This window comes from Diceros bicornis, chromosome 1, assembly GCF_020826845.1.
Source record: "Diceros bicornis minor isolate mBicDic1 chromosome 1, mDicBic1.mat.cur, whole genome shotgun sequence".
Classification (NCBI taxonomy): domain Eukaryota; kingdom Metazoa; phylum Chordata; class Mammalia; order Perissodactyla; family Rhinocerotidae; genus Diceros; species Diceros bicornis.
The window spans coordinates 47,777,318-48,065,675 of record NC_080740.1 but is presented as its reverse complement, the minus strand read 5'-3'; the positions used below and the strand labels follow the sequence as shown (position 1 = coordinate 48,065,675).

The 288,358-nt window shown below is 38.4% G+C and overlaps 1 protein-coding gene and 2 pseudogenes across 1 annotated transcript; 2 read left to right on the top strand and 1 right to left on the bottom strand.

The window, feature by feature from the left end:
* Positions 1-58,171: 58,171 nt before the first annotated feature.
* LOC131410278 (large ribosomal subunit protein eL42-like) lies at positions 58,172-58,596 on the top strand (annotated as a pseudogene).
* A 35,515-nt stretch (positions 58,597-94,111) lies between these two features.
* On the bottom strand, positions 94,112-246,872 carry CCDC192 (coiled-coil domain containing 192; the record flags this gene model as incomplete). The annotated part of the gene is made up of 5 exons (XM_058548257.1): positions 94,112-95,087; positions 151,200-151,332; positions 224,482-224,538; positions 225,398-225,529; positions 246,759-246,872. Coding segments are annotated over 5 exons (723 nt in total), but the record flags the coding sequence as incomplete, so codon positions are not given.
* Positions 228,640-231,222, top strand: LOC131404758 (large ribosomal subunit protein uL24-like; annotated as a pseudogene).
* Positions 246,873-288,358: the final 41,486 nt, after the last annotated feature.

The window sequence follows — 288,358 nt, the reverse complement described above, 5'->3', positions numbered from 1 at the left end:
TAAGGAAAAATTTAAGAAAGAATTTAGAGATATTAAAGATGGTGAGAAGTGAAAAAATCTAAGTAAAAGATCTTAATTCTGGCTATATTTGAAATAGGATAAATAGCTGCATTTTGTATTCTAGTTTCTCCATGTCTCTTTTTGATATAGACTTATATGAGTCCCCTAAATATTGCATATATTTAAAATTATAGAAACCCTTTTCTGAGAAAAAGTACAGTATCTTTTATTCTTATATTCTGTAATAGACATTAATTGAAAAAAATTGCATTTGACTTCAGACATAAGTAATTCTAAGGGAAACTAAAAAACAAAACAAAACACTGGCTTACATTTTTATTTTTGTCATGCCAACCTTAGGTAGTCAGCTAAATATATATTTAATCATATCAAAGCATCCAGTTAAGCTATAATTTCTAAGCCATTTTACAGTTCATAAATAGGACAAAGAGGTCTTCACTGCATACTGTAAATATTTTGTTTAGCGCATCAGGCAAGATTAGCTGTAATTATAGTTTTCCTTATCAAATTTAGAAGGCTATCAATCACAACACACATTTATTCCATCAGTCACTTGAATCAAGTCTGAAAACTACAGGGCAAATATCACTGCATTTAATTGTCATCTATGCCCTGGGGACAAATATGCCTAAGCAATTCTAATTCTCTTGGACACCAGAAAAGAAACAAATGTGAGAAAATTGGTACGTCCTTATGGTGGTCTATGCAAATTCTTGAATGTTGGCTATCTCCTTTCACTAAAAAAAAAAAAAAAATGAAGTAATTGATGAATTTCCTACTACTCCTACAATAACAGCAAAACTGATCCTAATTTTTGTCTTGTTGCTTGAAAAAGTCTCCTAGAATAGCTATATTTCTTTAAATATAACTCATACCTGGGCCACTGAATCCCAGTTTTTTTCCTAAGTTTTACAAACACTTTGTCAAGGTATGATAACTATGCCAGCATATGTTTCCTCTTTTCTATCTTCTCTCTGATTTTGATTATAGTCCGCTCATACTGAACATTGAACAGCATAAAATATAACATCATCAATAGAGCACTTCTATCAATATCTTAGCATTACAGTACTTATTTATTTTTTAAACTTATTTTTGTGATAAATTGTGATACAATGGAAAGGAAGATGGACCAGGAATTAGGAGAACTGGATTCACTTTCTGCCCTTGACCTTAATTCACAGTGTGAACTTAGGTACCCAGGGAGTTAGTGGGCTTCACTTCCTCACCTGTACCATGAAGGGAATCAGATTAAAAGATCTCTAAATTTTTTCTCTAAATTACAATATGCTAAAGTTATAATTTAAACAAATATTTAAAAATACCTACTTATTTACTTAGTATACTGAACTTATTTAAATTTCCCTGTTTTTTGCCTGAAAAACTATAAAGCAGCCGGCCCAGTGGTGTAGTGGTTAAGTTTGCGTGCTCCTTTTCAGCAGCCAGGGGTTCACGGGTTCAGATCCCTGGTGTGGACCTACACACCACTCATCAAGCCATGCACATATAGAGGATGTTAGCCCAGGGCCAATCTTCCTTAGCAAAAAGAGGAGCATTGGCAACAGATGTTAGCTCAGGGCTAATCTTCCTCACACACACACCCCCCCCCCCCACACACAAACTATAAACCTTGGAAATAGTAGCACTTGTGGGGCAATTTTAGTGGGAATTTGAAGTAGATCTTTATTGATGTTTAAAAAAACAAACTATCCATATCATGTCTCTAAAATCAGTGGATTTTATATGATTATTTCATACTTGTGAGAATTTAAATATAGACCCACCAGTTATAACCCAGAATTACACTTGGAGTAAATCAAATACTAAAGAGCGAGTCTGTAAATTCATTACAAAAATAATATTATTGTGTTTTTGTTCTTTTTTTTTTTAATAAACTCTACTAGTATATCCTCTGAATTTACCAATGCTTAAACTTTCAGAGAAGAAATTTGGAAGTATAGGAATCTTTCCTTTATTCAGATTATCAGAAATTATAGAAATAAAACCATTCCAAGGATGAGCCAGATTTCATGGTAACTAAAAGTTTTGACATTAGCCACTCCCATAGTCCCCAGTGTTATTTTTCTTATTTAGAACCTATTAATTGATCTTCTCAGAATCCACTCCTCTTCTTATTCCCACTACTAAGTCTCTCCCCACCCCCACAGCTACCCACCCTGCCTCTATATTATTTAAAAAAAATTTTTTTTTAATTTTATTTATTTGTTTTTTCCCCCAAAGCCCCAGTAGATAGTTTTATGTCATAGCTGCACCTCCTTCTAGTTGCTTCATGTGGGACGCGGCCTCAGCATGGCCGGAGAAGCGGTGCGTCAGTGCGTGATCCGAACCCGGGCCGCCAGCAGTGGAGCGCGCACTTAACCACTAAGCCACAGGGCCGGCCCCTGCCTCTATATTATTGACTAATGGTGCAGCTTACTCTGACCTTTCCTCTACCAGCTGCCCACCAGGCACTGAGACATCTCAAGGGAAGGCAAAATCCTGGGGGCCCATGGAATCATTGCAGTCTGTCTGTTCTCAACAAAATTTCTCTCTTGGTTGGTTTTAGCTGCAGAGCATTCATTCCTTGTCTTTGAAAGGTGGTAATGTTTATGTTGTAATAATAAATGTAGTTAACATTCACAGTTTTAAATTATTACAGATTTCACCCAAATGAAAGCATCGGTTCTCATGAGTTCTTTGACCTTCAAATGGAGCAGTTACCTAAAAGCTGGCCTAAATCAGAATCATGCATCAGAAACCTTATAATTCATTGAATTTGCCTCAGGATTCTTATTGCTACTTTTAAAAATTCTCAGCTGATTTATATTGACTTTACAATTCTGCAGAGAAAATGCCAAATAGTTTGGAAGATATAGTACAGTCTCATCAGCTACTGAATGAATACAGATAACGAAAGAAAGAACTGAAATTTAAGAGGCACCTGATTTATATTCAAAAGGCAAGTGCTTCAGATTGACTACCCAACAGCTGTCTTCACTTTTCTGAGGAAAATCATCAGAATGTGGGATCATCGTTTCCTGACTTTAGCTGACTGATGCGGACATCAGAGATAGGTAACCTTTAGGTAACCAAAGGCTGTGGAGGGCTAAAAATCGAGAGCATTCTGAGTCATGCCTAGGTTGAAATTATAAGTTGAGTAATGATGAATACTCTAGAATAAACTAAAAATCTTTGTGATGTTGAGAAATGAAGACAAGAAAGGAAAGTTAGGTAAGCAGGAAACTCAACTGTGTAGACAAAACATTGTTCAAAATCATGCCTTCCAGAACCAACATTGACCAGCTGTTTTTTGTTTATATAATTCCCAGATGTACTGAAGACTATATACTTTCAATTGGTAAATATCATATTTTATATGGGACATTCATTCATAGTTAGAAACCTTGTCATGATTTAATCATATGGTCTTGGAGAAGAATCTGGAGAGAAGTCAAGTTCTGGGGGCTTTTCTTAAAAACTGTGCTGAACCCATCCATAAAGAAGAGAATTCAAAATATTGAAAAAGATGTAGTGTACCTACTAATTTTTAGACTTGCTTTTTTTTTTTTTTTGTAAGGAGATCAGCCCTATGCTAACATCTGCCAATCCTCCTCTTTTTACTGCTGAGAAAGGCTGGCCCTGGGCTAACATCCGTGCCCATCTTCCTCCACTTTATATGGGAGGCCACCACAGCATGGCTTGCCAAGCAGTGCATCGGTTTGCGCCTGGGATCCGAACTGGCGAACCCCAGGCCGCCGCAGTGGAGCACACGCGCTTAACCACTTGCGCCACCGGGCCAGCCCCATGGACTTGCTTTTAAATTACATGATCACTCTTTGTTAGCAAATGCATCACGTTTAATTTTAAGTCAGATAGATTTTTGCCATAGTACTGCTGTATTCTGCTAGTCAATGCAAATTATTTAATAACCTGCCACCAAATTCTTTAATCAATTCATTATCTGAGATTAAAATGGTAAATGTTCGTTCTGTGCTGAGTAAGTTTTCTCCAATTTAACCTGAGAAATTTTACAGACAACAGACAAGGTTTTTCTAGCTTTGTAAATGTGTCAACGTGTCAGTACCAAAATTCCTTGCTTCTATTGAATTATTCATACTACTGTCATCCAATTAAGAATTCTGTCTTCATTTTGTTAGAGAAATTCATTTTATGTCACATGAAGAATGAGGAAAGAGGCACTTATGCAATAAATGAATGATGTTGGATTATTTTATCTTCAAGGTCCTATATAACACATTAAGTTCTACAATAAAACATTAATATTTTCTAAACAATAAGAAAGTAAGACTTTTTCTTGATTACTCACATATTAAATGACATTAACTATTCACACCCACACCCAAATCTTTTCTTTAAAACATTCTTTATTTATTTGTTTATTTATTTATTTTTTGTGTGTGTGCATGTGTGTGTGAGGAAGATCAGCCCTGAGCTAACATCCATGCTAATCCTCCTCTTTTTGCTGAGGAAGACCGGCTCTGAGCTAACATCTATTGCCAATCCTCCTCCTTTTTTTCCCCCAAAGCCCCAGTAGATAGTTGTATGTCATAGTTGCACATCCTTCTAGTTGCTGTATGTGGGACGTGGCCTCAGCATGGCCGGACAAGCAGTGTGTCGGTGCGTGCCCAGGATCCGAACCTGAGCCGCCAGTAGCGGAGCGCACACACTTAACTGCTAAGTCACTGGGCCAGCCCTAAAACATCATTTATTTATTTATTTTTATAATTTTATTTATTTATTTTTCCCTCAAAGCCCCAGTAGATAGTTGTATGTCATAGTTGCACATCCCTCTAGTTGCTGTATGTGGGACGCGGCCTCAGCATGGCCAGAGAAGTGGTGTGATGGTGCGCACCCGGGATCCGAACCCAGGCCACCAACAGCAGAGCGTGCGCACTTAACCGCTAAGCCACAGGGCTGGCCCTAAAACATCCTTTAAAATGTGAGCTCCTGGTATATGCTTAACAGAGTACAAGGCTTCCTAGAGAATAACAAAATTCTGAACTATTCTGCTTTCACAGTTTAAATATTTATTGGAATCTCCCTCTTTTTTTCATTTTATTTTGTGACTTAAAAATAGTTTCTGTGTCACCACAGCCACATGGGTAGATTCTAATGCAAAAAGCTGGGGTAGCAAGCACTTTGACAATCCCTAGGAACTCCGTGTAAATTGAGAGAGGAGGTGTGGTCATGGGTAGGAGATAGCATGCAAATTTACATCCAGATATCAAAAGAAAATTCTTTTATTTTCTTGCAGAGATCCTTGCACTAAGACCTTCCGTGTGAGACTGCCCACTCTCAAATCTATGTTTTAACTGAAAATAGTCAAGCCTTATGTATTAGTTTTCTATTGCTATCCTAACAAATTACCACAAATGTAGTAGTTAAAACAATACAAATTCATTATCTCACTGTTCTGCAGGTCAGAAGCCAGACACGGGTCTCACTGAGCTAAAATAAGGTGCTGGCAGTGCTGACTTTCTCTCCAGAAGCACTAAGAGAGAATCCATTTTCTTGCTTTTTCTAGTTTCTAGAGACTGTCCACGTTCCTCAGCTCATTGCCACTTCCACCATCTTCAGAGCCAGCAATAGTGGTTTGAGTCCTCGTGTTGCCATCTCTCTGGTTCTGTGAAGAAAGGAAAAGTTTTCTACTTTTTTTTGGTGTGTGTCAGGAAGATCAGCCCTGAGCTAACATCCAGGCCAATCCTCCTCTTTTTGCTGAGGAAGACGGGCTCTGAGCTAACATCTATTGCCAATCTTCCTCCTTTTTTGTCCCCAAAGCCCCAGTAGATAGTTGTATGTCATAGTTGCACATCCTTCTAGTTGCTGTATGTGGGACCGGCCTCAGCATGGCCAGAGAAGCGGTGCGTTGGTGCGTGCCTGGGATCCGAACCAGGGTGGTCAGTAGCAGAGCATGCGCACTTAATCGCTAAGTGACAGGGCCCGCCCCGAGTTTTCTACTTTTAAAGATTCATGTGATTAGTTTGGGTCCACCTAGATAATCCAGGATAGTCTTCCCATCTTGATAAATTTAATCACATCTGCAAAGTCCCTTTTACCATGTAAGGTAACATATTCACAGGTTCTGGGGATTAGGGTATGGCCATTTGGGGTGGGGGTAGGTTATTATTCTGCCTACCATACCTTGACAGACATTCATTTGCTAACCCTTTTTCTTCCTCTCCTCTCCCTGTCTGTACTAATATCACGGACATTCTGTCTTCTTCTCTTCACTCTCTTCTCCAGGAATTTCATTTACTCTCATGCATTTGATTCCCGTTTAATGGGGATAATCTTTTATTACTGACACACAATGAATTGAACACTTTGAGTTTTAATTTCACTTAACAATGGGACGTCAATAATCTACTGTTACTTATTTCCACTTATAGGACATGTAAATCAGTCATTAAACAGGAAAGGTTTTAGCTGATTTAGTAAGTCATGACAACCATGTACAAACTATGCTTATTTTCTTATTAGCTAAAAATGTTGACATAAATAAATGAGGAGTTTTAATCTAGAATGCCTTCTTCTGACTGATAAAAGGATTGATTTTTCTTTTGGGGCCAAGCTGCTTTTCAAAGTTACTGCTCACTTGACTCTCTAATTGGCTGTATAAGAATATGGACTAAATTTAAAAATCTACTACAGGTATGGGAGTGAAGGATAGGGAATGGAAGGAGATTAGTGGTTTGGGTTAGGTTATTACCCTTACGAGTCGTGTTTGTCTAATACTCCTTGTTCATGGCCCTTTGATTTCAAGTCGCTGAACTCTACTCACTTTAGAACTTGTCACATAAAATTCAGCATCCTCAGTTAAATTTGCACTTCAAATCAATGATGAATAATTTCTTGGTATAAGTATGTCCATGCAATATTTGCGGCATACTTCTACCAAAAAAAAGTCATTTGTAATTCAAGTTTAACTGAGTATTCTGCAGTTTTTTTGATAAATCGGGCAACTCTATTTGAAACTAAAATTTTCACCAAAAATGTAAGTTGATATCTCTGGCAAAGATCAAGTTACATTTGTGTTCACTTGTTTCCGCTAAATTTCTAAGAAGTACACTTGAATTAAGGATGGGATGATGAAACCATACAGTGATTAGGGGAACAAATTGAACATCAGTAGTTTTCCTCTTCTTTTGTGCTAGGAATTTCATGGGAAATGAGAGGTTTCTTAGCCTCTTGCATTTCAGTTTTTCTGTTTGAAACACACACCATCTAATTCAGAAACATTTGCAAGTATATAGAAGACAGTGCAGACCAACCTTGGAATATAATTTCAAATATGGATGAGATTAGTACAATGTAGTAAAAGAACATGGATGTCACTTTTATCACTTTTCCACAAATTTATTTTCAATAAAACTACTTTTAAAGTTGCCACAGGGCCGGCCCCGTGGCTTAGGGGTTAAGTGTGCGCTCTGCTGCTGGCGGCCCGGGTTCGGATTCTGGGCGTGCACCAACGCACCGCTTCTCCGGCCATGCTGAGGCCGCGTCCCACATACAGCAACTAGAAGGATGTGCAGCTATGACACATGACTGTCTACTGGGGCTTTGGGGAAAAAAATAAAATAAATTAAAAAAAATTTAAAGTTGCCACAGATCAAATTCCATTATTACCACCAGCTCTAAAGTGACTGTATTTTCTCAATTCTTGTTATCAGTTGGAAATTTTGATGTTTCAGATGTTGCTTAAAATGAAGGAGCAGCTGGCTTATTGCTTAGATATCCTTGTATTGTTCAGAATGTTAGTTGAATAGGAATTTTTTTGCCATGGGGTTCTCTCTAGCAGATGGCTGTAGCTCTGGGATCAAATTTCTTTCTTCCCTTTACTTTTGCCATCAACCCTAATGCTTTTTACATCTTCATTAGTAAATTTTAAGCTCCTTCTAAATCGTTCAGTCTCTGTAATGTCACACATGTTCACCTTCACTGCATATTTTCCATATGTGAGCATGTTGTTACCCTGGATTTTACCATCATGAATTTACCAGAGACTTTGAACAAGGCCATTTCTCCTTTAGGACCACATTCTCATAACTGCTGTCTTCTATTCTCCTCCTCCATTAGGCAACAATTATCACTTCACCCAGTGAGGTCTTCCTTGACTCCCTTGAACTCATTCTGACCATTCCAACTCTGTAGATTACCTTCCATCTTGAACTTTCCACGACCTGGGCGTCACTTTCCTGACCTCATAGACCTTCTTCTTTGGCACCTGTTCCTTGGCAAGAGATCTTTGTCAAAGGACATGGGACACTGTGGGCCAGATCCTCTGCAAAGCCAATTGTGTCGTTAAAAAAGATTACAGGTTATGTCTAGAGCCAGACCAAAGTATGAGAGGCATGCAAGATCCAATCAGGACTGAAAGAGTAGGAAAGTTTGCAGAATCCCAGGAGGCAGTAAAGAGATTAATGACATCAAATCAAAGCATGAAGGAAGTTAATTGCAACCAGGGAGAGTGTACAGAATTCTAGCTATCCCAGTGAGGTGATTAAAATTGATTTGGTGAGTGGCATGGGCTTGTTGACACAGTATATATAAAAAAGGCACACTCCATCTGTGATTCCAGCAAAATCATGGAGATGTAGATTTCAAGTCCCACTTTCTGGTCTTAAATTTCTGAACACTAAGTAACTGTATCAAGGCCCTAGAACTTTGGTTTAATAACTTCATCCTACCTGAGATGATAAATCTCCATTAGTTAAGTAAATGTCTTGATATTCAGGAAGGTTTAGAATTAAATATGATGGGCCGGCCCCGTGGCCTAGCGGTTAAGTGCTTGCACTCCGATGCTGGCGGCCCGGGTTCGGATCCCGGGCGTGCATGGATGGGCCGCTTCTCTAGCCATGCTGAGGCCGCGTCCCACATACAGCAACTAGAAGGACGTGCAGCTATGACATACAGCTATCTACTGGGGCTTTGGGGGGGAAATAAATAAATAAATAAATAAAATTATGGAATTAAATATGAATACAATGAAGTAAATCAAGCCCATGGCACTTATGCTTTTATGTAAGAACATTTTACACAATCGTTAGGAAAATGTATTTGTTATTTGATCTGAGAGGTTACACATGTGATTTCCATTTGAAATATGTGTTTGGTTTAGACATGTGACTTAAGTGGAAAAGTGTAATAGAATTTGAATAATTTTAAAAATCAGTTTTGCAACATTTAAGAACAATTGTGATTCACATTTTTGTAGATATAATTGATTAGATCTGTAAGAGTTATGTAGGAACTGAGGAAGATCTTACTTGTTAGGGTTGTAAGTATGTTTGCTCAGGCATTTGAAATGCTTACCAAAAATCAAATCTATTAAATGTATAATTTAAAATATGGGATAAAATGTAATTAACTAAATATTTAAACAGAACTACTTAAGTGAGTTTAATCTGTTCAACATGAGTTAATTGAACATTAATAAAAGAATATGTGAAAATGATTTCTTGTTTTATATAATGATTATTAGGTTTTTAAGTAAAAGATTTAGATGTTAATCTCAAAGGCTTAAGAAAACATTAAATTAAAAAAATTTTGAATATTAATTTAAAACCTAATTAACTGTAAATAGCCCTTTCTGAACACAAACCGAAACACCCAACCTGAGAGTTAACACTGTGCATTTCCCTTTCCACTGACAGAATATGCTAAACAGTTTTCTTTTCTGCCCCAAATACTTTCTTTTTTTCCAAACCTGGTTGAAGTTCTGCCACTTCAGAATATCTTCCTTAAAATCCAGCTCTCAATGATTGCTTCTTGCTTTGAGCTTTTAGTACTCTTTTATCTGCTTCATTCACTTTGGACTGAACTATTATAATTTTTTAGCCAGAACAATGTCTCTTAACCAACCTGAAGGCAATGTCTTTGCAACCTTATGCCTTCTATGCCTTCTGGGGCAATATTAGGTAGACAATTGTCTGCATCAAATCCTCAACTGTGTGATTTTATGTATTTCATTAGTTCAAGAAACTTTTGTTACATTTCAATAACTTGACTCATTTTTATTTTTAACTGCTTTATTGGACTATAATTTACATGCCATAAATTTTTCCCATTGAAAGTGCACAATTCAATGATTCTTAGTAAATTTGTGGAGTTGCATAGCCCTTGCCACAATCCAGTTTGAAACATTTCAATCACCTTCCCCTCCCTAAATTCTTTTGTGCCTATTTGCATTCAATCTCTATTCCTACTCCCAGCCCCAGGTAATCACTGATTTTTTTTTTTTTTTGAGTATTTATTACTTTGTTTTTTTTTTTTTTATTGGTTTATAACATTGTAAAAATTTCAGGTGTACATCATTGTACTTCTATTTCTGCATGGACTACATCATGTTCACCACCAAAATACTAATTACAACCCATCACCACACACATGTACCAAATTATCCCTTTCACCCTCCTCCCTCCCCCCTTCCCCTCTGGTAACCACCAATCCAATCTCTGTCCCTATGTGTTTGTTTATTGTTGTTATTATCTACTACTTAATGAAGGAAATCATACGGTATTTGACCTTCTCCCTCTGACTTATTTCACTTTGCATTATACCCTCAATGTCCATCCATGTTGTCACAAATGCCTGGATTTCATCGTTTCTTATGGCTGAGTAGTATTCCATTGTGTATATATACCACATCTTCTTTATCCATTCGTCCCTTGATGGGCACTTAGGTTGCTTCCAAGTCTTGGCTATTGTGAATAATGCTGCAATGAACACAGGGGTGCATGTACCTTTGCAAATTGGTGTTTTCAAGTTCTTTGGATAAATACCCAACAGTGGAATAGCTGGATCATATGGTAGTTCTATCCTTGATTTTTTGAGGAATCTCCATACTGTTTTCCATAGTGGCTGCACCAGTTTGCACTCCCACCAGCAGTGTATGAGAGTTCCCTTTTCTCCACATCCTCTCCAACACATATTGTTTCCTATCTTGTTAATTATAGCCATTCTGACGGGCGTGAGGTGATATCTCATTGTAGTTTTGATTTGCATTTCCCTGATAGTTAGTGATTTTGAACATCTTTTCATGTGTCTGTTGGCCATCTGTATATCTTCTTTGGAGAAATGTCTGTTCAGGTCTTTTGCCCATTTTTTAATTGGGTTGGTAGGTTTTTTGTTGTTGAGATGCATGAGTTCTTTATGTATTTTGGAGATTAAGCCCTTATCAGATGTATGGTTTGCAAATATCTTCTCCCAATTGTTAGGTTGTCTTTTCGTTTTGTTGATGGTTTCCTTTGCTGTGCAGAACTTTTTAGTTTGATGTAGTCCCATTTGTTTATTTTTTCTATTGTTTCTCTTGCCCGGTCAGATGTGGTGTTTGAAAAGATGTTGCTAAGACCGATGTGGAAGAGCGTACCGCCTATGTTTTCTTCTAGAAGTTTCATAGTTTCAGGTCTTACATTCAAGTCTTTAATCCATTTGGAGTTAATTTTTGTGTATGGTGTAAGGTAAGGGTCTACTTTCATTTTTTTGCATGTGGCTATCCAGTTTTCCCATCACCATTTGTTGAAGAGACTTTCTTTTCCCCATTGTATGTTCTTGGCTCCTTTGTCAAAGATTAGCTGTCCATAGATGTGTGGGTTTATTTCTGGGCTTTCGATTCTATTCCATTGATCTGTGTGTCTGTTTTTGTGCCAGTGCCATGCTGTTTTGGTTACTATAGCTTTGTAGTATATTTTGAAATCAGGGAGTGTGATACCTCCAGCTTTGTTCTTTTTTCTCAGGATTCCTTTAGCTATTCGGGGTCTTTTGTTGTTCCATATAAATTTTAGGATTCTTTGTTCTATTTCTGTGAAAAATGTTGTTGGAACTTTGATAGGGATTGCATTGAATCTATAGATGGCTTTAGGAAGTATGGACATCTTAACTATGTTAATTCTTCCAATCCAAGAGCACGGAATATCTTTCCATTTCTTTGTGTCTTCTTCAATTTCTTTCAGAAATGTTTTATAGTTTTCGGTGTACAGATCTTTCACCTCTTTGGTTAAGTTTATTCCTAGGTATTTTATTCTTTTTGTTGCAATTGTAAATGGGATGGTATTCTTAATTTCTCTTTCTGCTACTTCGTTGTTAGTGTACAGAAATGAAACTGATTTTTGTATGTTGATTTTGTATCCTGCAACTTTACCATATTCGTTTATTACTTCTAACAGTTTTCTGGTGGATTCTATAGGGTTTTCTATATATAAAATCATGTCATCTGCAAAGAGTGACAGTTTCACTTCTTCCTTTCCAATTTGGATCCCTTTTATTTCTTTCTCTTGCCTGATTGCTCTGGCTAGGACTTCCAATACTATGTTAAATAGGAGTGGTGACAGTGGGCATCCTTGTCTGGTTCCTGTTCTTAGAGGGATAGCTTTCAGTTTTTCACCATTGAGGATGATATTAGCTGTGGGTTTCTCATATATGGTCTTTATTATGTTGAGGTACTTTCCTTCTATCCCCATTTTATTCAGAGTTTTTATCATAAATGGATGCTGTATCTTGTCAAATGCTTTCTCTGCATCTATTGAGATGATCATGTGATTTTTGTTCTTCATTTTATTAATGTGGTGTATTACGTTGATTGATTTGCGAATGTTAAACCATCCCTGCATACCTGGAATAAATCCCACTTGATCATGGTGTATAATCTTTTTAATGTATTGTTGTATGCGATTTGCTAGTATTTTGTTGAGGATTTTTGCATCGATGTTCATCAGTGATATTGGCCTGTAATTTTCTTTTTTTTGTGTTGTCCTTGTCTGGTTTTGGTATCAGGGTAATGTCAGCTTCGTAGAATGAGTTAGGGAGCTTCCCACCCTCCTCAATTTTTTGGAAGAGTTTGAGAAGGATAGGTATTAATTCTTCTTTGAATGTTTGGTAGAATTCACCAGGGAAGCCGTCTGGTCCTGGACTTTTATTTTTGGGGAGGTTTATGATTACTGTTTCGATCTCCTTACTGGTGATTGGTTTATTCAAATTCTCTACTTCTTCTTGATCCAGTTTTGGAAGGTTGTATGCTTCTAAGAATTTATCCATTTCTTCCAGATTGTCGAATTGGTTGGCATATAGCTTTTCATAGTATTCTCTTATAATCTTTTGTATTTCTGAGGTGTCTGTTGTAACCTCTCCTCTTTCATTTCTGATTTTACTTATTTGTGCCTTCTCTCTTTTTTTCTTGGTGAGTCTAGCTAAAGGTTTGTCAATTTTGTTGATCTTTTCAAAGAACCAGCTCTTGGTTTTATTAATTTTTTCTATTGTTTTTTTGGTCTCTATTTCATTTATTTCTGCTCTGATTTTTATTATTTCCCTTCTTCTACTGATTTTGGGCTTTGTTTGTTCTTCTTTTTCCAGTTCCTTTAGGTGCATTGTTAGATTGTTTATTTGAGATTTTTCTTGTTTGTTGAGATAGGCCTGTATCGCTATAAACTTCCCTCTTAGAACCGCTTTTGCTGTATCCCATAAATTCTGGCATGTCGTATTTTCATTTTCATTTGTCTCCAGGTATTTTTTGATTTCTTCTTTGATTTCTTCGTTAACCCAGTCGTTGTTCAGTAGCATTTTGTTTAATCTCCATGTATTTGTGGCTTTTCTGATTTTCTTCCTATAGTTGATTTCTAGTTTCATGATATTTTTTGTCTCTAATAAATTTGTCTATTCCAGACACTTTATATAAATGGAATCATACAATATATAGTCTTTTGTGTCTGACTTCTTTCACTTAGCAAATGTTTTTGAGGTTCATCTATATTGTAGCATATATCAGTATTTTGTTCCTTTTTATTGCTGCATACTATTCCATTATATGGATATACCATTTTGTTTAACAATTCACCAGCTGAAGATCATTTAGTACTTGGTCCCAGTTTTTGGCTATTATAAATAACACTGCTACGAATGTTTATGTACATATCTTTGTGTGAATATATGTTTTCACTTTCTTGGATAGATTCTTAGGAGTGAAAATACTGGGTCATATGGTAAGCTTATGCTTAACTTTATAAGAAACTGCCAAACTGTTTTCCAAAGTGGCTATGCCATTTATAATCCTGCAACAACAAACATCCAGAGCCCTATTTTTTTCTAGACTGTGCTGGTTTCTGTGGTTTCAAAGACAAACAAGCCATAGTCCCTGCTTTCTAGGGGCTCATAGTCTAGTAAATTATCACAGACTTGATTTTTTTGACCCTGTAGAAGATAGGAATGCATTTCACTGTACTTCATATAATATTTGACTATCAAATTATCATATTTCAATATTAAAGACATTGAATTATCTCCAATAATGAGAAATCTAAAGATAATTATCTCTACTTGGGGGCAGCAATTCGACAATACTATCAGTGACCACCATGTTTTGCATCTTTCCTTTCCATGGGTTGACTTTTCATTCTAATGCTTATCATAGCGTGGTTTCAATATGGCTGTTACAGTTCCAGGAATTGCATCCTCAAACTACTGCCTTTACAAGAAGAACATGTAATCGTCCTCACTGTTTCTCTTTTTATTAGGGATCAAAATCCCTTCCAGAAATCATCCTCCACAGAAAATTTCCCTTGTATCAGTTTGACTGATACTGGTTATGTACCTAATTGTAACCCAGTCTCTACCCAGTGAGGATTGGTTACCATGGTCACTATGCTCAGACCAATTATGCTTCATACCCTGGGGCTGGGTGAGAAATAAAAATTATATTATGTTGAATCTCACTATTATCATGATTCCTTTGACAATATTTAGAATCTATGTCACTTTAACTTTCTTAGCCTCAGTTTCCTGCTCTGTAAAACAAAGGTATCGGAGTTTGACTAGGGTTGGGCAAATCTGTGAAGATTCCTTCCAGCTCAAAAGACACCTCGGCATATCAGAGTTTTTCAAAATTTCCCTTCTCCATTCCAATGGGGATTTTATGGGGCCCAGGTCCATTGTTACTTGATTCCAGGAACTGCAATCAAGGTATAGAAGTGGAGAGGTGGGGAAGAAATTTTTCTTTTCATTTGTCTTCAGGCAAATCCACTTTTTTCTCCATCTGACTTTGCTTGGAGTCACAGCCTTATATTATCTTGGATCTTAATGTGCTTCTATTAAGATAGCATTGAAAGAATTCAAATCATGATCTTCAATACTAAAACCTCCTTGTTTAAAATGTGTCTTTGTGGTTGGCTTGTCTGCTATTTTAAAAACACTATGGTGCTTAAATATTCCAGCTGCTAAATAGGACAGGTGTCTGATGATCCTCAGAGAAGTTGTCTAAAAATAGAACTTAAGCCTGGAATACATTCTCTGGCATAGCCATAGGCAATCACCACTATAATTAATGTAAATGAACACTGGATAACTTTTTTTGTGAATTTTAATGCAGTATGAGAAGATTTTCATTATTTTCCAAAAAAAATGGGTTAACTCTTTAAGATTAGAACCTAGAATTTTGTGATTTAGGAGAAAGTTTTTAGCCTACTGCAAAAAAGGTAAGGCACAAAATAGTGTATGCCAGAGGATGTCCACTTGGTATTTTTCCTATGAACTTCTTAAGGTAACTGGCATGATGAGATTAATTTTCTTGGTCTTCACAAAGATGATGGGTGTTGAGGCTGAAAGGTTCGTGGAATGGGTTTTGGGGAAGAGAAGAATGTATTTTCCAAGGTTATGGAGAGCTGATAGAGATGTGAGGACAAAAGGAGGGGCATTTATTTGGCATTTATGTTGAACTCACTAATATCTCAAGCACTTTACTTGCGTTTTCTCACACAATCACCACAGAAAAACTAAAGTAAGTACTGTTATCCTCATTTTACAAATGGGGAAATAGATATGATTAAGAAAATTTCCCAAGTTCACACAGTTATTAATTGACAGAACTAGGATTCAAACCCAGATTTAACTAATTTCAGAGCCATGCTTCTAACCACTGTGCTATACTGCCAACCATGGAGTTAACGGTTGTTAGTTTAAAAGAAGTATTCTTGAGGTATGTTATCTATCATTTTAATGTCAGAGAAGTACAATTTAGTTGTTATTAAAGAGTGTGGTAAACATGGATAAGGAGAACAGATTAGTGGTTACCAGAGGGGAAGGAGGTAGAAGGTGGGCGAAACGGGTAAAGGGGCACATATGTATGGCGATGGATAAAAACTAGACTCTTGGTGGTGAGCATGATGCAGTCTATACAGAAACTGATATATAATAATGTACACCTGAAATTACACAATGCTATAAGCCAATATGACCTCAATAAAATAATTTTTAAAAATGTGGTAAAATCAGAAAATAGATAGTATACAAAAACATCAAAATACTTGTATTGGGGTAAAAGGTATCAAAATAGCCAAGCTCAGTGGAAGATAAAGAACTCTTAACAGAGATCTATATTTTGGGGATGGGGGAGGGGGTTGGAGGATGGGAAGTTGTCTAGAATAAGGGGAGACAACAGTACTTAGAAAAAATAAATGGAAATAGGTAGAAGTTAGGGTTCAGTGAAAAAAGAGAATGAAAGATACTGGAAGGGAGTGAGGAATGTAGCAACGGGAGAACCAAGATGGCAGATCAGGAGTTCAGGGTCTTGTTATAGCTGGGGGAATAGAAGTAATGTATAAGCTGGAAATAAGAGTTGGTACAAAGATGTAATCCCCTATTGTTAAAGCCAGAGATAAGAGCCAGGTAAATGAAGAACTTGGGCCCCATAGGAAAGAATTGTAAAGACTAGAAGGAGGAGGAAGTTTGTTGAAAATATTATGCAGTACTTTTAAGTAGTGCTTTGCCATCTGTAGCAAAGCAACATGCTTGAGCACAGAATTAAACCGACTGAACAATGTTAAGATGTACTACGGTTTTATATCCATATGCTCTTGGTCTGTAGGAGTCGTGAAAAAAGTGTCAGTGGATGTAGAGCCAAAGGATTTGGGTCAAGTACAGGCTGTTTACAGTCAAGCTGTGTGGCATTGTGCAAGTCACTTATGGTCTCTGAGCCTCAGTTTCTTCATCCATAAGACCAGTTGTTGTTTACATTAAATGTGATAAGGTATGTGACAGAGCTGAATACGTGGTGATACTGAATTTTCCATGATATTATTTTTAAAATATTTTAAATGAAAAATTAATGAATTTATAAAGTAAAAGATCAAAAAGGATAAAAAAATGTACAAGGACAAGCAATTCTCTATACACCTACAAGACTCAGTCCTATTCCCTAGAGGAATCCACCATAAATAGACTCCTATATCCTTCCAGAAATATTATAGTATATACAAAATCTCCCTATTTATTTTTTACTTCAGTGGGAATATTCTGCACATTGCCTTTTTCACTTAATAGTATATTCTGGAGACCATTTTATAACAGCACATGTAAACATTCTTCCTTATTATAATGGTTTGAAGGTATCAATTTATTTAACCAGTCTCCTCTTGATGGACGCTTAGGTTATATCCAGTCCTTTGTTTATTACCAACCACTGTGCAATATAAAATCACATTCAAATTAACAAACACTAAATACTTACCATGTATAAAGCCCTATTTTTTGCATTATTAGATAAACTAGATATGTTCCTTGCCATCAAGGGACTCTTAACCTAGTAAGTATAGTTGGCTGACAGCTGATGGCCTGTACACAAGAATCCAATCCAACCTCTTGCATAAACATCACTCTTACCCAGAAATGCCTTTTCCTGTCTCCATATTGCCACTTCGCTTAAAAATTCCCAGTCTGTCTTTCTCTTTACATAAGATATACAGAATTCCACCCACCCTTTTTTTGGTCCCTTTATATCTCTTGACTCTCCTTTATCTTTGGTACTGTAGGAGAGGCAAAACTTTACCTCTACCCATCTTAGGTTTTCAGCTGGGACTCTAACAACAAGACAGATTAACAAGAGAAAAACAGTTTATTAACTTGTGCAGCACACATCCTGGGGAAGAAACCTAAACCAAAATTAACTCAAAATGGCAGCTTAGAATTCCAGCTTATATAACATCTCCAACAAAGAACAAGAAATTTGTAACATAATGACAGGACAAAGGAAAGTAGTTTTAGGCTTCCAAGGGTGACAAACTGTGGGAAGGTAAATACATGGGAGGGAACTAACAGAGTAAGGTTTGTTTGCAGATTCCTCTGGAGTAAGGTTTGTTTGCAGATTCCTCTGGTGCTGTCTCTGAGCCGATAAGAATGTCTTCTTTCCTCCTACTACTGGAGGGTATCTTTCACAGGGGAGTTTTATCTCCTGCTTTCAGGAAGAAAATGGAGAGTCAGTGTCTTTCTTGTACCTACTACTTCTTAAGTGCCTTTAATTCAAAATAATCAATATGCCAAAGTGGCATATTTCAGAGTGACATATTCTGGTTTCCTTCAGTGCCAAAGGGTTTGCACACTAGTGAAAGGATTGTGGAGGATCTGTGAGTTCTACCACCCTTGGAATTATGGATCACCAGTATGAGAAAAAAATTGAAAGTACAAATACCATCGCAATATGCAGTTGGCATACGAATTACATGATTAAAAACTCTGTGTGTACAGATCAAATGCAGGTAAATGTAATAAAATATCAAATTCAATCAAATGGTAATGCTATTAATAATACTTCAAATTTGAGCAATAATTTACTTTTAAAAGTATTTTAATACATATAATCCAATCCATCCAGATTATTGGCTAAATAAACAGACTTGCAAATGCTTTGGAGGCAAAACTTTATTTATCATTGTAATTCAGCAAATAATGTTAAAATAAATTTGAAGGTTTTAGAAGCATAGAATTTTAGTGCTAGAAGGAAATTGACAGTTTGATCAACTGGTTCTAAAAGTTCTGAGTCTTAGATCCTTTTGAGAATCTGGTAAAAGCTATATTTCCTCTCCTTAGAAAAATAAAATTTATAATTTTGGAGGGTCCATAGATGTCCTGAAGCAAATCCATAGCCCTCTAGGGCAGTGTTTTGTTTTATTTTTAAATAATTTTATTGAGATATAATTTAAATACCATAAAATTCACCCATTTCAACGTACAATTTAAAGAATTACAGTATATTTACGGAGTTATACAACCACCACCACAGTCTAATTTTAGAACCTTTCCATCACCTTTAGAAATCTTAAGTCCATTTACAGTCACTCCTCATTCTTACCCCCAGCCCTAGGCAACAACTAATTTACTTTCTCTATATATATATTTGTAGGACAGAGTTAAAAAAAATTTTTTTTATACTTCTATCCACAATAAGGAATATGTTTAACATCAAACTCATAGATGCACATGTAGATACAACACACTTGTTCTACTTCAGATTTCCTTGACCTAAGAACAAGCACAAAACAGGTTGTAAGAAGTCACAAAAAATTGCTAAATGGTCAGGAGAAAAATTGTTTAATGTATTATAGTTTGAAGGCAGGAGAAAAGAAACTTGATTCTTCCTGGTGGAGGGGGGCGCATGGATGGTGGAGGGTGTGGGGTTGCTCTGAACCACACGAGGAACGCATGCCTGTTGCAAGGTGACCAACAGCCTGGGGCTAATTGCCCTGCATCGTGCTCAGGTTATTAGAGTTGAAGCCATGTAGCCTTTTCCACTGACACATCTCCTGTGGCTCTGTTGCCCAGGAGGTTCTGGCATGAGCAAGGATGTTTATAATCTTCTGCAGTGACTCTGCAGCCTGAGCAGAAGCTCCTTCATTTGCTTTCTGCAGCGCCTGGGGACTGGCACCCCATCTGCATTCAGAGCACACGCCTACCAGTGCACCATCATTCTTGTTTGCCTTTGCTGCTAGTTGAAATGTTAGCTCTACATAGACTGCTGAATATTCAGTGTGATGATTGTGAAACCTATTGCCTGTGATCCATATTTTAGGTAACAGGTAGCCAATTGGAGGGTGATGGTAAGTGTCAATATTAAGAATTCAGATGTTAAGCAGATAATCACTCAAATAATTGATAATAACTATGAAGGAAAGGTACAGAGCCCCCTGAGATCACATAACAGGGGTTACCTGGCTAGGCCTGATGAATGATGAAATCCAAGCTTTGAATCATTCTAGTTTACAAGATGGGAGAGGGAAGCATTTTACATTTCTGAGGGGGCCCAAGCTTTGAGTGTGGCTGAGTACGTGAATGCAGTACGAGGGGTAATTTCCAGAGCAGTTATCAGCTTTTTTGTCAGGGAAATTTATGATTAACTATTTTGTCAACCAAAGCAGTTATGGAGAAGACTCACAAAGAATGAGGATTCTATTTCAGGTTCTAATCCTAGAACTTGTTAGAACTCCTGAGCTCCTAGAAATGGAGCTAAGGGTAAATTACAGAATGTGCTCTGTTGATCTTCTTGTGAGAGAGAAGAACCAGATATACAGGAACTAAATGTAATCTGGCTTGAGCAGAGTGTGAAAGGACTTCGGGAATAAAAAAAAAATTGGATGCAAAGTTTTTATAGAGAATTGAAGAAATAAGAAAACCAGAAAACACAAGATTCTAATAAGATAGAAGAGAACTGAAACCTGAGTCAGGAGAATAAAAGGTAGAGAAATGTGACAGGAAGGAGAGGAGATGAAAATCTACCACAAGGAGAGGTAAACACAGTAAATGTGAGCCTCCTCATAGTGAGAAGTATATGACAATCTGGACTATCTGGAGAGGAAGGAGCATGCACACTCTCGAGAATAACAGTGAATCAATATCTGGCTCTTGGGAACAGAAAGTGGAAGAATGTGACTTGGAGGAGAGAGAAAAAGAAATGAATATGGGGCAAAGACCGGAATGTTAACCTGGGAGGAATCATGATTCATCAAGGAAGGCCTTAAGTATCAGGTGAAAATTAACCTTTTGAGTGAAAAATGGAAGTTGTGATTCTCTGTATGTGACTATATGCAGATTTGATGTAACCTATTACATGTCTTTCCTCAGTACAACAGTTGGGGTGGAAGGTCTAAAAAAGACTCGTGAGCCCATTTGTTGTAAAAGGAGTGGGTTTGTAAGTATATTGGGCAATAAGTTTGTAGAAAAAAAAAGTGGATGGACTTTAGGCATAGGAAAATTATCATCCACTTTTTCCAATTAAGTTCTGTGACTTTAGGTTAGTGATAATTTAAAAAGTAAAGACTGGTTACTAAGATGGGATCTGAGAATGGGATTTAGGTCTCTAACTCATGGTTGCAAATAGGAAGATAGACTTTTGGCTAATAGGAAGATAGACTTTTGGCTAACAGGAAGACAGACTTTTGGCTAGGGGTAGAACACGTCTTGTTAGAATAGAAAAGAATGCATTTGCCTGGTCTAGAGTTCTTTGAACTAAATATGGAGGGGATGAAGAGAAAATGAAGAGAAACACCCAGCCCTCTGGGGAAGAGCTGGTTGACGTGGAAAGAAGATTGTGGGAACTTCTCAGATTTTGATAAGTGACACTTGGCGGGGAACCAAAAATAACACTTGAAGCCTTAGACATCCATCCCTTGTGTAATATCGATGTACATAGCAAACAAGGTGAAAAAAATGAGCCTAATATCATAATCAGCAAATGTGAATTCAGATGCATCACTCAGTCTCCTATGCCAGAGCCCCTATTGGAAAAGTGCAGTAGCAGAGCGGGAAGACAGTAGAGGTGATATGTGTCAAGACGCTACATACCTGAGAGAGAATCCTTTTACCTGCTGGTGCAAGCATGCTGCAGAACAGGAGAGAGGATGAAGGAAAAGACAAGTGTTTCATTGTTTTACAAGTAGGGTCAAGGCCATCTGGTGAGATAGATAAAATGAATAATGCATTCCTGATGCAGATCCTAAAATTGTCACAGAGAAGATATATGGTGGTGATGCAGGGTTTCAGCTAGCCAGTCATCTGCGGATGTCTCACTTGGCTAAAGTTAACCAAGTTCTTGTCTGGCCTTATTGACAATTATATTCACCAAAAAAGTCATTTCTATAAGTCAGTGGTACTATTAAGCATCCACTGTAGATAATTTGATGGCTTCAGCCCATTTGAACAGTATTTTCTACCTGAACAACCACAAGACTAAAACCAGGCTGCAGCTCTGCTAGAATCTAAATAAAATGTATGTCCAATAGTCAATTAACTAAAATAATCTAAAATGTTATTTTCCTAATTTAGTAAGTTCTCTTCCATTTGTCATTCAGATAGCTTCTGGAGTCTGCCCTACCTCCTCTCTTCGAATGGAGGAGGAAGTATGATTTTTCCATCCAACATTACACGAAATGTAGAGAAGAGGGTAGGGGCACTGTAAGAAGGGAAAAGAGTATACAAAACATGGTTCTTCAAAATAGTGTGTTAAGAAGAAGATGAAGTAAAGAGCCAGTTTGGCTGTAGTTGCCTGTAATATTGATTCAAGGAAGGAAGGAGTGGGAAATAATCTTGGATAGATAGTTGCAGTCAGATGTGGAAGCCTTGAGTGCCAGGCTAGGTTGTTTGAATTTATATTCAAAGTATTGGAAGTCTGGAAATGTTTGAGTGAGAAGTGTCAAGATGAGAACAGTTTTTAGGAATATTAATTGGGTTGCCATAGCTAGGGTAAGTTTGAGGGCTAGGGGGGTTGGGGAGATACTTAAAGCAGGGAAACCAGATAGGAGAATAATACAGTCATACAGATATGAGCTGAAAAAGGCCTAAATTAGACTAATGACAGGGGTAATGGAAAAGAGAGACGATGCAAATGAAAAATTGTCAGGGCTTGGTAAAGGAGAAAGAGGAAGTCAGATTATGCTGAAATTTTGAGTTCAGGTGACCAGGATAATGAAAGAGAAGACAAAGAATGAAATTATTGATATATGACTTCTTGGTGATGTCAGGACATACAAGAGTAGAAGTGCAGGAAACAATGTGAGATAAGAGAAGGCAGAAAGGGGTTAGGAATAGGAGGTAGAAATACAGATCTTGAATTAATTTTCACAGAGCCAAGAGCTGAAGCTACAAGAATATAAATTTTAAAACATTCATGCTGTTAGAACAATCATTGCTAAATATTTTCTTCAGCAAATATGGTTTAAGGTATATTTTTTTCATGCCTTTATCAGTCAGAGTTCAGTTGTAGGCAACAGAGTCTAGCCTGTTTAAGCAGAAATGTATTTGGCTATTAAGAGTCTTGTGAAATCATTGTGGAGGAGGGAGCTGAACAAACAGACTCTAGGCTGAGCTTCTAGGAATGACTCCCCAAGCCTCATTATAGAACTGGGGGTCGGGGTGAGCTGTTGCTCCCTACACTGGGGGCAGGAAGTCCCTGGATCAGGAGGCCCTGTCACTGCTGCTGACTGCGAGACAATGCTGTGTCTGTCCAGACCTTGCCAGGAGAGTGTACACAGACCCCTGCCTTTCTCTCCATGAGGGTCTTTCTTAATCAAAATCTGAAACCCTACATTTAAAGGGACCAGGAGATGTCGTTTCTTAGTTTTCCAGCTTCTGCATTCTAGAAGGGAGTTGGCATAAATACTCAGTAAGCCAATCTACAATATCCAACACAGTGTCTCTGCCCCGTTTTGCAGTAAATATCTAGAGTTAACTAGAACTTTGGGTGTGTTTGTACGACACTCTTAATGAGATCAATGAGTCTGCAATCCTGATATTTCTGTAGGCATGATATAATGTTCTTCATTATCTTTTCTTTTTAGCATATTCTCCGTAGAGCTACTAGTTTAGGCACGACAGTAAGGGCCAAGATTCCGAGGTATCCAGGCTCAATGGGAAAGCATGTCAAGACTGACTACTAATGTCTGCCCAGGGATGGGGAGGAGGCAATGGTACCTTCTATTTGTCATCTCCATACTAGCTCATTGCTTCATTAGTGATAAACTTACTGCTTTGTGACTGTAGAGTACTGTTCTTACATGTCGGAACAAATAGCCCCTCCACATTTTGGTGACTGAAAATGATTTTTACTAGTAGAATACATATCAAGTCCTAAGTACCCTGAGTGTATCATGTTACTTTAACTATTTTGTTTTTTTAACTCTAGGTTTATTCAGTAGTTCCCCCCCTGCTTCCTCTATGACTCATCTGCTGATTTCACCCTATCCTTTTCCCAAACTGCTGCCTCAGGAGGGTCAGGCCCCTCAGTGTGTGCTTGTGGGAGTAGGAAGAAATGGCATTAGGGCCAGGCGGTGTGGGGTGAAGTAGGAAACGGCCTACACCTGAGCAACATCCAGTTTCCAAGAAGGGGAGTATCACTAGACTGACGGGATGAGCTCTTCTGTTGCCACTAGGAGGGGTTTCTCTCTTTCCAGGGACCTAGATTCCATCTTCACTGTTTTCAATGTCTCTTCCTGCCCCTCTATACACTTTTTTTTTTTTAATAATTTTATTTATTTATTTTTCCCCCAAAGCCCCGGTAGATAGTTGTATGTCATAGTTGCACAGCCTTCTAGTTGCTGTACGTGGCACGCGGCCTCAGCATGGCCGGAGAAGCGGTGCGTCGGTGCGCGCCCGGGTCCGAACCCCGGCCGCCGCCGGTAGCGGAGCGTGCGCACTTAATCGCTAAGCCACGGGGCCAGCCCCCTGCCGCTCTACACTCTTACTTCAAGGTCACCTGCTTTTTGATGCTTCATTGATGACTCCTCCCATTCCCACTCCAGACAGACTCAGCCACTCCTTTCTCTGTATTTTTATATTAGTTGGTAAATACACTCTCTGTTGTAACAAGTATCATAATGCATCTTGGTTCTTTATATACTTGTCATATTTTCAAATTGAGCTACTCAAAGGCAGAGACAGTCTTTTTGAAACCACTATTTATTGAGTATTTTACATGTATTATCTCATTCAGTTCTTACAATAAACCTAAGAGGAAACAGAGGCTGAGAGGGGTTAAATATCATGACCCATTGTAAGGTAAATACTTGGCAGAAACAGGGCTTGAAACTAGGTCATGTTTTATATGTATACCTAGCACAGCGTGATATACTTGGCATCAGGTGTGTGTGTGTGGGTGTCAATAAATGTGCACAAATGAGTAAGTAATTAAATGAATAAACTGTGTGCTGCGAACTACAAGGAAGCCTATTGACCACTAGCTGAAAACAAGTTCTTTCAGTTACTCTCACAGCTCTGAGCGCGCTGCCGACTTTAATTCAAACCACACCTTAATACATAGGAGAAGAAGGATATAGCACAAAACCAAATTACCAGAAACAATGCAGCTGGCCACCTCACTTAAAGTCACCTACTGAGCCTGGCCTGCCCAATAATGTGGTTCTCATCATAAGCATTACTTAAAGATTCAGTTTAAAATGTTAATACTGCAGTGTCAGAAACATACAAACATGAAGAAAAGATGAAATTAAAGCAGTCTTCCTTCCATTGTATGAATTGAGCTTTGTCATGCACTGTATTCAGACGAGAGGTTTCCTTTTGCTAAATAAGACCTACCTAAGGAACTTTGACAGAACAACTTACTGCTCTATGTTGGTATAGTCTTCATTGATTATCAGTTTTTGGTACCACTATCTTCCAATGTCCTAAAGGAATTTCTTGCTATGGTTTTAATGAATAAAGACATTGTCCAACTAGACTGGTTTTAGATCTAATGATTTTGTCTGCTGGCATAATTAATAAATGGCAAGCAGGTGTCTGAGTTATTTTTTGGCTTTCCTTTTCTGCTATGAAGTGGGTTTTTCCATTACTAGGTCTTCTTCCACATTTACCATCCAGAGGGGTGGAGGTTGGGAGTGGCCATGTGCTTCCAGGGTGCTGCACGGGGAATGCTGGACTCTATTCCCCTGGGTTCATTAGCTCACCCTGTTTCCATGTGTCACTGTACATGTGTTGAATCCTGGTGGAAAAATAGTTGGGTTTAAGTGGAAATAGCAGGGAGTGGGACAGCTGCATTTCAAAGCTTTTCATTTCCTTTTCCTCTGCATCCAGCATATGGCTCAAATAGGGTTGCTGAGTATAAGGTTCTGTGTAGCTTCCCCCTTTATTTAGTTTTCTCTTTCACCTCTGTGCTAACACCATCCCTATCCTTAAAAGCGAAATAGCATTCCCATTGTCTGTCTCTTGGGAATATGAGTTTCATTTTTATTAAAAACAATTTAGGCTGTTGAGAATTCTGCTCATATAACCTAGGACTATTTTTCAATGTGATCATCCACTGTAAGATTTTTTTCTTTATCTTTTTTGGAGAGTGGGAAGAGGCAGTGTGATATGTAATGGTTCTGTAGTAATAGCAATGGAGATTTGTTTTCTGGTCCTAGCTCTGCCTCTAGCTAAAGGGCTATTTCAGACAAGTCACTTAAATTTTTGAGTCTGTAGAACAAGAAAGTTGAAGTCTAACTGGATGATCTTTAAAATAAAATTCCTTCCAGATTAAAAAAAAAGATTCTGGGATTCTATTCACCTAGTTTCAGACTATTTTTTTTTTGATTCCTAGAATGTAGGAGAGGTACAAAGTGCGAACAGGACTATTTTTATACAATAAGGATTTTCTACCATAAACACATTCTCCAACATAAACAATTTCTGCAACATATTTGTTGTTCTGTACATTTCCTGTGAATCAAATTCTTCAAAATTATCTGTAGTTCACAGTGTGTTTAGAACTATTGGAATATAATTAGATCCATTCGAATGACTCTCAGATTGACCATTAAATTGTCTCTGGAACTATATTAGTTTATTGAAAACAGGGACTTAGCATCGTTCTAAGAAGAAACAGAATCACTTATGTTAGGAAGAAACTGACTGGAATGGATTATTAATCTGGGAATTTGTGCTCGGGATTCTAGCTTCTATTCCCTGCCTCCTCATCTTTATTTTAGCACTTGATTTACTACTTAACCTTCAACAATCGCTTCATCTCTCTAGGCCAGAGACTGCTCAGCTAACTAACAGTGGTACTATTTCAGAATTATCTAGAATTTAAGGGTTACCAAGTTAATTTCTGTAATATATTTTGAGATATTCTGATTAAAAGTGATCAGAACAATGTCTTATCTTCATCTCATTTTCCTCTTCCTGCTATTAAAAACATTCAACATGAGAAATGCTATTTCTGCTTTCCAAAAGAACTTTCGAAAGTGTTGATGGTAATAGCAACACTTTTTAAAAGAAAAATCCATCAGATATTTATTAAGCATAAGCATTCATATTATTTATTAAGCTTCAAATCATTATCATTAAGTTCTTCATTTCTTTTTCTGGGAACTATCCAATTTCTTTGAGTTATCTTGGTGGTTAAAGGTATCCTACCTCCACTAACAAAAGAGTGACTTTACTTTGTGCCAGATAGAAACTCTAATTCTCCCTAGAGAGTTTAAATGGTTTCATTTTGTGTAGAGTGGATCAGAAGGACATCTTGCTTAGTTCTGTGAAGGCCACCTTTATCCAAGGACTTTTATTCCTTGGCCTAATTTAGCCATAGGCGTCCTTTAAAGTTGAATAGTACCGATGATTGATAAATATAATCTGCATGGAGATATAACTAGTAACAATCTAGAGACTCTGTTCTTTATCTTTGGCAGTAGAATTTCAAAACCACATGTCTTTGCAGATTAAGTACTTATCTCCCTGGATGAATAATTTAAAACATCAAAAACTTATTTTGCTTTGAAATAGCTGGCATGTGAACTAACCATATTATTATCATCTAGATCCTTTATTATTTTATTTTTTCTTGGTTTTCAAATGTTACACCAATTGAAGTTCTGCTGGATAGGTAAGATAGGCATATTACCTGCTGATGTGTGTCAGTGCAAGGGTGGATCCGTGTTTTAGGGGGCTTGTCTTAGTTCATTTCTACTGCTATAACAGAATACCACAGACTGGGAAGCTTATAAATGACAGAAATTTATTTCTCACAATTCTGGAGTCTGAGAAGTGCAAGATCAAGGCTCCAGCAGAGGGCCCGCTTCCTGATTCATAGATGGCTGTCTTGTCACTGTGTCCTCACATGGTGAAAGGGGCAAGGGAGCCTCTGGGGTCTCTTTTGTAAGGGCACTAATCCCATTCATGACCTACTCACCTCCCAAAGACACCACCTCCTAATACCATCACATTGGGGATTAGGTTTCAACACATGCATTTGGGAGGGACACAAACATTCAGGACCTAAAACTTACATAACTGGAGGACTGTTTAAGAAAAAGAATACAAAGCAGCTATGATGGTGAATGTATATTCAGAAAAAGAAATCACACAAAAAAATAAATTTAAAAGAGCTGACAAATACCACAAATTAAATACATGAAATTGAACTACCCTTTCCCCAATATTTTTAAATGTATGCCCTTTGATTACCTCTTCATATATCAACAATTTAAAATTTTTATATCATTTCCTGTAGGGAAAATAGACTAAATTAATCTTTTCAGTAGCATGGTTGATTGAAATTTCTTATTTTATTATTGATAGCTTACAACAGTTTCTTTTATTTCTACAACCCATTATTGGTCATGAAAATTATAGATTGCTGCCAAATGTGGGAAACCTCTAAAAGTTTCATTCACATATGTACTCTCTGTAGCATTCCTCCAGACACAGAAATGGTAATAAATTTTATTTCATGCAATTGCGATCAAAAGAAAAAAAATTATGGTGTTTATAATTGTATATGCTGTGTTATTGAGTATATTCCTGACAGTATGAGAACATCTACTTTGACTACACGTTTATGGGAACTGCATCCTCCACTCACAATTTTATATTATAAGTCTGAGGATTGGGAGAATTTTCAAGATTAGTTTCTGACTTCCTATGTTTCCTTCTTCACCCACATACTTCCATCGCTGGGTGCATAGGACACGTTCACGTCACAATATAATCTCTAGCTCTGCACGTTTGTGCTGTGACACCAGGTGAGTGAGCATGGTAGACGTTACAGATATTCCTGAAAGCCATTCCTTACAGCAGGATGGCCTCGCAATAACTTATTTATACAAGGCCGTGATTGTGAATCACATGAATATATCTCATTCAAGCCAAAATAAATGTATACTCTATTCAATTTCTCCTTAACTGGATCTTAAACATGCCTGCGGGCAGGTTACCCCACCAACATGAGAAGTTAAGTGAGAGGACGTAGGAGTGGAAAGAGATGGTGGTCTTAACTAATTGCTGTTAGAAGATCTCACTTTTCCTTATTTTATAGAAATATATCCTCTGAGCACATTGCTGGAGTGCTTCCCAGGGCCTTAGAAGGTGCATATGAAAAGTGAGGATTCTGCACCCTATACGCTATTAATTTCACAGAAAACCTGACTGACCAAGTGCCTGGACTTTTTGCCTTTGGAAATACTGTTCTTTATCTCTCTGGTCCAGGTGGGAATACCCCCTCAAGGCATCAGAGCACAGTGCTGATGGTAGTATCTGCTGTCATGGTAGTAGAAATAGACCTCTCTCTTCCCCCCTCACTATGTTTCCTTTTGTTTCAGGTATTCCCAGAGCCTAACATTATACTTGGCACACAGCATGTGGAGAAGCAAGAAGATGTGCCTCTTCCAGGGTTCAAATCCCAATTTTGCCATTTGACTTTTAGAAAATTCATTTATGTTTATGAGCCTCGATTGTAAGTTGGAGTTAATAATACATACCTTTAAAGATTTTGTTAGAATCTGAGATAATACATGTAAATTACTTAACTTTTGTGAGCCTTGGTTTACTCATTTATAAAGTGAAATTAATTATACATATCTTGAAAGGTTGTTTGGAGGATCTGAGATAATGCATGCAAATTAACTAGCACAGTGCTTGAAATATAGATAGCACTGATCAATAAATCATCACTACTTGTGGGAAAGGCTCACCAAATATTCTTGTGCTCTTCTATACTTCCTAGTCTATCTTGCAGTCGGGTTGGAGTCATGTGACTAGCTCCAGCCAATGAAATGTGAGGGGAAAGTGGTATTTATAGGCCAAGACAGTTAAAAGCCAGTGTATTTCCTGCATCTTCTTCTACCTCTGCAGCAGCAACCTTGGTGATGGTGTAGCTATAATATGCAAGGAGCCTGGATCCCTGAGTCATTCTCAAAGGAAAACTTCACAGGAGAGCTTCTAGACTGTATGGGACTTAGTGTGAAGATGAAATAAAAGTTGATTGTGTTAAGCCCTTATAATTTGTGTTTTTTGTTACTGCAGCTTAGCCTAGCATTATGTTGTCATTACTGTTGCTGTTATTTTTGTTATTATTACTGTTGAATTGAACAGAACTACTCACAAACATTGGCACTTTTAGTGGTACATGGAGCTATAGTATTGGCTCTTGACTTCATTAATGGGGACATAAAGCCCCTAGTTCTTTCACAAACATAGAGTCCAAGGAGGTCAAATTAAAATAAAATAAGAAGGAGAAAAAAATGCATTAAATTTTCCATTTGGGTCACCAGCTAATCCTCTTTATTCAGGCTACCTTATTTCCTTGGAACCCTGATCCTACGAGTCAATGCATATTTTCATGACTTAAAAAATTATGTCCTTTTCTATCAAAGTCTTAGAAACTATGTTTCCTCTCTTCTAAATTTTATTGGCTCAGCAACCCTCCCTGCCTTAATAAAAGTTCTAATTAAGTGTCGTGCACTACCTTCGTCATTAGGAATAAATTCCATAATCACAGATTTTCAGCTGGGTAGCTGGGCATTCAGAGTTTAGCCAGCAGCAGCCACCTGAATAGACTGAATATCAGTGTTTTTCTTTTTGGAGGAATCATCACTTAAACTACATGGTAAACCTCCATTTAACCACTTTTTTTTTTATGTTGTGACTTTAAGAAGGGTTCCAGATGCCCTGCTCTCTTTGGGACGACTAGTAGAAATGCTACCTTGATGGGCTGTTTCCTAGATCCTGCGCAGTTCTTGCCAAGAGCTTCCAGAAGTAGACATAATTCAAGAGGCCAGTGCAAAGTACGGCAAGAGGTTAGTACCTGAAGGAGTTCTGGACATGCCACCCAAAATATGCTACTTTGGCATGTTGATTATTTTGAGCTAAAGGCACTCAAGAAACAGCAGATGCAGGAAAGGCTCTCTGACTTACCCTTTTCTACCTAAAAACAGGCCATAAAATTTCCTAAGAAAAAGGTGCCCTCCCTGTAGCAGGAAGAGAAGAACATCCTTATCACCAGAGCCTGGGACTTGATGCTGAAATAGATCTGTACCAACAAACACTCAAATAACCTTATCTGCCACTAGTTTTGCCCCTCCTTATATCTCCTGGTCACTTCTCATGATTTACTGCCTCTAGCCCAAAAACTCTTTGTCTTGTTATTTCTTCACAATTTACTGTCTCTTTGTCTAAAATGTATAAAAGCTTTCTGCTCTGGTCACTTCAGGTTTTCATGCTCTTGTAAAGGTCCCCATGTACATGTAAAATTCTAACAAAATTTGCACGCTTTTCTCCTGCTAATCTGTCTTATGTCAGCTTAATTCTTAGCCCAGCCAGAGACCCTAAGAGGGTAGAGGAGAATTTTTCCTCCCCTGCATACCAAAGAGGTAATACCAATGTCAGATCTAGAGAAGTGACAAGACCACAGGTCAAGAGGTCGGAAAGTGAGGTGAGACACAAGAGGTTGGGAAGTAGGCACTGAACCGAGAAAGAGTACTGGATCTTGTTCTTTCTGAATGCTGCCTATACACCTGGGATGGGGCCAGGCAGGCAGCAGATGTGAGGGGCAGGTCACAGGCTTTAGGATGCGCATTTAAGTTAGACTCTCAGTCTAGTTTGGGAAAAGTGAGAATGTTTTTGTCACAAAGGAAAAATGCTAATATTCATTAAGCTTCAAGATGTTATAAAAGAAATATATGCACATGGATTAAAAAAAATAGGAATACTTGACAGCAGATTGAGGTTAAGGAGTTTTCATAACCTTAGTCTAAACAGGGACAGAAGGCTTTACTACCAGCTTATATGTGGTCCTTGTTTCCAAATATTCCAAGACAGAAAAAAAAGATTAAAAAACAAAAACAAAAACACACAACTAGGAGACTCCCTCAATCTCCTGCTGAACCATTGTGTTGTAGAAATACCTGGATAGTCATAACAGGTGGGCCTAACTTGAAAAGTCCTCTTGGCAACAGTAAGATATGAATATACATTCTGAAAGGTTTGAAGAAATCTACATAATAAATTGCAGTTCTATTCCCAATAAGGAGAAATGCAAAGGAGAGGGAGCAGGTATTCTGAAAGCAGAGGGTCCTTGTGTTGTCTCATTAGCAGATTCATTGTCCAGAATTCTCTATGCTTTGGTTTACTAACACTAGCAACAGACAAGTAGTTCCCCTGAGTCAAATAAGAAAACCTCCTGGAAAAGGAGAAGCAAGTTCTCCCCTGTGGGCTTCAGTGTTTTTCCCACTTTCCAGAGCAGCTGCCTCCAGCAAGAGGCTGGTCTGTGGTTCTCCCTAGAGCCAGTTCAGTCTGGTTAACCAGCTGTTAACCAATTGCTAACTACCTCTTTTCCAGTTCTTTCCTAAGACCGTGGTTCTCAAACTTTGGCATCAGAATCTCCTGGAGGGTTTGTTAAAGTACAGATTGCCGGCCCCACTTCCAGAATTTCTGATTCAGCAGGTCTGGGGTGGAGCCCAGGAATTGGCCTTTATAGCAAGTCCCCTGGAGATGCTGTTGCTGCTGGTCTGGAGACCACGCTCGAAGAGACACTGCTTTAATATACACCGTAGAGGTATTTTTTACAGTAAATTATTTGTTAACAAAAGTGAATCCTTTCCTGTGGTCCTAGAGTACACTTACCAATCACTTTTTACTGCTGGATGCTGAGTGTTTAAAACGTTTCTAAAGATCTTCTCCGAATCACCAAATCAGTGATTCTCAAGTGTTGAACAAAACCTACAGGGCCAGATTTTCTAATTTCATCTTTTTTTCCTTTTCTTTACTGAGCTTTAAATAGATTTTTACCCTTTGTGCTCCAACCCACTCTCCCTGGATTTTGTGGTCAAGTCTTTGTTTTCCTCTCCAGCCAGCTGTTTATCAATCACAGGTTCTTCCTTCCTAGTTTTCCCTCTTTATAGGTAAGGACAATGGTTTAAGGAATATGTTGACTTTAATAAAAGCACTGGAAATAGACAAGATATTATTATAATCAGTCCTACTTATGGTCACCTCCCATCTCAGAAATAGCACTACTCAGTCCTAGCTGACTTTCTGTTCTATTATTTGATCTTCCATTGTTTTTTCCTTTATGGAAAACATGATATCATTTTAACGAATGGGAATCTAGTTTAATTCCTTCTTTTTTTCTAGTTCTGAAAATTCTTTTTTCTCTTCTCCAGGTTCATGACATTTTAGCATTAGTTACTTTCTGCTATAGGGTCTCCCTCCTTGCTTGTTTGTTTTCATTACATATTTTTTTTATTGTGGTAAAATATACACAACAAAGTTTACCCTTTTAACCAATTTAAAGTATACAATTAAGTAGAATTAAGTACATTTACAATGTTGTGTTGCCATCACCACTATCCATTTCCAGAGCTTTTTCATTGTTCCAAACAAATTCTATGCCGATTAAACAGTAACTTCCCATTCTCCTCTCCCCCCAGTCCCTGGTAACATCTATTCTACTTTCTGTCTCTATGAATTTGCCAATTCTAGGCACCTTCTATTAGTGGAATCCCACAGTATTTGTCCTTTTGTGTCTGGCTTATTTCACTTACCATAATGTTTTGAAGGTCCATCCCTGCTTGCTTTTATAATCCGTATTTGTTCTTAGATCTCTGCAATAGAGCTTGCATTTTTCTCTAACGCCTTTTTCCGAAAGAAAGCTCTTCTTTTTATTTCACGACCACTTGCCCCACCACACCTCACATTGTCTTTTTCGGAAAACTGAGTCTACCTATCATAAACGTAAGGATTCTAGAATCATTTATGTTGGGCTTTTACTAGCAGGTGAATAGTTTTATGTGCTGATTATTCATTCTGTGACTCATGTGCAGGGCGTCACTGAAATCTCTGCTATCATCTTGTTCCATAACCAGCCACAGCAAGCAGAGTTTTCCCAAAACATTTTCAGTGTCCCTGAGAATTTTGCCAAGAGCTCTCTTTCTACATCCTTTTGGAAGTAATCTTTAAAGCCAAGGGCCTCAGAAATAGGAAACAAAAAAAGTACCTGTTAGACGTTGTATTACTTGGACTTTATCTGCTAGGCAACCACCTCTTTAGTATTCTATCATTAACATGGCTTTTGTTTTTTTTCTCAAATAATGAGTGAAGAAAGTAGATGCTAGGGTTGTGAAAAAGTTTAAGACAAGAGAGTCTTTTAATCACCTTTACCTGTATTTTGTTTCACAGACTGGTGCCTTACATCTGACAGGGCAGCAGCACGCGAATCGTTGCCAAAGGGGAAAAAAACACAACAATCTGATAGATATGGTTAGAACAGGGTGATACCAGGGCTTTTGATTACGTGAGTTCAAGCTGTCTATCGATTTATTAAAGCTGTGGAGAAGTTAAAGGTGCCTCCAAGGAAAGTAAATAGTACAGCCAAAGCACTAGATCAAAAGAAATCAAGTTTTCACCAATAACAATAGACCCCTTTTCCATCATTTGGAAGTCATACTAACTTATGAACTGCTTGAAAATTTAGGCTTGTGCTCAACTACTGCTCAACTATCAGTTGGATGATATCAAGTATCCAATCAATCAGAAAGTGTTTTTGTTCATAACGATCTCATTAATATATAGACACCTGTGCACACATGATTTAAAAAAGTCTAGGTAGCCACTAGTTCTTTCTTTTATTCTTCTTTTTAAAAATTGCTTATGGTACTAATTAGCACATGGTGTTTTAAGAAATAGTACTCTTTCTTTCCTTTTGTATATGACAAACTCCATGCACTCAGAAAGAATAGAGACTACATGTTGTTTTTACTGGATTTGCAATTTAATAGGCCAAGCTTGGTTTCCTTTCCAAGTTCAAAGTTACTTAAGCAAAAAGGGAAATGTAAATAACATTGTATACTTTTTGTAGGCAGATAAAATGGAAAGTACTTTTATAGAAACATCAGCCTTGCACATTTATTTAGCCTCAACCCTCAGTATTACACTCCCTGCCCCATCGTCATTCATTTAGACAATTATGTTTAAAAAATGGCTCACACTACAGAATCAAGGAACGTAGAGATGAAGGATGGAACTTTAATCTCTCTGCCTATCTTGAAACTCTGCTTTCAGTTAAGAACTTGAAGCGTTCAATCCATGTTGCTGCTGTGTTTTCCAGCATGGAACTTCTTAATAGATGTTAAAAAAAAAGCTTTCTTTCTCTTTCTTTATTCAGTCTCTAGTATCTTGAATACTAAGATAATTTGGCTCAATTTAGTCAAACAAATATTTGAAAGAAACTTTGGTAAGCCTTGCTTTCTATTTGAAGATTAGTAAGCAAAGTTCCTTCTTGCAAAAAGTTCACAATTTGGCAAGGCAAAGAGGGGAAATAAGGTGAATATACACATCTGGTTAAGGCAGTGCAAAGAATATAAATGCTAAGGGCGGGTAAGAAGTGCTCTGAGGGTTTGAACAGCGGAAGAGATCAGGTACCCTGGGAGGGATAAGGAAAAAACTTAGGTGGCAGCTTTTGAGATAGATCTCGATTCTGGAAGTTTAGTGTGCATCAGGATTACCTGGAGAACTTGTTAAAACACAGATTTCTAGGCCCCATGCTCAACGTTTTTGATTCAATAGGTCTGGGGTAGGGCCTAAAAATTTGTATTGCTAACAAGTTCCCTGGTGAATCTCATGCTGCTTTTTCAGAGACAGCACTTGGAGAGCCATTGCTCCACAGAGACTGAAAAAGAATGGAGAGTGTTTAACTCAGAAAGAGAATGAGCAAATTTGAAAGGCAAGAAGCTGAAACTTTGCATAATGATACCTAACTTTTTTGAGTTATCTCAATTGTGCCAATGAGGAGATTAAGTTTCAGGGAGGTTAAAGAACTTGCTTAAAGTCACAAAGCTAATAAGCAGCAGAATCAGGATTTGAACCCATGGAGTAAACAACCCAGAACTTTGTCTAAGTGCTATGATTACTAGTGGGAAGAAGTACATACTGACTGACACAGGCATTTTGTTTAGGTGGTAATGGGAGTTAAGGCTTAGCATGCAGGGTGCAGTTATATTTCAGAGGGCTTAAATGCCAGGGTAAGGAATTCTGTACTTAGGATGTTAATAGAGAGGGACTGAAAATTTTTGATCAACATTAATTGAGTAGCAATGTATATAATCAAGAGAGGTAAAAGGATGGAAGTCTAGTTAGAAGTCTTTTATAAAAGCCCAAGTAAAAGAAAAGGAAGTAAACTAGGGCAATTGCAGTTAGAATGGGGTGAGGGGATGGATCTAAGAGCTATTGTGTGGGTAGACTATACTGGCTATTCTCAATCTTTCTACCAAGTGTGATTTCATGATTTGAAAGATTTGGTATATGAAGCAAACTGAATTTAACTAAACAAAGAGAAATGCCAGGGTTCCATCTGAGATCATTATTTTTCCCATTATAACACATCCAGATTGTAACTAACAGCTCATAATCATCAAGGGCTCAAAATCACAGCACTGTCCTGGTTGTGATAAGAGGCACCAAACTTGAACAGGTGAGAAGAGACTTAAAAATATTTTACTCCTTTCAGTTGCTGTTCTTTGTCATGTGCCCATATCCAAGTTCAGTCACATGATGAACACTTTAGATCTAAGTCTGATCTACATTCATGTTTTAGGAATTCTTCTGATGCCATCAAAAGCCAATGGAATGTTTTAATAATCCTGAGATAATAAGTTACCATACTGACGTAAAATAATTCCAGCCAAAACAAAAAAATCCATGTGGTTTTATGGGTAAATATAATTTCTACTAGGTATTTGAAAGATTGAGTATATCTTTCTTGTCTTTATGATTCTCAAAATACAGGATTTTGCTATCTGATAACGTGTGTGTGGGCCCATAAGTGGTAGTCAAGTCAGATTCTTTAGGTTCAGGTCTCTGTGTGTTTTTTTTGGCGGGGGGGTGGTGGTGGTGGTGGTGGTGTGGGGGGGGTGCGAATATTGACCAAGACAGGAAGTTCTGAGAACAGCCCCACTGGGAAGAGTTTGTGCTGGTGGTGAGATGGATTACGATAGAGATGTTGGGCTGTCCCTTTAACTCAGGACTCCAAGGCAGGATATTGTTACCAATGAGCCCTTATGAAAATAAGAAGTATTGAAACTTTTTGGAGTCCAGAAAAACCATATTGGTATTTCTCTTCAAGGTGAAATATTTTAACCAGATAAACTTTTAAAGTGCAATTTTCCGATAAAATAAAACTTTTCCAATGTTGATCTAAAAGTTCTAAAAGTTACGCTTTCTATCATCGCTCATACCCCTAAGCCCCATGAAAAAAAATGTAAAAGATCAAGGTTTCTCTAGGACATAATAGTGGTAGCCCACAGGTATGTGGTCATGAAAGTTAAGCAACAGGCCTGCAGGAGCTGTAGCTGGAGAAAGCGCTCAGTTAGGTGATCCATTTCTGCACAACAGGATCTAGTTTCTCCTCCGCGGTTGTGTCAGCCTGAGAGTCAGTTAAGGGGCTGAGAGTGGAGTCATTCACAGAAGCAGGTGTTTTACAGGGGACCCAGGAAAAGAGAGGATCTTCCTTTAAGTTTCAGTCTCTCTTCCGTAGCAAATTAGGAAGAGCGATAGCAAGAGCTATAAATACAATTCATGATGTGTATGTGGGAATTGAATTTTGAGCAATTATCATCAAAGATACTGAATATGCACTGCAAAGGAGCATGTCAACCTTGCTAAAGGAAACAACAGCTCTGACACATACTAAGGTAGGAAGTGGAACAGCACAAAAACAGAGGAATATCAGCACATCACATGTAATCAAGATGATGAAGAAAATAAGACAAAAGTAAGACCGTAGCTGGTATATTATTCTTAGCCACACATAGCTAAATGCAGCAATATGTTATTTTTAGTTAGCCCTGGTGGTCTAGTGGTTAATATTTGGCACTTTTAAAACCGGAGCCTGGGTTTGTTTCCCGGTCAGGGAACCACACCACTCGTCTGTCAGTTGTCATACTGTGGCAGCTGCGTGTTGCTGTGATACTGAATGCTAGGCCACCGGGATTTCAAATACCAGCAGGGTCACCCACGGTGAACAGGTTTCAGGGGAGCTTCCAGACTAAGACAGACTAGGAAGAAGGACTTGGCCACCCACTTCTGAAAAAATTGGGCATGAAAACGCTATGAATAACAGTGGAGCATTGTCTGATATAGCACCAAGAGGGGGAGAGGATGGCGCAAAAAAACTGAGCAGAGTTCCGCTCTGCTGTACAGTCATTAGGATTCAGAATTGACTGGACAGCACTAACAACAAGAATCTTATTTTTAGGTACACATAGCTAGGCGAGTCACCATTCTCTAATGAGGAAAAATTAGAAAGAATGCTAAAAGAAACTTCAAACTGTATATTACTTACAGTGAATATATATGTATGCATGTATTTGATTAAATTAGCCATTAAGGAAGCTTTATTTAGTTTATTCCTCAGTGGGGGTTGAGTCATTAACAATTATGTTTTCGCTTTCTTCATAGTGTCCATGACAGCAGAATCTTTCGGGTGTTGCTAACCAGAACCAGCCAGATCCAAGGAGCAGTTGCAGCCAAGCCCTTGGTACCCAGCACAGAGAGATGAGATAGCATCCCTGTGAGCCTTGAGCTGCAGGCGCACTCAACCAGAGGTAGTGCAGCCCCGGCAGCTGGCGGAGCACAACCGGGGACAAATGGGAGCTTTAGAAATTAACCTTTAATTCAAGGTTAACCAGAGAGACTGCAGCTGGGTAGTGCAAGCTGTTATATCTTGTAATTAAAAGGGTTTTCTGCGTAGTTACCTGACATAACTAAGTGGCTGCATGAAATAACATGTAGCATTCTGCAGTTATTGTGTAATTACCTTATGTCATCACCATGCAGTCAAAAGACAAAGAGAAAATGCAGGGAGGAGCTTTTAACAGCAATTTGTAGCAAAGATGTTTGGAATAAGAACACGATGCTTATTACCACTGGCTCTTATGTTAATCATCTGATTGCAAATTTGCTTTCATTAATGTCTGGATACCACTGAAATAATCTTATACCTTCTCTGCTCTGATATTCTGCTATTTGCATTTATATAGAACATGCATATACATATAGATTTTTTTTCTTTCCATCGGCATTTAATGGCTCTGTTTTTTCGTTTCTGTTTGGAGGCAGGGAAAACAAGATTAGTGAACCGTGGGGCTGTATTCTGAACCCATAGCTCATAGATGGAATATAATATAAAAATGGAAGTGTTCTGAAAAGCAATCTTTATTCACAGAAAAGCCTACCACAAAGTCCAAAGTTCTAGAGAAGATATTTGCTGTCTTTGAACATTGCTCTCCATTTACCCTGGTCCATCCTGGCATTGCGACCCTGTCTCCTTAAAGAGAGTCAGGCTTAAAGCCACACTCTGCCTTCTACATTCTAAAGGTGATCCTCATCTTCTGTTAATGAAAAAGGACACTAACCCCCCGTTGCTTGGGGCACTTGTTCATATACAAAACCAAGAGAAGGGTCTGCATAGTCATCCCTGGCCCCTAGGCATGTACCATGCCAGATACTCCCATAGGACATACAGTATCAACACTTGAATAGGTAGGGCTTAAGTGAACTAATTTTGAGTAAGCTAGTTACTGCTGTGTTCTACCAAAGGAGAGGGACAAAAGTACATGTGGGGCCGCGCAGGTATTTCTTCTTCATTTTCCTCCTTCTCCTCCTTTTTAAATTTCCCTCTAATGCAAAATCTGTTCATTATAGAAAATCATGTAGCAACAAAAATAAAGTGTAAAGAAGGAAACGGAATTACCCTTTCCCTTACACTGAAATAATCAATACAAATGCTTTGCAATTTTTTCATGCATTCTTTTTCAAGATTTATTATTTCTATTTTTTTGTTGTTGTTGTTGAGGAAGATTAGCCCTGAGCTGAAATCTATTGCCAATCCTCCTCTTTCTGCTGAGGAAGATTGGCCCTGGGCTAACACCTGTGCCCATCTTTATATGTGTGACACCTGCCACAGCATGGCTTGATAAGCAGTGCGTGTGTCCCTGCCCGGGATCCAAACCTGTGAACCCCAGGCCACCAAAGTGGAGTGCAAGAACTTAACCACTATGCCGCCAGGCGGGCCCCGATTATTATCTCTATTTTTTGATACTCTGCTATATTTATTATTTCATTATCTAAAATGAATGTATATGTTCATCAGTCAGGAAATGTTCCAAGTCTATAAGGACAAGTTTTTAAAAAGCCAAACTTGGGCCGGCCCTGTGGCTTAGCGGTTAAGTGCGCGCGCTCCGCTGCTGGTGGCCCGGGTTCGGATCCCGGGCGCGCACCAATGCACCACTTCTCCAGCCATACTGAGGCCGCATCCCATATACAGCAACTAGAAGGATGTGCAGCTATGACATACAACTATCTGCTGGGGCTTTGGGGGGAAAAAATAAGTAAATAAAAAATAAATAAATAAAATAAAAAGCCAAACTTGAGGGGAATACAGCATACAGATTACAGATGGTCCTTTTATGAACTAGTGGAAAAAAAATGCAGAATTGTCCATCTATTCTATTTGTTGCAGGTATAGTACCACTATATATCTCTGATTTTTGTGTTTATTTTAGGCTAGTTGAATTACCATGTTCACCTTCATTTTGAATCTATTTCAATAATTTTCTTCTTTACAGCTCCAGGTTATACACTTTAATTATCTTAATAAATTTATCCTATCTTCAAGTGTATTTAATTCAAAATTTATCTTTTATGAAAAACAAACTTGTCTTTAAAATATAACCTTATGGAAATAGATAGAACACATCCATGTAATGAATAAGCAGGATGGAAGAAAAAGCTGTGAATGCAGCTTGAGTTTGCAATCTTAACTGCTTAGTTAAAACTTCCTTTACTCTCTGAACCACAGAAAAGGAACTGTTTTTTGTTGTTTTAAAATGACAACTAAACAGAACACCAACTAAACGGTTTCCTTCTTAGCAAATGAAAAACCCAGTTTCTCTAAACCAAAGGTTTTCCTTATTATAATGTGCTGAACATGTCATCATGTGTTTCAAAGGCTTTCTAAAAATTAACCTACTGAATAAGGTGATGAACCTCTTTGGCTCTGATTGAAAATCTAACAACTGAAATGAAAATGTTGAAGGCAGGAAATAGGTTTTTGTGGATAAATTCAAGCGGGATGAATGAATGAATGCGATTTTTGATCTGTATGCTTTTTCCAACTTAGGCTTTGCAGGCTCTCTGGTGACTTTCACAAATAACTGTTATTCTGAAAGTAGACAGGTTAATCTGGCTCTCAAACTAGTTTTCCTAGAATGAGCTTAAATCAGGGGTCTTAGCTTAAGCCTAGACCAAGTTCACCTAGCATTCAGGCTACGCACATGTGAACGAGTCTGACAAACTTGCAAAGAGGAGATGGGGAATATACTGTGTTCAAGGGTCTTTTGAGCAAAATTTCATTCCCAGAAAGAAAGGGTGACCAATACCAGAGAAAAGGGGTGACATTATGGCTGCTCCTTCAAATTAATCCCTAATACCAGACTAATCCCTGGTTTCTATGTAACAGTTTCAGCAGCTGTGCCAGAAAGGGGGCTAGCAGCTTCAGGAGATGGTGGACTTGGCTCAGAGTTCTGCACTCTCAGTGTGGAGCATTGTACCCTCAGTGGACACTGGTGGTAGCCACTGCTTTTGGGGTCCACATCGGGAGCAAATATCACCCTATATCTAGGACAGGAGAAGAGGAGCACCCGTCAGGGGCCACCCAGAAGAGTGGTTTGTGGAACACAGAGGAAGCAGTTCTTGAGGATATTCATACTTCTTAGGAGGAACTGAGGCTGATGGGGGCAGTTAGAAAATAGTGTTTTGTGGTAATTGTTTTGACAACATATTTATTTTCTGGCTGCAGTGACCTAAGAAACATGAGTTTTCCTCCAATTTAGACTTTGTGGTAGAATAAAGATGAGCCAAGGTGGGTGGAAAAAGCATCTGAGGCATGGGAATATGATTATATATGCATTTTAGACACTATTTGTTGTCCAATTTTCATTTAAGTGAATTGGTTGTAACTTACTGATCTGCATCATTCAGGTCCATCAGGATGTTGGGCAGGAAATGTCACGTCACATTGTCTATTAGCTGATAAAATATGATTTGTTAAAACTTTATGGGGTGAAGAACACTGTTAAATGCCATGGATCATACATATTAGAGGGATGGAAGCAAGGTATGTGTGGCAAATTCCTACCTCCATTGAATGTGCCCATAACTGTGCGTTATGCAGTTGTCTTGACTGTGGGCTAAATGACTATCAGTAATTGTTAAGTGGTGTTATAAATGCTGCCTCTTACAGAAGTACGTCTTTCAGGCTTCCGTTGAAAAGGCTGTCTAGGGCCGACCCCATGGCTTAGCGATTGAGCGCGCACGCTCCGCTACTGGCGGCCCGGGTTCGGATCCTGGGCGCGCACCGACACACTGCTTCTCCGGCCATGCTGAGGCCGCGTCCCACATACAGCAACTAGAAGGATGTGCAGCTATGACATACAACAATCTACTGGGGCTTTGGGGGAAGAAATAAATAAATAAAATTATAAAAAAAAAAAAAAGAAAGAAAAGGCTGTTTAGTGCTGAGTCCCCATAAACAAGAGCTTACATGGAGATTCAGAGCCCAGGTAGCTGGTAGAAGAGGTCAAAAGGACAGCTCTGTAGTTCACGAGATATGACTTATCAGGAGAGTATGCTAGATGTAAGCTCCTGAGGCCAGGGGCCTTAATAGTTTCATTTATTCCTGTAGCCCCAGCACCTAGAATGGTTGCACACATTAAATATTTGTTGAATGAATGAATAAATTGACATGTTATGGGGGCATCTCATGCAGCTCAGACAGGAGAGGAACCAGTTTAAAGCAAACGAGATGAGCACAGTTCAGTTTCAACTGACATTAGAAGTGGTCAAACTAGAAAAGGATCATGTAGTCTTCTGCAGGAGACAAGGAAGATAGTTTTGGTCCAGGGGTGGCTAGACAGAAATATTTAGATCAAGAGCCACTGAGAAAAATTTGTAACCCAGTTGGACACTTCAGCAGCTATTTATGTTCCCAGTTGTCTCCCTTTTAATTATAGTCAAGAGAGTTTTGTAGAATATATACTATGAGAAGTGGTACAGTCTCTTTAGTTACAATAGTTATCTGTGCTGAGTAACAAAGTTACCCTAAAATGTAGCTATGTATTTTGGAATCCAGGTGCAGCTTAACTGGGGGATTCTGGCTCAGAGACTTGCATAAGGGTGCTGCCAAGCAGTTGGCTGGGGCTGTAGTCATGTCAAGGCTCGATTAAGGTTAGTGAGTTAGCTTCTGAGCTCGCTCATGTGGTTGTTGGAGCTCAGTAACTCAATAGCTGTTTGTAGGATGGCAGATTCTGGTCATATGAACCTCTCTACAAGGCTGCGCATACCCGACTCACTGCTTTCCCCCAGAGCAAGTGATGAGAGAGAGAAAAAGAGATACCCAAAAGGAAGCCACAGTCTTTTATAACCTAATCTCAGAAGTGACATCCTATTACTTCTGCCATATTTTATTGTTCACACAAACCAACTTTGGAATGATGTGGGAGAGAACTATTTCAATGTGTGAACACCAGGAGGCAGGGATGCCCAGGAGCCATCTTAGTGGCTAGCTACAGTAATAACTATGGGCACTGTTTCAAAAGAGTGTGTGGTCCCACAAGGGACAGAGTGGCCTAATCTCAACCCTCCAGGAGTTTATAGTCTGTGCTGGGCTATAGAAATATTTGAATAATTATTTTTTAAAAATGTAAGCTATCTACAAGTTCAAAATAAAATCCAAGGATCCCTCCCATAGGTTTCTGCTACAGTATTTGAAATGGAATGCTTCTGAAGCCGTCTAATTTTGGGCCCAAGGTCAGAATTTTATTTCTAGTCTAGCATTTCTGGATCAATCTTATCTGTGCAAACTGTCAGAAGGAGTAGAAAGGAGTCGCTTTTCCAAATTCAGATTTTATTAGTTAATTTCCTGGGCAGGAGTAAGGGTAAATCCTTTTGATCATTCCAAACCCTCATTTTCTGGCTTGCACAACCTCTTTTTGACGTTAGGATTATCTTCACAGTAGGGGCTCCCTCAAATCTCTAGTATGCTCTCTATAAAAAGCTGTGTTTCCATCTAGAGAACATTACATCCACTGCCGTCTCACAGTTTATGCCAATAATTCGAAAGTCATCCGACACGTGAGGACATGCATCTGTGTCCTGATGCAGCTGGAGAGACGTCTGATCTCAGATAGGCAGGGCTTTTCTGTGGGCTGAACTCAGTAGACTGTCCCCTGTGTGGAATGTTTCTGTCTCCTCAGGGCTTGATGAGGTGTTGCTCCTGTGGCTACATTTCCACAAGGGGAAAAGATCTGCAAAACAAGAGTCCCAGGATGTCCTGTGTAAGATCTACCTTTAAGTCCAGGATTCAGCTTGGGCATGTCCCCTCCATCTGGATGATGTGAACAAGCTGGATGGGCAGTGCCCCATCTCTCACCACAGCCAACCTGGCTACACCACAAGGAGTTAAGGCTGTCCCTCTGCACACAGTGAAGCAACATCGGTGCAAGGGAGGCTCTAATTACTTCTCTATAACTGGCAGGGGGATCGGTCGAGGCAGTGATCTAATGGTTTTTTTCCACAACTATTGTTTTGATCACGTGAGAGCTATTGGTAGTCCTTATAATCCAAAATTTCTAAACCCTGGCAAATGTCAAGATTTGAGTTTGAATTTACCTTTAAGCCATTTTGTTCCTTAGATCCTTGAAGCCATTGGACAATAAAAGTACAAGTCGCTAAACTTCAGCTGTTTTGTAAAACCACATCATAGATAATAATTACAATGGCCTTTTGCATTGCTTAGATAAGCTCTGCTGGTACGGTTTAATAAACTTGATCTTAGCATTCCAACGAGGAGGTGGTTTTACGAAACCACTGAGTCTGACTCGAGCAAATGTAATTCTTTACAGTGATGTTAATGTAGGAGAATGCGGTTCTTGTTTAAAGGGATAGTGAAGTTACTTATCAAAATTTTACTCTGATCTAAATTCCAATTTACTTAATACATATTCTTCAATAAATCTTATTATAAGGACATTGTCTAAATTATTGGCTCTAGTTACAGAAGCCATTTCTCCCAACTATCTGGGTGCTAAGAAAGCCATGATTTAGAGGACTGTTTTTATGTAGGTCTCTGATGAGAGAGGAAATAGCGCCTTCATTTAAGAAACAAGAAAGAAAACAAATGAGTATTTTTGATGCCCATATTCCTTTTCTTCTTCTCTTCTCCTTTGTCTCCAATAGTTTATATCTTGTGCTTTTTACCCGTTGGCATGAGGTAGGACTGCTTGTAAAAATCCAGTTTCCAAGGAAATTACACAAAGATTGTCCTACCTTTAACAAAACTTACTTAGCCCTTGCACATAATGCCCAAGAACTCTAGCCAGAGCATGACAAAAAGGAGTGCGTGTTTGGAAGTATGGCTGCAAAATATCCCCAACAGAGCATGTCTTGTCCCATGGACAGATACCTTCACTACTGCCACCATGACTTTGAAAAAATGTATCAGTTGATTGTTATCAGTGCCTTCACAAAGGTCACTTTATTCATCTGCTAACATTTAATAAGCACTTGTTGAATTCTGCTTTGTGCCAGGCAGAGAAGTAGTTGCGCTTAACGATAGTTCTGTAGCATAGTTAAGAGCTTGGATTTTGGGCACTAATTGCATGAGTTGGGTCCCTATTTCTGACACGCTAATTGTGTTGCCTTGGGCAAGTTACTCAACTCTGAATTCCTTGGTTTCTTCAACTATAACTGGGAATAATAATGTATCTGTTTTATAGACTTGGTGTGAGGATTAAATGAGTTAACGTATGTAATGCATTTACAACAGTGCCTGTTGTATAGCAATGCTATATGTTTTAGTTATTGTTATTAATATTATTATTAAAAATAAACATAGTCTCAATTGACTATTTTCATCTAAATCTCTCCCTACCCACTCTTTGCAGAGCATTTCTCATACTTACTTTTTCATTAAGTTTAAAGTAAATTTTCATGAGAGCTTCAAGAATTACAGCACTTGGCAATGTGAGACCCTTATTTTATAGATGAAAAACAGCCCTGGAAAGGCTATATGAATGGGTCAAAGTCAAAAACTTATTTGGTTGCAATGCCAGGATTAATATCCTGTTTATGCCTCTAATACAGTAATTGTGGCTTAAAGATCAGGGCGGCATAGCTTTGTGGGCCTGAGCTCAGACCCAGACCAGAGGACTCCAGGTTCCTTCCTCTCTTGCCACAACCACCCTGTCAACAAATCAGCACTCATCCCTTCTACATCAAAGCCAGAGACTGGCTTTGAATCTCTCTTAGAAAAGAGTTCTGGCCCCTGTCCCAGCCCCAAGCCTTCTTAGAACTAGCATTAATCCAAGAGCAAAGAAAATGTGAGTGTCTCTACCTTTTTCTATGGATCAGCCACTGCGTTGGTGACAGAAACTAATCCAAATTAGCTTACATAAAAAAGGAGATTTATTAGAAACAAAAGAAGATATGAGAAACAGGACTTGAGGAGTCTCCAGAAGGCTAGAACTAGTTCACATTCCTCAGAATTCTCTTCATCTCTCATCTCTGCTAGAGAAGCAGAGTGTTGGCTTCATTCTCCCAGACCAGCTTTCCTCAGATGGTAGGCACATGGCTATCACAGCTCCAGACTCACAATCTTATAGCTTTCTGAATATGTGACATAACAGGCCTGGCTTGTACTGTGTGCCCATCACTGTCAAGAGGAGGGGGGAGGTATTAGAAGTGCCCATTTTGTGGACAGTAGGGCAAAATGGAGGATGGAATTACCAACTATCCCTTTCTATAACAAAACTTTTTCTGACATCCGTCAGTTTGGGATTTAAGATCCCAGCATACTCTTCTGGACAAAAAACATAGCAACTTGCCTAATATTTATCATCACTTATAATTTTATAAGAGCTTATATTTGGCCATACATGGGGCAGTTGTTTACAAGCCACTTTACAAATAAGAAAACCAAGGATATAGCTTGTTCCTGGTCACATATTTAATAAGTAATTGAACATGAAATAGAACTGGGTCATTTTGTCTCATCAAAGACCTTTGCACATATTTTGCTAAATCAATGCAAGCAAGGGTATTTATTGTTTTTCAGTTTACAGGCAAAAAAGGCATTGAATAGAGTGTGCTAGGAACCTGGTTCAGTCTATGCATCAATACATATTTGTTGAACGAATGGGTGCCTTGCCCATGTCACAAAGCAAAGCCTTAACAAGGTGGAAAAGAGAAATGAAGATCTGTGCAACAGTGAGGACCCACTAGCTTCCGTTGACATGCATCCACCAGGGCTGGCAATCTTTTTGAGTACCGGCTAAGGGAAACATTTCTTGTTTTCTTTCCTGATTCAGATTGCCAGATCCTTGTTTGACTTTAAACTGATTATGACAGCATGTCCTGTTTACTTGGATTAGTTCACAATTATTCTTTTTGTCTTCTCTTCTATAACACAAGGTTACTTTTTCATACCTGACCAAATGCTTAACATGTCCTTTGTGTGTTTGAGTTTGTTTAGTTCTTACAAATACGTTTCGCAACTGTATTTAACGACCCAATCAATTCATAGGATTGAGGGGTGGTGGTGAGTAGACTGAAATTCTACAAGCTCTTTTGCCTGGCAATTAATGAAATGATTCATTCCATGTTAAGTATTACTTAAAACGATTCTTAAAGAGATCCAATTGACTAATTAGATCAATCATGCTGTCCTCACTGAGAGGTTTTGATTTCCAAAATCCGAACTTGATGCAATGAGTAAGGACTTGAGAATATAGTTTTGCAAAGAACCTACTTTTGTTTCAAACCTGGGAAACTGCTGACCAAATCTCAGAGAAGTTAGAACATAAACCTTATGCTGCATAATTATCAGTGAAACCAGTTTTTAAAAATGACACCTCACCACCAAATAGCCAACAATAGAAGTGTTTCATAATTGTCAGCAACCAACCCTTTTCAACTTTCATTGAGATGAGAGATGAGATTCAATCTGTAGTTTTCCCTTTGAAGCCCCAAGCTCTTTGTAAATAAATGAATTTACTTGTTTTTTATTTTTTATTTTTTGTGAGGAAGATTAGCCCTGAACTAACATCTGTCGTCAATCCTCCTCTTTTTGCCGAGGAAGACTGGCCCTGGGCTAACATCTGTGCCCATTTTCCTCTACTTTACATGGGATGCCGCCACAGCATGGCCTGACAAGCGGTGCATTGGTGCGCACCTGGGATCCGAACCTCGGGCCACCGCAGCGGAGTGCGTGCACTTAACCGCTACGCCACCTGGCCGGCCCTAAATTTACTTTTCATGGAAGTGAGGGGCTGGCCCAGTCTATAAGCAGTGGAAAATTCCCATGTGCCATCTTGCGGAGCTGTTCAGTTAGTGATCAGAGAATTCAATATATACACCAAGCAGATCTATGACTGCCTACACGAGTGACTCAATATGCCACCTCACATGTTACATAACTATAAATGTAAACACTGGGCTATATAAATAGTGGCCTTGTACCTAAAAGGAAAAAAAATTAGCCCTATATTTAGGGTCTTATTAGATTCTCAGTCATTATTTTCTTCTAGTGTAAACATATTTATATCTCTTGGCTATCTTTTTGTTTTGATGAGTTTTCCCCTAAAATTGTAGCATAATATTGGTAGTTTTCTCAAAGCATATGCTATGTTTGGGATACCTTTTAGGTTCTTTCCATCTTCTTTCTCTTCCTATATAATTTTACCTTGCATTTCTTTCTTTGTTCTTATCAATCTTCTTTACATGTATATTTTCTGTAAATTGTCTAGTGCTCTTGGTTTTTATCCCTTTATTCTCTTCTTCATTGAGTCTCATGGTGTCTCTAAACAGATCTCTTTGGAATGACAAGTGATAAAAAAGAGAGGCACTTATTTCCAATAGCACTGTTAGGTCTGGCTTTTGGTTTTCAGAGTCTTAGTTTTTCTGGCAGCCAATCTGATAATGGCTCTACGCATAGAGAAAATGTCTCAGTTTCACATGATCCTCAAAACAATTCTAAGCTCCACAAACCATGTCATTGTCCTGAAACTTCTAAGAATCAGTATTTTTTCATTAGCCTAGATTTCTTTCTGGACAAAGAGGACACTGCCCTCTGGTCTTTGTTATCAAGCCCAGAGCTAACTTATAGTGAGTTGTTTAAAAGAGGAATATCCTAATTGTTGCCTGACTTTGGGATCCAGTAGATCATGTTCCTATTTGACTGCCAGCCACTCTGGGTCTTGAACAATTCCAGGTGTGGACATTCTGTTTATGTTCAAGATATCCTTCTCAAAATATTGCCCAAAATCACTTGTCATTTGGGCCGTATTCTTTTTGTCTGTCTTGGGTGAATTCCTCTGCAAACTTGGTATTAAATTAAAGCCATCTTTCTTTTATACTTTTCAAACAATCTCTTGAGACCCCATCTGCTTTATTTGCCTCTTTTGGGTCTCCAATAACACTGGGGAGCAAGGGAGAGGTAAGAGCCTGGCTTCTGTAGCCAAGCAAGGTGAGAATATGAGTCTGATCACCTCCCATTGCCTCTGTCACATGAAGTCACTGTTGAAGACTGCTCCCAAGAGATATAGTGTTTGACATAGCTGTGATGGCTCTATGATTCTACACTGATCCAGGCTCTGCCTAGGTCACAGGGGTCCTTAGAGAGAGTCTAATACTGCTCTCTCAACATTAAGCTTGCCTCTTTCCCACACAGGCAGCTCTCAGGGCATTAGCAGGCCCCAGGTTTGCTGAGTTGGTCTAGTCTGACACCTGTGTACTTACAGACCCAGAACTCCATCTCTCCTCTCTCCTTTGGGCTCACTCAAAGAGTTTGATTTCCCTCATACTGAGAAAACTTGCTCAAGCTATCTTCTGAGAGAGGATATCTCAGGAACTTCAAAGGTGTTTTATCTTCGAAGAAAGTTTCATAGTGATTCCAAGGTATTCAGAGCTACTCTTCTTGTAGTTGGGGGAGGATCATTGTTCCCAGGGCACAATCTCCAGTGTTATAAAGGTGATTTGATGGCACTTTTCTAGATGACTATATAGTTTGTTTAATTTGTTTCCTAAATTGGGACATTTTTGAAAAGGCACTATTGATAATTACATCAGGACTCCAATCATAAACAGGGCAAACTAGGATGTTTGGTCACTATAAGGTTCTTTCACTAGAGAAGAAAAGGAAACACATTTAATCTACGGTGGGCATTCTACTACAATGGACAAGAGTCTGCTAATTTTTAAACTTTGACAGAAAAATCAAAGTTTGTCTTCAAACAAGAGTGGATATTATACTAATTGCACAAAGTCCCATAACTAAGTCTTCTTTATTTACATAATCAACATTTATTGAGCATCAACTACATGCCAGATCATACTAAACATAGGGGATATATGTGTGAATAGACACAGTTCCTGTCTGCTTTTCTGAATAAAATATTATGTCAACTTCTACATGTGTTGTCTCTCCTGTGAAATTGCTGGTGTTCCTTATATTAGATGATATTAAAATTGAAATTATATTTGATGCCTTAGTGAATTTTTTTCTGTTACTTTAAATTTCCTTTTATACAAACAGCAGTCGGAGTGGTTTGTATTGGGGATATGCCACTATTTTATTCCACTTAAAATTGGAGAATATGATGACTTAGAAAAATGTGCATCGTGGCTTAACATAAGCATCAGTCATTGGTTATTCTGGCTGCATTCAGTGTAAATCTTGCCTACCCTTCCAGCCCAGAAGATAAAGTGCCCCCAGTTATATTTGACAGGACCTGGAGGCTTATGTTGTATCTCAGGCTGCTTCTTCGTAATTTGTGGGCACATACCCAGTTCATGTGGACATAAATAGATTCAACAGAGTACGAAAATATCTGGATTTATAATAATAACTCTTGTGAACATTAATAAATGGTGGTGGCCATTTTGTTTGCATTCCACGAAGGATGATCTTTTTGTAAAGCTTGCTGTGCAGGGGAGATTTTTAGACTCTCTTCCAAAATGACTCAGCTCTTGTCTGGCTCTTGTAATGTAAATTATAATTACAATGGTAAGTTACAAGTATGGACAACCAGTATGCAGGTCATCTAGCATACAGAAAAGCCCTGCCTATTAAGGTAGGCATTTAGGTCAATTGGTGATACTATGGAGGTACTTGTTATGGGATCATTATAGTGTGCATGTGTGTGAGCACATCATGCTCATGGGTGCTGGATACTCATCGCAATGCCTTGTCCATAGGTACTGACCACCACCCTAGCTCTGCCAGGTCTCTGGAGAGAGTGGAACAAGAGTAACATAAAATCATCATTACTCCTGAAAAGTAACTCAGAGTTCCCCAAATTCTAGAATATACCATGTAGTTGAGCAGCTAATTGCATGCTGCCTTATGTTTTTCTTAACTTGTTTCACGTGTGATAGTCTTAGCTCCCCAAATAGATTGTTAGAAGGCATCATCTCAGGCAGAAATTGGAAGTGTGAGGAGCTGGTGTTGGCAGTCCTCCCACCTCCTCTCTCCTGGTATGCTCTACCACCTCCTGAAGCCTCTACCGTGACTATCTTTAGTTGTGTCCTCCTTGCTCCAGTAGGACACCATGCTCTCCGCCTACCCAGTGTGACCTTTCCAATTAAGGAAATCTGGTTAGAATTCCAGCTCTGTACTTACTGTGTGACCTGAGGCAAGTTCCTTATCTCCTGGTTTTCTCCTCTGTATAAGGCTAAAAATATAGGCTGGTTGTATGGATTAAACAAAATAAGGTATTGAAATGCCTAGCACATGTTAACAGTGTAATAAATGCTACTCCTGTTTGTTTCTCCTTCCTTATATCCCTGAGTCATATTCTATCTACATGTCACACTACATTCACTGAGGCTCCCACTTGGCTGGCTCTCACAAATTACACCTAGTAAATGAAAATTATGTACTTTTAGAGATGAAAAGGCTTTAGAAAGGATCTGGACTAGTGGTTTTCCAGGAGTGTTCTATGGGGCCTCAGGTGCCCCTGGGGAGGGCTGCAGTGTTGCCCAAGCAGCAGAGGGGGTGGGGCTCTGGCCCTTAACCTTCTTTGACCAGAGAAATACTGCTTTTATCAGTTTTAAACAGTAAAATTTTCATAAGATTTCATTTTGAGGATACAAAAGTGTTCTGTTACGAAAAAAAAAGAGTTTGCAAAGTTTCTTTAGCCAATACTTCATTTTATAGATAAGGAAAATGAGACCCAGGGAGGTTAGAGATCACGGCCTTGCTCCTTTCACGCCAAGTTGCTGGACTCTTCTCCTCGGAGTGCTTCCTTTGAACTTCTTTAATGCCACTTGACCAGACTTCATGTTGGACTATACTCATGTGAGCCTTGTTCAGTAAAGACTAATTACATTTAAATTCCTCCAAAAGTTTCACAACTCCTTAGCATTCAAGTCTCTTCTATGAGTGCTGACATAATTCTTTTTTGGCATTGATGATTGCCAAGACTCTAAGTTTTATTACCAAATGTATTTAGATTTCAAAAAGTGAACAAATCTTTAAAGATATTTTAAGAGAATTATTCAAGTAATACATGAATATGTACTACTAAACATTCAAACAGTGTAGAAACGTATGCAGTGAAAGGCAAAGGCTCTTCTTCACCCATCAGCTTTCTCCTGAGCAAGACCAACTCCCTACCCCTGTGTTGAACCACTGTTAAACATTTAACACATAGTTTACCAGATACTATTCTATGTATCTACATGCAATCACATATAGTTTTAGTTTTCTCCAGATGAATAAAACCAGACTCTTCATAATTGTTTTATGATGATTTTTTTCCCCTCCTAACAACAACATAGAGGTATTTCCAAGGAAGTGCATATATATCAATGTTACTCTTTTAAATGTATTCACAGTATTTCCATTGTATTTCACGAGTGTCACTAAGAATGGGTGAGTGGATAGTTTCCTTTTTGTTTTCCATTACAAATACCCTTGCAATGAATATTCTTTTATGTACCTCTGTGTACACATTTGAAAACATATCTGTGTAATAAATACCCGGAAAATTCCACAGTCAATTAAAAAACTTGATAAAGGTAGACATACTGGCCTTCAAATTTCTATAGTCATTTGTATTCCCACTAGTAGAGTATGAGAGTATATATTTCCTCACAATCTCAATCAATACAGAATATTTAAACTTTTATATTTTCTCTTATATTTTCAATTTTATATCTTTTCATTTTTTCCAATCAGAAAGATTAAAGTGATATCTTATTATTTTATTTCATAAGTCTTTGTTTATTGGTGGGGTTGAATGTTTTTGTGTATATTTCCCTTTGTAATTTTTCTGTAAATTATCTGTTTATGTGGGTTGTGGTGAGAATTAAAATTGGGTGTGATGATCAAAAGTTGCCTTGGCTATTTCTGGAGGAAAATCTCCTCTGAAGAGAATAAATTTAAACTGCGATTTGAATGGCAAGGAGCAAGTCATTCATAGAGCTGGAAGGGACACTATTTGATCTTTTTATTGGTTGGTTGTTGGCTGAATGATCAATCTACTTATTATCTCTATATTCCTTCAACTACCTGTCCATCCACCTGTTTACCAATCTACCCAACTACCTATGTACCTATCCGTCCATCCATCCATCCGTCCATCCATCCATCCATCTCTTTTCTTCAGCCTTGTGACTAATATTTAAAAAATGTATTTATTGCCATTTAAGTGAGGTTTAGGGACAGAGTAGAGATAAATATATATGTTTAATTGTAGGGTTGCCATATAATTCATCATTCAAACCAGGACACTTTTGAGAGTAAAAGGAATTATAATTACACTGGGACAAGAGGTGTAACCTGGGACTGTCTTAGGTGTATTGTTACCCATTTACCTATAAGAAGTTCTTTTATTTAAATTGTTGAAACTTTATAATGTTTTAATATCTGGCATGCTTTTTATTCCTTTGTTTAGTAAGGATTTGACTATTCTAATACTTTTATTCTTCATGATGAACTTTACATTAATATTATCATTTTTACATATCCCTATGTCGGGCTTTTTCTTGGAATTAAGTTACATCTGTAGCAGAAATAATATTGTTCAGGAACATGATGTACTGCATTTGGTCAGAAATGACGTTATTAAGAAACATAATGTATCTCTCTTCATTTACTTCGGTTTTAAAATATATTTCAGAATATATATAGTTCGTGGTTTTTTTCATAGGAGCCCTATATAATTTTTTAACTTTTTTCTATATTTTGTTGTGTCGATGTAAATGAGACATGGTTTTTTCCACTTTATTTCCTTACCTATCGTTGGTATGTAGGAAAGCTCTTAATATTTGCTTATTTATTTCATAACCATTTAGATTTATAAGTAGTTCACAACCTACTTCGGATATTTTTTTCTTTGACCCCATGTTTTCTGTGTAGGAAATATATTTGTGCTTACTGTAGAAGATTGTATTTTTCAAAGATGGCTACAATAGCATCTCCCACCCCATGTGCTCTTCTGAATGTGACCTTGCCACTCCTCCATATTCCATTGAATCTGGGCCTAGTGACTCACTTATAACCAGTAGGATGTAACAAAAGGGACACTGTGCGACATCAGAGCCATTCAGCTTCGTTCTCTTGAAACACTGCCCCTCTGGACGCTCCCGGTTGGGATGCTCCTCAGTAGCAGATGCCATGCTGTGAGGAGTCCAAGCAACATGGAAGGGCCATGGCATGCAGGTTTACAGTCCCAGATGAGCGTTTTTCTTATCCTTGCCCAGGCACCAGCCATGTGAGTAAAGAAGCTTCCAGGTGATTCCAACCCTAGTCATTTTAGTCACCCCCAACCATTCTACCTAGCTGAGGTCCCAGACATTGAGGAGCCGAGACAGGCCATCCCCATTGTGCCCTGTCCAAGTTCCTGATGCTCTGAATCTGTGAGAACTAAGTTTGGAGTTGTTTGCTCCATAGTAATATGTAAATGGAACACTCATGAATCAGTGCATAGAATAAGGAGTCATGATATCTCTGCCATTTGTTAGCCTTAAGACTTTCATCACATCAGTTAAGCTTTCTTGGATTCAAGTTCTTTGTCTGTAAAGTGGGGACAGTGTTATCTGCCTTTCCAAAACGACAGAGAATTGGTGAGAATCAGGTGAGAAAATGATGTGAAAGCACTTTGTGAAAATGATGTGCAAGTGTAAAGCACTCTCCATAAATATAAAGGGATATATAAACATAAATATAAAGACTAAGTTCGAGTCAATTATATATATATTTTTCTAAGATCAAATAGGCTTAATGATTTCCCTGGGCAGAGCTGGCCCAACAATGTGGGAAAGAAGATCCTGACCCCATGGAACTGCATGCTGTATCTCTGAAACGTGAAAAGAACTCTCTAACGATAAATGACTGAAATTTCTTCTGGAAAGGTAAGATTTGTGTGGTTCCATTCAAGATTGAAGAAATCCAGATATCTCAGACATGACCCGAGGTAAAGCTAAAACTGCCAGCGAGTATTTTACATTTATTGGGGTTTGTCTTTACAAACTAAGGTCACCACATTAAAAACAATCGAAGCCACTTGTTGGGAGAACTGCTTACTGTATTACTTCAAGGCGAACCAAGGCATCAGCCAAAATGGCTTAAATCTCCAACATGAAGTGCCAGAGCCATCAATGATTAAGTTAAAGCTCACCAGTTTCCATCCAACTTAAGAAAATCAGAATTAGATAAAGAAAGTGTTTGATCTTTAGAAGAGCAGCGAGGGAAGGATCTCATTCTCCGTGTTTCCACTCTGTTTTATTGAGAATCTAAGAAAGGAAAATATTTATGCAGAAAGTATAGATATTTGAGCTTCCTGGTTTTTATACCTGGGATGTTCTCAAATCCAATTGCTGCTTTCCCTCTTTTTGACTCTATTAATTCTGCTGTATCTAAAACAATTGGGCATCCCTTTTAGTTGTCTGTTTTAAGAGTTTTTCAGCTGTAAATAGGCAAATGAGTACAATTTAAGGCTTAAGGCAGTGTGATTTACTGGGAAGGACATTTGCTTTTTAGTAAGACCCTGTTTCAAACCTTATTACACACATATTAACAGTATTAACCTCAGCTCTCTCCCTAAACTTTTTGAAGCTCAGTAATGGGGTAAATAGAGAGAATAACATTTTCCTTCTCATTCTATTGTGAGGATTAAATGGCCTCTTATGTTTGGGAAAGCAAAGTCATGTTGACATTTTACCCCAACTTCCCTGGATCAGATCCTCTACAAACACTACTGCTGAACATCCCAACAATCTCCTTCCCCTTTCTCAATTTCCTCCAGTTATTTCTGGAACTTCCCAGGTGTTTCTACACATGCCCATGAATGGGTCTCAGGCCTCATAAAGTTTAGAATAAAACAGTCCCTCAGCCTCAGCTTCCAGCCCCTCACCCGCAGGCTTCAGGCTGGAGATTAGACATAATTTCCTCTCTATAATCCTATTTTCCTTCTCCCTCCTGATTTACCTTCCTGTTCAAGTTCATAACTTAACTACCTCTTACCTGTGTTCAAATCAATCCATGAAATAGACTTGGGGATCACCAGACCTTCCAGTTCCTAGGCACAGCCAGACCCTGAATTCTGATTTGGGTTTACTGGGACACCTGGCACGCCCGAGTCTGTCACATACATTATCTAATTTTACCCTAAGAGAGGCTAAGTGGCATATCCAAGGTCACACAGTCAGGATTCAAACTCAAGTCTTGTGACACCCCAGAGCCTCTTCTATATGCAACAGTTAGAGTTGGCTCTGGAGCTAGATTTCCTGGCCTCAAAGCTGGGAGCAGCTCCTTTCTCATCAGTGACTTTGGAAGAGTCTGCTCTGAGACTGCGGACTCAAAGCCTCTTTTGTGACTTAGCCTGGTAGCTGCCCTCCATGATATTGATCTTTAAAGGTCACCCTGAAAAACCTGTGATGGCTTCTTACTCAGTAGGAAAAAAATCCCATCTTTTTTTTTTTTCCACCCTTGGCAAATACGTGAGTGTACTTTTCCTGAGTAAATAATTGTTCTTTGTGTTTAATTTCTATTGTGTATTCACAGTTTCCGTTTATGGGCAGAGTCATGGCTTAAATTAAGCTGATCTCATAGGATTTCATGTCCAATACCTTCCCTTTCCTTTTAAATGTTGTTAAAGTACTGGGATAGTTCTCGGGAGTACTGACAGAGAAGCTGAGTGGTGCTGTCATACACATAGAAACAGAACAATCCAGTGATTTTTGATCCCCCATCAAAAGAGCAGACCAGCTGGCATCTAGATTCAGTTGCAAATGACGTGCAGTTAGTGCTCACGGGAGTCAGTTTAGATAGCTCAGCCAGCTGACTCCCATGAACACCCCCCTCTAACTCAGAAAACTGATAGTTGAAAATCAATATAGCATTGATTTCCAGACAAGAAACTAATAACTGCTCTAGCATAGTCAAAAGAGAGGCATACTCAAACTAACCCTTCAGAGTCCATTTTATGAGGGAGGTCTGCAGGCCTCCCCAAGTCTCAGGCAAATATTTTTCTATCTCTTTGGAGGGTCTGGACTACAGACCTCAGAAAAATATACGAAGCTCTTGGCTCTGTCCTAGAGACTCTTGAGGAGACAGGAAAATCGTAGTTGCATTATTTTGTATAAGGAGAAAGAAGATTCCTGTGAATGAAAGTATCATATAACTTAAGTTATAGCCAGGACTTTTATTATTAGGAATGTTTGGTAGAAAACATCTCCTGAAGAATTCCTTTATGTCCTTCTTCATTGACTATATTCAGGTTTCACTTCATTTCTGTGTCTTTTTAGAACTTTTGGGCAGGAATTTAAACCAAATTTAAACTTTATCAAAAACCATAACCATCAGACTAACTTGCTAACCCTGAATCAAAGATAGATCAATCAATGTTTATTTAAGACATAGGCTAAGTGAAAGGGTTTGTTTTAATTTTTTCTTTCTTTTTGAAATTCCACTGAATAGGTTTGAAATGAAACAAAGCTTTTTTTTTTTTTTTTACCAAAAACATCAAAATATTCTCAGAAATAAACTGAACCAAACATATGGATGTTTAATTCCAAGGTCTGCAATCAAAGGAAGAGATTGGCTTTCTATGCAGATAGCGCTCTCACAAACACGGCGAATGGTCCTAAAACCCGCCGCACTTACTGTAAAAAATGTGGCAAGTACAGATTCACAAAGTGACACAGTACAAGAAGGGCAAGGATTCTCTGTATGCTCAGGGAAAGCAGTGCTGACAGGAAGCAGAGTGGCTATAGCGGGCAGACTAATCCGATTTTCCAGAAAAAGGCTAAAACTACAAAGAAGATTGTGCTGAGGCTTGAATGCGTTGAACCCAACTGCAGATCTAAGAGAAGGCTGGCTATTAAGAGATGCAAGCATTTGGAAATGGGAGGAGATAAGAAGAGAAAGGGCCAAGTGACCCAGTTCTAGGCTTCATCTTTTGTTTTATTATGAAGACAATAAAATCTTGAGGTTATGTTCACTCCAAAAAAAAAAAAAAAAAACAAACGTGGGGGAGGGGAGAGATTGGGATCACTGCTTGGGCCGTTGGGAGGATATATCTTGTTACATGAGATGTTGGGAAGCTTAATAAGCTTTTGGTAGTCAGGGCTCATTTCTTGCCAGTTTCCCCCTTGACTTCAGGAAGTTTTTTTATCTGAAAGCTGAATTGCTCTTACACTCTCCTGGTGCTATGCTGGCTGGAAAGTCCTTGGAATGGCTAGGAAACTGTTAACCAATCAAATCATTGTTCTGTGCACTTGTATTAGCTCCTGAGGCTTATAAAGCAGATTAGGTACAGCTCCAGCTTTCTGAAAAAAAGAGTGGCGTCAAAAACGTCTAATTTTCAAAAAATATTGTAGAAAAGCTCTCCCTCTTATGCTTGCATTATTTAAAATAATTATTGTAACACCTGCACTTTGCTTTCTCTGAGGAGACTTCAATTTTTCGACTAAGTAAAAATAAACCCCAGGACTACTTTGTATGCTGAAATTTGCAGGGAAACAAGACTCTCAATTCAGTCTGACATTTCCATTAGCGTTCAAATGAATGATAGCCAAGCAGTTCACATTAGAACCCTCCAGTCTCAACTAAATGTGACAGGAAATTACTCCTGACACTTCAGGGGACAATTGTTCTCCAACCCCCACCCCATCTCTATATACCAAAAGTCCCACTGTTATCATCTATATTGATTTGAGCTCAATTTGTGCCAGAGATAAGAATTTCCATTTAAAAATAACAATAATAACTGACATTTATTGAGTCACTATGTGCCTAGTACTGTGGCAAGCATTGTATATATTAACTTATTTAACCTTTAGCACAACCCCATGAGGGAGGTACTATTATTTCCATTTCACAAGGAAGAAAATAGAGGCATGATGTTTTACATTCCCTAAGTATGTAGGCTCTTTGAGAGCCTGACTTGTTTTGCTCACTGCTGTATTCTCAGCATCTAGAAGAATGCCTGGCACATAGTAGCTGTTCAATAAATACTTGTAGAATGAATGGATGTGTGAATGAATGCACAAACAACCCCAAGGTCACATAGCCAGCTGGGACCCAGACCCACCCCAAGGTCACATAGCCAGTGGGGACCCAGACTCAGCTGTCTGACTCGGTGCCTGTGCCCTTTGCAGCCTCAGCACATGGTTTCACGCAGTATGGTTGCCTTGCGACCTCGCTCAGCTCAGAAGGGGAAAATGTGGCTACCTTCTCACTGGCATAGCCTTTGTGAAGTCACAGCCAAAACAGACCAGTTTTAGCTCCTTAGGGCCGTCGTTGGTACTTGTTTGGGTTTAATATAAACAGTCTGGTGAACTGAAGAAGTAACATGATGTAGTGGGATTAGTAGAACTCTTAACCTCTCAAGTTCCAGCCCCATCATCTGTAAAATAGAAATAAGTATATTTACCTCATAAAGATATTGTGAAGATTAAATGGAAAAAAATGTAGATAAAACACCCAGCCCCAATGTCTTGCACATAGCAGGCATTCAGTAGTAGTTTGCTTTTTCCTTCTCCCATCGAATCTAAGGCTGTGTCACCCATTTTTGGACAGGCAACAAAATTCTCTGCTCTCTTCCTTTTAAGTGAAATGTGGAGGGGAAAAGCCTGAACAAGGACATGCGCCCTAAGGTATAGAGGACGCAAACGTACTCAATTTGTACTGACTGTTCTCCTGCAGGTAAAAACTTTCCCTTGCAGATATTTCAGCAGGTGTATAAAATACTCTGAGATAATTCTGGCATTCATAGACATGGGAAAAAAGCCAAACTGACTAGGGGGTTGTGGATGCTAGAACAGAGCCTAATTAAACAGGTTATGAAACCCTGTAGATAATGTGCTAAGGCCCTAGCTATTTTGAGTTTAAGGAAGGCTGCCTTTTCAGAATTTTTATTAAGGCAATGAGGGATTATATTAAACATTACAAAGGATTCAAATCTTAAGAAAACCTGGATATAAATTTTAAGAAAACCCAAATGTACATATGAAGCTAAAAATATTTATCCGAAAATATCCCTTGCAGGAAAAAAAGGAGTGGCTTCCTAAATTTGATTGAAATGCCTTTGAACTTTTTCCTTGAATACAGCATGGGATCCTGTGTGGAACTGAAGAGGAAAGGAGAGCGTTGGGGAACAAAGCAAAGTGGGGAGCTCATTTGGACAATGGGGTCACTTGTGTTGCCTGCCCTCGGGTCTGACGCTCACCTCAGCCGAGCCCTTCAGCAGGAGCTAGTTTTGGAAATAAGCTTTAATTTTAAAGAAGAAAAGACAAAGGATGCGTGATGAAACGCAAGTGGTAGAGGCCTTCTTAGACAGGAGTCCTGGGAGCCCCAGCTCAAGAGCCGCTGCTACGGCTCACAGTGTGTTGCTCTGAGCTTGCAGTGTGTTGCAGTCTAAATTCAGAAGAAAATGTTACATCCCAAACAGGACACTCAACTGAAGCGAAGTTCCCTAGACTGGGAAGTGAGCTGTCTCCTATTTTCCCATTTCCTCGATTACGGTTACTCAAAGGCTTAGAGCCATTTCTTAATCTCTGTAAATCGTCTTGGAGATTCGAACAACTGCAAGAAGGTCTTTACCGGAATGTATTCCCCTCAAGATGTTGGGTAATAAAGCCAGATTTTGGAATGGGAAAGATAAAGGAAATATGATGTCCCACTTGTCTTCTGTCTGCCTCCTGCAGGTCTACCTGAAGTAGCAGCATGAGGAGGGATGTCGGCTGTGTTTGTACTATCTCATTTCCATGGCTACTACACATGCCATCCTTGTGTCTGCCATCTTCTTTTATTCTTGTTTTTATCTTTTTCCTCCTATTCCTGCTATTTGAATTTCCAGTCTTCTCTCCTTCCTTTTTTCTTTTTGACTAATACATTCATGAAAGACTCTCTGAGATTGATAAGTTTAGTGATATTCCTTTTTCACCTCCCCCAAAGGGTTAAAAGAAAGAGATTTTTATTTTAGTGTTAATTTAAAAGAATATTTCTCTGAAAACTTTTTTAAAAATTGGAATGCCTTTGAGATAACGTGATACAGATTGGAGTGTAGCAGAAGGGCTGCGCCTCCCAGCACTGGAGATATTGGTAGATCCCAAGCAAAGTAAAATGTTTGTCTTCAGTTAGTAACATGATAGGCCTAGAGAAAACTGAGGTATAATTTAGGGGTGACCTAACATGTTTTCTGTGAGAACGATAGCTGGCTAAATTGTCAATCCTGTACCTTCATAATATGATTATCAAGTTTAATAAGAATTCTAAAGATATTATTATTTACGTCTCAGTTCTGAGTGCTAAAATCAACTTTAAATTATTCACTCATAATTAAACCAAAGCATTTGGCATTCTCCTATTATTTAGCACTCTTCTCCTTCTATGATATATTTAGGAAAGTGATAATGATGCAAAATCCATAACATAGTCTGCATAATAGAACTACATGTCTAACATTAATTATTTTACTGGCTGAGTAACTGTCTTTAGGGATTATACCCTTTTCTCTTTCCCAGTAACCGTGTTCATTTCTTTTCTCTACTTATCCTGGTTTGTTCACTTATTCCAAAGATCCTGAATGCCTACAAGCATATAATGCTATGTGCTGGGCATTGGAAACACAGCAGTGAACAGACAGATGTGGCTAGGTCATCATGAAGCTTAACATCTACTTGTTTCCTTAAGTGCCTTGTTTCTTACCAGCATCTCAATGACCTCAAAGCAAAAAGCTCATTCCTTGGCTTGCATATCGATACGTTCAAACACGGCAATGCTAGTCTCCCACATACGATGAATCCTACTTGAAGGCTGAAACAGTTTGGCTCATAAGAGTATACTTTGAAATCAATAATTTATCAAGCTTTGTAAAGTACCTACAGGGTGTGAATCATTGGGTATGATAAGATATACCACAAATAAAACCCAGATGAAATCTTTGAGGAATATATGGCATATACACACACATTTTCACTTTTGAGTTAGCTTTATTTTTAAGGTTTTTTTATAGAGGTATAATTTACATATAATAAAATGGATAGATCTTAAGTTTTCAGTTTAATGAATTTTGATAAATGCATATGGTTGTACAGTACACACCTCCATTAAGATAGAGAACATTTCCATCGTCCTAGAAAGTTCCTTGCCTCCATTCAGTCAATTTCTTCCTTTTCGCACTCCCGGAGACCACAACTGTTCCAAATTCTCTCACCAAAGATTAGTATTGTCTGTTCTTGGACTTCATATAAATGGAAACAGATAGTATATACTTTTTGGTTTTTGATTTTTTTTCCACCCTAAAAATTATGTTTTTGAGATTCATCCATATTATTGAGTATATCAATAGCTGGTTTCTTTTTAAGTCTGAGTAGCATTCCATTGTATAGATAGACCGCAATTTGTATATCCATTCAGTTATTAATAGACGTTTGGGTTATTTTTAGTTGTTATAGTAATGCTTCTTATACAAGTCGTTTGTGGACATTTTTTTTTTTTCGTTTCTCTTGGGTAAAGATGTAGAATGGAATTTCTGTGTCATAGCATAGGTTTGGCATAAGAAACTGCCAAACAAGTCTTCAAAATTGTTGTACTATTTTATACTTCGATCAGCATCCTATGAGAATTCTAGTTGCTCTACACCTTCACCAATAATTTGAATGTCAGTCTTTTTATTGTTTATTTTATGAATACTTTACATGTTATGGACATAAATCCTAAGTTAGAAATATTTATGTGAATATTTTCTCCCGGTCTGTGGCTTTTTCTCATCAATGTTCTCCCAAATCTATTGCCATATCCTATTTATTTCCATATTTTATCTCTAATTAATTTAGACTTTTGAAATAAAAATGCTAAGAATTCTTTCTTTCTTTTTTTTTAATTGTTGTAGCATCTCTTCTCTGAAGAAATAAACACAGAATGCCTTTCCAAATTAAATGGAAGAAAGGCCAGAGAGCATAAAGAAATCAGGAGATAAAATTAAAAATGTTTTCCTATCACACAGTGTTGAAAAATATTTTTTTTAAATGAGAATGAAAAGACATATACATAATTGTAGGCAGAGAGCAATGAGAGAGTGATGAGAAAGACTCTCAAGAGAGAGGAGCAAGAGAATGATGAATGGAGCCAGGTTGATGAAGAAGTGGGAGGAGATAAATTAAGGAGAGAAGAGATGGGGTTCACTTAGGAAAGATACCTGGCTCTTTACCTGAGAGAGAGGTAGGGAAGGGTGGGATGAAAATACAGTAATACGTTGGGAGAGAAAAGGGAATTTGTAGGATGTCCCTTCAAATGGCTTTGATCTAAGTAAAGGACAGGATAAGACAGTCCAGAGACTAAGAAAAGCATGAGTTGGCTGGGAGCTTGAAGATCATATATTGTAGAGAGAAGTCTGAAAGATATGAGGGAAAGGACTGTCAATCAGAAATTGAGGGCAATGATTTATAAGGTGACCCATTGGTTCACTGGCCACATCATCTTCTTCTTTCAGATAAAGAAGGGAAAAGGGATTAATGTAGAGTTTGGCATTTAAAAGGTAGACGAAGTAGTAGGACAAGGTCGTGAGGAATATCAGATGTTGAAAATACCATCACTGAAATGGCAGACAAAAAGTCTGCCTCTATCCTGAGAAGGGAGAAGTTCAAGGTCAGAGGAAGGCTGATGTCATGGAAGAACATGGAGCTCCTGAGAGCAAATGTGTTAAATGATGTTAGAATTAGTCTGATTATGGGCAACCATATGACTTGGGCCATATTTCTTTTTCTATAGAAATATTTATGTAGGTATGGCTGACCCAGCCTTTAGCATGACATTGTGGACACTCTTTTTTCATGAGAGAAATAAAAAAATCTATTTTGGGAAACATAACAGAAAAGCTTTTCTAGGGTCCCATGAACTCCAAGTTTCTCTGTACTCTTTCCCATATAAGTCCAATGATTTTATAAAAATTCAGTCAAGTGAATCCAAAAAAGTATAAAAAGAATTATACACTATGACCAAGCGGGGCTCACCGCAGGTATGCAAGACTAGTTCAACATTTGAAAATCAGTTAATATAATCCATCACATCAAGAGACAAAAAAGGAAAATCACATGATGATATCAAGAGATGCAGAAAAAACATCTGATAAAATCCATCACCCATTCATGACAGAGGCTTTAGAAATAGAGAGGAACTTTCTCAACTTCATAAAGACTATCTACAAAACACCTACAGCTAATGTCACACTTAATGAGAAACTCAAAAGTTTTCCACTAAGATCAGATATGAGGCAAGGATGTCCCCTCTCACCACCCCTTTTCAACATTGTGCTGGAAGTTATAGCTAACGCAATAAGGCAAGAAAATGAAATAAAAGGAATACAGATTGAGAAGGAAGACCTAAAACTGTCTTTGTAGATGACATGATCATCTATGTAGAAATCCAAAAGAATTGACCAAAAAAAAAAAAATCCTAGAACTAATAAGTGATTATAGCAAGATTGCAGGATAGAAGGTTAATGTATAAAAGTCAATTACTTCCCTATATACCAACAATGAACAAGTAGAATTTGAAATTAAAAACACAATATTATATTGGGGCTGACCTGGTGGTGTAGTGGTTAAGTTTGTGTGCTCTGCTTCAGCGGCCCAGGGTTTGCAGGCCCAGATCCTGGGTGCAGACTGATGAACCGCTTGTCAAGCCATGTTGTGGCAGTATCCCATATAAAGTAGATGAAGATGGACACTGATGTTAGCCCTGGGCCGATTTTCCTCAACAAAAAGAGGAGGGTTGGCAATCGATGTTAGCTCAAGGCTAATCTTCCTCACAAAAAAACAAACAAACAAACAAACCCCCACAATACTATTTACATTAGCACCCCCAAAAATGAAATACTTAGGTATAAATCTAACAAAATATGTGCAAGATCTATATGAGGAAAACTACAAAACTCTGATAAACAAAATCAAAGAAGAACTGAGTAAATGGAGAGATAGTCCATGTTTCTGGATAGGAAGATTCAATACTGTCAAGTTCTTCCCAACTTGATCTATAGATTCAATGTAATATCAATCAAAATCCCAGAAAGTTATTTTATGGATATCAACAAACTTGTTCTCAAGTTTATATGGAGAGACAAAGACTCAGAATAGCCAACACAATATTGAAGTTGGAAGACTAATGCTATCTGACTTCAAGACTTACTATAAAAAGGTACAGTAATCAAGACAATGTGGTTTTGGTGAAAGAATACACAAATAGATCAGTGGAATAGAATGGAGAGCCCATAAATATACTCCTATAAATATAATCAACTGACCTTTGATAAAGAAGCAAAGACAATATAATGGAGCAAAGATAGTCTCCTAAACAAATGGTGTTGAAATAAATGGACAGCCACATACAAACAAATAAATCTAGAACAGACTTTACACCCTTCACAAAAATTAACTCAAAATGGATCATAGAACTAAATGTACAACACAAAAGTATAAAACTCCTAGAAGATAACATAGGAAAATCCTAGATGACTTTGGGTATGGAGATGCCTTTTTAGATACAATACCAAAGACAGTACCCATGAAAGAAATAATTGATAAGCTGGACTTCACTAAAATCAAAAATTTCTGCTCTGGGCCGGCCCCGTGGCTTAGTGGTTAAGTGTGCGCACTCCGCTGCTGGCGGCCCGGGTTCGGATCCTGGGTGCGCACCGACACACTGCTTCTCCGGCCATGCTGAGGCTGTGTCCCACATACAGCAACTAGAAGGGTGTGCAACTACGACATACAACTATCTACTGGGGCTTTGGGGGGAAAACAAATAAATAAATAAAATCTTAAAAAAAGAAAAAAAAATTTCTGCTCTCTGAAAGACAATATCAAGAGAACTAGAAGGCAAGCCACAAACTGGGAGAACATATTTATAAAAGATATATCTGAGAAATAACAGTTATCCAAAATATACAAAGAACTCTTAAAACTCAACAGTAAGAAAGCAAACAACTTGATTAAAAAATGGGCCAAAAACCCTAATAGATACCTCACCAAAGAAGATATACAGATAGCAATAAACATTTGAAAAGATGCTCCACATCATATATTATCAGGGAAATGCAAATCAAAACAACGAGATACAACTACATACCTATTAGAATAGCCAAAATCCAGAACACTGACAACAACAAATGCTGGTGAGGATGTGGAGCAACAGGAACTCTCGTACATCACTAGTAGGAATGCAAAATGGCACAGACACTTTGGAAAACAGTGTGACAGTTTCTTAGAAAATTAAACATACTCTTACCATATGATCTAGCAATTGTGCTCCTTGGTATTTACCCAAAGGAGCTGAAAACTTATGTCCACACATAACCTGCACATGGATGTTTATAGCAGCTTTATTCACAATTGCCAAAACTTGGAAGCAATCAAGATGTCCTTCAGTAGGTGAAGGATAAATAAACTGTGGTACACCCAGACAATGGAATATTCTTCAGCACTAAAAGGAAATGATCTATCAAGCCATGAAAAGACATAGAGGAAACTTCAGTGCATATTGCTAAGTGAAAGAAGCCAATCTGAAAAGGCTAGATACTGTATGATTCCAACTATATGACATTCTAGAAAAGGTCAAGCTATGGAGACATTAAAAAGATCAGTGGTTGCTGATGGGGGAAGTGGGTGAGGAGAGATAAACAGGTGGAGCACAGAGGATTTTTAGGGCAGTAAGAGCATTCTGCATATTATAATGGTGGATACATGTCATAATACGTATGTCCAAACCCACAGAATGTACACCACCAAGAGTGACCCCTAACATAAACTATGGACTTTGGGTGATTATGATGTGTCAATGTAGGTTCATCCTTGGTAAAAAAAAAAAAAAAAAGTACCATTCTGGTGAATGATGTTGATAATGGGAATGGGTATGCATGTGTGGGGTAGGGGGTATATGGGAAATCTATGTACCTCTCTATCAATATTGCTCTAAACAAATCAAGTCTTTAAAAAAATTCAATCAAGTATGCGTTCTTGAAAGTGATTCCATCTTGCTGGTCACCTAGTTCCTTTCCTTTCGAAAAATTTTTTCTTACTGGTAATTCTGTTTTACATTTGGTGCTGCTGAGTTTGAATATTAAATTTACTTTTGCTTTGCAGCACAGATCTATATGTCTTGTAGAAAATCACATACTGAAAATAGAAGGAGAAAAAGAGAGAGAGAAAACAAATCATATGGGATCTTTACGAGGCTCTAGGTAAAACAACATATCTCATAATAAGCCTCTACCTAAAGATCAAGAAGGCTCCTTTATAAACTTGGGGTATCTTACATTCTGCTTGTCTTCATGTCTTAACTAAAATTTGCTAATAGTCATTGAGCAAATTTCATCATCTGCTTGCAGATTCTAATTTTCCATCAATCTTGCAATAAATATACTCAAATATTCTACCAAAACACGGTCTCTTGTGAAGATGAATTTAATAAGAAGGGAAGTGAAAGGAGGAAATTGAACTAGATTTGGCTTGGTTCACAGTAGAGTCCTCAATCTGATTTTCCTTTAGTACTAGTTGACTATACCACTTCACTACAAAAAATTAATGATACCTGTGAATCAGTGTTTGACATAATAACTACAACTCAATTGATTACTTGGCTAAATATTGTCATTCCTTAGTTAGTCAATGGTTTTTGTCACATAAACCCAGATCTTCCATCATGTATTGTTTGGCCTAGGACAAGTAGCTTGTCAGTTGTATCTAATTTTAGAATTTTAGAATCCTTCAGGAGTCTAGTGTTATTATCTATTATTATCTATTATTATCCTTCTGGAGTCTATTATTATCCCTTCAGCTTCCATTATTCTTCCTTTAAATTGTTTCAGATCAGTGGGCAAGCCTCCTAATCTCCAGGGAAGGACATGCACCTGTGACTTAATCCAGGACTCAGTAAATTGCACTATTCCAATTTAATAATAGTGATGGGAAATGAAAGGTATAAAAGTCATTGTCCTCAAGGATATAAGCATCTAGTTGGGGAGACAAGACACATGTGTGTGAAAAACAGCTAACACGCTGGGTTATTAAGTACCTAATGTAGGCCTTTGAATATGTGCTGTAGGAATTCAGAAGCCAGAGAAATCACTGTGGGCTGGGGAACTCAGGAAAGGTCTTTGTAAAGGGCTGGAGATTGAAGGATAAATAGAATTCCAAGAGGAGGATGGATGTGGGGAGGGCAGTCCAGGTGGAAGGCATTACAGAAGTGAGGCCCAGAGGTAGAAAGGTGTACAAGTACTTGGGGAATGATGGTTAGAACAGAATCGTTAGAGAGCAAGATTTGAACTCAGAAATGAGAGATGAGGTTGGAAATCTAGGGTGGAATAAACAGTGGTCGATCTTGAATATTACCAGTCCAGGGAATTTGGATTTTGTTGTATGGGATGTAGGAAGCTATGTTTAAGCAGGAGAAAAACATGATAAATTTAAACCCGCTTTCTGTATGGTTCTCAGTAGACAAAAGATTGCTGTTAGCTTTTGTCTTCCTTGTACTAAAATTTTAATTTACTAGATGCTAATTATTATGCTCATCTCTTCTTGGAACTAGCTGCATCTCTGAACCCATCTCCCATTCTTTTAAGGGTACATTCACCACAATTCAGAGCCCTGAGAAGACACTACAGTCTTTGTTTTGCTGCTGGAGATGTTCAGGTAAGAACATCTGACTCAACTGACAGTTATTAAGCTAACTCAACAAGTCAGTGGCTGTGAGGCATGAACCACAGGATCCTAATGCCTGATATTTCGTTTTTCGTTATTTTTTTCCTATCGAAAACTTTTTTAGACTTGATGAACCCTTTATTGGTAAGGAACAATTCAGTTTTCTTTTGGTGCTGCAAAATGCCGCCCAGAGAAATGACACTAATAAAACTCAGATGGTCCCACTGAGAATTGCTTGTGTCTCAGAAGAATGGAATGGTCCGAAGGTGGTTGTTCACAGGAAGGGGGGGCAGGAAAACAAACCCATACACTCTTTTGGACCTGCTATCTTTCCAAGTGACTCAATTCTGGGAGTTACAGAGATAAGCTAACCTCTTGGTCTCAGCTAGGGAAAGCTTCCCTTTTGTTTTGACCAGCCCTATACTAACCAGCTCACTGCATCCTGTATTCATGGCTTCACAAAGCCCTGTTTTCATTCTAATTGGAGGCTGATCTCTATTCAGGACCTTTGTAGTTGATGACCACTGAATAAAAGAAAAGGGATCTGATGTTGGCCTGGCCAGGATGGGCAGAACTGTGAAGTGCAAGCCTCTTAGTCTCAAAATGGGGCACTCTCCCAGCCCAAGCATTGCCCCTTGCTTCTGCATCTCCTAGTTTCTCCTAGCTTTATGTCTCTAAAAAATGTAAATCCTGCTGTTTCTTAGTGAGGTTGTGACCCATCTATATAATCTTCTTGGATTGAATCTAGGGGATTTAAAATACTGTGTTATATGGCAGAGGCAGTATATTTGAATAGGTTGGGCTTTTGGTGCAAGGAAAAGTGTATCATGCAAGCAGCCACCTTTTTTGTATATATAATTTATCTGTTTTTAGAATTTTAGAGCTAATTGAGATTTAACAGGTCCTTCATTCTAGTCATCTCATTTTACAAATGAGGAAATTAGGATTCAGAGATAGCAACCAATATGGTGACCAACTAACTATCTTGATTTATCCTGCAGGTTGCTTGGGCTGCAATGCTTTCATCGTAAAACTGGGAATGTCTGAGGCATATGGGGATAAGTTGGTCACCCAACAACCAATTAGCTAGCTCATAGCTTCATAACAGTTATTGATATATTGGAGACTAAAACCCATGCTTTCTGCCTTCCAGTATAAAGTTTTTCCCATGACAACATAATGCAATAAAAATATTTCCTCATTTGTGAGCAACATATTAAGATTCTAGAATACTATAATGATCAGTTTGACTTTATGTTTTAGGATGTTTACGAAAATGTTCTCCAATTTCTGATTTAGGCCATCCTATCTCTAAGAACTCAGCATTAGTAAATAAATTTTTAACCTAATTTAAATTTAATAAGGGTAGTAGGCTATTTCTGTCTTTATTGGATGGAGAAAAAAAAAGAAATCAATAAAGTGTTTTGAGGATAGCCAAGAAAGCATTTGTTCTAGAAATTCATTCAGGGCCATAATTATGGGATCTAAAATATATGAGGCTTGGATAAACGGCATGAGGCAATGGATAGGAGTTCTGTATTAATAAAAATTGGGACAATTAACCAACCACTATGATTAACAGTTCTTTCAGCTCAACATCTTGTGGATGTAGCTATAAAGCAGCGAAGTCAATTGATGCATGTAGCTTTCAAATCACCTCATTAATTTATAGACATAACACATGCAACTCCTTGTGGCTCCTTGTGATAAGGATAAAATGCTTAGAAACCAGGTTGATAAACTTGCTGAACCTGTGTGAAGACAGACTTCTTTCATCCACTCCATAAATGTTGGTGATCCTTTGGTTTTCTCTAAATCACTATTTTCTTCTCATGCTACATGCTGTCTGGGGGCAAACTCATCCTCACCCATGACTTCAACTATTATTTATAGCAGGGGGAGTGAATGTACTGCCTGCCTGCCACCACACCTCTCACCTGGGCCCATGCAATACATTGCTGATTTGTCCTTGTACTCGTTACTACTCAACCTTGACTTGGCCTCAAAGTCCTTCCGAACATGTGTCTTCAATCTAATACTACAGACTGATCAGAATTGGCACCAATCTGTTCTTGGACTCACAATTAATCAGTCTTGGACCCAGATTAAACCCAAATTTATATATCTAATCCAGCCTTCTCCAGGCCGTGTATCTGAATATCTGACAGCTCATCTCTACCTGGATGACTTAGGGGTACCTCAATTTCAACATGTCCAAGCATGAGATCCTCATTTTTACCCCAAACCTGCTTATCTTCTCTCTTCTTTATACCTACCATCCAGTTAGTCACCAAATCCTGTACTTTATTTGTTTTTGAATCCTTCTTAACTCCTTCGGCTGCTTTCTATCCCTGCTATCACTGCTTTATTCAGGTTCTTGCAAAGCCTGCTTGCTGGTATCTCTGACTTCAGTCTCCTATCTTCCTTCTGTATTGCTATAAGAGGGATTTCTCTCAAAACCACAAATCTGACCACGTCATTTCTCTCCTTACAAATCCCTATAGTGACCCCTCGATGGCTTCAGAATACATTTCTAACCTCTTAGCTCAGAGTATAAGATCTTTGTCATTCATCTGTGCCTATCTTTCCAGAGGTGCTGACATCTTCCCCATTTTTATATTTGCTAAAGCTTTCACTAATTTGTCTTTCAGAAAGACAACATTGGTTTGTTTTATTAATGAAATCTGTATTTACTAATTTTTTGGCTTTCTATTTTATATCTTTTCTTATTCCTAATTTCTTATTTTCCTTTACTAAGTTCCTTGATTTGATCCTTAATTTATTTTCAATTTTAATGTTCTCTTATAAACGTTTTTCAGGCTCTGGATTTTCTTCAGCATATTGCTTTGGCCGCATCCTATAGGTCACATTCTCCTTGTCATTCAGCTCTAACTTGTTTATACTTTTGATTTTACTCAGGATTTATTATAGAAGATGCTTAACAATTTTCAAGTGAATGGATTATTTTTTGCTCTTCTTTTGTTGTAGTTTTTTATACGTTAGAGTTAGAAAAATGTGGCTGAACCAAATTCTCCATTTTGAAACTTATTGAGCATTTGTATATGTATATGCATGTCAACTGATACGTGGCCAAGTTTTGTAACTATTCCATGGAGCTTTAAAAGAATATATATTCTTTTACTGTTAAATATACTGTTCTCTCCACATGTGTTAAATGGAACATATTCATTATGACATTCAGTTATTCTTTTATAATTTTTTTTGATTTATTTATTTTCCCCCCAAAGTCCCAGTAGATAGTTGTATGTCATAGCTGCACGTCCTTCTAGTTGCTAGAAAGAGTTTTTTCAATAGTACCTTTTCTGAGTAAGGGTATAAGTGCATGCTCCCCAAATATTTACCTTGTTCTTATCTTTTAGTGAGAGCTGGGCTAGGTATAGAATTCCAGGTTCAGAATGGCTTTCAGAATTATGATGATATTGTTCCTTTGTTTTCTAGCAACCCAATTTGCAGATAAGAAGTTCAATGTTAATCTCTTTCTATTTCCTTATTAGTATACTCTTTTTCTCTCTGAATTGTTTTAGGATAGTCTTTTTATTTTTTTAATTTTTTATTTTTTTGTTGAGGAAGATTAGCCCTGAGCTAACATCCATGGCCAATCCTCCTCTTTTTGCTGAGGAAGATCGGCCTTGGGCTAAATCTGTGCTCATCTTCCTTCACCTTTTTTTACATGCAGGATGCCTGCCACAGCATGGCTTGATAAGTCACATGTAGGTCTGCGCCTGGAATCAGAACCCATGAACCCCAGGCTGCCAAAGCAGAGTGCTTAACCACCATGCCACTGGGCTGGCCCCAGGATAGTCTTTTTAAAGTTTAGGCTCTGAAATTTCACCAAGGTGAACCTAGTGTTTTTTTTTTTTTTTTTGTCTGTTAGGAAGATCAGCCCTGTGCTAACATCTGCAAATCTTCCTCTTTTTTTAGCTGAGGAAGACTGGTCCTAGGCTAACATCCATGCTCATCTTCCTCCACTTTATATGGGGCGCCGCCACAGCATGGCTTGCCAAGTGGTGCGACAGCATGTGCCCGGGATCCGAACCGGTGAACCCTGGGCTGCCACAGCGGAGTGTGCACACTTAACTGCTTGTGCCACCCACCAGGTCCCGAACCTAGTGTTTTTTTGTTTTTTAAATTTTGGGTTTTTCATTTGAAGATCTGATAAGAGCATTTTACTGTATTATTATTTTTAATTTTTTTCCCCTCTATTCTCTCTCTTCTGTTTTTTTAGGATTCCTATTAAATGGATGACTATTCTCCCAGATCTCTTCCTCATGTTCTTTAGGTTTTCTCTCACATTTTCCACCTCTTTCTTCTGCACTACGTGGGGCAGGGAATCACTCATCTCTATCTTTCAGCTGACTATTTGACTCTTCAGCTATGTGCATTTTGCTATTTGGGTCATCATTTTTTTTTTTTTTTTAAGGCACTTTTTTTTTTTTTAATTTTATTTACTTATTTTTTTCCCCAAAGCCCCAGTAGATAGTTGTCTGTCGCAGTTGCACGTCCTTCTAGTTGCTGCATGTGGGACGCGGCCTCAGCATGGCCGGAGAAGCGGTGTGTCGGTGCGCACCCCGGATTGAACTCCGGCCGCCAGCAGCGGAGCGCGCGCACTTAACTACTAAGCCACAGGGCAGGCCCCGGGTCATCATATTTTGATTGTATTTTTAACTTTGGCGATCTCCCTTGTTGCTTTTCCATTGCAATCTATTCCTTTCTTTTGAACACAATATCCCTTCCAACTAATTTGAGGAAAGGAATTACGTTTATTTTGCAGTTTTATTTAATTTCCTATGTTTATATTATTTTGTAGTTTTCTTTCATTTGCTGTGATTCCATCATTTCCCCAGGGGTTAATTCTTCTACTCGTTAGGAACTTTATTATTGCTATTTTTAAAAATTATATTTGATGTCTTTTCTGTCGGTTTTTCTCAAATATTTAGACATTCCTGTTGTCTGTTCCCAGCTGTATATGTGAATCCTAACTGAAATTAAAATCACTGCTCACATAACCCCGAAACAGGTTCTGGTTACAGAAGCCGAGCTCCAACAGTTTGTGTGGGGAAGAGGGGAAGTGTGTGTGGGACCACAGTAGCAGGAGGCCCAGTCCCTCCAGTAACCACGGGCTATCTATAGAAGTGCTCTGCTTCTCCAGCCTCAGCCACTCTGGAATTTCCTATGCCTCAACTCCCACTGTAGAGAGCTGTTATTGTGCTTGAATCTGCGGACCAATCAAGAGTCTGTGGCTCTAAGAAATAACCACTCCCTTCATGACAACGGGGACGTGGGTGGATACAGATATAAGTGTTTTGTCATCTTTAATTAATCACCTCACCAGCTGACTTCATCCTGCTCTTTCCCCTAGTTCCCACTGTTTCTGCTGTTTGGATTATTTTGGGGCATAGTTGGGAAAACACACTGTTTGACCTTCTATTTCTTATGTATAAGATTATGACCTTTTTAGTTCTTTTAGGTTTTATTTTCAATCTGGCCTGAACTGCTACATATCCTTCAGAAATTTGGTTGGTTGCTTCTCTTTCAAATTTACCACTCTGCTACGATTTTTTAAAATATGTATATATGATTTTATGTCAATTTAATGGGATTTTTTTTTTTGAGAGAGAGAGAGTAAACCTTGTATTCGGTGAGCCAACGTGAACTGGAAAGCCAACTCTTTGTTTAGGCTTTCAATATGTAACCAGGACTTTTCCATTTTATTATTCCCTCTATCGAAGAATTCAGAACAAATGTCTTAAGGTCAGGTGAGAAGTATTCTGGGCAATGCCCCAAAGACTGTTCCCTGCTCATCATCAATCAGAATCCCTTGCTGAGGCACATCTTAGATGTCTTCTTCCTTAGGGTGAGAATTTGGAGACCATGTTGTCTCACCTTTTGGGAAATATGATCACCAAGGCTCCAACTTTGAAAATGTGTCTCAAAATCTACTTCACATTTATCTCAGGAAGTTTCAAGACTTTATACAACAAGGACTCCTGGTTGTTTATCTTATCATCCCAGAGTTTCCAAGGAGATTATACAGATTAGGTCCCTTTGAATTCACTTATGTTGGTGGACACTTGCACTTTACCTAGACTTTCACATTGATATTTCTTTTGAGCCTCTTGATGAATTTTCTCAGTAGATATGGAATATTATCCTCATTTAGCACATGAGGAAATTGATGCAGACAGGTTATTTGCCATATTATACAAATGAAAAATAGGGGAGCCAGTCCTCAATCCTGAAATTCTTTCTCCGAGTACATCTCAAGTCGATTTCTTTAATGACTGAGGTAAGACCGGTGTCCTTAGACAAAAGTTGATTTTATGTCTAGATATGTATCCTTGAGGCTAGACAGAAATTAAACTAGACTGAAGGGATTGGATTCAATATTTACTGAGAAGAATGTGTGTGATTATGACATATTAGGTTTTTATATTATTTTAAAAAGTGGTAGAACTAATTACTCCTCTAAAAAGCTCCTCTGAGAAAAACAATTTCAAGTGTGATTATAGGAATCATTGCTTTAAGATGCTTTCTCATCTGCATTAACTCCATATTTCTGTCCAGTTTCCCTTTATTGAGTGTATCAGTTATCTATTGTTTTTAATTTTTTTTAATTTTTATTTATTTATTTTTCCCTCAAAGCCCCAGTAGATAGTTGTATGTCATAGTTGCACATCCTTCTAGTTGCTGTATGTGGGACGCGGCCTCAGCATGGCCAGAGAAGCAGTGCGTCGGTGCGCGCCCGGGATCCAAACCCGGGCCGCCAGTAGCGGAGCGTGCGCACTTAGCCGCTAAGCCATGGGGCCGGCCCTATCTATTGTTGTTTTAAAAAGCACCCTCTCTCCAAGCTCCGTGGCTTAAAACAACCACCATTTATTATTGCTCCCAAGTCTACTAGTCAGTTGGGCAGTTCTGCTGATCTGTCCAGGCTCAGCTGATCTCTGCTGGGCTCACTCAGGCGTGTGTTCAGCTTGAGTGTCGATTGGGAGCTGGCTACTCTACTCACGTGTCTTGTGGTTGGTTTGCTTGCTGTTGGCTGGAGTGATGTATTTTATCATCCAGCAGGCCAACCCAGGCTTGTTCATGTGGTGGCATCAGAGTTCTAAGAGAGCGAGTAAAAGCTCACCAGTCCTCTTGAGCCCCAGGATTAGAACTGACATAATGTCACTTCCACTACATTTTCTTGTAGTGGTCAAAATAAGTGCTAAAGCCAGTCCAGATACAGAGGGTAGAGAGCTGCAAAGTCATATTGAAAGGGGCATGGATACAGAGAGGAGAATAATTGGCCTCAATTTTGCAAACCATCTACCACACCTGTTTGTTGTACCCATGCCTCAGCTGCTGTGAGTGTTAGCTGCTAAAGGCTCACAGATACCTCCCCTTTTTTGGAGAATTGCCCTCAGCTGCAGGGGGCTGGCTTGTCCTAGAGATTATGCCGTACCTTTCATGTGAGGAAGCAGGTATAGCCGGCTGCAAATTACTGATGGATATGGGAATGCAAAAGACCAGTCCCCTTGCCTCAAGGGGCAATGACTTTGTGGTATGATTTAAGTTCCAGAGCCTCCCTGTGGATCAAAACAGACTAGACTTAAACTGAGACCACTTCCTTGCCCTGCTTTTACTCCTCCCCTCTCTTACTTTCCTCACTCATTTACAGGTTTTTCCTGAAGGGCACTCCCTTAGTGATTCACAGGCGCCCAGTTCACTGACTCAGGCCCTACATCCAGGCATCCATACCAAGACAGATATTTTATGAGGATACAGTATTAAAAGACAGTAAACATCGGTCATTAGTACATATTTATAAGCATAATTGCATATTTTTAGCTTAGTTGCAGTCTCTGTGATTTCAAAAGTCTATTTGACACTTTGGTAAAAATAACAATGGCTAACATTTACTGAGTGCTGACCACGCGCTAGGCTCTGTGCTCAGTATGTAACATACATGATTTCATTTAATCCTCACTATGACCATATGAGATAGCTATTGTTATCAGTTTTTATGCTTTTGTGTTTTCTAAATAATTTCATATCTGGGATTTTGTTCTACTGTTCTTTACAACAAAAGACTGCACGCAACAAAAGACTTCTGCATCTGCATAAAAATAGCCTTTGAAGGAAACACCTGATAAGTGTCACAGACAAGACAACTTGACCTTCCTTCAACTCAGAAAATCAGGCCTCTCTGGGTTCATCATTGAATAATATTGACAGGAAAACCTAATGGGCAAGGGAATGTTCCTGTTCAAAACACTAAATCTTTTCAATGAAGTCAGTTGGTCACCGTGCTGAACAATTTTGCGTTGCAAAGTGTTTTGTTAAATAATACATTTGTGGGTCTAGGCACGTCTATCTTTGTTTTTAAAAAGTTGTATCCTTTCAGGTTTCCATTAAGTAGGGTTCATTCATTCGTACCACAAGCATTATTAAGTTTTCATCCCCACATATATATATAAAACAAGTGTTGTGGACGTCACAGGAAGATGAGAAATGAGTCAATAGCAACTGTTCAAGTCAGTGAATCCCTAATTTCAGCAGCTGCAGCAGGAAATAGGAAATCTTATAAAGGGAGGGTCAAGGAACAGGCACCAATTCTTTGTTAGTTGCGTGGCGATGCTTTGTCTTTTTCAGTTTAGGTGGAAATGGCCTCTGACTCCAAGGGAAAATCCAGAAAGGAAGACCAGATAAGACTGTTTGGCATGGTGCTAAGCCAGAAACCAAGGCTTAGAGAAGTAAAATGAACCATCCCCAAAGTTACACAGCTAGGAAGTGGCACAATCAAAATTTGAACCTGGGTACTCTGTTGCCCGCTGACATAGCAGGAAATGAAAGAGCGGGCAACATGATGATGTGTAGAGGGTGCTTCCTGGAGAGCAGCTCAAATAGTGCAGATTTCTTCTGTAGTAAAAGCAAAGAAAACTCCAACAGGGGGCATTCCATGAAGTTGTCATGATTCCACTTATCTGAACAAGGTTAAGTGGAACTCTTACAGGTTTTATTTCTAGGGATTTTATCTGGATTTATAAAACTAAATATATTAGTTACCCAGGAGCAGAACAGACGTTGGAAGAAAAGGGGAACTTGAGAAACAGACTGAGTAATGAATGTGTTTCTGAGTTTGGCTGGTTTGAAACCTCTGCTAAAACTGGCAAGAAACTGCCAAGAGACTTAAACTTTGGAGCTTTTGTAAAGAAACTTTCTCTGGAAAGTGAATAATTAAGACAAAATTCTTTCAGTGAAAGAGCCCAATTTACCAGGGGATTGGGTACCTTGTTCTGTAAGGATCCAGAGATCGAAAGCTGCCACTGGGCGCTCTATGAATTCCCCTGGCTCGGGGGGCAGGGGGACTCACTGGCATCGAGCCCAAGACTGACCTACCTGTTTGCACACCACTGAGGAAGGATCCACAGGAATACCTCAAGTTCCCAAAGACCGTTTGTTTCATCTGAGAGAATAACCCCAGGGCCCCATGAATGACCCGTCTAGTATCAACTTTTAGTGCATTTTCATATGTCTCTGTGTCTTGAAGACAAAGCCAACTACTACTTTTTACATCTTCCCAAGGTGATCTTTCCCTGCTCTAAGCAGGCAGCCAGGGAATGAATGCAGGTCACTTCTATTACCGCACATGCAGGAGGTACATTAAAGAGAAAAGTGAGAAAAGAACTGAGAGCCTAAAGCAAAAGGATTGGATGAGATCAAAAAGGACAACAGGGGCCTGGGGAGCAATCCTCGGCAGGGTGCCCGGAGCAGCTTCAGGAGAGGGACAGAGCCCAGAAAGAGAATTTCCTGCTTTGGGTTAAAAAAATAAATCCAACTATCCTCTGAGAGGTGGTCTATTCGTCCTGTCCAGCATTAGGTCATTAATTTGAAAATTGCAGGTAGAAATAAAAACAGCAAGTCGTTTTCTTAACACCTAGATGAATGGGCCTCTCCCTCCATCACCTACTGCAACCCGGGTTATATCAATATTGTCTTGTGTGTGAGTGGTTTCCCAGAAAGTTTCAGCCTTGGTGACAGCTTGAACAGTCTGTTTAGAGAAACAGAAGTTTCTCTAAAACTTCTCTGATGTTTCCCAGCTACTTCTATTTCTCTCACCCTATACTTATCTTGGGTAGAAAAGAAAGGGTGATCACAACATAGCCTAGGAAGCAGCATTTTTTCATAACCATAATTATTGCTAGAATTAGCAAAATCCTTCTGTCATAGATTCCAAAAGTGGCTTCACGTTTTCTCTGCTCTTTAGAGCTCATCAGTTCCTCTCATCAACAGTGCTTTGGAAGTTTCCAAAGCATTCCACACCATCAATCTAGCTGGCTTTTTTTCAGAAAGCTGATAAGTCTGGTTTTCTCTTTTCAATTTGCCAACCCAAGAAACCTAGGAATTGGGGAAGATTTGCCTTAGATGTCCAAGTTTGTTACATGAGCTGTTTTCCATGTAAAATTTTCCTGATCCTTATACAACCTCTAATAAGACCACAATCCTTTGAACTCTGAGCAGGTGTATGGATTTATAGCACAGTATCTTAAGATAGAATTTGTTTTAATCTTCCAGTTAAGCCTCTTTGTACAAACAGAGCTGCCAAGAGAACAAATGCAATTCATTTACAAGTTGTTTGTCTGGTTAACAGTAAATACGCAAATCAGTTTCCTGTTCAAACAAAGGATTTTCTTGTGTTTGAGATCTTTGACCAACGGGACATTGGCTTGGATTTTTATAGAGAATTCACAACGTTAATTATCTATAGTGCTCTGTGCACCAGGATGTGAGGTGACTTAGCAAGCAGCTGGTTAGTATCACACAAGTATATTGCCGGAGTTTCTGAAAACGACCTTTGTGTGTGCAGTGCAAAGGCATCTTGAAGGGTCCACATGGAAACAGAGGTTCAGCGCGTGGTGAAAGGTATCAGGAAGTTGGAGGACAGCACAGAAGAAAGGAAAAGGAAAGCCTTATTGTCAAGATAAAATTAAGATGAGGGTTTGCAAAGGGTCCATTTCCCTCAGGTGTTGTATTCCAGGTTTTCCTCTTTTTTTTTTCTGCCATGTATTTCTTCCTTTTTCTTTAAAAAACATAAAAACATTCACATTAATAAGTATTTCCAAAGAGCCTCATGAGTCCTAAGGTCTGTAGCAGAATTGGATTGTCTTTGAAAGACGAATTGTGTGCAGCATTCGTAGCTGAAGCCTGGCAGCCAAAGCCCTGCTTGCTATTGGGGGAGTGGGATCGTGGGGGCGTTGCTGATGTGTGAGCTTTTCCTGCGGTGGCATAACCCCTAACCCCCCATGTATTAATTGATGTCCTTTGTCCTTTTAGCCAGGCTCTTTAAATCTCTTCTCTTCGCTTGTTTACCCAAAGATATTTCCCTTCAGCTGAGTTAGACATAAGTTGCACATTGCCTTGTGGAAAGGAAGATGTTATGGAACCTGAATAACAAAGGTAGCATATTGGTTTCTTAAGTTTAAAACTGTTGGTTTAGATGGAAGACAGAAGAATTCACAAGCATCTTTGTAGAACCAGTTTCTCTTGTGGTCAAGTCTGGGAGAATGTGGACATGTAGGAAGTCCTTATAAGTGTGCAGTTTGGAAAATAGAAACGTATAACCAGGATTTGCACCAGGGGACAACAATTCTCAGGGAAATGACCCCTCCCTCCATGCCATTCTGATGTGACAGCTGGCAAGTATTGATGAGAACTGGTAGCCCAGTATATTTATCTGTGTATTATCTGGCCAGGAAGGGGCCAGAGGCATTTTCCTCAGTGTTACGTGCACTTAAATTTGTGGATGAAGGCACTCAAAAGTCCCCCAGGCCTCCAGAGCTGTCACTGATGTAAGCTGAGGGGAGCCACTGGGCTCTATAGGTCCTGTGGCAAGAATGAGGGTTTACATCACTACCAGGGGATGGAGGCCACATGTTAGTAGATGGATGCCAAGATGCTATGTGGGAGCCAGGTCAAGGTCTGCAGCCCCTTCAGGCACTATGGGAATAAGACAGGATGAATCACACCTGGACCAAGAGGCCAGCATGGACCTGACACGGAAATAGACACCTGCTGCCCACTGCTGCAAGCGTGCCATCTGCTTACATCCTGTCAGAGCTTATTAGCATCAACCCCAGGATGAGGATAAAGAAGAAACAATCCTGAACAGACTGAAGTTTTCCCTAGTAAATTTTTTATTTGAGATAATTGTCGATTCACATGCTGTTGTAAGAAATAACACAGAGATCCTGTATATCCTTTACTCAGTCTCTGTGATGGTAACAGCTTGCAAAACTACAGTATAATATCACAACCAGGATATTGACATTGATACAGTCAAGTTACAGAACATTTCCATCACCATAAGGATCTTCATGTTGCCCTATTTTAAGTACATGGACTTTCCTCCCCAACCCTTAACATCTGGCAACCACTAATCTGTTATCCACTTTTATAATTTCGCTTTTCTGAGAAAGTCTTTTTTTCTCCTTCACCTTTAAAGAATAGTGTTACTGATATGAAAAGCTAGGTTGGTGCCTTTTTACTTTCAACACTTTAAATATTTCACTCTACTCTCTTCCTGCTTGCACAGTTTCTGACAAGAAGTCCAGTGTATTTCTTGTCCTTGTTCCTGTATAGGTAAGGTGTTTTTTTGCCTCTGGCTTCAATCAAGATTTTCTCTTTGTTTGCTTTTGATGTTTGAATATGATATGCATAAGTGCGTGTGTTGGTTTGTTTGTTTGTTTTACTTTCATCCTGCTTGGCATACTCTGAGCTTCCCGGATCTGTGATTTGATGTCTATCATTAATTTGGGGACGTTCTCAGCCATTATTACTTCAAATACTTTCAAATTGTTTAGCTATTCTAGTTCCTTTGCCTTTACTATTAATTTTAGAATAATCTTTTCTATATATCAAAAACATCTTGCTGAGGTTTGATAAGAATTGGATTAAAACTGTACATTAATTTGGGGAGAGTTGATTCTTTACTATGTTGAGTGTTCCAGTCCATGAACACAATGTGTCTCTCCATTTACTTAGATCTTTGATTTCTTTCATTAGCATTTCACAGTTTTCAGTACACAAGTCCTGTACATGTTTTGTTAGGTTTACAACCAGACATTTTTTTAAATTAAAAAATAAAATGATTGTAAATGATAATGCATTTTTTTACGTGTTTTTATTATGTGTTCATTGCCACTACATAGAAATACAATTAATGTTTGTATTTTTATCTTGTATCCTGAGACCTTGCTAAACTCACTTACTAGTCTTAGAAGTTTTTTTTTAATAGATCCTTGAGATTTTCTACAAATCGGTGAAGAGGGACAGTTTTATTTTTTCCTTTCCAATCTGTATGCCTTTTATTTCCTTTTCTTGCCTTATCACATTGGCTATAAATTCTGGCACTGTGTTGAATAAGAGTGGTGAGATGGGACATCCTTGCCTTGTTCCCAGTCTTAGGGGGAAAGTATTCAGTTTTTCATCATTAAGTGTAATGTTGCCTGTAAGTTTTTTATAGATGCTCTTCATCAAAAGAATAAGTTTTTCAAAAGAGAGTAAGTTGAATAAGTTTTCCTCTATCACTATTTCTCTGAGAGTTTTAAAGTTATGACTGGGTATTAAATTTTGTCAAATGCTTTATCTGCATCAATTGATATGCCTATATGATTTTTTTTCTTTAGCTTGTTAATATGGTAGATTGAGTTTTGAATATTGCACTAGTCTTCCATCCCTGGAATAAACCTCACTGGGTCATGATATATAATTATTCTTCATTATTGCTGAATACTATATTGCTAATATTTTGTTACGGATTTTTGAGTCTATATTTATGAGGGATATTGGTCTTAGTTTTCTATGGTTTTGACACCAGGGTAATACTAACTTTACAAAATGAGTTGAAAGTGTTCTCTCCTTATGGTGGTTAATTTCATGTGTCAACTTGACTAGACCACGGTACCCAGATATTTGGTTAAAAGCTATTCTAGACATTTCTGTAATAATATTTTTGAAATGAGATTAGCATTTAAATCAGCAGACTTTGAGTAAAGAAAATTACCCTCCATAATATGGATGAGCCTCATTCAAGCAGTTGAAGGCCTTAATAGAAAAAGATTGATTTCCCTTGAAGGAAGGGAATTCTGTCAACAGACTGCATTTGGACTTAAACTACAACATAGACTCTTTCCTGGGTCTCCAGCCTGTCAGCCTACCCTGTAGATTTTGGACTTACCAGACCCCACAATCACGTGAGCCAATTCCTTAAAATAAATCTCTCTATCGACACACACGCATATCTACCTATCTATCTGTCTACCTACCTATACACACACACCCATATCCTATTGGTTCTGTTTCTCTGGAAAACCCTGACTAATACATTCCTCTTCTACATTCTGGAAGAGAACACATGGAATTGATGTTAATACTTCTTTAAATATTTGGTAGGATTTGCTGATGAAACCATTGGGCCTGGAGATTTCTTTTTTGGAGTTTTAAAATTATTAATTCAGTTTCCTTAATTTTTAGAGTGCTATTTAAATTGTCTATTTCATATTGAATGAGTTGTAGTGGTTTTTTCCCCCAAGGAATTGGGTTCATTTCATCTACGTTGACAAATTTATGTGTGCAGAGTTATTAGCAGTATTCTCTTATTATCCTTTGATGTCTATATGGATAGCCCCTGTTTTGTTCCTGATATGACAGGAACTGTGTCTTCTTTCTTTCTCTTTATCAGTTTTGGGGAAGTTGTCAATTATATCGATCTAATAAAAAGACCAGTTCTTTGTTTTATAGATTTTTTTCTATTGTTTTTCTGTTTTCAATTGCACTGATTTCTGCTCTTATCTTTATTATTTTCTTCCTTCTGCTTGCTTTGAGTTTATTTTGCTCATCTTTTTCCAGGTTCTTCATAGAAGAACTTAACTTTTGATTTGGGACTTTTTCTCTTTTGTAATATATGCACGCAATGTTATAAATTTTTCTCTCAGCCCTGCTTTAGCAATGTCCCACAAATTTTGCTATGCTCTATTTTCATTTTCATTTAGTTCAATGTATTTTAAAATTTCTCTTGGGACTTCTTTAACACATGGATTATTTAGAAGTGTATTGTTTCATTTCCAAGTTGGAGATTTTCCTATTATCATTTTATTATTGATTTCTAGTTTGATTCCATAATGGTCAGGGAATACTCTCTATGATTTCAATTCTTTTAAATTTGTTGAGATTTGTTTATGGCCCAGGATATGGTCTCTCTTGATGTATACTCCACGAGCACTTGAGAGGAATGTTTATTGTTCTCCTGTTGGATGGAGTGTTCTGTAAATATTGATTAGATCCTATCAGTTAATGGTGGTGTTGAGTTCTTGTATACTCTTGCTGATATTCTGTCTAGTTATTCTATCAATTGTGGAGAGAGGGGTGTTGAAATCTTTAGCTATAATTGTGAATTTGTCTATTTCTCCTTTCAGTTTTATTGGGTTTTGTTTCATATATTTTGCAGCTCTGTTGTTTGGCATATATATATATTCAACATTGCTATATCTCCTTGATGGATTGACTATTTTATCATGATATAATATCCCTCTTGAACTCTGGTAATTTTCTTTGCTCTGAAGTCTACTTTATCTGATATTAATATAGCTGCTACTGCTTTTCTTTGATCAGTGTTTGCATAACATATCTTTTTACATTTTTAAGTTTTCAACCTGCCTACATCATTATATTTGAAATGAGGCAGCATATAGTTCAATCATGCTTTAAATCCTCTCTATTATTCTGTTTTAATGGTATATTTAGACCATTTACATTTATACGGGACTGTTGCTATGTTAGGATTTAACTCTTTTATTTTTTTATTTTCTGTCCTTTGTTTCTTTGCTTGCTTGTTTTTCTGTTTTCTTTATCCTGCTTCCCTTTGGATTATTTGAACATTTTTTAGAATTCCTTCTTGATTCATCTATACTATTTTTAAGTATATCTCTTTGTATAGTTTTTTAGTGGTGCTCTAGATATTACATTATATACACATTATTTATCAGAGCCTGTTGTTGGAGATGGGAGAGTATTGTACATTTTCAAAAGCATTTTATTTATTTATTTATTTTTTAATCAATTTATTGAGGTATAATTGACATACAACATTATATTAGTTCCAAGTGTACAACGTAGTGATTTGATATTTGTATATATTACAAAATGATCACCACAATTAGTCTAGTTAATGTCTGTCATCATATATAGGTACAAATTTTTTTTCTTGTGATGAGAACTTTTAAGATCCACTCTCTTAGCAATTTTCAAATATGCAATACAATATTGTTAACTATAGTCACCGTGTGGTACATTACATCCTCATGACTTATTTGTTGTATAACTGGAAGTTTGTACCTTTGACCCCCTTCACCCATTTTGCCCACCCTCCCACCCCCACCTCTGGCAGCTACCAATCTGTTCTCTGTATCTATTAGCTTGAAAAATTCCACATATAAGTGAGATCATATGGTATCTCTCTTTGTCTGTCTGACTTATTTCACTTAGCATAATGCCCTCAAGGCCCATCCATATTGTTGCAAATGGCAAGATTTCATTCTTTTTTATGGCTGAATAATATTCCATTGTATCTATGTATATAGATACATACACACCACATTCTCTTTATCCATTCATCTGTTGATGAAAATTTTGGTTGTTTCCATATCTTAGCTATTGTAAGTAATGCTTCACTGAACAGGAGGGTGTATGTATCTTTTCAAGTTAATATCTTTGTTTTCTTTGGATATATACCCAGAAGTGGAATTTCTGGGTCAGATAGTAGTTCTATTTTTATTTTTTAGGGGAGCCTCCATACTGTTTTCCACAGTGGCTGCACCAATTTACATTCTCACCAACAGTGCACAAGGGTTTGCTTTTCTCCACATCCTTGTCAACACTTGTTATTTCTTGTTTTTTTGATAATAGCCGTTCTAACAGATGGGAGGTGGTATCTCATTGTGGTTTGGATGTGCATTTCCCTGATAATTAGTGATGTTGAGCATCTTTTCATGTACAGTTGGTTATTTGTATGTCTTCTTTGGAAAAATATCTACTCAGATCCTTTGCCTATTTTTTAATCAGATTGTTTTTTTTGTTGTTGAGTCATATGAATTCTTTATATATTTTGGCTATTAACCCTTTATCAGATATATGATTTGCAAATATTTTCTCCCTTTCTAGAGGTTGCCTTTTCATTTTATTGATGGTTACTTTTGCTGTGCAGAAGAAGTTAAGTTTGATGTAGTCCCATTTATTTATTAAATGCATTTTAAATGATAGTTCTCTTAATCGTGTGTGGATTAGTTTCAAGAAAAGAGGTGTCAGTGCCATTTCATTATCCAACCCACTGTGATTCTGTAAAATTCTTTCAAAGAAATGTAACAGAATGAAGAGTCTCATAAAGTGCTCTGTGACTGGGAGGAAAATTAAGTTGCTTATTTTATAAGGTTGGTAATACTCCCTTTAGTCCAACATGACTTAGGTCACCAGGAAGAAGGAAGAAACATCTATGAGCATCTAATATATGTAAGACATATGCTTTCCCGAGTTGTCTCACTTTAGGGCAAATTATAATCAACTTCACTCTGGGGAAAACTCCACCAAACTCATAACAAACCTCTCTATCACTAGTGCTGGCTGGAAATAATACAAAACATTAAACTCTCTCTTTTCCTGTATCTGGGGAGGTGCTGAGAATTATAGATTGGCAGTTCCCTCTTCAGTCTTCAGCTATAATAGTTAATTGTGCCTACTCAAGTCACACCTGGAACAAACATAATTTAATCAAACACATAGAAGCCTAACTATAGTAGTACCAAGAAAAAAAAACAATTTGTGTCTCTATTTTTCACTTAGTAACTTAGAATTTTTCATTTCATCTAATGATTGATTACTCCTATAGAGAGCTCATTAAAGCAATAGAACATTTGTGTTTTGGAAAAACACTTATAGATTTACCACTCATTTTCCTGGGGAAAAATATCACAAATATTCCAGCCTATTAAAGGTTAAAACTAGTACTAAAGAGAACAGATGTTTCTTGGGTTTCATCCTGCAGAAGAGTTTTCCATGTCTTTGGTGGGTAATGCAAGTATTTTATTTTCTGATTTTAATTACTAAAGAAAAGAATTTTCAGTATAGACACAGACTCTCTTTTGAAGTCTAATTCTGTTTTCTCAACATGCATTGAGTTCTCCAGTTCTTACTGAAAAAGTAGCAGATGGGAATATGTTCCCTGAAATTATACATCACTCCAGGGGCCTATTCAGTTTCAACATTTGATTAGGTCTCAGAGATCTGTCAGTATGTTCTGATGCTTGAAACAACTCCCACCAATACAGATAGCCCATCCACAGCCTGAGCTTCTGATTCACAGACACTCTAACATCTTAGAGGATAACTGCTGTGTTTTAAAATTGTGGCGAGAACAAGATGGAAAAAATTGTTTTTCTCTGTCTTTAGGATCTCAATTTGTTAAAGTTCTTAGCGAGGAGGAATCTAGAGAACAACCTCATGGAATGGGTTTGAGTTTCTATGGTAAAATAGTAGGATTGAGTAACTCACAGAGGATAATCAGATTAATTTAAATTTTTGGCATCGTTGCTAGGCTGGCGTTCTGAAGTGGAGAAGAAAGGTAGCCACAGTCCTTCTCCACCCCTAGACTTTCTCTCAGGTGTCTGAATCTACAGTCTGCTGCAGATGGTGCATGAACTGACTCGCTGAAGGTTATTCACCCCTCCAAAGTAGCATTCATCCACTCAAAGTCCATACAGCATTTAAAAAAAAATCCCTCTAAACAATTTCAAATGTATTTATAAAAAGAATTGTGGGTAAAAAATCTCTTCCTCTCCTGATTTTTTTTTACCATCCATTTCTTGAACTTATTATTTAACAAACTTAAAAGGTATAGTAAACATTTCTGAGGCAATATTAAACTCTCTATTATTCTATATATAAATTTGGGCTAAGTTTAGACATCTGACATGATTGATAGAGCATATAAAAAGTACAAGATCATAATAAGTGCTCAGTAAATATTCATTGAGTGAATGAGGGAACATATACTCTGGCTATTAATCTATTTAAGAAATGGGAACTTTTACCAAAAGTGACAGTGTGGTGAGATGATTTCTGCTTTGATTATAGTGGTGCTGCTTTGTTTAGTTTTTGGGATGGTAGAGGGTAGAATGGCAGAGAAAGAGACTTTATTTGTGTTAGCACAAGAACTCCCATATAAGTTATCAGAAGCTGGATTTCTAGAGTTATGATTTTAATTCATCTTTGCAGAAGCCTTCTTTATATTAGAAAAATCACAAAAATGGTCATTTAATTACAGGAATGTAAAGCAAAGACATACTTCTTCTTCTTGAGGATAACGTTGCCATACACATGAATGCAGATGTGTAGCATTCTCTAAAGTGGTATATACTGAGAACATTTCCTCCTGAGCATAGGTATTTATAGGACTGTTGGTATCCCACAGAAGGTGTTATTTAAGTTTGAATAACCCAGGTTCTAGGACATATGGTTGGAGTCCATGAAGTTACACCACACCCTGTGGGTGGCTTGGGGTTTTCTCTAGAAAAAGAAAATTGTCACCATTAATCATCCCGGGATTCAAAAGGAACAGCTTTAGACTAGGGGAAATGAAGACCTGCTCTTCTCTCTGGGGGAAGGAGTAGGGTGTCTGTAGTGAAATACCAAGGGTAATAGCTAAGCTGGTGTCTGCCACATGGAAATCTGCTGAGAACAAAGCAAGAACTTGTGATCGTAAGTTCAGGCCTATGAGTAACATGAACTAACTGTGTGATTTTTTGCACCATATCTTGATTATTTCCAATCATTTAATAAAGTTTTGTTAAATACCACAGCATGATTTGGCTGTGCTTTGGGGAGTTCAGCGAGATATTTCTGACCATGGCCTGAGCCCATCAGGGTACCAGAGCGGAGGTGTGGGAAAAGGGAGTGGGCAGTCACAATGTGGCAGGAGGTGACATCCATTCTCTGAAGCTGCAGTGGCTCAGGGTAAGAATGGTGGGCTGAGGTGTTGAGTCACCAATGTGGTAGGATTTCCATAAATTTCCTGGGGAGCAGAACTCAATGGAAGATTGGACCTAGAAAGAATTTCTAGATGGAGGTGTGAAGTCTTTGTGATTTACATTTTTAATAGGGACTTTTAATAGTATTGCTCGTGTGAATCTCAATTTGCAAACTCAGGCCTACATGAATTCTTTTGTTAAATTTTCTATAAATTATCTGAATATTGACTCTGAGCCCCTATCCCACCAGGGAGGCAGGAAGTTTGACCTCATTCATTTTGAGTCTTTCCTTTCCCCAGCCTCATGCCAGGATTCTTGGTTCTAAGACCCTTCTTTGTCATCTGATGCTGCTGAGTCCTCTGTCTTCCCAGTCAGCTCGGTCCCCTCAGATCTGCTGCTTGGTGACATCCAAGCCACACATGGGTATGGGCAGGGCCTGAAGTCCTGGGCCTCAGAGTCCAACCTGCCTGGTGTTCAATGTGGCCGATCCCTCTGTGATCCTGCTATATGCCTAGAGCAATGTCAGGGAGCAGGGACAGGCTCCTGCTGCTGATGGGACACACATGCCTCTTTTGATCTTCCGTCAGGGCTAGAGGGAATCCATCCCTATCTCCGCATGGTCCCCACAGAGGCACTTTCTCAATGCACTTAGACTTCGGAAACAAAAGCCTAGAAAGGAAGTATCTTTTGGAGAGCTTCTCCGTTTACTCCGTTCCTTTTACATAAAGCTGCTGGGTGGTAGGCAAGGGACCACAGAGCAAGCTACCTTTTTAATGTGGGGATAGAATGGGATAAATGTATTTCCCATTTAGAAGTGGGAAAACTGAGCTCTAGACTTTAGAGCTAGACTCAGAGTCCACAACAGGGGTCAGCAAACTACAGCCACAGGCCAAATCCAACTTGCCCTCTGTTTTTTCATGGCCCATGAACTTAGAATGGTTTTTACATTCTTAAATGGTTGAACAAAAAAATCAAACAATAATATTCATAACACAAAAATTACACGAAATTCAAATTTCTCCATCTATAAAGTAAGTTTTATTGGAACACAGCCATGCTCATTCATTTAGGTATTGTCTCTGGGCTGTTTTCTTGCTAAAATGGCAGAGTTGAGTAATTGTGACAGAGACCTCCAGCTAGCAAGCCTAAATATCTGGGCCTTTACAGAAAAAATTTTCTGACCTCTTGTCTAGAACAAATTAAGTGAATTGCTTGAAGTCATATACCTAGTAAGTTTCAGAACTAGGCTTGAGTGTGATGGTCTTATTCCGATTTGACTACTCCTTGTAATCAGAGTACAAACACTTTTACACAGATTTGTTTTCAACTTGTCATCATAAGGAAAATTATGTCACCCAGGGGTCCCCAAATCTCATTAGGCTATGGCTAAAACACATTGTTTGGATCCCATATGACAAAGAGCTGGTGCTAGGCTAGTTCTTTCTCTCCCATTCTGCTATCATCCTTTTCCTGTGATATTATCATTCTATGAAATAGGTGACATCAGATAATAAACTCTTGGTGAAGTTTATTTGGGACATTTAGGAAAATGGATTCAAGAGTTATTAGACCATATGTCATGTGATTTTTTCCATCTAAGAACAAAGGATTGGATATTATTGGATTTGATTGTTAAGGGTTATTCTTTGATAAACAAATAAAAACAAATCTAAACCTTATAGATGGAAATGGTCAGACAATTAAATGTCATCTTGCCACAGGTTCGTGTTATTGGAAATTCATTGAGTATCTTACTCCAGATGCTTAATTTTTCTGGGAGCTGGGAATAAGGACTGTTTTGGGTTTTGATTTGTTTTACCATAGAAGTCCTAATTTCATTAGGTATAAGAAATCCCGTGGCCAGCCCTGTCTTTTGCTGTGAACTTTGTCTCAGTGTACTAGTACTTTTATTTTTAAAAGTTTATAACCTACTTGAACTTGATTCTCCTCTATTAGCAAAAAAGATCTCTTGAGTCAGGGCAATCTTAAGAAAAGATGCTGTTGTAATAGCAGGGGAAAATTACAATAATTTATTCATTCATTTATTTATTATTTATGAGTAAGATCAGCCCTGAGCTAACATCCATGCCAATCCTCCTCTTTTTGCTGAGGAAGACTGGCCCTGGGCTAACACCTGTGCCCACCTTCCTCCACTTTTATATGGGACTCCGCCACAGCATGGCCTGATAAGTGGTGCATCGGCGCACGCCCGGGATCCGAACCCAGGCCGCCAGCAGCAGAGCGAGCTCACTTAACTGCTATACTATGGGGCTGGCCCCTTCCTTTTTTTTTTTTTTATTTTTGTCTAATTTTTTCAAATTGTGACAGTCAGACTTTTTGAATCTCAAGTGTTTGATTTTCCAAGTCCTTTAAAAATGTCTTCTTATATCTTTGGAATAGTTTTTGTTTCTGCAATCCCTATACTTGATAATTGCCAAATAAATATTATTTTGACTTAGGCCTACAACATTCATCAATATTTCCCTATTTGTTGCATTAAAGCAAAAGTTCTTTAATTTATTGTAATGTGGAAGCAAATGATTGGGTTTTGGGGTAAGCCGAGAAGAGTGTAGGAGATAATTGAAACTTGACTGAATACATTCTTTTCCAGAAATGCATTTAGGCAGAAAGTATTACAGTTTCTTTGCTTTTGCTGAACTTCATTGAATCCTAGGGTACCCCCTTCACATTTCTGGGCCTGTTACTCCAATGATTTGCATTCCTGCTAGCCTTTAACAAGTATGTTGCTAGGATTTCAGCTGGCCATGTACATAATAAAAAAATTAAATTGTTAAAGTCAACATTTATTTAAATTGGTTAGACATATCACACATTCAATTTAACTTTCTGAGAAAACTTAATGACTGGTGAAAAAGGAGAAGTAAAACCATGCATATATTTTTGTAAATGTTTTTAGAATATCAGAGAATGGCTTGAGTTACTTGTTAAATATTTTAATTTTCAGGATTTCCAATTATTTTGAACCAGACATATTACCTGATGATTTGCTAAATTTTCATTAAGAAATAGGATCATCAACATGCTAATTGCCTTGTGATATTTCACCAGCTATTTTAAAGATCAGTAGACTACTTCAGCAAACCAACTTGCTCCTGAGAAAATGAGACTTTGGCTTACAGTGTGGGCTATAATCTGATTTTTAGTTTGTCTGAACCAGGTGTTTAGCACAATTGAAACTTACTACTCAATTCTCTGGAGGACTGACAGAAAAAGGAAATGAATTTTGGGGGACATACAATGGCATAAATGTTCAGCCGGAAATGTGAAATTTTCCACTTAGAAATGCCTCAGAGTCCAGTAACACTTGTTGTCACCCTCCTCGCCATGCCCATAAAACCTGGATATTTAAAGAATTCTTGTTACTAAAGTGTCACTAATAGAGATTAGTCTATTCACCTTTGGGCCAAATCTCTTCCCCACTTCTGATTTGGAGAAAACCCAAACCTGAGTCAAGATGTGCTTCTTGTAAAGATGGTTTTGGAGGGTGATAGGACCCTTGATGCTTTCTTCTTCTGTGGCTGGTCCTTGGATATGTAGAGGTGACAGGTTCAATTAATTATTAACAGCAGCTCCAGCTCTGTCTGCTATTCTATCTCCACTGTAATGCTGCTTTCATGCTGAGGGCTAGTCAGGGTATTAGCCAGGGGAAATTGATCTGGAAGTTAACATCTCCCTATCCGGGATGTGATGGGATTTTCTTTTTCTCTCTCTCCCTACTTTCCATCTATCTCACCCTCAATATTGAGGGTGAGATTTTACCAAAGATTATCTTTGGTAAAATAAAGAGATGGAGACTTGATTATCATAGTAACACATAGCAACACATAGTAACACACAGTAACACATCAAAATTGCAGAGATGATAGTTTGTCTTGGAGATAGTCCACTTTTAACAAACTGAAAGATTTAAAGCTTTCTCATACAAATATAGAGTAAGGACATGCCAACCTTCAGCTTTATGTGTCTGCAGTAAGGAGCAGAACTTCAAGAGTGGAACGGGGAGACCTAGCTGGCGCCAGAAAAATAGAAGAGACCAAGGAGATCGTAACGTAGTTCTTGGAATATGTTCATCGGGAATTCCACATGTGTTTGTGAAAATACATATTCCTGGGCTGTACACTCAAGTCCAGGAATGTGTATTCTTACTGATCATTCATGCTGAGTAAATTTGAGAGCTTCTACTAAAGCAATGCTAATCAGATTTGCCCCATGTTCGCCCACGTTCTCTCTTCCTCTTCCCATCTCTCATTACAATCACCCTTACATGTAAGGAGACTCTTCTGTGTCTATGAACTCCTGGATGATGTGATTATCAAGCTTGCTATGATATTTCTAACATCTATTATTGTGCCTGGTAGATAGAAGAGTTTTGATGAGTATGTGTTGAACTGGTTGAATTAACTCAAGAAGTAGCAATACAATCAGACTCACAGGAGAGCTAGAGCTGTTTGCTGGAATCATGCTGTATCAGGACAATAAGAATTAAGTACCTAATTTTTTCCTTAAAGTCAGTGTCTAGCTGCACCCTTTAGGTGGGAAATAGTTCACGTGAGGGGGATTCATGGGGGAGGAATATGATATGATTCCTTCTATTCTATTAGTTACAGGATAGCTTTCCCTTGCCCATCGTCTGTTTTTCCTGACATTATTTTGTGCTATCCGCAGCTCCTTGGTACAATCACTAACGGAAGAGTGTATTTTGCTTTGGTCTTAGTCTTGCTCCTAAGGGAAAAATCAGTGTTATGTGTTTTCCCAAGGAGAGGCTGTCCTTGGACACTTTTCCCAAAGGACTGCAGCTCTGATTCATCCATTCTTTATTTCTTTCAATTGTTTTGGTTTTATTTCATTTCTACCCTTGCTAAATGTTAATAAAATACCTGCCATAATGAAAAATATTCTAGAAGATACGAAAGGACAGACCTCGTGCCTATTTATCCTGCTGGCCATGATTCTGCTCTTCAGTATGCTAACATTCCCCAGTTTGAAGCCTGCCCTCCATGACAGCATTCTGTTCACAGTTGAGCTGCATACTAAAGCAGGATTGGTGCTACCCTTCCCTTGCAGTGTGACAAACCTCTGGTAAGAGGATAATGCTAAGATCTTTGACCATCTGTCTAGTTTTGTGTTTTTCCCTCTTCCACTGTTAGCAGGAATGTCTAAAAACATAGTATTCTACAGCTGTGTGGATTATGTGACTGCTGACTTTTAAAGGGGAAACATTCAGTGTTTGATTCTGAACACTTCCTTTTGTTTTCTTCCTTCCAATATCAACATTCTAGGATATATTCAAACCCATGACCTTGAACTTGAGTTTGCCAGTGAGGAGACTACGTGGGTTCTGGACTTTACCTTCATAACACTTAATACACTTTTATTGTTTTCTTACTGGGAATCTTTATATATCCTCATCAGAGACCACGGGAGTGACACTATTATTAGAGAAAATGGAGGTTTCTTGTAAACATTCTGAAGAGTCCTCGACCTTTTGGAAAGGATAGGGCCCCCGCTCAGCTTCCAGCTGCCGAATCTTCCTCTCCTTTTCCTCTAACACTTCTTCCAGCTCAGTGATCTTCTCAGTCTGAATGGAAAGCTGGGTCGACAACTCCATAATCAGGCTAATTTTTCGATCACCTTCTTCCACAGGCGGAAGATTGCTACAGGAATCTTCCAGCGAGTTGTCTTCTAAAACAAACAAGAAAAGGAAAGTCTGAGCAGTTTTAATTGGATTTCCCAGAACTCAAAGAGAGGGAAGATGAAAAACCTCATTTCTCACGTTCTTAAAAGAGAACACAGATGTTGTGTCATCTGGTCAGATATACTGAGAAAGGAATCTGGATCCGGCGACGGGAAAGATTCTGGGTGCTCATGAAAAAAGAACTTGGAAGCCTCTGGAAAGGGAGGAGAATCAGTCTTTGCCAACTCTTTTCTGTATGCATTTAACTTTCAATTAACCATGGGAATGAGCAGTCCTTGAAAATCCAATCTACCAACAAGAGCTATCTCAAATTTCATGTTATCCTTTTCCCTAAGAATCTTTCACAAGAGCTGCAATCAAGTAGAAATATGCTTCAACTTGAATTTTAATTTGACTGGGGGAAAAAAGGTCATCGCCCCTTCTGAGAGAAGTGATAATGAGAAAAGACTAGTTTCTTAACCCAAGTCAGCTTTAGAGTTGGCAGGGGTGTAATTTGAGGCGATCCAGGAAAACTCTGTCAGCATGGTATCTCCCATAGAGACCTGTTTCTTTTATAATTTTATTTATTTATTTATTTTCTCCCCAAAGCCCCAGTAGATTGTTGTATGTCATAGCTGCACATCCTTCTAGTTGCTGCATGTGGGATGCAACCCCAGCACGGCCGGAGAAGCGGTGCGTCGGTGCGCGCCCAGGATCTGAACCGGGGCCACCAGCAGCGGAGGGCACGCACCCAACCGCTAAGCCACGGGGCGGCCCAGAGATCCGTTTCTTTTAGGTATGAAGGCTTTTCAGCATTTCTTAATAGAATCACAAATACCTCCTGAACATAAAAGCTTATCCTTTATCAATTTCTATCAGTTAACCCTCAGATAAGGATAAAGGCCTGAGTAAGGAGGGAGAGAGAGGCTCCAACAAAGAGATAAAAAGATTAGTGGCTGACAGCAGGGAATCCTTGAAAATAAATCTCACTAGACCATCAAAAATTTTAGCTGCTGAAAGCAAACTTTGTCCTTCTAGACTTTAGAAGTACCAGTTTCCTTACCTCTCTCATCCTGAAATTTCCACCATTAAAATCATTTCTCTGAGTTATATAAAAGGCAGACTTTAGCTATAAGAAGTAGGAGATGTCAAGGGCTTGGGTATCATTGTAGGAATAATTGAACCAATAGCATACGAATGAACCCGACGCATGGTATCGACAGCTGATTGCTATAATTGAAGGTCCAGCATTTACTTAATCCCCAGTGAAAACAAACCCCACAGCTGCACCTGAGAGAAACATAACTGTCCAACCAGGATACAAAAGCCTGCTACTATTGTGTACCTACACACCTGCTAAAGACAGGGCAGCTTTGCCGTGGTAGTGCGTGCCGGCTACAATCACTCATTTCTTAGCAAATAAAACTACTTTGCAGTCATCACTTTCCCAAGGGATCACGGGGTGAAAGCTTGCGCACTGCATTGCACAGTGGGCCGAATGCTTTTGGCTTCACGAAAGCGATGAGAGGAGAGATCGGGCTGTTCTCTGCTCTTAGAAATTATTATTGGTAATATACTACGTTTCGAGAATCCATGGAGAAATTTTTGTTCTCAACATTTGAAATGCTAACAATAGTATTTAAGGAGATGGTGCTTTGAGTACCTCTTTTAAAAAGCAATATAAAAAAATCTCAAATCTCAAATCTCAAATGAGGATTTATTTTGCTGCTTCTGCAACAGGCCTGTGCTTTCAGGCCCAGGAGAGGGAGTCCATATGTGGAGAGGGCTTCCTCATCTGCTGATATGCCAGGGCCTCACATTTCCTTTTATCTGGCCAGAGCTGTGCTGTCCATGTTGCTAGCCACTAGCCACATACGGCCATTAAGCAACTGAATGTGGCTAGTCTGAATTGAGATGTGCCGTAAGTGTAAAATACATATTTGATTTGCAAGACTTAGTTTGAAAAAAATGTGAAATATCTCATTAAATTTTAAAAATTGATTATGCATTAAAATGATAATATTTTGGATATATTGTATTAAAATATATTTTAAAAATTTCATTTGTTTTTACTTTTTAAAAATATGGCTACTAGAAAATTTAAAATATCATTTGTGGCTTGCATTTGTTGCTCTCCTTATAGTTCTATTACATAGTGCTAGGCTAGTTTCCTTTTGGATGAGCACTCTCTGAAACCCAGGTAGATGTGTTCCTTGTAGATGGCTCTAGTTAATGTGTATAATTGTTATTTGGGAGAGAGGATCACTGGCTCTCAACCACTAGCACAATAGATCATTTTTCTGTTAGCCCAGAAGGTGGATGCATGGAAATCTGGGACTGGGAAAACGGGTTCTTATGGAGTTGAAGTGAGTTTTAACAAGAGAGGAAAGAGAAGATAGAAAGTGGCAGCCTTAGGCAGTGGGAAGACGCTAAGGGAAGGAATGGTTGGCAGGATGGGGAAGGCTGGGCCTCAGTGAAGCTTAAGGATGGAGGCGTGCAGCAGAAGCCTCTCTCCTTGTATGTCCCTGTCTGTCATGTTCTATTTTCTCTTTGACCCCTCCTTCAACCTTTTCTTTCCCTAATTTTTCCTTTCCTTTCAGGAAAAGTTATGTTCTACCAATTGGTACATTGAAGAAAGGAGGTTAGTGCAATTCCAGAGGGCAAACTGGTGAAAAAGGATGTTTTTATGGTTTTTTTTTTTTTTTTAAATAATGCAATATAGGTAGAATACTTTGTTCATCTAATTCTAACCATAAAGGGGCAAAAATGCAGCAAGGTGACATTACATAGGCAATTATAGTCACTAGGTCTGCATCTTCTGTCTGTGCCCTCTCAGAACAGAGTAGTAGTAGAGAAAGAGACGCAGGGTGTCTTGGTCAGCTCAGGCTGCCATAACAAAATACCAGAGACTGGGTGGCTTACACCACAGATGTTTATTTTGTCACAGTTCTGGATGCTGAAAGTCTGAGATCAGGGAGCCAGCATGGTCGGCTTCTGATAAGAGATCTCTTCCTGGTTTGCAGTCGGCTACCTTCTCACTGTGTCCCCACACAGTAGAGAGAAAGACCACGAGCTCTGTGATGTTTCTTCTTATAAGGGCACTAATCTCATTAAGAGGGCCCCATTGTCATGGTGTCATCTAAACCTAATTACTTCCCTAAGGCACCATCTCCAAATACTATTAAATTGGGAGTTAGGGCTTCAACATAAGAAGGGAGCGGGTGGGGCACAATTCAGTCCATAGCACGGGGAGAAGACAATTGAAAAAGGAATGGAGAAGCAACATGAAGCTGAAAAAAGGAGAGATGGCAGGAGGCCTTTGATTCCTACTGTATTGTTTTCATATATTAAATGAAAATACTGATAAGGAGACAAGCTAAAGAACATATACACCAAAAAAAAATTCTCATACAAGTATATTTTACTATTAAATGATCTCTTTACACATATAACAAAAATATTTTTGTTTCATTTCTAAACACATTAAAAATAATGAAAGTGATATAAACTCTTCAACAAAGTCAGGGACTCCAAGAGTCTCACATCCTATTTGTATTGGAAATAGCCCAAGGCCACTCCAGTGAGTTTTCTGGACACCACCACTAACATTTGCATGATCTGGCCTGCACTGCTCTCCCCCAGTCCAGGCTCCATCTTCTGGAAGGGACATGTGTCACGAGGGTCCTGACTGCTCTACACGTTCCCAAATCTCAAACACCAGTGGTCTTTCCTAGGCTTTCACTAGCAGCTCAGATAGTCTTGCCAAGGCCATGACTGCCTGAAGCATGGAGAATTCTGTCATCTGACCAGATAATCTCAGTGTAACCCCTTATCCAGAGGCTCTAGGAGACCCAGAGACAAGAGAGATTCTTCTATCTGTTGGAGACAGGGGGCAAACCTGATTAGCCACAGTCAGCGTATGAACTCATCACAACTGCTACTGTCGTGGAGATTTTTACGAGCATAGGCCATTTTTTCATGATTTCCCCTCTTTCAGCCTCCATTTAAAACAGGTGTGAAGCAGGAGTGAGAATGAGAGTTCAGGGTCATGGCAAACAGGAGGCAGGAGAAGGGGTGGTGATAGTTGTGCAGGTTTAGGAAGGTTTAGAAAGAGGACAGACAACAGGAGCTTTCTGCCCACAGCTGGGCCAGGCTGTGCTCAGGTTTCCATGTCAGCCCTGAAAGATGAAAGGCCCAGAAGAAATTGTGACATTTGCCTTTGGCCATTTCCAGCTTCTCATTCTTCATACCCTCAAAACCTTCAGGCTCTTAGCAAAGTGTCACATGAGAGTTATGTCTGTCAAAAATGACTAAACAGGTAACAGCAGAGGTAATTGTAGTTTAGGGAGTAACTTAGAGACTTAGAGTTGGAATATGCATTTTGGGGTGATCTGGTCTCACCTGTACAGGAATTATTTCTGCAACATCCCTAACCGGTGATTTTCTAAGCGAGGGGCTCTCAGACCTTGGTGTCCCTCAAGCTCTTCATAGGTCAGCTACTAATTGTAATCAATGAGTAGAATTTGCATTTTGCCATCAGTGCAGCTACACGTTCTTATAGACAGACTGGTAAGAGAGCAGGGTACAACTTGTTGCTAATCAGAGAAAGGAGATGTGTTGGAACACTAGGTCAAAAGACCTACAACACGTGAAAACATTGCCTAGTGAATCTGGGAAGTTAATAGTTTTGTGTAAACAGTGATACAGCCCTGAAGGGTGGCCCAGTGAATGGCTGGAAACCTTTTTTTAGATTTTCTAAGTACTTCTCTCTAAAAAGGGGTGTTCTCTTTTGATCCTTTCACTTGTGCCACCACCCAAAAGTGTTTATTAAACAGAGAAATTCTGAGCACCACTGATCTAGTTTCTGATTCAAATACCTCTAACAATGGGAAGCACACTTGTTCCCAGCCAGGTCTCAAGTATCCTCCATGGCCATCTTTTTCATTCATTTTTTCGTTTGTTCGTTCATTCATTCCTTCATCTGTAATAGGGACTGGGCACAAGAGAATGAATCAGATGAGCTGCTGGCTCTGCAGTTGCAGCTCCGTGGTTGGGCAGGGAGAGGCAACACTGAATTAGGCCCTAAGGGACATTCAGGTTTTAGCTTCAACAAACACCTCCACTGGGTACTCACACAGGAACGTTTACTTTTCTCTCTGCCTTTTAAGCTAATGACCAAGGTTGCCAAGTATTTACTCAATAAGAAAGACTGTTACCAGTGAGCTGATTAAATACCTCATTCCACCAAAGCCACTCAGGATTACTGTTTGGCCTAAAAGACTATGTCAGCTTCCTCCTCTGTACAAATGCCCATCACTCTGACTCACCTTCAAGCTGGTTTTGAAAGCTGTGTACATTTCTCAGTAACCACAAGGGAGTCCGGTTTCATCTATTGCCATACTTGGACTTGAAAACTGTCACATTCTTGTAAATATATCCCTCTCACTACTTGAATTAAAAAAAAAAACGACAACAAAAACCTTCCTAGTTTTCTATCCTCTAGACTTTTACAACGAACATTTGAGAATCGTAATTCTGTGAAATAAATGATTCACTTATTTTTTGAATTCTTGTAGCACAAATATTTTACCTCTTGAAAATCCAATTAGTCTTAAGTTTTGAAGATTTCTCTATCCTCCCCTTCAATATTTTTATTTGTCCAAAGACCAATCTCTAGAGTGCCAAATGACTGACTTTGAGGGGTTTTCCATTTCTTTCCACTAATGCTGTGAACACTTAGAATACGTCTGAAGTTGGCACATGTTTGTTGATTTGGAAAAAATAAGCAGCATTATAAGAACAGATTTAATTGGCAAATGTTTGGTCAGTTAAAAGTATTAAAATTCTGTGTGATATTTGCTAGAAATTTTTGACATGTATCACAAAATTTCCCACATCATAATGATGACCAATCTTATAATAGGATTATGGTTTAGAGGAAAAACTTGAGGTGCAACAGCAGACTGGAGCAAATACGTATTTTCACCTAGCAATAGCCCAACAGCCCCATATCTAAAGAGCTTAAAAATGTCTGTCTGTTTTAATAAGTGCTTTAGTGGGAACAAGATACTTAGTTGAAATCATGATGGAAAGGCTGCAGCCCTGGTGACACGGGGAAGTGCTTCAGAGAGCAATGGGATGAGAGAGTCTATAGAACACTTGAAAAAAACACTTAGAAAAAACAAGGAGTGAGAGAGACTGTGTAGGAAGCCCTTGCTGCTTCAAGTTCATTGGGCCTCAACCAGATGCTGTGCCCGAGCCAGTCCCGAGAACCAGCTTGAGGGATCTGGCTGATGTGGATGCTTTGAGAACTTGTTCATTGTTTGGAGACCAGGTGGGATGCAAAACACTCATCTCTAATCGCTAGCATCACTCCCGCAGTGGTAGGATGCTCTCACCGTGAGGCAGGTGTGGGAGCTAAGCCGATCAAGGGAACTGCCGGTTCCTAGCTTCCTTCCTATGTTCACTCTGAGGCATAAAACACTGTGATGCCCATGCTTAGTATTTATTGAAATGGCTAATTCTCTTGCCCAGCACATGTAGTTGAAGTATTGCAATTGCTTCATACCCGGTCCCCCTGCTTCTGCTGCCATTTCAGTCTGGTTTCAACTCTGCACAGAGAGGTCCCATTAAAATATAAGTTCAGTCTTGACATTCTTTGGTCCAAAATCCTCCAATGATTTTTCATCTCTTGAAGACTAAGAACCAAGTGCTACACTGCAAGGTCCTATTTGATCTGGCCCCCCTTTACCTTGCTGACACATCTATTCTTCCTCTCCTCATTCATGCTGCTACATTCCCACCATCCTCATTCCTAAAAAACCAGGCATGTTCTCACCCCATGGCCTTTGCACTTGATATTTTCTCTGCCTGAACAATTGTACCCCAGGGGATGCATACATGGTTAGCTCCCTCAATTCCTTCAGGTTTTTTCTCTCCAAAGCCACCTTCACTTACTGAAGCCTTCCCTGACCATCCTGCCTACAATTTCAACCCGACCCCCACTGCTGAACACGTCAAATCCCTGTTCCCTGCTTTGGTTTTGCTGATATACTATATCTGGCTACTCTGTTTTATTTTTATCTCGTTGGTACTTTTCCCCCCATACTAGAATGAAAGATCCCTGGGGACGGAGATTTTTGATTGTTTTTTTTTTTTTTTATTTTAAAGATTTCTTTTTTTTTTTTAAGATTTTATTTTATTTATTTTTCCCCCCAAAGCCCCAGTAGATAGTTGTATGTCACAGTTGCACATCCTTCTAGTTGCTGTATGTGGGACGCGGCCTCAGCATGGCCGGAGAAGCGGTGCGTTGGTGCGCGCCCGGGATCCGAACCCGGGCCGCCAGCAGCGGAGTGCACGCACCTAACCTTCAAGCCACGGGGCCGGCCCTGACTGTTTTTTTACTACTGTATCCTCTGTGCCTAAAGCACTGCTTGGCACATTTGTTAAGTCACTTGTTAAGTGAATAAATGGATGAAAGTTAAGTGCATATATGATACGAAATCACTGTGGCAATGACCAGTCCAAAGGTTTCAACTGGTGTATCCTTAAGATGGTTCCCAGATTTCCTCCCCCAGCACATATTTTCTTCACACAAAGCTTTTCACTATTGCATTTTTTTTTCCAGATAATAAACTGTTGTAATTGTACGACATTGCACATAACATCTCTGAGTTTCAGGGTATTTTTTTTTAAATAGAAAAATGGAAAAGTTAGAATAGGTTTTTTCCAGATCTGTGACCTAGATTCTGAGGAGCTATAAAAATGGTTCTCCAAGCTGACACCTGGGAAGCCTCATCAATACAGAGGATCTAGTTACTTACCCCATAGCTCTCTTTCTGGGGCAGGGTTCCTTCCCACCTACTTCATGGTCTCAGATCACATCAGATTGTTCTACAGAAAGAATTCTTTGACAAGGTTTAGAAACGATACAAACATTGTTAGCAAAACAATGCACCTGAGTTATACCAAGAGGAAGTCAATCTAAGCAGCAGGAAGGTTTTTTGGAACCTCTCTTACCTCTTCCTATGAGCAGGACCTGAAGTCCCCTCCCATAGGTCTGGCCTCTTTGAAGAGAATAATGAATGAGTGCGATGACTGACAGCCTGGCCTAAGGCCAAAAGGTAAAAATGCATCCTGGTAGAACAGGAAATTCAAGAGAGGGAGAGACTAGAAGATCATCAGAAAGAAAGAAAAAAAAAGAGACAATAGATGAAAGACTATTTCTATGCTTATCTGAAATAGAATCAGTGTGAACTCAAAGTCAATTGGAGGAATAAAAGTAAAGGTGATTTTACATCCTTTGGGCTGCCTTGTTGCACTAGAGTGTCTAACAGTGAGCCTTTTCTCTGCTTTTCTTCTTGATGCACAGGGTTTATATGAGGGTAAGTCCTTACGAAATGAGGAATGCCAATTTAGTTTATTTGAATTAATTTTGAAAAGGTGTTATAGTTTCTGGTGTTATACGGCATTGAGAAATAAAATGATGCTGTAGTAATAATAGTATTGGCAGAGTTATTCTTTGATAATGACAATGAAAATTAGTTGGTTTTTTTGTGTGTGTGCAGAAAGATGGGATAAAGGATTCTTTTTTTTTATTGATCAGCATTTTGCTTGTTTAAACTATGCAGAGGGATAAAGTTTGTGGAGGGGGGGTGCAAGTCATTTTGATTTTGCTGACTTGACACTGCTATTAAATGTCCCTGACAATAGGACACTTGGATGCAGTCATTTTCGTGCAAAAAATTTTTAGTGACATGGGCAACTATGCCTCACAACACATGGCTCCTTCTTTTCCTTAAATCTTACCCCATCCCTCATTGTCGCCCTTCTGATTAACCTTGGGATGATAATGATAGCATGACTGAATTTTACCAGCCCTGTAGATACAGTGCTAGGTCTAGACACAGTACTTCTTGGCTGGGGTTAAGGAATCTGTGCATAGGATGTAATAAATTGCAAAAAATACTATAGTGACAAAGACTCTCTCCTTGACCAAACTTTAGTCAGGGTCATCTGAGCCCTTTTCTTGACTAGTCCTCAAGAGCTCAGTTGTGGCAAGAATCCTGCTAAGTCACTTTAGAGAGAATCCCCCACCCTTGGTGTCTGATCTGTCTGATCACTCTCAATATCTGATCAAATTCCCATCCTCCACCATCCCCCCGTTGATATCTGATCATCCTGGCCTGCCTACATGTTCCTCTTAGTCATTTTCCACTCCCTACCCCTCTGCTCCTTGGCTATAAATCCCCAATTTTCCTTGTATTAGAAGTTGAGCCAACCTCTCTTCCCTATTGCAATAGTCTTGACACCTATCCCAATAGTCCTGAATAAAATCTTTCTTACTGTTTTAAAAAGTGTCAGAATACATTTTCTTTACAAGTAGCAGTTGAAGGCCCACACAGAATTTATTCGGGTTGTTCACTTATTTTGCCTTGGAACACTAAAAATGATGATATCAACTGCTACTAGTACTGGCCAAGTGGGATCTTCACATCACTCAGAACAAACTCTCCAAGTGGTGAACACTCCATCATTTGAGAATGACATTGGTGAAATTCATTACTGAGATTTTTACTTGTGTAAAACATCAAGCAGAGGGAGCTCTTAAGGCTCCATCCGTAATTCTAAGCAAGCTTGTCAGAGTACTTTAGAAACAGAGAGGTATGGTAGGCAGAATAACGCTCTCCCCAAAGATGTCCACAAAGATATCCAGAATAATGACCCCCCAAATATGTCCCCAAAACCGGTGAATATGTTACCTTATATGACAAAAGGTGCTTTGCAGTTACGATTAAATTAAGGATCTTGAGATGGGAAAATTATCCTAGATTATCTGGGAGGGCCAAATGTAATCACAAGGGTCCTTATAAAAGGGAAGTGGAGGTCAGAGTTAGAGAGAAATTTCTGAAGATGCTACACTGTTGGCTTTGAAGATGCAGAAAGCAACCACAAGCCAAAGAATGCAAGTGGCCTATAGAGGCTGGAAAAGACAAAGAAATGGATTTTCCTCTAGGTCTGGTGCAAGGAACACAGCCCTGTTGACATCTTGATTTCAGCCCAGTGACACCTGTTTTGGACTTCTGATCTCCAGAACTATAAGATAATAAATTTGTGTTGTTTTAAGCCACAAAACTTGTGGTAATTTGTTACAAGAGTAATTGGAAACAATTACAGAGGAGAACACTAATAAACATCTGAATATAATAATGAGAAAAATCTATCCATTATAAGAGGCCCAGAAAGCTCATTTGAGTGCAGAGTTACCAATGGATTTGAATTTCAATTTAAGGGCAACTGAGGGTTTCTAAATATCCAGAGGTCTGGATTCCATACCTTCCTGTATCCTCTGGAATCTTATGCCATTGTTATTCCCTCTTCCTTGTAAATGTTAACCTTTCTACTGGCTCCAAGCCATTAGCATTTAAACATACTCAATTGCTCCATCTTAAAAAGGAAATAAAACCCTTTCCCTGCTTAATGCCTCTTCAGCCACTGCTCTACTACTCTTTTCCCTTTAGAGTCAAATCTCTTGCAAGAGTTGTCTATACTCTGACTCTTTGCTCTTACCTTTCTCATGTTAACCCACTACACTCTAGCTTTTGTTTTCCATTACAGTACTAAACTTGGTCTTGCTGAGGTTGCTGATGTCACTAAATCCAATGGACTTGGAGATGTTCAGTGTTCATCTTGAATGACCTCTGAACATTTGCCACTGTTGACAGCCCCCCTTAAAACACCCTTCCCTTTACTTCTCTGTAATACGACAATCTCTTTTCCTCCAAACTTTCTGGCTACTTCTTTGGTCTTGTTTTGTGAGTGCTTCCTCAGAGTAATTACCGCATGGAGATCCTTACATTCCTGGTCTTAAACTTTCTTCTTTTTCTCTATAGCTAATTTCATTTGCTCCTGTGGTCTTGGTTGCAATCTATTGATGTGGATGATGCCCACATTTACAACTCTAGGTCAGACCTGAGCTCTGGACTCCAATCCCTTCATTGACATATCTCATAAGTATCTCAGATACAATGCATGCCAAACTGAACTCATTATCTAACCTCCAAAATTGATCTCCTTTCAGTGTTCACCAGCTGAGTAAAATGGCATCACCATGCATCTATTTGCCAAAGTCAGAAATCTGAGAATTACTTTAGATTTCTCCTTTGCTCTTGCATCCATATTATCACAAAGTCTTATTGATTCAAACTCTTTGTCTAATTGTCTCCATACCCATTAGGTCAGGCAATACACTCCTGTAGCATCTTTCACCTCTGTGCCCTTGTAATTCTCATGAAAAAATTAATTCTTAATCTCTCTGGGGTACTATTTTATTAAAGACTTTTCCAAACTCCATTATTTCTTCCTCAGCTTTAGTCCCTTTATGGAAATGTAATGGATGGCCATAAGAAACTAACAAGCTGGTAGGGACAACTTACCAGATGATACAAAGGGACTTTATAGTGGCAACACCTGAGCACTTAGACATTTATTTTTGGAATCTACAGGGTTCAGTTCAGAAGAGACCAATAGAAAAGTAGGTTTTAGGGAAAGAGCCATAAAAGTGGTTTAAGTGCATGAGAAGCAATAGCAGAGTTGAAGTGGGTAGGAAAATATCAAAGTGGCAGGGCTCTTGCACAATTGAGAGGAAAAGCTCACAGAAACAAACACTGCTTATCAATCTTACCTCCTATACAAGTAATCATATCTAACTTCATTTTTATTAACTCATTTTTAACTTTTATTTCGTGCAAGCTGCTGTTAGTTTAAATTTTACAGCAATAAGGCAACAGTGAGAAACTGCTCCAGGGATGAGTGAAGGTCAGGGATGTCTCTGCTAAGTTAAATTGGCAGCATAAAATTGCCCTGTTCTTGAGGACAGCCTTTGAAACATGGTTCTTTCAATTCTTCCTCCCAGTGGAATGTCATTCCAATTTTATCAGCTTGATTTTATTTTTTGAAATTTCAAGAGGTAATTTCATTACATTCAAAAGAAATGGAGAAATTCCCCAAGAGAGAACTCAAACAAGCTTTTCTTTATTTAGGAAATCTTCTGATATTTGGTACACATGTTAATTTTCATAGATGTTTTTCCCATTACTTACTTTATCATGTAAATTATATGCCTTGAGAACATTATCAAAGCTAACGGTAAAGGAGTTCTTTTTAGGTTGGGCTTAAATCCAAGGCACTTTAGAGAAGTACAAACAGTTGTCTAGGAAACTAGTAAAATACTCAGGAAAATGCTTCCATTCTGATATGGGGAAGTTTTGTTGTATATGTTTTGAATGTATTATACATAAATATTAGAAAAATAATATTTATAACTTTTAGAGAAGTCAAAATACTTCCATAACTATCATTTCACTTTTTTCTTTTTTCCATAGCCCCTTCCTCCATACTTGTAAGACAGAAGGAAAAGAGAGGGAGAAAAAGGAAGTGGAGAAAGAAATGAACATTAACAGAGCACCTACTTTATGTCATTTTACTAAGCAATCACACCAAAGCAGAGTAAATGTTTACATCTGGTTTCTATTATTACAACTGATACCACCAGAATCCTTGTGCAGAAGCAGATATGGAACACGCAGGCCACTTTTCAACCTCATCACCACCACTCCGCCACCCCATCTCTACCGTCAGGTATTCATATATGTCCATGTAAGCCTTGTCCCATCAGCATATCCTCCTGCTCTGGGGTTACAACATATTCATGGGGGTTGTATTCTGAGCACTTCTCAATTATTTATGGAGTATTCCTGGCTTTAAAAGAATAGAACAGGCCAGGTATCCCATTCTTTTTTGTTTCCATCTATTATTAATTTCTGATCTGGAAAATGCTAAGATAATAGGAATCTTAGGAATTGGCAGCAAGATTACCATTAAGACTTGTAGCCATTTGTTCTGGCTACTTTCCAGGATGGCGCTCCCAGCGTCTTCTGGTTTTAACCACCTGGATAAACAAAGGCTTAGGGACACATTAATTTTCAGCAGGCCAAGTTCTCATTTTGTCTCTGGTTGAAGATATAGAAATTACTCAAATTTAATCTGTATTATGTATAATTAGTCACTTCTATTCTTTAAACCACTTACACTGAACCTTCAAATGAGAAAGTGTGCCTAAAACTATAAAAGTATCTGTTTTTTTTAAGACTCAGATGGGGTTTAATCAAGAGAGATAATTTTTAGTTGGAATTAGCCTCAAAGAGTCCATATCGTCTATGAATATATCAGTCAGGGTGATTTCAGTTCCAAATAACAGTACACACGACTATCAGCAACTTAGACAGTGGGGAATTTATTATTGCACATAAGGTGAAGTCTGGGGAATTCCAGGGTTAGCTATTCTGTGGCTCAAGGAAGGCAGGTTGGCTTCTTTTAGATTCTCTTGTTTCTTCCTCCTATTTGCAAGATGGCTGTATCCTTCACAGGGCATTGTCTCAAAGTTGGAAGACAAAGGAAAGTCTTGTCTTGTCTCATCTTTTTAAGAGTTAGAAAACTTCCATGATGCTTACAGCAGAATTTATCTTATATATTTTTTGTCCATGGTTCTATCATATTCCTAAAGCAGCCCTTGACAAGAAAATAGAATCATCATGATTGGTTAAGACTCAAACAATAACATTCTGGTGTGGGTGGGGAGGACCCTTGAAACACACTGTCTGCCTAAATTATGACTAAAATTGGGGTTTTGTTAAGAAGGAAGAAGAATGGTGTCTTTTGTGTAGGTGACTAGTAGTGTCTGCGTGTGAACAAAGAAAACTGTTTTTATGCAAAATGGCAATAATAGTGTGTCATTCAGTACTATTTTTGTTGCAAAAACCCTGAAAACCCAACTCTAACTGGCTTAAGTAATAAAGAGAATGTACTGAGATAGGGCTAATTTCAGGTAAGACTTGAACTAGCAGTCCCAATAATGTAATTGAAGATCTTTTGGTCTCTCTGTTCTTCCTTTACAATGTCAGCTTCTTCTTAGCCTGGTACTATTTTGGTAGCCAGATGGTTGCCACTGTCTTCCAAGGATAACCTTCCTTCTTTCTATCTAGTGTCAAAGAGGGTCTCTACTACAAAAAAAAAACGAGGCTTTCTTTCCCATAAGCTTCAACAAATATTCCTCACATTCCATTGGCTCATATTAGATTACAATCTCATGTCTGAATCAATGGATGGGCTATGCAATTGATGTTAAGCTTATAACATTGTAATGAGTTTAAAGTAATGTAATTTATGACAGTAATTTTCTGACAGACGTGAAAGGAAGTCAGGAAGACAAGTGAATGGATGAATGAATCAATGAATGATGAATAAAGAAAGACTTCTCTCAATTATTATAAAATTCATGTTTTAGTAGCCATTTTCCTAGCAAGAGTTTCAATAAATTGAATAATTATTGTCTGGAGGATAGCATAAAATATAGCAAATCATAAAAATCAAATTTATAGGAAACATCTACTAAAAGCCACACCAGTATCAAAATTCTAGCAGAACAAGAAGCTGGTTGTGGGCCGGCCCCGTGGTGTAGTGGTAAATTCAGTGTGCTCTGCTTTGGTGGTCCAGGTTCGCAGGTTCAGATCCAAGGCGTGGACCTACACAACTCGTCAGCCATACTGTGGCAGAGACCCACATACAAAATAGAGGAAGATTGGCACAGATGTTAGCTCAGGGCTAATCTTCCTCAAGCAAAAAAAAAAAAAAGAGGAAGATTGATAACAGATGTTAGCTCAAAGGAGAATATTCCTCAGCAAGAAAAAAAGAAAAATCTGGTTGTTTTGGATGCAATTTATTGGTTTTGAAAAATATTAAGAAGTTATTTATTGTGACATTTTGATATTGGGGAAATTGAATTATTTTTTGGTCAAAGAACTCACACAGAATTCAATTAGTTTAGGTTCAAATTTAGCTTTGACATTTGTTTATAATTTAAAGAGAATTTTTAAATCTAAATACATAAGAAGAAATATTTTTAGTAGCATGTACCATTTAGTGCACAATGATATTTAATGCCAGGAAAGTCAACATTTCTAAAATGGCTACTATATACATCACAAAGTAAAATATATATATATATATGTATATATATATACACACACACACACATTGTAAAATATACCCTTGGACAAATTAATAGTGTCTAAGAGCCAGCAAGTGAATTCTATAATTCAGTATAAGAAGTATAATTATATAATTCAGTATAAGAGCCAGCAAGTGAATCATATAATTCAGCATAAGGGCCTACACTCACATGGATGGCCACTACAATAATCTCCTAAAATCTTAGACAAATCAGCCCCTCTGTGTGCCAGCCTCTTCATTTAGAAAACAAAAATGTTAATCTATATAATCAATGAAAATTTTTCCTGACTCTAGAATTCTATAATTGTATTAGAGACTTTGGACTTCTGGGCTTATGTTCTAAACTCTTTTAGTGCTTAACATAATATATTGTGTTTTTAGTTTACATATTGGCATTTAAACATCTTACGTCTGGTATAATACCCCGTACTACATCTATATTGTCCAGTAGTGGGTACATAATTGCCAGATTCTTGTTGAGTTACATTGGAGGCAATGATGGTGATTATGGCTCTGTCTTCTTCGACAGATGGGTGGATAGGAGTAAATAGCTTATTTAGTATCCCTCTAATGTCACTATGACCTCAAAACTCAAAAAAGAGACAGGAAGAGAGGGAGAGGGAGTGAAGGAGGGAGAGAGAGTGAGATCTAGCAAGGCAGCATAGTAGAGGGAAAGCTATAGGAATGAGCAGTCACTGGGCAACTTTGCAGAGCATGCTTTGGAAAATAGTGACTCTCTAAGGTCCCAGCACTGTCTTGCACAGTAGCAAAGTAAGATCTGCTATAGAACTTCAGTGAGAAAGACTTTGTGCTTTCAGGGAGAACTTCGAACAACTGCAGATGGAGAGACTAGAATTCTCAACTGATTGAGAAGCCCTGATATAAGAGAGTGACTCTACTGTAAACAGTCTGAGACTGGGACAGTGCAAGACATAGGAGAGAACAGTGAATTCTGCAGAACCACAGCAATGAGGCAAAATATGGACAGGACCAGGAAAGAGTTGTTTTTTAATCCACAAATTCCTTAATGAATAGCATTAGTAATTAATACAAGAACCACATGGTTTGTTCAAGGCAAATTTAGAAAACTGTATATAGTATGTCTTATAGTATGGTTTCAGGCCTTCCCAATCCTTTCATCTCTACAAAGTTTTGAGTCAAAGAACCCTTCAGATATTATTAGAGATAAGGACGGGAACCAGGAGGAAGCACCTGACTCTAGCAATCAAGTATCTGGAGTGGAAAAACCGGATAAGCAGCATCATTCTCCAAGTGCTGCTTGAACAAGGCCCGATCTTAACTGAATGTGTCACACATTCTGTGTGCATATGTGCATTATAAATACACATATATGTAAGCATGGCCAGGAGTCAGTAGAGACCAGCTAAAATAATAACATTTGACTAAAAGCAAACTTGTTAACCTCCCCCCCATAAATGCTGTACTTTTATATAAAAACAAATCGAAATAAAAGTTTGACTTCATAAAAAATTCTCATGGATTAACGTCAACTAAGAGAAAAATGTAAATAAGTAGAATGACATAAATTAGTGTTTGTGAATGGGACTCGTTTATTTTGGGGGGTTTTGGAGATTTGGATTCATTCATTCATTCTGCAAAGTGCCTGTTATATGCAAACAGAGGATGCTTTGAAAAATAGTTATACATAAGCCTCTAAGTTAGGCCTTGGGGATAAAACAATGAGTAGAAACCAGTATCTACCCTTAAGGAAAAATGTAAATGCTCAATTCTTCTTATAGGATTCATATTAAGCTTGCTTGTGTCAATAATCTGTTAATTGGCTCAGTTGCAAGATAAAGAAATGCAGAAGTTCTCTACTACAAAAGACGTTCCATCATGAAAGCAAGCATCTTGAGAAGTATTATAGTAAGTTTAAATGTAAAGTATATCCCTTAGTTTCCTATAGTTAAGAGGAATGTACATAGAATGATATATAAGAATTATTTTCTTTGTGTAGAACATAACACTATAGTATTAATGTTCAGGGAAGGGAGCAATCTATGTTTAAACTAGTGCTTCTCCAATCACTTACTGTGTGAGCTTGGCAGAGTTACTTAAACTTTCTGTGCTTCAGTTTCTTCGTCTGTAAATAGGCCTATCAATATATCAACACAGTACCTCATAGAACTGTAAGAGACTACTTGGGTTAATTCATGTTAAGCTCTTAGAATAATGCTCAAGAAACGTTACATAATAGGTCATAATAATTGCTCAAGAAACGTTAAGTGTATTATTATCTACTTAATATTTCTAAGCATATTCCCCAAATAGAACTTCCCCATCTTCTTGTAAATCAATTGATGTTTCTATTTAGTAGAATGGTCAAGTAGAAGTTTCCATTTGTATAGGTTCATAATTCCATAGCTCTATTTCCAAAATCCTAAAAGCTCTGGAAAATGGAAGTTTTTCATAGCTCATCTGGTGGCAAAATCTGACCCGGCCTGATCTGAATTCATTTGGCAGCCAAGTCTGATCTGAAGTGATGGGAAGCTATTTATGGCATTTATACATCCTGTTCAGTGTAAATGTTAATACATTCGATTATGAAATATTATCCCAGAGACTATTGGGATTACCTTTCAAATCTGAAAAATTCTGCATTCTGAAACATATTTGGACCCCAAGTTTCAGATAAGAAATTGTAGACCTGTACTAGTCAGGGTAGAGAGTATAGAAGAAATTTCTATCTGTGGTTCTGCAAGGCAAGATTTGTTAATCAAGGATGTGAATTTATCCAATTATAAACATCCTAAACCACTCAGCTCTCCAGATCCAAAAAATGTGAAACTTGTTTCCTCCATGACATTTCATTATCGCTAGATCTATCCTCCCTCCTACTTGTTCTCTCCGCTATAATTCTAAGGAACAGTTATTTTGGTTTTGGAATATTTATCAAGTTATAATAATTCTACCCCTCCTCCAATTGTTTTAATCTCATACTCCCCTCCCCCACTCTCTATCCACATTCATACAAATACAGACAAATACAGTACAGGTCAAAACAAACTCAAATCTTTGGGTGTAGATATGTATCCCCTCAACTATGTTCTTGATTCCTACTTCTATTTCCCTCCACCTGGGATAAGTCAAGGTATCAATAAGGATGGGTCTTGACAAGCGTATTAACTCCATTTTGCCCTCCAGCGCATGTCCTGTTATGTGTGAGCCACGGTTGGAAGAACTGTCTAGTCTTCAGGCAGTTCATCTGGTTTTGCCTCAGGAAGTCGACAGTAGGTTCCAACCTAAAAGGCCTATTCTTGTTAATGACTCCTAAGATCTCCAGAGATGTCCAGGAGAAAATTCTTCTAGGGCTCCTTCCTCTCTATCTCCAGGGAGTCTAAAGTCATGTGTTTTAAAGTTTTCCAAATAGGCCTAATCCGCACATCAGATTTAACCACAATAACTACAGCTGGGTTTGAAAATCTGATCTCACTTGCATCACTAATAGAAAGCAGCAGTCTAGGTGGCAGTGAACCTGAAAATTTCTTTTCCAGTGTACTTAGGATATTTTCTTTCTCTTTTGCGGTCAGGGAAGCTCCAAGATGTAGAACTATTTAGTTACCAATGTGGCCAAGAGTAAAGAGGTAAATGTAGGTTTATAACAGATATTAATCTGAATAAGTGAAGCACTCAAGCCCCGGTGAGGTGAGGACCCAGTTTTGAAGGACATATGGTAAAGTGGTGTCTGCATTTGAATTCTTTCTGGGCCATTCACTCATTGTGTGTCCTAGAGCAAAACTATTTAATTTCTTTGGGCTTCATTTCCTTGGTCAGTACCATAGGCATCATAATACCTGCTTTTGCAGAATTACCCCAGATCACAGCAGAAACTGACTGAGCTGGGATTCAAATTTTTGTCTGTTTGACTCCAAAATCACTGATCTTGTCCTTGTGTCATGCTGTCTCTAGAAAGTTCACAATGTAAACAGAATACTCCCTCCGCTGCTAAACAACCATGGCTAGCTATTAATATAGTATGGAAGAGCTTTTGAACAGTTTAACCTTAACAGTTTAACAGGGTTGCAGTGTCAAATTTAAAAGACTACCTTATCCTAAGAAACAAGGTGGCAGGAAGTGCAATCTGGAACTTGCTGTGGTCCTTCTATGGCCAGATGTAAACCTGCTTCTGTGGTACCGCTTATGAACTTTAGGAAATCTTATTGGAAGCATTGTGGAACTCATTGAGAGCTGAACAGAAGAGGAAAAACTATAGTGGAAATTTCAGTTGCTTAAGAAAATCTAAACAGAGAGTGAGGTGTCCCTCCTCCTGAGCAGTCCTGGATGCCTCCCATGTGATCGATCCAATGAACATCTTATCACCAAAAGGAATCCATTCAAGATAAGAAGCTGCATCCCTTGCTAGAAGCCTCTCATTATCTAGGAGCCAGTTTTCTCCTGTGATTTCTGCAAATGCAGAGGCCCTTGGCTTCCCGGAATACTTAAGTTCCAAAATCTCTTTGGTATAACGTTTAAACACCACACTTAAAAAAAAAAAAGTGTAAAGTACAACTTCTTTTTTTCCTAAACCCAGGAACTTGTTCTGCTTGGAGATAAGAGGAAAGCAGCTTTATAACCCATTATTACACATTGGTAAGGGAGACGCACAATTTATGCTTTGAAGGGAGATTACCGGAAGGACAGCCCGAAGACACTGTCTCAGGTCAGTGGCATTTCCTTGCTTGATGTCGTTTCCTGATAAAAACTTTTTTTGGTGAGAGGTAGGGGAGAATAAGTGGGTGTAGGGCTTAAAATCAATGGGTAAAGAGCTTCAAATGAGGCAAAAAATAGGGAATTGTGGTATTAATTTTCTCCCGCTTTCTCAATTTTACTGTATGTTGTCATCCCCTCTGTGGGCCTGGAAGAAAAAATTCTCTATGTATCTGTATCTATCAATAAATGCATGTAAATTATGGTGCACACCAGCTTGTGGTGCTGAGAGGAATACAATATATGATTTTTTATCTTCTCATGATCAATTTACAGGAGAGGACGTAGATTTAGGGTCCATTTAGATTATAAGTAAGTGATAACATCTCTAGAATCATGAGAACTTCCCAAGTTAATATAGCAGCAGCAGGTTTATCTCCCAGCTTTTCTTCAGCCATCAGAATACCATGGATTATTGTTAGTATTTGCCTGTCTACAGCTCTGTCCTCTCTTCTGGCGTATAAACTCCTTGGGGATAGAGACAGGGTGTCACCTGGCTTCTTATCTCCAGGGCTTGCATGGTTACGTGGCCCACAATCGTGTTCCACAAATGTTTGTTGACATCTGAGCAATATTGTAGGACTCAATGTGTGCCTTGTGAAATTTAAGAAAGTGATCTCTCGTCTAGGATCTGATGATTGGACTGGTTGTACAGAGGTATCGTTGGGAGCTATTTTGTGTTCTTATTGGGTCATGTGCTATATATAGTTTGAAGGTCACATTTTACATAAAAGTAAATTTCTCAGTTGGCTAATATAAGTCATTCAGAGCAAGTGTGTTTATGTCTAATAAAATTATACAATGCACGAAGCTACAGGAAACTCACATTCTGCCTATCTTCAACTTCCAGCTAAATTAGGCTCCAAGAAAGGAAATAGTCTTCTCTCTCACAGCTTGCCACTTTTAAACAACCGCAAAGGCCTATTCCCCATGGGCTGGACTTTGGCAGAACACTGCTATTAGCCTGTGTATGGGGTCATGTGAAATACCGTGATCTGGACAGTCAGTGGTCCATTGTTTACTACTGGATACCACCTTTCTTATGGCTCCTGCATGGGAAAAGAAACCCCCATGTTTACTGCAATGGGGAAACAATGGGAATGGTTGGGGAAATTGTGCTACATACAACTATTTAAACTCCTGTATATTTATTCAGTTCTGAACAATTACTAGTTCAACACTGGGAATTTATTGTAGTCTGGATTTCCTTATTACACACCCAACCATTTAGAAGCACAGCTGGAAGTTTCCTTTTACGTTGCATCATTCTACTTGATAATAAAGATGGATACCGACAAATCTGAGAAAGGTAGAGCATTGGTTTCATTTGAACATGAATTCTTTGTAATTATTTAGGAAGCCAGTATAAAGTGCTGCCACTCATTGTTGTCTGTTTTGCTTTTGCATGTTCTATTTAGTGAGAATACCAAAGGCTCCTAGGGACCCACTACGTAGTGATCCAGTTTAAAGATAAATAGAAGATTTTACAATACACCCCCTTGAAAGCTATAAAGGCATATAACATTCTGCAGATGTACAAACAAGACGGGAAGGATCTAGACTCTAGCTTCAGGCAGAAGGTGCGGATCTGAGCTGCCTTCTAGTCTTTGGAGACTCAGGAAGGTCAACCTTTGTTTGTAACACATTCTGATTATTTCCATCTTCTTATAGGCACTCCCTCTGCTTTGTCTAAGTTTGACATAAGTCCCTTTCACACAGGTGCTTGTCTTGGCAGACACAGCGGAAGTTAGGAAACCGGGCCAATGAGCACACTTTGAAAACACTGCAATTTGATCGTTGTATTTACTCTTTTTCATAGGAGAGGCAATAAAAACTATCCTAGAGATGAACTGAGATTCTGGCCTTCCCTAAGAAGTAAAATATGTATGTGTGTGTGTCTGTATATATATATATATATATATATATATATATATACAGACACACACATATATATATAAACCATTTTATCAAGTCTTGAACTTTTCTATTTCTCTATCTTGATCAGAAAAATAATAAAACAAAAGAAGCCATTTATGATTAGTTCAGTAAACTTCAGTGTATCATTGTCTTAGTACTTTAAAACTTAAAAAAGAAACTAAAACTCTCTTTATTAGAAAGCATCCTGGACCAGATGTCAAAAAGTGTGAGTGTTGCTTCTAGTTCTTTCGTTAACTAGCCAGTGACAGTGGACAAATTGTTTAATTTTACAATTTTTATAGCTGTTGAGATTGCGACCATTGTATACTAAGGGCACAAAAGACTGCAAATTAGGCCGCAAATTTAAAAGTTGCAGGCATGTTAAAAACAGAAAAAAATTGTTTCCTAAATGGAGCCCATTTCGAAGAACATATTTATCCAAATCTAGTGTGGTATACCTCAAAATTTAATTGATTTCTTCTTTTTATTTGTCTCCTATTCTCACTTGGTAGCAGGAGAAAAAAATGAACTTGAACTTGCCCACTCAGGGTAACTATGTCCTTGTAGTTTAAAACAGTTACTTCTCAGTCCCTACAGGATTTAGGTCAGTCAGTTCTGGGGTCTTCTCACCCACCTTATCCTATCTTTTCTATGATAAATTCTTTAAGAAGTTTATATGCCATACTGCTATGGTTTGTAATCCCGCTGTGGTCAATACTGTCCTGATGCTCTCCTGTGTCCTTTGATGATTGGTGTCTACTGAGCTATGGCTGGTTTCATCTCTTTTTCAGATATTGTGCTGGAACAGGACCCTAAGGGGCCTCATTTCTGACATAGCCCATCTTCTCTAGATTTCAATGCCATCTCCTTGTCCCAATCCTAGAACTCTTCGGGTCTCAGCTCTTTTGCCCCTCATTCCCTACCCCAACTGGGGCACATGAGAACTTCTATATTTCCTTGACGGTATGTATGAGACCTGGGGAACCAGAAGTACTCCCACTTCCAGCCATCAGCGTAGAGCATCTCCAAGGGCAGACTCCTCAAGCTCTGTGTGGTAAAGCAGTGAATTAACCTCCATATAACTGGGTATTTATACCACTGCCCATTGCTGTCTCCCAGGAGTCTGACCTTGTGCCTGACTTCATAGATCTTTTCTCTCTCTTTTCTCTTTGGCTCCTCCTCCTGGTAACAGTAAAGTAAGAATTTCCTGGGGCCGGCCCTGTGGCCGAGTGATTTAAGTTCCTAGCGCTCCACTTCAGCTGCCTGAGTTGACAGGTTTGGATCCCGGGCATGGACCTACTCCACTCATCAGCCGTGCTGTGGAGACATCCCACATACAAAATAGAGGAAGATTGGCACAGATGTTAGCTCAGGGCGAATCTTCCTCACCAAAAAAAAGAAAAAGAATTTCCTTTGCATCACATCATATGATCTCTTTTCCTTTTCTATGGTATCATCCAGGGCCAATTCTCTAAACTTGGGTTCCTGAAATATATTATAGATTAAATAACAATAAATTTCCATTTTTGTAGGTCAAAAATGATTGATATTTCATGTAATTCAATCTATGAAAATATGATTTTGAGAGTCTGAGAAAATTATTCTTCCTCCTTAAAGCCTAATTTTCAAAACTATTATCTTCCTATGAAGCTTAAATATCTCATTTTGAATGCCAAAGTTAAACAATTATTCTTTGTGCTATACAGTGGCTAGTCTGCCCTATCCTGAGAAGCAAGCTTCGGTCTCAAGGCCTACACTTAATGGCAAAAGGAAATTCGAGAGAGAAATAAAAATAAAACTAAATTACTGAGATGAGAAATTGTAGCAGAGGATATTTCAAAACAATGTTTGTCTACAACTACAAAAATTCAAATCAGAAATCAATGTAATAGTTCTAAGTTTTCCTTGAGGAAGTGATATGATAGCACTAAATGTGTTTATATTTTATCAGGAAGAAGTAATCTTAAAATTTACATTTGATTGAATTTATTTGAAGTTTTCATTCTGTTTTTGAGAAAGTGAAAGATCAGACGAGAGTGACTGGTAATGTTATTATTTTTTTTTTTTTTTGTGAGGAGATCAGCCCTGAGCTAACATGCGCCAATCCTCCTCTTTTTTTTTTTTTTTTGCTGAGGAAGACGGCCCTGGGCTAACATCGGTGCCCATCTTCCTCCACTTTATATGGGACGCCGCCACAGCATGGCTTACCAAGCAGTACTTCGGTGCGCGCCCGGGATCCGAACCAGCGAACCCCGGGCCGCCGCAGCGGAGCGCGCGCACTCAACCGCTTGCGCCACCGGGCCGGCCCCTGGTAATGTTATTTTATGAATAACATTCCTCTATATTTCTGTAAAAATTAAAATTAAAGAAAATAAAACCTTTTTGTATAAACTTTACTTCATTTAGTTCTTAATAAAAATCTGTAGACCTCTAAGTTCCTAAGCGGGAAACTGATTTGGCCCAAGTCAAAGAGCTGTCAAATTACATGACCAAGGAAATGACTGGGCTTAGACTATCAGTTTGATATAAGTATTATTTCCCAACTCAAAATAATCATCCGTCCTGGGAGACACATAAAGTTAGCTGTTCCAGAGCTGAACAAGCTGTGAGATGTGTGTAGTCAGTGTGTGTGTAAGATGAGGCATCTGAAGGTGTGACTCTTCCGCAGAAGAGCAAAATGATGGTCTAAGCCACTCTGAGTTGTGATTATATTCTCAGAAAGCACCAACCCTGTACAGACAATAATCTTCTGTATTCCTTTACAAATATACTTGCTATTTATTGCCACCTGATTACCCTAGCTGCAGAGTTTATGCACCATTCCTATTATGTCTAGACAGGCAGAATGCTACAGGTTACCGAATCAAATATCTGGATTGTCACTTCATAGTAATTCAACTTGTTATAAAAGGGCTAAGGATTCATAGCTTTCCTTGGTTGTACCATTTAGAGAAGGGTCACCATCATACCGAAGATTTTTGGTGACTTAACTTTTCATGTTGTATCTACTAGTTTTAGCTGCTGGTGGTATATTTAGAAACTTAAAACCTCTTGAAGTAAAATTGAGGTAAAATTTTCTATTACTTGAAATAGCTGATCAAGATAAAGCCAATTTAAGTAAAAATTTTAAAGAGTCACAGACTTTAACATCTGCCTATATCATTCCCTCAAGGAAGAAAATAATTGAAAGATTTTGTCACATATTTAAAAATACTGTGAGGGGCCAGCCCAGCGGCGTACCAGTGAAGTGCGCGCGCTCCGCTGCAGTGGCCGGGGTTTCGGATCCCACGTGCGCGCCGACGCACTGCTTGGCAAGCCATGCTGTGGCGGCGTCCCACATAAAGTGGAGGAAGATGCGCACAGATGTTGGCCCAGGGCCAGTCTTCCTCAGCAAAAAGAGGAGGATTGGCAGATGTTAGCACAGGGCTGATCTTCCTCACACACACGCACAAAAATACTGTGATACTGACACTGAATTATAAAAGCTAAAAAAATTATAATATGCAAAAATGTTTTTTGAGTGTAAATTGCCTGAGAGAAATTGCCTATATCATTGAGACTATGGTCTCAAACTGAGGTTTTAAGTTAGGTGAAACACTTCAGTTTGTTTTAAAAGAGAAAATGTGAAAAAAACTTGCCTCTGTATAAATGAATTATTTATTTGTGCTGCTTTCAAAGGATTAAAATGATTGCTAACTTGTGTGTTAGTAGGACTCTGTTTATTGGTATGACTCCTCTTGTAAATGGCAAGTCAGATATGTATTTCCAAATTCAAAAGGAGTGGCACATTAAAGAAAAAGTGGTGGTAGAACTTTTCAGTGGTAAAAAGAAGAGATTCTTTCAAAACCATAGAAGAAAACACTTCACACCCATTAGGATGCCTATTATCAAAATAAACAGAAAAAACACCTCCCCAAATCCCAGAAAATACCAAATGTTGGCAAGGATATGGAGAAATTAGAACTCTTGCACATTGCTAGTAGGAATGTAAGATGGTGCAGCTTCTGTGGAAAACAGTATGACAATTCCTCAAAAAATGAAACATCAAATTACCATATGATTCAGCAATTCCACTGCTAGGTGTATACCGAAAAGAATTGAAAGGAGGGATTCGAACAGATATTTGTACACCAATGGTCACAGCAGTATTATTCACAATAGCCAAAATGTGGAAACAACCCTAATATGAATTGACAGATGAATGGCTAAACAAAATGTGGTATATACATACAATGGAATATTACTCAGCCTTAAAAAGAAAGGAAATACTGACACATGCTGCAACATGGATGAAACTTTATGACATTATGCTTAGTGAAATAAACCAGACACACAAGGACAAATATCATATGATTCAACTTATAGGAGGTACCTAAAATAGTCAAATTCATAGAGACAGAAAATAGAATCATGGTTACTGAAGGCCAGGAGAGAGGAGTTATTATTTATTGGAGGCAGAGTTTCAGTTTGGGATGAGGGAAAAGTTCTGGAGATGGATGGTGGTGATGATGGTTGCTTAACAATGTGAAAGTATGTAATGCCACCAACTCATACACATAAAAATGGTTAAAATGGTAAATTTTATGTTATGTATATGTTATCACAATAAAAAAAAGATTTGATTTGTGATCATGTAAATCTAGCTCACCCTTAACAAAATAGCTGCTTTCCACCTGCACGTAGATTTGCCCTCAGGTATTATCTTTCTCGCTATTGGCTACTTGGAATACGTTATTTAACTTCTGTAGTCCTCAGTTTTCTCTTTCATCAAATGAAGGAGAGGAATGGGGTCATCTTTGGCTTTTTTTGAATTGTTATTATCACGTTGGATGATTAAATGGAAATTATTATTCTATTTAAAATAGACTATACTTTTGGTTTACTTTTTTTGCATTCCAATTCTCTTAGGAAAGCATTACAGATTTGAGTTTACTTTTCCTTGTCATTTGTACCTTTTGATGGCTATAAGCATGCCGTTTTGCTAAAGTTCATTAATACCTTGGCAAATGTCTTACATGTAAATATTGATAAAAAAGGCAACTTTTATCATATAAATATAAATTTTCATCATATAAACTTGACATGAAAGCATAGTATCTGCATTATCATTACCAATCAATGACAGAAAAACAAAAATATTATTTCTTAAGATACTGCAAAACTCCTTTTTATTTTCTAACTTAAAATTCATTATAGTTTGACGTAAACAATACAAATAAAAGGAATAGTCATTTATATAATATTCAGTATTTTCCCATGTGCTATATAAAATTACATATCTCCCAATTGTATGTACAGGGAAGCATAAAAGATGCAACTTAATAGGTTAATAAGAGAAAGAGAATTTGAAAGTAGTTTCCATGTTCAACTTGATAGGTTGGATCCTTTGTCTCTGGGGATACCCTTATTCTAAGTAAGTATACTAGTCAGGATAGACTTGGTTAGTCCACCAAACAAATAAATCTGGAAAGTCCGGTAGCTTAGAACACAAAAATTTATTTTTCACTCATGCAAAATCTGTTACAAGTCTATTGGTTCTCCAGGTAGCTCCTTTTCAGCAGAGTCTCAGGGATCCGGGACGTTCGCATCTTGTGGCACCACTATCTCAACATGAGCCTTCCAACTTGCCCAGGCAGAGAATGAAAGAGCTGGGGGTGGGGTGTGTGTGTGCGTGCAGGGGCATTTCACCGTCTCAGCCTGGGACGTGACATATGTTGCTTAAACTCACAATCCATTGGCCAGAGAAAATCACATGACCCTACCTAACTGCACAGATGCTGGAAAGGGTGGGGGACACATGTATAATTCAGTGAGCACTAAATGTCTCTGCCAAAATAGGTTCTTCAGTCTGAGCCATTCCAAGTGTTCTGAACTGACCATGTCCTGAGAATTTAGGCCACAGGATGTATTAAAGTGCCAGAATAGCTGCTGTATTAGTTTTCTATTGCTGCCTACTAACAAATGACCACTAACAGCAGCTTAAACAACACAAATTTACTATCTTACAGCTCTGTAGGTCAGATGTTCAACATAGGTCTCACTGGGCTAAAATCAAGCGATGGCAGGGCTGCGTTCCTTATGGAAGCTTTAGGAGAGAATCTGTTTCTTGCCTTTTCCATTTTCCAGAAGCTGTCCACATTCCTTGGCTCCTGGTTCCCTTTCTCTATCTTCAAAGCCAATAATGCTGCATCTCTTTCTTCATGAAAGACCTTTCTTCATGATCACATCTCCCTCTGACCACAGCCAGGCAAAGTTCTCTGCTTTTAATGACTCATGTGATCACATTGGGCTCACCTGGATAATCCAGAATCATCTTCTAGCTCAAGGTCCTTAACATTAATCACATCTGCAAAGTCCCTTTTGCTATGTGAAGTAACATATCACAGGTTGTAGGGTTTAGGATGAGGACATCTTTGTGTGTGTGTGGGGGGTCATTATTCTACCTATCACAGCCACTTTTTGTCATGATGAAATTCACTCATTTAAATTTAATGTTAATAACTGGCTGTTACCTTAGAACAAGAGAGTTTTCATTAGAAAATTCCATTTCTTTGGATTTTATTTCTTTTAACAACTCTTCGTTTAAATTTGGTCATGTAAGAAGATAGGACTTGAGAACCAAGTTTTTAACATTTCCATTTGCAGTCAACAGCTATTTTTTGTTTTTCTGTTTCTGTCAGGTAGTACCATTATTAGTAATACCATCTCAACTTTGTTTGAGTAAATCTCCCCTTTTCTGCTCTCAGATTATATGACTTGGGTGCAGCTGAGCTTACTCAAGGCTCCACTGCTGCCCCCATGAACCAAGCTTGCCAATCCAAAACTTTACATCAACCAATCATAATGATTCATTCAAAAAATTCCCCCAAGAGAGTGAATTGCAGGACTTAGATGAGATTGCTCTAAAAGAGGAGTTCTTATCCCACTGGGGTTGCTGAGATTGTACAATGCAAGTGTGGAGCTGCTGATGTCCACCGAGATCCAGCAAGGGAAAGAGCATGCCTGAGAATGAACCCACTATAAAGGAAAGCAGGGTTGGAAGACAGAGATAGAGTCCTGGCTCCCATTGACGTTATCCAAGTGTCTGGATCTAGCCATGCCTGAGATTTTTATTACAAAAGTCTATACATTCTCTTTTTTTGTTTAAGCAAGTTTAAAAATTTGGGTTCCTGATGCTTGGCAACCACATGAGTCTTGACAGGTAGAGACAATAAAGTTAAACAGAAGTAATAAGGTTAAACTTACATGCTCCAAAACAACTCCAGGTAAGTAAGAATTTTGACCCATACATTCAAATTAATTGCTGAAGTGCTAGGATACTTCACAGGCTCTACTTGCCCAGAATAACTGATGTCATCATTTATTAAAATAACAATGCTAATTGCCCAGTAGATTATTCTCTCTGTGATGCCATATAAGCCCACAAAATTGTCTATAGCTATGGCAGGCAGCAATCCTTGAGGGTATTTACTTCTTACTTTATAGTCATGCAGGGTGTTGAATACTCTGCTGAAGACCAATCCAGCAACAGACACATCACTTGACTTTCAATGCCAAGTATGATATATGTTCCACGAATGCATAGGGATAGAAGGTATGTGAAAACTAGGGGTGATGATGAAGTAAGGAACATTTACGAAAGTAAATTGAAGAACATTTAATAAACTATTTGAATGAAGACAGGAAGTTTCTTTTTAACAAGTGTGTTGTGAATGTCGCGACCCAGATCCAAGAATGGAAAAGACTGTTTTATAGCTTCCTGCTGTTATGTTCTTTTTAGATTGTTTGGTTATTACTGTTAAAAGAAAGATTTGTATTTCTCAACAGTTATTCTCTTATATATACAATTTATTCATCATATTTGGGGTCCCCATAGTACTAAAATTTAAAAGATCTTATTAAAATAGCAGAACACAAAATATAGTAATTTGATGATAGAAATATGTATGCATACAAATATATTTATGTAGAAAGTGAGCTAATATGAAAAATAACATTTTGCTGGGGCCGTAGATCATGGATAATTTTTATCCTGCTTAAAAATTTGGTTAATGTTATTGATGAAATATTTGTTAAGTGCTATATTTTTAGTAGAGATAAAAATAATCAGCTTATATGTAAGAATGTTTATCAAAATATGCTCTGATTATGTGGATGTGTGTAGCAGCTTCCTTGTGGATCATTGATTTAAAGCGGACCATCATTAATTTTCAAGCAGTGTTGCCTTTCTGTTACTCCTATGACGTTTTTTCCCTGACCTCTGGTTCCCAAGGGTCAGAATTAACATGTTCTTGGGAAACTGTCCTAGTTTTGCCTCTTAAATTCCCTAATGACTTCTCAGCAGCTGTAGAAGAGGTGACATAAAGATGAAGTAAAGATATTTTGTATTGATCCCCTTGTTCCAGCCTTCAAAGAAGCATAAGGCTCTGGGAATCAGTTCTTGGACAGCTTTCTCACAGCTCTTTGGTGTACTTAGAGAGAAGGACCATAAGCTTTCCTTAAGTCCCAAGAGATTAAAAGTAGCCATTTGCCATATTAAAGTTGCTGCATTTCTAACTCGAATTGTTTTCTGAACTGAAGTAAATTAGGCAGAAGAGGTTTCCAGAAACATCTGTTAGCAAGTCTGATATTTTTATTTTTCATTTTTTAATTTTTTGTGAGGAAGATCAGCCCTGAGCTAACATCCGATGCCAATCCTCCTCTTTTTTGCTGACGAAGATTGGCCCTGGGCTAACATCCATGCCCATCTTCCTCTGCTTTATATGGAACACCGCCACAGTGTGGGTTGACAAGTGGTGCATCGGTGCGTGCCCCGGATCCAAACCTGCGAACCCCGGGCCGCCGAAGTGGAGCAGGTGCACTGAACCACTGGCCACCGGGCCGGCCCCAGAAAGTCTGATTTTTAAGATGCTGCTGGTCTGCCTCATTACAAAACTCAGAAGGGTCTCAACCAGGGGTTAAAAATAAAAATTTCTGCTTTGGCCAGTCAGGTGAATGTGAGTGACTGAAAAGGGCCAGTGAGGATTGTGGTGAACTCTAGTACATACACAACATCAAAAGGAGGCCGCCACACAGCTCCAGCCATTCCTCACTGTGCGTGAAAGCAGCCCTGTGCGTCAGGAAACTAAAAATTTGAATTGCTCAAATGCAAAATCTCTTGATATTTCAACTTTGATGAACAATTCTAGGCAAACTTGTTCGACCAGTTTTATTAAAAAGATTTAAAAACCTTACCAAGCCTTACCAAGATGGAATCAAACATTGAAAGCCAAAATGGATACAAAACATTGGTTCTAATACTTTAGGTGTGCACAAGAATTGTGTGGAAGCTTATCAAACATGTGGATTCTGGACCCACCCCAGATTCTCTAATTCAGCTGGTCTGGGATAGGCCCAGGATTCTGAATTTGTCTCTCTCTTCCAAAGTAATTTTGATGCAAATGATCTCAGGATTATTTGTTGAAAAACTTTGTCTTAAAAGATATAGAATGAATGATTGGACAGAACTTTCCATGTTTTAACTGGTAGCTAGTAAAGGGAATCAGAACATGCCACCCCAAAATATGCTGCTTTGGCATATTGAGTATTATGAGCTGAAGGAAAATGAGAGGCAGCAGACACAGGAAGGGCTCTCTGCCCTCTCCCTTTCTAGCTAAAAGCAGAACATAAATTTCCAGTAAGAAAGGTGCCCTCCCTGTACCAGAAAGAGAACATTCTTTTCACTGGACACAGGCAGTGGGTGCTGAGATGAATCTATATAAACAAACCTTACTAAAATAACCCTTCTCTTTCATTAGTTTCCCCCAAATATTTACCTTCCTACAATTTGCTACTCCTAGAAACCCAAACCCATTTTCCTTTGTCTCTAATTTATTGCCCTTTGTTAAAATGGTATATAAGCTCTTGGGCTTAACCACTTCTTTGGGGTTTTCACTTCTTTCCTGTGAAGCCCCCTATGTCATATAAAAATATTAACATCAAATAAATTTGTATGCTTTTCTCCTGTTAATCTGGCTTTTGTCAATTTAATTCACAAGCTCCAGTCTCTAAACCTAAGAGAATAGAGGAAAAATTTCCTCCCCTACACTAGTACTCACCTAGTTGAGGAGTAAACTATCAGCCAGCTCCCTGACCACCTTGCCTAAACCATTTAAGACCACTATCTATCTGTGCTACAGGACTGAGCCTCCAACTCCCCTGGGCAAGATGCATGTGGCCCAGGAGGTCGGGGAAAATTGCTTTTTGTTTGTTTTTGCTGGACAAAGCCTGGGGAATGGTTCCTGGTTAGTACTGCCCACTTGAGACTTTGGCCTTGGCACAGGAACGTGCTCCAAGGACTTTTATAAGAAAGAATACCTTGGGACCGGCCCCGTGGCTTAGCGGTTAAGTGCGTGCACTCCGCTACTGGTGGCCCGGGTTCGGAGCCTGGGCGCGCACCGACGCACCGCTTCTCCGGCCATGCTGAGGCAGCGTCCCACACACAGCAGCTAGAAGGATGTGCAACTACGACATACAACTATCTACTGGGGCTTTGGGGAAAAAAAGGAGGAGGATTGGCAAACGTTAACTCAGAGCCGGTCTTCCTCAGCAAAAAGAGGGGGATTGGCGTGGATGTTAGCTCAGGGCTGATCTTCCCTACAAAAAAAAAAAAAAAAACAAAGAAAGAATACCTTGAAGGAAGTTCACAGATTTCATTCTGCCCACCCCAATACTCTCGTTTTTATGTCATTTCACTTGACATGTTTCCATGTTGAGAAAACAAGGGTACTCATCTCTCCTCTGACTCTCTGTTGTTGACCAACGAGTCCCAAAGGTAGACTGGTTACTTCAGGCACTTGGGAGTTGGTTTGTCAAAGCTTACAAATATGACAATTAGGAAATGATAAAAAATAGAACATAACCAAGGGCCAAAACAGGAAGCACATGATCCCGGCTATGGTAGGTCAGTAAGAGACCAAGTTAAAAGAGGATTGGAACGTTGCAATAGCTTCAGTGTGGTGGCGTTTGAGATAAACCATCAAAAATGTGTGGAATGGGGATAGATAAAAGGTAAAGAAGTCCTGACTGTCTGATTTGGAGCATGGAGGAAGATTCTTGAATGCCATGCTCTTCCCCTAAGCTTTCTCTGAAGTTGGCACTAAAACAACCTTCTCGTCTCTCAATTCTTCAGTAACTACTTAATGACTTTTGGCTTAACTTTAATTGTGTTTGCTTTTCATACCTAAACTAATGACTCTCCAATTTCAGCTATTAATTTTCAGATAATTTATATTAGTCCACTTTTCTAATCAGTCAAATTCAGTAGGGACTTAAACATAGTTTTACAAGGTGCCCATTATCTCACATATATGTTTTTTTTTAATCAGTAAAACCTCTTACTAATCATTAATAAAAATACAAATGAGAGATAGATTTGGTAATAACTTCCTAAGCATTCCTTCTTCAGCCTAGGTCTAGCCAAACTACTAACTGCAAATCACTGATGATTATCCATGCCACTCTGAATTTTGGAATGATTGATTTTTGCCATTTGGAATGGAATGATTTTTCCATGCCATTACCTAGCAATGTTATGATTTAGCAAGACAGTTTAACGTCTTGAGGAACATTTCAGTGAAACAACATGGAATGACTTTCATTACATATGCTTTTCGAAAGCAAGGAACACATCTTTTTGCTCACCGCAAGGAGCTGTTCAATTTTATTGTGTGGAATAAAATTAATTGTAATTTAAGTCATGTCTTATTGTTTAGACTAATTTATATTTCTGCTTAAAAAATAACTTATACAGACTTAAACTTTCTTTTTAACCAAATTATGTGTTCTCTGGGAAGAAAAAGTTTTATTCTGAACACAGAGGTTAAAGTTTTTTCTCAAATCAGTCATTTTTCAGAAGAAAGACCAACTGTTTAGTAAGCCTCACAGCAGTATCAACTTTTATACAATACTGCTTTAATAAAAAATTTTAAGGAAAACTAATTAAATAATGAGTTTGCTATCCCCCCTCTTACTTGTTAGCTAAGCCTGTGGGAAGCCAAGCAATTCTGTCCATGAGGTCGTGGCTCAGGAACCTTGTCAGTTTATCTGAGTCATAGGTGCATTTATGAGAATGTTTTACAATATTTAATGTGCTTTTCTCTTTTGTCTTCCTGAATCCAGAATCATTTGTACTAGTCCACTCTAAGCACTTGTCTGCCTGAGGAGAAATTGGAATTTGTTACAAAGAAAATACCAAAAGGCTATACTCAGCTTTTGACCTTCAAAACTGAGTTATGCAGCAAGCCATGTGCAGCTGACCATATTTTCCAAAGATGGCCACAGCAATATGTCCCATCCCACAAGCTCTTCTGCAATGTGAACTGGCCACACCCCATCAAGAGGAATCAAGTAGAATCTAATTTCCCTCCCCTTCAATCTGGACTGACCTTAGTGACTCTCTTAAAACCAACAGAATAAACATAATTCTGTTTTACTTGTACATCTGAGTTTAGGATGAGTTGAAATATGCAACCCTGCTTTATATGTGTAGCATCTCTAAGAGGAAGAGACACCTCCAGGAAAAGGAAGGAACACTTGTGGTGTGGGAGTTTCCATATGCTTTTTTCAATACAATCTTACAACACTAATCCAGTTTTAGAGCAGTGGAGAAACTGAGGCACAGCCAAATATTAGGATTAGCAGAGCTAGGATTCAGATCCCTGTTTTTCTGTTTCTCTCCACTCTCCTTTCTTCTAAGAATTAGATATTCAAGGCAATGTTAAAAAGTCTCTGACAAATAATGGGTAAACCTGCATGTTATACTAAACACCTGTGAATGTGTCTTTTGGAATTGGCTGGGCAGCTTTCTCTGGGGTTCTGAAGCCATTACATAAGTGTCAATAGAAACCTGAACTTGAGGGTAACCACCGAGGAGACCTGCTGTCCCGCACCGAGTTCAGAGCCCGTGCCCCCTTGTTATGCCCATTGCCGTTCCTATGGGACATCCACAAATCCAGGGTATTTTGGTATATAGTAGAAGAAAAATGCGCAGGTTCTTTTGAGAACTTACTATAATTTTGAAAATACTACAAATAATGAGTCTGGTCCTGGAAGCTCAAGATCAGGTCTGAGTCTTTAAGCTGAGCTTCCATAATCCACAACTGAGCTTTGAATTAGCAGATTCTCTGCTGGTGATTGGGTTTGAATGGAGAGCAGTTTACAAGGCTCCTTTCTCTCATTGATCATTCTTCTCATTCTTTTTCTATGGCTGGCAGTTGAGAGGCTGTGTATATGCCCTGTGTGTTCAGAAGCAGGCCTTCGGTTTGTTGACACTGCAGCTTTAAGACTAAGCGAGTCCCCCTGTCGTCCCAGAAATTCTCTCTCCAAACATTTCCTCTCCTGCAAACATTGTGTGCACTAGTGGGGGCTCAGTGAGCAGCCACAGAGCAGGGCCTGTGTTTCTGCTTCTGAAGGTGACTTAACCTTTCCACCACTTGTCTTGAACATCTTTCTCTCCTCAGGCGAATGTCTGTTTAGAATGGTTGCTTTTGATCCTCTTTGCACCTCTGTGTTAAAGCATTTCTTTTATTGGAAAAAAGTCCCCCCTACGTCCCTGCTCCCCCAAAATGCAGAACAGAGAAATAAAGCCATAATTCTAACTTTTGGTCTGGAGTTTAAAATTATCAACATTCTATAACATTTGTAACTAAATTTCAAAACATGTCTGTGACTCATTCCTCATTCATAACATTTTTATTTTCATCCTAAAAAGCTAGTTGAGGGGCTGGCCGGTGGCGCAAGTGGTTAAGTGCGGCCCGGGGTCCGCTGGTTGGGATCCCAGGCGCGCACCGACGTGCTGCTTGGCAAGCCATGCTGTGGAGGCGTCCCATATAAAGTGGAGGAAGATGGGCATGGACGTTAGCCCAGGGCCAGTCTTCCTCGGCAAAAGAAGAGGAGGATTGGCAGATGTTAGCACAGGGCTGATCTCTTCACAAAAAAAAAAACAACGCTAGTTGACTCTAAGAAACCCTCTTTCTGGCTATTATCACTGCCCTGGAATCCAGAACAGGCGCCACAGAGAAAGGAAAACAGAGGTCACGGCCCCGTGCTCACAGTGCAAGTCTGTCTTCATAGAAATGACCCCTGTGCCCCAGAGCCACAGGCATCATTTAGAAAACCGTAATTTTGCCCTAGGCGCTAAATTACTACAGATTTACCCTGGAACCATTTTGGCCAAAATGACCTCCATCTTTCTACCCTCTCTCCCCCAACCCTGTCACCCGGTAAGGCAATGCTGAGGAGGGAGAGCTGGGAACCGCTCCCCTGTAAGGCTGGTCCTTTCATATCCTGGGTATTTCATGGGGGCAAACAACCTCTGTGTCTGCTGTGCTGTGTGAATACTCATCTCCTCCCTGTCCTTCTTGCTCCTTCTTTCCCCACCTCCTCATTCCTGCAAAACAGGACTACTTATTGGCGCCTAAAGTAAGGCATGATTTCAGGGTTTTTTTTTTTCCTTTTCTTAAATTACTGCACCTATAAACAAGCCCTCTATTATATAGGGAACTCTGAGTCAAGTAACTATCCCAGCTCTCCTCCTCTATTAACTAATATTTGACCAAATTAGGAACTCTTTCAGGCCATTAAAATATTATCTAGCATGTTTTTAAGCTATCCAGTTCCTAAGTTCCTATGTTAATGATAAAGCTGAATTAACTCTTTTAACCTATTACTGTTATACATAAAGGTACATTAAGCTTCTCATCTGATATCAGGGATGGTCTAAATTACTGGATAGAATCATGTCAATTAATTACTTCTGTAGCACATTAACCTATGTTCTAGTATTACAAAAGTTACTTTTGAAGGAAAATACGTTCAAAGCTGAAAGATTCTTAAATATTTTCACATTCTCAATTGATTTTTTAAAAGTGCTTTCATAAAGTAGAACATCCATTCTAATGCAAAATTTTGAAAGATAAAAAGGAATGAGAAAATTCTCTAAAGGCTACTTCCTGGGAGGAAAACTGAGAAAAGCAAACACTATATACTCCCTTTTTCTAAAACTGTGTTATTCCATGTATACATAAGGTTGGTTTCCATTAAATAGTGTTAAAAGTACTCCAAGGCCTTACCTCTTCTTATAAGAGTAGTCTGATTAGATATGCCTGCTTTCACATCAAGAATTGCTCTATTATAAGCACTTATAACCTGAAAGCCTTAACTTTCACATTCAGAACAATTCTACTGGGAATTCAACTCAATGCTTTGATGAAATTTTTCTTCTTCTTTATCTTCTGTAATATGATGTACTTCTGCAGAGTTTCAATATGGATTAATTGTGGGCAGACATTAATCTCTTTTTGGTAACTTCTTCCCTCTAAGAAACTAATTTTATGTTTTTTTTTTACTTTTTTTGGACTGAATATAGAGTTTTTCTCTTTAAAATCACTTTAAATAAGATAAATGGATTCTGATATAATGTAGCATATGAGACCAGTTTAGTTAGGTGGAGTCAAATAATGGTTACATGTGAGGGAACTACTATGTAACAGTATTTATTTTACTTATTTAGTTATATTAAAAGTCTGTTTAAAAAGTATAGAAGATGAAGTATAAAACTTTTAAAGAACACAAGTTTTAGGGAAGAATCACAAAACAAGTTGATTTGAAGTTTCAAACTAAAGTTATAAAGACTTCTGGTAGACTTGGTTCATAAAGGAACATTTTTTTTCAATTTAAGTTGAATTTTTTTCAATTCAAAGGAAACATTCTTTAGAAAAAGGAGCAGTCAGTAGAGTGGGTAGGAGACATTGTATATTAGTTACCTAGTAACTACGGTAAAAACATTCGTATTGAGCAATTACATTTAGGTAATTAAATTCAGATCATTTGTACTGTACCAGTCATGATATCTAGTTTGGGTTTTTCTTTCATTAATCACAAAGCAGAGAACACAGAAAAGGAAGGAAAAGAACCAGGGACCACAGGAAACTTGAATTCTCTGAATGAAGGGGCACAGAGTACCTGATTAAGGTCTGGAACTTAAGATCAGAACTGAAAAAGTGCAAGTGACTTCTTACTCTGATGAGTAAGTATAATAAATCCTCCATGATACTCATCAAAAATGCAAATTCCTGCATCTCAACATAGACATACTAAATCAGGACCTCTTTAAAAAGGGCCTAGGAATTTAAATTCCACTAATTCTCCAAGTGACTCTTATGTTAACATTTGAGATCCAAATAAAGCTGATTTGGAGGTTTTAAAAAAAAAAATCATACAAGCCAATTGCCTGATAATAATTAGGCCTCCTTCTAAGAATATATTTGTAACCAAAGGTGAAGCTAAGCAGCAACTGATAACCAGTAATATTTTCTCTGAGGCACCACTACTTTTTACCTAAGTATTCCATTTTCTATAAATCTTGCTAGAGATTGTATTTTTGTGCTTATTTCATCTCCTAGGAAGTAGCCAACAAACTGATCCTCATTAAAGACTTTCTAAAATGGGAAAAAGCATAGTTGACTGGGAGATCTGGGTTCTAGAGCTAGCTTCAGTCTTTTGATCTCTCTGGGCTTTGTTTTCTTCTGTCGAATATGGGTTTGGACTGTATCAGGAGCTGTAAAGGTAAGGTCAGCGAGTGGAAATGGCCTGGGTAACTCCACCAGGAGTGATGGGAGATGGGGCTCCTGAAGAGTGCTCATTGCATTTAAGGGGGCTGCCACTGTTCAGCTCTAACCAAAGGTTGCCAGGCAAACATTCAGACCCAGGATTGCCAGAATGTCCAACTTTTCAAGGGAAACTGGAAATCCTGCTTGGAATGTGAAATTTCCTGATTGTTAAATGGTTGAAACTAATGCAAAATATCTAACCTATAGCACAGGCCCATACTTTAAGGAATAAATAGAACACTTTGGTTGGCTAGATTTAGCCTGTAGGCTAATTTGTGGCCTTGTTAAGATGCTTTCTAGTTCTAAAACACTATATATCTCCCACCTTTCTCAGCTATCCAGATCTACGTTACCATATTGGCAACTCTAAGCACCTGAGACAACCTAAGTAGTAACTAGGAGAAGCTAGTTACAGGTTATTTCCTTATAGACTTAATCCTGCCTCAGTGTAGAAGATTTATATTAATTTTTAAAAGGATGATCCTAAGAAGGTATTCAACAGAGCAGATGCCTGGCTGTAGAAACTTAAAATGTCCATTCTCATTTAACATGTCATGGCTAACGACTATATCTATGCAAGTGAGTTAGAATTAGATAGGACTAAAAGTTCTGAGCAATCAGATGGCCTGTGATTCATTAAGTCCGTCCTGTAAGTGTCAGGACCTATTTTCCATGTCACGTAGACTTACAATGGAGATAACTAATTAGGACAAATAAACATTTCAGCTGTGTTTCACTCTTTCACAAATTATAAAGGCTTCAGGAATCTTTCTTTACATTTCTGTATAATTCTTTCAATCTTTGAAGGTTTGGATTTTTCTTTCTGTCTTAAATGTTAGATAAATCTAATGTTGCTGAATTAAAAAAAAATAGGCCATTGTATAATTTATAAAACCTACTCTGAAATACATATATGCAACATTGACACTCCATCCCCACAGATATTTGAGTATGAAAGATTCAGTTCAGAAAGAGTCCTTCAGTTGTATTTAGAAGTGTTTTCCTGAAGTTATTAGGTTTCTGCGCCTTGTATTGGACTATCCTTTGCTATGTTGAAGTCCTGGAAAATTTTGGAAGTTCCATTTGGCATTTTATACAATACTGACTCATTTGATATTTCTGGATTGTTAAAGGCCTAAGTGTTTATAGAAGAGTGTACCACTCTTTCTGCTCACTCTTTTTTTGGGAAGGGATCTACTGATTGGAGATCTCCAAAGGTATATTGAGGACACACTTGGATTGAGGTGGGCATCCTCATTCTGCCACAAATCCCAGGATTTTGGGTGATGAGACCTAGGATTTGTTGATTTTCTATGTTCCAGATGCCTTATGTACATTATTCCTAATCTCCCAACCACCCTGCAAAGTAGCTATTCCCATGTTACAGTTGAGGATATTGAGGCAAGTAAGGGACTTGTCTGAGTAACTGAGCTGGGATGCAAACCTAATTCTGTATGATTCCCAAGTCTATATTCTGTCCGTTACTTCCTGGTGCTTCTCGGTGCCGCAGAGTGGAGGGAGAGTTCTCTGGGCCCCAGTTTTCTGTCTGTAAAGCATGAGAATTGGACAAGATGATCACTAAGGTCTCTCTGACTTTTAACATCTATACCAATATTTTAGGGCTGTCTGCTGCAGAGAATATGACTCATTCTTAGGTGAAAGCCCCTTTGGATGTTTTCAGATACCTTTGATCCTGGCTGAGATTTTCAAACAGGATGTTGACAGATATACTTAATATTAATCTTGTCTCCCATGGCATTTGGATTCCTGCCAATTCTTTGTCACTCAAAACAATGGAGAGCATTATTTTCTCTTCCCTTTTCTTTTCACATAAAGCTCCTCTATACTGTTTCTCTTCCTAACCCTGAGCCATGGGTTTATATTTAACAAGACTCTTGTGTTTTTTAAAAAAATCTTTATTTGCACATTTGACCAACTATAATTCAGATTTCTAAGTCCTTTTTTAAATCTATAATTATCTAGGTTCTCTTTAGAATGTCATGTAAAACAATGCCACATCTTCATAAAACTGGACAACAATGATACAATGATGTCAGAGGACCACACTGCTAGTTGCCAAGTGAACTATTAGAGCTAGTGAAGATAAAATTTAAATTCTCTCCATGTCACCTATGTATCTGAAATCTACATACACATTTGTAAATACTTCTGATTATAATGGGAATATATTTTGAGTTCACACAGATTATTTTAAGTCATTTGAAAATCTAAGCTACGTCTCAACTAATTTCAGCATCTTAGATACTAAAGCAATTTTTATATAAGTTAGAAATGACTACATCTGTACTTTTCCATACTGCTAATTCCATCTAGGAATTATTCTTTCTAATGATTAGATTTACATAGTAACAAAACCAGAATGATGACAACAACAAAAAACAGCCCCTTAATTATCTTAGGATTGTCTACGTTTTCTTTTGAGATAATAAGTTTCTATGATGTTTACTCTGTACCTTAGGGGCTTTCTCTACTGCACTAAAAATGTAATGGAATCAGCTAATTGTACAACTTAATTCTGATATAAAGAACTTAAATGAAAATCTTCAAATAATTATTATAATTAATTATTATAATTATTCTTCTTCTTTATAGCCTCTTGGCTTGTTTTGGGTTTAGTAATTTGCACATCTTTCATTCTCACTTCTAATAATGATACTTTGCTAAAAAACAACATTTGTTGACAGGCTTCTTTACACAAGGCAACAGTACTGGATACTACGGGAGGATACAAATATGCTAAGGACGTAATACATGCCCTCAAAGAGCTTATGGTACAATAGGGAAGACATGGACAAAAACTGTTATCTAAGCTAAAATACGGTAAATTAAAAGAGCATAAATAAGTGCCTGAGGGGGTCTGAAGAGCTGGCATTTCACCTGGGACTTGAAGATCAGGAAAATTTTACAAAGGGACATATAGAATTAGGGGAGGATGTTCCAGGCAAGATAAATAAAATAAAGATCTTTATCATTATCAAAGACTTTTATTATTTGGTCCATTCTTTTTTAATTTTCTTCTGTATCCACCCCCTCCCATGCATATCTGTTAACATGGTTAACTCATATTTATCATTTAAGACTCAGTGGGGGCCTCATCCTTCAGGAATCCTCCTCCATCCAATAGGTTATGAATTTGAATTCAGTTTGGGATTAAGGAATATCCTTCTCAAGTCTTCCCCCATTTCATTAAATTAATCTCCTGTTCGTTATTTTCACAAGCTAGAATCCTAGGAATCATCTTTGTTACCTTCATTCCCTTCAACTCCATGTCCAATTCATCACCATGTCTCATTAATTCTATTTCCAAAATAAAGACTAAATTCATCTTAGAATGTGGCATATACATATAAAGGAATATTATTCAGCCATAAAAAGGAATGACATTTTAATATATGCTACCATATGGATGGACCTTGAAAACACTATGCTTAGTGAAATAAGCCAGACATAAAAGGACAAATATTGTGTGACTCCACTTATAGAAAATGCCTAGAGTAGACAAATTCATAGAGACAGAAAGTAGAATAGAGAACACAGGAGACAAGAAGGAAGGGAGAGTTATTGTTTAATGGGTAGAGAGTTTTTGTTAAGGATCATGAAAAAGTTTTAGATATCAATAGTTGTGATGGTTACACAACATCATGAATGTATTTAATGCCACTGAGTTGTATACCTACAAATGGTTAAAATGATGGCTATTTTGTTATATATATAATACCACAATAAAAATATTTAAAAAAAATTTTTTTAATGTTTTAAAAGATTAAATTCATTCTCTCCAATTCTACTTCTCTGGTGCAAACCACCAACACTTCTCACCTGGACTACAGAAATATTCACATTTGATCTAATCCCTGCCTATCTTTACACATTTATCTCCTGCTACCTTCCCTGCCATTTTACATCACTCCAAGGATATTAGATTTGTGACTATTACGAAAATACACCAAACTGTTTCCCTGAAATGGTTTTATATTTGCTATTTCCTTTTGGAGTATGCTCTTCCTCTGCATCTCTATATCTCTATATGCTTGACTCCTTCTCATAATTCATGTTTCAGTTGAAATGTCACCTCCTTCTTAATTAAGTTTTTGCCGACTTACCATGTCAATGTGTTCTCTACTTCTACTCCAACATATTATTTTTATATCATAGAACTTCATTTATTTTCTTTACCATGCATATCCCAATCTGTAACTTTTCTTTTTACTAATTTATTTAGCTTGAGTAACTGCATAGGTAGTGGTACCATTGCCTAAGATGGGAGAAGATAGGGGAAGACCATGTTTGAAGCAGAGTTGGGTTGAAAGTTTAGATAAACTTTAGATATATAAATAAGTTCACCTGCAAAAACTGAATCTGGAGTTAAAGAGAGAGAGTTGGATTGGAGATACAAATTTAGGAATTATTAGATTAAAGGTGATATTTAAGGCTGAGAATAAATGAGATAATCCAGAGAAAAACAGCAGATTCAGAAGAAGAGGGGCCTCTGGACTAGGTCTTAAAGATGTTTAGAGGTTCTATAAAGTAGAAATCAACAAGTCCAGAGAAAAAGTAACTGATAAGAAACAAAAACCAGAACTGTGTGGTTTGACATAGGCCAAGAGTAGAGACGTGTCAAGGAGAAAGGAGTGGTCATCTGTGTTGTATGATGCTATGAATTGAAGTAAAATGGACACAGAAAAGTTTATATTGAGTCTGACATCATGAAGATTTGGGGGGACTTTGCTTAAAGCACTTTCAGTTGAATATCATCCTCTAAATGGGGTGGGGAGAACAGATTGAGGTGGGTTAAATAACACATGGGAGGGAGGTGAGGAAATGAAGACATTCTGTGGAGTTGTTTATTTTAGAGTAAGAGTGGGACAAAGGTACTGAACGATGAGGAATCAAAGGAAGTTTGTGCAGAGATGTGAGATACCAACATGTTCCCATGCAGAAAAGAATAAGCTAGTAAAGAGGAGTATGTGATGCAAGTGTGAGATAGGATAAATAAGTGACATACCTAGGAAGGTGAGAACCGCGGGGTCTGGAGCACTAGCAGGAGGATAGAACCTTGAATGGGAGGAGGGACACTTTCTCCACTGGTAACAAAATGCCATCAGGAGAACACAGGTCATGACATGAAGCAAGAATTCAGATTTGGTAGTGGAAAGATGAGAGAGTCCTCATTTGAGAGAGACAACCTGTGTATTTTCAGTGAATTATAGGTGAGGTCATCAGCTGGGTGTAAGTGTGGAGGAGGCAAGGAAAGTTTGACAAGAAATATGAGAGTACAGAATAGTTGTCTTGGAGAGTGAGAAAGCAACCTACTGGAAAAAATCATGGCTGTTTTGCTGGGCAAAGTTAAATGCTCATCTGAGGTCTAAAATCATGCAAACAAAGTGAAACCAATCAGGCAGGTTTTGTGATTTTTGTCAGCAGGAGTGGAGACAGAGATAGAGAGCTTCTACCAGATGTTTTGTCAGGCAATTGATGGAGAGAGGCAATATGAATATGTAGAAGAAAGTTTTAAGAAATAAATCTAGGAAGATATGTTGAGGCCAATTTATGGAGGGCTCTGAATATCAGGCTGAAAAATATGAACTTTAGTTCACAGGCAATGGGAAGCCATGAAGTATTTCTGACTGTGAAAGTGACATTACCAAACTGTACTCCTGCATAATTAACCTGCCTTTAATGTAAAGCACTGAGATGGTTAAAGAAAAGAAATCATTTGTGAAAGACCAGGGATTAGATAATCAAGACCTAAATGAAAGTAAGCAACAGTGACCTTAAGCCAGACCATTGAAGGTTAATTCCTAAGAGATCTTGGTATCTACGGGCAGAGACCAACTTGATAAGAATATCAGCCACAGGGGAGAGAATCCTGAGGGCTGGACTAGAATTGGTCAGGATATTACCTAAAGCAGTTGGGAGCAGACATATATCAAGGGACATATCAATTAATCGCAGAATGAATGAGAACCAGAGATGTCACCTTGAGTATTGGATCCAAATAAATAATTATAAAGTTTTCTACCAGTGATAGGGCCAGAGGAAGTCAGGAAGAGTTCAGGAAGTGGTATGCACAATGGGCAGAATTAGAGTGGCTCAAGGCATAGACTATGGCCAACACAAGGATGCTGGGTGCTGGCCCAGAGTGCTAAGTAGGGCAGGGAGGCCAGCCAGTTTAAAGAGTGGAATAGAAAGGACTCTAATGTTCAGTTCAGTTTTACAGGATTGGCCAATTTAATGACAAAGCTCTCATTTGAACCCTCAGTGCTAGATTTTAAGCCCTCTAAGTATATGCATATGCTATCATTATGAGTTGAAATGGTAATGTGAAAAGTCATAAAATAACACAGTTGGCGCTAAGTCAAAATCAGGCTATTACAATACAGTGCAGAAGAATCAATAATATTTCAAATCTATCCTAGAGTTTGATAATCTCCTTCAACCTGGGAGCCAGTAGCTGTGCTAAGTGATCCCATGGGCGTCACTGGCAATTTGAAAGTACAATGTATTCCCTGGTAAATCTGCCACTCGGGTTGACTTTAAATTTTTAATTTAATAAGGAAACTCCATCACCTAACAATTCATAAACATATTAAGTGATAGAACACCAGAATAGAATCCCATTAAGTTTTATTCATTATCCATCCATCCAACATTTCATGACCATCAAGCATCAGGCACTGTGCTAGGCTAGGGATACAGGGAAAAATAAGACACTATCTGTTTTCTCTTCAAGTAACCTACAGTCTAGTAGTAAAGAAAGATAAGCAAGGAGACATTTATAATAGATGTTACGACTGCAGTGTGGACAAGGTTTATGGATGCATAACTCATGGGAAGGCCAGGGAGTTGTTGGGGAGATGGTAGTGGTGATGGAGGTAGTCCCAAAAGACTTGCTGAAGAAGGATCAGAAGAAAAAAGGCTTTAGATCAAAACAGATAGGGGTAAGGGGTTAAGGCATCTTAGAGGAAATAACTGGTGCAAAGCCTTCAGGAACCAAGCAGAGGCACTTTGGCAGAAATTCCCAGTAGTTGCATATGGCTATAACATTTCATTTAGGGTTGGATTTTACTCATTTCATGTGGATTTTATTTCTCTAGTATAATCTTTATTTATTTAGTTTTTTCCCCTCCCTTGATTTGAAGTTCAATGAAGGTTTTTTTCATCCTTGCTTAACTTTCATAAGCACCAGATAGTGTTTAATATAACGGATGCATGTAATAAATCCAGGAATAATACAAATAAAATTTTACCAAAATAGAAATATACATGTGAAATCAGTCATTAAAAAAGAGTGAGAGCATTTATTTATTGCTTAGATTAAATTAACCAAAAGGAAAACTGATGTAATTGAGGCAATAAAATATTGGTAGGTCTATCAGTTTTCTTCAGGAAAGTTTTCAAAGAAGAACCAAAGCCTTTGTATATAATATAAATGAGAGTGTTCATCAGCATATGCTCTTGGGGAAGGAAAAAAGAAAACCTCAATTCAATTTCCATTTCCTTAAGAATTTATCCTGGAGTGAATTTTTAGCATCATGGTACTGCTTTATTGACAAATAAATTAAGGTAATTAATTTGGTTTGCCAATATTCCCGCATATATGTCTTTGTTTAGAACCTACAGCTTCTGCTAAATAGATTATTTCCCTTTGGCTTTAGATCAAAAACAACCTCAAAAGAAGAATATCTTTTCTCAAATTCAATTATTGACTCTTGGGACTTACATGGAAAAGTTATGGCTATGAAAAAAGAAAAGATTAGCTACTCACATCTGAAAATGTTGTTTATAGCATTAAGACAGATGGCTTATACAAGGTCTGGTTCTAATATTTTCTCTTCTGATACAGTAATGAAAGATAAGCACTGATTCTCACTTTCAGAGTAATCAGCTCTGTACTTCTCTCGATATCTCCTGACATTTTCTTGGATTTATGGTGTTGATTACATTTTACTAACCTTCGCTTCTAAGACTCTTAGCTGCTAAGATCTACAAGCAAAATCAGTTAGATAAATGTGGCATTTCTACTTTCTCATGCAATCCTGTTTGAACTGTAGGTATACTGATAATATATCCAGGATTCCATAGCATGGTCCTGCTTTCAAATATTTTTGAGTATTAATGTAAATTTTTACGTTAGAACTTATGTCAGGCAGTACCTTGATTTTTAATTCTAATAATATGATCACTATATATAAATGAGATATTAAAACTTTGAAAGGAAAAGTGTATTTTGAAAGAATACTCATTTTAAAACTCTAGGTAATCTTTTTTTCTTTTTAGTGAGGAAGATTAGTCTTGAGCTAACATCCGTTGCCAATCCTCCCCTTTTTTTTTTGCTAAGGAAGATTGGCCCTGGGCTAACATCCGTGCCAAGGCTAACATCCCTGGGCTAACATCTTCCTCTACTTTATATGTGGGATGCCTGCCACAGCATGGCTAGATAAGCGGTGCATAGGTCAGCGCCTGGGATCCGAACCCGCAAACCCCGGGCTGCCAAAGCAGAGTGTGGGAACCTAACCACTACACCACGGGACCGGCCCCTTAAAACTCCAGGTAATCTTTTAAAAATAGTAAATTAAAATTATATATGAATTAATTACCATTATACATAATTTTAAATGAAAATGAACAGTGTCTGGTTGTGGCATACCTTACAAAAAAATAAAATAAAAGCATACTGAAAATCACCTTTTGTCAGAAATTTACTAAGTAACGTAGGATAAGACCAGAGGTTTTGGCACTTATCCAGAGTTAGAAAGACCTAGTCGCCCTAAGGCGCCATCAAAATTGTTTCTCTGATCAGCTGGGATAACTGAATGGAAGAGACTGTTTGTCAAATAGGTTGACGTATTGTGGGTCAACTTAAAGAATGAAACTTTTACTTGAAGTCAGAATCCTATTATACACAGCTCAGTGTGATAAAAATTTTGCTGTCTTATAAATTTAGGAACTTTTTAAGAGTTAAGGTAATATTAGGATTCTGTGGAACTAAGTAAGTTTTATCCTATTGACTTGAGTCTTGTAAGTGCTTGTTCTGCCTTTGAGGACTCATAAGAATTCTTGAGTACATCCATTCAGGAAGCACACATGTATCTCGCCATCATCTCTCGAACATCCTTTACTTCCCTGGCATCAGAAATTCATCTTTTGAAGTTACAACTGATCAATTTATAAGAATGTACGTTCCGTTTGTGGCTGAGGGCTCCTCCCTTCTTTTTTGCCAAGTTCTAGTCAAAAGTGCCTAGAATAGGAACAGAGTTCCTTCCTTATTAACTAGGAATAACCAAGAAATAAGTGGCCCGTGGGACATGTCTAGACCATCTTTGTGGAGGGATGCTCTAATGGTGTGCCCAGGTTGAGAGGACAGCTTGGTGTGGCAGGACTTCCAGGTTTTACTGGAAAATCAGAGTGACATTCTCAGCCATAATTTCTGGGATTAAAGAAACCATCTGCAGAAGAGCAATAATGTTTTCAGATCTTGCAGGCACTGATTATTATACCAGCATCAGTTAACATACTTCTCCTGGATCCAACTGCATATTAAGCAAATCAGGAATAATGCTGTTCCTTTTACATTTCCTCTTTATTTATTCTTAGATATATGTTCTTTGTCAAATATCAATTGTGGCTTTATTTGATTAAGGAATTTAGAGACATAGTAGGGTAATTTGGTCCAAGGCAGTGTATCTTTAAAAACAAATAGTCTTCCAGACTACCACAATGCATATAGGGGTCTATATCTAATATATATATAAAACACTATTGCACTAGCTAGAAATAAATCCTGTGCTTTCAAACAGAAGGCACCCATTTGGCCAGCAGAATCTTGTCTGTGCATCCTTTTAAAATTTGATTTGATGAGCTCAAGCCCTCCAAAAGTATCCACTCATTGCTGCAAATTTATTCACATGACCAATGTAGCTCTTCTCTAACTTTAACCTCCTGTCAGGAAACATTGAGTCATTAAATAAAATAATACTGAGGTTTCTGGGAACACAGGCGGTAACATCATTCCCTTTTTTACTTTGGCAACAAGAGGTTTGTACCAGTAACAACTGTACCAGTATTGACAGCTGGCTGACAAGTGTTTGCAACCTCAAATTCTCCCAATTCAGCTTTTGTTGACAAGTAAATGTCCATCTACCAATGTTTGACAAAGGAGCGCTCACGACTGCTCTGCAAATTTCCTAGAAAGAAGCATTTTTTCTCAGCTCTAGTCCAGGTTATTTAACAGCATTCCCAAACAGCACATGCTGCTCTGGCGATCAGAGCAGTCTCCATGGTTAAGTAGGAAACTTTTGAAATTGATCAAGCTCCAATTCCCATGTGCCTTGTCTGGCATTTAGCTGGCGCTTGCCCTTTCATTCAACCTCTCTGGATACAGAAGCCAGGAGACTTTTTTTGAAAACCACTCCTAAGGGATGGACAGAAGGAAGGGAATACCATTTCCTGATAATAGTGTAATTCCAAAATTAGTCTTACAAACAAAGGAGGGAGGGGACCTTGACATCATTGAATTCCCACAGCTGGTATAGCTAGCAAATACTGGACCCCAACCAAAAATTTCAGAAAGGATCTTCTTACCCTTTGTTACTTATAAAATAAATAGATTTCCAGACCTTTTGCAAAGGAAGGGCCTAGATGTGCAGTTTGAAAATAATAGGGAGAGAAAGAAGATAAATTTAGTACTTTCCTGACAAGATAAAACTGGTTTTCACCTCATGGCTGTCTTCTCCAAGCTTATAAGGTTTACCTAAAATAGATTAAAGGGGACAGCAAGAAGTATTTTTTTGTCTTCTATCTAGAAAGTTTTCCCATATTCTTTTATCTGATAACATTTCTTAGCCCTTGACCTCTGGCACATGACCGAGGTGTGGTCCATGACAGCACCTCATTACCTTGGCCACAGCAATTGATCCACCAGTAAGGTTGTGATACAAGTAGCATCAACCAAATTCCTTCCCTGAGATTTCTGTATTGATTCTGTGAGAAAGAAGTTCTGTTCCCTGGAGTTGGGTATAAATTAAGTTTCTTCTGTTGTAAGTATTATAAGCCAATTCTGACTACTTTAAGCAAAAAAACAGTTTATTGGAAGGACATAACTCACAGCATTGAAGGAAAGCTTACAACCACACCTCGTGAAGGCAGCCTTAGGGATATAGATATCAAAAACTAGCAGACTATTTCTTCAGCTGCCAGGGCCCAACCTCCAGGACGAATCAACTCTAGTCTTTTTCTGTCCTCCTTCACTCAACTCAGCTCAAGATTCAAGTTCCCCATAATTCTCCCCTACCCCCCACCAAAAAAGAAAAGATTCAATATCCTGAAAAAGAGCAAGTGTGACTGGCTCAGCTAGTCATAAACCTTCTCCTGGGTCAAGGGGGAAAGGGACACCCTGACTGATAGTCTCACAGGCCTGCAGAGAATGGGAGAGTACTTCCCCAGAGGAAAATCATGCTTCTGCTACTGAAAGAAGAGGGAAGTGGTTCTGAGCCGAAAGAAACAGATGTTCACTATAGACTGTTAAGCCAGGGCAGCCAGGGGACTCTTTCCTGGTCTGTGGCTGCGATAGCTCAGATGAGGCCAACAGCAAAGAGGAGCCAAACAAGCAGTCCAGAAACCTGTGCCTCCACCTTCTTGCCAGCCTCAGGAGCTAGTAAATTTCTTCTCCGCTTAAACTAGTTTCATTTTGGTTTCTGTCACTTGCAACCAACAAAGTGCTGATCAATGCCTAGTTTTCACATGAGTGATTTTTAGGCCCTGAGGTCTCTGGAACGTTCTACTGAAAATTAAAACCATCCTAAATTTGTACATATTGAATAAGTAACATTTCTTGGAATCTTCGTGCAATAAATCCCTAAGCTTTGTAGGGACTTCTGGAGCAGTTGCTTATCTTTGAGGGAACTTCTGAAGTCAGTGAGAAGACGCTGGCTTTGGGGTACAGTGGCTCCATTTGGGGAAGACTTCAGTGGACAAAGGAAGAGAAAAACCAACAGGCACTCTCTGAATGATGCCTAGAGATTATAAAGATAAATATAAGCTCTTTCTATGAGAGACATACTAAAATTCCTTCGGGACTTGTGATACTTAGAAAGCACACCTTGAAATTTTCACTCCTGTGCTCTCTCGTTTCCCCTATTGATAATTGCTGGAGTTTATTGGTTTAAATATAAGATATCCCACCTTGGATTAGTTTCTGTATCTGAGCGTTCAGTAGGAGTGCTTAAAAGAAAACACTTTTCTGCAAAAGTTGGGATAATAATGTTGTTTGGGGGTGGGGAATCTCCACCTTTTTTCCTCCCTAAATTCTTATCACTTTCTGTCAAAGCAATGACATCTTTGGCAGGAGTCGGGAAGTACAGGTGGCCCATTTGTGCTTTGACCAAATATCAGACTGAGCCCCGTGCAGTCTGATGACATGGGTGGTGAGCAATGCTTTTTGTCAAAGTCCCAGCAGTTGAAACTGTGAGATCCCACGGCCTTCCTTGCTACTTTCTTAGAAAACTCTAGATAGACTGGCAACGTAAATCTCTGTGTTCGGTGGTGAGAAAAGGTTGTGTGTAGAACTATTGGTCAAGTAATTGGTTCCTAATCTGAAGAATAGCTGGGTTGAGAGAAAGAAGAAGAAGAGAGGTTGGCAGTGTTCAAAAAGCCTAGACACAAATGGACAACTATTCAAGACTAGCCTTACTCCAATAAATATTGACATGACCTCTCTCTAAATGCTTGGAATTCTACCAAGTCAAGATTTTCTTTAGGCCCAAAGCACTCATTAAAATACACTTAACACTTGACAGGGCGTTAGTCATTACATCTTAGTGAGGATTGTTTTTAATCACTGTTTTGGGATTTTTTTTCCTACTTGAAATAAAATTCACATAACATGAAAATCACCATGTTAATCATTTTAAAGTGTACAATTCAGTGGTTTTACTATATTAACAATGTTGTGCAATCATTGTCACTATCTAATTCCAGAATATTTTCATCACCCTCAAATCCCTGTTTTCCTAACACCTAGTTGTAATAGGAGCTTTGATCCTGAGGAAGTTTGTAGGAGGAGAGATAAAAAGGAGAGACTGTTTGAGCTGAGTGCCTTTGGGTGGACATCATGATAAAAGACACTCTTTACAATGTTGATTAGAGTTTTACCCTGGGATGTTGGCAAAGAGATATGTCTCCTGACTTTCTTAAGAATATAGGACAGCAGTAGTCTGATTCTTAAAATCAATGGGATAGTGTTTAAAAGCAGTTTTGTGTCACTGAAAATCACTGAAATGTCAATCTTGTTACAAGCCTCCCTCAAAAGTGTGGCCGGCTCTATTCGGACATTGAGTCCTGGATAAGCTAGCCCTGGATGCACCTGAACTACCAAGGAGTATCTTCCTAATGGGAGTAAAACCAAGAGATGACTTAAAGTTGATATGGCTTTCACTGGGCCAATGGGAAGTTGCATGTGGGAGCTAGATACTTTATTTGGTATGCCAGATGTGCATATTAAGAGAAAAGAATTAAATGAAAAAAAAAAATCCAGAAGAGTGCATTCCCTTTGTGTGCTACTTTGAAATCCATAAACCAAGCCCCCCGTGTTCTGATCAAAGATAGGACTTTCATCATAGCAAGAGACTTAATGCTCATGCGCCACCAACAGGATTTAGTCAATAAGGTCTTTTGCAAAGTAGCTTTGTCCTCCTAAGACAAAGGAAGCAAAGATTGTTTTGAAATTTATCCTTAGGTTTCTGCATACTAAGGTTTACCAAAAGGTGGACTCAAGCTCTGAAAGAATACAACAGGCATTTCACTGAATTCTGCTAGTAAATAAAGCTGCAAGCACTTCAGGTGCAGGCTGTGGAAATGATGGAAGGAATCTGCCTTGGGCTGTGATTATATGCACAAAGTAAAATCAACAAACAGCACTCAGGCTGTAAGCAAGTTTCCTGCTGTGCGAGTTTTATAATAAAGATGTTTCTCTTTTCAGTTGAATTTTCCATTGACTTAAATCATTTATTTCCTCAGAGGTAATTTAAGTACGTAGCCAATGAAATAGTTTACTGTGTTTTACATAAAAAAATTAAAAAGTTTGATAGTTCACTGTTTCATCAGTTTGAGTATGCTTAAAAGTATTCCTGACATTCCGAAACATCCCTCTGTTCAGAAGAGCTGAATGGCAACCGAATATATGTAGACTTACTTAGCAAATGAAACAAACAAGGAAAAAAATTGCATATTTGGGTAAAAAGAAATTCTAATTTATTTGGAAATACCTCATTAATCTGTTTGTTGGAACTGTATGCATCAGTTTGTAACCATAATAGAGAAGTAGCTTTATGTTAATCCAGGTAACATGTCACTTAGAATTAACACTTTTTTCCCTTTTTGCAATTTCACTTGTTATAATAAGGCAGGCCTGTAGAGTAGGCAACCATGATGTCACTTGATGGAGGCTGGAAGGGGACTCCTTTTCCAAAGTGGTTCACTTTCCATCTATTATGAGGTCTGAAATTACACCATTGGACATTTATTCTTTGGATCATGGTGATCTCTCTTTCATCAAGAAGAATCTACTTAAAAATGCAAATATTCATGGATGGGTGACTCATTAAGCATTATCTTATCTTTTAACTTGACCATTAGCTAAGAGTGTATTGGACACGCTGGTTTAGTCCTTCACTCTTTCTTTCCAGAAATGTGCTATCCCTTCCTTTAAGGAAGTGCTTTTCTCCCAGTCCAGGCCTGTGCTTCTGGTGGGAGCTACCAGTCCCAACATTCTCCTTCTCCACTCTTATTTCTCTCTACCCTGCCACTCAGTGGTGGGTACATGACCAGAGTTTGTCCAAAGATGGCTGGCCAGCTCTGGCCACAAGGATTGATTCATGTCCCCAGATGGGTACCCAACCCAAGCCACGACAGAGTTCTTTCTTGTACTTTTTCTAACTGGAGCTGGTGGGAAAATGCTTTCTTTCCTCTCTGGAGGACAGATAAGGAGGGCAGCCCATAGCTGCTTTTGGTCATTCTCTTCTGACATCCTGCTTGAGAGAACGAAGACTCAATGCAGAGAGAAGCAGAGATGAGACATACAGAGTGTCCTGATGGTATCTGAGACTCTGCACCCATTGGACTCTGAGGCATGCCCTGTCTTAGTTTGTTTACACTTAGCCAATAAATCACCCTTTCTCTTTAAGCTATTATGACTGGGGCATCTGTCATTTGCAAACAGAGGTCTGAGAACTGAAAACAAACATTTTATAAAAAGACACACGATAACTAGAGAAAGGGTGGTGTTCTGGTCCAGGAATGTGTGTGGGAGGTGAGTCAACCCTACTTGTTCTGTAGTTAAATGGGGGTCATTGTGTGTTAAACTTATTGACAACTTTTCAGACTTTACTTTCAAGTGAATTGAGAAGTAGGGCAAGGTGACCGAAGTCTCTGAGAATGAGAGGTAATATTATTCTGTGGCCACACCGGCCTTGACAATCTCCAGGGTTATTGAATTCAGGGTGAGGCTGCATGGGACCGATGGGAAAGTAAAAATGTACAAATATTTGATTTAAGATGTTAGAAACTAAATCAGTTCACTGATTTAGTTTCTCCACGAAGTAAGAGAAGCAATTTGTAGGTGCAAAACTGAGTCCCTGTTTTCATCCATAATCAGCTGTGGAATATTTGGCTTTATTTAAATTTATATCTGTTCATAACACATTAGAATTTATTTTTCTGTACTATAGTTTATTTTTTTTTAAACAGAAATATAGAGAAAAATGGGCTAAGAAGATAAGGTGGGATTTAGTTTTCTGCCCTCCCCCAAATCATTAGAGTCCTGGTACCTCAGCATTATTTTAATTTTGACCTATCAAAATATCAAAGGGTCAAAATTGTCATTAGACAGAAAATGATATTATTTTTGTCAAAAATGGGTAATGAGAATTAGATACCTTGCAATAATATCTTTTTTCACTAGATTTAAGATACAGTTGAGAAGTTGAGAGCTTCTCTCAAGTGAGCTGGAGAACTTTCTCCAGTGTGCTGTATAATTGTTATCAGCTTCCTATTATGCAACCAATTTGAAATCTGGCTGTGATGCCTTAGAACAAAGACCTTTACGTGGATAATATTCTCTAAAGGATTTTATTTTTTTAGGTTTCATGGTGGTAAAAGCAAATTCATAAACTGTCTTTATGTCGTTCTTTTGAAAGAGAAAAACAAATTGACCTTCGCATATGTTTCAAGGTGACTGTGGTACTTGCCATTTCAACCCTGGGAAAGTGCTATTCAAAATTGAAAAATAAAACCAAACTCATATTAAAAGCTTCATCGTGTGGTTGGGATGCTGGGAGTGTCTCACTTTCTGAAGCCACCACATCGCCTACTTCCTCCTCCTCCATTTATTTCCAGGTTCCTCCTCTTTTTCCAAAATTATTTATGAGTAATAAAGGAAGCCAGAGTAAGAACAATGGCATGTTCCTGGATTTACAAGAGTGTCACACATCAAAGGAAGACATTTATTCCAGGGAACCACAGTTTTGCAAGAGATCCGCCAGGCAGAATGAGGTTCAATATCGCTGCTGCATAGCGGCGAAATACCCTTCCTGTATCAGAGCTGTGACAGGCATCCGGGTGCAGGGTAGGCTGTTGGCTGGAGGCTGACTGCCCAGGTGTTGCTTGCACATGTCTAACTTGGGGCAAGGTAATCAACATCTCTAAGCCTCTGCTTATTCTTGTGGAATCCATAAATATACTTATTTCAGAAGTTATTCTAAGAATTTACTCTAAGAATTAAATACACGTAAAGTGCTTAGCAAAATGTCTGGCAAACAGTATTAAATGTTAACTTGTATAATTGCTAATGATGGCAATCTGAGGGTTTTTTTTTTTTCCAATGTGTGTTTATAGTCTCTTAGTAGGAGAAAATTTTTTTTTTTGGTGAGGAAGATTTGCCTTGAGCTAACATCTGTTGCCAATCCTCCTCTTTTTGCTGAGGAAGATTGGCCCTAGGCTAACATCCGTGCCCATCTTCCTCTACTTGATATGGGACGCCTGTCACAGCATGGCTTGATAAGTGGTGCATAGGGCCGCGCCCGGGATCTGAACCTGCGAACCCCAGGCTGCCAAAGCAGAGTGTGCAAACTCAACCACTATGCCACCGGGGCTGGCCTCTGGAGAAGAATTTTTAAAAAATCCAAACCAAACTGGCTATTAAAATTTTTCTGAACCACCCAAATTTCATCCCCAGCTAGTCTTCCCTACTTATTTCTGGCTCATTTGCCTATTGCCTATTGCCTAAAACTCTAATTTCTTCCCTTCCCTGAGCCTGCCTTAGCCTACAAGCCTATCTATACTTTTAGACAAGCTCCTCTCCTCGCCCCACTTCAGAGTCCCATCCCTAAGGGGCTTCAGGTCTTTCTTCTTAGGCCCTGCCCTGCCCTCACTGCCACTCAGTTTGTGTAAGGACACTTATCAGATCTATTTCAGTCTGGCTCTTCAGCTTCAGAGACTTTCCTTTAAGGAACTGCTTATCCATTCTCTGTCTTTCTTACGGTGAAAGTGAACCCAGCCTGGAGTGAGCAGTTTGTGTGCTGTCTCTATTCATGCGGAATGGAGGTCAGGCCAGGCCAGCGGGCTACTGGGCCAGTATGCTGCCTGGCATTGTGGCCTTGCTTTTTGCTTTGTTGACAATAAAACTACATATATCACCCAGGACGATGGGCCAGTGTGCTACTGTCACGTGGTAATACTGACCTCTAGGGGCTGGCTTTCCTTCACATAGAGCCTTTATCTTCTCATTGAGTTCCAGGACTGTGATGGCAGCCTCTTGCTTAGCTGTTGCCAAATCAGTTTGTAGCTTTTTCAGTTTCCTTTTATGCTTTAGTTTCTTGAAAAAATAAGAGTTTCCGTCACTAGAGACAGAAGCATCAAAGGAATAAAAAGAACTAATGATGTCTGAACAAACATAGCCTTTGAAGCCAGGCTTAAACGAAATGCTCCCTGTTTATCTAGATTGAGCCCTGTTTGAGGTCTGTGCAACTGAGTGCATGTGCTCCTGTTAGAGCATTGGAATCCCCAATAATGAAAGCCCACTCTTCATCATAGTATCTTTTACCCTCTTGAAGGGTTTCTATCCGGATCTGAACCTGGTGTTTTGGTTGCTTATAATAGAGGCGATTAGAGAAGAACTCTAGTTGCCAATTGGCATTTTACCACTGAGATGCTAATGCATAAAAGTATCTGCTTTTTTTTCCCATTCTGCAAGTAGACTCACATGAAATAGTCAGAGCTTTGATTTGGTGTCATTTTTCACCCTAACACCATAATGTTTTGAGTTCAAATAAACGCTAAAGTGTGTGATGCTCTCGTGGAATGCGGATGTTTGCAGATATTTACTATGGTATCTATATAGGGAAGGTGGTCAGGAGTAAGAATGGTTTGCAAGCAATAGAGGCCAGGAATTCCTTGCTGTAAAATAATCTGATTGCTTTCTTTGAAAGAACTATATTAGGAAGTTGTTACATGTTGAGAGTAAGGTTCATGTTGAGACTTTATGACTAGAAAGCCTCTTTTATGTATTTAAAAATGGATTTAATTTGTCAAAATTGGATTTATCTGCTACTATGCAGAAGCTGAGGTGAAAAGCGCTGATTTGCACTTTTGTGTTGCTGCATTTCCACTAAAGAGTTCACCTTGCCAGGTCTTTGTGGGCTGATAATTAGAAAGTCTGGGAAATAAACGACTAACATTTCTTATCAGACATAAATCTCCAGATAGGGAAAGGAATGGTTTTTGCTCACCAGGGAAGAGAGTGTTCCCTGGTCTTTGAAAGGAGTACACTCAGGCAGCAGGGAATCACTCTGTTCTTTGAGAGTAAAGCCAATAAAATCAGTTTATCAAAGATGGAATTAGATAGACACAGACCTCCCATTTTAGAGACAGCTTGTCTTCCAGTTCCAAGGCAGGAAGATCAGGACTTTACAAAAGCTTAATTAATGGCATACACATGACTACAAAAGAATGGGTTATTCAAAGAAGAATGGTAGTCGTGGAACTTCTTTAAAGAGAGTTGGAGGGGTAGAATTTGGCAGAGTTCACCCAGCATGATCTAGGCGAGAGGTGCCCTGAGTCACAGGCTGGTGCCTACTCTATGCAGCAGTTCTACTAGAGTGGTAGTTACTATTCACATACTCATTTCATCCTTATACTAATTATGCAGCATCTCTTTGGTGTCAGGCACTGTGCTGGCCGGCTGCTGAAACATCAATACTGATAAGGTCTCTGCCTCATGCCACTAAAACCTTCTAACTAACTTTCTTCCTCTGAGTCTCTATTTATCAAAACCCTTCACAGTTTGGCCTGTCATGCAGATTAGTTCAGGGAGAGACTGAGCTGATCAAGAAATCACGTGCCTGGGTATTTGATAGCTGTGTTTCTCATAGTAAATCATTAAGTTGGCTGCTAATCTATACCTCTCTCTCATAAGATGATTTGCATCAGCTTGTTCATGAGGACCTCATCTATCTCAGGCCTGTGGTGATAACACCTGTGAGGCCCTGTGTGGTCATCAATGACCTTTCCTGATGCTACTTCAAGACTGCTCTGTGCTCAGATTTTTCACACTTTCCTTTTACCACATAGAACTTTGGGGAAAGAAAGGGAGAGGAAGGGTGCAGAAATGAAAATTGAGCATATAGAGGGAATGAGGGAAAGAATGGCAAGACGGATGCAGAAGAGAGTGCTAATTAAAAGTAACAAAAAAGAACTGATAATGATATGCATGCTGAAGTGTTAGGGATTAGGTATACTGATGAATGAGATTTACACGGGTATGCATAAAAAAGTGAGACGAGATTACGGATGGACAGAGAAACAGATATGTGATAAATCCAAGATAGCAAAATGTTAATTGTAGTATATAGTTATTAAGTACATTGATATTTGCTATAAAATTATTGCAACTTATTTGTATGTTTGGAATTTTTCATAATAAAATATTGGGAAGAGAAAGAACTAAAGATTTAGTTTCCTTACAGTGCCCCTCCCTTAATTCTTAATGGATGGTATTCAAATTCTGAAATCATGTCACAACTCTTCATATGCAGATAAGTATTCTCTAGAAACTTTTCTCAGAGTAGGCATTGATAGTAAATAAACAGAAGTGAAAAATAAATGCAACTGGTGAGAATCGATGGATGATCACTAGGATCTGGCATGGTGTCACCAAGAAAAAATCTTATTAAGCTACATTTCCTTTTTGACAGGATGACTTGATAGATAGCATGCAGGAACTCAGTGGAAAGACATAGTGCTTCTCAATATCAACTAAAAATTTTAATAAAAAACTTAACTCACTTTTTAAAAAAATCTAATTTCCAGACCACCTTTTTGTCTTTTTGTTATGGTGATTATATGTTCTTCCTTTTATTATTGTTATAATATTTGTGTATTTGCCTTATGATCTGAGAAAGAAACTGAGGGTATTTAGTTTGGAGAAGACAGCATACAGGGGAGTCATGTCAGTTGACTTTAGTTATCTAAGGGACTATTCCAGAGGAGAGGAAGTTGAGTCAAACAGTATTGTTCTAGAGATACCACGAGGAACAATGGGTAGAAAACACAAGAGGCAGATTTTGGCACAGCACGAGAAGGCACTCTACAACAATCAGATCTGCATCCATAGCAAGATAGGATGGGCCTTGGCAAAGGCCTCCTGCTCTGGGAATGATCAAGCAGAGACTGGATGAACATCTGCAGGCAGGCCCATAGTAACCCCCGGGATCTGGGTCAAGAGGTAATTGGAGGTCTGGCTTACCCCCAACTCTTTCCAGTTCTGGCTTCATCCGGATCCCCCGCAACGCAGCACATGCATGAATGAACACTTCAGTCCTCATAGTCTCTAAGGTGGGTACAGTTGTCCGGGATAACTTAAGGGTAATTCTGGTATTTGTGAGATGTTGGATAAAAAGGCCAAGAAGGCCTGTAGGTTCCTTAGAATTCAAGGATAATGTGACTCAAAATGTATAAACTTTATTATTTAGCCATAAGCAAAGGGGAGGGGAAACATATTTAAACTAAAAATTGAATAAAGGACCTAGATTGTTTGCTTAAGGTTTCAGTTGGGACCTTTAGGTTATTCAGATAAATTTAAAAATAGTTTAACATCTTTGTCTTTTTTTTTTCTTTCTTTTCTCCAGACAGAACTGCTGTATGCTATTAATTCATAGCTCTAACCAAGCCCTTTGGGCATTTCTAAAAATTCAATTTGCCAACATGTTTTTTATTAGTCATAGACATCAAATGGTTTCAGCAATGATAATATTTTCCTTTGCTTTTTTGGCATTCTCCAGCCAGGCAACCCAAGTGTTGTACTTGAATCTAATAGAGTCTGTTATGGTCTCCTTAGTAACTAGGAGCTCCCCTTGGTGATTACTGAGAGGATGGGAAGGCTTTATAGCTTGGAGGTAAATTCCTATTACCTTGCTCTTTTCCTACTTCTCCTACAGGGTGGACAGAAGGAGGAAACCATGTATTTGTTCAATGTTTTGAAAAGGAAATATCTATCTGTATCACATTGCTGAATAGCTTGCATTATACCAAGTAAATGGGAATTAGAAATAATCAGGGAACTATTTATAGAAGAGTTTCAACATAGAGTTGCCAGCGCTGTTTAAAATTTCTTGGTCTTTCCACACACTTTGAATCATGGCCTCAGATTCTAAGGCTTGGCTTTGTCAATTACGGGCCATGAGAAATTACACTTGCACATGGCATCTCCGGGCCCTAAATCCTACTTCCTAGAGCTGGTGGGGATTAAATGGCATAACACACAACTGATAGTACCCAGTCCTATGTTTGCAAGGTAATAGATGTGTCTTTTTATTTTTGTCATTTTTTTCCTCGAAACATCAGGGAATCTCTCAACCCCCACTAAAACACCAAAGTATCTCTTCTAAAGATATCTTTGTCACACTTTACAGAAACTAAAATTTGTACTTTTTTGAAAGCAAGACTTCTATCTTCTTTTTTTTCTTTCTCTTCCTCCTTCTCCTTCCCGTCTCCTCCACCTCCTCCTCCTTTTAAATTAAGTTTTCTGCATAATTGCATTGATATCCTCCTCATTTTGTATGGGTAAACAAAACTTAATGTCCTGAAAACAGACAAGGAAATAACCTTGATCTAATCTCCTCCCAGAGCTGGCTCGATGCCTAGGCAAAGTAGGTGGCTGCCTACATGGAACGATGTGAGGCGCACTCTAGGGCCCTACCTCTTGCTTCCAGTGGTACCTCTGTCCTGGACCTGCCAGAGCATAGCTTCTTCCCACTTTGTCTGAAATCAGCCCACCTTCATTCACTTAGAGAGCATATATAATAAAGACAGGTTTTGTCTCCAGAGGGCCACTGATAAAATACTTGCTACCAAGGACATACAAGAGAATTTGGTTTGAATACAGAAGGTACAGGCAGATTTCTCCTTTCATTTCTCTTCTAATAGTCCATCTTTAATAATGAAACTAATAAAAGTGATAGCAGCAATTTGGATAGAACTTGGCTTAAAAAAATCAATTTCACATCTTTTATTTTCTTGTATATTTATGTGCTATCCTCAGGTGAATATTTTAAAATTCCAGAGATGGCAAATGTGCCATGTATGTTTCTTGCTATTCCATGCAGGCTCTTGATTTGGGGATTCTTTTGCCCTGGGTTGCACACCTGGCTTCACAATCCTTAACCCACACTCCCAGCAGCCACCGCTCATTGATGAAACCTAATTGTCATCTATGTCAGTGTCTCCATTTTGTAGAGGGGAGAGCTGAGGCACCAGAGAACTTGAGTAGACCTAATCATGATCTCTCAGTAAGTAAGAAGCTAAATTGACTTGAACCAAGGTCTTTTGATTCCAGAGGCTGATTTTTCTTTTCAATGGTAACATCAGGCTTCACCAATCAATAGCACCATTAATTTGTTGAGTTACTTAAAGGTAACTTTCCATAGAGTGTGAGTGGCTCTAATTAGTAGAAGTAGAAAGACAATATAACAGACTTAATTATAAAAGAGTAGCACTGAAGTGTGATGGCGAGGCATTGATAGTATGGGTTGCCATGATATCTCTAGAGAACCTAGGAAATAAAGAAAAGATTTGATGATCCCAGCTAAGCACTATCTGTACCAGGTGTTGTTCTGAGCCCCCCTAGTGTCTCTCAGAGGATCCTGAATTGATCCTGATGATCATGACCATTCTGTTGAGTCATCTGAAGTGACAAAGAGTGGATCAGATGAACCTTTCTTACAAAATGCCTTCAATGAAAGACAAATCACAAATGCAAAATGTAGTTTAGTCTTGCTTCATTTAATAAACTCACGGGAGGACTAGTTAATACACAAATGCTTTGGCCATATCACAACCTTGATCAAGAGCCAGGCCCTACATGATCACTGTTGATATTTAATGGTCAATAGAGTCAGATTTTGGAAATCATAGCTGGCACTTTTCAGTTCCTTGCAGAATCCTTCCCATCTGAGTAGCTTATTTTATGTTACAATATGCTATAGAAATATATTTTAGGAGTTGGCCCAGTGGCACAAGTGGTTAAGTGTGCACGCTCTGCCGCACTGGCCCAGAGTTCGGTGGTTCAGATCCCGGGAGCGCACCAACGCACCACTTGTCAAGCCATGCTGTGGCGGCATCCCATATAAAGTGGAGGAAGATGGGCATGGATGTTAGCCCAGGGCCAGTCTTCCTCAGCCAAAAGAGGAGGATTGGCAGATGTTAGCTCAGGGCTGATCTTCCTCACAAAAAAAGAAAAAAAAGAAATACATTTTAATTCTGTTCCCCACTCCCAGACGGTTTGGAATTTCTAATAAAAAGAAAACAAAATCCCAGTAATTAGACAAACATCTTGACTTGCTACAGGGGAGGGATTTACCTATAGTAGGAGCCAAGTCTCGGTTCTTTCTCTCTATGGGATAAATAATTATTATAGACAGAGGTAGAGTTTACCAGTAGATGTCCTAGTTTCCAGAAATGTCTACATAAGTGTTTATGTAAGAGACGTTACAAATTAATACAAGATAAAGAGATAAGTTTACACTTGGAGTGAATTCCAATGATAAGGTAGAAGCTTCTAACAATAGAATTGTCCAAAAGTTGGAGTTTGTTGCCCTTAAAGATGGTAAGCTACCCTTTCTTGCACATAGTACACAGACTATTATTGTAAATGTTACAGAGAGAAGTTAACACTTACTGCCACCTATAATATGCCAGGCATAGTTCTGAGAACTTTATATGTACTAGCTAATTTCATTTTTGTAGCAACTCAGTGAAGTAGGACTATCCCATTTTTAGATGCAAATGCTGAAGCACAGAGAGCTTAAGTAACTTTCCCAAAGTCTAATGCTGACTCACAATTCAAATCTGAGCAATCTGGCTCCAGACCATCCCTTCCATCACCGTGCTTTGTATGCCTCAACATCCTACCCAATGTCTTACATTGTGGGGAGTTTGGATAAGATGATTTCCTATTCTATAAATCCATTTCCTAAAGCAAGAAGTGTCTAACTTCCAATAATGAAGTTTTGAGCCATGGACTGACCCCTCAGTATGATTTAGGAAATCGGATAGAATCATTGAATCTTAGATGACACAGAATTGGGTATAATTTTTAAAACCAAATTGTCCAATCCTAGCATTTTAAAGATGCAAAAACGGAAGCAAGAAAAATGACATGATTTGCCCAAAGTCACATCTAATAAAACTGCAAGAGGCAAGACTCGAAGCCAGGTTTTCCAACTCCCCGTCTCAGTATTTTTTTTTCCCACCATATCATGTTGCTTCTTGGCCATAATAGCCTAAGGGCAATGGGATTGGAATATGATTGGAACTGGAGCAGTAACTAAGATCCCTGAGGTTGAAGGTCCCAGTGTCAAAAACAACAGTTATTTAGGGAGGCAGCCTCCCCTTAAAGCCCTCTTCACACAAAGAACTCGGAAGTACTGACTTAGGTCATTCTATATACGTAATACATATTGTAGTTATGTCTGATAGAAAGAAGACACTTTAGGTCATTGAGATCCTGCTAACTTCAAAGAAATAAGCTGGACCAATGTCTACCAGCCAACTTGCCTTCACACAGCATTCAAATATCTGTCCCTGTCAAACATATCCATTTCTGAGATTAAGGGGTACTGCTTATATGCTCTTTTTTTTTGTGTGAGTGTAACCCTGCCTCATCATTCTTCCCCAGTAACATTAATCGGGCTGACAGCCAAGATTTTTGAGAAAGAAAAAACCTACAGTGCAATAAATAAGTTTTCATATTACTGGCTGAGCACCACACAGAACGAAACAGCGTTCAATGGGTCTTGAGAAAAGAAGGTGTAGCCGGTGACTGCTAAAGCCAAATCTACTCTGTGGTCTTACAATCTCAAATCACACCCTGAGAACAGAGAGAGAAGTGCATTGTTACACCTGAAAAGAAGCTGTTTTCCAGTTCAATCCTCCCCGGAGGACAGAGAGAGCCCAAAGGGCCAAAGCTGTATATGAAGCAATTTCAGTTTCTCCGCCCCGCCTCTGCAGGTGTTGGTATCACTGGCAAACAGCCATAAGAAGAGACGTGGGTGGAAGAGAACAGAAGCAGGAGAGGACAGAATATACAGGTGGTGAAAAAGAATTTCCATATCCGCCTTGTGAAAGTGCTACCAAGCTCCTCTAACATGGTTATAAAAAAAATGAAGAGTGTTTTCTCCACAATGACTTTATAATTAGGCAGATATTTGTCTTTTTTCTGTGCCCACCCCTCCTTTTGAACTTGACTAAAGCTGCCTTCTGGGAGGAAACCAGCAGCTACTGGCCATCTGTGACTTATCTTGAATCATAAAGCAAAGGCATGTGTTTAAGAACTGGAAAAATTAGATCCTGAAGCACCAAGGTGCTTAAACCACCTTGAAAGGTTTTCTGGAGTGGTAAAGAGAACCTAATTAAGTTAACCTTCCAATGAATATCGCTTTCCTTCAGAAACTCCACTCGGCCCTGAAAGCAGTGAAGTTAAAGGCGATACAGGCTCAGTAAGCATAAGAGCTGGCTTTAAAACAACTTGACAAATGATAAGGAAATGTCAGTAGAGAAAAGGAAAATTATCATAAGAAGAGAAATGATTCTCGTATAGCATGAAATAGCTTGGTACAATGTACAAGAGAAATTAGAGAAAGTAGCAAAGTGGGAAGCTTTCTGTGCTATGTATTGTTTTCCCATGAAATACAACGTTTAAAAAACTTCTGCTTTCTTAATACAGAGTTGAAACAATTTTACAGCAGAAATTTCTAAGTTTAAAGTGAAATGGAGGGCCGGCCCCGTGGCTTAGCGGTTAAGTGCACGCGCACCACTGCTGGCGGCCCGGGTTTGGATCCCGGGCGCGCACCGACACACCGCTTCTCCGGCCATGCTGAGGCCGAGTCCCACGTACAGCAACTAGAAGGATGTGCAACTGTGACATACAACTATCTACTGGGGCTTTGGGGGGAAAAATAAATAAATAAATAAAGTTTAAAAAAAAAGAAAAAAAAAGAACCACCTTCCACTCTTGTGCTTAATCAGGGGGGACTCTGAAACACAGAGTGACAATACCTTTGAATTCTTACGAGATCAGAGAGCAGTTCTCTTAAAAAAAAAAAAAAGTGAAATGGACCGGATCTCTTATAAAAAAGTGCTTACAGTGCTAAAAGTGAGAGAGTAAGTGTATGGATGAGTGTTTCGTAAACTGCTGAGTGGCATGATATTAGTTAATATGATACTGCTATTATTACTTTAGAATCTTTATGCTTTATAAGTAGAACTTCTGAGACAGTGGTTCTTGGCAATGAATTATTGAGCATAGGGCTTTACAGTAATATCTGTAAGTTGAATATTATATAGCTGCAATTAAATGAGTGATTTGTCAATTCTTTAACTTTTCAATTGCTTTAATCTGGTATATGTCTGGAAACAAAAGTAGTTTCATAAGGGGCAAGCATCTCAAGTCAAATTTCTCCCTAAGAAAATCCAAAATTTCCAATCAAGTTCATTGCAAGCAATGTTTGACAGTTAATTTGACTATTTAAATGCATATGGGGCCGGCCCCGTGGCTTAGCGGTTAAGTGCGCGCACTCCGCTGCTGGCGGCCCGGGTTCGGAACCCCGGGCGAGCACCGACGCACCGCTTCTCCGGCCATGCTGAGGCCGCGTCCCACATGCAGCAACTAGAATGGATGTGCAACTACGACATACAGCTATCTACCGGGGCTTTGGGGGAAAAATAAATAAATAAAATCTTTAAAAAAAATAAAAATAAAAAAAAAATAGATGCATATGAAGAAATCACCAGAAATTAAGGTATCAAACTTGGCTCCTGGCTCAAGATGTGACTTACCTTGTTGACTCTTTCTTGAAAGGGAGGATTCACTTGAATGTTAAACTAATCAGGCAATATAAATTCAAGTGGATAAAATAAATTGATGAAGCAGATGGTGGGAAGTCACAACCATCTAGTACTACTGAGCCACAGAACCAAGGACATACAGTCTGCAAATGCTGAGACCAACTACTTTTATCTAGAAACTCAGATGGTCTTTAACCGTTCAGTTATTATTGCTACCCTAAAAATTCTCATTTCTTGATAATTCTCATTTCTTGATTTTCCTCTTCTCAGTTCCTTCTCAGCGATCCACCGTAACAAAGAGGAAGTCATATTGTGACAAAGACTCAGAGGGGGCAGCAAGTGCCACTAAAACTATGTCCTGGCCTTCAGATAGAAAAACCAAGTTCCTCAATACGCTATAGGTACAAAGCAAAGGAAACAGTAGAAGTTCAAATAAATTACAAACATATAGTCTTGACCACTATAGACATTACCCAGTGATCAAAACTGAGCTACCTTGAAGTTCATTTGCCCAGGAGGTACAAGGCAAGGTCACTTTGGGGCTCTGATTGCAAAGATATTTTGTAGCCCCCTCCCCACTTCTTTTCACATTCCTGCTGTCTTATGAATGTGTACTGATAATGCATGTGTGATAGCTGACATTTTATCTAGTATTGGTGACATTGTATTCTGTGTGCATTTCATGACAAGAAAACCATGTTTCTAATACTGCAACAAAGTCACCCCTGCTTTTCTTAGCTAAAACCGTACCATCTGACTATCATTAGCTTAATCTCTTGCAGGGCTTTCATACAGTTCCTGTGCTTGACCACTGGGGCAACCTACACCATAAACCTTTAAAGATGTCGGAAGAAATAGCAATGGTGTGCCACACCTGAAAACTTCCCTTCTAAAAAGTGTCAGCCTGTTCTGTGGAGGTAGCTTGGTGCTAGGGGAGATGGTCTGAACGCTAAGCAGTATTTACAACCTGAATCCAGTTTCATTCTTCATACTCAACATCCCAGCTGTGACTTTAGTTAAATTATTTTTGTCTTATCCTCCTCTACTATTTAGGAAAGCCATCTTGTTCACGTCATAAAGCCACATTTCATAGGTGAAGAGACAAGGATATTTGGGTTTATATATAGTGATTTTCAATAGTCCTTAGAACAAAAGTTTAATCTCAAAATCTGATGTTGTATGTGAATCGGGTTACATGCGTGCAAGATGGGGTTCCAAAGCCATAACCCAATCAAAGAAGCATTTGATGCGTGTAAATAGCACGCAAAGAGTCAGAGAACGAGGGAAAGGTGTGGTGATGATGTGAACTTTTGCTATGTAGATATTAGCAAGTTTCAGATTGCATATTTTAACAAGCCTAGACAAATGTTCTTGCTATAAAACAAGTCATCAAATACAAATTGTTTCTTGGTTTTGTTGGACTCAAGAGTCTGTCTCTCTTACTTCACTCTCCAGCAAGGTGTTTTTTCTAATTCCATTAAGAAAGCTAGCAGTGAAAAGGTAGGACATGAATCTAAACTCCCAAACAGGAACCTATTTTTGTGAGGAAGATGAGTCCTGAGCTAACATCTGATGCCAATCCTCATCTTTTTTTGCTGAGGAAGATCAGCCCTGGGCTAACATCCGTGCCTGTCCTCCTCTACTTTATATGGGACTCTGCCACAGCATGGCTTGGTGATAAGCAGTGCATAGGTCCACACCAGAGATCCGAACCCACGAACCCCGGGCCACTGAAGCGGAGCCCGTGAACTTAACCCCTACGCCACTGGGCCAGCCCCCCAAACAGGAATCTTTAAGTAGATCTCAAAGTCCTATCTGGTAGATCTCTAAGGCTGTTCCCGTCAACACACCCTTCTCTGAGATATGCAAGGATGATGGGTAGGGAGCGGAACATAAGGACTCAGTTTAAAGCCACTTGCCTCAACTCTGGCCAGTGACTTGTGGTGCCACAACTTCCCAGAGTCTAAGGTTGTAAGGTTTAGGGATAATCAGGTGAGTTTATCATTAGGAACAGGTTGAAAATGTCCCAAGTTAGACAAATGGTAAGTTCCTGTTCTGGTTCTGACCCAGAAAACCGACAGGAGCCATATTTGATCAGTTCTGCTTTAGAGTCGAAGTTCCAGGTCATCCTTAGTAATAGTGGGAACAACATCAGCCTGACAGGAGACCACCCAGATCTAGAAATGTCAGGTCCCCAGAAATACGCCCTTGGGATACCCTGGGCTGAATCTGATCCCCCCTAGATAAAGATGAGGCTGACCCAGAGCCAGTCACACTTCCGTGAAACCAAAACTAAGGAGATGCACAACAAATAAATACTTTTGACTGTCTAGAAGAATGAATAGATGAATAATATGCTCCTTAATTTTGCTCAAATATCATGTGTCAAAGTCAAGACTGACTTCTACTTGCTCTGACTTCAATTCTATAGTGCCTTATCTAAACCGACAATATCAGTTATTGAGTCACAAATGCACTTGGCTTTTCAACTGGAAGACATTTTTTTTTTTCCTTTTTAATTGTGGTAAAAACACATGACATAAAATGTACCATCATACCCATTTGTAGGTGTACAGTTAAGTAGTGTTAAGTATATGCACATTGTTGTACAACCGATCTCTAGGACATTTTTATCTTGCAAAACTGAGGCTCTATACCCATTTAAATAACAACTTACCATTTCCTCTTCCTTTCAGCCCCTGGCACCCACAATTCTACTTCCTGCTTCTATGAATTTGACTACTCTAGTATCTTATATAAGTGGAATCATACAGTATTTGTCTTTTTTTTTTTTTTTTTTTTTGCAAAGAAGATTGTCCCTGAGCTAACATCCGTTGCCCCATCTTCCTTTTTTGCTTGAGGAAGATTGTCCCTGAGCTACAGTCTATGCCAATCTTCCTCTATTTTGTATGTGGGATGCCACCACAGCACGGCTTGATGAGTGGTGTGTAGGTCTGCACCCGGGATCTGAACCCATGAACCGTGGGCTGCTGAGGCAGAGCATGCAAACTTAACCACTATGCCACCAGGCTAGCCCAGTATTTGTCTTTTTTTGATTGGTTTATTTCACTTAGCATAATGTCCTCAAGATTCATCCATGTTGTAGCATGCGTCAGAATTTCCTTCCTTTCTAAGGCTGAATAATATTTCATTGTATGTATAGACTACATTTTGCTTGTTCATTCATCCACTGATGGACACATGGGTTGCTTCCACCTCTTGGCTATTATGTGGAAGACATTTCTTGAAATAGCAATCATAGTAGTACAATAATTACAATAATTGCCTTTCCTAGATGAACTGAAACTTCTCATCTTTTAATTAGAAATTGCATTTTCATTTCCTAAAAATGTTTTTTAGGAAACTTTTTGTTTTTGTTGTCAACCAAGTACATTGGTCCCAAAGCGAGAGGACATTTAGAAGCCATTTCAGATCTTATTAAATGATTTTGGTAAGATAATTTTATATGACAGATTTCTAAATTAGGCATTCCTTTTATGTCTGACATAGGGCTTTGCTTGTTTTTTATAAAGGAAAGATGTATATTACTGTCAATATGGCTTACAATTCTTTCATTAGGAAATGCAAAACCCCACTGGGAGACAAACAGGTCTGGGGTCATCAAGCAGACATAACTCAAGAATGCAATAGCCCAAGAAATAGGTAAATTTTGATAGCTATCCAGTGGTTGTTAGAAAAGAAACACAGAGTAGAAGATTATTATCAGACAAGCTAATTCACTGATGAGCCTCTCTCATCTACCCTTTCAAAAGAGGGCTGTTATGTCTTCCCCTCCTGCCCTATAGTTTTTGACATTTGCACATCAGATCCATCTGAGAAGTGTTTTAGAAATACAACAGCTCAAGCTCCTCTTCAGTCCTACTCAATCAGAATTTGGGAGAGTTTGGGTGTGGGACTGGTAATCTGATTTTTAAGCTGTCTGGTTGGTTCTGATGTGCACATCTGTCAATGTCAACTGAAGGAGTATCTGTAGACAAGAACCAGGTGCTGGCCACAAGGGCAGTATGAGTGTCCTGGGGACGTGTGTGTACTTGTATAACTGAGGGCACTTAGGCAGGCAGGAGTGTGAGTTTGGAAAGCAGGAACAGCAGCAACTCCAGAAAGTTACAGATGGGGGAGGTTTCCACCGGCCTTGGTCCATGTAACATGTCTGCTATTTTTTGGTAGGTGGCCAATTTCAACTATTGAAGGAAAGGAATTAGTTGGAGAAAAGGATGATCTCAGGTTTTAGAAATCATACTAAGGCATAGCAGTACAGTGAAGGAATTTGTGGAGTACGTCAGCTTCCTTTCTTAGGGTAAATATGAAAAGATAGTACTCAAAGTACCAAACTGCAGCAAGCCACTAAAAGCTCCAGCACTCCCCCTCCCTCTCTAACTTGGAGGGAAACGCCCCAGTCCTTCTCATTCTTATTTCCCCCCCGCAACTCCCTTGCAACGCTTTGCAGGTCACAACAGCTAAGAAAAATTCCCATACCTGCTTTCACACTCATTGCATTGTTCAAAGTTATTTCAATGACTTTCAAAGCTTCAAAGAAATCTAGTAGGAAAATTCTAAGTTCTGTTCCCAACTCTGTCAACAACACAGTAATCTGAGGCAAGTGCCTTGATGTTCACTTTCTATAATGACAAATGGAAGTTTTAAAACCACCTCAGGGTTTACATATGGATAAATTAACTCATCCTGATTAAATGCTTTGAGCCTCAAATGTTCAAAGTGAGGTTGGGAACAGAGACAATGAAAAGGATACTTCAAAAAAATCTCCTTTTTTTTTTTTGCTTTAAGATTACGTATTTTTTTCTTATTTAAAAGTAACTCAAGATGTTTTTTAAAAAAGTAACTCATGCTTATTAAATGCTTTAAATCCCTTGATAATCCCTGTGTGTACTTAACACACATACACACACGCATGTGCGCACGCACACACAGCAGAAAAGAAAAAGAAATGTCATTTTTGTGGCATAAAATATCTCAAAGATCTTTGCTGGCTATCCTAATTTTTGTCAACTATAGGGGGAAAAATCTTATGGGACCACAAAGTACTCTAAGGTATTCTAATATATGAAAAGGGGGAATCTTAAATTGTCTGAAAATGTTTAACATAGAGTATAGTTACTAGCCAGTCTTTAATAATTTGTATTGTTTCTGTTCATTTTTTTTTTCTATCCAAAACTGGAGTCACACTGTGCACTCCAGTTCTAATGAGGGAAAGTATTGTATCTAATTGCTTCTCTATTACTTTTCTCAATTTCATTATGTTTCAGTGAGACTTATTACTATCTTCTATGATAGAGTGGGTGGGGAAAAACTTGTAAATTAGATAAGGAATTATGCTAGAAGCAGTATTTCTATCAACCTGGGAGAACCAAGTGAGCATGTCAACAAGAGCTGAACGTTTCTACTGGACTGATCCCAATTTTCCAAGCACGTAGTCTACTGAAGAGCTTTTTAATCTAAGACTTTTGAGGATGTGTTTTTCTGAGCGGGTTACATGTTCCTAAGCAGGTAAAATTTTAAGAGAGAATTCAACTCATTAGAAAGAGCTGGTTCTCTGAGATTCTCAATAATATAGTTCAGTTCAACAAACATTATTTGTTATGTGCTAGCCTCTAAGCCAGATGCTGAGAATACAAAGATAAAGCATAAGCCCTTCTTTGGAAGCTCTTGTCTTGTGAGAGAGACAGATATAAAATAGACTTTCAATGTAATGTTTTATGACAGAGTATGTATAGGGTCCTCTGGGAGCACGGAGGAGGGGCCTTTAGTTCTGCCTGGAGGGTCAAAGAAGGTTTCCTAAAGTAGATATTTTGAAACATGAACAGGAGTAGATAGGTTAGGAAGAAAGAGGTACGAGGACGAGGGCATTCTAGTATGCACAAGACTGAGGTTCATAAACATCGTCTATGTAGGAAACTTCATGAGGTCAAGTTCAAAATATCAAGATAAAAAGCAAGAGCGATAAAGGCTGGATCATGGATGATCTTGCATATAGTTCTAGGAAGTCTGGGCTTTATTTTATAGAGAATGGAAGAATTTTAGGCTTGGACAGATGCAGCCTGCAGGGGTATTGTGAGCAGACATAAACATTAGGAGTGAGAATTGTAATGGTCAGTTAAGAATAGGAGTCCAACTTTGCTGGCCTTGTGCATAGTAAGGGGCTGGGATGGGGCTGTCTTTCCCCTGCATGTAACCTTGAGCTAGGAAGAGGCTTTTCAGTTGGGATAAATGGCTAAAAATACAACACCTACCAACTCAGGGGCATCATAAGATTGCAGGAAATGGGCAACAAAGAAGACGTCCTGGAGAAATTTGAATTCTAAATGCATGTCATGTATGGTGCATGGTTCTGATTCGCATTTATCTTAGCATACAGAAACCATGAGCCAAAAAATATAAAGAATGGTTCAGAAATAATGAAACATGAAGGGTTCTAGGAGAGGCAAACTTGGAACTGAGTATTAGGAGCTCCCATGGAAACAATCTCCACTGAAGATAAGCCCACAGACTAAGATTACAAAGCACCAAAGTTGACTCATTGTAACGTGAGAGAGGGTGTCAGTATACACAACAAATAGAAGAACTCATACCCAGGAACTATTAATAATAGAGAAATCTGAAAGGGTTTTTAATGTTCAAAAATAATTGAAAATCATATGACAAGAATAAGGCATTATGGAGAAAAAGAACAAGTATGAAAAAGAGTCAAGTAAAAATTTGAAAATAAAAACTATAATTATTGAAAAATATATTTGTTAAACCATAGAATAGATATAGCAAACAAGAGACTTAGGACACTGGTAGACAATCGGGGGGAAACCATGAGAACCTACAGAAGTGAAGAGATGGAAAATATGGAAGAACACTTAAGAGACATTGTGTAGGGAGGGGAATCTCCAAGGTAAGTCTAACATGCTTTCCAGAAAGAAGAGAGAATGAGGGAGAGGCAATTTGTGAGGTAAAAATGGTGGGGAAATTTCCAGAAATGAAAGAAGACATAATTCCTCAGACTTAAAAATTACACTGAATTCTAGCAAGAAAAGTTTAAATGGGCATCTTGAATCCTATTCCTAGAGATAATTCGCCAAATATTTATTACCATAAATATTTACAAACTTCAATATCTTATGGCACACCTAGAGCCCATTCTTGGAACATCCAGTACTCTGGCACTCAGGTTGGTAAACTGTTAGGACAGAGCAATAGCTAGACAGAGATGTGGGCTCAACGGAAATCATTTTACTTAACTGGGAGCTGGTTACTGGTCACATTCAAATGTTGACAGGAAGGATCTAGTTGCGAGAGGGAGTTTAAATATACAAGAAAGAAATGAATAGTTGATATTCTAAGACTCCTGAGATGTCTTGGACACGTTGGAGAGGACTGGATCCAAAGCTAGGTGAGTGTTGGCCCAGAAGAAGTAGGTACACCTCTACGTGTGGTGGTAGGAAGGTGATGAGTCCTACCTGATAACATTTCTAGGATAATTTTTAGCCCTAAAAGTCAGAAATACCAACATCAAAGCACTCCCTATCCTAATCCCTGTTCAGCGTTCTGTTCTTATTTGTAAACCACTGGGGCCAATTTAAATAAGAAAAGAATTTACTGCTGAGAATCTTGGACAATCAGAATGGGAAACAGGCTAGACACAAGGGACATTTTTACAGCAGCCAGGACAACAACCAAAACCCGACAGAGCTAGCCTAGAGTTGCAGACATCCCAGCTTGCAAAGCCTTCACTGTCGCAGGCACTGGGTGATGGATGCTTCCTACAGCTTCTGCTACCAATGCCTCTGCCTCTGCCTCTGGAAACTGGAATTTGCTGCTGCCCCAAGGAATTCTCCCTGCCCTTTTCGGTGCATCTCCGACTCCCAATTCACAGTCCAGGAAATGTGCATCTGATGGGTCATGTTCTTTCACTCTGGCTGCGAAGGACGCTGGAAAGTTATCTGACCTGCTTGGTTTATATGGTGGGCTCTGCTTCTATTGAAGACCTATGTAATGGAGAATTTCCCCATCATAGGTAAGGAGTTCAGAATTCTGGGTAGCTAAAAACGTCTACCAAGATTGCTGCTGCATCCCATGCAGCACCTTTGTGGGGTTTAGTAAAAGATGCCTCATGGAGGTAGATGCATCTTTGTGTATTAGCCATTGGAGTACCTTTGAAAGAATTTTTTATAGTACCATTTCCTCTAGGCGGAATCCTTTCCTAAGTCAAGGTGCTCAGCTAAGCTAGTAGAATACAGCTGGATATTTGTCCCCACTTGCCCCTTAGCTGGGCATCCTTGTTCATGTTATAACCTACCCAACTATATGTATGTTCCTCATGGCTCTACATTTGCCAAAGATAAGGGGATTAAACATAATCACGAAACCACATGCACGGAAGTGGCAGATTTAGGCAGCAGCCCTGATCCCAAACTGTATAATCCATAAGGCCTTTATTTTACAACCAGCCTTAAAGCCACCAATTATTGCTTCACAGTCAATTGGCACATGTTATCAGAAAAGGCAGATAAACTCCCTTTTTTCTTTTATTCTCACTATTTTCCAGGTCCTGATCTGAGTAAGTGCAGAAGTCTGTCCAAGTGTGATAAATTCAAGTGATTTTATTTTGACTCAAGCGTGAAGGATCTTATTTGGATTTTCTGAGTCCTGTCTTGAGAGACTCTTCTTCACAAGGAATTTTTCTTAGCCTAGGAAATTCTGAGCTGTCGGTCTTGATTCAGTCTGGGAAACTGGACTGACTTTAGGAAAATATATTACTGAGAAGTTGAAGATTTGTTTCCTCTCCCTTCACCTTGTATCCTTTCCCACCTCTCATGGGTCTTATGGTGTCCCTAACCCAAGTCAGGTATAAACTAATCATTTGGTGACATTTTGATTTTTACAAGCTGTAGAAGCGTAAGGCTGAGAGGATGAATCTCTAACGATGGAATTTAGGTACTAGTAAGCAGTAGAGGAAGGTTCTCTCAGGGCCAATGGAATCACCACCACATCCCAGGAAAGTCAGCTTTTTCTACATTCTGGGACTCCTGAGGCTGACTATCTTTCAGAAATTCTCTGGAACAGAGGTGAGCCAGGGCTGGATGGACATCTTGGGACCACCCTAGGTCGGAGTGGGCCCCTAACAGTGAGCCAGATGCAGCCAGCATTCAGTTCCTGTGGGCTGAGGTCTGTGGCTGTGCTGGGAGTGCTATGGAGGTGAAATTCTAGTTGGAAATTCTGGCTACAGTACTGGGCCACAATAAGGCAATCTATACTTACTAGTTTCAACTAACCTCAAGGTAAGAGGTAGATAAGTATTTCTAATGTTTACAAAGAAGTCTGTATTTCAGGATAGGTGGTGAATTGCTGCTACTGTATGTTTTATCTTCCATGTGAAATTTATATAACTAGAGTTATTCCAATTTAAACAATGGATACTGCCTTTCTTCCCAGAATGAACTAAGTGTCTCTGAAGTACTAATGAGAGTTGATACCTATTCAGTGTTTTTTACATGTCAGGTACTGTTCTAAGTACTTTACATATATTAACCCATGAGAATCTCATAAGAATTCTATGTAGTAGAGACTCTTATTAGCATCCTTATTTTGCAGTTGAGGCAACTGAGGCACAGAAGATTGGCCAAGCTGAATGGCAGAGTTTAGGTAAGAGGTCATACCTACCAAGTGGCAGAGATGGGTTTTGAACCTCAGAATGCTGAAGGTAACACTTCTTGTTACTTCCTATGATTTGATCCTCCAGTGATGTTGTTAGAGATGTTCAAGTCAGGTCTTAATGAGCCTCAGTCGCGGCTCCAGAATTTCTAGACAAGAGGCTTTGGGGCCAGTAACCCAGATGGACAGGTGTGGCCAGGGCAAGGTCTAGGCTTGTGTTTGCACAGAAAGCACGCTGTTTTAAGTTAGCTCATGTTTTTATCATGGGTGGCTTGCGGCATGAAGGAACTTTACTCTCTAAGCTACTCTTTGCTGCTACCACTGATAAGCATACTGCAAAAGGAACGTCTTTAGTCTCCCTACCACTTCCTTCAAATCTTCTCAGATATGGTTGGCACATATGTATTAACGTGTGTTGCCCAAAGACAATTCCTGTTTCACATTTCCTGACCAGCCATTCCAAATCCTCTGGCTGTGGATAGCTTGTTCACTTGAACCCTTAATGGGTTTTTTCATTTTTTTCAGAAACACAAACCTCATTGTCTGGAAGAAACAAATTCATGGCACACAACCAAAGTGAACAAGATTTATTTACTGAAGCACCTACCCATTCCCATTAGGATCCCACTCCTGTCTGAATCTCAATTTCTAATGAGAAAAAAAAGGGAGGGAACTGAGAAGTTAGAAACAAATGGGCACACAAAAGAAACAATCTTATAAACATCAATTGGTACTGGCATTTAAAAATTTGAAGAATGTTAAATTTCCTTTCACAAAGGGTGTACCAACTTACATTCTCACAAGGTGTTTAAGAGTGCCTATCTCCTAGCCCATCCTGTTGTTTAAATCAAACTTTTATATTTTTCCAACCAGAAACGTGCAAAATGATATAGTTATTTTGACTTATTTTAATCTAATTACGAGGAAAGTCAAATATTCTGTTTATATTTTATGTCCATTATTATACTGGGTTTAAATATTAACTTGACCTTACCATTTTCTCTTAATCTCATATCACTAATATTGTTTCGTATCTTTTAAAAATAGGTTTTTTTTTTGAGAAATCCCATCAGCAGCAAAAATGTAACTAGGTAATCACTATATGAGTTTCAAATGAAGAATCTCATTGGAAGATGAGTGAACAAAGGAGGAAAAATGTGAGGAATAATTATGATTTTATCAGATGAGCTAGGAAGCAAAACTATTCCAAACAGAGGAAGCAGCATGAGAAAAGTCATAGAATTGTGAAAATATGGGTCGATTCTGAATGGCAAAAATGCAAAGTGGAAAGAGACAAAATCCAAAGCATAGCAAGGGATTAGATTGTGCAAACTCTTTTTTTTTTTTCCTTCGGCGAGGAAGATTAGCCCTGAGCTAACATCTGTTGCCAATCCTCCTTTTTTTGCTGAGGAAGATCGGCTCTAGGCTAACATCCGTGCCCATCTTCTTCTACTTTGTATGTGGGACACCTGCCACAGCACAGCTTGATAAGCGGTGTGTAGGTCTGTGCCTGGGATCTGAACCCACAAACCCCGGGCCGCCAAAGCAGAACACATGAACTCAACCACTATGCCACCGGGCTGGCCCAGATTATGCAAACTCTTAAAGGCCATGCTAAGAAAATTTATTCTGTAGAAAATAATGGGCCATATTTTTAGCAAGTGGATGGGCATTGGGAAATAACACTGGACGAATCAGGGGAAATTTTTGGTCAGGGAACCTAAATATAGGACCAATGCAACAATCAAGTTGAGAAATGATGAAGACTTGCACAGAGCAGGACTGTGAGAATGCTGAGAGGGGAAAGTATTGACCAAACTTTTTCCAAGATAGAATTGACAGGATATGGGAACCAATTAATCCTAGAAATGGGCATGAGGAAGGAATCACTGATGTTTTCCTGTTTTTTCACTTTGTTGACTAGGTGGATGGAAACACCTCTAACTGAAATACATAACACAAAGAAAGATCAGATACTTTGTGGGGGCGGGGGTGTGTGGGATGAGAATGGGTGCAAAATAAGCCTAATTTTGACTTTAAGGACATAAAGGAGGTCAAAAGGAAGAGTCAGCCTTGTTTAATACATTCATTCATTCAAAAATATTATTGAATGCCTACTCATCCAGGTCCTCTTCTAGGTCCTGCGGACACTGTTGTAGGAAAGACTTCACAGTCTTTACAGAAGTTATATCCTAGCGAAAGTAGCAAGAATATTAATTTCAGGTGCACAAGAAGTATATTTTACTCCCTAGGTACATTGAGGTACATGGAAACTTTTTGTAAAGTCAATATGTATAGCACCTACATGTCCCTCTGGACTTAGCATAATTTTTGTATTTTAAAATATTATGGAGACTTATAGTTTTATTTTCTTTTATTACATACTGCGGTTTCTGTTTATCTATTTGAAGCCAAAGTTTTGCTCAGCAATGAAATCCTCATTTATTACAAATTTCATATAGGAAACTTGGAAATACATTGTAATGAATTGTTTAGTGACATAGTTTTCAGAAAAATCAGTGGTTAAATACAACCTCCCTAAGCCTCAGTTTCCTATTTGTTAACTAAAGAGGGTTACAAAATGATCTCAAATGCCACCTCCCTGAGCTCAGTCAAGTTTATCCAGTGTGGTTTCCTTGTCCTGTCACTTCAAGTCTCTTCTCAATATCATCCACATTTTTCCTCCATCATCCTTCTGTGCCCACTCCTCATGCTTCCCGTGATCCCTGTCCCTCTGGGACCAACATTGGTGTTCTGAGTTCTGTGGAAGAAAAACCTCACAATCTTACATTTTAATGACACTATGTAGTCTTGGCTTCTAATCTCAAATGGGTTCTCAAAAGGGCCCAGCAATTCTTCTGAGCCTTTCTTGCAGCTTGCTCTCATTTCCAATAGTGGCCAAGTCAGGCTCTCATCACTATTCACAAATCACCTAAACTAATTAATCTCCTCTCACTCTCCACAGATGACCTTGCTCACCTACTACACAGAGGAAAATAAAAACTCACTCAGGTATACAATTCAGACAGGAGCTCCCTCAAATTCAGGGCCTGAAGTCCACAGAGTTACCCGCTTTGGCATCTGTCCTTTCCTCTTTACCGAGCAGTCACAATGGAAGAAGTGCCCTCCATCTGCATGTGGCTTATCCCTCCCCATTGCCCTTAAACGCTCTGGGTCTCATTTCTTCCTACCTTCACAAGGGCTTGTCCCTTCTGATCATCCCTTCACCCATATTTGCAAACTATCCCTTTCTAGGATCATTCTTAACAGCTATAAATATGCATAAGACTTTCCTTTCTTAAAAACAAATTAACAAATGAACCACGTTATTCAACCCACATCTCCCTCTAGCTATCGCCCTGTATTTTCTTTCACAACCAAACTTCTTGAAAGAGTTGCCCACTCTCAACTGTTTCCACTTGTCATCTCCCACTCACTCCTCAACCCTCTCCAGAATGGCTCCAGTCTCCATGACTGATCCAAAGGTGTTGAGTAAATGAAAATGTGTTTGACTGCTTGAATGAAATTAAATATCCCAGTTCACTTTCAGATTTTAAATAATTTGTGAGATTATAGTTTATAAGGTTTTTTCTTATGAAGCTATAAGAACATCATTCTTCCTTGGGGACAATTTATATTGGGTAAGTCGTCCTAAATACTTGACTACATTTGTTTGATCCAAAGCATTCCTTTTCTCAGAACTGATCATTTAATGAAATCTAGAGAAAAAAAGAAATGCTATCCTTTGATAGACCAGGTTTTGACTGAAAAAGGACTCCATTCCATAGACCCGATCTTTTGAAGTAAATATGGAGATGGAGTTGAACAATGGGTGATTGAAATTGCTTTCAACCTCAAGCCATTATCTCCCCAGTAGAAGTCACTCCCTGTCACAGATATGCCTGCAGGGTGCTCTTATTTTGGCCTACAGTGTTTTTCACTAACAGAACAAGGCTGAAACATGTAGGTAAATAGGCAGAGTTTGCAGGTCATGTACTCAATGACTAAGGTCTGTTTATTGTGGCCAGATCCTGAACATAGTCTTTCTTATGGTCTGTGTGTGGACATCATGCATCCTTGAGGAACAACACGCTGGATATACCAATAAGTCCTACACATGTCACACGGTTTCTTTGGATGATAGCAGCTATATGTTAAAATGAAAGCTTCATCTTTCCTGCTTTGCTTGGAGCATGTTTTATTCCAAATGTGGCCTTTTCAAGTCAGCCCAGCTCCTTCTTCTCATCTTGCGATTGTTTATCTTTCACACACGATCCTTCTTAAGAACAGAGAAAAGCAGTAGAATCTTGCTGTCTTCAAAGAACCACATAGAGAATGGTGGCACCCTGTGGTTTAAAAATAATAAACAAATAACAAAAATAACAATGCCCTATAAAATGGTGGCACAAAGCCCTATGTGGCTGCAAACATTATTTCCTCCTATCTACCCAGGGCTGCTTGGTATTTTACGGGAACCTGCTGACAGTCTCAGCTGCCAGAATACTGCTGGCACCACATGGTACGAAATAACAAAGAAGCAAACACAGGCCTTGTTGGCCCACTGGCCGGCAGGCTGCCACCATGAATGCACAAAGAGCAGCCACACCATCCACATCCTGCTGTGTCTCCAAAACACCTCACTTGTCTGCCACACAGCCTCTCATCCCCAACCTCTGTCTCTGCGAGAGGGAAATCCAGTCTAGCGCTGGGTGTAAAAGATCCACTGGATCGCTTGGCGTGACCCAGGGAGGAGCAGGCCCCCTCACAGAGCAAGGTGAGGATTCCAAAGAAAAACTGCTTAAATTAAATCAAACCCTTAATCTGGCTGGAATTAAGTCTCCATTATGTTCAAGGCACAGGTTGTTAGTTTGTTTTTGGCATTTTACTTTGTAGTCTGTCAAATCCGTTCCCGAAAACACTTGTCTTATCCATCACAATATCTTTCATCTAAGTTGTGTGTAAATCCTACTCTTCCATTAAAAAGTTTAATCTACTTTGAAAATGAGACTTTGAGGCACACAGGGGTGAAATGATTATACCAGCGGCTTCAGGTATAAAATTTTACTATTAGAAATAGAATCATTGCCTGTTTTAGAATCTGTCAAAGCAGAAACTCAATTACTAATAGCCCACCAGAGTTCTGTTAGGCCACAGGATGTCACAGAACAGGGCAGGGGGAAAGAAACAGAAATAGGGGCATAAAGTCAAAGATAAAAACTGGGGAACTCTTGAAGAGAGATTATGTTGTTTATTTCACATACGTAAAAAATAGGGCTGGGTCCAACACAAAACCAAAATTCATAAAAATAGCCAGTCCATAAATGCCTGATAACCTAGGAAAGCACACTTTTCTAATGTACTAATGATAAAGGAGAATAAAACAGTCATGCTAGAATATGATTATACATTTGTGCACACTATTTATCCCCCCTCTTACATCACATAGAATGTTACCGAAGCTGGTGGCATGAAGAAAAGAGCAAAGAAAGAAATTACCCACATAAACGCCTGCAACTTTGGGTAGGATCTGATGGTGTACTTCCTGCAGTAGACGGGGCCCCAGACGTGTACAAATGCCTGGCTAAGTCAAGAGATATTACTTGGTTAATTATTGTGTAAATTGTAATGAAATCAATGATGGCTTACAATCACTGGGAAAAAATTAAGTCACCAAAAGATGAAAGAAGCTTTCTTGGCAGAACCCCTGTCCAAGAAATTAAAGTGATGAAGCAGAAAATGCACATTGTCACTGATCATAAAACTCAGATTCCTCATTTATGGGAAGTACGTCCAGGAAAAGCTGCACCCAACAGGCCCAGGAGAGCAGGTGTTATATATGACAGCCTGTGTTTCTATTTTCATTCCTTGTGATTGTTGCCTCATCTGGAGGATAAGGGGGTTGGCCAGGTTGCATCGAAGATCTCACAGCTCCCAGTTCTAAGATTCTAGGGTAATCACTGAGACAATCTATAGGGTTAAAATCTGTTGCCAGCTCCTAGACCAGTTAGCTTGCAAATGTGCGGCATTCACTACATTTTAAAATTTGAATAAATTGTCAATATTTAAAAATTGGAATATATCACAGAAAATTATGGATCCATGACTTCTCTTGAAAACAGAACACCACATCATTTTGGGAGTCCAGTGCAAAATGAAAATGCAGGCACCTTTGTTCAAAAATTATTAAGAATCTCATGACAGTGACAGAAGAGCATTAAAGCAACTGTGGGCCTTTCTAAGTGCAGGCCGGTGTGACTGCACAGGTTGAATGCCCAAGAAGCCAGCGTCAGTTGAAAATTGAGAGGAGTTGGCAACCGAGCCTATATTCTTCAGTGAGCTATCAGTGGGAGCCAAATGGTGGCAGCCCCTTTAAAATAGAGCCTGCCTTCTCACAGCCTCCTTCACTCCCTTGATCTCCTACATTGAGGCCAAGTGTCAGTCAACATTCATCAATGCACTTGCTCAGTTGATTTTTTTCACCCTGACTTCATTGAGCTCATTTATACAATCTGCCTGGCCCCTGTAGAAATATGAGTTTGTGCCCTCTGGTCCAAAAGTTAAAATTGCCCGTAAAGAGACATGCTTACTGATCATCTACTTGGGGCAGTAACCCGCTACAAGGCTTTTATTGCTAATTGAAAGTGGGAGTCACCCACACACATGTTGGACAACTCTTTTTGTTCTAAGTCAGTGCAATCAAGGGAGGAGGGTGAGCATATGTTAAGAAGTAGCTCAGCATGACCCACAGACACCTCCCTCCTCCGTGACCTCAACATGCCTTTCCTCTTCCAGGGGGATTACATGGAATAATGCAAGACTGGAAGATGGATGAAGCCCCTTTCACCCTTGGATTCGAAAAAGTCTGTCATTTTATGAAAATCTAAAGATTCTGTTCTAAAAACCAAAACCAAAAAAAAAAAAAAAAACCCAAATAATTGGCAAGCATAAATGCTAGTTTAAAAAATCACTCTTAAAATCAACACCAATGCAAAGTGTTGAATATCAGTTATTCCCTTTGACCCCATCTGATGTACTTTGATGAATCTTTCTTCTGAAAAGAAGAAATCGTGCTCTTTGGGAAGTTGGAGGATGTCTGAAGGGCTTAGCTCTTCCTGAATGGTAATATATTCCACAATGATGTGGTTTGTTCTCTTGAGCCTCAATATTTACCGTAAGCTTGAAGTTTATTATGAACGCCATTACCGCTGTCGTTCTGTGCTCTAAAACTGGTTTGCTTACTAAGACCACATAAAAACTGAAGGAATATCTTGTCAACAGTTTCTTTTTCCGTTTATTTGACCTCAGTGCGATTCCTGGCACTATAGAGCATTTCATTTTCCTGGATCATTTCCAGGCCAGGTCTTGGTTCTATACAAGATTTGTTTTATACAAAACTTGAAAAGGTTCAATGGTCACAGTTCTGGTTGACTCATTCTGCTAGATTTCTCCCGTCTGGTCAACATTCTTTAGCTCATTTCCTGGTTTGTAGCTTTGGCCAGCACTTTTGCACCATCTAACTTAAGTACTCACATAGTAAATAGTTGGTAAGTACTTTATACATGAGTAAATAAAAACATAATAAATTTATCCTTTAAGTGACCAGCATGATGAAACATATTGCTTTTTAATACTTTTAATAGCTTTCTTTCATTATTGTTGCTCTTAAGCCAAGATAATTATCAATACTTTATGTTCAGTCACAATAGGTCTTTTTTAAACAGTGCCTGAAGAAAAGCGTTAATTTCCTAAAGCTGTGTTGCAGCTCAGGAAATGTGAAATAATTTGATAAAAATATATTTTTAGCATGTCTCCATTTTTGCATTTATCTGTAATTGGGTCTACTGCAATTTATGCATACTATTATAAGTGTGTAAATTGCAAATATTCCTGCATGTATATCTTTATTTTGTTCACTTGTTTGGAAAGTCTTTAAGAAAAGAGACTGTGAATGTGCTTTTTTCTTGTAGCTCTGTCTCCACTACACCCATGTAACTGCAGAGCTCTCTGTGTCCTGTGGTTACTCCACAGATGTTAGAGATGAATGAGATAATTTGATGACTGCAATACTTAAGCCACTCAACCTCAAACTTTTTTCCTCTTCCTCTTTTTCTCTCTTCAACCCTCAACATTTAACTTCTTACCCGGTTACTTGAGAATTTCAAGCTTTAGGACCCTTATGTAAAACTGCTTTCTAAAACAATGGCTCTATTTTCTACTTGGGGCTCTCATACCCAGTCAAGCAAGGGTAGGGACTCCGGCTTCAAGTCTTCATGACTAGAGCTAGCCATCCTTCACTAGCGCTCAGCCACCTTCACCCTTCTCTCCACGCCAATCTATGTGCCATCCTCAGACTGCTCAAACTGAAATCTTGGCCTTCACCCTCAGGGTTTGTCTTAGCCATCTTAAGTGAGTCTGCCATAATGGCTGACATTTGTTAAGCTTTGATTACATGTCATAGACTTTTCCAAGAACTTTATGTAGATTATTTTATTCAATCCTCACAAAAGCTTATGCAGTGGGTACAAATAGTACTGTGTTTCATTGATTCTCTGACATGTTTATTTCACATTTCTGAAATAGGAATGTGGCTTAAAATGGAGTATTGGCAGCATTTATAAAACCTTATTGGCACATAAAATGATGGTGTATGTATCTTACAATCCACAGAGTCTTAGATTTGATGAAATATAGTATCCTCATTCAATTGACAAGGAAACACATGCTCAGAGCAGTTAATCTAAGGCTGTGAGGCCATACAGTCTTATCTCAGAGCTCAGTCTCTTGACCACTACCCTGTAAATCGGGGCAGTGATCCTTGTTACTTTTCTTTTCTGCATAATTTCCTTATCATGATCATATTTAAATGTATCATTTAAAAAACTAATTATTATTTTCATTTTGTGATTTGAACACATATTTATTATATGTGAACACATATTTATTGTAAAAATTTAAAAAGCAGAAAATTTAAGGAAGAAATATAAATCACCTTGAATCCTATTAAGATATTACTATTGCCAACATTTTGGTATATTTCTTCCTGGCCTGTTTTGTCCTTATCCATATTCATATATATTTATAGCATTGGTAACATACCAGTGTTACCAATACATACAGGGTTTTGCATCCCTTTCTTTTATTTAGCATTATATGGTGAGCATTTCCCCATGTCATTACATATTCTGTGAGTACAATACTTTGAATGGCCATCTAACTTACCATTGTAGAGTTGTACTATAATTGAACACTTAGGCTGTTGCCAAGTTTTCACTCTTAGTACGTGTGATGGGCAGAAGTGTCTGAAAAATTCAGAGCTCAGGTGGGAAACGTTTCCCTAAAGAAAGCACCAGTGGCTTCTGTGGAGCTGCTACTTGACATTGTTTAGCCTCTTTGGAGGGGATTTTATCCTCACTAGAAAAGGCTGAGGAAGTCAGTGTGTTTGAGGTTGAGTTACCATGGTAACATGGCCTTTGCTCCATACAAGTTCTGGTCACATCCTTGAGGTAGAGGCTTCAAACTGGACACTGCTTTCACAGGGTTGAGTTATAGAGTGCAGGGCACCTAGAAACAGCAGATGTGGGAACTGGGGACTAGGAAATCTGATTTAAGAATTTTTAGGGCTCTGCATTTTCTTAGTCTCATTTTCTTTTTACCTCTTCTCAGTACTGACTAGAGAGAGAGAAAATCAGCAAGTAATCATTAGAGCAGAGCTTAGTCTTAAAAAGGATCACAGTGGACTGAAGAAAGGGAGGTTTAAGAGAGCCCGTGGGAAGACTGCACGTTCCTGACAGCCCATCCACTAATCCCAGGAAAGACATTTTGTACGTATTCCCACCTTCAGAAAATAACCACTGTCAATCGTGGCTTTCATTTCCTGGGTACGTTCATGTTCACTATTGTGATTAAAACGTGTCCTGAAAATTAACGTCTCTTGAAGACTAAAGGATATTTTCTCAGTATCCCCAATTAAAAGTCTTCAGTAACATCTTTCAATTTTCAGTTGAACAATCTAGAACTCTCTAAGTAAACACAACTTTTTGTAAGTGAAACTAAAGCATGCCATTGTCTCTAACTGTACTTTCCTCGTCAATACTTGCTACACGTCAACTATATGCGTGACACTGTGCTAGGTGCTCTAGGGACTACCAAGTGCAAATATTGCTTTCCCAGAGGCTATCAACTGAGGCAAAGCTTGAGAGTATATTAGGGATCAGGAAGATGAAACAGAAGGGTGAATAGGGTTGCTTACCTATGCGAGGGTGAGAGTTGGATAGATAACATATATTTGTATAACTAATACATTCTAGAGTTCATATTTCAGAAACCTCAGTATGGATTCTGGCCTAATTCTTATTATTCAGAATGAAATAATGAATATTTGTTTTGAGACTAGTGGGCACCATTTTCCAGGGTGGCTCTTACACATAGCTAAAGCATGATCCTTGTGCACAAAGCATTTACATTCTAATAAGGGGAGAGAGAGATTTCCAGGATCACCATAACCCAAGGTGTCATCTGAGGGAGGCCATAAGAGAGATCCAGCATTCAAAGGAAGAGAAAACTGCTCATTGAAGGCCTCAGGAGCGACTAGATTGTGAAAGTTGATTACGAATTTAGCCCTAGAAATTGGGCAAAAGGAACATGACGAGAAAAGGCTCCAAAGGGGAAAATATCAGAGTGAATTTGAGAAATGGCAGATTCTGGGTTGACTGCTGAACAATATGGAAGATTTCCTGATGTATAAGCCAGACCAATTTTCTCTTTAATATCTCAGATTCAGTAAATGTGCCACCAATTTGAAAATCCCTCTGAATTTCATGTGCCATGAGATGTGGTGTACGCGTACCTAATACATACCCTAGGACCAAATACAAAGAACTAAGCTTAACTTGTTTTTTTACCACACCTGTTAGCTAAAAGAGTATTTAAAAGCATGATCATTATTTTTATCTCTTCTCACAAGTTGCAGATGCTTTCTGAGATAGTAGACTTTGGCTGAAGAGAAAGAAAAATTTTTGGAACTATGTAGTTTTTAATTTTTTATATCAATTTTACCAATAATTTAAAATCTGCTTTTCTCTGCTTTGTTAAAAAAATATATACACTGGCCCCTTTAGACTACTGGAGCACTGAACAACACATTTGCCCCCATTTTATTATTGTGCAATCACATTTTCTTCCCTCATTAGATGGTAATGTTTTTACAGGTTCGAGACACACACAGCTGTTTTACCTCCACTGGAGACTTCAGCAATTAGCAGTCGACCCTCAGGGATGGGACTGTTAGACTCTACCCAGGAGAGCTGATTGTTTGCACAAAACAGTTGCTCCCTTTAAAAATTCTCCTGGTGATGATTTTGGATTGTTTTTCGATTTGAAATCTTTGCCTGCAAAGATGCTGTGATTACAACAACTTTGTGTGATTGATAAAGTTTGTTTAAGCACAATAGTAATTAAATGATATTAAAGTTTCACTTTTTGTTATTGTGATTTCCATTTTCTTGACTTGATTGCTAATTAATTTTCTCCTAATTTTGGATGCATAGTAAAATATGTGTTTTTTGAGGTGTGATGGAAGAGAAATTTTCAAGGTCTCTGTCTTGGTTGAAAATTAAGAAATTTCCTGAGAGACAGAGAATTCAACCTAATTGTTTTTATACAGCTCGTTCTAACACTATTATGGCTAACTATAGTGATTTGATCTTGCATAGTAGAAAATTAGCTTTTTTATTAAAGGTGTATCAATTCTAAGAGCACAAACAACAGGTCATTTGCAATAAAGTACTGATTTCAAGCACTGGAACTCTTTGAAGGTCCATAGATAGGGAGCTTTGCTTTGGTAAGGAAAAAAATTAAAAATATTCTTCTACCTAACCAATCATTCAAGCAATATGAAGAAATTGCTATAAGTAAGTAGGGAGTAGTAAAACATGTAAGCAGAGTACACAGAAAATAATGTCCCTGCCCTCAAGAGGCTTATTATTTTGTATTTATGATATAGTATAAACAGAGACCAGAAGAAATAAATCAAAGAAGCTCAAATCATTATACATTTATTGAGCATCCAATGTGCCCAACATTGGATACTAGGACAGTGAATTAGAAGCTTAAATAATTTTGAAAGTAACGACCACTTAAAATAATTCTAACAAAATACAATTTTAATAAAATAATTCAAATAATAAAAGCACTAGAATACAGGTATAACATATGCTTTGGAAGAATTAATTAGCTGATTACCATCAACCCATCAGTGAGAGAAAACAAGACAGGACTGTGAAATGAGAAAGAAGGAAGGGGCGTGTGAGAATGTTAACACTTGAATTTTGCTGCAAGCCATATTTTCTGAGTAAGTACTAGAGAAGAAACAATCAAAGAATAAGATTCTCTCTTAAGAAGAGGGTCAAGCCTTTTTAATGTGGCCATAATTAAATTTTTCCTTCAAATTCTATCATTCTGCAGAATAGCCTCTTTCTTTGGCTAAGTTGAGAATAATTGCTTTAAAAGTCTGGCTGTCTTGGCTACCATTTCAACAATCAGGAGGTTCAAGCCCCAAGACAGCTCAGAGTAGCTTGAAGCTTGGACAGAACCTGCTGGCACGTTTAAGATACCACATGTGCGCTCCAAGATAATTCACAGATGCTCAGACTCTGAGGTATTCTTGTTTGTTTGGTTTGGTTTTTAGCAATATACGAACAGGATACAAATATCTATCTATAAATACTAGTTTGGTTTTTGGCGATTTAGTTCAGAGGCTATATAAATTACCATCTTGATGGATGTATCATTTATATATATTACTAATAAATTTGAAATCCACTTTGTTCCAATCTCCAGTTCCATATTCCAAACTTCTTTTCTCCCCAGAAGCAACTACTACTTTGAATTCTTTAGTGATTCTTTCAGATTTAAAAGTTTTTTAATATTCTATTATGTTCCACTGATTCTTTTACATGTACTCTTACTATAGACATGTTTTTATGGCTTCATTGTTTCATGTTTTTTTTTTCAATTTCACCTTAATGCTATTGTACTATCTATAATAGCATATATATGTTAGATACTCTATACTATTATATAGTTATATATACTACTATACTATATTATATACTCAATTATATACTCTAGTTCCTATATTTTCATGTTAACTCTTATTATTATTATTTTTTTTGGTGAGGAAGATTGGCCCTGAGCTAACATCTGTTGCCAATCTTCCTCTTTTTGCTTGAGAAGGACGGTCTCTAAGCCGACATCTAAGCCAATCTGCCTCTACTTTGTATACGGGACGCTGCCACAGTATGGCTTGATGAGTGGTATGTAGGTCCACGCCCAGGATCCGAACCCAGGAACACCGGGGCACCAAAGTGGAGCGTGCAAACTTAACCACCACGCCACTAGGCCAGCCTCCTTATTTTTTTTTTAAACACATTTACTTGAACTAAAAAAGTCTAAACTCTAATCAATATCTTTACACCCTATTCCAAATGTTACAAAGGACTTTAAAATTCCTTAATTCAAATCTTCCTCCAATGCCCACAAACTTTCATGTTCAGGTTGTATAAAATGATAATTGCATCTTGGTTTACCCCATCACCAACCTTTTATTTTGACAAATGTCAAACCTACAGAAAAATTGAAAGACGAGTATAATAAGCACCACGTACCCTTCACTCAGATTCAGAAATTGTTAACATTTTGCTATTTTTGCTCTCTCTCTCTCTCAAGTATGTTGCTGACATTATGGTATATCACTCCTACATGTTTCAGCAAGCATCTCCCAAGAAAACAACATTCTTCTATATGACCACAATGCCATTTGAAGTTCATATTGATACAAGAATATTATCCAACATCTAGTCCATATTCTAATTTTTCCAATGGCTCTGAAAATAGCCCTTATAAGTTTTTCTTTTCTAAATCCAACGTCATTTGAAGGATCATGCACTGCATTTTATTGTCATATTTCTTTAGTTTACTTTAATCTGGAGCAGTCCCTGCCTTTCATTTTCTTTCATAATCTTGACATTTTTGAAGAGTTCAAGACAGTTGTCTTGTAGAATGTCTGACAGTCTGGATTCCTTTGATTATTTTTACTCATGATTAGGTTAGATGACGTTTCATATTTCTTATCAGAAGGCGCATAATAACATGTTGTCCTATTACTCATGATTCTAGGCTGGATCACTTGGCTAGGGTGGTGTTTTCCAGATAGCACCATTGGTAAATGTCTTTTTTCCCCATTGGTAGTTAATAGGTAATCTGTAGGGGCACCTGTTCTTTACGTTTTTTATTGCAACATACTATATAGCAGAAAAGTACACACATCATTAGTGTGTTGCTCAGTGAAGTTTTGCAAACTGAATGCATCCATGTAACTAATCAGCCTCCAGCTAGAGATATAGACTAATACCAGCCCTGTAGAAGCTCCCCTCACACCCTCTTTTCAGGCACTTCCTCGTTCAAGGGTAACTACTATTTTAACTTCTAACATCATAAATTGATTTTGCTTGTTGTTATACTTTCACTAAATGTAATCACACAGGGTGTACCTTTTCATGTGGCTTCTTTCTTTCACTCAACGTTATATTTGTGAGGCTAATGTGTATTGTTGAATGGTGGCTGTATTTTGTTCATTCTTACTGCTGTTTAATATTCTGTTGTGTGAATACGTAAATGATCTATTCCATGATACGGGTTTTTGGATAGTTTCCAGTGGGGGTATTATAAATAGAGCTTCTGTGAATATTCTGGTACATTTCTCTTAGTTAAATATATCCACATTTCTGTTGGATACATTCCAACAGGATAGAATTGCTGATATGCCCAAGCTCAGTTGTCAAAGTGATTGTGTTAATTTACCTGCTTACAGGAGTGTTAAGTGTTCTAGTTGCTCCTCATCTTTGTCAACACTTGATATTATTAATCTCTTTCATTTTAGCCATTCTGGGGGGGGAGGTGTGTAGTGGAGTGTTCCCTTGCTTTTAAAGCTCTCTAACTTAATGTATTTTAAAACATTTTTAAGCAGTCAATACTAAATTATATTTGCCAAAATAGGTTACCTATTTCTTTGCTAACTGTTTATTTTTGCATCCAGCTACTACTTCCTTGGTTCAATTTCGTTCTTGGTGAAGAATGTTAGAGACTCTTTCAGTGGGAAAATAGTATAATCTTTCTGACTCTGTTTATCTAGTTATTTCACTTTCACTTGCATGATAATTTGGTTGTGTATGAAATTTGGGGGTGACAATTATTTTCTCTCAGCCCGATGAAGATTTTTTTCCCCGTTGTTTCTGCCAATCATCATTGTTGATGAGAAGTCTGCTATCAGTTTGTTTCTTTGCAGGCAATATATCTTTTCTCTTTGGTGACTTCTAAGATTTTCTCTTTTTTGATATTGACTTGTCAAAAGGTCACATTATTGCCTTTTGACATTTTACTGTGATGTGTCTATACGTGGACTTACTTGCATTCTTTCTGCTGACAACTTGATGAAATCCTTGAACTTGGAGGCATGTATGTTTCTTATATGCTAGAATATTCACATTCATTATTACTTAGAACATTGCTTCTCGTCTCTTCTCTCTAGAAATTCTTAGTCCTTTTCATTCTCTTTTCCATATGTCCTAAATTCTTTTTAATATTTTTTTAATTTATTTATTCTTCTATGCAGGATTCTGCATGATTCTCTTGGATCTCTCTTCTAATTCACTTATTCTTTCTAACTATATTAGTTTATTATTAAATTTACCCTTTAAAGCTTTTAAAAATTATAATTACTCTATTTTTCATTTTTAGAATTTCCATTAGATTATTTTTCAAATCTTCCTGTTCTTTTTGTACCTTCCTGTTTTTGTCTTATGGTTTTCTTTCTTTTCTTTTTGAACTTTGTAAATAATTTGAAGTCCTTTAAAATTGTTCCATTATCTCCATTCCCAGTGTCTGTACAAATCCTCTACTTATTTGCCAACTCACTTTTATGGTAATTTATTCAGGGAGTTGTAATTTTTTTGCTATAAACTCTTCTTTAATGGGGTTCATCCCTGTGGGAGTCCTATTTGCACTGGTCTTTCATAAATTTTTTATGTTAATTTCTCAGGTTGAGGATATAGTACCTTGTTATCACATGAATTCAAACCTCTATCTTTGAACAGAGCAGGCTTAAGTTTTCAATTTCTGTGGTTGATTATATTTCAACACATAGCTGTGAGTAGATAACAAACTTCCTTCTAGTTATTCCTGGAATTTCTTGTTTCTGTTTCATTTGTGGAACAGTCTTTCCTGACCCCTAGCTTTATGCATGAAGCTCAGGTCTAGCCCTCTGCTCACAGGGTCCCATGGTCTAGTTTCCCTTCCCTATGTAATCAAAGTCCCCAGCCATTAATTGATAACTTGTTCCTGCTTTCCCTTTGAGTCTTTTGGCATCAACTCCAACTCAGCATTCTTACTTTGAGTTATTCTGCATGTCTGGCATCTGAGAATTTCCATTTTTGGGTTTCAATCCAGACTATGTATTTAAGGATTTTTTATGAGGTGAGGGGTTGTTATCTATTACCCAATATTTCAATGTCTATACAGCAGCTTAGGAGATTTCCTGCATCCAATATATCTTCTACAAAGGCTGAAAGTCCTAGGTCATTGTTGTTGGCACTACTTCTTTGACTTGGAGTCTGCTAAGGGAGTTACTTCTAAGGTGGCTGAAATAAATTTCTACTTATTTGATAATGCCCGTTTTTACTACTTCAATATCCTTTTGTAGTGAAGATAAGTCTTCAGAAATAATGTCAAACTTGAAGTTTGACAAGTGTCACTGACAGAGGAAGCATATCAAAGATATAGTTTTGATCAGAATGCCATAGTATTTGAAATTCTATCATTCATTAGGAATTGCTTTTGTGTAGTTTTCATTTCTAAGACTCTTAAAAATCAGTATGTCATAATCAGTGATTAATACCTCAGTAAATAATTTCCTTATTGGCATTATCTGATTGTTTTCTAGTAACAAGTATCTAAAAAAAGTCCCACACACAATATAGGAGTGTTGCCTTTCATAGAAAGAAAGTTATGCAAGAAAGCTCAGACTATAAAAATGCCTCACATGCAACATGGTTTGCTAATTCGCATATATATATGTGTGTGTGCATATATACACACACACACAATATTTTAAAGATTTTAAAGCATAATTTATTCCTATATAACTATAGATTTGACTTTAAATTTATTTCATTTTTTTAACTACAATTAGTGCTAAGTGCTTATGAACTTTAAAAAAAGATAGCATTTCTTAATTTTTGACAGCATAAGAAATAAAAAACTTTGGGACAGAAGAAATAATTGAAGTCTTAGGGGAAAAACATTCATTCCGTAGTTAGCACTTATCTTCTAAACTGTCAATTAGGTTTAGAAAATCTCTAGTGCTTTTATAAAAAAACATGAACTACAGCTTATACAAACTTTAGAAGTGGCATCCCTCAGAATTAACTGTAAACAACTCACCAGCTGTGGAGGTTTTGACTCTTTGCCAAGCTTGCTGGATGAGTTTGCTGGAAACAGCGCATTAACAGATATTCACCTATGATTTGCATGGGTTGCCAAACTATGTCATTCAGCTATCACTTAACATTCTATATTTAGAAACATTTAAATTTTTACTTTTCCACAAAGAAGATTTTTTTTTAGTTCATTTGTGGATTGTAAAGTCATAGGAGTAGGAGGAAAAAGTGCTCATTTCCTTTTGCCTAGAAAACCTTTAGAGTTGTTCTCACCTCCTGCCTGTGAACTTGAGGCAAGCAGGGTGTTATGGACTCAGTTGTGTCTCCTCAAAATTCTTATGTTGAAGTCCCTCAGTACCTCAGCAAGTAACCATATTGTATTTGGAGATAAGGTCTTCAAAGAGGTAATTAAGATAAAACAACATCTTTAGGGTGGACCCTAACCCAAGCTTACCGGGGTCCTTATAAGAAGAACACGCGTGCATCAAAACAAAAGACCCCATGAGGACACAGTGAGAAGGTGGTCATCTGAAGTCAAAGAGAGAGATGTCAGGAGAAACTAACCCCGTCAACGTCTTGATCTTGGACTTTTAGCCTCCGGAACTATGAGCAAATAAATTTCTGTTGTCTAAGCCACCTCTTCTTATTTAGTTATGGCAGCTTTAGCAAAGTAATACAGAGTCATCACTCCTTTTCTTCAGCCTCCACAGTCACTCTCTTTACTGGGCTTAGAGGCTTGGTTAGGACCAGAAGGTATCCATGGAACTCTCAAAAAAAATCAACAAGACAAAACACACAAGCACGCTACAGGAATCCTTTATCTTCTTGAGAACACGAAAGGCATCTGTGTATCTTTTGCATGTGTGTTTTGCTGTTTTTAGTTTCCTTGCTGTGTAGAAAGTGTTATGATCTGACAATGTAGATTGCTTTAAAAACCATTTGAGTCTTAGAAATAAATTTGAAATGAATAAAGGTAGAGAAGAAATATAAGTTCACATTTTATTTTACGTTTCACTTCACAATGCAGATTTTCAGATTTTTGGGAAAATAGATAATTTACCGGAAAAAAGGTATATTTTTTTTCTTTATGACTCTAGTCAAGTCACCAGTATATTATTCTCATTTGTCAAAGATCCTTGTCTGTGTCTATATGGTCATTAATAAACAGTTGTGGGGGCTACAGGTGGGGAAAGGATAATGAAATTGTATTTAAGTGTATTTAATTGCCTCCAATTAAGAAAGTTAACAATGACACAAAACATTGATTCTGGAAATTACTAATCTTAGAAGTAAAGTAACCTTTATAAAACTGAAAAATAAAAACCTAGTAAAATATTGTAATTCTGAATACATCTAATTTTTATTGCAAATATTTTATGAAACTGGAAATATTTCATTTTTTGTATTTTAAAAATATATTTCATGGTGTAGCTGTTCTGCAGCCAGCTCCTCCTATAGCAATTTCTATTGTTCCCTGCTATCTTTTCTCTTTGGTTAGCAGCAATGATGTTAAAAATAAACAAATAAACTTGCTAGAAATTATAGTGCTGTCTCAGATATTTGAAGGGCAAAGGTGGGAGATTGCGTTTTCCCCTTTGCAAATTCCAGAAGCTGTTTATAAAGTTAACTACTACAAAACGGTTCTGAAAATATATATGTAAAAGGAGTTCTAAATTTCCCATTTTGTTTACTTGACTTGTATTTAAAACTGTTTCCAACTCTGTTCTCATTTTTCACTTCAGATCTGCATTTTCAACGTACTCCTGACCATTGCACATTACATGTCCCACAGGCAAAGGCAACGTGTCCAGAAAATGCTCATGCTCCTTTTTGAAGAAATGAACATTATACCCCTCTGCTTGATATTCTTTCTCATCTGTACTCCTATGCATGCTTCAGGTCTCAACTGATATGTTATTTCTTCTGGGAAACCTCCCCACCTGCTCTCAGCCTCAATGAAGGGCTATTCCCAAGTGTTTTCACAAAGATGTGTATTTACCCTGTATTAGCACTTTTCATGCTGCATTGCAAATGTCTTTTAACTTGGTTGTGTCATCCACCAGTCTGAAAGTACCAGAAGACAGAGGCCATCTTTATGTTGTTCTTGTTGTACGTGCACAGAACCTGGCTCATTATTATGATGATTAATAAGTATTTATTAAATGTACAGATAAAATGTAATTAGTAAACAAAGATCACATGGTTTCTGATGGACGTATTTTGTCTTTTGTTTGAATGTTTTAGTAGTATAACAGATCACTCAAATGTGCTTGAAAAATCCAGAAATGAAGTGAACCTTTACCTTATTCCTCATACAACTCTCAACGACAGTACGATGACAGGGAAGGAAAGTTAAAAGGTGCTGATTCCAGGGGTGCGCCCCGTGGCTTAGCGGTTAAGTGTGCGTGCTCCGTTACTGGTGGCCTGGGTTTGGATCCCAGGCGCACATCGACGCACCGCTTCCCCAGCCATGCTGAGGCCGTGTCCCACATACAGCAACTAGAAGGATGGGCAACTATGACATACAACTATCTACCTGGGGCTTTGGGGAAAAAAAAAAGGAGGAGGATTGGCAATAGATGTTAGCTCAGAGCCGGTCTTCCTCAGCAAAAAGAGGAGGATTAGCATGGATGTTAGCTCAGGGCTGATCCTCCTCACAAAAAAAAAAAAAGGTACTGATTCCAAATGGATCAAAACATTGACTCATTAGGCTATTCCTGTTCCTTCATAATAGAGCAAATAAATAAGTGCCATGACTCACTGCTCTTCTCAAGTGTAATGTATTTTTCCCAATGGTTTCTAATTACTCAAGAAAATTCTAGCCTTTTTTCCAGAGAACATGTATAAAAGTGAAGGATACTTTAAATTTCTTAAAAAAATTGGGTACAGATTTTAAAATGAATTAATAAGTCAAGCCTGCAAATTCTTAACAAATACATAGACGGGAAATTGCTGACCTCGGTCAAGGATTTTACACAGGAAGGATTTTACACAGTCTATATACACCTCTTGTTTTTCTGTCTAAGAACTATTGGGACTACTCCAAGGGAGTAAGAAGTTACTCTCTGACAGAAAGAGCAAGCTGGAGGCAAGAGTTCCTGTATTGTTTTGACATTTATATGTTGGTTCAGTAGTTCAGGACAGTCCTTGTACGTTGCACAGCTGTGTCGGGTGCAGGGGTGACTTGCCAGAGTTAATGACAATCGGCAGCACAAGGAGTTCTTCTGCTGACCGTGCCTAATTCTTTTACACTGATCAAATATTTAAGAACAGAAAGGTTTTGTATTTAAAGACACTGTAAACCATGCCAGTCAAAACCAAAAAGTTTTAAAATGTCAGACATCTCCAAGACTTCAGGTTAATCATTCACCATTAGAATAATAAAAATAAACTAATTTTCTAAGCTGAAACTGAGTTTTTAGCTGCTTCCATCAAAAATGTTTGAAGTGGACACCTAGTGGTAAGGCTAGCCAGGGTCAACGACAAAGAAACAATATTAAGGGCAGCTAGACAAAAACAAAAAATAACGTACAAAGGAACTCCCATCAGGCTCTCAGCGGATTTCTCAACAGAAACTTTTCAGGCTAGAAGAGACTGGAATGATATATTCAAAATACTAAAAGACAAAAACTTTCAGCCAAGAATACTCTATCCAGCAAAAATATCCTTCAAATATGATGGAGAAATAGTAACTCTCCCAGATAAACAAAAGCTAAGGGAGTTCATGGCCACGAGACCGCCACTACAAGAAATACTCAAGAAGGCCCTCAGGCCCGAAAACAAGAAGAGAAAGGGAACACAAAGCTTGGAGTAAGGAGAAAAGTAGGCAGACAAAATCAGAGAAATAGTAGATCTTTACCGGAATAGGTTAGCAACCACTTAAATACTAAACTCAAAGATCAAAGGAAGAAATTCACCAAAAATAAATTTAACCTCATCACTGTAAACACACAGCCACAACACAAGATAGAATAAGGTATAACAAGAGCAACTTAGAAGGGGAAGAGGAAAGTGACTGAATTGACTTAGTATAAGGAAATAGGAGGCTATCAGATAATGGACTATCTCATACAGAAGATTTTTTGCCCAAACCTCAAGGTAACCACTAAACAAATAATCAAATTAAAACCACATATGATAAACAAAGAGAAAACTAGAAGAATCATAAGACAGAACAACCAAACTGAATTGGCAGTCCAAAACAAATGGGACAAGAAACAAAGGAAATGCAAAAGAACCAGAAAATAAGTGACAAAACAGCAACATTCAGCCCTCATATTTCAATAATTACCCTAAATGTAAATGGATTGAACTCTCCAATCAAAAGATACAGAGTGGCAGGATGGATTAAAAAGCAAGACCCAACAATATGCCGCCTTCAGGAAACACATCTTAGCACTAAAGACAAGCACAGGCTCAGAGTGAAAGGATGGAAGACAATACTCCAAGCTAATGGCAAACAAAAGAAAGCAGGTGTTGCCATACTCATATCAGACAAAGTAGACTTCAAGATAAAACAGGTTAAGAAAGACAAAGAAGGGAAATATATAATGATAAAAGGGACACTCCATCAAGAAGACATATCACTTATAAATATATATGCACCCAACATAGGAGCACCAATGTACATAAAACAACTATTAACAAACCTAAAAGGAGAAATCAACAACAACACAATAATAGTAGGGGATCTTAACACCCCACTTACAGCAATGGATAGATCATCCAGACAAAAAGTTAATAAAGAAATATTAGACTTAAATGAAAAACTGGACGAGATGGACCTAGTAGACATATACAGAGCACTCCACCCAAAAACAGCTGACTACACATTCTTCTCAAGCGCGCATGGAACATTCTCTAGGATAGACCATATGTTGGGAAACAAAGCAAGCCTCAATAAATTTAAGAGGATTGAAATCATAACAAGCATTTTTTCAGACCATAAGGCTATGAAACTGGAAATGAACCAGGAAAAAAAAACTGGGAAAGTGACAAAAATGTGGAGATTAAACAACATGCTACTGAACAACCAATGGATCATTGATGAAATTAAAGGAGAAATCAAAAACTATCTGGAAACAAACGAAAATGATAACATGCCATATCAAACCATATGGGATGCAGCAAAAGCGGTCCTGAGAGGGAAACTCATAGCGATACAAGCCCACCTTAACAAACAAGAAAAAGCCCTAATAGGCAACCTTAAATTACACCTAACAGAACTAGAAAAAGAAGAACAAACAAAGCCCAAAGCCAGCAGAAGGAGAGAAATAATAAAAATCAGAGCAGAAATAAATGATATTGAGACCAAAAAAACAGTAGAAAGGATTAATGAAACAAAGAGTTGGTTCTTCGAGAAGATAAACAAAATAGACAAACCCTTAGCCAGGCTAACTAAGAAAAAAAGAGAAAAGGCTCAAGTAAATAAAATTAGAAATGAAAGAGGAGAAATTACAACGGATACCATGGAAATACAGAGGATTATAAGAGAATACTATGAGAAATTATATGCCAACAAATCGGACAATCTAGAAGAAATGGATAAATTCTTAGACTTATACAACCTCCCAAAATTGAACCAAGAAGAAATGGAGAATCTGAATAGACCAATCACAAGTAAAGAGATTGAAATAGTAATCAAAAACCTCCCAAAAAATAAAAGTCCAGGACCAGATGGCTTCTCCAGTGAATTTTACCAAACATTCAAAGAAGATTTAATACCCATCCTCCTCAAACTATTCCAAAAAATAGAGGAAGATGGAACACTTCCTGAATCATTCTACGAGGCCAACATCACCCTGATACCGAAACCAGACAAAGACAATACAAAGAAAGAAAATTACAGGCCAATATCGCTGATGAACATTGATGCAAAAATCCTCAACAAAATATTGGCAAACCGAATACAACAATATATTAAAAAGATCATACACCATGATCAAGTGGGATTTATACCAGAGACGCAGGGATGGTTCAACATCCGCAAATCAATCAACGTGATACATCACATCAACAAAACAAAGAATAAAAACCACATGATCATCTCAATAGACGCAGAGAAGGCATTTGACAAGATACAACATCCATTTATGATAAAAACTCTCAATAAATTGGGAATAGAAGGAAAGTACCTCAACATAATAAAGGCCATATATGACAAACCCACAGCTAACATCATACTCAACGGGGAAAGACTGAAAGCCATTCCTCTGAGAACAGGAACGAGGCAGGGCTGCCCACTCTCACCACTCCTGTTCAACATAGTACTGGAGGTTTTGGCCAGAGCAATTAGGCAAGAAAAAGGAATAAAAGGAATCCAAATAGGTAACGAAGAAGTGAAACTCTCACTATTTGCAGATGACATGATTGTATATATAGAAAACCCTAAAGAATCTGTTGGAAAACTGTTAGAAACAATCAACAACTACAGCAAAGTTGCAGGGTACAAAATCAATCTACAAAAATCAGTTGCATTTCTATATGCTAATAATGAACTAACAGAAAGAGAGCTCAAAAAGATAATACCATTTACAATTGCATCAAAAAGAATAAAATACCTAGGAATAAATCTTACCAAGGAGGTGAAGGACCTATACAATGAGAACTACAAGACATTATTGAGGGAAATCAACGATGACATAAAGAAATGGAAAGATATCCCATGCACGTGGATTGGAAGAATAAACATAGTTAAAATGTCTATATTACCTAAAGCAATCTACAGATTCAATGCAATCCCAATCAGAATCCCAATGACATTCTTCACAGAAATAGAAAAAAGAATACTAAAATTTATATGGGGCAACAAAAGACCCCGAATAGCTAAAGAAATCCTAAAGAAAAAGAACAAAGCAGGAGGCATCACAATTCCTGACTTCAAAACATACTACAAAGCAATAGTAATCAAAACAGCATGGTACTGGTACAAAAACAGACACACAGATCAATGGAACAGAATTGAAAGCCCAGAAATAAAACCACACATATACGGACAGCTAATTTTCGACAAAGGTGCTAAGGACATGCAATGGAGAAAGGAAAGTCTCTTCAATAAATGGTGTTGGGAAAACTGGACATCCACATGCAAAAGAATGAAAGTGGACCATGTGCTATCGCCATACACAAAAATTAACTCAAAATGGATCAAAGACCTGAAGGTGAGACCTGAAACTATAAAACTCATAGAAGAAAATATAGGCAACACACTATTTGACATTGGGTTTAAAGGAATCTTTTCAGATGACATGCCTACCCAGACTAGGGAAACTAAAGAAAAAATAAACAAGTGGGACTTTATCAGACTAAAGAGCTTTTATAAGACAAATGAAATCAGAATCAAGATGAACAAACAACCAACCAGCTGGGAGAGAATATTTGCAAAACATACATCTGACAAGGGGTTGATCTCCATAATATATAAAGAACTCACACAATTGAACAACAAAAAAACAAACAACCCGATCAAAAAATGGGCAGAGGAAATGAACAGACACTTCTCCAAGGAAGATATACAGATGGCCAATAGGCACATGAAAAGATGCTCAACATCACTAATCATCAGGGAAATGCAAATCAAAACAACACTAAGATACCACCTCACGCCCGTTAGAATGGCTATAATCACCAAGACAAAAAACAACAAATGTTGGAGAGGATGTGGAGAAACAGGAACCCTCATACACAGCTGGTGGGAATGCAAATTGGTGCAGCCTCTATGGAAAACGGTATGGAGATTCCTCAAAGAATTAAAAATAGAGATGCCCTATGATCCAGCCATCCCACTACTGGGAATCTATCCAACGCACCTGAAATCAACAATCCAAAGAGGCTTATGCACCCCTATGTTCATTGCAGCATTATTCACCATAGCCAAGAAGTGGAAGCAACCTAAGTGTCCCTCGACTGACGATTGGATTAAGAAAATGTGGTATATATATACAATGGAATACTACTCAGCCATAAAAAAAGACAAAATCGTCCCATTTGCAACAACATGGATGGGCCTGGAGCGTATTATGTTAAGTGAAATAAGCCAGAAAGAGAAAGACAAACACTGTATGATCTCACTCATATGTGGAATATAAACAAACACATGGACAGAGAAAACTGGACTGTGGTTACCCGGGAAGTGGGGGTGGGGGGTGGGGGATGGGCACAAGGGGTGAAGGGAGTCATATATGGGGTGAAGGACAAACAAAAATGTACAACCCAAAATCTCACAATGTTAGAAACCATTAAAATATCAATAAAAATGTAAAAAAAAAAAAAAAAAAAAAAAAAAAAAAAAAAAAAAAAAAAAAAAAAATGTTTGAAGTGGAAAGAACTCCAGGGCAACATCCTACTTCTTTCGGGCTTTATTTCCAAAGGAGTTAGTGGATGATACATGGGGCCCCCAAAAAATCGGATGCTGGAAGAAAGTACTAGAAACTGCCCTTTGAAGTTTCCTATCAGGATCCAACGTCTTAACAGACCAAATGGGTATTTGGTGCCTGCAGAGAGACCTAAACTCTTTTTACTCTTTCTAGAAAAAATGAAGGAAAAAATGGACTTTTCTGAAAAAGGCTTTGCACTTTGGGAATTTTCATGGCTCACCTTGTGGAGGCTGCCCAGCCCTACACATATCTTGCTTCTTCCACTGCCAATGTCTTAGAACACAGGCCTTGGAGAGACTCCATAGGTGACTTAATTCATCGACTCCACTAATAATGATTTATTCAGCGTTTCTATTTTATCTTGATTTATCATATTTTAAAAATGTATATAAATGTTTTAATATTTGATTTCAAATTATCAGTAGAAGAATACACTGAGCAAAACATGGTTCTTTTTAAAAAAGTACTCTACGAAAGTTATCACCAAGGCATCATCAGGACATTGGAGGTAGAAAAACTTGAGAGATGGTCTTTATTCTTGTTCTCTAGTAAAAGGGACTCATTTCTAAGGTAACTACAAAATTCAATTCAAGATTACTATGGGCCAAAACTCAGCAAGAAGAAGAATGATCAGGTTTTAACCTCAGAAGAACTGGAGACAATTGTCTCTAGAAGACATAAATTCCAGATTTCCTTAAAGCCAAATAAATCCTTACTAAAGTCTTGACATACTCTTAAAAGATAAATGGCCATCTCATTTTATCTGTGGTTCAGATAACATACAAGTTGGACATAGGATAGCCAAAAGAAGATAAAAATTTCTTTACTCATCTAGTTTCATTCATGCTAAAATGTTTTCTTTGGCAATCTGACTATGTTCCCAGTAAGAAAAACGGCTCATGTTTACACTTCTGACTTAATACATTTCTGAGTACGTTGTGATTTAAAGCAGTGGTTCTTTAACTTTAAAAAAAATCATGGCCCACATCAGTGACAGAGGATAGAGGGAAACCAAAAGTTCTAGTCCATCTACCTGATTCATTCCACAGTGATAACAAAAAGAAAATAATAAACAATTTGCAGATCGAGCTTATATACATGTACTATAAAACAACACCCTTGAAACCAAAAAATAATAAATTAATTTTATCACACTTATCTTGATAATATGTTGCAACTCACTTAATCTGCACAAATTCAATTAGTACACCTACCAACAAGTTTCACATTATTAACCATTTGATGGAGGCAGGCTGAGGTAGTGGTACATGGGTTGTATACATCTTTAAAATTACTGACATGGATGATTCCTATTTAAACCTTAATATGCACATATTTTAATAACTAGTTTTTTGAAAAATATAAGCCAAGAATATTATTAATCCAAACATTCATTAACAAATAATAATCAAAAAACTTTAACCAAATGGTCATTAATAACCAAAAAATCCTCAATAAATTAAATTGAAAATGATAAAGCTAAACTAACATAAATTTATAATTACAAAGCAAAAAATAGCAACAATTGAAAACCAAATATCAACTCAGAAGACTGATGAAGTCCTGAGAACAAAGCATACTGGTTGTTGAGTCAGCCCTGATGGCCTAGCGGTTCAAGTTTGGCACACTCCGCTTTGGTGGCCTGGGTTCAGTTCCCGAGTGCAGAGCCACACCACTTGTCTGTCAGTAGCCGTGCTGTGGCGGTGGCTCACATACAAGAACCAGAAGAACTTACAACTATACACAACTATGTACTGGGGCTTTGTAGGGGGATAAAAGGGAAGAAAAAAAAAGGAAGATTGGCAACAGATGTTAGCTTAGGGCAAGTCTTTCCCTGCAAAAAAAAAAAAAAAAGCATACAATTGTTTACATGAATACTAGTAGCTTTCCAGTATTGCAAGCACTGCCTCAGAATGACTACTTATAGGATACCTTCTTCTTTAAACTCTAACAATCTGCTAAGTTCAGTTTATGAACCTCAAATATTAGTAATCTGTAATAACTCATCTTCTATTTAAATAGTAAAAAATCTTTAGTTCTCTGTAAAAGTGAATGTATATGGAATTGTACATCATTGGCAATAAATGGAAGAAAGGACTTGTATTTTTGGATCAGTTGGAGGTCCATCAGAAGGCCCTCTCAGAAGCACCAGACAGTGTAGACCATTCCTTGGAAACCTAGGCGTAATGAACAGAGGAGAGCTGTAGCTTCTTGTACCATGAGTTGAAGGGCTGATGAACTTCTGGGAGCCAGAGACATGCCTAATGGACCATATTTGGTCATCCTTCAAGGACTGGGATGCTGCTGAGAGGTTCCAGGCTTGAATGGACTTTGAACCAGATGGCCTCCAAAGCTCCTGCTGAGCCTGGGAGTCAGCAATTATGACTGATGCGAAGATGATTGCACATTTTATGCTCAGAGTTTTAGCTGCACATTTCATTTCAAAGATAGTACTGTTTAGGTTCTAGAGAGAGATTTCACTAGTATGACTTGCTGCCTTCTAGACTATGTCTCTGAATAGTTACTCTAATGCCCTTGGGGGTAATTTGTTTTTATATTCATTGCAAGTTGGGAATGAGTCTTAATACAAAAAACAGAAGTAAATGCTATTAGCAATCCCTTTCCAAGTGACTATCCATTCTTAGCCAATCCTCCATAAGGCTCCTCAAGCAAACACTGAATGAAGATACTTTAATTTTTAGTTTTATAAGAGTATCAAAATCTAGTCAAAGAGCTGGACAGCTCTGTTGTGGTATTCCTGTCAAGGTATCCAGGTTATCTTGAAGATCAGCTCATGTGCTTGAAAAACTACCAAACTTGTCCTCTCCCATATTAAAACCTTTTAATAAAAACTTTCATTGTTTCTCTTGAAACAAGTATGTTTGGGTTCAAAGATCTGTCACCAACACAATCTCATTTATCTTAACACAGGTGGTGAAAAAATAGGCTGCTTCATAAGGAGCTCTGTGACTTCCTGAATATTCTTTTTCCCAAGAGTGAGTGACCCTGACTGGAGGTCAGCATTTCCTGTGGGGCAGGAGGAGAGAAGATGGGTGAGTTATGCGGTGGCCCGTATTCTGCAGAACACACAGGGTTCCTATCTCCATGAATCACAATTGATTTTTTAACACAGACTCTGATTTTGCCTTGATCTATCTAAGACAGTGTTGAAACAAAATGCTATCCAAAATCTAGGCAACTGTATTTTTGTCTTTGGGTCTGTGAAATTCCATGAGAAAAGTGCTCAGAAAGAGCTCCATTAAGGGAAAGATTTGGGGAGTTTTGGAAACACTCAAGAAAAACCTAATTTATATGAACCCCCAATGAGGAAAGCATGAAGAATAGGAGCTTTGAAATAAAATTTTTCCACATTATTTCACAAGTCCTGCTTCCTTGCTGAATGTTGCTTGTTTGCTTTTATAAATAATATTTCCTCCAGCTGGCATGCTTAAACAGGATCCATTCGAATTAATTTCATGGGACATTGAGTGTTCCGGTAACTTTCTCAATCAAAACTAAAGGTTGTATTGTTCTCTCTATCCTTTCCTTTTGAGCAGCTAGGAAAGAAGTTGTTGATATTATTGTTAATGTTTCTAAGAAAACTCCAGCTGCCAATTTTTTTTCTTAAGTGAAGCACAGCTTTCGTCCTTGGTCATGCCCTTGAAGATAGGCTCTTTTAGGTATTGCTGCTATTTCTCAAAGGGCAAGGGATGGCAATAGAAGTCTTTAGTCTTCCATCAGTTTGCCCTTATTTCTCTTTTCATGGTTAGGAATCTTGCCGTTGGGTGGAGATGCACATAGCTGATGGAGGTGCATACACCTGGTTGCCTGGTGTGCTGGGTGGCATGAGGACTGAGAATTTTGGAAATGCCCGTGATTTCCATCAACAAAGAAAAAATTGGCTAGTTGGCAACTAAAGGTCAAATCAATAATGATTCTTTTGTGTGGACACAGTTGGAACAGAAAGCCTTTCACCAATTTTAATAAAACCTCTGAAACATGATTGTAAAGAGGAATTGGGGAAAATCCTATGACCTCTTTGGAACATATAAGAAGGACTCTCAGGGTGACCCTAGAAGTCAGAGAGGGAATGGAGCTTTGGGGACGGCTCTTTCCAATGAGAACAGTCCTACTTGTTCTCATTGACTGTTTTAGAAGTAAGGCAGAGACCTTAACAAGGCTTGAAAGTAGAATTTATTAGATAGCATGGGGGAAAGTTGGACCAGTACAGCTTTGCAGCCTCTAACCCATATGGTGGAGATAGGCTAGTTCACTAGTAAAATAATCTTCAATGTGGGGAACCGAATTGGGAAAATCAGTAGAGAGAGGAAAAAAATATGTTAAGGACATATTAAAATGTGAATCCCAATAATATGGCATAATGGAGACTTCTGGACTATCCCAAGGGCACATGGATTAACCTGGCACTCAGTAACGAAAAACAGAGGGACTCTTTCTGACCAAAGACCTGGGCAGATGGTAGGGGAAAGAGGTGTGGTTGCAAACAGCTCCAGGCTTTGTTAGGATTAACTGTACCCACACACTTGAAAAGATGGACTTTACCCATAAAAGTGTGGGAGACACACCTGTATAATCAGATTACCATCTGCACTACTGCCGTCACTAACCGCTTGGAAGACAAGCACAAACCAACCAAACACCATAACAGACACCTTTAGGGGAGAGACAGGTTTGCCTGGATTTCCCTCTTGCAATGCAGAGCCGATAGGCAACGTATTTTGCTGGATTTAGGGGCACTTCTTGAGAAGCGTTGAGGGATATTGATTCTTTCTCTTCCTGGAAATCGTGCCTTCAGGCCTGGCACCAAGGAAGGTATCCAGCCTGCAATGCAGACATAGTCTAACCCTGAAGCTGGATGTCATTCACTGTGCCTCGTGGGCCTGAGGGAGTTTGGCACAGAGTCTGACCCTGCAGGAGCAGCACTTCATGCTTGAGGGCCACTTTATCTGTCATGCTTCAGAACTCTTCACCTGCAGACATCTGTGCTCTGAAACCAAGCATGTGACCTTTGCCCTTCTTGGAGCCTCTGGTGGAATGTTCTTCGCTAGATATTCTCAGAGCTTACTGCCTCACTCCCTGCCCTCTCTGCTCTGATACCATCTTACTAGTGAAACTTTCCCCCATCACTCTGTAAAATAGCCACCCTCTCCTAGGATCCCTATCCCCTTTTCATATTCCATTTTTCTTTTTAGCCCTTTTCACCACCTGATACTTTATATATTTACTAGTTTATTTGCTTATTGTCTTTCTTGCCCCACTGAATATAAATTCCCTGAGGGCAGGGATTTCATCTATTTTGTTTACTCCTCTACCCCACCATAGGCATCCTATAGATATTTGGGAAGTGAATGAATGAGGCCTTAAACAAAGCTTTTAACTCTTTCTGATCTCTCTCAATTTCCTCAGACCCATGGGCACTTTGGGCTGTAAGGGGAATGACAGATGGAAAAGACTTTTTTGCAAAGGATGTAACCTGAATGGGGCCAGAGCCCCAAGGCTCATCAATGTACCCAAAGGGCAAAGTGAAAGCCTCTTCAGTCTGAGAAGGGCAAACGGTTTTCAGTGGTTCCTGATTAGGGTTTCTAAGGCAGGGTCCTACCAAGCCCAGAATATTGTCCCTGGAGTGGCAATGCCACGTTTCTGGTCTTTAGGAAAAAAGAATCAGGACAACTGATTCAAATGTGCCCCTGGAAAATGCCAGAGTCCCATAGTTATTGACTTGTCACTAGATTTTAATTTCTTTAAAGCTTCCCTTTACTGTTCCTTGATTTAAGTTTTTGAAACCAAGGTAGCCAATAGAGCTTGGGAAATATTTATAGTTACCTTAAAATTAAGTTTAATAGAAAGATTCATAATTGACTGGATTTTATGTTAGACGTTCTGTTCCGTGGTTTCTGAGTACCATCTTGTATCTGCAGGCTTTTATGGCAGTTACAGTCATGCTGTGATGGAGGAAACAGTCACACATTAGGAAAGGTTCTTCAAACATCAGTGGGCATAAGGACCACCTGATGAGATACTTGATCCCTCAAGTTCCCCTTCTCTATAACTCTGAATTCCAGATGCCAAGGACAATAGGTTCTGAGCTGGACTTTATGACTTCCCCCAGGCTGCCTGGATAAACTCTTAGCTTCAACCCTGGCAAAATGGAGATAAACTCATAAAGACCATGAAAACCTGGTTGCCCAATCCCACATTAATGCTCCCTAGAGAATTTAGAAGAGATTCATGGGATCCTTTGAAAGATGAGTTCTCCAAACTCTTGTCAACTTTGGATCAAGAAAAGGGGCTGAGATGACTTTTTGGATTTCTTGAAAAAGAGGTTGTTCTTTAGATGAGTCTCTCCACCAGCCCAAGGTGCCCTATAGAAGTCACAGCATTTTCTACTGTTGGCACCATAGTGTCAGTCAGTGGCAGTCTGGACCCAGGTCCTACAGGTTTGTGAGAACAAGTTGTTAAAATTTCAGGAAAGTTGGGAGCTGGTTGATGTAATATTGGTAACTTAAAAAGGGCTGTGGTGGGAGGGAGTATTCAAACCACTGAAATGGGCAAACACCGTAAATCAGGGCTTTTCCCCCACCAGCAAGAGCCAGTTATTAAACATTCACCAGTACACCACTAGCCCTCAGTCGTCACTCAGCATTACTGTGAGCACTTTGCCTACTGGGCTTCATGTGTTTGTGTGTGTGTGTGTGTGTGTGTGTGTGTGTGTGTGTGTGTGTGTGTATGTACATACATAGCGTGTGTATGTTATGGGGATGGGAGGAAAAAAGGATGTTTGAAAAAGTGTTAGCCAGATGGTGAACAGAGGGCATGGGAAGTGTGGTCTAAAAGATAATGAGACATTTTTATATTAAAAATATATTTAGATTAAAATAATCCTTGTTATAGATTTCACTAGTTTAACTAGTTTCACTAGTATATTATTAAAAATAATGTTATAAAGATGTCTATGGCTTATTGATAAGGGGAAAAGGTGAAACATAGTTGGAAAGTGATACATATACAAGATCACATTTTTGTATAAACAAAAAAAATCATCCTAACTTAAAGCAAATATATGTGTGTTTGCATATGCGTGCGTGCGTGTGTGTTTCTATATTATATAGTATAGAAATTGCATGCTATTGACATAAGGGATGAGAAAATAGGAAGGAACAGAAGGAAATTTTTTAATTCATAAGCCTTTATATTATTCACCTTTTGGCCAAATATTCACCAGCTACATTTTAGAGTTGCAGAGAAAAATAACTTTTTTAGAAACATAATATGAATAAAATGTTGTTAGATGCACACGAAAATTTTTGAGAGAAATCATCGGCATTCAGTTCCACACACAAAATTCACAGCATTAGCTGCTCAAGATACAAAAATTTTAAAATAACACAAATCAGTAAAAGTATGAAGATGATGAAATGCTGAGGTTAAGGTAAAAATATTAGAAGGTATCTGTGTGTGCTTTATTTATTTATTTATTTTTTTAACAAATGTTATTACTGTTGTGTACAGACAGTCTTCTTTCTTTTTTTTTAAATAATTTTTTAATTTATTTTCTTTTCTCCCCCAAAGCCCCAGTAGATAGTTGTATGTCATAGCTGCACATCCTTCTAGTTGCTGTATGTGGAACGCAGCCTCAGCATGGCCGGAGAAGCGGTGTATCGGTGCGCGCCCGGGATCCGAACCCCGGGCCACCAGTAGCGGAGCGCGTGCACTTAACCGCTAAACCACGGGCCGGCCCTGTGTGTGCTTTAAAATATCTTTTGAAAACAATAACGAATAAAAGTGTTTCAGGAATGGAGACCAAGGCCTGACCAAGCACAAGCACCTTACAGACAATGGAACATTCATTTGCACTGAGGAGCTGGAGCCTCAACATCCTTCCATGTGTTCTAAGTACGACAGCAATGAATCTCCAATCTCGGACCGGCTGTTGAATGTCCCTATAAATTATGGGACCTGAGCAGAGAATAAACTTCTTTGTGAAAGGATATCAGAAGCCATGACACCATACATACAATAAATACATTTTATAAATCCATTTAAAAAGAAACAACCAGCAGGAGGCCTGTCCTGTGCCGACTTTCACTGTGATGTTAAATGTTTGCCAAGGTATGAGCTTCTTTCGTTTCAGATCTTTAAAGTCACATCGTAGAAGTGACCACTCAGACTCAATAAAAGAGAACATATTTTATCATATCACTGACTCCACCACATCAGATAAAGGCAATCACTCTATGACCTCAAATGTTCCTCTGGAAATAACACTCGGATTGTTTACCCTACCTGAGAACCACCTGTTATTTGTATGGCAATCAGACTTGAAAGATAGTAGAGTACAGGTCTGGGAACCTAAAGCAGGGTCTGTTGACATAGTTAGGTGGTGACTCTCCAACCTCCAAAGTTCTTTTAGGGATAAGAAAGATATAGGAACCTCTTGCTCTATAAGGAAATTCCTTTTCAGTTTGTTTCCTAGTAGTTGCCTAGTTTGTGCCCTCCCTGCTGTTCAATGGTTACTTAATTTAGAGACAATAGAGTATCTTTACCTGGCACCATGGGCTCAAGCACTTCTGGAAAAGTGGCTCTGCAATTGATATGTGTAGACATGTATCAAACACTCTACAAAACAAATAACTCCAGGATCCATTTGAACGGCTAATAACTTCACCAGAAAAGCCTAGCCCTGCTCGATTTTCTTCTTCCACTGTAAGCCCATGTACAGAGCACTAGCATATTGCTTCCTTGCCTCAAATGCAAGAAAATAAGAAGATGCCATGACCTGAAAGTCCCAGTGTTGCCTACTCAAGTTGGTTTCTAGGGGAACTTCCAGTGGCTATAGCTACAAAATGTATGACACGTCTGGTGGGACTTCACTTAATCCTTTCTTCAAGATAACATGCAAGTTCTTTCACCTCTTGCCTTTGCATAGGCTGCTTCCTCTGCCTATCTCTCTCTCATGCTCACCTCCATCTTCACTTGGCCAATTCCTCCCTGTAATTTAATACTCAGCTCAGGTATCACCCCATACCTGAAAGCTTTCCTGAGCAATCTTCATCTCCAGCTTTGGTTAGAGATGATTCCTCTGAGTCCCCACAGTAATTTTTAATCACTGCGATCATACCCTTCGGCATAATGCACGATAAAACCTATGTATAGTTAATCTCTTCTTTATAGCAGTGATTCTAAATTTTAGTTGCACATTAGAATGATCTAAGGAGATTTTTAAAGTTCTAATGCCTTGTCTGCACTCCGGACTGATGAAATCAGGGTCTCTGCAGGAGGGACCCAGGATTCAGTATTTTTTAAAGCTCCCCAGTTGATTTCAATGTGTAGCCAAAGTTGAGAAGCACCGAATTAGATGGCTAAGTCTTAGAGGGTGGTAGCTAGCTTTTTTGTGTATCAACCCAGTGCACAAGCTTGTGTAATGCTAAAATTTTGTTAAATTAATGAATTAATACAATTCAAGTTAGAATATTTTAGACTCTCATCAAGTGAAATTAAAAGGTAGCAATTTATTTTTTCTAGAATGCAATGCAAATGGGTTAAGAGTAAAAAATACAAATGTCATATTTATTAAAAATCATTAAGTCCATTGATTTTACAACAATGATTTAGGAGAAAGCTGTTGTGCTTTTATTCATGTATAATATACTGAAGTCTCTTCTGGTAGTATTCTGTACTATTTTTATGTATATTTTCTAATGTAAGATGATGAATTTGAAGAATTGTGAATTTGTATGAATGTTTCTACAATGTTATAGCTTAGGATATTTATATATAAGGTCCAGGTACAATGTTTCTCAAAGTGTGGTTCATAAACCAGCAGTGCCCAAATTAAAATACATATGTCCAGATTCCATCCCAGACCTACATTTCGACTCTTTGGTAGAGAAAATGTAGAATTCTACTTGAATTTTTTCTCTTTTTTTTTTAAGATATAATTCATATTCCATAATGTTCACCATTTTAAAGTGTACAATTCAGTGGTTTTCCATATATTCACAAAGTTGTGCCACTGTCACCACTATCTAATTATGGAACATTTTCATCAATACAAAAAGAAACTCATACCCATTGGCAGTCATTTCCCATAAATGGAATCATAAAACATATAGATCTTTCTTTCTGGCATCTTTCACTTAGCATAGTGTTTTCAAAGTTCTTCCATCTTATAACATGAATCAGTACTTCATCCCTTTTTATGGCTGAATAATATTCAATTGTTTGGATATACCATATTTTTTATTCATTCATCAGTTGATGGACATTTGCCTTGTTTCCACTCTTTGGCTATTGTAAATAACGCTCCTATGAACATTTGTGTACAAAGTTTTTTGTGGATACGTCTTCAATTCTCTTGGGTATACAGGTAGGAGTGGAATTTCTGGGTCATATGGTAACTCTTCTACCTGTATATTTTAAACAACTTTTTCAGATGATTCTAAGACTCACTAAAGTTGAGAACCACTTTCCTAGAGTGTCACTATTTCCTCCAAGACACTGTACCTTTAATCTTAACAACTACCAACAGGTGTGAGATTGTACCTGGTAACAGGTAGAAAAGAAGGACTATCATAGCATCCAAACAATTAGGATTCATAAATAAAAAGATAGCTGCTAAGTTAGTATAAATAACAATATCACATTGGCCTTTGTTTAACAAATTTAAATCCAGACATAGTAAAGGGCAAGATTTAAAGAAACAAATAGCTAGGAGTAAGTCAATCACTATTTTTCCAGGTTACAGTTGAATTTGTCTTGATTTATTTTTGTCTGAGAGCCAAAAACTTGCCTGGTTAGGCTTGTTCAAAGAACCAGATTGTGGGGACCGGCCCCGTGGCTTAGTGGTTAAGTCCGTGTGCTCTGCTACTGGCGGCCGGGTTGGGATCCCGGGCGCGCACCAACACACCGCTTCTCCGGTCATGCTGAGGCCGCATCCCACATACAGCAACTAGAAGGATGTGCAGCTATGACATACAACTATCTACTGGGGCTTTGGGGAAAAAAAGGAGGAGGATTGGCAATAGATGTTAGCTCAGAACCAGTCTTCCTCAGCAAAAAGAGGAGGATTAGCATGGATGTTAGCTCAGTGCTGATCTTCCTCACAAAAAAAAAAAAAAAAGGAACCAGATTCTGAGTTTGGTAGGTGTATTGGAAATATGCTATTCTTTTTGCCTTCTAAGCATTTTGAAACTTTTGCCAAGCTTGGAGGTTTCCCTACCGTAGAAGTCCTCACCTTCTCAAGGTAGAAGCCGAAAATTCACTTGCTACCTCCCTTGTATCCTTAGTGCAGGCTTGAGACCTCCTCTCTACCAGTCAGAAGCATCTATGCCAGAATTCATACAGAACAGTTTCGGGTGCACTCCACTCACAGCAGAAACACCCTGTACAGAGGCAGAGGTTCTAGAGGAAGTTTTTAGAGGTACTAGCTGGGGTGACACAGTGATGGATGGTTTCACTGGGGCAGTTCTGTGGTGTAATTTGAGCATCATTCCCAGCTTCCGTTTCCAAGGCTGGTCCTCTGGCCCTCCTGGAGAGTCTGGGAGTCGCTCATGATCTTCAATTAATTCCTATTCTGCTTAAATTGGTTAGCATGTATTTCTGTTAAACAAGAATATGATTGCTATCACAGGACTCTACCTTAGAAACCCCATTAATGCTGAACTGTAAGTAGAAGCTTGCCCCAAATTTGCTAATTAGCTTTAGGGCCCTAGCAAATCTCTTTTGCAAAAAGACCGTCCTTTTCATGGCTCAATTTCACAAATTCTCTCTACTAGAGTATAAAAATTTTCACAGATGCAATCTGAATCCTTTGTGATACTTGACACTAATTAGAAAATATTTATCTACACAACAGTGTGTTGATTTCTAAGGCACTTTCTGCAGAACACTAAGTCTGAACCATGATCTCCTTGTCAGGTCCATCAGGTGTATAAGGTCAGGTGCTCTCATTTCTTAACACCCTCCCTGCCCTGCTACCTTTCTCAAACACATATGAATGTACCACAATGGCTTTAAAATATGTTGTCTAATAGCTTTATCTAAACATCGATGATGGATGGAAAGAGTTAAGAGGAAAAATATAAATCTGTGATTTTTGAACTTCATATGTACATGTTGTATATTTAATAACACCTGATAATAATAAAGCAGTACTCCCTTATCCATGGGGGGTATGTTCTAAGACCTCCAGTGGATGCCTGAAACTTCGGATAGTACCGAACCCTACATATACTACGTTTTTTTCCTATACACACATTCCTATGATAAAGTTTAATTTATAAATTTGGCAGCGTAAGAGATTAACAACAATAACTAACAAAATAGAACAATTATAACAATATACTGTAACAAAAGTTACCTTAGATCCTAGTAACCTCAGCATACGATTCTTTTTCTTTCCTTATTAAGTTGAGAACTTTCACCTTTTCACTTAAAGGAAGCACTTTATGGCTTCTCTTTGGCATATCCAAATTGCCAGTATCACTACTTTTGCATTTTGGGGCCATTATTAAGGAAAATAAGGATTACTTGAACACAAGCACTGCAATACCACTATAGTCCATCTGATACCTGAGACAGCTACTGACTAAGTGGAGTAGCGGATACAACGTGGATACGCTGGACAGAGGGATGATTCACGCCCTGGGTGGGACAGAGTGGGAGGCACAAGATTTCATCACACTACTCAGAACGGTGCCCAATTTAAAACTATGAAGTGTTTATTTCTGGAGTTTTCCCTTTAATATTTTCTGACTGTGAGTGACTGAATCCACAGAAAGCAAAATCGCGGAAAAGGGAGGACTACTGAATATCCAATCATTGATTTTGACAAATTCCTTCTTATACTTCTCTATATAAAGAAATTCCTTAGAGTCCAGTGGGCAATCTGGAAGGCCTATGAGGAGATTGCTTCTGTGATGCTGAAGATAAATTTTGTGTAAGAACCTGTGAATGTATAGAAATTATGTTAAACCTGATTCTCGTCCCACCCCTCCATTCTCAAATGGACTACTGCACAGATCCAGCCTCAAGACACTAGGTTTTGCGTCTCTTAGATCACTCTGAAATGAAATCCAGGAGAGAGGTAACATTTCACTTGATGTTCTGACATTTCACCTTCAGCTACCTCAGGTTTAGTTTGCTTTGGCATGTTGGAGTCCACAGAAAATGTCACAAATATCAATCAGCCCTTCCTAAAATATATTGAAGCTGATGTCTGCAGTAGCTCCCAAGGCACCCAGTGTATGCATATACCATATGGACCTAAGAATACATCTGTGAGCCTACAGATTCAGATTGAAAAACACCAGCCTGAAGTCTTACTGTTGTACATTTTTAAGGTGACACATGGTCATTGCAAAAAGAGAGACTCTGCTGTCATAATATTTATTCATGAGGGGTATAGATAATTATATTTTGAGGCTAGAAATTTTCCCAGAACATATAGTCTTGAAAATGAAAATAAAGCAAATAAAAACCCATCCTTGAAAACTAATCAAAATTAAAGTGTCCTAAGAAAAAAATTTTACCATATTTAAGGATGATTTTTGAATACAATTGTTTATCCTCAACAATGTTCAAGACAATGCAGATACATAAGACATGAATGGCAGAGCAGGGGAGCCACATAGCATATATTTTATTGGCATGAATTACCAAAGAGGTCAGATTTGAAACTGACCAGGAAAAAATCCATTTGCTAGGAAGTCATCCTGAAGTCTAAGTTCTTATCCTAAGATCCATGGCCAAAAGGCAAAGTAAACACCCCAGGCAATACACTTTTGGAGAAGTCATGGAACTATGCTCAAAATATTACCAAGTCTCTCTCCAACTAAACTTTGAACTATTCCAATGTACTAAAAACTGCATATTTATGAGTATTTAACATGCTAGTTGTTCAGGCTGAAATCTACCTCAATCTTAGGGTTCCATCCAGTGTAACTTTTGTCTACAATGATGACTAGCTGAACACTGCAGCCTTTAAAGGGTTACTGTAATAAAGCTCTTTAATTACTTTGGTTACCTCATAAGCTCTATCTCTGGGGATGAGTGTGTTTCAGGCGTGAAAGAGTGTTGAGGGGGAAACATTCCCATGAGCCCAAACTGGACATAACTTGTTTTTAATGCTTCATGTAAACATCTAGCTGTATTCTCATTAGCAATTCCACAAAGCAGAATAATGCCTCCTATTCTCATTTCTGCCTATTCCTTCCTCTGAATTTCCAGTCTGACTGTCTGCATTGTTCCTGCTCCCACTCCTGCCCTGGTGTGCTCTGCATTCTCCCCTATGCTGCCAGCAGCCTCCCTCTTTGATCACCAAGCCTCCTCCTCCCGCTCCCTCTCTTAATCCTTCCCCTTAACTGGTTCTACCGTGAGGACAGACAATAACAATTCACCACCAAGGCTCCCTGCACCCATTAAGCCTGAAGGATAAGAGACTGGCTTGTTAGGATCAGCAAAAATAGCTGAAGAATGAACAATTAATAACTCTTTCTTTTGGTTTTGCATTCCTTAGCCTCTTACTGGAATCTTGTGACTTACTTGTACCCTTTCTATGAGAAGCTCAGGTCCTCCTTAGTTCCTGCAACAGTACATTGCCATAAATTTTTAATGAAAAAAGTTTAAAAGGTGTGGAGTTATTAGTTTAGGTTTTCTTTATTTTTAAGATGACTCATACCTAAACCACTTGTCGACTCTCTGAGCTGGTTGTCCTCCTTTGAGAAATCACACCCGTTTAAACACGTCTGTCTAAATCATTTATTTATGTGGTTGCTGATTACTGTTACAGGTTCAGAGGCTATGACAATACCTTTTCATTTATGAAGGCCCAAGAGAACTCTCCTGGACCCCTTCTCTCTCCCTGTAGCCTCCCAGTGGGGTTTATGTCAGCTCTCAATAAGTGGTGCTTAAAACAAAGGGAAGAGATTGGGCAAAAGATAGAATTATTTATATTTGAAACACTACAAATGATAAACGTCTGCACATATGCGGTTACTTAAATTAACATTTAAAATTAGTAACAACTTCCTTTTTTTATTTTTCAAAACAGGAGATTGACATCCTCAATGATTTCTAGGAAACTATATTAAAATTTGCTTGTTTAAAATGCAGATTCTCAACAATTCTGAGGTGCCTCATTTAATTCAATTGAGGGTCCTTCTATCCGAGAGGAATTCCTGACAGTATTTGAGAATGGAAAGGGTAAAACAGAAAAAGGAGGGAGTAATAAAATAGGGACGATTTAAGTCCCATCTTGGGTACTGAAATCAGGAAAGTGAGAATAGCATCAATAAGGTCTCATGGAAAGGTTTGTGCCAGCTGACCCTCCTCTGCCCTCCACTGGCTCTTCTGCTAAAGACACACTAATGTTTCCAGAAATGTGCACCCAAAAATGAATGTCAAAGTAACTTTGGCTAAGTCAGCTGCGTTTCATTTAGCACTACACAGGGGGAATATGCGTCATCAAAACTCCCAGTTGGGATGTTTGTTTATGGGGTCAAGCAAGAACTGGACAGAATCAGATAGGATGACGTTCTCCAGGGGGCTGAGAAAGTAAAGGTTAGGAAGGCAAAGGAGAGGGACAGGAGTGTGGTCAGAATAGCCTCTAAGCATCAAAGATGATCTTTTCCAGATCATTAGACTACTCTTCAGCAGTAGATTTCCATCCTCGTGGCATTGAAAGCTGCCTAACGCAATCACTGTGTTCTTACTCAGGTGAAGGTAAGAAAAAGACCCATGTCAGTTCCTCTGGGCCACCTATGGCTGGGGCAGACGGTCTCCTACACCCTCTCCTCACGCACAGAAAGAAGTATTTATAAGAATTAGTACTTCCTTGGGTTCAATGGGGATGTGTATTTATTGTGAATACAGTGATGTACTTAAGAGTTAGACTCAGTAAAATGGAGTCTGGTGCTGAAAAATATATGCTTTTAAACTGTCAGATAAATGTCAAAGCATATATTGCAAATGATGATCAGGGTAAAGCAGTAACAGCAGCAGAAATTAATGTCAACACGGATGAGGGCTGCATATGTCCCAGGCACTATTTTAAGCCCTTTATCTGCATCATCTCATTTAATCCTCACAATAACACTATTAAGACAGGTTCTATAATTATCCCATTTTACATATAATCATGCTACTGAATTTTCAGAGCATTGTCTTACCAAAAATGCTGTTCAAGCTTAGCACTGAACAAGCCATAGGAGTGTCTGCTGTGTCTTTGTTGTTGTTTTATTTTTTGTTTTGTTTTATTAGTTAGCAAGCATTTATATAAGATTTACTGTGTGGCAGGTAAAATCAGTAAAATCTTACTGATCTAAGAATTTTATATTAACTCATTTAATCCTCATGACAACTCTGTGAGCTAGATACATTTATTATCCACATTTTGCAGTTGTGGGAGTTGAGCGTCCGGGAGATGAAGCAACCTACCCAAGGTCACACAACTAGTAAGCTAGGAGAGCGGGGCTGTACCCCAGCAGTGTGTCTTGAATGTTTAGGGGGAAAAATGTCTTATACAAGCAGCTAATGCTCAAGCATTTCTTAAATATTTAGTCAACTTACCCAGTTTCCTGGGGTAGGGAGGGGTGTGTGTGGTATGTGTGGGTAGTGTGAAGCAGAGGTTGAGGAGGGGAAGGACAGGCGTTTATACTGCCTCTCTTTTCTTCTCAGACCTTGACAATGACTCTATCAGACCTCATGATTACTGGTGTAAGAGCCCACATTTCCTCTTACGGATGTTAACACCTGGTAAACCTAGTAATGATAATAGACTGATCACTGGGGATTAGAAGCTATCAAGCATGTGAATGAATAGTCAAAATCAATTTCAAAGCTCATACTAAAGTTAGCAGTTCAGATTTTATTTTAATCGTTTCAATATTTCCTCACATTTAGCAACAAAACAAACTACAAAATACACTACGTTTCTGCTCAGCTATCTAAGCATACATTTCTCACAACTCTTTACAAAATCCCTTATGTTTCAAATAAATCCAACCTGGAAACATCAATTTCATGAAGAGGAATCTCCAACACTGACACCAACCCTGACTCCAGTGCAAGGAGAGGAAATTAACATTTGCTGATGGAGTTTTGAGCATCTGGAAAGCCTTTTGATGAGAGGCCTGGTCTCATTAATAAAAGAACCTAATAATACCTCAAGTAGTGAGGAGATGGAATCTGGTGTTTTGAGAAGGAAATGAAAGTAAACAAACCTAAGGGGAGGAAGTTAGTTCATCCAAAACAGAGAGAATAAAGTATTGGGGGTCCTTCAGATGGCAGAAAATATGTTCCCTTCTACCCAGCTTCTTCGGGTAATACAGCCTCAGACAGGCAGGTGTGTCAAAGTAGGCTGGACACCAAGTGCTATATATAGACCAGGAGCTTCCACAAATCTGTTAAAACTCAGCACTGAACAAAAGGAGCCACAGGTCTTTGAATGGGCCCATAGGCATGGGCATGGAGCAGAGGGAATGGCAGCCACAATTGACTAGAAAATAATGCCCCCCAACTTTTGGATAGCAAAATCCGTGGGGTACCTGTGTAAACCCCAAGGAGGAGAGAGGACCACTCTTCCTACCAAATGACTGAGACCAAATTTCCTGCTAAAAATGACAAAAGGGGCCTGAGTCAAATTTTATTTTATTTTTTTACAAAAAGAAGAATGTGACATTTTTGTCCATTGAATATCATGGAGCAAGACATGGAAGGATATTGTACATTCTCTCTCATACCTTTTGATTGTCTGGTATTTATTGAATAAATTTTAATATCAAGTTTTACTTGGTTCAATAATAATAATAAACCAATTTCTAATGTCCTTTACTCTGGAGTCAAATTGTGAATACTTGTAGATAAGATGAATGACTTAAACATTGGTGTGGCAGAATCAGATAGCCACTCATCAAAATCCATGCTCCCCTCTTCTCCTTGGGTGCACAGCTAGGCTACCTTCCAGGCTTTCTTCACAATTAATGTGGCCTCATGACTGAGTTCTAGCCAACAGAACATGAGCAGAAGTGAGGTGCACCACTTCCAGATCTAGCCCATTATAAACCTCCCAAGCACACACCTCCATAATCTCTTTGCCTCTGGCCAACTGGAATAGACATGTTCCCAAAGTAACCTGGGAATCTACATGTTGAAGGTGACAGAGGCTCCTTCAGTCTTTATCACTGAATGACACAAAATAACAATGAATGAGCAGAGCCTGTCCACCAGTAAGAACACTCACAATAGACTGTTATTTGAATGAGCAAGATATAAATTTCTATTGTGTTAAGTCACTGAAATTCTGGGGTCTATTTGTTACAACAGCTAGCACTATCCTTACTAACAAAATTAGAGTGGCTGAAACAACAATCACAATAACAAACTCCTGTTACCTACAAGCACCACACATTTATGTTCTTTGTAAAGAACGTCTTTCAAAGTGTAGATAAGATGTAAGACAATAGCAGTCTGAATTCAAAATCCTGGGTAAAGTTCATATTTAGACTACCTATAAATATGTTTGTTTGCTACACAGAGCATTCTATTTTATTTGAATTAGTTGCCAGCATTTAGAAATGAGGAGATTTCACACAAAATTTAGATTTTAATTTTCTGAAAAATTGGAGAATCTAGCCAACTTGAGCTTTATTCTCCCTTTTATGTAAGTCATATACTCTCCAGACCCACCTGACTTGTTCTGGCCATCCTCCCTCCTTACTTGGCCTTTGAATGCAGTTGAATTTGCCTGCTGGATTATCATAAATAGCTGGGGATTAAAAAAATCTGCAATACCAACTAAACCATAATTACCACGAGGAAAGATTACTTTAACTATTTACATGTTATGACCTTGGCTTCTTTTTGTTGGAAATTACAGAAACAGCCATATAAAATCCATTACTGCTTTTGCTGATCTGATATTTTTGGTGGGTTTTTTTCCTCCCACTATATCTCTCAATATTCCCTATATGAAATCCAGCATAAAATCTCACTTCAGAATTAACTTGTTAGAAAATAATTAGTAACATCCCCTCCCCCTAATTTGATAAGAACTATTTATCTGATCATTTTCCCCATTTTACTTTTGGCTGTTAGGAAGATCAAAGCTATATTTCTGTTTCAACTATACTCTATGGGAAGTTATGAATTAAACATGCATATTCTATTTTTTCTCCTTTTATTGCTACTTTATTTCAATATATGTGTTCTCAATTAAGGTTATGTACTTTTAAAAATTCAACTATTTCATACGTCCATTTATTATAGGCCACTTCAAATTCGTTGTGAAATTAGAGTATAAATAAATATGGTTAAATTAAATATTATAGTTAATGTTTAATAAAGGTATAAAATTATATCAAGAGAACAGATAAAGTTTAATATTCATAAAATACCAGGCTATATCTATTTAAGGTATAAATTTTTATTTGATTTTGTTTCTTCCTTTCTGAAAATAGGATAAAATTATAAATAAATAATTTCTTGGTATTTTTTCTGCGTGATTTGCTATTAACTAGAGGGACATGCTTAATTTGTTGTTGTTTTATTTTTTAAAATTAGCGTTAAATAGCAGCTAGCACATACACTTGGATACATTCTCTCATTTACTTGTGTATTCACTCAACAAGGCATCTATTAAACGCCTACTTTGTGTCAAGAGCTATGTGTGAATAAAGCCAAGTCCCAGAACATGAGAACTCAACTAATGGAGTAAAATAAAGGCTAAAGGGAAATCCGTAGAATATTCACTAGAGGAAGGGAGAGTTTCTGCCTCAAGAGTCAGGAGAGGCTTGCCACCTGGCGGGACATGTGCACAAGGTGTTGAAAGGCATGTAGGGGGTGAAGTAGGGATAAGGGCCCACCTTGCAGAGGGATGGAGGCCTGAACCAAGAGGAATCCTTAGTGAATCCCGAATCCCCAAATCAGTGCTATCGTTCAGTGTCAACTGGTGGTAGGAGATGGGGGACAATATCAGGACAAGAAATTGTCAAAGGAAAAGTAGTAGGGACCTGGTCAAGGTCCTTACTTGCCATGACAGTTCTTTACTCTCTTACAGTCAATGAGCAGCCACTGAGAGATTTAGGTAAGAGACTTACATACCTGAATCTATAGTCCGTGGAACCAACTCTCTAAGAACTGCTCAGGGCCTTTATGGAATCAGTCTGATTACTGCCGTTATGATTCATTGATTTAATTTTGTATTGACACATTTCAGAAAGAATTTAGCATAGCTTGAAAAGGTAAATATATTGAGTTAGAAGCCACTAAAATAAGAACTTGAAAGATATGGCAAAGGGAATTTAAGGGTAGGGAAGCAATTGGGAAGGTTGGTTCACACAATTCATGCCCTGACATCCTACATGATCACTTGTTGGAGGTGAGGCACAGAGAACTCGGCACTAGCCTTCCTGGTAGTCAAAATAACCTCTTATAGAAACACAGAGTGAAAGCAAGCCCAGTGCTCAGTGGAAGTGCCAATATTCCTGGTGCAGAAAGGTATACTCTACAACATAATAATAAATGTCCTCAATAAAAAGCTGACAGGAAACACAGTAATAAGCTTAATAGGATACTTTCTTATAAAATCTTCCCAAACTAAATCATTAGCCTCATGCCAAACCACCTGCCCTACATTCAATAAAAGCAATTCTAGGGCAACTTAATGCAGTCTAGGAATGTGGCTCTCTGCTGACCTCACTAAATTCAGGAAGGATTTTAGGGTATCTATCTGAAAGAAAAGGTGGACTATATTTCAGGCACTCCTCTGTGATATGCTTCCTTTCATCCAAGGTTTTTAAAGCTAACTATTGAGCCCAAGATGACACTACTGGTTAGTCCCTGGAGTGCAGTTAAGCACAGCCCTCTCTGGTAGAAATGGTCAGCTGGACTGGGGCTAGAACTGACATCCATTTTTGGACATTGTGGGGCCTGAAATGATACTTCTTGACTTGAAAGGCGGCCCACCTTCATTCATCCACTTACTTATTGATTGACTCATTCATTCATTCATTCATTCAACAAATACTTATTGAGAACCTGTAGAAGTCCAAGCTTATCAAGTAAGAAACTGAAATAATTGTTTGAAGCAATGCAGAGTTAGCTAATAGTTATTTCTCAAAAAAGTGAAAAGATGACACCATGTGTAAACAAAGATCAGACACATGCAATGGTTCTAGAGTAGCTGGGGTGGCAGGAATTGTCTTGGGTGCTTGTTCAGCTTAAACTTATGAATCATCTATAGAAAATGAAGAAACAGGACTCAGATCTAGTCAGGGAAGGGAAAATGAGCCTCCTGGGGGTCAGCCAGCATCCAGGTTTGCATGGTGTGACTGACCAAACTCGGCCCTGGGTCTCTGCCCCCCAATCTGCCTTCCCAATCCTCCACCTAGGATTAGTGGCTCCCACAGCAATTTATTGTGTCTTGTGTTTTTTAGGCCAAAAAAAAGATAATAAGTTTAGTTAAATAAGATCCTGGTAGAGCTCAAAAGTTTTATTTTGAATATTGCCTCATCAATGTGCTAGAGATTAGGTATTTAACCATGTCCTACTAGGCAGCATCTGTTTAATGGCCCACAGTTCAGCGAGTACTGACTCTAGGTTATGAGCAACCTGCTGGTGTGAAGTGAGAGCTCAGACGCTCTCCCTTTCCAAGCTCATGGAGAAGTTTGGCGGCAATACTGACCAATGGGATTTGAAAGCCTCTGTTGTTGTTCCATGAATTTTAGCCTATCCAAATAAAGCATGTAGAACATGAGCCACAGAATAACCACATAAGAGTTAAAATGAAGGGTCAAATAGTCATCTAGTCCAGGAAATACAACCAAAGAAGGTGGGATACAGAGAGGGGTTAACTATAATGTAATCAATTCATGCAATAAAAAGATTTCTGAGATTTATCCCACATGCAGCCATTTAGTACCATCGGGTTCTGTTCATAAATAATCATTGAGGAATTTTCCATTTAGATTAACATGTCAGGCTCTAAAAGAATGGCCCACATGGAAAGAATTTTCCCATTCGTCATTGGCTCCAGGTAGGGCTCTATTAGATCCTCCCACCAAAGTCTCCCAGGCTGATTAACTCTATCATGAGATCTGTAGATTACAATAAAGTTAAAGGATCATAAAAATTAATTTATTGACGCAAACAGCATGTGTGTTGACATACATATTTGGCAAAAATTCTGAACTAAAAGTGAAATCAAGCTTATGAAATAGGGGCCCTTGAGTCAGAATATCTACATCTGAGTCTTTGCTTTGCTACATACTAGCTGTTTGCTTTGAGCAGAGTTCTTACTGTCTTACTGTCACTTTCTTCATCTGATAGAGGAGGAGTAATACCTGCCTCACAGGACTTTTGTGAAAAATAAATGACATAATGTGGGTGGGAGCATTTAGGAAACTGTAAATTTTATATGACTCTAATGTGTTATTAATTACTGTCACTTTACCTTAGAATTAGTCACGACAAGCTTCAGGAATGAAGTGATACTTCTAGAGCGCATGGAAGTGTGGGACTGAGAGAGGAAAGAGCAGGAAGATCATTCTCGTTTTGCTCATCAGTAGAACAAACACATCTCGTTGGCTCTGATCCCAGCTTGTTGTACTAAGAATCAGGCCTGGGGATGTTTTCCAGAGGCAGGAGCATGAGGACAGAGAGGCTGGCCTCCAAGAGCGAGATGATGGTCAAGGGTAATGATTCTGGTGAGAACAGAGGGTCTAGGCTGAAAGTGGTAGGGATTTTATCAGACAGTGCAGTGCTTCTCAGACATTAGCCATCATCAAAATGACCTGGAGGACTTTAAAAACACATATTGCTGGATCCTACTCCCAGAGTTTCTGATTCAGGAGGTATGAGATCAGGCCTCAATATTTGCATTTCAAACAAGCCCCAGGTGACCCTAATACTTCTGGTCCAGGGGCCACACTTTGAGAACTACTTGGATAGTATAAAAATTACAGATTTCAGCTGTAAACAACCGAATCTGACTCTGATAAGCTTAAAGAAAAAGGGAATTTTCTTCAAGCTAATTAGGGTTATTGGGTGGTTCCTAAAATGGACAGGAATCAGATTCAGAAATAGAAGGGAACTAGAGCAGTTCTGGTCCTGGCAGCATAAGATGCCATGATGCTTGGGCATCACTGGTAGGGTATATTAGTTCCAAATGTTTTTCCTCTCTTGCCTCACCTGAATTAATATTCAGAGTCCATTTGGCTTAGGGCAAATGCTCACTCCCCACCTAGTAGCTGATAGGGTACTTTGAATTATAGGCCCTCCAAGACTGTGCATGATGGGAAAGAAGCAATTAAAAAAGATATCAAGATACTGTTGCCAAAGATGTGATAATGGATGCTTAGGCAGCCAAAAAAATGGCAACAACAACAAAAACAGCCCATGTCCTCTATCACAGTAGGAAAAGGAGGGCCTGGAATTCTAGGGCAGATGAGTCTGCACTTGATCTAACTTGGGGGCTCTTACAGATTCTTAGAAAGTAAAATGGCAGTTAGTAGCCTCTTTAGAGAAGGAAAGGAAAAAGTTAAACCAACTCTTTGGGAAAACTTTGTCATGGGTACCCACAGTGGCCCCTTCATGCCATATGTTTCGGACCCTGAGCTGCAAGACCATTGCTTCCAGGTGCAAGTATGTCCTCAGGAACCGTAGGTCAGGAGACTCTGATGTCACAGACATACTCGTCTATCCTACAGCTTGAAGCACACTGTACAATTCATTGGAAGAGTTCCTTCTTCTGGATATTTTTAACTTATTAGTTTATTATAAAATATTTCAAGCATACAGGACAGCATAGAGAATAACGTAACACTTGAGTGTCTACCGTCTAGTTACCCAGATTTCTCTTTTTGAAATAATCCCATTGAATATTAGAGAACTTTTGGCCCTGGTCAGGTCTTGGGGGTAGCCAGACCAAGAGATGGGCTGGCCATCGGGATGGAGGTGAGGAGAGGAGATAAACCTCTGGACTACTGCAGATAATCAGATCATCAATGATGGAATGACAGGGCTAAGTACTCATTCCACCCCCTGCCCACAAATACTAAAAATAGGCAAGCTATGCATTCAACAATTTGGAAAGTTTTAATTTTAAAAGGATTTTTTTCCTTAAGATACCTAGTTCTGACTCAAATTGCCCTAACATGAACAATTATGTTGAGTGAATATAAACATTCACTTCAAATATTCATTTAATCCCATGTAGGTCTCTAAGCAGATAAGTAATTTTGTGGAAAGGAGTGATAAAAATGCCCAGGGCAGGTTAGCCCTGTGGGTGGCTCAGAGTAGACACCCACATGTGCTTTGGGAAACAACTCGGTAATCTTTTAAAAGTATAAGCTGTGACTAGGCAAAGTTAATGGGATGAGATTTTAATCTTCAAAATATTAACAATGACAACTCAGTCTGAAATGTTTAGGCCTGCATCTTCTCTCCATTTCATAGTCATCAATTTAATTATACAATAATGTAATTTAACTATTGGGTTCTAGACGAGTGAACTCTGAATAAAAGGAAGCCAAGATGCTAGGTTGTTAATTTTCATGTTAAGACCATTGTTTCCTTTAGATGTTCTTCTTACTTCTTTTGAAATAGGAGTTTCCCACAATGGTATTTTATTTCTCTGCTATTTTTTCCTTCTATTTCCATTCTAAGAGATCATTACCTTTTGTCCCTTCCATATTAACACCTTGAAAGTATCCATTTCAGATTAAAGTAATGCCTTATGTAACTGGCATTTTTAAGGCATAAAATTTCATAAAGTAATTTTCTAAAAGAGTTCAAGTGGGCTCCTATAAATACCAAAAGAACTTTGTTTTTAATTTAGCCATTTTAAAAATTCATTTCGATGAAATCTGAACAAGGCATTGAGCCAGACACTGCAAGAGGCATAAAGATAAACAGACTTGCTCCCTATTCTCCAGGAGCTCACAGTCTTGGGAAGAGCTATGCCACATCAAATAATTCTATTGTGGGTCACAGTGTGACAAATGACAGAAGAGAGGTGCAGAGAAGTACTATGCAAGTATCAAGGAAGGAGAGATTACTTCTTGTTTGACGGTCAGGGAAAACTTCCTGGAAGTGGCAGCATAACAGAATAGAAGACACGGAAGTGAAATAACTTGTAGAAACAGACTAAGAGCCTGACAACTAACCAAATGGGGGATGGAAGCAGACAGAGGTAGGACTTTAATACTGCTTTGTAGTTGGATCTAGAATAAATTACAGCAGCGTGATATTATTCACTGTGGCTGGGGAATACAAACAGAGGGGCATATTTAAGAGATAGGAATAGAAGATGATAAATTTGACTTTGTATATGCTGAGCCTGGGGTGTCAGCAAGGCAATCAGGTCACATTTAGCAAGCAGAGTGCTTCAGTTTGATGCAACATGGCAGCAGTCTCCAAACTTGTGTGCTTAAAACACCATTCACGGTCAAACACCTTTGAAAATGACATACTATGACCCTTTCTTGGTGATTGATTATATACTGATAAGTCTTGCAGCAAATAAACCCATTTAACTTATCTCCAATGCCCCTCCCATTTTTTTTTTTTTTCAGAATACATATTAACATCATTTGGAATGTTTTCTCCAGGAACAATGTTTTAAGAAATGCTCATTACAGGGGCTGGCCCGGTGGCGCAAGCAATTAAGTTCGGGTGCTCCACTGCGGCGGCCCGGGCTTCACCGGTTCGGATCCCAGGTGCGCACTGACTCACTGCTTGCCAAGCCACGCTGTGGCAGCATCCCATATAAAGTGGAGGAAGATGGGCGTGGATGTTAGCCCAGGGCCAGTCTTCCTCAGCAAAAAAAAGGGGAGGATTGGCAGATGTTAGCACAGGGCTGATCTCCTCACAAATAAAAAAAAAAAAAGAAATGCTCATTACAGCACTAAGGAGTTGTAATCAGGGGATAATTAAGATAGGAAGAACTTGGTGGGGGTGGAGGGGGTTGTTTATTTGCATGGAAGTGAGAGTTGAAGCATTATGAGCTGATGATGAATCACTAAGAGTGAATAGAGAAAGGAGGTTGGAGACAGAACCTTTATAAACACCGTTTGACACCTCAAGTGGCACATGGAGAACATAATTTGGAGAGGCAGCAAATTGTGCTGGCAAAAGCATGGGTTTCAGAACCAACATGTGTGACAAAAGCATGGGTTTCAGAACCAACATGTGTGACAAGTGATCTAATCTCTAAGACTAAGGTTTCTTATCTGAAAAATAATGCCCACCTAGATGGGTTATACTGAGATTTAAAATAGATAATATATGAAGCACCTACCACATAGTAGACAAGTAATTCACTCTCAATAAACACTATTGTTAATATTATTTTCATTTAAATATCCTTGATGAGTTGAAGCAAAACGTTGATGATTACACTGCTATATTAAAATCTGAACATTGAAAAATTACATATGAGAAATCTCAGTCATTGGTATCAGTACCATCAATATCCCAATACAAGGAAGAAATCCCAGTTCAGACAAGCCTAGGACAGGAACAGCATGGTACAAGAATAGAATCCACGAAAGCAAGGCAATGGAAGAAGATACCACAATCCACAAAAGCGAGGTAATGGAAGAAGATACCACAGGAATTTCCCTAAGGCACCTGTGACTATGTTTCTTCATCAGTTTTTCATGAAGGGTTGCTGGAAGCTAATATCAGAACCTTAGTGAATAATCTGCTCTCCTTAAAAAATTCTGAGCTAAAAATCCCCTGGCGTATGGCTGTACGTATCAATCTGGCAGGAGGAGACATCCTCTGACAATAGTCATTATCTGGCACCCTCAGGGGCAGGCCAGGGGAGACAGAATACTGGGCTAATGAGATATACCTGTGTCTGAATATGTCCCAAATGCAGGCCTTAGTCATTTTCAGTATTGGTCAATTGAGCATTCAATGCCCAAAAAAGATTCTGAATTTAGAGTTTAAAGCGCTGCTGACTGCCGCAGCAGATTAGCTTTTCTCTACCCCAGGACAAAAATGGGGCAATTACCATGATTTTATCCAGACAGCTCATTTCAAACCCCAAAGGGATGGTGACCAGAATTTATTATTTTGCAGAGTCTTTTCTGCACAACTTCTGGACTGCAACCTCTCGGGTCTCAGATTCATCCGAGGAGTCTGTTGTTGTTCAGATTGGCCACTTAACATGACTGTCCAGTGTTCTTAATAAAGATGTCATCCCACAGCACCCAGGATGTAGACGGAGGAGATCACTAAAAGAATGGTGAGCAAGTCTTTGAGGAAATGCTTATGGCATCAGGGTTGTTCCGAGCTTTGGGAAGGGGCAGTTGGCAGGGCAACGACTGGTTTATGCGCCTGAATGCACAAAGGTATTGAGGCAGGAGATGCTCATTAGTTGTTCTCTGAGCCAAGATAAGCTAATGTATAAATTAAATTTACCCCAGAAATTCAAGGGAGTACTTGCAGCAGAAATGGACAATTCTGTATCTGATTTGTTTATGTGGTCACTTGCCTAAAACTCACAAGACTGGGGCAGAATGAATATATATAAAACAGTGCTGCTCAAAATATGGTCCAAAGACTGGCAGCATCAGCATCACCTGAATCTAGCATCACCTGGAAGTGCAAATTCTCAGGTCCCATCCTAGGCATACAGGTAGCAGAATCTCCAGGTGATTTGTTCTTAAAAGTTTTCCAGATAATTCTTGATATACTAAAGTTTAAGAAGCACTGCTCTAGGTCTATATTCAATGTGTCTATAATTTCCATTTCTATTCACTCACTGAACGAGCCTGGCTTCCTTGTCTTTCCACCCTTAGTTTCTGGTTCTGTTATCTTGATGGTACCTGATTAGACCATCTGGTTTTATATGTAAGAGCTCAGTTTTGTTCATCAACATAAATCCGAATTCTATTTATGGAAAGCAAGCCTGTAGAGGCAGCAAAAATACTGATTCTTAGCCTTGTGATTTGGTTTGCAGCAGAAAAACTGCAGTTAATAACTTCTGAAAAATATCTGTTCATTTCCGGGATAATGATATAAATTAAGGGATTAAAAACAGAGAAAAGCACTTACATGGGCTGTAAGTTGCTCCTGGGAAGCTTTCACTTCAGCTTGTAATTTCTCAATGCACTGAAAAGGAGAAAAGTTTAGAAACAAAGTGCATAATTCTTCCTTTTACATATTCAAAGTATTTCAGATATAAATATGTACCAGTTCTCAAATTTTGTGAATGGCGGCAGTATCTCAGCTAGACATTTTGAAAATCATCATTAAAGAAATTATCACTCCCATCCCTCTCTCTCCTCCATTCTATCGAAGAGAACAATGACAAAATACACAAATATGTCAAGAATTAGGAAATGATTGGGAAAAATATTTGTTTGATGTACTGCAGGTAATGCTAACCCACCTTATAATGTGTATACTTATGTATGGGTTTGTATCTGCCTTTGGAATATATGGATATGTCTTTATGTGAAGATATGTATATATATTCCAAATATATGTGTATATTCCAAAAGTAGATACAAACCCATTTGGGGTGAATAAGAGATAAATTTATATAATGACACATATATGAATGTCCAAAGATTCAGAGATTAATAACTTCTTACAAAGTAATTGATTAAAAGCATATGACAAATTTTCTGATCCAGTTGTTTTATTACAAAGAAACTATTCTTAAAGTTCAACCTTGAAAACTAAGAAATATTTGTATAATCAATACCACTTAAAAAATACATAGAATATTCAGCTAACATGGTTCAAAAGGATACATATCAAACTTTAAAAATATTACTAACAAAATTCATTTGTGTATGTGAATATTCATCAGGGAATACAATTACTTAGCAAATACAAAATTGTTATTTACCATCTTGAACTTAAATATAAACTTCCAACCCAGCCAGAAATGACTGCAGAATTGTCAGTTCATATAAATTTAGGTAACTTTTAAAATAAAGATTATTTTTCTTCTACAACATACCTGGTCTTTTGCAAGAACCATTTTTTCATATGGTTCCCTGCTGTCTTCCTTATGGTCCAGAGCCTCTAGTTTTTCCTCCAGCCAGGAAACTTGCTCAAGCAGTTTTGATTTTGTTCCTTCAGAGGCTGCAAGCTAAAGACACTTTCTTGTAAGGGTATGTAAGTACAGTGATTTTTGTAAAGCTCCTTTTAAAAGCCCAATTTATAAATGAATTGCCTTCCACCAATATCTAGTAAACATGAAAATGGCTTCTGGAACATTCCTCATTGATGAGAAATGATTAGTATAGAGAGATAAGGAAATAATGTTGATTTGATTTATTTTTAATAGTAAAGATCTTTCTGGGCAAGAGATGAAAACCCCATAGTTACAACAGGCAAAGAGATTTCTAGCTTAACGATCTCAACACTCATCTTTATTATGTTTCAAGATTGCACTTTATTTGTACAGCTGAATCTGAAATCTGTATTGTGGTTTACTTACGGTTCTTGAAACTTAACTCTTGGGGGACTACAGCTCTCTGGAAAGAGTAGGAGTTCTAACTCCCCTGAATGTTTACCATATAAGCAGCAGGGTAGATGGAGCTGACAGGAAATGTCGGAGTTTCAAGTTAAAGTCTGATCAAAGGCAGATCTAGGCTACATTGTAACCAAAGAAATGTCTAAAGGTGACTGTCTTTGTTTTACTGTTCGTAGATTCCTCTTAAGGAAAGTGGTAGTTTGACAGTCCCTAGTCCCTCAACTCCCTTGGAGAGCCTCTGGACTGCTTTTCCTTTCATTCAAGCTGCTTATTGTGCTGTTTCTCTTGAGCTCAGCAACAATTCTGAAAGAGTCCCTGGAAAGGGAAACACAACCTTCTATTCATTCCAACTCCCAGTGTATCCTCTGAGGCATGGATTATCTCTAAGTATCTCTTTCGTATTATTCCAAGTGTTGTTGCGAAGCTTACTGTCTTATCTTGAAAAATGCAGCAAGTTTTTAAAGACAATTTACCAAATGGGGAAGCATGAAGAGGTTGATCTGCCATGGGAAGAAGGTGAGAACATCATATATACTGGCAAGCATCTACTCCCCCATCCATCCATCCAGCCAGCCAGCCAGCCAGCCACACAATCAGTCCCTTAACAAATCTTTGTTTAGTTGGCACTCTCCACAGCCATTGTGCTCTATACTGGGGATTATGAAAGTGCGCTGGGAAGTACCAGAGAGAACACATATGTCTTGAACTGCTGGCCATGCCTTTTGGCTCTCAGTGACCTGGGAGGCCTGTGGTGCTCCTCATGGGCACTAACACATTTAACTCTTGGGTGCATGATGGTTTGGAAATGTAGTCTAGATTCTCCAAGCACCATTCTATTTTATTACACAGTAGTGTAATGGCTAAACACAAAGACTCTTGAGGCAGACTCTTTGGGTAAAATCTCAGTTTGCTACTTACTATCTACATGATTTGTGCAAGTTACTCAGTCTCTCTGGGCTTGATCTTCCTATCTGTAAATGGAAATTTCGATGAAAGGAATAGTACTTACCTCATGGGTTTGTTTTGAGGATTATATGAGTTTATACAAGAGAAAAACTTAGAACAACACCTGGAACATATCAAGTACTCAGTAGCTATTATTATTATTTCTTCGACTTCCTCTAGATTGCAGTAAGCATTCATATGGTTTTTATCCAAATATTTATTACTTTTCAAATTATAAAACAAAATATTTGAAGATATCACAGTCTCTATGAGCTGGTTACCCTAAACTCCAATTGTGTTTGGTTTGCTCACTTCCTGCAACCACTCTATTCTTCGGGGAAAAGGCCTGTGTAGGTCTGGTATTTTTTTCTCTCAAATATATTCTTTTTCAATCTGGCTCATTTTGTTCTCATATCCTGCCTGACCTGTAGTTCATCCAGTCACCACTTGGTTGTCTTTCTTTTAAATCTACCTTCTTTTGTTTTCAGGCCTTTATTCATTCACTTAACAGAGATTCATTTATTCACTCATTTGTTAAAGAAATATGGTGGACATTTATTGTATGTAAGACTTTGGAGACAAAAAATGAAAGTGACTGTTTATATTATCAGAAAACTCACATTTTACCTAGAAAGGTGGACAATTTAAAAACTATTATATAATGTGAAAGTATATAGATGAATAATAATAATATTGGTAACAATTAACATTTACTGGGTACAGAACATTTTTGTTTTCATATTTATCTTATTTCATCTTCACACCCTTTTTGCAGATGAGGAAATTCAATAAGGTTGTATAACTTGCCCAAAGACATAGCAAGTAAGTGTTGGAACCCAAGCTTTCAGTAGTGGACATTGGATTTGATGCCCTAAACCCAAATTTGACCCCAGCTCCAGATATGGGGTCTGATAATCATAACAATCACAGCCTGGCTTTTCTCTGGAAACAGTTATTATATGAGGAGATATGAACTAATTTGGACCAGTCATACAGCACAGGGGGAACTTTGATGATTTGGAGAAGCACTCTCTCTCTCACCTATCAGATCTGAATGCTACTGTAGCCATCCTACAAACATCAGGGAAATCAGTCGTATGATGAAGCCATACACAGAATGAAGAGGAGACAACAGAAAAAACTTAGGTTCTTATTGACATTATCGAAATGTTTTATCAACCATCTCAAAGCACATCCTACCTCAATGAAAGAAATCCAAAATGGCAGCCAACATTAGGCCTACAACAAGTAAAGAGATTGAATCAGTAACCAAAAACTTACCCCAACACAGGTCAGGATCAAATAGCTTCATTGGTGAATTCACCAAACATTTCAAGAACAATTAACAGAAATCCTACTCAAACTCATGCAAAAAACAGAAGAGGGAACACTTCCTAACAAATTACCCTAATACCAAAGACAGACAAAGATGCTACAAGAAAACTACAGACCAATATCCCTTATGAATGTAGATGTGAAAATCCTCAACAAAATACTAGCCAACTGGATTCAACGGCATATTAAAAAAGGTATACACCACGACCAAGTAGGATTTATCCCAGGGATGCAAAGGTGGTTCAACATTAAAAAAAAAAATCAACTAATGTAATACACCACATAAATAGAGTGAAGGAGAAATACAACATGATCATTTCAATCAGTGTAAAAGAAAAATTGACAAAATTCAACATGATAAAAACACTCAGCAAACTAGGAAAAAAGAACACTTCCTCAACATGATAAAGGGCATTTATGAAAAACCCACAGTTAGTGTAAAAGAAAAATTGACAAAATTCAACATGATAAAAACACTCAGCAAACTAGGAAAAAAGAACACTTCCTCAACATGATAAAGTTTATGAAAAACCCACAGTTAATGTCATACTCAATGGTGAAAGACGGAAAGCTTTCCCCCTAAGATCAGGAACAAGATGAGTATGCCTGTTTTCTCCACTGCTCTTCAACCTTGTACTGAAAGTCTCTTACCCAGGGCAATTAGGCAAGAAAAAGAAAAATAAGACATCTAAATTGGAAATGAAGAACTAAAACTATCTCTATTTGAAGATGACATAATTCTATATATAGAAAATTTCAAACAATCAACAAAAAACTACTAAAGCTCATAAATGAATTCAGTAAAGTTCCAGGGTATGAGATAAACACGCAAAAATGTGTTTGCATTGCTATACACTGGTGTTTTAAAAAGTAGGTTTGATTATTGTTCAGGTATGGTGAAGCCAACAGATCAGGAGATGATTGCCCTTGAAAAGATAGTTCATTACTCACAGTTCCCATGAGGAGGGTCATGCCACACCATGGGGGATCACACTATGGAGGGGATACATGGGGAATTACCGGAGTCAGTCAGGAAGTAGAGGAAGAAAGGGTAAAATGTGGGCAAGAGCATTTATTATAGTTTCCGTGGAAAGGAAGTGGTGAGTCAGGATAAGCAGGCTTAGGATTGGCTAGTTTGAATAACTTTGGTGGGCCCTGGAGCAAAGAGGTTGTCCCTAGTTGTCTGGTACCTGGACTTGGGATGATTAGGGCAGGAGAATAGTGACCCTGAGTGTTGAGAGCCTAAGAGAGGAGGTGGTGGGTATGTGGGTTTGGATTGTTTGATGCTCACAGGGAAGTCATTTACTATCTCTAGGAATTGACTAGCACTGGGATGGGCAGTCTATCCTGGGTCGGCAAGGCCTCACATGTCAAATCATCTGAAATATAGAAAATAAAAGACATGATTAATACAACCAGCAATGAGCAATCCAAAAAGGAAAAAAGAAAACAGTTCCATTCCCAATAGCATCCAAAAGACTAAACTACCAAGGAATAAATTTAACTAAGGAGGTGAAAGAGTGATACACTGAAACCTACAAAACATTGCTAAAGGAAATTAAAGAAGACTTATGTAAATGGAAAGATATCCCATGTTCATGGATTGCAAAACTTAATATTAAGATGGCAATATTCTCCAAAGCAAACTACAGATTCAAAGCAGTCCTTATTAAAATTACAATGACTTTCTTTGCAGAAATGGAAAAGCCTATTCTCAAATTCATATGGAAGGTCAAGGACCCAGAATAGCCAAAACAATCTTGTAAAAGAAGAACAAAGTTGGAGGACTCACACTTCCCAATTTCAAAACATACTAAAAAAGTTATGGTAATCAAAACAATGTCATCCTGGCATAAAGATAGAAACATAGACCAATTGAACAGAATTGAGAGTTCAGAAATAAACCCAAACATCTATGGCCAATTGATTTTCAACAAGAGTGCCAAGACCATTTAATAGGTAAATGAAACTCTCCTCAACAAATGGTGCAGGGACAACTGGATAACCACACGCAAAAGAATGAAGTTGCACCCTTATCTCACTGGACAAACAAAAATTAACTCAACATGGATCTAAATATAAGAGCAAAACCTATAAAAATTTTAGAAGAAAGTAGGGAAAAAACTTCAAGATCTCAAATTTGGCAATGGATTTTTTGATACTAAAAGCACGAGCAACAAAACAAAAAATAGTTAAATTGGACTTCATCAAAATTAAAAATTTTTGTGCAGCAAATGACATTAACAAGAAAGTGAAAAGACAACCTACAGCTTGAGAAAAAATATTTGCGAATCATATGTCTGAGAAGGATTTAGTATCCGGAATATACAAAGAACTCTCACAACTCAACAACAAAAAGACAACCTGATTAAAAAATAGGCAAAGGACTTGAATAAACATTTCTCCAAAGAAGATATACAAATGGTCAACAAGCACATGAAAAGATGTTCAAGGGCCCGCCCAGTGCCCAGTAGATATCACCATGAAGTTCGATGCCTTCCTGATCTTGCAAGGCAGCAGAAACTACAAACATCACTTCAGTGTTCCCTCACACGTGCACAGAAAGATCATGTCTGTCCCCGCCCCAAAGAGCTGCAGCAGAAGTACAATGTCTGTTCATGCTCATCCACAAGGATGACAAGGTCCAGGTGGTTTGAGGACACTACAAGGTCAGCAAATCAACAAGGCAGTCCAGATGTACAGAAAAAAATATGTCATCTACATCGAGCAGGTGCAGCATGAGAAGGCTAATGGCGCAACTGTCCACATGAGGATTTACCAGAGCAGAGTGATTATCACCAGACTAAAATTGGACAAAGACCAGAAAAAAATTCTTGAACACAAAGCCAAATCTGGACAAGTTGGAAAAGAGAAAGACAAATATAAAGAAGAACTTATTGTGAAAATGCAGGAATGAATATAACCTATTGTGCAATCATGTAGATTTTTAACCTGGTGTGTATTCCTTTAGAACTTTTCAAGATGTCTCTGCAATGTTTCATTTCCTTCCCATTTTGTTATTGATATGTGGTTCTATAAATCTATTTTCACAATTTTGGTTAATAATTTTATGAATAAAATTGGAAATGTTTCCTAGTTACAAAAAAATAAATGCTCAACATCATTGGTCCTTAATTAAGGAAATGCAAATCAAAACCACAATGAGATTCCAGTTCATAGACATTCTAATGGCTCTAATTTAAAAAATGGAAAATAGAAAGTGTTGGTGAAGATGTGGAGAAATAGGAACCCTTGTACATTGCTAGTGGGAATGTAGAATGGTACAGCTGTTGTGGGAAACAGTTTGGTGCTTCATTAAAAAGTTAAAAATAGAATTACCATATGGCCCAACAATTCCACTCCTAGGTATGTGTCCAAGAAAAATGAAAGCATATGTCCACACAGAAACTTGTGTATGAAAGGTTACAGCAGCATTATTCATAATAGCTAAAAGGTGGAAACCAAATGTCTATCAACAGATGAATGGATAAACAAATTTTATTGTATACATACAATGAAATATTATTCAACCATAAAAAGGAACGAAGTACTGATACTTGCTATAATTTGGATGAACCTCAAAAACATTATGCTAAGTGAAAGAAGCCAGACATGAAAGGTCACATATTGTATAATTCCTGTATGAAATATCCAGAATAGGTAATTCCATAAAGACAGAAAGCATATTAGTGGTTGTCAGGGGATGAGAGGAGGGGGTTATGAGGATTACTGAATGGGTATGAAGTGTTCTTCTGGAGTGAAGAAAAAGTGTCAAAACTTGAGAGAGGTGGTGGTTGCACAACATTGTGAATGCACTAAATGCCACTGAATTGCATCCTTTAAAATGGTTAATTGTACATTATGTGAATTTCACCTCCATAGAATAAAATGACTTCCTAGTTACCTCTCAGTGGTCAAGAAAGTTGTTAGCATTACATCCATTCATTGAATGTTATTAGGTAAAAATAACCAAATTTGATTGACTAATTTCATTTTACATTAATGAACACAAATCTCAGATGAGTATACAACACTGCCCTGAAATCAAAATATCATTATATTTTTCTCCCAGTAAATTGGCTTCCTTTTTCTCGGAGGTAACTTTATGACTCTCTACTCTTTCCTCAAGTATCATTTCAAACTTTCTCTCTCTTCAAAATTCCACCCCCACCCCTCGCCCCAAATGACCACCTCATCAATAATTCACTGAAAACATAGAAGTTGCCAGATGGCTACTCCCTCACCTTCCCATCAGCCAATATATAAACTTCACTGCAGCAGACATTGCTAATCTGTTTCCCAACAGTTGCTTCCCTGTTTATACTTGCTACCAGACACCTAATTTGGATTAGCTAGCAGCCATGTGTTGAGGGGAAATTGGCCTTATCCAGCCCCAGGGAATGAATCACAATTGAACTAAGCCAGCCATGTTGGTCTCATTCCCAGGTAGAAAAGATTATTTTAGGCATGGGCCTGCAATCCAGTAGAGGCCCCTGGAGCCTGAGGAGAAGGATTTTACCAGATTTTTAAAAAAGATTCACGGGAGGAAGCACATCTTTTTTTCTCAGGATGTTTTGACTGCATGTAATGCTTGGAATTGCCGCACATTCTGACAAGTATAATACAGTCAACGTCGAGGTTGGCTCTACCAAAAGATGGATAACACCTGTGTTCTTGGTGACATTCTTGAGCCGCTGAATTAACCAACCCTGGAACTGCCCCACCTCTGGACTTATTCTTATGTGAGATGATAACTGGCCTTATTACATTATGTTAACTGGATTTCTGTTACTTGAAGGGGAAAACATCCGTACTGAACAAATGGAGAAGATATTCTTCTGATTATCAAAGGCCAGCCCTTTCACTTGGCTTTGAATCCCATCTCCTCTGTCTGTCAAGAAGACTTTGCTCCTGTAATATCTGGGCTCCTCCCCATGCATTTCTGAATTACCTATCTCACTCTTTCTGGATGATTCTATTCAGCATATAAACATGTTATAGTAATTCCCATGAACGAAAGCTGTTCATGAACTCTCCCCCGACCTCCTTCTCCAATCATCATCCTATTTCTATGCTTCTTTTCCCACTTAAACTTCTTAAAGTAATTGCCTACCCACACCATTGTCACTTTCTTACAATATTCTCACTCTTTTTCTTTTTAAAAGAAAAAAATTATTGGCTTATATAACTGGGGTGTCAGAAGTAGACATTTGTTTCACTCACAACTATATTCCACAGCCTCAAAAGAAGTCATAGCATTCTGTCTCTTTTTTCCTCCATATCTTAGTGTTGCTTCTATGTGTTGGCCTCATTATTTCTCAGTGCGGGTAAGCTTTCTTCACACCATTGGAAAATGTTACCTATAGCCTTCATGACCTCAGTAGTAAGACAACTTGTCTTTCAGTATCAAATTGAAAAAGGACTCCATTTGACCCATCTTTGTTCATATGACCTCTCCTGGATAGATCTTTATCGTCAGAAAAATGGGATATCATAATTGACTGGACCTAGGTTATGTGCTCAAAGATCATTCCTTCTAGACAGGAATACTGTGGTTGACAGCCACAGAATTATTACAAGATTGGAGCCAGGAGGAGCAATTTTCCAGAAAAGGTAGACATAAAAGCAGAGGTCAATTAAGTCCACCCTCTGGGTGTTCAGCACAATTACACTCTATGTTCATAAGTGTATGCATTTCCCAAAATGCTCCTGCATAATTTGATGCATCTATTCTACATTAATTCAAAAATGCACTCACCACCTCCCAAAAGGAGACAACCCAAAGTCATATCAAGTTACTGCATCTAGCTATAAATTGAGATTTCCAGATTACATGCATTCCCCCCGAATCAGATCCAGATGAGACTCATCATGACATGGCACCTAAAGACTAAATTAAAAAAAGTACCTTCCCTAATATATCAAAAATAGAGGGAAAACAGGACAATCACAATATAATTCCCCTTTAGAAAAAGGGACAAGGTGAAACAACTTACAGTCGTCACTGGCCACTGCAAACACCACATTCTACTAGGTCAGGGATAAGAAGGCTTGTCCTGGCAGTGCAGTGAGTGGGGGTTTCTGACCTGTTTCTGACCTCCGGGAGCCTTCTTTGTCCTTTTTTTTCCATGGCCACAATCAAGAAAAAGGCTAGAGGGTATTTGTTTGGTGGGGTTTGTACTAAGTTGAATATCAGATATTTCACTAATTGCTCTATTTGTTAGGACCATTTCAGTTATGTTGCAGAAACCCAATGCAAATTGGCCTAGGTTAAAGAGAAAATTAATTGGTTCATGTAACTAAGAAGCAGAGGCACCCTTAGATTCTGAGTCTCAAATTAGATTCTCAGAATTCTCTCAGTCTACCATCATTGGCTCCTCTCTCTCTCTCTCTCTCTCTCTCTCTCTCTCTCTCTCTCATACTACAGAAAAAAATTTTCTAGTGGCTAGGAGGAGAGCTGCCCTAAATTATATTTCTCTCCTAATCTCTCTTCAATTGGCTTCTGCCCTCCACTACTCTATTGAAACTGATCTTGTCGAGGTCACTTTAACCAAACACAATGGACAAATTTCTAGTCATCTTATTCAGTCTCTGGTAAAATATTATACATTTGAGCACTCCATGCCTGTTGAAAGACTCTTTTCTTTCTGCTTCCAGGACATGATTTTCTGGATTTCTTCCTGATTCTCAGTTTCCCTGGCTAGATTTTCCTCCTCTTTCAATCCTCTGAATGCAGAAATCTGAGAGTTTGGTCCTGGACCCAACTCTCTCTATATATATACTCATCCTCTAGCTGATCTCACTAGGTGCCATGGTTTAAACACTAGTCTCTTGTTGATGACTCCCAATTTTTTTAGGTACCACCACTAAGCTTCAGACTAAAACATCTATATATCCAACAACCTACTTAATATTCGTCACATGAACGTATAATAGGCATCTAAAAGTTAATGTATTCAAAATGAATTCCTCATATTGTATACCTTCCCCAGACTTCCCTCTCTCAATAAATGGAACCACCGATCCATATGTTTAAACCAAAAATATATTTAAAACTTCTCTTTCCCTCATCATCCGCCCAATCCATCACAGAATACAATTATTAAAACCACCCCATTGGGTCCAGCCCCAGTGGCCTAGTGGTTAAGTTCAGCACACTCCACTTGGGCAGCCAGGGTTCAGTTCCCAGGTGCAGACCTACACCACTCTGTTAGTGGCTGTGCTGTGCTGGTGGCCCGCATATTAAAAAAAAATAGAGGAAGATTGGCATGGATCTTAGGGCAAATCTTCCTCAGCAAAAAAAAAAAAAAAAAAAAACCCACCCCATTAAGTAATGTGACTTTTCATGTTTATCTCCTTTCATTGTCTATTCTCCTAGATCTTCTCCTCTACAACCCCCACACACATATACACAGCAATTAATATTGTATTATAGGTTTCCAGTGTCACTCAGAAACCATTCAACAACAAACTGAGTCTTGGCAAACCTTGTAGAGCTCATGCTCCAGAGAGAGGGATGACTTCATTTAAAAACAAAGGCTTCCCTTATGCTAATGTTTCACAGGCTGACTTGGACTACAGTACCACAAACTCTGAAATTTCTTGGCAATAAATAACAGAGTCAAACACTTAAAAAATTACCTGTCCTATCTGTGGAATGGGCAGGAACCCCTGTGTCTGAACGTACATTTAGTTCACAGAACTGGTTTGGCCTCATTTCAATTTTACAACTAAAAACAAACAAATTCCTCATCCTATTCCCATCCTAGACAAAACAGACTTTTACATTTATTAGTATTTCTGCCTTTAACAAGTTATTTGCAGCCGTTTCTAGGGTCGTGCACATCTTAAAATAGATCTTCAAAGGCCTATAATTTAGAAGCACATTACCCCCTGTATTAGTTTCCTAGGGATGCTGTAAAAGAGTTCCACAAACTGGGTGGCTTAAGCAACATAAATTTATTGTCTCACAGTTCTATATGCTAGAAGTCCAAGATCAAGGAGAGTTGGTAACTTTGGTAGGTTGGTACATAGGTTGGTAGAGTCGGTTCCTTCTGAGGGCTGTGAAGAAGAATCTTTTATGCCTCTCCTCTTGCTTCTGGTGATTTACTGGCAATCTTTGGCACTCCTTGGCTTGTAGAAGTGTCACCCTGATCTCTGCCTTCATTTTCACATGACTTTCTCCCAGTATGTCTGTGTCTAAATTTCCACTTTTTATTAAGACACCAACCATATTGGATTAGGTGCCCATCTTACTCCAATATGTCCTCATCTTAACTAATTACATCTGCAATAACCCTATTTCCAAATGAAGTCATATTCTGAGGTACTGGAAGTTAGAACTTTGACATTTGAATTTGGAGGGGATAGAATTCAACCCATAACAGCCCTAAATTTGGGGGGAGGGGAGGACTCTGAGTAATAAAGGAACCTTTAAGCTCTGAGTGAAAACAGAAATATTTATCAAAAGATCAATTGATAATTGAAATATAAAGTTAGGGGTCCAGGCATAGAGATTCCTAAGATTCCTTTAACCTCCAAAAAAGTTCCCTGGGACTTATGAATAGATAACAATACCAGAGAGAAATGAGACGTGGGAAAAAGTGAGACAATTAATCATTGACTTGGATGTAAAGGTCAAATACTTGGATGTAAAAGTCAAAAAGAAATAATGTCAGATTCTGAGAAATTAAAGCCAACAAATACAGGGACCTAGGATCCATTCCTAGAATACAGCCAGTCCATCTAAGTTCTGCCACATTCTTGGAGCACTTGCATGGAACAGGGCACAGGCCTACTGGTAGGACTCACACAGTTGACTCTACTCTCTGGCTTGGGAAAAATGCATTCTGCTATCCTTGAGTTTCTCTCAGAGGTTTCCCTTTCTCCTCAAATCTCCTTAATATCTGACTTAATGAAGGACAGCTGGATTCTCATACCTGCTCTGTGTTCAATCATTCATGTAGCATCTGGAAAATTTCTTTGTCTACTTGTGAAAGAATGATAGTGGAAAAGGCCAATAACCTGTTAGTCTGCAAATAGTTTTGACTTTGAATATCTCCTGAAGAGTAACAGGGACTGCCTGTCACTATACATCCATTCAATAATGTCAAGAGACTTGCATTTATACAACTCCAGATTTAAACATTAAACTGGTCTTGAGGCTAATAAATGAGATCTTCATACACAAAACACATGATAATCCAAAACGTTCTCTTTGAAGCCCCAAGGACTGAAAATGGGAAGAAGAAAAACCTACTTCTAAGAAATGGATTAAACGTCTGATGTAATACCAAGGGACTGCAACATTCAGAAGATCTAAATGAGGAGATTCAAATTACAAAGTTTTGAGAAGAGTCCAGAGCACACATGGGTTAAATTCAGCCTACATGGAGCCTGCCATAGGAAATGAATCACCTTTAACATCTAATGATTCAAATATAAGATAGTTGGGGTGACCACAGATCATCCAGTGACCTGAAACTTGGGATCAGCCTTGAATACTACTTTTCCATTTAATCACCAAATCCAACTTGTAAATATGTCTTCTCTTCACCCCTGACAGGCACTGTCATTTCTAAACTGAATTTTTGCAAGAACCTACACACTGATACCCCTGGCCCTGGTCTCTTCACAATCTATCCTTCTCAGTACCCTCAGAGTTTTCTCTCTGAGTGCGAATCTGAATATGCCTCCTTCAAACCATTTAACGGCTCCCCATTGCCTATATAGGTCAACTCCAATTGTTATAATGGAAAGAGTATGAGCTTTGACATCAGACAGGTAAGTGGATGAATCCTAACTTGATTTGAGAACTCAGGGAAGTCACTATCTGAATTTCTTCCATGGGGCAGATAGTGTAGTGGGAGAGATGGACAAATAGACAATTACAATTGATGGGGGTAGAGAAGTGGGAGAGGGATTATGAGAGCGTAACCCCTAGGAAGGACGTCTAACCCAAACTTGAAGGAGGAAGAAAAGCATTTTGGAGGAAGTGGCATCTATTTCAAGATCTGAAAAGAGGAATTGGTTGAGGTTTGTTGGATAATGAGAAAGGGGATGAGAGGAGGTGGTGGGAGCAGAGAAGAGCAATTCTAGGCAGAAACAGAGGAAAGAGGAAGTGTAAATTAAAACCTGACCCTGAGGAAAAAGGCCTTTTGTTTTTTCTTAGATGAAAAAGGTAAGAGAAAATATCATACATCCAAGAAATTGAAAGCGGTGTAATAATTATATGCAGGGAGTAGCGTAAGATAAAACTGGAGAAACAAGTAGGGGATCAGACCACAAATGACTGAAAGATCTGTTAAGAAGTATAGATTTGACCGTGAAAATAAAAGGGGGATAATTTAGGATTTAAGCCAAGGAGAAATGTGGGGTCTATGTTGTAAAATCTTCACTCTGGCTGCAGTGTTGAGGAGCCATTAAACAAAGACCACAATGAAAGTCAAGTTGGAAGAGGTCTGCAGTTGGCGGCATGGACAAGGGCAATGATGGTGGAGATAGAGAAAAAAGGTGAATTCAAGACCCATTTGAGAGGCATCATTCATAGTACTTAGTAATTGATTGGATGTGTTGGATGAAGAAGAAGAAAGAATCAAAGCAGCACAGATTTTTGATATGAGTCACAGAGGGGCTGGTGGCACCTATCTTTGGCCTAGGGGATGTGGGAGAAGGAACAGATTTGGGGCAGGAAGCTAATAGACAGGTAGAGCTTGAGGTGACTGTGAGAACCTTGGTAGAGCTATTTAATAGGCAGTTGGATATTCAGATCTGGGGTCAGGAAGATCAGGACTACTGATGAAGACTTAGTTCTCTGCAGATTGTATGTCCCAAAGGCAGATCACCAAGGAAAATGTATAGACAGAGCAGACAAGAGGGCTGCAATCCCATAAAAGAGCTTTCTTCATTTGCAAAATGGGGATACAATTTTCCAGGGCCTTTGGGAGAAATATATGAGCTAATATACATGGGAGTACCTAGTAGAATGCCTAGCTCACATTATAGGCTCAATAAATATTTATTGAATGAATATATGAATAATTGAATGAAAACATATACCTAATTTACTAATTTCCTTGTAGAGATAAAGCAAAGTTAAAGTTAGTTTGCCATCTCTGAGAAAATCTTATGAAGAAAATGCAGGTTATACCCAAACAAAGGGATACCTGCTCTTATCAGCAGAGCCATGACTCATAAGGGACAAGGCCTTTTGCTTTTTCTTAGACAAGAAAGCCACATTTATGAGCACCCCGTCAGCTATTTAAAACTGACCTCTGTTTGATCTTGACATTTACAAGCAAAAGGAAGTCTTTAGTTATGTAACAGACCAGCAGTCCACGCATCCCGCCTGTAACAACAATAACAACAGAAGCCCATTTGTCATTGTGCCTGACTATTCAAAATAACTCATCTCTTCACTAGCTTGTATTTTTTCTCTACATTCTCTGAGGCTCCCAACTGATACCCAACAATCCAGTAAAGGGGCGAAGATTGATATCTGCTTAGATAGGAGGGTGCATATGTGTGTGTGTGGTATGTGTGTGTATTTTAAGAGGGGACTCTTCTGCTGTAAAATCAACCGGAATCAAATTGTTTAACAAAATTCCCCATAACTAGGTTTTATGGTGATAAGAAAACCCATTCCAAGTCAAATAGACTGCTTGTGATTTTATGGCATTAAAGTAGACTTCCAAATAGATTGGAAAACAAAAACTCATTCACAAAAACTCATGATTTCAGACTGGCATATCAAGCATAATTTCTGAGCATTTGCAGAAATGAATACTCCTACCAAGGGCACATTACTTATTTCAAATAAACTTGACATCAAGGGATCCACTGTTGCATTTAAACAATGAAAAAAGAACCAGAACATTTTTAGGGGCAATCTCATTATGCATCAAATCGTTTTCAGCCACTCATACACATATTCAGCACCTAAAATTTGTTGGGGATCTATATTCTTCCTATTTCTAAACTTAAAGAAAATATAGATTAGACACTAAGAGGCAAATAATGAAAGTTTATTTTAGAGCCTTAGGTATAAAATGACGAATAATTTTGGGCTATCTATTAGAGTCAAAGGTACTAGTCTTTTGTCTTTGTGTTTGTTTGTTTGCCTACTATACTAAGTGTTAAAGGTAAAAGATCAGTTAGAAGATTCATTCAATCCTCAGCTATTGCATAAGTAAGAGAGGTCCACTGTGGTTCTCACACTGAGAAAGGATATTAGTAAAGGACCCAGAAAGCTGACTCTAAGTTCCAACTCAAAAATTTACCTGGGGTTTCCAACTAGCAGCACCTGCTGAAAGTCACACAGTTATAGAACAGTGGAGTAGAATTGAGAGTTTATCGAGTCATACGTCTATGGATAATTGGTTTCTGACAAAGCTGTCAAGACCATTTATTGGGGAAAGAATCGTCTCTTCAAGAAATGGTGCTGGGAAAACTGGATATCCACATGCAAAAAAAATCGAAGTTACCAGGACAAAGTACTATATGCAACAGCATGGTCAAGGTGTCGGATGAGCAAGGCAGAGATAGCTATTTGCCAACCTAATATCCATTCTCCCTTTTTAGTAAAAGAACCCCTATGCTCTTGGGGTGGCTATGTGTCCAGCTAAATATTCATATTTCTTAACCCTCATGCAAATAGCAGTGGTCAGGGATATGTAAGAATTTGTTAAGTGAGATTTGCGAAAAGCTCTTAAAAGGGACTGCTCACCTGGCAGCTGTCCATCCCTCGTTTGCACTTGCCTTTTCCTTTTTGATGCTGCCTGACATGTGAATAGAATGGCTGCAGCAGCAGGTACATCTTGGACCTTGAGGATGGAAGTCACATTTGTGAATGTAGAAGAGGCAAAGCCCAGGCCTCCGAGGACTGCAGAGCTACCAGACCTCTCCTGGACTGCCTGTGTGCAGACTTTCTTTATATGAATGAAAAATAAGTGTCTACTTGTTTAGGCCACTCTTATTTGTGTTCTCTGTTTTATGTACAAGGCTAATCCTAACTGATTCAATCAGTTCCTATGGAGCTGGGGGCACAGGGCGAGGGTGAAGAGGAACCTTGGCCTGCAGGTTTGGGTTAGGGCTGGAACTTCAGTTTAGAGTGTGAACTTGTTAGAAATGCAGATTCTTGATCCCCACCCCAGATCCACTGAATCAGGAACTCTGGGGGTAGGGCCCAGCAATCTGTCTAACAAGCCCTCCAGGTTCTGGTCTGGGAACCAAGGTAAGTTCTTCTCATTCAGCGCCACTTGAGTAGAAAATCATTTAAATGGCCTTGGCTTATGACCACATGTTCTTAAGAATAGGGGCTTTGAATTTTAACAGTACTTAGGATCTGCTATCAGTTTCACCATTTATTAACTGAGTTTGGGCAAATGAATTAATGTTTTTGAGTCTCGTTTTCCTCATGGGGATGATTATTATAATCCCATAGGGTTCTTGTGTGGATCAAATGAAATGCCCATAAATCTAAGCACAATATCTGGAACACTGATGGTGCTTAATAAATGTCAGTTCCTCCACCCACTGTTTACCATTTACAGTGCGTTGCAGGAGTGTCTGGTACGAGCATGCATTCCTATGGGATGTGAGCTTAGACACCTTCCCCCACTTCATCCCCCCTTTCACTCTTTGTCTCCATTATTGCTTCTGTTATTCTTTAAGATGGAAGAGAACCTTAGGCAAGGAGATCCCAAGGGAAAAGAGAAAGGGAAAGGAATCTTCTTTGTATCTAATATAACTGTTCAAGTTCACTACAGAGTGAGGATACAGAAAGGCACTGTTACTAGCTTTATTTGGGGCCTTCAGAAATGTCCCTTTCATCAGGTAAGGGGAACATTATGCCTAATTGGCACATGAGCTATTACTAAGAAGTAAGAAAAGGGCTCACATGTGTTTATTACAAATATTGGGAAATAAAATTACCATGTTCTTATCCAGTCAAATTTCTCTGCATTTTGAATATCACCAATAAACCTCTCTTTATGGAAACAAAAGAGGCAAAATTATTTTTATGCTCCAAAAGACCATAAAGGGACCACTTGCTGTGTCTTGTCTGGGTCTCATTCCTACCTAGGAAAAGCAATGGTTGGAAAAAAAAGATCAAGTTCATCACCAGGCTTCCTATCTCCCAGCCCTTGCATCAAATCATGAAATCTCTTTCCCTGCTGGTATTTACGGCACACTAATATATAACTAATATTTTGCTAGGTATGGTATCCAGAAGACATCTGAAGTTAATTCTGGCTACATAGTTGTTACTGGATTCACCTCCTTGGTGAGGAAATGATCATAGACCGCCCCCCCCTCCGACTCCCCAGTTTCCCCAAGAAAACCCTGAAATGACCAAACACCAGCACTGCTCATTCAGCTCCCAATCTGGGCAAAATCAGAGAAGAGGCAGAAACAGAAGACCCACGAGATGAAGCAGAAAGGAAGATCAAGGTTAAGGTACCAAAGTCCCTTTACCAAATGAAGAGCCGAGAAAGAAGCTGGATGGTGCAGAAGCCAGGCTAGGACAAGAGAGCTGCAGGGCCGGGGGCGGGACGCAGGGTGGTTGGTATTTTCCTGGTTGAGATATTATAAGATTGTGAGATCTGGAGAAGAATGTTGTGTTATGAATTGGGCATCTTTCAAACACTTTGAGACACACCAGTAAAGAAAGAAATTTCTTATATATACACACTAGCCCATGGCATGTGACACAGAGAATCACACAGTTCTGTTATGACCACTAGCAGGAGTGGAGATAATTTAACATTTATTGAGAACCTACTAAGAGCCAGATACACTTATCTCAATTAATCCTCACAAGAGCCCTATGAAATCGGTATGTTTACCCCTCTCTAGATAAGACAGCTGTAAGTAGAGAGATGAAGTGAATGCCCAAGGTCATAAAACTAGCAAGTAGTGGAGCAGCAACAAAGCCCGAGCTCTCCCGGGGCTACTGCTAGGAAACCCTGATGAAGGAGGAAGACACTGGGCCAAAGTTGTTGCAGGAGGAAGTGTCTCAGGAACTGGCCTCCGCGTCCCTCTGCACGAGAGTGTCTCTAGATCTGTGCTCCATTGTGAAACTGGGTTTTCTTGACACTTTCTTGGAACCCGTCTCAGCACTAAAGCTGTGGGATGTATTTGCTTGTGTATAGTCATAAACTGCAGCCCACTAACCCTCTTTCTTTGTCCCTTCCGTATGCACTGGTGACAGAAGCCAGTACACTTGCAAAAATGGCTTTTTATGAGTTTCTCCAGAAAACTTTCTCCTCTTCTTCTTTCACTCTCCTCCTTAACCCTTTTCCTTCTTTCCTATTCCACCGTCTTGTCCTTTACTATCCAATTTCCAGGCATTTTCTCCCACAGATCTTAACCTACAGGAAATGCAATCAAGTATTTTCTTTGGCAAAACTTGGTAATGTTTTGGGTTATTTACCATTATTACCCAGAACAAGAGTTGGATTCTTATGACCCTTTCTCCCTCTGGCCAACTGAATTGCTGCAAACTTATTTCTTATAGCTGTGAATAGCCCAGATTATGTCTTAGTTGCAAATTATCCTGATCTCATATTTCTTTTATTTTGACAATAGTGACATAACTGCAGAGAAATAAAGAATAATTGTTAGCTAGAGGCAAGCCAACAAAGAATTCTGTTTACTGTGTGACCTCACAGAGGAAGTGGCCACAATCTCCTTATTTCTTCATTGTTTCTAAGTTCCTTCTTTTTTGTAGTGAGGCAATAGAGATCTTGCTGGAGGGGACATTAGAAAGGTTCAGTTTAAGTGAAGTGAGGCCCAGACCCAGCAGAAGCTTAGTGTAGATGAAACGCTAGGCATGTACGCTTTCAATGCTGAGTTAATTCTATGTTCTTCTCTAAGAGGCAAAGCCAGGAGGTAAAAATTCGGCTGACAGTGAGATTTACCCTTTTCTCAAAGGCAGGATCCACTGGTTGACAATACCATGAGCTTCTACTCCTTAGTTCCAGCACAAATCTTTGTGCTCGACATTTCCTCTGCTCTCCCCACCCATTTCTAGCCCACCAGGCCAGCCCTTCTGGCCAGAGCTCAACCTCATGGCTGACATACATGATTTGGATTACCAGTGAAAGCCAGCTAGCAAGTCCAACATCCTTGTGACAAATGTTAAATTAATGATATTTAAAAGAAGCCTTAACATATACACAAGAAAAATATTCCTTCACACACACACACACACACATCATTGTTTTGCATATTGAAGACAATTTCTCTTTTTGCAACCATTTAGTGGCAGATCCTGGTAAGGAAGACAGTGGCACCCAGTGGACAAATGTTTGTTTGAGACAGGTGTTCCATTCTGAAATATTCTCATATCTTAGCCTTGAGAAAGATCAGTTGCTCCCCTTACCTTGCCTTATCCTTCTGTCATCCCATTTTTAAAATATATACTGAATTTAAAAATAGGAGGGAGGGGAATGTTCTTACAGTTTTTATCTTTTCAGGAATAAAACTAAACTAAAACACTGGAAAAAGCAAAAATCTCAGGATTAAATCCTCTGAGAACAGTTTCTGTACTTGATTAAACTGTTTCAACAACAGTAACAGTGGAGACAGCCAAATCTAATAAAATACTCAACTTAATTAAAAATGTAATATTGAAAATGCCTGTAAATTTTTTTTTTTTTACACTTCATACTCTCCTTTTCCTCAAATCATTGCCAACTTCCAATTAAATTTACTTGGTTACGCAAATTTCGCAACTCCAAAGACAATACCTTAGGAAAATAACACACAGACCCTCCCTGCAACTTAATGCTATTATGCAGTTTATCTGGGAGCCATACAAACACCTGTTTTCACTTGCCACCTCTTTCCACGATTCCTTTGGTTGTCAGTGACTTGGGTGGAGAAGCCCTGGCTTATATATCTTTCATCCCAAAACGCCTGACTAGCATCTTACTCACGGTCGGTACAAAGAAGTTGAGTGAAATCCATTTTCCATTTTATATATTTAATCTGCTAAACACTGAAAAAAAATACTGATTCTTTGATGTTACTTAAAGGGATCATAGAGTTAAGAATCTTAAATATTACGGGCTATTTGTACTGGATAAAAATATTTTATAAAGAAGACAAGGGATGAGTACTTTTATGGGTGAATTGAATTTTACTGATTTAAATGAGAAATCATTAAAAGACATTCAATTACAAAATAAACATATATCTTCTTAGTGTAACCTAATACCAGCAGGGGTGCCCTCCTTGTGTTAGCCATTCAAAATTCCTTCTCGGTTTGGAGGCTCTGAAAGTCTTAGTTTCTGTGCTTTGAAATGGTACCTCATGTTCATCATTACATTCTTTGTAATTCATAATTTTGCCACAATTTGAGCCTTCTTTTTGTTTGTTCTGGAAAAAAGACCAGTTGGCAAGTCAGTGTTACGGCACGAGGCTGAGATGCAAACTTTCCCAAAAGGGTTTGGGTCTGGGGCAACACACTTTGATTAATTGACGAAAATCCTCAGTGACTCCTTGCATCAATCACATTTAGTCAGTTAACAATAAACACACCCCAAAGTAAGAGATGCACTTTTTTGGTAAATTAAAGAAGAAATGGAGGATGTTTGTATATGTGTCACTACATTACATGTTAGTTATACTTCTTTTTCTCCTAACGCAAGCTCCTTTCCTCCCTAGTTTCTGCAAAAATTCTTAGAAAATTATGATTCAATCAAAATTTGCTATGCAGGTCTTTGTTATGAAAAAAAAAACTCTTGAAATTGTTTTTCAAAAGTTTCTTAAATATATTATCAAAATGTACCAATCCATGAGAAATTAATAAACTTTTATAACATTTCAGGATCTCTTCTTTCCTTTTTCCTCCATTGATTGTCACCAAGAATGAGCACTGGTGTCCTGTGCTGTGCAGGGACCCAGACTCCAGTCAGCTTTCCTCTCTTGGGCCAAGCCCCCTGCCCGGGGGAAAGGGCAGCAGTCACAGTGGGATTTGCAGTATCCACTGTACTGTTTGCAACGCGTAATCCCACTGGGAAATGGTCCAGCCCCTGGTCTTAGCTTTACTGATACTCACACCCAGTGCCTCTGAAATCAGGGACCTGCTGTGTACACAGCTGACCTATAAACTGTCGAGGCTGCCCAGCACAGGCTACGCTCCACCTATGACCTGCTTTGCTTTATGATTCAAAAGCCCAAGAGGGAAGTCAATATTTGAAAAACTCTCTTTTCTCAAATAATTCGAGAAAACTACTCCTGTGTATGTCCTATAGCCACCTCTTGGCTTATCTGTTCATAATGCAAATATGCTTCACTTATTCAGGAAAACCACTTGTTTAAAGACGGCTTGCCTAACTCATGGGCTGTGGTGAATGCAAATCAAAACATAAATGTAAAAGAAGTTTTAAAGGCTCAAAAGTTCCGTACATATTCAAGTAATTATTGTTATATCTAAAATGAATGAAATGCTATGTGTGCGTGCACGTGCATGTATGTGTACCGATAGGTGCAGAGGTTAAAACACGCATTCAGACTTACGCTCGTTCTACTGCACAATCCCGATGACAGGTATTACCTGTTCAGATAAGGCTTTAGCCTTTTCTTCTGCTTCCTTCAGGCAAATCTCTAAGGACTCGAGTTGTGCCAAAGTAAACATCATCCGTCCAGTTTCCAGAGACTCTTTCTTTAAAACAATAATCAAGTATTACTTTTTGACATGGATAGTTTCCTGAGGGTATCTCAAACAACTTTATGGACTACGGATAGGCTTAATAAACTCACGCAAATCATCTCCTTTTCTTCAACACAGTAATAAAACAGTGAAATGTTATAAACACAACAGTCTTATTTAACAGTTTAGAGTCTAAAGGGAGGGTAAAAAAATGTATATTAAATTATGACAATGAATAGCTTTAGAAAGTTAGAATAAAATTACCATGTTGGAATTTGGTTAATCGGCAACTTTTATTCTTGATACCGAGAACTTTCCTTCAAGAGGTTAGGACCAAAATTTCACATTCCTAATAACAGATGTTACCTAGAATGCCTACATTTTTAACGTTCATCTATCTTGAGGAGCAGAGTCATTTGAACTCAGAAGCTTTGTTTCCTCTGACCCTCACCTTCTTATCACAAGTTTTGTTAAACCAAAGATACCACTTGGCTTAGAATCAGATCATTCTTCCCCAGAACATGGCTAATGTGACTCAAATCAGCAGATGTGTAGACTCTGCCTCTCAAAATTGTTCTCAAGTTGCTCTTTCTCGTCTACGCACAGAAGAGTATGCAAAATTGGTATGGAAATATCAGTTACAGGCCCTACTGAGCCTAGAGCGCTTCCTGGCTACTCTTTGGTTACTGGACAATTACTTAACAATTACACAGCAATATGAAAACTTAAAAAGAAAACCTCATATAGGCTAGGCTTATGATCTTCCTATAGTCTCCTTGGCTGTGTCCTGTTTTCTTGTGAATGTTCAGGCTACTACAGCTGCTTCCAATTAACCCGATAAAAAGAAAGAACTATATTCTTACATATTTAAAAAAAAACAAAACTGCTGCTTTGTCTTTTACCTTTGCTTTAGTAAGCCCACCCATTCTACACATGTGTGCATTTCCCGATGATACAATAGAGCCATCTGGTGGTAAATGGAACCAGCCGTAAAAATAAAGCATTCATTCAGTTCCTATAATTGTTCACGTAGTACTCTGAACCTTAGGGCCCTGCCACGGGCCTCTGATATAAGTGAAACTCCATGGGCTGAGGGGCAAAGAAATGTTGCTACATCTCAAAAACAGCCTGGCTCCTAGATCAAGCTCTGCCACACATGGCTGCATATTGTCCCCGAAAAGTTGGACTTCGGGGGATGAACTTCTCGGGCTAGAACAATGATACTTGGGATGAAACAATGATCTTCAGCATTCCGTGATAATTCCCATAATTTCAAGTGTCAATCCAAATAAATCTCAAAAAATGAGCCTCAAGACAAAATTCTTGTGCATTTACACTTACATATAATTCATGCTGCAAAACATTTTATGAAGAAAGAGGAAATTGTCAAGGGGACAAACTATTCCAAAAACATTGGGAATCTCTGATCTAAACAGCTATTTCCAGGGAGAATCTTCTTCTCTAATGTTTGATCTCAAGAGGAAGTTATTTAAATTCTTTTGTGAGTAGCAAGATCAGCTAATCTATTTCTCTAGGTCTTTTTCTCCAAACATCCCAAATTTCCCCAGCCAAGAAGGACAACCATTTCCAGCAAGACAAAAGCCAAATGCAACAGGCTTGACTGAAGACTGTTATGAAATAACTAGGACTTTTTGTACAGGTAGAGTTAAGAAAATGTCATGTGTTGTAGAACAGGGAGAGTCCTAAGCAAACTATGAAGAATGCCAAGTCTGTCTTCTGCACATTTACCCCAGCTGCAAGCTACCGTTCTCCACTCTCTGACTTGCCTTCCTGTCCCCCCACTCCTTTAAGCAAAAGAGCCGTAAATGTATTTACATGAAGGTAAAAATAGCTTATATAAAGGCAAGCACTTTTTAATAGGAGGTAACCTCCATTAACCAAACAAACAATTAAAGATGAAACCAAGAATAATTTCAGAAATAAGTAAATACATGGAGTCAGAGGTTTTGGAGATAGACGTGTGGTTCCAAGGTCCCTAAAAAGGTTAGATGTAATTAGTCATTGTCCCAATTTTGCAGGATACAATGGCAGAAGAGCAGAAAGGTAGGACTTACACCATTAAGTTCATTCTGCTTCAGACACGTAGATACACTGTACATAAAGCAATTTATGTTTATTATGAACATGAAACTGTCTTGGTGATTAAAGTAACTCATGACTGAATTACACTAATCAACAGTCTGTTATATATCTCATGTTGAAAATATATGATATTTACAGGTTTTTGTGGATTGAGCCTGTGTCTGTAGATTTTTAAGTGGTAAATTCCAACAATTCATTGGGAATTCCAGTTTTTAGCTTCTACTCTTTGTCTTAAAATGTTCTACTTAACTATCAAGCAAGTAATCTAAGTACATGTAGCTAAGAAAACCAAGATGATCAAACTAAAATACTATAGAATATTAAAATTCAGTGAACTCTTTGATTACAGTAAAGACTTAGACTATTATGCATGCATGTTAACGTTGACAGTTTACTAATTGACAAATCTTATACAAAATTTTAAGAGTAGATTTTGTTTTGGCTGCAGAGGTTTCTCATTTGAGAATCTGGAGGAAAATCTACTCTTTTTTTCTAATTTGATTTTTCTTGATTTCTCTAAACCATCTCAGTATTGTGGGAGATCAGAATTGGCCACCCCAAAATGTGTCTCTTTGGCATGAGGATTATTTTGGGCTGGTTACTTTTAAGAAACTGCAGAAGGGGAAGAAGCTCTGAGAAGTAGAAGTTACCCTTTGTAAGAAACATTTGCATTTATAAGGGAAATTTCCATCTGCAAAGTTATCTTCTTGTCTGTACCAGGAAGAAGGGGAGGATGATCTTATCTCCAGAAACTCTTATCAGTGCAGAAGGAGAGGACTTAAATCTGCATACTCTTGTTTACTGTGCTTTCTGGTAATCTCCCATAGCTGACTCCCCTCACCCCCAATATCCTCCTTTGTTTTTAGCTGAAGGTACTATTTAAGGTGAGAACCTCTGCCATCTTGTGGAGATACTCAGTTACCCAGTGGGTCTCTCCCATGTATACATGTTATAAAGCTTTGTTTGATTTTCTCCTGCTATTCAGTCTCATGTCAATTTAATTTGTAGCCCAGCCAGAAAGGACCCAGAGTGGGTAGAGGATAGTCTTCCTCCCCTTCAGTATCTTTTCATTGTCCTCTTCCTTACTTTTAAGTCAGTATTCTTTGTCTTACAATGACCTTGCTCTTTTTCTTCAGCCATGCAAACCTGTTCTGGACTGGTTCAAGGTCTCCGACTTATCCAACTCCTCCACCCCCTCTGAATCCACATGGAACACTTAGAAAGGCTCTTGCATGCAGAGGCCAGACAGAACTTCACTGAGCATTTAGTAGAAGCTCAATAAATAGTTGTTGATTGATTGAAGGCCTAGCAGTCAAGGAAGGTGTTGGCATCAGAAGGAGCAGTCCTTTATGCTGAGAGCCATAACAGTGGCTTCTTTAAGCAATACTTTCCGTGCATCTGGCATTGGGCACTGACAGGGATCAGAGCCTCAGGGAACATCTGCTTGCCAAGACCAGGGGCCAGATGGTGCAGCAGAGGGCAAGGAAATGGCCCTGAGGTTAGGCGATGATGGAAGGGTTACTGTGAGGATTAAATAAGGTAAAGCAGGTAACCGCTTGGACGGATGAAGTGCTCAGTTAATGTTATTATTAATAATTCCATTATCGCAATTCCTTTAAGGAGAATCATTTAATATTAAAACTTTCCAGCTTATTTTTAAACCCTAGTAGAAGAAAGTCCACATCGAGACACTTTTGTGACAGCAGATGATCAAAGCACAGCAGTAGGAAATTCGGTTAAGTATGCAATTAGAACAAAGTCAATATATTAAATATGTGCAGGTGCACTTATTTAAAAGCAAGATTGCTAAATAAAGGTGTGATTATAGCAAATTCCACCTTTACAGAAGAGCATTTTGACATGAGTCAGTTTAAAACAATGAAATGTTTCTGGCAATCTGAAGCTTCTAACATCCAGGGTTCCGGCAGCAGCCCCTGCCCAGTGGTGCAGTAACTTCCTGCCAGATAAAACATGCTTTCAACACATTTTGCAATGATCAAGTTTCCTGCTTGATGTCTCATCTATTTACTACTGCTGTCCATTCCTTTTTCCCCCTGCTTGACAGGCACCGAAGGCCTTAAACTTCCTTACCCTTCCACAACATGCTCATATCTCTGATATAGATTAAAGTCATTTCTCATACATTTCTTCCTACAGCCCCCCACCTCAACCCCTTACCTTAGGCAGATTTTTTTCATCCCTCCCCTAATCTCTGGTGATCGGAATTCATTTTATCGTGGAAATTTCATCAATGTCATGCCCTTTTGTGCTTAGCTTTTGCAACAGTTTCTTAGGCTAAATTGCCAATTTCTACTTAGGCAACAATTTAACAACTCAATTTTCCTGATTCCAATCCTTTCCAATTCCTGATTCCAGTCCATCCCCATGAACTGAGACCTTGGGTAGTGGAATACAGCCACTGCCAACATGTGCCCAGGCAGTAGTGGTGGAGGAACCAGTGCAATAAATAGCCTGACTTCTTTTCCCCCTCTGTTCTACTCTCTTTATCTTCATTGGGCTGACCCCAACAAGAAGTCAGAGGGCAAGAGAGCCTCAATGACAAGTCCAGAGAGACCAGCTTCCCTGGAAAAGAGCAGAGTGGAGGAAGAGCGCAGAGTGTTATGGAGAGGGAAAAAGAAATGTCAGGTCAAAGGGGTTTAATTCTGTTAGTGGTTCCCAAATGCCAGCCCATTGATCAGTGTTGGTTTGTGATAAAATTTTCACCAGTCAGCAAGAAAAGGACAACAGCAAAATTTTGAAAAGAACACTGTGAGTTTTTCATGAAGTCAAATTTATTCTATTTAGAGGACTGTCCTTTATTCTCAGATTATGATCATTCTATGTATTTTGGTGTGAAGAGGATGTTTCTTTAACAAATGATAGTGATAGTATATAGGAATTGTGTTTTAGTGTTGTGTCTTGAAAAAAATTGAAAATTGGCAGTCCAATTTCTGGGGTGCAGATTCTTACTGGTTTATGAAATCTAAAAGTATAGAGGCCCTCTATCTAAATGATCTCCCTTAAATTATAAAATGAATGTTTTATCAGGTGGCCTTTCCTGAACTATGATCCCTGAATTCCCCTGGACCAAGTCCAAGATGGACCTGTATTCAGTATCAAGTTGCTTTAGCAAGGTTCCAGGATACTATTTTTCTCTAGGAAAAATTACATTTCTAAAGGTCAATCTTTCACCTTGTAAAAGATTTAACTCCTTTTCCATTTCTATAGAATCACTGATAGAATAAAATAAAAAGGTATTTGAAAGGAATTGTTGACTTCAATTTTAATTTATAAGATTGTTGGTGTGGAAGCTAACAGGAAATGGCCATGTGACATTTGATAGCTTCATTAGTAACTTTAAATAATGGCTTACCTGAAACTCTTAACAGGCCAACTCGTTTTAATACAGTTCAAAGCAATTCAACTCACTTAAGTTCAAAAGATATTTATTGAGGGCTCATTATTTGGCAGGTACTGTGCTAAGCAATAGGAAATAAGTATAACAAGACAGACAGGATTAATACCCTCAACAGATTCTCAGCTTAGAATTTCTCTCCAATGCAAAAATCTTGGGATTTAGCTTTATGTAAAAATGAAAAGCATGTCAAAAGTTTGGTCGTTAATTTAACATTTTTATGCTCACTCACAATATATTTCTCTGTGCTTTGAGGCCTTGTTCTTTTCTCTTCTATGAGAATTCTGGTAGATGTTAGAAGGAAGTAAGATGCAGTTCTCACCTGCTTTCAAACATTCCAGATCTATCTCAGATAACATTGCTTTATAGGTTCTTGGAAACCATGTACAAGCACTATCAGAGGAGAAAAGGGACCTAGTAAACAGCATGTATCTTTTATCATTTAAACGTAACAGTGAAACAGGAACTGGGTTAGAGGAGGCCTGAATTTGAGTTCATATTATGTTACAGAATTTGTTCTGTGACTTAAAATAGCTCTCTACTATTTTGATTTTATAGGTCAATTTCTCAAAACTTGGAGCATCACAAACCTCTTTGAGTATCTGGTGATATCTGTCAATTCTCTTACTAGAAAAAAAATGCATATGCACATGCTTGCGAGCACACACACACACACACACAATAAGCACACATACACACAATTTTCCATATACTTTCAGGGTGTTTAAGCATCTTTCTCAACGTCATTCATGTAGCCCAAATAATGAATTCCTTGTTTAGAAGGAATAGTGTATTCTAGACACCTTTAATTTTTATTCTAAAATAAAATACCAGATCTTAACGAATGAGAGTATCAATGTCTTCTTGCTGCCTCTATTGCAAATCATGCAGATAAATAAACAAATAATCTTTTCTTCCTAGAGGAAGCCCCAAAACTCAGAAGAGGCAAAATGGTTCCTCTTTCTGGACAGAGAGTGAGTAGCCTACCTTCCCAGGAAGCCTGGTTCCTGTAACTGAAATCTCACAGAACTAGTGCTAACCCGTCCTGCATACCATGAAGTAAAGATTTTAATAATGAGAATATATTTCCTCCATAATAAAAAAAATAAAGGAAAAAGGATATAGCAACGTAATTTACTGTTTTGAAAATTTTGGTTTTCTTTAAAAAACAAGGGAGAGAGGGAAATGGGGAGTTGTTATTTAATGAGTGTAGGGTTTCAGTTTTGCAAAATGAAAAAGTTCCAGAGATTAGTTGCACAAAAATGTGAACATACTTTACACTACTGGACTGCACACTTAAAAATGGTTAAAATAGGGGTCGGCCCGGTGGCGCAAGCGGTTAAGTGCGCGCGCTCCGCTGCGGCGGCCCGGGGTTCGCTGGTTCGGATCCCGGGCGCGCACCGACGCACTGCTTGGTAAGCCATGCTGTGGCGGCGTCCCATATAAAGTGGAGGAAGATGGGCACCGATGTTAGCCCAGGGCCGTCTTCCTCAGCAAAAAAAAAAAAAGAGGAGGATTGGCGGATGTTAGCTCAGGGCTGATCTCCTCACCAAAAAAAAAAAAAAAAAAAAATGGTTAAAATAGTCACTTTTACATGTATTTTACCACAATTAAAAATAAAAAATAACTTATATAAAACAAATATATAGAGCAGATAAATTATGGAGTGTAGGAATTAGTCAATGTTAAAATTAATTCAGTTACTCTTTACCTACTTCACAGGATTGTTGTGAGAACAAAATGAAAAAAAAAACATTGAATATAATAAAAACTGTAAAAAAAAGGGGAAAAACATAATAAGGTAAACTTACTAAAGGAAGGATTTTGATTCCTTTAATAAATAAAACATCTAAAAAAAATACTATTTGTTTTAAATAAAATTTGTTTAGTAGGGCGTATAATGATGCAAATATTTTCCCCCCTGTAAAGATACTGCTTTGAATAGTTGAGTTTTGTTATGACTGGATGATTTATTTTCCCACATCTTATACATAAGTTTAGACTTTCAGTACTTTGGCATATTGACCAACAGTGTTTTCATTCTCCCCCTGTATCCCAGTGCTTCAGGAAATGCACGTGCCTGTAGGAAAAAGGATTTTCAGGTCAGCTTATAAGTAAGGTGATGGAATTTTATTGCCCAAATTGAGGTTTTTCAAACTTAATTTTGTGAATAAATTATTGCTACACTGTGTATAATCAACAACAAATATTTTATGATTGACAGTGTTCAGAGTGAAGGTAATTTTTTTTCTGCAAGTGAATTTTAGGCTCTAAATAACTAAACTTAAAAAAAAAATTCAAGAAATTTAACCACAATGATAAGAACTTCAATACTCTAATGATGTTGTTCCCAAAACCTAGTAAGGAAATCCTTACTTAAAAGATGTTCCATGAGAAAATCTTTCCGTGAGAATTCCCCCCAATACCCAAAACTAGCCTGGCATTTGCAAAGACTGCCCTCTTTACCAAGATCTGAAGGAGAAATGTGTTATGCATCCTTTTGGATCAGACAAAGGTTCAGCAACAATTTCCATGGTACATTCCAGTGTGATAGGGTAAACAGAGGACAGATGAGAGAGCTCTCTTTTGCTGTGAATTTCCACTTCTTTTAAGGTCTTCCAGTCAAAACATTACTAAGAGGCATGGCCAGAATATGAGAAGATGGCATAGCATGTTCAACATTAGCTACTCAGTTGGCCTCAATTTTCTCATCTGTGAAATGAGAAGACCATTCTATCTAATTCATCTTGCACTCTGTAGTGGCCATTTGTCACGCTATTTTGATGGTCCAGTGTCTTTCCCTGTTTGGAGAATTTCCCATCTCATGAATCGCATCTCCCCGAAGTACAAGCCAGGAGCTCCTTGCAACTCAAGCATCTTTTACATCCAAGTTGTAGGCATGTGTCTTAGCCTCCACGAATCAGACACACCAGCCTGAGACTTCAATATGGAGGAGAGTGATATAATAAAGGTGCCAAATAGAATGGAATCTGGCCAGGTGACAGAGACTTAGAAGTAATATCTCATACTCAGGGGAAGTAACAAGTGATGTGGAGCATATGCCCAGTGGCAGCAATAATAGGTTCTTCACCAAAATCAGGCAGGGTAATTGGGTATAGTCTCCAAGCCTGATTCTCTGACTCTCCTAGGCATCCTCTGAAATACCTAATATCCTATAATAATTCATTTTCCCCTTAATACTAATTAAAATGGGTCCTATTGATTTCAAATGTAAATCTGACTGATTATTACTGATTGTGACTTTAAGCAAGTAATTTAATTATTCTAAGCCTCCATTTCCTCACTTCTAAAAATGGAAGAAATGATAACTCAGCGGGGGCTGCTGTGATGATTCAATGTGGTAATGCAGAAAAATGCTTAGCATAATGCCTGAGCCATAGAAGGAAGTTTAAAAAGATCATCTTTTTAAACTCTAGGCTTTATGTTTCTATGGTGTAGCTTCTGGGAGCTCACAGCCTAGGAAAGAGCCTGAGGGTTGATCATAAGGACCAGAAACTCTTAGAAACTCTAGTGGTCTTGGCGTTATGTGACTAATCTAGCCTGGTTATTCCTTGTTGGAAAAATTAAATCATTATGCATACAATAAGAACAAAAATTCAAAAATGTAGTAGAAGAGAGCACAGCCTGTACCCTTCTCTGTCTGCTGAAGAGGATTTTTACTCAGTCTGCTCCATTTCTTCCTTTTCTTGACCTTCTTGCTAGACATATTGTTTTGGGCTTCTGAGATGTAAAGGAGGAGATAAAAGAAGAGAGCAAAAGGAATGTGGATTAGGGCTAAAGGAAAAAGTTTTCCAAGGAACTTTTGAGGAGAAAACTTGGGAAAAGCTGTCTTGTGAGATAGAAGCTTAGAGAAAAGGAAAGCAGGATTTAAAAAAAAAATCTCTCTGAAATTTTTCCCCACGTCCTGTTTAATGCAGTTTAACCCTCAATATACCATCAGAGTTCATTGGACTCAAATGTAGTTTTGAGTTTCTTTTTTTGAGCCATTGTATTCATAAAAATCTGTATTTCGTGGCTTTTATTATTTCTTAGAGGTCTTATAAAAATATATATATTGAAATAGAATAAAGCATTTTATCTTGCAATTGCAATACAGGTCTATTGAAGCCTTTTTTTTTTTTTTTAGTGAGGAAGATTGGCCCTGAGCTAACATCTGTTCCTATCTTCCTCTATCTTTTTGTATGTGGGACGCTGCCATGGCATAGCTTGATGAGTGGTGCATTGGCCCACACCTGGGATTTGAACCTGTGAACCCTGGGCCTCTGAAGCAGAGCGCACGAACTTAACCACTATGCCACCAGGCGAGCCCTATTGGAGCCTTTTACAAATCTAAGATATATTATGGGATCTTATTGATCTTATTTTTCCTATATTTGAAACATATTGCTACTTAATCATCCTAGGAATTATTTTTTATCATTATTCATCAATTATCTCCAGCTAAGACTTTAAAATAAGATTAAAAACAAAACAAAACTGTAGAATTGCCTAGAAAGACAATACAATAGTAAAATTAATAACCATCCTTCAATTTCTTATTGTCTTGCCAACAGTATTACATCATCTTTCAAGGTATAAAAGAGGAGACACCATTTTTATAGCCTATTTTTAGCTTTCATTAAACACAGCTACGAATACTGAATTCTTCTTTTTCTATCCACGATGTCCAAAGAGAAGAAAATTGACGTAAGAGGACATTGCACAAGTCTTAGATAAATCATAAGATGCATATGAAGAGCAGCACGCTTGACCAGCACTGTCCGATGAGGTAGCCACTAACCATGTACGGCTCTTAAGTATTTGAAATGTGGTTAGTTTGAATTGAGATGTGTCGTAGGTATAAAATACATACAAGAGTTTGAATACTTAGCACAATAAACAAGAATGTAAGATATCGCAATACTTTTTTATATTGATTATATGTTGAAATGATAATATTTTGTATATATTAGGTTAAATAAAATAGACTATCAAAATGTAAATTACATATACAGCTGCGTATATTTCTATTGGACAGTGATGCTCTAGACACTAATGCTGATGGTGGAATTAATCATGTAGGTGAAATAGACTATGAATCTTCAGATCATGACCTTCTAGAGATTTAGATGAATGTCCTCAAACTCGTGAATCAATGAGTGATAAACATATTTCTAAGGACAAAAAGGAAATAGGATATTCTTATACAGGACAGACTATCACACAAGATTTTGTGACAAGAACTTGGACTTTCCTGTTTGCTGACAGGATGTGTGACAGCATTCTTCCATCTTTTATAATGTTTATGTGCCAAAATTTTTACTTGATATGGAGATTTGCTATGCTTAAATTCTTTTAAAATTTCTAATGTGGTTTTTCTTGGGTTTTTGTTTTTACTTTGCCATTATTCTTCTATAAATTATTTGAAAAATGCTTTAAAAATAGAACATTTAGATGGATTTTTTTTTGATCCAGATGGTAAATGATGATGACTATTTTCCTGGTACACTAAGGGTTAAGAACTTGAGTTATTTTAAAGTTACCTTATGGGTACTAGACTGTTTTTTTAAGCTGCAAATCAGTTCCGAAACTGAACCATTTGGATCTCAGTCTTACATGTTAAGCAGTCACAAAGAAAGTTATTATGGGAGAATTTTTTTCTAAATTTTCAGTAACGTGATTATTAGAAAAGAATAGAAGAACACATTTGAAGGCAAACAGGCCAAATCCTGCTTTATTCAGAAGGAGAAAAATTAATAGGATTCAGAATATAGTCACCACGATCATAGATATTACTATTTTAAGGAAGATTCCAAGTAGTAATAGCCCCGAGGGAAAGCAGGCTGTTCTAGAATTTATAACATTTTCCTTAGGCATTTGAGGCAAGCAAAATAGGGCTTACTCCTTTCCAAAGAATGTTTCTGAACCAGATTTAACTTAAAAATATCTTACAGTTTAATTTTCCTTTGCATTAAATTTTCTTCCCTAACTGAAAAACACAGTGGGTCCAGCTATTCAATAACAAACACATGAGAATCATTCACATACTTATTGAGTGCCTTGTATATGTAAGACCCAGAGCTAAACCACAGAGGATAAAGATGAATTAATCAAATTCCCTGCTTTTCAGGAGCTCATAATGTGATAAAGGTTGAGAAAGGGTGGAGAGGTATTCAGATAAGCGAACTTCAATATCATAAGGATGAGAGAGTAGAAAGGGAAAAATACGTGTATTGAGCATCATCTCTATGCCACAGATTTTCTACATACTATGTCCCCCAAATTCAGACAATATAAAAGGTATAAAAATGAATATGAAAATCATCCAGAATCCTCCACTCAGAGATTGCCACATGTTATGGACTGAATGTTTGTGTCCCCTGTCCCTTCAAATTCAAACTTGGAAGCCCTAACTCCCAATGTATTAGGAAGTGGGGCCTCTGGGAGATCATTAGGTTTAGATGAGGTCATCAGGTCCGGGTCCTCATGATGGGATTAGTGCTCTTATAAGAAGAAACCGGAGAGATCTCTCCCTCTGTCATCTTCTTTCTCTCCCTCCTTCCCTCCCTCCCTCCCCTTCTCTCTCTCTCTGCCTCCCCAACCCAACCTTGTGAGGATACAGCAACAAGGCAACCATCTGCAAGCCAAGACCCCACCATGCTGGCACCCTGATCTCTGACTTCCCTGATCTTCTCTGATCTCCACAAGTGTGAGACATAAATGTCTGTGGTTTGAAGCCACCCAGTCTGTGGTGTTTTATTGTGGCAGCCTGAGAAAACGAAGACACCATGTTTGGTGCATTACCTTCTAGACTTCTGTGTGTGAAACTGTAAGATGCATAACATAAAAAACATTGATTCATATTATATGTAGTTAAATTATGATCATTTTCAACTAATCATTTTCATTTTCAATTGTCGTAGGTATAATCTATATTTGAATAATGATAGACGTCATTTTCTGTAGTTCTTAATTTTAATACCAAAATTTTTAATGGTCACAATAAATTTGACCATGCACATATACAGTTTTCCCTACCATTGGACAATTCTGTAATAAGAATATTTATATATCTTTGTGAACTTGTTTGATTATATTCTTAATATAAATGGAAAAAGTAGTTACTGAATTTTAAGGAGTACACACTTGATACACATTTAAGATTACATTCCTAAAATTAACACTCCCACCAAAAGTATGTGAGAATCATAGTTTTCTTACACCTTTGCCAATAATGACATTTTCAATACTTTTTATGTCTGTCAAACTTACAGGTAAATGATATCTAAATTTTTAAAATTTTTATTTCTTTGCTTTCTATTGAGTTTGAACATTTTATTTGATATTTGCAAGTTTAGACATCTTATTGGATATTTGTGTGTCTTCTTTTGTAAATTATGATTTGTGTCTTTGTCCATTTTCTATTTAAGGGCTAATCTTTTCCTCATTGATTTATATGACGCTTTACTATATTAAAGATATTATGTTATAATAGATGTTACAAATATTTTCTATTACTTATTCTGAATATTTATAAATGCTTCTTAAATGGGTTGAAATAGTGCTAAGTTTCTTTTACCAGATATAGAATTTTCAGAGACTAAATAATCTTTTCATCTTTCTGCATTAATGCATAACTTCATTTGAGGAGAGAGTCAACTTTTGAAGAAGCAAACTCAAATCTAAACTTGGATAAACCGTCAATTTCTCTGAACCTCATTAAGTACAGATAACACATCACATTGATTCAAATTGTTAGACGTATTTTGAAATAACCAATTGACTCAGATACCTGATCTAACACAAACAGCTCAGCTATTGACATGAAGACCTGGGACTATTATTCCCAGCAGCAGATTTTAGTTTAACGAAACTATCAAAACAAATTAAGCCCATGTTATCCAAGCTGCCTGATGAGACTGAGGGCAGCCAGAGGCCAAGCTTTACCCCTGAGAGCCTGCATCTTTGTGCTTCTCACTCCCAGGTCTCTCCCACTCACTTCCAACTTCTCTCCAAGCGTCCAAAGAGAGCCTCCCAGAGGGAGACTTGTGCTTTGGGAAATGTTAGATTGACTAATTGTCCTAGCCCTTTGGGAGGATATTCTCTCTCAGGGAAATTTTGAAATTTTGGAAAGTATTTTTCTTCAGACCACAGCAATTGAAGTTTGCTCTCAAAGTCAGACTGATTGATTAGATGGTCCCTAAAACACACCTCTCCCTTGCCCTGTCTTCCTCTGATCTAAACATTCAGGTTTCAGAAGATGAGCAAATTGTACATGCAACTTGATTTTATCCAGAATATTAACTCAGAGTAACCCTTAAATTCAACTAAATATATATGCTTCACTTTTATATATTTCTATATACATACTTTTAAATTCTGTCCCCTTTTTACATCTCACAACTTCCGTCCTTCTATACACACAAACTTCTCAACATCTTCACTCTTACAGAAAATAAAATGTGTCAGCATTACACAGCACAAATTAGCATGCTTTCCCCAAATAATGCCTGTTGTTTGGAAGATTTTGCCATTTAAAGGAGCCAAAAGAAGAAAAAAATGCCACAGGCATGTGATGAAACAAATTTGCAAACACTCAATTGCTTCAGTTTATAGAGGTCCTTTGCACCACTGATGCCTCTTGGGGAAGTTCTAGAAAACATCCTATCTGTAAACAATCTGTTTCAATGCCACATGTTTTCTAAATTTCTTTGCCTGTTGACATTAAAAAAAAAGAAAGGAACACATTTGCATGTGAAAACAGGACCTTTTGTTTTTTATACGTTTACTCTATCACAGAAATTAAAAACAAAATGGGTCATCTTGCCCAATTGCTTGCAAAGGATCATTTCCTACAGGATACCTCCTAGTTCTTTGGCCAACCTCATTTTAAACTGCTAAGATCTTTTTTATAGCCTCTATTCTCAAGGTAAACAGAATTTATTATTAAAGTGAGAAATTCTAGAACTAATGTTCTCCTTTATTTTGTATCTATAGCATTTCCTTTCTTTTCTTAGGTTTATTTCCTTTTTTTCTAGTTAGTTTTATATTGCTGTCATTTTTGTCCACTGAAATATTTCTGAAAATTTTCCCAGACACATGATAAGGGCACAAGCCCTTAAAGTTGTTTGTGGCCATGTGATTTCTCTGATTAATGAAATAGGAACAAAAGCAGTGTGTGTAACTTCCAGGTGGAGCACTCGCTGTGCAGTGTGGCCCTCCTTCCGTTGCTGCCTGCCTGGATTGCAGAAGTGCATTCCCAGGTGAAGCTTCCATCCAGAGGGTCCCTGAGTTACTATGATGAATAGAGTCCCTCTGCCTTCCACCTTGGATGGGCGTAGTGAAGAAGAAATAAATTATTCAGATAAATAAAATATTAAGATAAGCCATTAGCCAATTGCAGCTGATAACCTTCAAAAACTTTAATGATAACCAAATTGAATTGAAAAGAATTGAAGTTTTGATCTTTCTTGATAATAGCCAAAAGAAAAAATATATTTCTCACCAAGTACCGTGATATCATCACTACCACTTTTCTATGCACTCCTTACCTGAAATCTCTGTTGAAGGTGTTTCTGTATAGAATTTAGGCTACATGATTTAAATTAGATGAACTCTGAGATGATTGTATAGGGACGGGTTGGGGATGGGGGTAGAAGAGCATGATATGGATCAGACCCTCATTTATTGTAAGATCTCCACATGAAAGTAGCTATATGGGACGTTGAACAATGGGTAGAAATTCCAACTAACATCTCAAGTCCCAATATCTGGGGAGATTACATTAGTCTCCCAGACAGAGTAATGTTAGATACTATCTAGATAACTAGCAGATGTTCCTAGCGGTAACAATTCAATTTTTATGCTATTTTTTCTTTTGTGGGAAAAAGCTACTTTTTAAATTGAATAAATGAACATTACCATGCTTTATTAATAAAAATATTTTACTTCCTTGAAGTTGGCAAACAGATATTCATTAAATTTCTCACTTATATTAAGAAAGATTTCTCTGAAGGGCTATCAAAGTTACGAGTTTCTATCCATATCTTTTGTCTGGCCCTCAGTGACAGCACAATGGCTGTTTTGCATTTATTATGAATTTCCATTCACAAAACCTCACTCATTAGTTAGACCTGATTTTGTGATTCTATTAGGTTAGGGTCCCTGGGAAACAGATTCTGAGAGATTTGGCTGCAGAGAGCTTATTGGAGACAGCTCTTGGGAGCAACACCTATGAAGGAAGGAGAGAAGCAGGAATGCAACAGCAGCTTCAATCAATTCCATGGGGAGCTCTGGAGCTGGGCTGACCCTTCAGAATTGTTCTCCAACAAAGGAAGGAGGCCAGGTCTTGTGGCTCTGCATCAGTCAGTCATTGGATGCAGGTTGATCCTATGAAGGGCAATGACTCTGGGGCAACAAATCTCCTTGAGTTGAGGGAAATTCCTGGAAAAAGTCTCAGCTGTGAATCATCATCAGGCAAAATTAACTCAAAATAACTCATAGATCGACATGTAAAACCTAAAACTAAAAAGCTTCCGGGAGAAAACTTAGGGAGAAAATATTTGCGATCTTGGGCAATGATCTCTTAGATCAGATACCAAAAGCATGATCCGTGAAAGTACAAATTGATAAAATTAGACTTCATCGAAATTAATAACTTCTGCTCTTCTAAAGACACTGTTAAGAGAATGAAAGACTAACCACAGATTGGAGAAAATACTTGCAAAACACATATCTGAAAAATTACTTGTATCTAGAATATATAAAGAAGTTTCAGAACACAAGAAGAAGAAATAAATAACACAACTTAAATTGGACAAAAGATTTCAATAGATACTTCACCAAATAAGATATAAAGATGACAAATAAGTACATGAAAATGTGCTCGAGGTCATTAATTATTAAGGAAAAGCAAATTAAAACCACAATGAGATACTACTACACCTATCAGAATGACTAAAATTTTTTTTTTAATTTTTTGTTTATTGCAGTAACATTTGTTTATAACATGGTATAAATTTCAGGTGTACATCATTATACTTCTATTTCTGCATAGATTACATCATGTTCACCACCCAAATACTAATTACAACCCATCACCACACACATGTGCCGAATTATCCTTTTTGTCCTCCTCCCCCCCTTCCCCTCTGGTAACCACCAATCCAATCTCTGTCTCTATGTGTTTGTTTATTGTTATTATTATCTACTTAATGAAGGAAATCATACGGTATTTGACCTTCTCTCTCTGACTTATTTTGCATAATACCCTCAGTGTCCATCCATGTTGTCACAAATGGCTGGATTTCATCGTTTCTTATGGCTGAGTAGTATTCCATTGTGTATATATACCACAGCTTCTTTATCCATTCGTCCCTTGATGGGCACATAGGTTGCTTCCAAGTCTTGGCTATTGTGAAGAACGCTGCAATGAACACAGGGGTGCATGTATCTTTATGCATTGGTGTTTTCAAGTTCTTTGGATAAACACCCAACAGTGGAATAGCTGGACCATATGGTAGTTCTATCCTTGATTTTTTGAGGAATCTCCATACTGTTTTCCATAGTGGCTGCAGCAGTTTGCACTCCCACCAGCAGTGTATGAAGGTTCCCTTCTCTCCACATCCTCTCCAACACATGTTGTTTCCTGTCTTGTTAATTATAGCCATTCTGATGGGCGTGAGGTGATATCCCATTGTAGTTTTGATTTGCATTTCCCTGATAGTTAATGATTTTGAACATCTTTTCACGTGTCTGTTGGCTATCTGTATATCTTTGGAGAAATGTCTGTTCGGGTCTTTTGCCCATTTTTTAATTGGGTTGGTAGTTTTTTTGTTGTTGAGATGCATGAGTTCTTTATATATTTTGGAGATTAAGCCCCTATCAGATGTATGGTTTGCAAATATCTTCTCCCAATTGTTAGGTTGTCTTTTCGTTTTGTTGATGGTTTCCTTTGCTGTGCAGAAGCTTTTTAGTTTGATGTAGTCCCATTTGTTTATTTTTTCTATTGTTTCTCTTGCCTGGTCAGACATGGTGCTTGAAAATACGTTGCTAAGACCGATGTCGAAGTTCGTACTGCCTATGATTTCTTCTAGAAGTTTCATAGTTTCTGGTCTTACATTAAAGTCTTTAATCCATTTGGAGTTAATTTTTGTGCATGGTGTAAGGTAAGGGTCTACTTTCATTTTATTGCATGTGGCTATCCAGTTTTCCCAACACCATTTGTTGAAGAGACTTTCTTTTCCCCATTGTATGTTCTTGGCTCCTTTGTCAAAGATTAGCTGTCCATAGATGTGTGGGTTTTTTTCTGGGCTTTCGATTCTATTCCATTGATCTGTGTGTCTGTTTTTGTGCCAGTGCCATGCTGTTTTGGTTACTATAGCTTTGTAGTATATTTTGAAATCAGGGAGTGTGATACCTCCAGCTTTGTTCTTTTTTCTCAGGATTCCTTTAACTATTCGAGGTCTTTTGTTGTTCCATATAAATTTAAGGATTCTTTGTTCTATTTCTGTGAAAAATGTTGTTGGAACTTTGATAGAGATTGCATTGAATCTATAGATGGCTTTAGGAAGTATGGACATCTTAACTATGTTAATTCTTCCAATCCAAGAGCACGGAATATCTTTCCATTTCTTTGTGTCTTCTTGAATTTCTTTCAGCAATGTTTTATAGTTTTCCGTGTACAGCTCTTTCACCTCTTTGGTTAAGTTTATTCCTAGGTATTTTATTCTTTTTGTTGCAATTATAAATGGGATGGTATTCTTAATTTCTCTTTCTGCTACTTCGTTGTTAACGTATAGAAATGCAACTGATTTTTGTATGTTGATTTTGTATCCTGCAACTTTACGATATTCGTTTATTACTTCTAAAAGTTTTCTGGTGGAGTCTTTAGGGTTTTCTATATATAAAATCATGTCATCTGCAAATAGTGACAGTTTCACTTCTTCCTTTCCAATTTGGATCCCTTTTATTTCTTTCTCTTGCCTGATTGCTCTGGCTAGGACTTCCAGTACTATGTTAAATAGGAGTGGTGACAGTGGGCATCTGTGTCTGGTTCCTGTTCTTAGAGGGATAGCTTTCAGTTTTTCACCATTGAGGATGATATTAGCTGTGGGTTTCTCATATGTGGTCTTTATTATGTTGAGGTACTTTCCTTCTATACCCATTTTATTCTGAGTTTTTATCATAAATGGATGCTGTATCTTGTCAAATGCTTTCTCTGCATCTATTGAGATGATCATGTGATTTTTATTCTTCATTTTATTAATGTGGTGTATCACATTGATTGATTTGCGAATGTTAAACCATCCCTGCATACCTGGAATAAATCCCACTTGATCATGGTGTATAATCTTTTTAATGTATTGTTGTATGCGATTTGCTAGTATTTTGTTGAGGATTTTTGCATCGATGTTCATCAGTGATATTGGCCTGTAATTTTCTTTTTTGGTGTTGTCCTTGTCTGGTTTTGGTATCAGGGTAATGTCGGCTTCGTAGAATGAGTTAGGGAGCTTCCCCCGCTCCTCAATTTTTTGGAAGAGTTTGAGAAGGATAGGTATTAATTCTTCTTTGAATGTTTGGTAGAATTCACCAGGGAAGCCGTCTGGTCCTGGACTTTTATTTTTGGGGAGGTTTTTGATTACTGTTTCAATCTCCTTACTGGTGATTGGTCTATTCAAATTCTCTACTTCTTCTTAATACAGTTTTGGAAGGTTGTATGATTCTAAGAATTCATCCATTTCTTCCAGATTGTCGAATTGGTTGGCATATAGCTTTTCCTAGTATTCTCTTATAATCTTTTGTATTTCTGAGGTGTCTATTGTAATTTCTCCTCTTTCATTTCTGATTTTACTTATTTGTGCCTTCTCTCTTTTTTTCTTGGTGAGTCTAGCTAAAGGTTTGTCAATTTTGTTTATCTTTTCAAAGAACCAGCTCTTGGTTTTATTAATTTTTTCTATTGTTTTTTTTTTGGTCTGTATTTCATTTATTTCTGCTCTGATTTTTATATTTTCCTTCTTCTACTGAATTTGGGCTTTGTTTGTTCTTCTTTTTCCAGTTCCTTTAGGTGCATTGTTAGATTGTTTATTTGAGATTTTTCTTGTTTGTTGAGATAGGCCTGTATTGCTTTTGTTGAGATAGGCCTGTATTGCTATAAACTTCCCTCTCAGAACCGCTTTTGCTGTATCCCGTAAATTCTGGCATGTCATATTTTCATTTTCATTTGTCTCCAGGTATTTTTTGATTTCTTCTTTGATTTCTTCATTGACCCAGTCGTTGTACAGTAGCATTTTGTTTAATCTCCAAGTATTTGTGGCTTTTCTGATTTTCTTCCTATAGTTGATTTCTAGTTTCATACCGTTGTGGTCAGAAAAGATGCTTGGTATTATTTCAATCTTCTTAAATTTATGGAGACTCGTTTTGTGGCCTAATATGTGGTCAATCCTGGAGAATGTTCCATGTGCATTTGAGAAGAACGTGTATTCTTCGGTTTTTGGTTGGAATGCTCTGTATATATCTACTAGGTCCATCTCTTCTAGTGTATCATTTAAGGCCAATGTTTCCTTATTGATCTTCTGTTTGGATGATCTATGCATTGGTGTAGGTGGAGTGTTAAAGTCCCCTACTATTATTGTGTTACTGTCTATTTCTGGTTTTATGTCTGTTAATAATTGCTTTATATATTTAGGTGCACCTACATTGGGTGCGTAGATATTTACAAGTGTTATATCCTCTTGTTGGATTGTTCCCTTGATCATTATGTAATGCCCTTCTTTGTCTCTTTTTACAGTTTTTGTTTTAAAGTCTATTTTGTCTGATATGAGTACTTCTACCCCAGCTTTCTTTTCATTGCCATTTGCATGGAGTATCTTTTTCCATCTCTTCACTTTCAGTTTATGAGTGTCTTTAGGTCTGAAATGTGCCTCTTGTATGCAGCATATATATGGGTTTTGTTTTTTTATCCAATCAGCCACCCTATGCCTTTTAATTGGAGCATTTAGTCCATTGACATGTAAAGTAGCTGTTGATAAGTATGTACTTACTGCCATTTTTTAACTTTTTTTTTCTCAGTGTTTTAGTAGTCCTTCTCTGTTTCTTTCTTCTTCTATACAGAATTAATGGTCTCTTTAGTTTGACCTCTGTCTGAAAGCTGTACTCTTTAACTCCCCTCCTCCCTCCTTTTATGTTTTTGATATCATATCTAACCTCTTTTTTGTGCATTTGTATCCATCACCCTCTTATCATGGAAATAGATAATTTTTCCTATTTGTGGTCTTCTCTTTTCCCCTTAAATTAGTCCCTTTAACATTTCTTGTAGCACTGGTTTCTTGGTGACAAACTTCTTTAATTTTTGCTTGTCTGGGAAATTTTTGATCTCTCCTTCCATTTTGAATGATAACCTTGCTGGGTAGAGTATTCTTGGCTGTAAGTTTTTTCCTTTTAGCACTTTAAATATATCATGCCATTCTCTTCTAGCCTGTAAGGTTTCTGCTGAGAAGTCAGCTGATAGCCTTATGGAGTTTCCTTTGTATGTAACTTGACTTTCTCTTGCGGCTTTTAGGATTCTCTCTTTATCTTTAATTCTGGACATTTTGATTATGATGTGTCTTGTTGTGGGCCTCTTAGGGTTTATCTTGTTTGGGGCTCTCTGTGCTTCCTGTACCTGGATGTCTGTTTCCTTCCTTAGGTTAGGGAAGTTTTCATCTATTATTTCTTGAAATAGATTCTCTGCCCCTTTGTCTCGCTCTTCTCCTTTCGGGACACCTATAACACGGATGTTAGTGCGCTTGATGTTGTCCCAGAGGTCCCTTAGACTGTCCTCACTCTTTTTAATTTTTTTCTCTTTTACCTGTTCAGCTTGGGTAATTTCTTCTAGTCTTTCGTCCAGCTCACAGATCCGTTCTTCTGCATCCTCTACTCTGTTTTTGAGTCCCTCTAGTGAATTTTTCATTTCCAGTATTGTATTCTTCATTTCTGATTGGTTCTTTTTTATATCTTCCATTTCTTTGTTGACATTCTCACTGAGTTCATCTATTCTTCTCCCCAGATCAGTGAGCATCCTTAACACTCTTTGTTTGAACTCTCTGTCGGGTAGGTTGCTCATTTCTGTTTCACTTAGTTCCTTTTCTGGGGTTTTGTCCTGTTCCCTTACTTGGAATGTATTCCTTTGCCTCCTCATTTTGTCTCTTTCCCTGTGCTTGTGTCTACATATTAGGTAGGTCAGCTACGTCTCCTGCTCTTGGATAGGTGACCTTATGTAAGTGATGGCTTAGGAGGCCTGCAGTGTTCTTCCCTCAGTTCTCAATGTTCCAGGGGTGACCCCTATGTGGGCTACGTGTGTCCTTCTGTTGTGGCCTGTTTGCTCTCCCTGGAGGTGCCCAGGGAGGCCGAGTTATGCTCCTGGCCAGCTGTTGTAATGCTCAGCTGCTTGTAGCTGTTGTGGGTCCTTCAGTCTCTTTATCAGGTGTGGGGAGCCCCAGCACAGTTGACTGCAAGTTCTAATACCACATTTGTGCTGCAGTATTTCTTTTAAGTGAGTAGGCCCCCAGCGTGGCAGGTTGTTAGGCTCAGGGCCTTACAATTGCTATAAGCCTCTAGCCTATTAGGTCTCTTGTCAGCTCTCTGAGGATTGCAGCTGGGTGGGGCTGGCTTCAGGCACAGGAGCACCAAATTGTTTCAGGCTTTGGAAGGTGGGGCAAACCCCCTATGTGGGTCTTTGAGAAGCACAAGTCTTCTGCAGCTGACAAGCCCTGCCGCCCACAGGTCCACACACACAGTCAACACGGTCCTGCCCCGTGTGCACGCCCCGACCTCCCGAAGCGGACCCAGTCTCTCCACGGCGGGAGCCCCACACACTCCGCCACCACCCCACACTCTCCACCCACTCCTTGTGCACGCCCTGCCCCGCTGCAGTCGGCTCAGTTGCCAGGCTGCAGAGAATCCAGTCACCAATCTATGCAGGCCCACAAGTTGCCTGAGGGCTTGTTGTTGGGTGGGGCCAGTCTCTAGGGTGGGCTGCCTGCCCTGGCTGAGCTGGATTAAATCAGTGCTCTAGTGCGTGGGGCAGCCCTGGGCTAGCAGGCCTCAGGGAGAACTCCAATGGCGTCTGTGTCAGCACGCCCACACCAGGCCACAACAATGGCCGCCGCCAATGTCCCAGTCCCTGGAGAGGTCTCACCCCTCACCAAGATGCACTCAGGGCCTATTAGGTGAGTCTCTTTTCACCACAGCACTGTTCACCTTTCTTTCTCGTGATTTTCGGTTGCTTTCTGAAACAGGTGAGTTTGCGCGTGGGCCCTTTAAGAGCCTGTTTTAATTTCTTTGTGAACCAGCTTTTCTGGGGGTACTCTCCAATGTTTTAGTAGCAGGCAAAGTCAGATATTATGCGACTCGTCTCGATTGTGCTGGGCCCACAAAATACCCACAGCAGGGGCGCTCTCCGGCTCAGGGCCCTGCTCCTCCAGGGAGGGCTGCGTACCTGTGGGCTGCTCCCGGGCGGCTGTGAGGCGCTGCGCCTTGTGAAGGCGGCGTTTTTCCTCTCCAGAAGGGAGTTTCTGCCTCTTCTACCTCAGTTAGGATTGTTGCAGGAGTTCCTCTTATCCAGTTTTCAATTCTGTCTCAGGGGTCATTTTTCCACGAGTAGTTGTAAATTGGCTGTGTCCGCAGGACGAGGTGAGTTCAGAGTCTGCCTACACCGCCATGTTGACTTCCTCTCCCAGAATGACTAAAATTTAAAAGGCTGACCTTATCAGGGTTGGAGAAAATATGGATGAACTAAAACTTTCTTACAGTGCTGGTGGGAATATAAAATGATACAATCACTTCAGAAAACAGTTTGACAGTTTTTAAGAAGGTTAAAAGTGATACTGGCTCAACACAAGGTTGACATAAGGGAAGCCATGTTGTAGAAAAGAAAAACTCTGTTGTAACTTTGAATGACCACTGACAAACTAACCCAGCTGGATATGCGCCCTCCAGGAGATCTAACTGCTATGTTGATTTTACAACCCTTGCCTGTGCATATACCTCCCAGCTGTGATAAGATGATAACTTTGTTCTTTTGAGTTCCTTAGGAATGTGATGACCCCCAAACAGAGAGTCTATGCTGAAAGCCATCTTCAATGAAAACTGAAAGATCTGGTGTGGCACTCCCAGTCTGTAACACCAGAAGGTCAACATTCCTAACCCACTCTCCTATAACCCACCAGCCTATATAACTGCTGTAAGATTTGTGCCCGCTTAAGATGGTTTTTTTTCAGACATTAGTCAGCCATCTTCCCTCTTGCTAGCAAGCTGTAATAAAAAAAAGTCCTTTTTCTCCTATCACCTTGCCTTTTGACTATTGGCATGTCTTTCGGCAAGCAGAAGGCCCCACATTGGGCGGTAACAAAAGTAGACCTATCATATGATTCAACCACGTCACTCTTAGGTATTTACCCAAGAGAAAAGAAAGCATGTGTCCATACAAAGAGTTGTACATGAATGTTTATAGCAGTTTTATTTGTAAGAGTCAAAAACTGGAAGCAACCTAAATGTCAGTCAACAGGTGAAGGGATAAACAAACTGGTACATTCAGTAAAACGGGATACTATTCGGCAATAAAAATGAATTATTGATACATACTAAAACTAGGATGAATCTCAAAATAATTTTGCTGAGTGAAAGACGCCAGTAAAAGAGGTACATACTGTATGACTCTGTTTAAATAAAGCTCAAGGAAATGCAAAATAATAGACAGTGACATGAAGCATATCAGTGCATCCCTGGAAATGGGGTATAGGCAGGCAGGCAGAAGTGTGTGAGAGGGATTACAAAGGAGCATGAGACTGCTGGCGTGAAGCATAGTTTCATTATCTTGACTGTTGTGATGGTTTCATGTGTGTATACATATGTCAAAACTCATCAACCTGTATACTTTAAATTGGTGAATTATGCTTCAGTAAAGTTAAGAAAGGGAGGGAGGAAGGAAGGAGGGAAGGAAGGAAGGAAAAGGGAAGGAAAGAAGGAAGAAAAGGGAGGGAAGGAGGGAGGAAGTGAAAGAAAGAAGAAAAAAAGAGAGAAAGAAGGAAAGAAGAAACAAAGAGAGAAAGAAATCCAAAACAAAAAGTTCTGAGATATGTCTTACTTATTAGAGTGGCAAAAAAAATAATAAAAATAACCTGTTTCCTAGAAGAGCAACAAATCTTGATATTTAAATATATATAGAAATACAGTTCTATACCAATCTCATTTTAAAAATAAATAGAATTATCTCCTTTAGACCACTTGAAATGTTCATTTAAAGCACAAATGATATATTAACAAGTGTGATTGATTAACAATTTGAAAGTTTGCTCATCAAGGGAAGAATCTTCTGAAAGCCATTTTAGAATGTTAAAATTTAGAAATATTGGAAATGTGACCAAATATATCTTTCCTGCAAGAATAATACTATATTATACCATGTACTAAAAGAAGAACAGAATTATATGATTTGACACAATTTAAGGCCTTGCTTGCCTTCCCTAGTTTATCAAATGTAAAATCTTTTAGCTACTTTGAGGTCCTTTTGTAAAGCTGACTTCCTGTATAGCGTACTATGAATTTGACCCTACAAATTAACAACAAAAAAGTACTTTCATATCTTTGGTACTTAAAATAATGATTCTTTAATGAAGTCATCACAAAATTACAACTTGAAAGCTAAATGGCTTATGAAGTTTTATAATAAGCTAAGTTTTGCACAATGAGTGAAATACTTCATACAAATTCTAGCATTAACAAATTCATACCCACATTTTCACTTTTGGATGTGCCACTCCACCTAACCAACGATGTCATATGTTTTACGACATTCATTTCTTTGTGTCACAGTTCTCAGGAGTAGTTCACGGGGAGAAATCCTGCGTCAGGTGTCTGGTTCAGGTCAAGCCTCCTTGCAATAAATTTTTATTTCCTAAACAGTTTCAAATAAATGATTTATGTACATACTAGCTGTTCTCTGTCAGAGGATATTATCATGGAACAAAGGCAACAGTTCAAATACTATTCTAATCCTCCAACAAGCCTGAAGGAAAAAGGTCCAGATATAGGGGGACAACCTCGCACCTGAGAAGTGGATCTAAATAAACTAACTCAGACTGCATTATCCCATAAGGTTCCCACTAAATAGTGAACGCATTCTTTGATCATTCAGCAGCTGGAATCTCCCTCAACCTCCCTGAATCTCAATTTCTTAATTTCTAAAGTGGTAATAATAATCATAAGAAGAAGAAAAGTATAAATATAATAGTGAGGATTCTGGAAACCACCCCCACTTGCTGCTGTAAGGATTCAGAGAGATGGCATCTGTCAATCACCTAGTGCTATGCCTGGAGCTCAGTCCAATTGTTCTAATTCAAATGATAATGGTTGAGTACCATTTTGGTGTCTGAAACATTGTCCCAGAAACACAGAGATGAATAAAGGCCAGTCCTCACTCTAAGAATGCACGGTTTACTATTAAAGTAGTGTTCAGACACCAGGGCAGTAAAAGCAAATAGAGAACCACTGTCTCCAGAGGGCGGTGCCACAAAAGTAGAGCGTGTTTCATTCTGCTGGTGGTCAAGACATCTTCACCAAATTGAAATGATTTCATCCTTCATCTCAATCTTCTCTCCCAAAGCTAGCTAGAACTATTTAAAAGGGGCCTCTGAGATCCACCTGCGATTTGGTTCCTCATGGTACATAGCAGAATCGGTTCTGCTGACTGATCATTCTGAGTTCTGATTTAAAAGGGATTGTGTAGTGAGAAAGAGGCAGCACTAATTGTGGATAACCTATGGGCTTGAGATGTCTAATCCTAACCTCCTCCAGCTAAATATATTCTTCTAGAAATGTAAAAATACAGTAACTGAAGCAGAACCAACTACTTCAAGCCCCAGGGCTTCCAACTATGTTAGACGTAAACTGAAAGAAAATAGATTCTGAGCTCCAGAAAGCTAATTGGGAGCCCTAGGCAGACATCTTAAATGTGGTAATTGGCACCTTGTCCTTTTCAATGTCTATGCTGCCAACGAGAGGGCTACCTCTAGGGTGCTGATTAGCATTGTTAGAGCAAAAGGCAGTACACAGAGTTTGCTGATCTGAAGTCTCCCGTTTCCAAAACTCCAATTTAGCTGCTAATCCAAGGGTTCCAACCAACCAGACAAAAAATGTTTTCATATAGTACTGGTGAGGGGCACTCTTTCTTTGGGCAACAGAATTATATAGCTCCACTACATAAAGTAAAAATTCATTATTAGGTTTTCTTTTCCTAGCAGGAAAAAAAAAGAAAAGCAATATAAGAGTAAAATATCACTAGAGTAAGAAAACAAATTTTTAATTAAAGCCATATTCTGCTAATCTAATTTGGTTTCCCTTTGACTTATATTTCTTCAACAAAAAACCCTCCTCCCGAAAAGAATTATGATTTGGGAGATATGCCCAGTCTGTTTGTGGCCAGATTAAATGAACTATACTTAGAAAAGAGAAGTTAACAATTTACGTACACAAATAATTGTGCAGAAGTGAGGTTCTGGTTATGCACCACACTAGATCAATTATTCTTAGCTGGTGATGCTGGGATGGGACGGGAGTGGTAGAGCAGAACAGTTGAATCCAGAAAGAAATAGAGAAATTAAACAGCAAAGTCCCCTGGTCCACAAGGGAGCCCATTTGAATGCTATAGATTCCAAATAACTATCCTACTGTGCATTTGTAAGTACTTTACCAACCATTCTCACATTCCAAACGTCTTATTTAAAGTACACTATTAAAGTCTCATCATCCTCATTCTATGGATGAAAAATAAGGTTCAGAGAGTTTAAATGACTTGGCTATTGTCATACAGCTTGGAGATAGCCAATTTGAGCCTGATTCCCAGTCCTATGATCTTTCTTCTATACACACTGCCTCTACAATAGAGCTGAAAGGATTGTTCCAGAAATATCTATGGGTGGAGTCTAGAGGATCCTTACTAAAATTGAATCAAGGGTGTACAGATAGCTTATTTTTTCTTTTTGAAGGGAAATTCTCAAACTGACATAAAAATAGAGAACTAGTATAATGAGCCTCCAAGTACTTATCACCCAGTTTCAACAATTCACAACAACCCACACACTTGTCACCTGAGGCCTCGGGATGGACTAGATGAGGCTCAGGTAGAAAGGACCCAGCTGTCCCAGGGCATAAGAGAACTCATGGAAGAGAGAAGACCTTAAAGATCAGAGCTAGATGTGTCATCAGCTGACTTGACAGAGCATGAGATGGAAATATCTGGAATAGACTGTGATTTAAACCCAAGCCTAAATAAACCAAATAATGTGATTTACCTGGTCTGTATTATGTCTGAATTCCAGGATTTCTTCATATATGAGCAAATAGTTTGAAGTAATCCGGGATGTCTATGATATTGTAGGGCCACAGAGAGCACCGTGGAATTTGTTACAAGTGAAAATGGGAAAGGCCACACCTAACTTCCCTACTGCCCGATAATAACATCCCTTAGTTGACACTCGGCCCACTTTACCTCATTCTACTTGAAAAAGAATATTCCGTATTTTATTTTTAAGACTTTTGCTAGTAAAATGTGAAAACAAAACTATATTAGGAAAATGTCAATATTAATTAAAGTCACAGTTTCATTAACTGTAATGCTTTTTTATCAAAAAATAATTCATACAAACTTCATTTCTTACCGATATTTTGTTTCTTTTTTGTGTGTCTGATTCTGAACTTCCAGAGGTGGTGCTGAAATAAAGTAGGAGTTTAGAACTCCAAAATTTTATTTCAGATGCACACACACTCATACACACGCATACACACCCCACATTAAATAGATCTTTACACTGCAACATTGAAGCTAAATTTTCCAAAGTATTTCCTCCAAATGTCAATTTCTAAACATTTCTAAAGGAAATCAAAACTATGGAATGTAAACTTTACTTGAGGAAGATAAAATAGCCTTTAAATGTTCTCTTGAGAATAAGCAGCCTGAACAGTACAATCTGTTCTGAAACCTGCAAAATCTCTTATTTCAACTAAAAAAAACAGAAGGAGGAAAGCATATAATCCTATGAAATAGCAGACTTAGGAAATTCTTTGTCTCCTACACTGTTTCTCAATTTCTCTCTTTCCTGGATCATTTCCAATCGTTTACAAACATGCTGTTATTTACTGCATCTTGAACCCTCTTAACTCTTTAGTTTCTGCTTGATTACTCTGATCCCTTTTATAGCAAAACTATATTCTCCTGTCTCCAATTCCTTTCCTCCTGTTTTTTGTTAAAGCCAGTGTGCTCAGATTGTCACAGTTACCACTCCACAGATACTGCACTTACTGAATTCACCAGTTATCTCCACATCACTATATCCAGTGGTCATTTGTCACAACTCCCCTTACTTGACAGCTTTGGACGTGATTCATCACTCCCTCCTTGAAATACTTTCTTCACCTCCCAGGACATCCTAAGGTCCTAGGTGTCCTTCCTGTCCCACCTGCTGCTCCTTCTCAGTCTCCTTTGATGGTTCATCCTCCTCTCCCTAGCTCTCACCTTTGGTGTGCTCCAGGGCTTCCTCTCTTCTCTATTCACATTCATTCCCTTGGTGATCTTATCCAACCTCATGGCTTTAAATATCATCGATATGCTGATCACTTCCAAATACACATCTCCCGTCCAGACTTCTCCCTTGAATTCCAAATTCATTCATTCAATTGCCTTCTTCACATCTCCACCAGGATGTCTAATAGATATCTCAATTTTAACTTTTCCAGAACCTAACTCCTGATTCCTACCCCCAAATATGCTCTACTTGCAGTCTTCTCCATCTCAGTTGATAACATCATCCTTCCAGTTACTCAAGCTAGAGCCTTGACTCCTCTTTTTGTCTCAGAATCCATATCCAATCCAACCGGAAACTCTTGGCTCTACCATCATAATATATCCAGTATCTGACCACTTCTTACCACCTTCACTGTTAACCCCCTGGTTTAAGCCTCAAACTACCGTCAGCTCTTGCCTGGATTATTGCATTACATCCTAAATGGCTTTCTCTGCCTCTGCCTTTGCCTCCTATATTCTATTTTCAATACATCAACTATAACAAAAATCATTTCATTCCTCTACTCAAAACCCTCGAATAAGGGATTTCATTTTACTCAGAATAAAAGCCAAAGTGCATATAATGGCCTACAAGGTCCTGTAGATGTCTCTGCCATTCATTCTTCCCATCCACTTAGGACTCCCTGCCACTTCTTCCTGACCCTCCCCCCAACAACTCCACCTTTTCCTCTTTGAATTCACCTAATATTCTCCTTTTCAATCCCTCCCCTCCAAGTCACACTGGCCTCCTCCCTGTTCTTCAGCCACCTCCTATAGACTCCCATCTCAAGTTCCTCTGCCAGGAACTTCTCCATGCCTGTCCAATTGGCTCTTTCCCACTTCCTTCTTGTCTTTGCTCAAATAACACTTTCTCAGTGAGATCTACCATATGCCCCTCATTTAAAATTGAACTCCCCACTCCCCTATCCATTCTCATCACCTTGCTTAATTTTTCTCTGCAGTACTTACCACCTTCTAACATACTCTATAGTTTTCTTGTTTATTATATTGTGTCTCCTCCCCACTAAAAATGTAAACTCCTTGAAGGTAGGGAATTTTTTCTGTTGTTATTTTTGTTGCTCCGTCCTTAGCATCTTGAAGAGAGCTAAGATGATCAATAAATACTTGTTGAATGAATGAATGCATAAATGGATGATTTCATAAACCTCAAATCTTAATAAGTCTCATTTTACTGTTGCCAACTAATAAGCCTTACCTTGAAATCCAGGGGTACTTTTATTATTTTCTATCCTATTATCTCCCCCAAAGAATGTATTATTTTATTTCCATATTTCTGTGCATGTCTCTCACTTTTCTAAAAATCTAAAACCACTTAAAAATGTTCACAATGTAATCAGTGACTATTGAACAAAATTAATTAAATTCCCACTTAGTGGTAGGACATACTGGGGTTCTGAAAGTCATAATTGCTTTTCTCACATCATAGTTAAATCAGCTAAAAACAGTATTTTGGTGCTTTCTACTTGACAGTACCTCTTTATCGTGAAATGAAAAACAGCCTTTTGGTTATCACAGTTGCGGGGCAAAACAACCAATGGTTTTGAAGGACCTTAATAAGTTGGCCCCTCTTACCTTCTAACTAATTTTATCTTCTATCAATGCATCTCAGAAAACTGATATTTTCACCAAACTGTACTGCCCAATAGTTTCAGAGTATGTGTGTATCCTTTTCTTAGGTTGTTTCCTCCGACTAGAACACTCAAGCTCTCTTCTCTGCTTGTTAAAATCTTACCCATTCTTCACACCATGATGCAAATGCTGCCTCCTCCGGAAGCCTCTTTGATCCTAACCGTCAGAAGCATTTCTTGCCTCTGTGTCCACAAGTAGTTTTTGGACATCTCTCTCTTATAGCCCTTATTACGTTTCATAATTTATATAGTTATTTGTCTACCTATGTTCTTGCATTTCTCAGTGACACCCTGTAGAGGACAAGGACTATACCTGGTTTATTTTTTGTTCACCCAATGACATGCCACACAAGCAATTAATAGTCTGTCACCAAATGAAGCTAAACCAAACAAAACATCGTGAATATAATGCCCTTATGTACATATTCAGATGTGCCACAAATATACAAGAAAAAGTACTCTTTGAAAGTACCTTCTTTTAATAATGCCCGAAACAAAACTACTGATTTAAAAGTGAAAGAGATTTGGCTGCCTGAGAATAATATTTAAAGGTCATGAGTCATGGCCTCAAAGTTACCATAGTAATCCAGCATACACAATGCAAGTCATGTTCTACCATAATTAAGGGAAAAAAGCTTCAGAAAGCCTGTTAGCCTTGAGATAAAACAAATTAGAATTAACAAATATGTTCACGAAGCTTGTTTTTACTGCAGTGTTTTCTTGCATAAGGGTTCATGGAAAAAACTGAAAAAATTCTTTAAATTTCTACTGGCAGGGAGTAATAATATGGCATATAAGCCTTACAGTCATTTTTTCTCAGTACTTGACAAGAACATAAACATTTCCATCCGTCCTTTAAGTGAAATATCTTTCTGTCTGTTCTCCAAACTTTTTACCCTGTGTTTTTTATGTTGAATTGGAGTAGTAATTAGTCACCAATTAGTCCATGAGAATAAATGATTTTAGTAAAATTGGTTTGGAAATACAGCTATTGTGCACCCAATTCGTATAGGGTAGGATTTCCTGGGAAAATGTTTTTTTAATTACCTAAGTTAATCTCATTCAAGGCCTTACCCTCCCTTGCTTAGACAACATAAGAGCAAGTTCCCATTTGGTTTGTATAAACTATGGAGAAGGTCTGTCTCAAGGGCATGAGAAGAGAAGAAGGGAGGAGAGGAAAGTACAGCAGGGAAACAGGCACGTGGGACCGGTGTGTTCCTGCTTAGAACTGAAGGAGCTGAAACGAACCCACCTACAGGTTAACCAAGGTAGTGTGGGAGTCCACTCTCTCCTACCTTGGAGTCCTGCTCTCCACTTGCTCAGAGCTCTCAGCTCCATAGACTGGGCGAACAAAAACACCAACGATAATGGACAGCGAGAGCAAAGTCCTGCTTTCCGCTTGGCTTCACTGCTAGTTGCACACTGGGCTATTCATTTCAAAGTTGTTAATCATAGGGCATCTTTCTTCCATTTGGTAGCACCTCTCCAATTGTCAGCACATTGACATATTATCTCCTTAGGTGCTGTGTTCAGGGAAATTAAAAGAAATTGAATGTTTGCTAGATTTCATTTTCTTTAAGAGACAAAAACTTCCTCCCTCCCAAAGATTGTTAATCTTTTGAGGTTCAAGGACTCCTTTGCACATAGAAATAACACAAAATTTGGGGGGATTTGTGAATTTCCCACAGCATTCATAGACCACAAATCCAAGGTTAAAAGTAAATAAAAACAAGGCCCACACATTTCATGCAATGAAAATACATTTTAAAACTTAACAAAGCAGAACTACGGTTACATGTGAACATATCACATAGGACACCACCCTCCAGGATCCAGTTCTTTCTGCAGAGGAGTCATGGTCATCTCTCATTCAAAGTTTAAAAGAAAATTCTAAGTGGAAGGTATTTTCACATTCGAAGGGGAAATGAGTATTGTGCCAACATGCAAATTTTCCAGCAATTAACCATAGATCGATTATGGAGGTGAACTGTACTTCCATATTTGTAGCCAGAGTTGGTTTGGGTTTTTATTTGGGGAGAGTTGCAATGACCTGGCTTCTTTTGTGTATATCTCCTGGCAAGGGAGCAGTGAAGGTGACATTTCATCACAGTGGTTCTGAAAAAGGGCTGGCTCAGCCCCCACTTTGCACATCAGTAAAATAGTTGGAGTCAGTGTGTGATTTTGAGAAAAGCAAGTAAGGGACAACTTATTCATTCAACAAATATTTATTGACTATCTACTGTGTATCAGGGCCTGCCCTATGATCTGGGAAGACAGCAGTGTTCAAAGAAAGAGGTCATTCTCCAGGAAAGGATGAAAAATCTGTCTTATGTTTTCCTCCAGACTTTACAGAAAGGTTTTCTTTGAAGCACGGAGCAAAGGCTACTTTATCTAGAAATTCCCACGAATTCTTTTGGGACAGGAGGAGTTGGGAACTCACCTGCTTCTCTCTGGGGTTTCAGACCCTGGGGCCACAGATTTCTTGCTATAACATTCTCCCATCTCAAGTCAGGTCCGCTGGGATACCCTGTCCATGGGACAGACATCAACTATCCCCATTCCTTAGGAGAGTTTTAGAATCCCTGTTACTGCTCTGCTGTCCCCTGTTGCTAAGCAACCACAATGGCTGTGGAAAGGACAGTTAACTTTCTAAAGAAAAAAAAAAATCTCAATTACAAAGCCGCAGTTACCCCTCAAAACATCTCGCAAATCAGATACAGGCATGAGTATAGACGAAGAATCACCGCATGTTCATCATTTCTGGAAAATGCATTCAAAGTGGGCCAGAAGCAGCTGTTTTGTGCTCAACCATGGCATGTTTACATCCAGAACCAGGGCTAAGGAAACAGTCATGCTGTTTGTCTCAGAGGGGTGCATACACAGAAATGGATTAGTTTATAGGCCAAGCAGTGGGTTTTGCCGCAGTCTGATATTCTTTCCCTGGGACCCACAGGCCCCAGAAAGAAGACCCTATCTGCCTGCATCCTAATTAAGGCTTCTTTTCTGACACAGGATTGCAGAGGTAATAAATCGTGCCCAATTTGCTGGTGTTCTGCTCACTGTCACAACTCATCTGCAGCCACTGTTCCTTCTTCCCTGTTGCTTGTTGGAAGACACCAGCCACTTTCTCCCAGACAGTTGCTACATCTCTCCCTGGATGCATTTGTGGACCCAGGCCAGTCTGTATTCACTCCACTTCCTGCTTTGGCAGGAAGTACATGTAGGACCTCTGCAGTCTACAGATCGGAATCACTCAGGTTTTGATCCCTCATGTCCTGGGCTCACCCAAACCTAGTCACACAGCCCATACACAAATAAATTAGATGAATATGACAGCAATTTTTCTAATCACAGAATTTGCTTCTAGGGATGGAGCATATAGATCAAATAACGGCCATAGAAGGGGGAATAGTTGGAACTGATCAATTAAAGAGTGTAATTAGCATTTACTTCTCCAAAAGAACTTTAATTCACCCAGCCCTTGGTAAAACAACCCTATGTACTTGGAGCAGTTGGTGTTCTGGGTGAAAAAAATCACCACTAACTAGGTAGGTGTGGAAAGACATGGATTGGGGTATTGGCCTTGCATCTGGTTAACAGCCTGTGTAGAATTCAGAAAATCAGCTCACCTCTGTATGCCCTCATTTTCTTATTTATAAAAGACTCACTTGAGCTGTTTCTGTTATTCCTTCCAGCTGTAACACTCTGTTCTGTTTCCTTCACCCATCTTATCAAAAAACCCACAGAGTGGATTATACTTTAGTACATTTTAGAGGAATGTGCAGATGGTCACCATGTATTTGGTTCATAACAATTTATGAAAGGAAGGTCATCTCAGTAATGGCTGGTGAAAGGCAATGTAGTCACTAATTATTTATAATGGTTATTAATCTTATCTTAATCTCACTGATCAAAAAGAGAGGTGGGGAGATGTGGTTGGTACAAAAACAGACTTTCAAAAAGTCCTTGAAAAGCAAAGTGACTTGCATTGTTACTCCTCGTTAAATGAATACTATAGGGAAAAGATTTCTGAAGGAGATGGTGAAGAATTAGCAGGTCTCTTTCTTTCTTTTTTTTTTTTTTTGTGAGGAAGATCAGCCCTGAGCTAACATCCATGCTAATCCTCCTCTTTTTGCTGAGGAAGACCGGCTCTGAGCTAACATCTATTGCCAATCCTCCTCCTTTTTTTTTCCCCCCCAAAGCCCCAGTAGATAGTTGTATGTCATAGTTGCACGTCCTTCCAGTCGCTGTATGTGGGACGCGGCCTCAGCATGGCCAGAGAAGCGATGTCTCGGTGCGCGCCCGGGATCCGAACCCGGGCCGCCAGTAGCAGATCGCGCGCACTTAACCGCTAAGCCATGGGGCCAGCCCTAGCAGGTTTATTTCTGAAGGAGATGGTGAAGAATTAGCAGGTTTATTGAAGACATATTGGTGTACAGAATTCCTGACTGAGCAGGCTAAATAACGAAATTAATGATAATGTTCTTTTATGATTAAGGAAAAGTACTTATGAATGAAAGTTATTGAAATGGTCTTATTTTAAAAACTTGAACTAAATTTAAGAAAAGCTACAATTTTTTCCTCTAAGTCTGATGGAAAAAAGTGGTGTTGTAACAAAACTTCTAGAAATATGTATGTCATTGGCACTTCCACCATTAACAATATTTTAAACTAAAAAAACGTTGCATGCTCATTGAGTTTCTTATAGACTACTATGCACTATTTGAAAACTTACGTTTGGCCTGTTAAAAATGCCTCTTTTCTTGGAATCAGAAATTGTATATGTGCACATAATGAGGAATCTTAAGGAGCATATATACTTCGTGTGCTCTCATACTGATGTTTATTAGGATGCCTTATCAAACTTAGATCAGCAAGTATCAGTAAGACCAGAAAGGAGGGTAGAAGAAGAAACATAGCAATGAGGAAAGAGCAAGACAGAACAGGTAGTAGATTTACAATGAAGTGATGTGGCTGAGGAGAGGAGAGACAGCTGCAGCAGAGGTCTTTAGAGTCTCTGCTTTGGAAATAACCCCTCGGCCTTCATTTGTCTACTCACTTTCAATTATTTATTCACTTATAACCAAATACGTATTGAAAACCCACTGTGTACTAGGCATGGTGCTAGGCTTGAATGAAATCGATACTGTCCCTGTTCTCATGGAGCCTATCATTCTATCAAGGTTATCATTCTGGTAGCCATTAGTGTTCTATCTGAAAAAGAGTAAATGAAGCAGGTGTTGAATTTCCAAAGGGCTCTTCTAACTTAACAGATCCCAAGCATTGAAAAGAATAAATAAATAAAAGCAAACAGAAGTGCCTCATAGGCGTTCCTCTTGGGGAGGTACAATCCTGTGGAGACAAATGACCACTTCTCACAGAGTTGACCTAGGGAAGCTCACTATGCTTTTAGTGTGGTGGACACAAGGTGACTGTGCCTGTGTCTGGGAGTCTGGGTGTGTCTGTGCTGGGGGAGGACAAAAGGAGAGGGCGAAGGTGAGACAAAAACCAAAGTTAATATCACACAAATAAGTACAGATCAGTCCATGAACCACAACAACCAAAACATCTTTCAACTGTTTGTAAAGGCTTTCCTTTGGTTCTCTCAAGAGTTAGTCAGCTCTCGTCATTGTTTTTTCTGACCTCTTCCCTGTGTTGCTGATTGCTTGACACAGTGGGTCTAATTATCTCCAGGCTTCCAGCGTGTTTTAATGGAGGAGATGTTTATCTGTGTGAGCAGAAACTTGCCTACCCCTTGGTCCTAAAGTCTTTCCTCAGGAAACAAAGGAATGAAATTGAAAGCTGTTAATTGATGAGCAGGAATGTAAGCTTTTCATTTATGGCCTATTTTATGGCAGGAAGTAAGCATTCCTTCTCCCTCCTTACAGTTCTGTACTGCAGTGAGAATTTGTCTTTTGGGGATCCCAAATAGTCTTTGATTTCCCTGTGGGAATGGCCTCTCTCCTCGTATTCGGTTTTGGAGGGACAGTAAATTCATGTACTCAGCACTCACCATGTAACCCAAGGAGGGATAGACCCTGTCCAGACAAAAGACTACATAACATCTGAACTTGGCTATTCAGCAAGTGGATCCTGGGACTTTGAATCTCAAATAAGTGATGTAAGAATGAAAGAAACAGTTGAAATTCTAGTTATCCATTTGCTTATTTATTTATCCCGCAAATATTTATTGAGGATCTGCTACATGACAGGCATTTTTCTAGATGGTGGTGATACAGTGGCAAGCAAGACAAAGTTGCTGCTTTTATTAATTTTATACTTTAGTTGGTGGTGGCAATCAAATATACAAAAGATAATTTCAGACAGGGGCGAGTGTTATGAAGAAAATAAAACAAGGATATATAGCTAGGAGCAGGAGGTAACATAGACCTGAGACAGGAAGGATGAGAAAGAACCAGCCTAGGGACACTTGCAGGGAAGTGTTCTAGCCATTGGTTCAGTCATATAATCATAGAAACACACTAAGTAGCATTATTAAAAGACAAACAAACCTCTTTTGACCTCACATCTTTCTGTGCTCCCCTTCACAGAAAAATTCATCTAAAGACTTGCTTATTTTTCCATCTCTCTTCAATCTTCTCCACCCAAGCATTCATAATCTCTACCGAAATGGTCACCATCAACCTCCACCTTGTCACCTCCCTTAAATAGCTACATCCTGGCCTGAATTTTCCTTGTTATGAGTCCTGCTTTTTAGCTTCTGGAATGGCCTTGGTTTCTGCCCATTCCTAACCCTAACTGCAGCCTCTGCTGATATCATGAGCCCCAATATACTGCCAACTAATTTCTTTTTTCTTTTCTTAGCCAAATTGGTTCCTATTGCTTCCAACCAATAAAAACCTAATTTATGCATCCATATTTTTCATATTATTGTTGACTTTTACCCAGGAAACCCAATTGTTCAACTTACAGCACAATGCTCCTCCATTCTTTTGCTTGTATTCATTGCTCTCCTTAAACTATTAACACTGTCTTGTTGAGTACACATTTGTGTTTCTTCTATGATTGAATGACTGTTCCTTTACAGTTATTCATTTCTTGAGAGTAAATCATTCATTCATTTAAAAACATTTATTATTATGTATATGCCTATCACAGTGTAAGATATTGGAGAGAGGCATAGTTCAAAACAGTCATGGTTCCAATACACATTTGTTAGACTGGTACACTGACCGAGAAATTTCTCTTTTAGGTTGTTTCTACTGTTAATATATTTTTAAATATTCTGCATGTTTTTTCTAATGTTTGGCTACTCTAGGATCCGTAGAATCTATGTCCTTTATGTCTCTATTAAAATTTCTTAGAGATTCGTTATCTGTAAAATTAAATATAATTTATCCAAATATTATATTTTCATTTCTTTAATAATTTTCTTATACTTCCAATAAAGAATCTAGTCTCAAATAGTAAAACCAAACAAAGTGACAGTAGGTAATCCTAAGAGGCCATTTCTCAGAAAAGTCATCTTCTCCGCTAGGATTTTCTCACAGCTCACAGCCAAATGGATGAACATGTTTTGATGGATATTGCACTGTGAAGGGTACTTTCAGTTACAGGTAACAGAAAAGGCAACTCATACTAGTTAACTCCTGAGGAAATTTGCTGCCTCCTGTGATAGAAGGTCCAGAGGTCAAAGGTTCTTCAAAGTTAATCAGTGATGTTATCAGCATACAGTATCTTTCCATCTTGCCAGTCTTCTATCAACAGTGTTGGCTTCTTCCAAAGGCTTGCTTTCCTCGTGGGCATAGAATGGCTGCCAGCAGTAACTGGGCCTGCAGGTCACTTTGTTCACGGCCAGAGATAGAGAAAGAGGGTTGCCTTCTATAACCTTAGAACAAAAGACCTATGTTTGTTCTAACTGGGTGATCCTAAACAGCTGGATCACTACGGCTGGGGAAATGTTGATTGACTTAAATCTGAAATATGTGCCCTCCCCTAAACCAACCACTGTGGCAATGGGACAGGATGCATCAGAATCCACCCTTCGAATTGGGGGTAGGATCAATTCTTTTCAAATTCCATGGCTACTGCATAGTGGGGAAGGATGAAATATGTTTGGGAGGCTCGAACACTATCCAGTACAGGCATACATTTGCATGTAATCTGTATATAATTCACATTTATATTTCTCATTTAATTATTTTATGATAGAAATAATAATGATCATATCTTACTAACATAGGTTGTTGCCATATAAGTGCTTTACATGTTTTTTTCGTTTATTTAGACTAGGAAAATAGTCAATAATATTAATTTACCATTACAACCCTAAAGATCATTCTTATTCTATTTTTGTATTTTTATTCTTTCTTGATGAGGCATTTACCAGCAAGGAAAATGAAAAGTTAAAGAAAGGGTGAGGAGAACACTTAAAATTTTGATCTGAAATATTACTTGAGAATCCCTGTCTTAGACAAAACTATAAAGTTAATAAAGACTAACTATCTGATGGTTTATATATAATTTATTTTCAGAATGTAATATTTCTACTTAAAATACTTTGTAGTCACTAATCTTACTATATTCATGAAATTATCAATCACATTGTAGCTATAGCTTAGAAATTATTTTGAAATTTTTATATCTAATGATGTGTTTATTTAACTTAGAAAAGACATCCATTTTAGTCTCTCTGTCTGGAAGAAAGACAAACCTTCATCTTTACCTTATAGAACCAGCAACAAAACAAAACATCTTGATCAGCATGAAAATTTACTGAAATCTTCCTCCATGTTTCAACGTAGTTCATTTCATTTGTAATTCCTTGATTTTTTCAATCAGTCATTAAACTCATTCACTTGGTCGAATACCTACTCTGTGCCAGGGACTCTAAGCACTGAATGTGTGTGTGTGTGTGTGTGTGTGTGTGTGTGTGTGTGTTTGTGTTGCTTGCAAAATGGAAAAGGATTTTGAGAGGTTTCTATACCCTTCCTGAAGCATATAGAACATTGAATGAGAGGTCAGAAGATTCAGAGTTGGGATAAAGACAGGAGAGAATGGAGATGTGATAAAATACAAATATTTCCCTTACAAAAGTGCTCATACCAGGCCATTGAGTAGCAGGAAAGAGTTCTCAATTCCCAATACCAGAGTCTGAACATGACTGACAAGTCCCATCTTTAACCTGTAGGTCACATCTTCATCATTATCCTTCGCCAAGAAGATCAGACTTTGGAACTTGATGCGAATGTGAGTTGAAAGCAAATGACAAGTAGGAAAGACAATCAGCACCATCTGTACTTATTCAATGAAGGGAAGGTTTCACCATTCTAGAAGCATTAATCATCATGAACTATCAGTGTGGTGGAGAAACAATTCCTCTTAGAATCTGCCCATTTCAGTACAAGACAGTATTTCCTTCATAGACAACATATGGAAATTATTCAAAAATCAGTTGAACAGCTAAAAAGTATTGAGAAATGTCCTACTTGTAGTTTTAATTTTAGGGAAGAAAAGAATTTTGAACCGCAACCTAAGCAAAAGAGAAGTTTGATCTTGGACAGATTTAATGTGTAGCAGGTCAAAAACAAGAAAAAACATTTAAAATAGATCGACTCAAAAAGGCAAACAGTTTTGTCAGTGTTCTCAGTTTTAATTAGGAACCTCCAGCATATACCACACAGTGAAAAAAAATGCTCACAATCTACCAGACACATCTCAGCTGGTGAATTATTGCTTGTCCTTGTAAGATGTTGATTATTATTTTATTATTCTGTGAGGTTTGTGAGATGCTTGCTGAATCTAAAAGCAATTCGGCAAGAGTGTGAAATCCCAGAAACTGGTAAGATAGAGCTATCTACCCACTTTCAATATATCACACTCGTTACTTACTACTTACAAAGGATTATTTTGGCCATCCTGATTTGAATTTGCAAAAGAAGTTACATGAACAGTAAATCCCAAGATTGGGTAGAAATTATAGACAAAAGAAAGAAAATAATTCAAGAGAATGAAAGATGAAAAGCATAATTAAGTGCCTTAAACATTGTTAATTTTTAGTTCCAGTTAATATACTATTATTTGCTTTCATCTAAATGCTCTGATAAGAATACAATGGCTTCTGAATTGATTTCTAAATTTTAGTTACTAAATAAATTTTGGTGAACTAGACAAATGTAAAGACTACAAATAAAAAAATGTAAAGAAATAGCAGTTACATTGCCATGCCTCCTCCTTCAGAAGCATATTGTTTATAAGATATAGATGCCATACACATTGTTATAAGGATTTACTATTTGTAATTTATCAGATGACTGTTCCTAGCCTTCCAGGAACCGTCTTTCAACCTGTGCTGCTGGAAACAGTCAATAAACAAATATTTAACAATAAAATATCTTCCTTGCAATAGGAAAAACATTGACAATAATAAGACAACTTTGTCAAGAGAAAACCATTCTTTATGTAACAGACATCAGCTGTCCCTTTAATCAACACAAACTTCGATGAAAGGGAGGCTTTCTGAGGCTGCTCCAAGAACAAATGTATCCTCGTGATAGAATGGTTCCCAAAATAAGCTGTCATGTTTGGCTTCTCTCTGTGGGTATATTGGATTTCCTGAATGATCCTGGTGTCATTTCACCCATGGCAGATGCAACAGATCTGCAACCAAATAAAATTCCTGCCAGGGGAGACTGTTTCTCACTGCTATGGGAACGGCTTTCATTTGCATCTTGATTTACCACATTATATTAAAAACAAAAAACACCATAAATCTCACACT